Raw genomic sequence first — 288,358 nt, 5'->3', positions numbered from 1 at the left:
GTGGGTGTGTGTATGCAGTGCACAGCCTGGTGTGTGTGTATGCGGTGCACAGCCTGATGTGTGTGTATGCGGTGCACAGCCTGATGTGTGTGTATGCGGTGCACAGCCTGATGTGTGTGTATGCGGTGCACAGCCTGATGTGTGTGTGTGTGTGTGTATACGGTGCACAGCCTGGTGTGTGTGTGTATGCGGTGCATAGCCTGATGTGTGTGTGTGTATGCGGTGCACAGCCTGATGTGTGTGTATGCGGTGCACAGCCTGGTATGTGTGTATGCGGTGCACAGCCTGATGTGTGTGTATGCAGTGCACAGCCTGATGTGTGTGTGTGTATGCGGTGCACAGCCTGATGTGTGTGTGTGTATGCGGTGCACAGCCTGGTGTGTGTGTATGCGGTGCACAGCCTGATGTGTGTGTGTGTATGCGGTGCACAGCCTGATGTGTGTGTATGCGGTGCACAGCCTGGTGTGTGTGTATGCGGTGCACAGCCTGATGTGTGTGTATGCGGTGCACAGCCTGATGTGTGTGTGTGTATGCGGTGCACAGCCTGGTGTGTGTGTATGTGGTGCACAGCCTGATGTGTGTGTGTGTGTATGCCGTGCACAGCCTGATGTGTGTGTGTGTATGCGGTGCACAGCCTGATGTGTGTGTGTGTATGCAGTGCACAGCCTGGTGTGTGTGTATGCGGTGCACAGCCTGATGTGTGTGTATGCGGTGCACAGCCTGATGTGTGTGTATGCGGTGCACAGCCTGATGTGTGTGTATGCGGTGCACAGCCTGATGTGTGTGTGTGTGTGTGTATACGGTGCACAGCCTGGTGTGTGTGTGTATGCGGTGCATAGCCTGATGTGTGTGTGTGTATGCGGTGCACAGCCTGATGTGTGTGTATGCGGTGCACAGCCTGGTATGTGTGTATGCGGTGCACAGCCTGATGTGTGTGTATGCAGTGCACAGCCTGATGTGTGTGTGTGTATGCGGTGCACAGCCTGATGTGTGTGTGTGTATGCAGTGCACAGCCTGGTGTGTGTGTATGCGGTGCACAGCTTGATGTGTGTGTATGCGGTGCACAGCCTGATGTGTGTGTATGCGGTGCACAGCCTGATGTGTGTGTATGCGGTGCACAGCCTGATGTGTGTGTGTGTGTATACGGTGCACAGCCTGGTGTGTGTGTCTATGCGGTGCATAGCCTGATGTGTGTGTGTGTATGCGGTGCACAGCCTGATGTGTGTGTATGCGGTGCACAGCCTGGTATGTGTGTATGCGGTGCACAGCCTGATGTGTGTGTATGCAGTGCACAGCCTGATGTGTGTGTGTGTATGCGGTGCACAGCCTGATGTGTGTGTGTGTATGCGGTGCACAGCCTGGTGTGTGTGTATGCGGTGCACAGCCTGATGTGTGTGTGTGTATGCGGTGCACAGCCTGATGTGTGTGTATGCGGTGCACAGCCTGGTGTGTGTGTATGCGGTGCACAGCCTGATGTGTGTGTATGCGGTGCACAGCCTGATGTGTGTGTATGCGGTGCACAGCCCGATGTGGGGCTGTTATTTGCAATGCTGTAGTGATGAGAGGTCAGTGCTGGGGCAGAATATACTGACAGGGAATGTGTGTGCAGGGGGCGGGCAGAGGGTGGGTCTGGACATGGGTGGGGCTGGACACTGGGGTGGGGCTGGACAGTGAGGTCAGGCAGTGCCAGCTCTGACTGAGGTTTAGCACAGGAAGTGGTCAGTTTGCTTGTGCTGAATGTAAACAAGGAGCTGCAGAGAATAAAGGGATAATTCAAGAGGAACAAAAGTTAGAAAACAAAAAATAACAATATAGGGGTGTTTTATATGACAATACAGCACAGATTAGCTTAAACTCAAAAATTTTTGTTATGTCGGACAACCCCTTTAAGGGGTGGAACCTGCAGTGTATGGACTGTTTCTGCTCTTTTGTTTTCTTTTATGCTGGTAAGGCTGTTTTGCTTTGTTTTGGGTTATGGAGTTAAATAAACAGTTAAAATATAAGCAGAAAATGGTTTCTGTCTCTACCTCACGCTGCAGCTGAGTGAGTGGATCTGCGACACGGTGTACTCATTTTTGTTGCCAGCAGTTTTGACATGAATGGCTGTGTGTTGAGTTATTTAGACGACAACAAATTTACACTGTTATACAAGCTGTACACTGACTACTGTACATTGTATCAAAGTGTCATATCCTCAGTGTTGTCCATGAAAAGACATAACCTAATATTTACAAAAATGAGGGGGGGTGTACTCACTTTTGTGACATACTGCATAATGGCCAGGGGAGTGACTGCAGAAGAAATGCCAAAAGGGACCTCCTTGCTTTGCCCCCTGATTGGACCCCAATGATCTGATTGTTATGGCGCCTCCTATATGTAATAATGTTCTGGGATGGAAATACACCAAAAGTTGATGGGAACAATGAAAAAATCCTTCAGTAGCAGCCGGTGATGTCTGATTAATACTGAGATTGGTTCTGAACATAAAACCACAATTTTTGGCCCATTACAGACACTTCCAGACCTTCTTTATACACGGACTATTAATAACACAAATAATTTCACCCCAGATGTCTCTACAGCTCCTCTAAGTAAATCTAGGTAATATATGAAGACATACAGGAGCGTCTGCCCACACATTATCTGAGCAGCTCCATGTAATATATGGTGTTGTATGAAATTTATGGTAAAATGTACTACAGCGCAATAACTGCGTCCTGTCCCTTTAAATCAGCAGATATTGCTATCACCATGGTAACTGCATTTATACACAGCCAATAAAATTGTTCAGTTTGAATAAAAAAAAAGTGATTTGTCCTCAGTTTGTTACACCTTATATGAGTGTGAAGACAGACACCAGCGAGCAGAGCGAGATATCTGGTATAAGACGTAATATAAGATACCGGGCGGCGATACATCCATCACCTGCATTTACACAAGATACCGGGCGGCGATACATACATTACCCGCACTCACACCAGATACCGGGCGGCGATACATCCATTACCTGCACCCACACCAGATACCGGGCGGCGATACATCCATCACCCGCACTCACACCAGATACCGGGTGGCGATACATCCATCACCCGCACTCACACCAAATACCGGGCGGCGATACATCCATCACCCGCACTCACACCAGATACCAGGGGGTGATACATCCATCACCCGCACTCACACCAGATACCGGGAGGTGATACATCCAACACCCGCACTCCCACCAGGGGGATCAGCCATCACTTGTTCCATCAGACAATCCCTTTAGTTGAATCAATCAAATATGCAAAATATCTTTCCATTTCCCAATCTCACCCGTCCACAGCAGACCCTTTTTTTTTTCTTAGTCCCCCTAGGAGGCAATGTTCTCAGTGTTTCCAGGAACTGTCACCCAAGTGATAGAAATACAGATTAATTCCCTACAACCTCTGCTCCTCTGTTACAGATTTTGATAAATTACGACAAACAAAGGTGTCAGAAGAAGCCATGGATGGGACTGCCAGTGATGGATCAGGTAGTATCATCAGTCTGTGAGGACCAACTGTTCCCTAGATTTAGGATTTCCATTTTAAAGAGGTTATCCAGGAATATGTCATTGTTATAGTTTGGGCCTAGAACCTATCACGCCGGTAGATGCTGACACCCTGCCTGTTAGCTCTTAGGCCCAAAGAAAAAAAAAATTAGTCCCAGGTAACCCCTTTAATTTACTGCAACTTATGATTAATATTGATGTAATCCATCAATATTAAGTGTTCGGGCCTAGTAAACGCTAAAGATTACCAGTAAATTGATATTTGAGTACTGACCAAACAGGTTTGCAGCACGTTGGTCCTGTCTACGGTTAGAACTGATCCAAATATCTAGTTGTGTTTCTTTCAGTTTACATCACACCAGAGGAAAAACTGAGAAGACTGGCCTATAGTATGAAGCTGCTGCCTTCACCCCTTTTCAAGAAGGAGGTCAGTGAGAAAACTAAGGACAACATTACTGTCTTTTATTATAAGGTGGTTGTGAATTCACAAGGATGTTCCTATTAATCCTTCTAACTTAAGCTCGTCTTCCCAGCGCCTGATGCCGACAAATGCAAGAGCCCAAAGAGGATACGCAGTACGGCCAGAAGAGGAGCCCGAAACATCCAAGGTGATCCAAAGCAGGGAGAAAAGGAAGAGAGAAGAACAAGAGACAATGAAAGAACTGTGCGCTCACCTGGAAGAAAAAGAACATGTGAATGAAGAGTCGGTGAAGAAGCTCAATTTGAACATCCAGGTCCCTGCAAGAAGAGTACCAGAAAGAAGAGAAAGAAGGATCCAGCAGGACAAAAACCGCCGTTACGTCAACCGGTTCATGAGAGGAAGGAGGAACATCATACGGACCTTCCAGCTGGGACCTCTCGACTGAAAGATCATGAATGGCGGTGGTAAGTATAATCCACTAGAGCTTATAATAAGAGCAATAATTATATGAGTAATAATAAGAATGTAGTGAAAAAAATAATAAAATAACACTGATAGTAATAGGTACAACACAGTTTGATCCAGGGTTCTAGGACTGATTGCCTTTTCTCGGGGTCAAGAAGGAATTTTTCCCCTGTGACACAAATTGGCTGAATGTGTCATGGGGTTTTTGCCTTCTTCTGGATCAACATTGCAGAGATAGTGTAGTACTAATAGTTAGAGAAAAGTAAGAATAAAACTGTAATACGTTAGCAGGGATTAATAATAGTAATAAAATAGTTATATCTATAAAAATAACAAAACACTAAATAGAAAAAAAATTAAAAATATATACTGTATATAAAAGAATTATACTGTAATAAGAGCAGGATAAGAATAGTATAATACTTAATATATATAAAAATAACAAAGCTGTATACTAACATAATAACTATAGTACTAGTCTAATCAGCTCTGTAATATTAATTACTTAACTAGTAACTAGAAATAACGTAATTAGTTTTGATCCAGAGTTCTATGACTGATCGCCTTTTCTCGGGGTCGAGAAGGAATTTTTCCCCTGTAACACAATTGGCTGAATGTGTCCTGGGGTTTTTGCCTTCTTCTGGATCAACATTGTAGCGATAGTGTAGTACTAATAGTTAGAGAAAAGTTAGAATACTAATGTAATAAGCAGGATAATAATAGTAAAAAAAAAATAAAAATAAAAAAAAAAATATATATATATATATAACAAAAAACTATATTAATATAACAATCAGTTTTGTAATATTGCATATGTAGCAATATAATTGTTAGGTTTGATCCAGGGTTCTAGGACTGGTCACCTTTTCTTGGGGTCGAGAAGGAATTTTTCCCCTGTGACACAAATTGGCTGAAGGTGTCCTGGGGTTTTTGCCTTCTTCTGGATCAAAAACCATTAGGCAATATTTATTAGGATTTTCTTAATGCTACAATTAGAACAAAGGTAAGAAAAATAAATAAAATTATAACAACAGGTAAACATTTAAAAAGGTACTAATGTAGTAATAATAAACATGTTAGTAATATCAGATGTGACCTAGTCCCAGTTAGTAATTTAGTGATAAGTTAGTGTAGGGACCCATCTGAAGAGGTCGCCTTGATGTTGGCAGATGGGCTCGCACAATTTGATCACATTGTGCGCCAAGAACCTCACATGTATTTATAGAGAAAATATAGTATCTATGTAGAGCTCCTGGCAGCTTAACCCCTCATATGCCTAAGTCAGCATCTAGGTGGTTCGTCAGAAGGAGACGGCTTTCTCTATACTCAATGGCTTCCCAGCGATGAGATTGATGGATTGATAAGGCCCCCATTTTTACCATCTTACTTCTCCTGTTCGACCCCAACAGAGACCTAATGGGATACCTGTCAGTGTTCTGCTCATTGCTCTGCCCCTGTTAGTTGTACCGCTGCTGCCCATCAGATCTGACACTGCTACTACATACAATGTCATGGACCCCTCACCTTACAGTGTAAGCTGGCCGATATCACCCACGCCAGCTGGCACAAGTAGTTCGCCACCAAGCTCAAAATGACAGATGAGTGAATTATTTTATAGAGCTTGAGCCAGTAAATTTACTTGATAACTAAAGATGAATCTATCAGCCGCCTCCTGTGTTCTGGTGATAATTGTCCGCCGTCCTATCTATTCTAATAAAGTACTGAATGAAACCAGATATTACTGTATTCCAATCACACATTGATACACAGTGTAAGGGGTGTATTATGGAGCAGGGCGGTGTAGGGGGTGTATTATTACCTCATTTTCTGGAATAACTTCAAGGGTGCTAACATTTTTGGCCATGACTGTATGTGCATCTATCTATCTGTCTATGCCGAGTTCTTAGGAAAAGAAGGGGAATCCCAGGGTTTGCGGGGAGTGCAGTTGGCACCTGTGACCCGTTCTACAGCCCAGGAGCTGGGATGGAGGGAGACCATTGAAAGAAGACTAACAGAAGGGACCTCTGGTCAAGACCTCTGCAGTATCCAGGATCGGCTGGAGCCTATCACAACGGGGATTGGCACTTTCCAACGTGTGCATATGTGAGCAGTGAGTAAAGAGACCTTGAACTGCACCGCAAGTGTCATCCCGTTACTGCCGGCGCCCCCGCCATCGCACCCACAGCGCTATCAGCGTCTGAGAGACTACCATCACCACCATCCTCCCTGGAGTACAGCTCTGCCTGTGGAGAGCTGAACCATCCAGGCTGCTTTGTCATCTGCCCCAGCAGAGAAGTCCCGTAGCGGCGGCTGATATTGGCTGCACACCACAGGTGGCGTCACAAACAACCATTACCCCCATCGTCCTCATCCCCATCCATTTTATTGACACCCGGGGGTCACGGAACTGGGTGAGGCCACCGTTGCGTCCCAGGAGAAGCACTGTGGCCCAGCGATGACTAACCCCCGACCTCGAGGGCTTGTCAGGTGTCTTCTCATTTGAGTAGAGCAGAAGTGCATTAATTCACTATGTAACTGGCAGAGACAGCTCAGTCATGTACTTGGCTACCTCTGCTAGTAACTTAGAGAATAAATGGAGCAATTGCGAGCATGCTTCACTGACGTTCGACTCAAATAGGGGAATACAGTAATATGTTGACCCTAAAGGGAATCTGTCACCAGTTTTTTTAGTCTATGAACAAATGTCACAACCTTTTATAGCTCCCGTACTACCTTACACAAAGTTGTCTATTGTCTCCCGACTCCCCTTGTAAACCCCCAAAAATATTTTTTTTAATTGCTCCCACACTCTATGTAATTCTGGTAATGGTCTGGTCCGATGGGCTTCAATACTGCAATCTCTGTGCCTCCCGCTCTGGTTCTAGTGGCTGTCCTCTGGGTTTGGTTGCTGTGGATAACACGTCATGCATCATCCACATAGCCCAACAAAGTCATGCACCTGCATACAGTGGCGTAACTACAGTTCAATGGGCCCTGGAGCAAAACTTGGACCTGGACCCCCCCCCAAGCTTTCCTATGTTCTGCTATTCATCTTGTCCTCAGCACTCTGCTTTCCCATGCTCTGCTGTGCATCTTCCCCTCAGCACCAAGCTTTTCCATGCTCTGGTATACATCTTTCCCTTAGCACACAGCTGTCCCATGCTCTGCTATATATCTTTCCCTCAACAATCAGCTTTCCCATGCTCTGCTATACAGTTTTCCCTAAGCACCCAGCTTTCCCATGATATCAGATAATTGGAAATCTGGGTGCAGAGAGAAAGATATATTGTAGAGCATGAGAAAGCTGGGTGCTGAGGGAAAGAACCTATTTTCCTCAGCAACCAGCTTTCACATCCTGTTTTGCCAAATGTTTAACACTAAAGGCCCCGTCACACGCAGCGACGTATAACGATATATCGGATTCCGTGACCCACATCCGGCATCGTTAGCGACGTCGTTGCGTGTGACACCAACGAACGGCCGTTAACGATCAAAAATACTCACCTTATCGTTGATTGTTGACACGTCGTTCATTTTCATAAAATCATTGATTGTTGAGGACGCAGGTTGTTCATCGTTCCCAAGGCAGCACACATCGCTATGTGTGACACCTCGGGAACGACAAACTACAGCTTACCTGCGCCCACCGGCAATGAGGAAGGAAGGAGGTGGGCGCCTGCTTATTTCCGCCCCTCCACTTCTATTGGGCGGCCGCTTAGTGACGCCGCTGTGACGCTTCACGAAACGCCCCCTTAGAAAGGAGGCGGTTCGCCGGTCACAGCGACGTCGCTAGCCAGGTAAGTCCGTGTGACGGCTCCTAATGATTTTGTGCGCCACGGGCAGCGATTTGCCCGTGACGCACAAACGATGGGGGCGGGTGCTTTCACCAGCGATATCGCTAGCGATATCGTGGCGTGTAAAGCCCCCTTAAGGTTCAGATACAACTTTAAAGAAGGCAATTAAGTAATTTTATTATAAAGGTTAATATGAAATACAAAATAAAAGGAAAAGTATTATATTGCGTACATTTTTCTATATTCAACATACAAAGGTTATGTACTTACATCACCAAGGAGTTTTGAACATCATCTGTCTGGAACATCAGTCAGAAAAGCATGATAGCGACAGAGATCTCATGGAAGTAACTGGGCGTCCCACTGATACCAAAAAGCTTCTGTCATACTTGTCTGATCTTAAATAGTGGCTTGCACAAATATTACACAAAAACTTAAAAGCTAATGTGTTGTACGTTTCACTGACCTATGCCCACCAATGGCCAGTCTTTGGGTCTAGATGAATCAGATATACAAACGCACACATCAGACAATGAGGCAATAAACCCACACAGTTCAAATCCCCCAAGAATACACATCAGATATTTGAGAAAAATAAATCACAAGGTTTCTGTCACAATTAATACATTGTCTGTCTGTATCAACAGTATGTTATAGTTTAACATAATGTATGAACTCAAAATAGCCATTTTTCTATTTGCAATACACATCCATGCTTGTATATTTGTCCCCCATCCTTGTATATATGTGCCCATCCGGGTATATGGCCTCATCCTGGTATTATATGGCCCCATCCTGGTATTATATGGCCCCCATTCTGGTATTACATGGCCCCATCTTGGCATTACATGGCCCCAGGAGACAATAGACAAATTTGTGTAATGCAGTACTGGATATGTAAAAGCTGGAGGCATTTGTTCACACACTAAAAAACTGGTGACAGGTTCCCTTTGAAAAGCCTTTAATCCTTTTTCCAAATCTAATAGTTATTTTATTAAGTTATATGATATTTACTGCTTTGAAAGGAACCTGTCATGTAAAAAAAATACAATTAACTAGTAGATATAGGCTTAATCTTCAGGTTAATAGTGTTCTGATGCTTTGCAGCTCTCTGAGATCTCCGTTACCTGGAGAAAATGAACTTTATTCCTCCCAGCAGCCTCGGCTTTCAGTCACAGGGACATGGCAGTTTCAGTCACTGCTCTGCGCACAGCGAGCTGCAGCTGCAAATACGGCACCAACTGACAGACGGCTCAGCATTGCATCAGTACAGAGCAAAAAGCTTAGGCTGCCAGGAGGAATAAAGTTCAATCCTTATAAGCTCTTAAGATCTATGGGCCAGTCACTGATTTCCCTGAGAATCTGCCTTTAGAGCTATTTTAAATAAAGCCAGTTATCAGTGTGAGACATGTAATGACTGACAGTGTTATGAACATGATTGCAAATCTATAACATGTCTCATAATCATCATAATGAATATTGAAGCAGAATAACACTTTTACCTCTTCATGACCCAAATGTAGCTGGCTCCCTCCTTTAGAAACAGGTGATTAAAAAGAATCCACTAATGGGTAGCAGATGCGAGTGTTATCTCAGCTTTAATGCGCAAGAATGCTGAGAAGGTCAGATTTAAGACCAGTAGAGATAAGAGTGTCAATAAAGAGAAGGCTAGAGTACATTCAAATCCTTTATTTAATTACAAAACTTGTGAATTGAGGTCTTAAGGTACCGTCACACTAGCGACGCTCCAGCGATCCCACCAGCAACCTGACCTGGCAGGGATCGCTGGAGCATCGCTACACGGGTTGCTGGTGAGCTGTCACACAGGCAGATCTCACCAGCAACCAGTGACCAGCCCCCAGCCAGCAGCGACGCGTGGAAGCGATGCTGCGCTTGGTCACTAAGGTAAATATCGGGTAACCAACCCGATATTTACCTTGGTTAGCAGCGCACACCGCTTAGTGCTGGCTCCCTGCACTCCTAGGCAGAGTACACATCAGGTTAATTACCCGATGTGTAGTCTGGCTATGTGTGCAGAGGGAGCAGGGAGCCGGCACTGACAGCGTGAGAGCGGCGGACGCTGGTGACGAAGGTAAATATCGGGTAACCAAGGAAAGGGCTTCTTGGTTACCTGATATTTACATTGGTTACCAGCGTCCGCAGAAGCTGGCTCCTGCTCACTGTACATTCAATTGTTGCTCTCTCGCTGTCACACACAGCGATGTGTGCTTCACAGCGGGAGAGCAACAACTAAAAAATGGTCCAGGACATTCAGCAACAACCAACGACTTCACAGCAGGGGCCAGGTTGTTGCTGGATGTCACACACAGCAACATCGCTAGCACGTCATGCCTCAGCAGCAATGTTGCGAGCGATGTAGCTTAGTGAGACGTGGCCTTTATGAACTGCTTTGATATGATAGATAGGAAAGTTATATTTTTATCATCGTGATCCCGAAGGGAAAAATAAGTATATTTTTATATAATTCTGTGAACACATCAGCACAAAATTAATATTTTCTGTTTTATCTTTTTGATTGCAGAACTGTCCAACTCAGAGGGGGCTAGCAGCAACTACAGCTCCCACATTTAAACGGACTCTTGCATGCCACTCATTCTGCAGCAACTGAGTAGTATGTGACCGTCAGATGTGGATGCACCTTGTGCCAAAGAAACACAGAGCGCGAGCTTGCAAAGTGGCTGCCCAAGCCGAGCAAGAGGCCACTGAGCGACAAGCTAAGACAGCTGAACAAGCCGATTGGGAGTACCAGCTGGCTTTAATCTGACTCCAGAACGAGCAGTCTACACCACTGAGCAGTGAGTCCGGCAATACCAACAGCTTTAAACCCTGTCCTGAACATTTTCCTATCTAGACACATTTCTGAGGGGCTTTGCATAGAGTACCAGATGCCCGATGACCAGGATGCCCGATGACCAGTGGGCATGATACTTAACCCTAGGTTACGAAGCAAAGCTCTGGAGGTGTTTGCTATTCTCCCTCAAGAACAAGATGGAAACTATCAGGCCATCAAGCAGGCCTTGATAAAAAGTATCAGGTGACTCCTGCAGTGTACCGCAAAAGGTTCAGGACCCTCCAATGTAAACCTCTCCACAGCTACAGTGATTTATTGGATTAGCTCAGAACCCACTTTGAGCAGTGGGTACAAGTGCTATCAGTTACCACCTTCAAGAAATTGAAGGACCTGTTAGTGAAGGACCAATTCCTTCATGTTTGCCCTGCAGAGGTGAGACAGTTCGGGATGGACTGGGATGCAAAGGAGACCGCTAAAGCAGGACATATTGCTGATACCTGTGAGGCCAACCATACACCTGAGAATCTGCCTCCAGAGCTTATTTTAAAGGATGGTGGGCATTACCAGTGTGAGACATGTAATGACTGACAGTGTTATGGATATGATTGCAAATCTATAAGATGTCTCATTATCATCATAACAAATACTGAAGCAGGCTGAGACTTTTACCTCTACATAACCCCTATGCAGCTGATCTTCTCCTTTGGAAACAGGTAATTAAAAGAATCATCTAGTAGGTAGCAGATGTGAGTCCAATCTCAGCTTGAATGCAGAAGAATATAAAGGACTGATTTATGACCGGTAGAGATAAGAGCATCAGTTAACAGAAAACTAGAGTAAATTCAAATCCTTTGTTACCTTATGGAAATTATAAATTGATATCTCATGAACTGACTCAGTATAATAGGAATGTTATATTTTCAGCATTGTGATCTTGAGGGGAAGTACATACCTATTTTTATATAATTGTTCATACATTTTTATATAATTAGCGCATAAGCCCCAAATTAATATAGGTTACATGAAGGATGCTATTCATGCCATGTTTAACCTCTATAAAAAGGTAAAATCATGATAACAAACATGACCATGATATCTTCCACCTGGTACTTCCAGGGAATTTCCTAAATGTTAAGGTCATTGTGTACTACTATGTGATTATATCGCAACATGAGTAAACTACCAGTATTTTAAGCTTATTTCAGAAATTTTATTTATTGTAAAGCACATATTAAAAATTTAAATGAGATAAATGAAAAAGAACAAGGGTCAAAATTAGAGAACACCTTGAGATACCTGCAAGTTATTGGTGTTAATCTGGCACCTGGTGCTAATTTTCTAAAATACCTGTCAAAGCCTATTTAACTGGCAGCCTAACTATCCAGTTTGCACTGACTTTGCACTGAGTGGCTGGTCACCCTCGAAACACAAATGCAAGAGAGGTCAGGACAATGCAGAGAATCTCCATGGGTATCGTTTCAATACTGCTCAACAGTTTAGCACTGAACAGGGTAAGGATCTGTCTCATCATACAGTGTCACAACGTTTAAGAGCAAATGGACTGAAGGTCCACTCTGCAGCGACCAAACCTCTCATTAGCATAAAAAAAATCAAAAGGCTAGACTCACTTTTGGTGAGGAACATGTTGTGTGGACACAGGAGAAGTGGTCCACAGTTCATTTTAGTGATGAAAGCAAGTTTAATTTATTTGGGTTTGCTGGGAAACATTATGTTTGTCGACAAACTGAGGAAAGACTGAACCAAAAGTGTGTTAAGATGTCAGTGAAAGGTGGAGGAGGAAGTGTCATGGTTTAGGGAATGTTTTCTGCAGCAGGAGTTGGACCTCATACAGCTACATGGCAGAGTGAATGCAAGTATGTATCAGAACCTTCTTCAACAACATGTGGTTCCTTACTTGCGTTCCCAAAGATCCTAACAACTCATTTCCATATTAAGAAAAATGTGGATTTCTCTGGAATAAGACATCTGATTACAGTTATCAAGGTATCATTTTATTCAACTTTCTATGGTATACATCTCTATATAGACGGCTTAGGAGGGTTGATCCTACTTCAGATTCCCTTTAAGATGATCTAGTTCAAGCATGAAGATGATACAGCATGGAAAAATATGCAAAATAGCTGTTCACCAGAAAGAATAAAACTGTCTCTAGTATCACTTGTCGGACGTAGAGAGCTACTCAATAAGTGAACATCAAATCCTTTAATGTACATGGAAACAAAGGATATTTGTGAAACAAATAACATATGGAAACCTATTTCAGAAGACAAGACCCCCAACAGTACAGTGTAGGCTACTGGTTGAGTTAGATGATACGCTGTCGGTTCAGCTCTAGGGGAGGTCGTTTTTTTTTCTGGCAGAGAGCTAATTTCCATGAACAACTGTCTGAATTGAAGCCCTGTAACTATAGCATAACTAAGAAAATCACTAGAGAGTATGAGCGGCAGATTAACAAGACTGGGTATCGGAGCTGTCCAGCAACTAAGACACTTCAGTCAGCAAAATTGCACTTTATGTGAGGTTCAAGTCTATACATATGGGCACCATGTGCATGAAGTGTTAGTGGTTTTCTTCAAACTCTTTCAGCAAAAAGATGCAGGTAATTTTGCTTTCTCTGAAAGCTGCACTGGTGAGGGAACATTCTAAACGATCTTTGCCTTTAGATTGATAATCTAATGAATGACTGGCCATTTTTATGTTTTGACCTTGTTTGTTACAAACCTCAACATGGACAAGAAACAATTTTCATAACTGGCATGACCCAGTGGCTTTCCTCACGGCTTGTGACCACTGTCTACTTGTATTATGGTTTTAGTCTGTGTCTATTGATTTAGTTTAAAAATCTTGCTACCTGCAGACCATTGTTCCTGCTTTGTGCATCTCCTGACTTAATTTCAAATAACTTTGCCAATAGTAGGAGAATAGATTTGCAGGAATGTGATCCATGGGCCAAATTAGTAATCTAGTAACACTGGACGGGACGCCTGCGGATCTCCTTACCTCCTGGTGCTGCTGGCTATTTGTTTGATAAGCCAAGTTGGTATGACATCTCCATTGCGGTCTGACACACACGTTGCTCCAGCGAGGCTAATCCAAAGAAGAGCCAGCAATGCCGAGAGGAAAGGATATTTGTTGGCCTCCTGTCCACCGGTAATAGATTACTGACATGACCGTTGACCGTAGTCCTGCTATTCAATTGTCCCATCTCTATCCAAAACTTTTTTCTGCTGCACAATTGCTATTGGTCAGTGACTACTTAATGTGCCAGAGAAAGTCCAAAATCTTTCTTTAGGAGTGCTCCACTCCAGCTGTCACAATTCCTCCTACCGGTGTGTCTGGTTGCAGTGAGTGACAGGTCAGCCGTCTAATCTTGGGCCAGGGCATGCTGATGTGTCATTATGGTGATGGACAGTTCACCTGTTCAATCGGAGGCAGGGGCATACTGGGGTGTCAGTATGGTTATAAACAGCTCAGCCATCCAATCAGGGTTGAGGGGTGTGAGATTTTCTCCATATGTCTGCTCTTTGGGGTGATTATCCTATTATTTAGCAGCCTCTCTGCCTTCAATCACTGCCAGTCATAGCTTTAGATCAGGGGTGTCTGCGTGTCTGTTTTTCCAGTGCTCAGTCTGATTGTCACGGGGTGTGACAAGGTAACTTGGAATGGGGTCACCTTTATTGGCCCTAGGGCTAAGGGGACCCTAGCTGTCCCTGTTCTCAAAGATATGTCTGATGGACCAACACAGGGGTTTACCCCACACAAATGGACAGGAAAAAAACAATACTCAAACTCACTGTACAAACACACAACCATAGGTACAATACGTCCTCAGGAGGAAATAAAGAATCAGAGAGGAAATAAACAACAAGGATATTGCCACAACACACCAAATAACGCACAGGAGATCACCAGAATTAAATCACCGCAGCACAAAGATCGGTATTCACAAATTAAGCTATAATCGGCATGGAGGAACAGGCTCCACCATCTTTTAAAGGATGGAGGCGGCTGTGATAGGTCTCCTGTAACCTGTGACCCTAGCAGCAAACCACAAGCCAGCAGAAATTAACTCCTGCTAGACCGATCACTAGTAAGCACACAACTGGTCGACGCCCGAGTCTGATTGAGCCACTCAAAAGCACCAGGTGGCGTGTCAGACTCTGCAGAGTGAACAGGGTCAGAAGTCGCCATAACATCTGGTGAGTTTAGACCTGAACATCGAGTGACACTGATCTATTGTTTGCCCGACCTTGGACCATACTTCTGATGATACCCCCTTTGTTTTCATCTGCCACCTTCCTGAAATTTCGACCTTGGACCATGACCTGAGTACATCTTTTTCTCATCCCTTTGTTTATTGTTAGCCCTCTCGTACAAAAAAAAATAAAGATGTAAGGCCCGATAGCAGAAAAAGCTAAAAATGTTTTCCTTATGTTTGTTGATAGTGACAGACCTATTGTCAAATTAAACAAAACTATGGGCACAACAGGTAACATTTTTCCAACCGGTTTAGCTTCAATAATGTATTATGTCTTACCCTCTGAGTAACTTTTAGGTTGAAACTCTGCAGGTGTACAGGGCAGTAGTAAATGTTAAAAATACTTTCAGCATTCTAGACCCCATAGACACAGAAGAATGTAAATACATCTTCATGTTTTGCATCTGGTGATTTGGGAAATGTAAAGTGTATGTCTTACTTCTTCCCATGGTGCTTGATAATTATTAGTATGCATACATACTAATACATACACAGGTGGGCAATTAAATCCCTGGAAAATAGGAAAGCCATCTAAGACTAGATATCTGCTTATTCTGTAAATTTTGGACTATTTAGTAGGTCCCAAATCTGCATTTGAAAGAACTGATGTGTCTGATGGCAGGAGGTTCAATCTGAGTAGCCGAGCTGTTGTTCATGTACAGTTTATTTAACAATATACTTTTAAGACTTTTTAAATATTTGTCTTTATATTTCGTTAAAAAGTTGCAATCTGATGGTTGATTGATTAATTAATTCATTCGTTATAGACCTCCCTGATTGATCTGCATGTCAGTGTGCCGCCCCGCGACAGCCGACGGGCTGCTCGGATCCGGAACCGCAGTGGCTCGAGGGGCCTCCGGACCCGAGGTGGGGTTGCCCCGGCCTCTCGAAAATAAAAGGGGGGTAGAAAGGTTGGATTGGATAATGTTCGTGACACCACCCACGCTTCGTGGTAAAAATTGGGATACCACCGCTACTGCTTTTAGAGGAGAGGGGAGCGTCTGGGAGTGATGGAATAGCAGCTATTGATGTTAACCCTTCCGTGGGCAGGGGAAGGTGTCTTGGGGCTCGGTGCTGGCAGGCTGGGGGCCCGTTGGGAGCAAAAGGGCACAACGTACTCACACAGTCCAGAGATGCTGACACTGACACCAGGTAAACCAAAGTCTTGAATGCTCTGCAGCCTTAGTCCAAACACGTTGAGTCCGTGCCCTTTTGGCGTTGCTGGTTGGTCTGAAGCCTTGTCCCTTGGCACCGTGTTTACACTTGGTGGATCCCTTTCACCTAGAACTACTCGGGTCCCGCTCACCTGTGTGGCTAGCAGAGTGAGCTTGCTCTCAGGGTTCACGCTTGGGATTTTCTGCACGGTTTTGGGAAGTCCTATCCCTATCGTTGTGCTAGTACCCTGATTTTGGAGCGGGTGGAGAGCGGTTCATGAAGATTCCGTTCCAGTCGGGTGAATTACTGGGCTGCATGAAGCTACTGTCCAGCCTAGGGTCCGCATACCCCGTCGTGCCCTGGCCCCTGCCCGGTTGTAGCACAAGGCCGCCGGTCTGCCCTCCATGGCAGTACCGTGCCCCCTGTCACTACCCACTGCAACCGGGGTTCCAGCTCCTTCCAGGCCAGACCAACGTCTGGCACCTGGGACAGTTACAGGAGCCCAGCTACACAGCGTGACCTTTCCTGTCACTGCTCACTGGCACTTCTCTCCAACTACTCCTCTCTCTTACTCCTGACACTTCTGGCTCTCCTTCTACCATCCCTCCATCTGGGCGGCCCTATTCCCCTCAAGCTGCCCAATGGGTGTCTGGTGGGTGTGGGGCAGAGTGTTCCTCAGGATTTGTGTATACCTGCTCTTAGCAACACCAAAGGGACAGGACCCGTATCCAAGGAGGAGCGGGTACCATGCAGAAGGGCAGATTGCACGGCACCCTTGTGACGACTTGATAGGCCAGGGCGTCACATCAGCACTGGCAGTTCATTTTACCAAGAAGCCACATGAGATACTGTGACTGTTGTGGAGGGCCAAACCAATAGGATGAACTTAATTTTGCAGACTAGCTGCTACTGCTAATATATATTACAATATGGCCTATTGTAATGAGTATTTGTGGCGCCCTGGACAAGCCAGGACGTCACAGGTACTACACCAACACACCCCACACCCCGGCTAGGCACACCTAGGTCAAACACAAATCCTTGTTGCCTTCCTCCAGGGGCTGATGTTCACACCAGGGGGTGGGCCAGGCGGTTAGTCCCGCCCACCGAGGAGTTCACAGTCCTGGAGGCGGGAAAAGGAGTCAGTTTAGATCAGTTTGGAGTGGAGTTAGGGAAGTGGTAGTAGAGGAGACTGACCATGTCCGGGTGCGTGGCCCGGGCACATACAGCAAGGTTGGCAGACGGTGGTGACGGTCTGCAGGAGAGGCTGATTGGAGTGAACCGTAAGGACCGGGGACGGGCGGTGGCCCGCCGGTACCGGATCAGGGAGTGAAGAGAAGCCAGCACCATTCGGCAGGGCCTACGGACCCCGACCAGGCTTGGAGTCACCGTAAAACCGGTCCAATCTGTCAGCGAAGGGAACCTCCGGGGTTTCCCAGCAGTCAAGACCCGATTGAAGGCAACAGCTCACACCGTAAAGGGAAACACAGTCACCGCCAAGGCTACAGTTCCCAGGGCCAGAGCCTGCGGGCAAAAGGGGCTCCCTCAGCATCCATCCAAGCTGGGGAGCGGGTTACCGGTGGGAAGCCATTGGAACCGTAAACACAACACAGGTGCAGGGAAAGGCAGTCACCATCAAGCTACCGGGAGGAGAACAACCGCAGCCATCTGTGGGACCCGTCCATCCAGCCGTTTGTTTGACCAGAGACTCCGTGTAAATTACTGGCTGAGTGAGTACCACCGTGCCATGCGGCACAGCGCTGCCCCCGCGACCCTGCACCTCACCAGGCCCCGTAACCCGCCTTTCATCCCTAACCCTCACCGGGGCCCCGGGACAACCAACCCCCCCTACCCACGAAGGGGAGAACCAACATCCAAGCTGCTCCCTGTCATCGCTCCCGGGATCCCCGTCCAGAGCAGCGGTGGTGTCACAACTTCACCACAACCGTGGGTGGCGTCACGGACAATATCCCCAAACCACACACCACCCCCCTTTCACTCACGCTCGAGTCCCCAGGATCCAGCCCACCGCTCGAGCCACCACCGAGCAGCAGCAGCAGCAGCCGGACCCGAGCAGTGGGTGAGCGCAGCGTCCCCTCCTCCGCCCGCGACAACTTGGCATCACGAACAGGATCTTACCGCTCTGCCGTCTGGTAGAGGTGCGCCTGGTGACCGCCTGAGGTGTCCGGCTGAAAATTTGGAGAAGCCGCCATTTTGGGCGCAAAAAGTCCCCGCTCGAGCGTCTTCCCGAGTAGTGGAGGCGCGAAAGCTTAAACCCTGCCCCGATAGAGGAGGAGCCGGGAAAAGACTAAGGGGGACGGAAACAAGATGTCTGCGCCCGACGGAGCCGCTGGAGGAGCGGCGGTCTCAGCCGCAGTGGCACCCGCGGATGGGAATGGGCCCGCCCAGGTCCCGGCCGCACTGGCGGGAGGTGCCGCGGCCCCAGCTTTCGCTCAGGTGATGCCGTTCTCCTTGCCCTACGTGCCCGGAGCTACCTGGCTGCCACAGTACGATGGGAAACCTGATGCGTTGCAGGTCTTCCGAAAGAAGCTTAGCCCGCTATTAGAACTATACCCCCTAACTGATAAGCAACGTGCAGCGGTAGTGCTGGGGCAGCTAACCGGCGCAGCTGAGCAGGAGGCGGAGACCTGGGCCGAGGGGGACCGGTCCTCTGTAGCCACCATCTTTGAGAAGCTACAGACTGCCTTTGAGACCCGTACCGAAGCCGAGCTGCGGATGCAGTTTTATCAATGTCGGCAACGGCCTGCGGATAGCATTCGGGACAATGCCTTGCGTCTGCAAACCGTCCTCCGCACAATGAAGCGGATAGACACCATCAACGATGCGGACAGCAACAAAATGCTAGTGGAGCAGTTTGTACAGGGGATGAGGTCCTCGGAGGACCGCAAGCAACTCCGGCTGTGGGCCATAGAACACCCTGATGTGGGCTTTGCCGTGTTAAAGGAACGGGCCATTAAAGCTCTGCAGCCTCCAGCATCGGAATTCCCTGAGGCAGCCCCATGGCCAGCTGAGACGGCTCCCGGGTTACCGGTGGGAAGCCATTGGAACCGTAAACACAACACAGGTGCAGGGAAAGGCAGTCACCATCAACCTACCGGGAGGAGAACAACCGCAGCCGTCTGTGGGACCCGTCCATCCAGCTGTTTGTTTGACCAGAGACTCCGTGTAAATTACTGGCTGAGTGAGTACCACCGCGCTGCCCCCGCGACCCTGCATCTCACCGAGCAGCAGCAGCAGCAGCCGGACCCGAGCCGGACCCGAGCAGTGGGTGAGCGCAGCGTCCCCTCCTCCGCCCGCGACATATTCTTACCTATTAAGGCTAATCAAAACTATTTATAAAAGTTAATAAAAAGCAATAAATCATACTGCTCCTGTTATTCAGCATTAGGAATTTATAATAAGTATAGATGCTTCATGATTAACAACATATGATGTTTCTATTACTCCCCCACATATAATGCTCTTTCCACAATCTGCCACCCACAGCTTTCCCACACAGTATGATGCCCCAGTGCCCCATACGCTCATTGATGCCCCCACTCACCCACACACAGTAGAACTCCTCAAATGCTGTCCCCCACAGCATGGTGGTCCCACATTCCCCACACAGTATGATGCCCCCATAGTTTTCCCAAACAGTATGATGCCACACACACCTTAATGCCCCCACTCATCCACACACAGTAGGATTCCTCAAATACTGTTCCCACAACCCGCCCCCCACAGTATGATGGCCCCACACTCCCCACAGTATGATGCCCCCATAATTTTCCCACACAGTATGATGCCACACATACCTTGATGCCCCCACTCAGCCACACACAGTAGGATTCCTCAAATGGTGTCCCCACAAGCCGACCCCCACACTATGATGGGCCCACACTCCCCACAGTATGATGCCCCCATAGTTTTCCCACACAGTATGATGCCACACACACCTTTATGCCCTCACTCACCCACACACAGTAGGATTCCTCAAATGTTGTCCCCACAACCCGCCCCCCACAGTATCATGGCCCTATTTTCCTCACAAAGTATGATGCCCCCACAGCTTTCCCACACAGTATGATGCCCCACTGCCCCATATGCACATTGATGACCCCACTCACCCACACACAGTAGGATTCCTCCAATGCTGTCCCCACAACTCGTACCCCACAGGAGGTTGGCCTAACATTCCCCACTCAGTATGATGCTCCCACAGATTTCCCACAAGTTAGATGCCTCACTTCCCCCACACACACTATGACGCCTCCACACCAACATAGTATGATTCGCCTATTGTTCCCAGAGTATGATACCCACACAACTTCCTCACAGTATAATGGCCCCACAACTTCCCATACAGTGTGATGCCACCACAGCCTCCCAAACACAGTATGATGCCTTACAAATCCCCCTCAAACACACAGCATGATGCCGCCATAGCCACTTGTCACGCTCCCCGGGTCCCCTGCCACGCTCTCCGGCTCCCCTGCCTCGCTCCCCGGCTCCCCTGCCACGCTCCCCGGCTCCCCTGCCTCGCTCCCCGGCTCCCCTGCCTCGCTCCCCGGCTCCTCTGCCAGGCGTCCCCCGCTCCACAGCCTCCAGGCCCCATCACCTGCGGTCCCCAGGCGGCCCGGTCCCCGCTCCCGGCGCCCGTCGGCAGCTTTGCTCCAGCCCGGCTCTCCTGCCTCCTGTTCACCGCTCCCTGCTCTGGCTTCTGGCACCCGGGCCTCGCGCATGCGCATTAGGGCGCGCGCGGTCATTGACCCTCTCTTAAAGGGCCAGTGTCCTCCAACAGGATATTGAAGAATCAGGTACAGGGTATATAGGGGGATCCTTTCCAAGTGGGCGGGGCCTGTTCTTCGTGTTTTGCTAAGCTAGGAGTCAGGTCTCCTTGTGTTTTGTGGGATACTTACCTATCTCTCTCCTAGAGCCGCTTCTGCCTCGCCAACCGGTTCTGACGATACCCGAACCCCGAACGGTGACGGTCTGCCATCCCGTCAAGTTCATACCATCTCCGATCCCTGTGGTGACCAGTCTTCTCGCTCCGTTGGTTCCGGACTCTGCCTGACGTCATCTCGGCCTCCGAACCTGAGCTCCGTCACCCGGACTACCTTCAGTGACTCCGTGGTCCCAGGGACTTCTACACTCCTCTGAACGGACTGTCCTGCTACCTGTAGTGCTCTGGCTACCGGGCACCTTGCCCTCGGTGAGGTGTTCAGCCCAGTGGATCCACCTCCTGGGTCTGCCCGTCCACCTGGCCCTAACAGTAAGAACAGGCCATGGATCCCGCCGAAGCACTAGCGGCCCAGCTGGGCACCCTGCAGCAGGAACTCGTATGACAGCGCGAGACCCAGTCCCGCATGCTGGCCTTCATGTCCTCGGTGGATACCCGCCTGCACACGCTGCAAGCATCTGCCACGTCCCTGGCATCTCAGGTTACTACTGCACAGTCCACGGCCACAGTTCCCGTGGCGGCTACCTCGGAAGCTTCTAAACTCCGCCTGGCCTCTCCACCCCGATATGCCGGAAATCCCAAGACCTACAGAGGATTCCTAAACCAGTGCTCCCTCCATTTCAAGCTGCTTCCGCACTTGTTTGCCTCCGACCAAGCCAAGGTGGCGTTTGTGATGTCCCATCTAGAGGGTGAGGCACTGGCCTGGATGAACCCCTTGTGGGAGAAGGAGGACCCTGTGACCACTAACATCCAGGACTTCCTGCAGGCATTTAGAAACACCTTTGACGAACCCGGACGTGCCGCCGCATCCGCCTCATCACTCCTCAGGCTACGTCAGGGGACCATGACGGTGGGGCAGTATGCCATCCGCTTCCGCACTTTGGCCTCAGAATTGGGGTGGAACAATGAAGCCCTCACCGCCGCCTTCTGGGAAGGACTCTCCAGCCGTATTAAGGACGAGCTGGCAGGCCGCGATGTTCCTTCCACCCTGGATGCCCTGATCGCACTAGCCACCCGGGTGGACCTCAGATTCCAGGAACGATCCAAAGAGGTGTCCCGTGAGAGACGTCCGATACGGCATTCCTCTCCTCCGCAGAAGCCCGCCGTACTTCAGTCAGCGTCGTCTGGTGTCTCTGTCCACGAGCCCATGCAGATTGACCGTTTGCGGCAGTCCGAACAACGCCGAGCAGAACGGCTCGCCAAGGGCCTCTGCTTCTACTGCGGAGAGGGCACACACCTTCTACGCTCCTGTCCAGAGAGGCCGGGAAACTCCAAAGCCTAGGGTTGGTAGGAGAGGCCACCCTAGGTGCTGGGACTCTCTCAGACCCGGTTACGTGGACTGTTCAAGTGACAACGGGAGAGACGCGGTTCACGGCCGAGGCGTACCTCGATTCCGGGGCAGCAGGCAATTTCATCCAGCAGGCCACGGTGGACAAGTACCAGGTGCCTGTTACTCCACTCGACAAACCCCTCGTGATTGCCTCTGTAGATGGGAGACCCCTCTCTGACACCATCTCGTGGATCACCAAGCCGGTGGAACTGCGTATCGGCGCCCTGCACACCGAGAACATCGCTCTCTACGTCCTCCCACACATGTCTCATCAAATCCTGCTGGGACTCCCCTGGTTACGGACACACGAACCGTCAGTCAGCTGGGGTACTGGTGAAATCACCCGATGGGGCTCCTCTTGCCACGAGAACTGTCTGAAGACTATACAGCCCATCCGACGACCTCCGGTTCCGGAGTCGCTACCGGGACTGCCCTTGGCCTATTGGTCCTTCGCGGACGTCTTTGATAAAAAGGAGTCAGAGGTACTTCCGCCACATCGTCCTTATGACTGTGCCATCGACCTACTCCCGGGAACTACACCACCTCGAGGACGGATATATCCGCTGTCTCCTGCTGAAACAAGGGCCATGTCTGCCTACATCACGGAGAACCTGGCAAGGGGATTCATTCAGAGATCCTCCTCTCCTGCGGGAGCAGGCTTCTTCTTCGTTAAGAAGAAAGAGGGCGACCTACGCCCATGCATTGACTACCGGGGATTGAACCAAATCACCGTGAAAAATAAATACCCCCTGCCGCTCATCCCCGAATTATTTGATCGGCTTAGAGGAGCTCGTGTGTTTACCAAGTTGGATCTTCGGGGTGCCTACAACCTGGTCCGCATCCGCTCTGGGGACGAATGGAAGACCGCATTCAATACTCGCGATGGGCACTATGAATACTGTGTGATGCCCTTCGGCCTGTGTAACGCACCAGCAGTCTTTCAGGAATTGGTGAACGACGTGTTCCGGGACCTTCTCTACGTCTGTGTGGTGGTGTATCTTGATGATATCCTGGTCTTCTCTCCGGACCTCCAGACCCACAGAGAGAACGTGCAGCTGGTGCTACAAAGACTGAGAGAGAATCGTCTGTACGCCAAGTACGAGAAGTGTGTCTTCGAGCAGTCTTCTCTTCCCTTCCTGGGTTACGTAATCTCCGATACCGGTCTGCAGATGGACCCGGAGAAGGTCTCTTCCATTCTCAACTGGCCCCCTCCTTCCGGACTGAAGGCAATCCAACGCTTTCTGGGATTCGCAAACTATTACCGTCAGTTCATCCCTCACTTCTCTGCTCTGACTGCACCTCTCTCCGCCTTGACCAAGAAGGGGGCTAATCCAAAGGACTGGTCACCTGCGGCCGACGCCGCGTTTGGCTCCCTGAAACAGGCATTTGCTTCTTCCCCTGTGCTCCACCGTCCTGAGTTAAACCAACAGTTCACCTTGGAGGTGGATGCCTCCTCCTCGGGAGCCGGAGCAGTGCTCATGCAGAAGTCCTCCTCCAGGAAGATGGTTACTTGCGGTTTCTACTCCAAGAGCTTCTCAGCGCCTGAACGCAACTACACCATCGGTGACCGAGAGCTATTGGCAGTCAAACTGGCTCTGGAGGAATGGCGCTACCTTCTGGAGGGAGCAGTGTACCCCGTGATCATTTACACGGACCACAAGAACCTGGAATACCTGCGGTCCGCTCAGCGACTGAACCCACAGCAAGCCAGGTGGTCCTTGTTCTTTGCCAGGTTCGATTTTCAGCTCCATTTTCGACCCGCGGACAAGAATGTACGAGCAGATGCCTTGTCCAGGTCATTCCTGCCCATGGAGCAGGAGGAGGAGACATCCCAGCCCATCATCTGCCCTAGTAAAATCATTCCGGTGGCCCCTGTCACCCTGGCCCAGATACCGCCCGGGAAGACCTATGTCTCTGAGACTGACAGGCAAAAGTGTTGCACTGGGGCCATGCCTCGAAAATAGCCGGCCATGCTGGTCAGAAGAAAACATGGAGTACAATTGTACGTCACTACTGGTGGCCATCCCTTCGCACGGACGTCGCTTCTTTTGTCTCAGCCTGCTCCTCTTGTGCCAGGAACAAGACGCCCAAACACCTGCCATATGGTCGTCTTCTGCCTCTGCCTATACCCTCCGTTCCATGGCAACACATTGCAATGGACTTTATTACGGACTTGCCCCTGTCCTCCGGACACACAGTCATATGGGTCGTGGTGGATCGGTTCTCCAAAATGGCTCATTTCGTCCCTATGGCTGGACTGCCCTCTGCCCAGGAACTCGCTGACGCTTACATACAGCACATCTTCCGGTTGCATGGCTTTCCATCTCACATTGTGTCCGACAGAGGAACTCAGTTTACCTCCCGCTTCTGGAGGGCCCTCTGCAAACATCTGGGAGTGACTCTGGACTTTTCTTCAGCCTACCATCCTCAGTCGAATGGCCAAGTGGAACGAGTCAATCAAATCTTGACCTCCTTCTTACGTCACTACGTTAACGCCCATCACGACGACTGGTCCACACTTCTTCCTTGGGCTGAATTCTCCCATAACCACCACGTCAGTTAGTCCTCCTCCAGCTCTCCCTTCCACGTCATTTACAGACTTCAGCCTTCCGTCCCTTTACCTGTATCCTCTTCCTCGGATGTCCCTGCTGCTGATGCTGTAGTTCGTGACTTTACGACAATTTGGGACTCTGTCAAGACGTCCCTTGGACGTGCTTCCCTGCGGATGAAGAGACACGCAAACAAGAGGCGTCTGGATCCTCCGTGTTTCTCTCCAGGAGATCTGGTCTGGCTTGCTTCCAAGTACGTCCGATTGAAGCTACCATCATACAAGCTGGGTCCTCGCTACATCGGGCCGTTTAAAGTCCTCAGCAAAATAAATGAGGTCTCCTACAAGCTGCAGCTCCCGGCCATGATGAGAATACCCAACTCCTTCCACGTCTCCCTGCTCAAGCCGGTTGTCCTTGGTCCCTTCTCCGCTGCTGCCAGTTCTGCTCCTCCTCCTATTGCTGATGATGACATCTATGCGGTAAGGGATATCGTGGCCATGAAAACCGTATGGGGCCGACAGTTCTTCCTGGTGGACTGGGCAGGGTATGGTCCTGAGGATAGGTCCTGGGAACCCCAGGAGAATGTGGGTACTCCCCTGATACGTGCCTTCCTGTCCCGGTTGCGGGGAGGGGGGCGTGGGGGAGGGGGTACTGTCACGCTCCCCGGGTACCTTGCCACGCTCTCCGGCTCCCCTGCCTCGCTCCCCGGCTCCCCTGCCACGCTCCCCGGCTCCCCTGCCACGCACCCCGGCTCCCCTGCCTCGCTCCCCGGCTCCCCTGCCTCGCTCCCCGGCTCCTCTGCCAGGCGTCACCCGCTCCACAGCCTCCAGGCCCCATCACCTGCGGTCCCCAGGCGGCCCGGTCCCCGCTCCCGGCGCCCGTCGGCAGCTCTGCTCCAGCCCGGCTCTCCTGCCTCCTGTTCACCGCTCCCTGCTCTGGCTTCTGGCACCCGGGCCTCGCGCATGCGCATTAGGGCGCGCGCGCGGTCATTGACCCTCTCTTAAAGGGCCAGTGTCCTCCAACAGGATATTGAAGAATCAGATACAGGGTATATAGGGGGATCCTTTCCAAGTGGGCGGGGCCTGTTCTTCGTGTTTTGCTAAGCTAGGAGTCAGGTCTCCTTGTGTTTAGTGGGATACTTACCTATCTCTCTCCTAGAGCCGCTCCTGCCTCGCCAACCGGTTCTGACGATACCCAAACCCCGAACGGTGACGGTCTGCCATCCCGTCAAGTTCATACCATCTCCGATCCCTGTGGTGACCCGTCTTCTCGCTCCGTCGGTTCCGGACTCTGCCTGACGTCATCTCGGCCTCCGAACCTGAGCTCCGTCACCCGGACTACCTTCAGTGACTCCGTGGTCCCAGGGACTTCTACACTCCTCTGAACGGACTGTCCTGCTACCTGTAGTGCTCCGGCTACCGGGCACCTTGCCCTCGGTGAGGTGTTCAGCCCAGTGGATCCACCTCCTGGGTCTGCCCGTCCACCTGGCCCTAACACCATTTCACATAATATTATGTCCACACACAATATTATGCCCACACACAGTATGATATCCCCACAGCCCCCTCACTGCACAGTGTGATACTCACACAACACCCCATACATAGAATGATGACCACACACACAGCATGATGCCCCCATAGCCACCTTACATATATGATGTCCACACACTATAATGTCCCCACAGCTCCCGCACCCCACACAAAGTATAATGCCCCACAGCCCTCCTTCCCAAACACGCAGTATGATGCACATACGGTAGTTGTCATAACTGCACAGTGCCTGAGTAGCTCCAGTCTGTACAAGGCAGAATATAGACTTTCTTAGACTGTTTTGTAGATCAGAGTAGATTTTTTTTTTTTAAACTGCGATGCACAGAGCTACATCTTGTTGTGATCTTGGTATGTCTGCAAACCATAAAACTTGAAAAACTATCGTGAAAGTAACAATAAGCTTATGTGCGAGGGGGGGGGGGGGGGTGCTTCTGCTCCAGACAGTTGTAGGACAGAAAACAGAGTACTGTCGGATAAGATTAGAAGGAGGATACATATTCAATGTATTTGGTGTATTTTGCTGGAGGCCCAGAGCACCAAAGAAATCCAAAAAGTTGTTTGCCAAACAATATTGTATGATGAGAAGACTTGTATCTGATTTGTGGAATAGAAATTAAATCTTTTCCTGGAGTATTTTTTTTCCTTTAATTGAGTCAGATAGGATATAGATTAGCTATACCAGTGGCAGGAACTGTAATGTGAACATGGGACCCTCACTCCATTAGTGGACCATTCCAGAGCCCTATTATTGAGATCAGTGGGTTTCCATCGGGCAGATAGGTGATAATTCCTGGTGCAACTCTTTTAAAATATAACCAAGCATCATTGAACTTTAAAAGTTTATTCACATTTAAAGCCTTTTTTCTACTTATATGCATGTTATGTGTTGTTAATAATCATTTTTACAGTTGGGTTTCATACAAAATTTTGCACTGCTTTCCTTCTATAGCCTTTTGTTGGCTGCAGGACAAGTTACCTCAGACCTTTTAGCTCTTTTATCTGTCTATTCCTGACCTTATCTAATTTAATGACCATGGACCACATCAAAGTTGAAATTCCAGAGAAATAAGGCCTAAAGGTACCGTCACACTAAGCAACGCTCCGGCGATCCCACCAGCAACCTGACCTGGCAGGGATCGCTGGAGCATCGCTACACGGTTTGCTGGTGACCTGTCCATCAGGCAGATCTCACCAGCAACCAGTGACCAGCCCCCAGCCAGCAGCGACGCGTGGAAGCGATGCTGCGCTTGGTAACTAAGGTAAATATCGGGTAACCAACCCGATATTTATCCTGGTTACCAGCGCACACCGCTTAGCGCTGGCTCCCTGCACTCCTAGCCAGAGTCACATGGGGTTAATTACCTGATGTGTAGTCTGGCTATGTGTGCAGGGAGCAGGGAGGCGGCACTGACAGCGTGAGAGCGGCGGATGCTGGTAACGAAGGTAAATATCGGAAAGGTAAGGAAAGGGTTACCCGATATTTACATTGGTTACCAGCGTCCGCAGAAGCTGGCTCCCTGCACATTCAGTTGTTGCTCTGTCGCTGTCATACACAGCGATGTGTGCTTCACAGTGGGAGAGCAACAACTAAAAAATGGTCCAGGACATTCAGCAACAACCAACGACTTCACAGCAGGGGCCAGGTTGTTGCTGGTTGTCACACACAGCAACATCGCTGCTACGTCACAAAAGTCGTGCCTCAGCAGCGATGTTGCTTAGTGAGACGTGGCCTTAAGCCACACTGCATGAAAATCGGACCGAGTGGAGTCCGATAAAATATCACATTGCACTCGGACCAATATTAGCCTATGTGTCATCACCCATGAGCGATTATTTTCTCGGCCCCAATCGGACCGAGAAAGCAATTGCAGCATGCTGCGACTGTAATGCGAGACTCTTTCTCTCGCACCCATTCAAGTCTATGGGGGAGAGAAAGATCGCACTGCACTCGCGGTACACCGGTGTACCTTGAGTGCAGTGCGAGAATGCAATAGCCGGCTATGGAGGAGAGAGGGAGATAAATCCCTCCCTCTCCTCCTCAGCACTGGCCCGCCCCTCCTCAGCACTGGCCCGCCCCTCCTCAGAGCCGGCCCATCCCCCACAGCTAAGGTCCGATCGCACAATCGGACCTCAGTCGCAGTGACACTCGCATGACACTCGGCTCCAGCTGTGCCACCAGCGCAAGCCGAGTGTCATGCGAGGATCGCATTAGTCCCCCTGTGGCCCTGGCCTAAAGAGCATGTAAAAAAACTCTCACATTTTTAATGAAATCCAACAAATTACTTTTAGCCCCAAATACATGAATTTAAAGGAGTTGTCTGGAACTTTAACATTGACCTATTCTTAGCTAAACTCTAATAATTTGGCATTCTATACTGCAGTATCTTTGGTCATTCATTTTTGTTCCTTTTTCTATTTCATGGGGTGCATTTCATTTTTGCATTGTGATCTTGATGTCACAGACAGTATTATTTCTTTAAGTGTTTCTTAATCTATTTGAACATGGTACTCTGATAGTGGCAGTACATCTGATGAATTAGCAGCTCTTTATTTAGGAATCTGTGCATTTATTTCTATAAACTGATATTTATCAGTTTATTACAATAAATTTCAATGGATTCAAGGTTAGTAATTAGGGATGATCGAATACCTCAAATATTCGGCTTCGCGAATATTTTCCGAATAGGTCGCCGCTATTCGAATATTCGATGCGCAATGTAAGTCTATGGGAAGCCCGAATAATTCCGAATAGTTGTTATTTGAGTTTCCCATAGACTTACATTGCGCATTGAATATTCGCGAATAGTCGAATAGCGGCGTCCTATTCAGAAAAAATTCGCGAAGTCGAATATTTGAGGTATTTGATCATCCCTATTAGTAATGTATCATGGTACAGTGGAACCTCGCTTAACGAGTAACCTAGTTAATGAGAATTTCGCTTAACAAGCAAAGCTTTCTGTAAATTTGTAACTCAGTTTACGAGAAAGCTTTGCTGTACGAGCAAAATACTCACCGCACACACTTCCGGTTTTGTACATCCACCGCGCTCTGACCCGCTCTTGCAGTCCACACAAACACACACAAGCACGCACAAACACACACAAACAAACGCGCACGCACATACATACAGTATTATGCTCACCTTACCTTCCGTTCCATCGCCGGCCTCATAGTTCTTGTAGTTCGCCGGTGCATTGCGACGAGAGAGGAATCCTCATGGCGAACTACAGGACCCAGGAGGCCGGTGATGGAACAGAATGTAAGGTGAGCATAATATGTGTACCTTCTATTCCATCGCCGGCCTCCTGGGTCCTGTAGTTCGCCGCTCCAGGATGTGTATCGGCAGGCATCGCGACGATGCAGGAAGTTCCGCTGTCAGACGCTACTCAAAGGCAGCGCGCTGGCCCATCAGAGGCAAGCAACTCTGGCCTTTGATGTCAGCGCTCTAGGTGCGGAAGTTCCTCCCTCGTCGTCATGGTTACCCGATACACAGCCCGTACTAGCAAAAGCAAGTCCCAGGAGACCGGCGAGGTAACGGAAGGTAAGGTAAGCATAATATGTGCGTGTGCGTGCGTGCTTGTGTGTGTTTGTGTGTGTTTGTACGTGTTTGTGTGTGTTTGTACGTGTTTGTGTGTGTTTGTGCATGTGTGGAATGACACAATAGGTGACCAGGATGGAACATTTAATAATTTAACAAATTGTGGAACGAATTGTCTGCATTGCAATGATTTCCTACGGGAAATCTTGCTTTGCTGAACGAGTAACTTGGTTAACAAGCACACTCCCAGAACGGATTGTTCTCGTTAACCAAGGTTCCACTGTATTTCCTTTCCTGGAATAAATTCCAAGAGGTAGAGCAGAAAGCAGGTTTCAAAATCCGCGCCACACCACAGAGAATCCAAATGCTTGTTAGTAAATCCTTTCTTTATTTATTTTTCGTCCTCATCATCAGGACAAAGTACAAAGAAAGACTATAGTGTTTCTTTGTTCTTTGTACTTTGTCCTGATGATGAGGACGGATATGTCCTCGAAGCGCGTAGACCTGTGAGAGAAATAAAGAAAGAAAGGATTTACTAACAAGCATTTGGATTCTCTGTGGTGTGGCGCGGATTTTGAAACCTGCTTTCTGCTCTACCTTTTGGAATATATCTACACTGCGGGACCGCTGCCTTCCACATTTATTACGTGCCTTCATAGGGGTTGTGACTTACACAACCCTTTCAGGTGAGTGTACTAACCCACACTTGCCCCCACGTGTCATACCGGGTAAGACCCTATTTTGCGCCTTTCTTTCCACAGTTATTTCCATTTCCTGGAATAAAAACAGACATGCACTCAAGGTGTCAATGGATCTGGTTGACATTTACCTTTTGTATACGGGCACCTTAAAGCCATGTTCCAGTGTAGCGTAAACAATAAGGCCTTGATTCAACAAGATTGGCAATTTTATCACCCGTCCTGCTGAGGGGACATGTCAGATTCAGGTGCTCCTGATTCATTAAGAGGCGTACTCCTCTTCATGAATTGGGAATGTCTGACAAGTAGTGTGCGCCTCCATGTGCCACACCACAAAACTTACTCCAGTCTTTGATTAGAGCAAGATTTCTGGTGTAGGTAATGCCAAAGCTTGGAATGAATTAGATGGGCTGTCGCATCATTCCCCCATCTCTACCCATATATATATATATATATATATATATATATATATATATACAGTTTGAGAAGGACTTATGGATTAGATTGAAACACGTCACTATTGTATATGATGACTTGAAGAAAATAGATTGAAAAAAAAACAAGATAAAAGTGAGCGCCGATCTTTGATAATTTATCTCTGCCCATTGTGACAGAATCAGGAGAAACTGGTGGTGTGAAAATGCCAAATGTCACAAGATTTTAGGGAAACTCAGAGTTGATCTGTTTTCCCCTTATCCCCAATTTGCAATTCATTGTGAGCTGATGGGAGGAAACTGGATGCTATGATATCTTCTAAATGCACCACACAACTTTATTCCTTAGTTATTATATGGAAGCAGCAGCAAGGAGGAAATTAGGCAGCAGAACTGATCAGTTTAGATGAGAATCCTGTCCTGAAGTGAGGTAAAAGACTTGTTAGAAGGCTCAGAACCACCTTTTTGTGTGTCTGTCTCTTTATCTGTTCACTTTGCTACGTATTCTCCACCTTCTTTCTCCAGAACAAAATTGGCCATGTAACCTGACAACTAACTATATATCTTACACCTGTCTGTGTAAAATGGATTTAGTGTTTTTTTTTAACAGTACATGGTAACTTCAGGAGATGAGAGAAGAGGAAGAAGTGGCTCATAAAAAAAGAAATTAGAATTATCTGATAACATAAATTACAAATTTTCATATATTCACCTGTAATACTGATGTATGTACAGTTTGCTGAAGGTACAATTTCAAGTCAAGAGGGTTGTTATGGTGAGATGATCACAAGGAACGGGAAACTGTGTCCAGCTGATGATTGCTCCCATCAATTTCAGAGCAAATCAAACAGTCAAACTAATATGGTGGTAAGTTAAAAAATAATGAGCGATTATAGAACATGTACTCTTCTATTGCCTTAATAAAGTTGTCTAAGGCGCCGCTCACATCAGCGGTATCTTGCCGGACAGCCGGATCTGGCACAAATGAGTTTCAATTCCATTCTTTTCCTATGGACTCGCGGCAAGATGCGGTCACATGCGGTTGCGTGCGTCATACACAACCGCACGTGACCGTATGTTGCTGCGCTTCCATTGGAAATGAATGGAACTGAAACGCATTTGTGCCAGATCCTGCTCTCCGTCAAAATACCGCTGATGTGAGCGGCGCCTAAGTCAATTCTTTCTTTGTTAACTCATTAAATGCCATTCTTTTGGCATCACATCAATTCCAACCCAGGTCCTTCTTTCTTTAATTTAGCTTTAGACAAGATCATTGCAACCCAAGGTGTACAATAGTTCCAGGTAGACCTCATGTTAGTAATATTGGCACCCACTAAATACACAAATGGAAGGCCTAGAATGAATGCTCATTGTTTACAGCAGACCTCGTTCTTACAAGTGAGCAGATGTCATTAATTATTGATGAAGTTGCCTTCAATAAACTGTATGAGGTTTTTAGTGCCTGATATATTACTTTAGCAAACTAGCAATACATTTCTCTGCATAAACGACCCATCTGGTAGCCTGAAAGATTCACACCATCTCCTGTGGCTCCACTAATCAATATATCATTTCTCCCGCATGACAGATGCGCACTGAATGTTTGTTGTACGATGTTAATGCGCTCCTGCAACTTTTCTCTGTGCAGAGCATCACAGAATTGTGGCTTTCTGGAAATTACAACTTCTGATTAGTTTTTCCTGTTCTGAACAACTCCCACCTCTAAATGTAAGTTTAGTTCATTATCACACCTCAAGATATATTTAAAAAATATACTTTATTCCTGCCCCTCAAGATATGCAACCCCCCCGAGTACTCTGATGGGCAGGCTTTAGATCATTTTGCAGTGATAATGATTTTGCCTCTTCTTGTGATTGGAGTGGATGACATTTTCTACGTTATTCACATCTAGCAGTAAAGCTTTTTCTTTTTCAGTTCCCCGCGCATGCTCATAGTCAAGGTAATCCACTGGCCTCAAAAAACAATGGGAGATGTGCATAGACCAGTCTTTTGGAGATCGTAGGAATCAGAAGACGTAGGGGGGACAATATCCCCATGTCACATTCGTCTCCCTGCATAATGAGACCAGTGACAGCTTTTGGACTGGAGCCTCTCTTCTGGATCTTTTCATTTAATTGGGTTTCATTTCTCTTGGCACTGAAGTGGTTAAGCGCCAGTTTTGCTATTGCAGCTTTTTATTTGCAGTTCCTTGCTGAGTGATCAACTGCACCTACTCAGTAGTGACGCCCCTCAGCTTCAAATAGTGTATCCCAGCATTCCTTGCTGAAGATACAAACTCATTTGTGTCCTAGCCGCCTAAGAAAAAGGTTCTACTAGTCTGGTACCTATGCTCAGGCAATATCCTTTTGTTGTTACCTTTTCCCCCGTTTGTCTTTGTTTCCCTGGTGTGTTGTTAGTGCAGCAGTGAGGTCTAGCGAACCCCACCTGCCCCTCACTAGTCACGGTTACTATAGAGCCTTTATAGGATCCCAAGTTCCTGTTCGGCGACAGTTACAGAGACTGTATAGGGACTGGTGAGGAGAGAAGGGACAGTTGAAGGTAAGGTTAGGACGTGCCCACCTACAATTCTCACTAGTTCCAGGGCCTCCCATTGGTTGTGTGTCCCTGGCCTTTTCAGGTGTTTTTTTTTGTGCTTCAGACGCACGTAGGTCTGAACGCATCCCGCCACACTTGCTATGTGGCGCCCCTGAAACTCTGGTCACCATAGGGTACTGCACCTCAATTAAGGTGCGGTATTCATCTCAGGTAAGCGAGGGGGGGTTAATCACTGGTGGTCCACATTCACACACTACATACAGCTTAGGAGCCTTCACACAGGGTGGGATGGCTCAGGATAGGCAGGGGGGTGGCCATAACGATCATGGGACTTCCCAGCCACCTGGGGGGCGAGTTCCACTTGGGGGTAGAAATAGGTGCAACACACTCGCATCAATAGCAGACCCGTCAGGACCATAGTTCTGGCAAGACATCTCAGGAGGAACTTGCACTTTGCTAGGCCCGGGGCTTGGAGCAGGAGCTCAGCCAGGGTACCTAACTGCTGAGGGGGATAGCCTAGAAATAAGGCTCTCTCTATCCTTCCCTCGCAAAACACCGGTGGTGACCCCTTACATGATCTGGGATTGACCGGAGCCCATCACGGCAGTGACCAGTGTAACTGGGCTGGCAGCTGAAGTTGTGAGCAAACTACACCGCAGAGACTATGTTGGTTCGTCCTTACCGGCGGCGCTGCCGCCCAGTGCTTAGGCACCAAGCGCCATTGCCTTCCTTCTTCATCCACCCGGGGCCCGCTCGCCTGTAGGGAGTGACACCATTCCGGCTGCCGTAACACCTGCCCCGCCGAGGAATCCTGCAGTGGCGGCTACTCCTGGCCGCACACCACAGGTGGCATCATGACAAGCTCTCCCAAATACCCTGCTTCCCCCACCATTTACTGTACGCCTCGGGGCAACGGAACCGGGCAAGGCCATCCCGTGACAACGCCTGACCCGACCCGAAATGGCCCGGCAACGAGTAGGTTAACCACCTGCCCCTTGGGGCGCTACAGCTACACCCGCCAAGCATGACACCCCATCAAGAAATGTGAGGGAGCAGGATTATCTACACTGCAGGAGACATTGAGGACAGCATGGTCCTGTTCATGAGACTACTAATTAGGATACATGCAGGGAAGGAATAAAGGATATTATAAGCAACCTGGGTTGTGATAGTGAATGAATCAAACATTTAGCAAGGTGCTTACAGTAATTATTCAGAGGTGTGGGTCGGCTGAAGCATTTAGCAAAAACATTCACAGGACCTGGTCCAGCACCCACAAAAGTAGATTGTGACCACCAGATCAGAAACTCTCAAACCTCCCACTACCTGGTGGCATCCCTGGCATTTCTTCTGATTAGTAGGACCGATGTGACCTTATTATCATAGTGCAATGCACTCATAACATCATGCCGGCCTACTAAGTTGAAAAAGTTCTTGGGATGCCAACAGGTAGGGGAAAATTTACAGCGCTCTGCTCCGGTGGCTATAGACTACCGGCATGACTGCTGGACCAGCGTCATGCAAATCTTTTTGCTGAATACTATCAGGCACCAATGAGTCCATTAATCTATTTACATTAAGGAATACAGTCATATCTTATGATAAATCTTACATCCGAAATCCATTGTACCCAAAATTCTCAGTGTAGTTATGTAAAGAGTTATTACTTATGATTGTATTAAGTTATTACTTGTTGGGTTGTGACCCTTCTGGTAGCATGATAGATTCTTCCCAATCTCTTGTGGTTTAACTAATCAATAAATCATGCCTCCCATATTACAGCTGCTCACTGGATTTTCTCCCCATAATTTCATAATGAATTCCTCTAAACTCTGCACATAACTAGTATAACAGACTTGTAGTATTGATGACTTTAGACCCTACTAGTACTCATGGGTCTACATACCTCAGAGACATCCCATGCAGCTGTTATAGGGTTCATGGGAAGGAGTAAAGACTAGACCTATCCTTCCCCTTACTGTACAGAGTTTCTGACAACAGATAACAAGGACACACATCACTAAGAAATAAAAAACTGATATACAGTCAATGGTCAGTACTATATAAGTACATACCCCCAGTAAAAAGTGCAATGAGTGCTATAAATTAATAAAAAAAAATTATACCTAGTACCAAGGCTAACGTCCTAAAGGTTGATTACAACCAACAAAAACTCTAGTGTAATACTGGCCTTTAGAATCAGGGAATATAATCATTTAAACTGTCAACATTTACATGACATATAGGAGTATTGTGGTGGTGTCGCCGCTGCCTCAACGCACGTTTCAAACATTACTTCTACCTCAGGAGGCGTCTCCTATTTCAGTTGAATGTATTGCCTGAACCATGCAGAGATAAGCTCAGCACCACATGGCAGCCACCAGCCAATCAAAGGTCAGCTCCTGGTCTCTGATTGGCTGGCATCTGCCATTGGTATAGCTGTGTAGAGAGCCTATCTCTGCGTGGTGCAGTCAATATATTCAGCTAAAACAAAATGCTGACAGCGGTGCCCCCCTGCAACAGGCCACGATAGTCAAGAGGTCTATGTGCCTGCAGGCTGCAAGAAGCAGAAAAGAGGACCCTGAGGAAATGGAAGATAGGTGAGAAGAATCTTTTTTTTTAATGTGTATTTGAAGAATGACACAATAGGGGACATTACGAGAGGATGTAACATTACTACAAGAAGAGGACCAGGAAAGGGAACATTACTACCAGGGAACAAGGATGGGGCATATTACTACAAGGGAACAAGGCACATTACTACAGGATGGATGGGTATATTGCTAAAGAATGACCAGGAAAGGGGACATTACTACAATGGGACAGAGACGGGCACATTAATACAGGATGAGCACATTACTATAGGATGGGCACATTACTACAGGATCGGAACTAGGACATTACTACAGGATGGGGGCAAGGATGGGCACATTGCTACAAGATGGGGACCAGGATGGGCACATTACTACAAGATGGGGACCAGAATGGGCCCATTATTACAGGATGGGTCAAGGATGGGCACATTACTATAGGATGGGGACATTACTACAAAAGGACTAGAATGCGGCATTACTTCGGGATGGGCACATTAGTACAAAAGGACTAGAATGGGACATTACTACAGGATGAGGACAAGGATGGGCACATAAAGACAATGATGGGCACATTGGTACAGGATGAAGACAAGGATTGGCACATTACTATAAGATGGGTATATTACTGCAGGATAGGCTCATTACTACAAGGGAACCAGAATGGGGCATTACTACAAGATTGGGCACATTACTTCAGGATGGGGACAAGGATGGGCACATTACTACGGGATGAGGACAAGGATGGGCACATTACTACAGTATGGGCATATTACTGCAGGATGGGCACATTATTACAAGATGAGGACAAGGAGGGGGCATATTGCTATAGGATTATTACGGGAAATGTTAAGTAAAAATGCTCGAGTCCCCCATTGACTTCCATTACACTCGGGTACTTCATTTATGCCCATCCAAGTACCCAACTGCTCCTTACGTGTACCGTGCACCCAGGCATGGTAGTGTTCGCTCATCACTAATCGTACTCTCACTCATTCACAAGTCTTTACTTTTCATTTTAATGTTAGGAATATATCATTAAGTCAAAGTCTTACTTTAACTTTTATAGTCTATAAATTGTGCCCTTTTTAATCTATGATCACTATGAGGCCATCAATTGTGCCTACCTGTTCTCCCATCCCTGTGTGAACCTACACAGATCCCCTTTTTCCACAAATCAGAGCTGGGTATGTGTATGAGTTCCAACCTTACTCACTAACAGAGAGCACTAACCGCATAAAGATGACACACTCTACTTGTGATGTACAGAGAGAAACAAACACTATGAATTTTTATGGCTACCAATATCACTTTACACCTTCGAGCCCCTAGTGAGGAAAACAACAATTCACTTAGCAATCTAAACATAGTCCCATTTTACAAATGAAAAGAACATTAAAGCACTCACCTTCTTCAGGTAAAAAAGCTTTTATCGCATTACTCTAAAACATGTCTCTGAATAGAGACTACGGTAGTGGGACAGAGGGAGTAGGTGCAGAGGAGCAGGAGGTCGTCAGACGATGGCCGTTTTGCACACTCTTTGATATCACAATTCTTGCATCTATTAAACGTTTGAGTTTTTGGATAGTTTCTGCTTGAATTTATTTGCAGGATGTCAGAAGAGCCTCCCAGAGCTGCTGTTTTGATATGAACTGCCTCCCACCTCATCGATAATTAGTTTGAGGGATACTCCAAAGGTTCTCAATAGGGTTGAGGACAGGGGAGGCTGCTATGGATGGCACGATTATTCTTTTTGTACCATGGTCAGTCAGAAACTCTATATACTTTTCTGAGGTAATTTTCACACCTTCAGGGACACTAAAAGGGCCTACCAGTTCTGTTCCTATGATTCGGACAAAAACATGACTCCTTGCTCACTTCGAAGCACTGTTCGTACATGGTGACCATCCACCAGCCATCCACTCCACTACTCCATTTATCTGGACCATCCAGGGTCGCACGGCACTTATCAGTGAAGAATGTATGTCTGGGCCCACTGCAACCGTTTCTGCTTGTGTGTAGCGATGAGCGAACCCGAACTTTAAAGTTCGATGTACGTTACGTACATCGAACTTTAAAGTTCGGGTTTGCTCATCGTTACGAACACAGACTTTACATATAATTCAGTGTTCTACTTTGGATGCTTTACCTATGCTGACCACTCAAGCAAGCAGCACTGTCCTCGTATTCACTTGGTGCTTGGTCCAGTGTGAGTCTTTTGCAGTGTCTAAATGGCTCGCCTTGGGGGTAAAATCAGTGTTATGGAATGTAGTGTGTACAAAATAAAAAAAAATCCTCAACCTCCCTCCCTTTGAAGTGATCTCTTCTGACTGCATGTGGGTGGAGAGCCGAATTGCCCAGCTAGTGACTTCCAATGAAGTTCAGGTCAAGCTTGGGTCCAGAATAGAACTTTATCTAAAGTCCAGCTGAACCGCAGAACCTGAACTTTCATGTGTCCACTCATCTCGACTTGTGAGTACAGATGAGCGGACCCATGGAAGTTCAGGTTCTGAGGGTTCAGCCAAACTTCTTATAAAGTTCTTTTGGGGACCAAGAGTTGACCTGAACCCCATTGGAAGTCACTGATTGGCAGTTCGGCTCTCCGCCCACATGCAGTCAGCCATAAACAGATCACTTCCGGAGGAGGGCAGTCAGGTTTTGTTTTCTTTGGTGCACACTACATCCAATCACGCTGTTGTTACCCTACGCAGCTCGCATTGGGCCAAGCATCAAAAGTACCCGAGCACAGCAATGCTCGCACGAGTGGTTTGCACACATAACGCACCCGAATTCTTTTTTTTTTTTTAAAGTCTGTGTTCCGTACGAACATTGGTGGTAAAATCCACAAAACAATGTATGTAAAAAATAAAACAAAAAAGGTACATATTTTACGCAGCATTTTTCCTTCCAACACATCAGGATTTACAGAATTGTCTGCTGCAAAAACTGAATATGTGCACATATCCTAATAGTAAACCAACCCTTGCAAACCATTTTCGCCCTTCAAGCTTATAAAATGAATATTTTGTGCTCGCACACTGTAGCTACAGCGTTCTGCCAGTTGTGCCCAGACTTTCATGAATACATGAATCACATAAATACTACAATGACCTCTCATACAAAAGGAGGTAAGATTTTTTTTCTCCGTGATAAAGGTTGTCTATAAATATTGAAAAAAAAAACCAAAAAACATTTATTCTGCAGAAAGTTGACAACCCCACTAATGTATTACATGTATCTGCATCCTCAAGTGGAGGTAGACGACAGCCAGCTGCGGCAATGCTACTAGCACAGCAGTTTTGGACTTAGTTTAAAAAAATGAAAGATCTCCTAAAAAAAAAAAATCTCTGGAGTAATGAAACGTGAAAAAAATGTGAAAGCTGTTTTGTCTCCAAGAATTAAAACAAAACCTGGTGTTCTAAGAACGACATAGTGAGAAGCAACATGTGGAAATCCTGTCCCTGGAAAGGAAACCCCAAAGGTTTTATTGTGTTTTTTTTTCACCTTGAGCATCTTGAGACTTCAAATATGCATGGAGTAAAGAGCGCACAACCTCGTCTTGGTGTCCAGCTGCAGAACAATTAGGCTGGAATGCTGATTGTGTTCAAGCACATTTGACAGCTAACCACTGACTTGCAAAATGTAAGATGTAGGCCAAAGTCTGGTCTCGATTAGGTGACTTGAAGACTTCAACAGTTACGCTTTGCTTAATGCAGAACACTCTCGGCTTGACAATCCCAGACAAAACAGAACTTTGATTCCCGGGACCAGCTTGAAATGTTAGCCACGTGCAGGAGCATTTTTTTCTGTATGTTATAAAAATGAACAGAAGGTTCAGATTTTTTCCAGATTTATATCAATACATACTACTTATGTCTGCAATATGTTATACGCATTAATAAGAGCCCTCTGAAACTTATACCCCCATAGAAGGAATCAGCTTTCAGTTAGATAAATCTGAGTCTGTTATCAGGAGTGAATATTAAAATATGTTCTACATTGTTTTATTTTTTTATTTTTATACTATTATTTTATTGTTCTGTTGTAACTGTATGTACAATAGACGTAAACAATTGTCTGTATTAGGACCATAAACACCACATATTTACCTAAATGCCAAGTAGCCCATTCAAATCAAAGACCAACCATGAAATACATGCATGGAACAGAACATGCAAATTGTCTCTTCATGAATGAAGGAGACAAACTCTAGTGCCACCTATTGGCAGTAGATGGCACTAGAGTTCGTCTCCTTCCTCCCTGAAGAGACAATTTGTATATTTCCCAGAGGAGCATTGCAGCAGTTCTGTAAGTCTCCTCATTGGCAAGTCAGATTGGTGTGTCAGTCTCCGCAAGGAGACAAATTTACCCCTTGGAACAGAACAGGCAGAGAAGAAGCCATTCATGATTATTTGCGCTCTCGCCCTGGGAGAAGGAATGGCATAGGCCAGGGTTGGGTTTATTACTATTGCTCTTGTAATGTTGCATGGTCTATATTGTGCCCTTTTTCTTAATACAGATATCAGACACAGATTAGATAACCTACATGAACTCATCTTTGAAGGAAGGAAAGTGTCAAGATCGGAGTAGGAAAAGTCCGAATACATAGCTTGACAGTTGCGCTCAGACCTATGGTTGTCTAGCACACAACAAAAACACCACAATCAAAGGGCAAACACTGGAAGCCCTTTAACAACGATGGGCCCTGGCGCTAGGGAGGGAGAAGATGGGACACTTCCATCACTCATCTGCAGTTGTACCCTGCGCTCCTAGCCAGCCTATACAGGTTCCGCACCTGTTGCCGAGCAGGATACCTGAAACCCTAGGACAACCCTCCAGTAACCTGGCTAGTAAGCTGAGAAATGGAGATCACTAGTTTCCCCGCTACACTTATACAACACAAGGGAAAGGTAGACACACAGGGGGGAAAGGATACTCCATGGCTGCAGCCAGACTCTAAGGCAGCAGACAGATGGACTCAGGCCAGAATCCCAGCAGCTCCTTCCAACCAGCCAGAACAAAATGGATTCTATCAACAGCAATGGTTGCTGGGAATTGCCACTACTTAGAAGTGAAGGATGTGGTAACTTAGCAGTTATACCTGACAAGGATTGCTAGAAAGCTGCTGGCAACAAAACTGACATTAACCCCTAATATACCAAAGAAAAGGAAAATACATTCAATCACCAGAGTCTCAAAGCTAAGTGAGACTCAGGGCCCAAACCTCAGAAGAAAAGTAGACAGCATCCCGGGTTCTTTTTCAATTTTTCTTTAATCCACCAAGTCAGGCAACGTTTCACCCTACAAATGTTGCCTGACTTGGTGGATTAAAGACAAATTAAAAAAAAACCCAGGAAGCGGTCTACTTTTCTTTTCTGACATGGTAACCAAGAGGATCCCTTGGATTTGACTTGCGCCCCTTATCCTGGATTTAGGATTTCACATAAGGTACTGCAAACGATTTATTTATGCTGTCAGAGCCCAAACCTGTCACAAATCACCTAACGTCCGAAGATGTCTGTGACAGAAAGTTCCCAAGGTAGTACTTGTTAATTAATTAATATTAGTTGATTGTTATGTCAAGGTACCCATAGACATTAGATGACAAAAATGAATGGTATCAATCAAAACAATTGTTCTTTAATTAAAATTTAAGGCATCATACACAAGTTTTCCAAATTTCTCAGGATCAGCCAACCATCTATTGTGCATGTTTGTCTTCTGATGACAGATTATGGTGGGTGTAAAGGCCCCGTCACACGCAGCGACGTATCTAACGATATATCGCCGGGGTCACGGATTCCGTGACGCACATCCGGCATCGTTAGCAACGTTGTTGCATGTGACACGCACGAACAACCCTTAATGATGGAAAATACTCACCAAATCGTCCATCGTTGACACGTCATTCTCTTTAAAAAATCGTTGATTGTTGAGCATGCAGGTTGTTTGTCGTTCCCGAGGCAGCACACATCGCTACGTTTGACACCTCGGGAACGACAAACTGCAGCTTACCTGCGGCCGCCGGCAATGCGGAAGGAAGGAGGTGGGCGGGATGTTACGTCCCGCTCATCTCCGCCCCTCCGCTTCTATTGGGCGGCCGCTTAGTGACGCCGCTGTGACGCTGCACGAACCGCCCCCTTAGATAGGAGGCGGTTCACCGGCAACAGCGACGTCACTAGGCAGGTAAGTCCCGTGTGACGTCTCAGAACGATATTGTGCGCCACGGGCAGCGATTTGCCCGTGACGCACAAATGACGGGGGCGGGTGCTTTCACCAGCGATATCGCTAGCGATATCTCTGCATTTAACACCCCCTTAAGAATCAGGCAGTTTAAATTCAAATCAGAAAGACACTGCCAGATGATTTTGGCAGCAGCTCTTTCATAGAGAACACAGCACTGCGCAGCCGACTACACTGACCTGTGTATAGGCAGTTTTTTTTTAAAATGGGTGTCTATGGAAAACAGATCCGTTAACTGATGGCTATTTAGCTATCCGTTTTTAACTCCTGTGCCTGATGTACAGGCTTAGGCACAGGAGTGCCACCAGTACTTCATGTTTGTCAAAGCGACACTGTGATCAAGATCGATTGAGGTCGAAATGTTCCCTGTCGCTTTCACCTATTTTGTATGAACCACGTCTACAATTAAAGACTTTGCATATTGAAATAAGAGTGTGCAGCAATTCTCTCCATATTTTTACACAATGGACAACCCCTTTAAATGTATGAAGCAATCTAAGAAATGCTTCCATTGACTGACCTACAGTCAGGGCCAGAAATATTTGGACAGTGACACAAGTTTTGTTATTTTAGCTGTTTACAAAAACATGTTCAGAAATACAATTATATATATAATATGGGCTGAAAGTGCACACTCCCAGCTGCAATATGAGAGTTTTCACATCCAAATCGGAGAAAGGGTTTAGGAATCATAGCTCTGTAATGCATAGCCTCCTCTTTTTCAAGGGACCAAAAGTAATTGGACAAGGGACTCTAAGGGCTGCAATTAACTCTGAAGGCGTCTCCCTCGTTAACCTGTAATCAATGAAGTAGTTAAAAGGTCTGGGGTTGATTACAGGTGTGTGGTTTTGCATTTGGAAGCTGTTGCTGTGACCAGACAACATGCGGTCTAAGGAACTCTCAATTGAGATGAAGCAGAACATCCTGAGGCTGAAAAAAAAGAAAAAATCCATCAGAGAGATAGCAGACATGCTTGGAGTAGCAAAATCAACAGTCGGGTACATTCTGAGAAAAAAGGAATTGACTGGTGAGCTTGGGAACTCAAAAAGGCCTGGGCGTCCACAGATGACAACAGTGGTGGATGATCGCCGCATACTTTCTTTGGTGAAGAAGAACCCATTCACAACATCAACTGAAGTCCAGAACACTCTCAGTGAAGTAGGTGTATCTGTCTCTAAGTCAACAGTAAAGAGAAGACTCCATGAAAGTAAATACAAAGGGTTCACATCTAGATGCAAACCATTAATCAATTCCAAAAATAGACAGGCCAGAGTTAAATTTGCTGAAAAACACCTCATGAAGCCAGCTCAGTTCTGGAAAAGTATTCTATGGACAGATGAGACAAAGATCAACCTGTACCAGAATGATGGGAAGAAAAAAGTTTGGAGAAGAAAGGGAACGGCACATGATCCAAAGCACACCAAATCCTCTGTAAAACATGGTGGAGGCAACGTGATGGCATGGGCATGCATGGCTTTCAATGGCACTGGGTCACTTGTGTTTATTGATGACATAACAGCAGACAAGAGTAGCCGGATGAATTCTGAAGTGTACCGGGATATACTTTCAGCCCAGAATCAGCCAAATGCCGCAAAGTTGATCGGACGGCGCTTCATAGTACAGATGGACAATGACCCCAAGCATACAGCCAAAGCTACCCATGAGTTTATGAGTGCAAAAAAGTGGAACATTCTGCAATGGCCAAGTCAATCACCAGATCTTAACCCAATTGAGCATGCATTTCACTTGCTCAAATCCAGACTTAAGACGGAAAGACCCACAAACAAGCAAGACCTGAAAGCTGCAGCTGTAAAGGCCTGGCACAGCATTAAGAAGGAGGAAACCCAGCGTTTGGTGATGTCCATGGGTTCCAGACTTAAGGCAGTGATTGCCTCTAAAGGTTTCGCAACAAAATATTGAAAATAAAAAATTTTTGTTTGGGTTTGGTTTATTTGTCCAATTACTTTTGACCTCCTAAAATGTGGAGTGTTTGTAAAGAAATGTGTACAATTCCTACAATTTCTATCAGATATTTTTGTTCAAACCTTCAAATTAAACGTTACAATCTGCACTTGAATTCTGTTGTAGAGGTTTCATTTCAAATCCAATGTGGTGGCATGCAGAGCCCAACTCGCGAAAATTGTGTCACTGTCCAAATATTTCTGGACCTAACTGTATATATCTCTATAAACTGCAGTGTTAATGGCAACATGAAACTTGATATAGACATGGTAGCTGCTGCAGATGTTTAGGTGTCCACGGCCCTCGTTAAGTACCAAGCTCCCATCTTTCATTTGCACACCTCATTCCAAAGTAATGAACACAGAATTGGCACTATATAATTATAGGGACACTGTTCATTGATACATATACTGAACACTTCATATGACAGTAACAGAGCTGATTGTGTATGAACCGCTAAGGATCTACAGGAACATGTGGTGTTTTACACCTATATTTTACACTGTAATGTTACTGTTTACATACGATCCAGGGAAAGATCGACAAAGACAACCTCATAAAAGAAATTTAGTTTCCTCTGGACTATAACTACGCCAAATTTACAGCACCTGCACAGAGAATGACGTGCCAAGAAGGAGCCAGGATCGGGTTACTTTTCACAGAATTCATTTTATTAAATACAGAATTTTAATTTTTTATTTGAAGAACAAAGTTGTGTTTTTAGTCCTGATCATAATTAGGAGACGTTGTAGTTTGTTGTTTTTTTTAAAAACCCTTTGAAATATTAATTGTGTAACCTGGAAACAATTTGAGACGACTCATCATACTAGTGTTTTTTTGGAGGTGCGCAATAAAATGATGCTTTAGTGCCTTAATCACATGAATTTTACTCATGAGATTTTGGAACCAAAAAATTACTCCGTTATTGCTGGCTGAAAGAGGGTAAAGAGGAAATGTGTTTCATAACTTAGGACCTTGTGCGAAAAAAAAAAGAAGAAGAAAGAAAAAGTTGTTCTACGTAGACTTTTACAAGATGACTGAGTATTATACTCTTCCTGTACAGACATTCTGGGGTCATATGGAGATCACATTTTAGCATCAGCATTCAGCTGCTTGACACAACTGGCAGCCAAACATTGTTTATCTCAATAAAATGTACACGGAGCCTCACTCATCTCACCACAAAAAAAATATAGGTTTTGTCTTTTTGAGCAATTTTTTTTCGTATGAGTTCCGAAATCCGATAAGGCACCTTATACTGATACAATATTCTCTTCTTCTTCAAAAAGTATATATGGTTGAAACCAGAAGTTTACATACACTAAATAAAAGACACATCTGCATGTTTTTCTCACTATCTGACATGAAATCAGAATAAACCTTTCCCGTTTTAGGTCAATTAGGAACCAAAATTATTTATATTTTCCAAATGCCAGAATAATGAGAAAGAGAGAATGTTTTAAGGCATTTTTATTACTTTCCGCAAAGTCACAAGTTTACATACATTTCATTAGTATTTGGTAATATGACTTTGGACAAACGTTTTGGATATCTTTCCACAGGCTTTTCACAATAGTCGGTTGGAATTTGGGCCCAATCCTCCTGACAAAACTGGTGTAACTGAGCTATGTTTGTAGGTCGCCTTGCTCGCACTGGCTTTTTCAGCTTTGCCCATAAATTTTCAGTAGGACTGAGATCAGGGTTTTGTGATGGCCACTCCAAAACATTGACTTTGTTATCGTTAAGCCACTTTGTAACCAGTTTGGCAATATGCTTTGGGAAATTGTCCATTTGGAAGATCCATTTCAGCCCCAAGCCTAGTTCCTGGCTTGCTTCAGTATTGCCACATAATCTTCTATCCTTATGATGTCATCTATTTTGTAAAGTGCACCAGTCTCTCCTGCAGCAAAACAACCCCACAACATGATGCTGCCACCCCCATGTTTCACACTTGGGATTGTGTTCTTAGGCTTCAAAGCTTCTCCCTTTTCACTCCAAACGTAACAATGGTCATTATAGTCAAACAGTTAAATTTTTTGTTTCATCAGACCACAGAACATGTCTCCAAAAAATTAAGGTCTTTGCTCTTGTGTGCATTTGCAAATATTAATCTGGCTTTTTTATGTTTCTTTTGGAGTAATAGCTTCTTCCTGGCAGGGTGGCCTATCAGCTCATATTTATACAGTACTCGTTTCACTGTGGATAATGACACAATCTTACAAGCTTCCGCCAGGATCTTCACAAGGTCTTTTGCTTTTGTTCTTGGGCTTACATGCCCATGTCTGACCAAAGCACGTTTGTCTCTGGTACACAGAACCTGTCTCCTTCCTGAGTAGTATGATGGATGGACATTCCCATCTTCTTTGTACTTGCGTATAATTGTTTGTACAGATAAATGAGGAAATTGCACCCAAGGATGAACCAGACTTGTGCAAGTCCACAATTCTCTTCCTGAGATCTTGGCTGAGTTCATTTGACTTTCCCATGATGCTACACAAAGAAGTAGTGTGTTTCACGTGTGCATTAAAATATATTTACAGGTGTTTTTCTAATTAACTCAGATGTTGCTAATAAACCTATCAGAAGCTTCCAAAGACATGACATCTTCATATGGGCTGTCCCATTTTCTTTAAAGGCATATTACTCTTAGTGTATGTAAACTTTTGACTTTGCAGAAAGCAATAAAAATGCCTTAAACATTCTCTCATTATTTTGGCATTTGGCAAATATAAATAATTTTGTTAATCCTAATTGACCTAAAACGAGAAAGGTTTCTTCTGATTTCATGTCAGATAGTGAGAAAAATATTCATAAGTGTCTTTTTAGATAATGTAGGTAAACTTCTGGTTTCCACTGTAGCACCCAAGCAGCGATAGACACAGTATTGGCCTAGTGCCAACACAGGAATGTCCTATATCGGACACAAACCAAAAAAGAGGACCTACCTGACCCTTGTAACTGAAGATTGAGGCACCTTTAATTCAACATGACTTTTGTAACTCATTAATCAGATTTTTTTTTCCTTGACCATCACTTTAGGATACCACACTTATTTATATTCATGAAAAATAAAATACTTTTTTTGAGTAGGCATTCACTTTACAAGTGCCTTATATAAAACGTTGCATCTGATGCCATTTTCTAGGCAGGCATTTCTCTCATCATAATTATGTATTATGTCGTGTTGATATTGATGGTTTATGACAAGAAGCTGCTGGTGCTCAAAAGTGATTTTACTTGCTAACGTTGCTATACACAAAAGCGGCTCCCGGAATCTCCTTGACATCCTCTGAGGCCAAGATTCTTTGTTACCTTATAGAAATATCCGTCTTTGATAGTGAAGGAGGCCCCTTTCTCTGGAAATCTTTCAAAATAAGCTCAAGACTTATCTATTTACCCAGGCTTGTGATTAATACACCAAGTCCAGTCAGGTATTTTATACTTATCTTTCCATTCTCTTTACCGTTTATGTTCACATTTGATTTATTTTATGGTTTTAAATGGTTTCCTTATATCATAATTGTGAGGTCTTTGAAAGTCCCACTGGAAGAATTGTTCCATGCAAATAAAGTTATAATATCGTAGAAATCAGGATAAATGTATGTCTGGCCGGGTGGACAATTCCTAGGATAGATGTGATGATAAGTAGTAGTGATAGATAATAGCAACATTCCATATAATGGCTCACTGTTATCGCAACCTCATAAACGCCATAGATTAGTTTTATAGCCGCTGTCATTTATATTGTTTGGACTTTATTTTTTCATTCTTACTGAATAATAACCTTTCCCAAAACAATGTGTAACCGTTCACATCCTGTATTGGCCACAAATAACTCCAAGGAAGGAACCTCTGTCAAACACCACCCTCTTAGACTCTGCTTTTGGTTTAACACAATATATCACAAACTTTCTAACTTATCCAAAAGGCCGGGGAGGTTCCACCGGTTTATTATTTTTTTTCTGAACTGAAAAAGATAAAACATATTTACAATTATAATAACTTTTGTACAATTAAGAATACTTTGGATTTCTTCCCTTACGGGAGGCAGGTTACTTAAACGTTGCATTAAAACATTTTATTAACCGGGAACGGGACGGGACCAAGTCCTTTTCACTTTTGCCCACCCAAGCAAACCTAGCCCTGATGCTGCCTCTAAGAACCAGGTCAGCACCCTTTTTCCCCAGTCCAGGAAACGGATCCGGGTGTTGCCCACAGGGGCCGGGTAATAAGTTCCTTACCCGTCAGTCTCTTTCAGAGGCCCCACGTCCAGGGGACCCCCGCAGGCCCTTCCTCCAACCAGCCTCTCCGGAGACTGCAGGACACGAAAAGGGTGGTCCAGGGACTATTTACAAGGACCAATAGTTTTCGGGTTGGCCTGCAAGTTCTCAGCCATGTCATTATTTAACTTATAGAACGGGAACGTCAACAAGGTCCCAACGGGGACGGGCAGAAAGGTAGCCGGGAACCGCTACCACTTAACACTTTTCTTCATCATCAGCGGGACTGTATGGCGGGGGAGGGGAATGGGCGTGCCTCCGGGCAGTGCGGCTCACCCTCCTCTTTACATCGAGGGCAAACCATCCCCTCTCCCCGCAATGCCGGGTGTAGGTGACCAACTCACCGGGTTCCAAGTCCCGGTCTGGGTGGCCCATTGGAAGGTGGGGGTAGACGTTCATCCGGGACATGAAGATTTCTGCGTCCAGGTCCGGCTCGAAGATGAACCCCCATCCGTGTCGGGGTCAAAGTGACGGACCTGGCCTTCGTGCGTCGGGCCCCGTACCCGTAAGGTGGCGTTCCTAAAGTTGTCCTTCTCTTGGATGGTCCGGGCCAGCACCTCTGCTTTCCTCTTCTCACGGGCTGCAATCTCCCGGCCCAGCTGGCGCTGCTACCGCTCCCAATATGGAGAGTCTGCGGCCTGCTCCAATTTGCTTTGTGCGGGGGTCGGGTCCAGCCGGAGTTCCACCATGCCGGCTACGACCGGCACCTTCTGCACTGGGGGACCCCGCTGTCTCGTGGCCTGCTCAGCTTCCTCACAGCGGCAACCCCGCGACGCCTCAGTCGACGCTTGAAATCTGGGTGCGGCCAGCTTTGCCTGCTGGGCTGGCTTCCAGTCAGGGATCACCTCCACCTTGGCCGGGCGGACTGCCGGGGCCGTTGTCACCTGTGGCGCGGCCTCCTCCAGGATCAGTAGTACGTCCAAGTCGGAAAGGGGCACTTCCTGGATGCTGGTGCGACGTGGAGCCTGTAAGGGTGCCGGAGCGGTAACGGGCTTGCTGCTGGCGGCTTCTTCGGCCTGATCCTCGTGGGCTGATGGCAGCGGACTGAGCGGGGAGACAGTTACAGGTGCAGGCAGTAAGGGATGCAGCGCGGTGGGCAGGGGCAGACCGGGTCCTTCAGCCTGAACGGCCGGTCCACCTTCAGTGGGTGGCTTGAGGGTCTCCGGACCCGGGGGTCCTGAGGTCACTCCAATGAAAAGGGGGTTTGTGGACGTAGTTGTATGGCCGGAGCTGTGTTAAGTTCGTGACGCCACCCACGGGATGTGGTGAAGGTGGACACCACCGCTGCAGTTGCGGGGCACCCGGGGGAGATGTTGCGCAGCAAGTTTCCGCCGTGGGCAGGGATGGTGGCCCCGGGACCCTTGGGGGGGGGGTGTTTGGCGGTGCAGGGAGATGGGCGGCCGGAGGGCACTGATGTACTCACTATTAGTAAACACACGAGACTCTGGTAAACAAAGGTGATGGTGGTCGGTGCCCGCAGCCGGCTGCAGTCTGGTCCCCCACCCAGCTGGTGGTCTCTGTCTTTCTCCCGCACCTTTATTGGATGGTGGACTGCCTTTGCTTGCAACTTCAGGAGTCCGCTCCCGGCTTGTGGTTGCCTGAGGAGCCCTTTACCCGCAGACGCTGGCCCGTGGGATCTCTGAGCCGTGGCGGTGGCTTTCTATCCCCCATGTTGGGCTGTTGCCTTCAGTCGGGACTTTGGGTGGGACAGGACCTCTAGTCCTGGCCGCAATCAGTTAATTAGCTAGCCCCCAGTAGCTTCTGGACCTAGCTTCAGGGTCTGAGTACCCCCCTTTGTGCTCCGGTTTCCGAGTCAGTTCCCCGGGTCGGTACCGGTGGGCTACAACCCTGTCCCGGTCCACCTCGGTTCCACCGAGCCATCTTCCCGGCTCCTGCAGACAGAGGCCTCCAGCTGCCTCCTGGCCAAAGGTACCAGGGCTCCTACCCTGGCACCTGCTCAAATTGTTTTTTCTCTCCTCTGCTGGAGCTGCACACAGCTTCAGCCCACACACCTCTCCAACTTGAACTCTCAACCTTACCTGCCTGACTTGAACTCCCTACTTTCTCGCCCCAGGCTCTCTGAACTCCTTGGTGGGCGTCTTCCAACCGCCTGGTTCCAACCCCTGGTGTGTCCATCAAGCACTGAGGGGGGTGACTAAGGTTTAAATGTTTCGGTGTATGTTACCTATGAGGGACAGGTGTAATGCGGGGCCCTATTTGTGACTACCTGGCCCGGCCAGGGCGTCACAGAATCGTGACAGCAGTGCTTTCAAAAAGATTCCTTTGCATGACACCAGGATACTTTACCTACAGATAAAGGCCAGCATCCAAATGCATATTCAAGGGGGTTTCAAAAAGGATGAGGCATCTAGATCCCTCCTAAAATATGTTACGTGATCACTTCCAAAAGTTGGCTGGTATGGTGGAATATGTTAAGTCTTTTGAGTGTTTTTTAACTGCTTCCAGTTTTGTGAAATGCCTGGTGGAAAAAAAGAAAGTGTATGTCATGTCTTTAAAGAGACTCCTGATGGAATCCGCCCCAAACTGGCCACTGTCTGTCCAACTATAAAGCTACAAAAGGGCAATTATTCTGAGCAGTTTCCAGGAGTCCATCATGACAGCACACCAGAAGATTTTCCCTCTCAACCTCAGTATGGACAGGTACAGATGAAAGGCTGAACAATCCCTTGTAACGCAACCCTCCAGTATTTTTCAACGATCACACCAGGATGGGTGCAACATATTTGTTGAAATTTTTTACATATTTTAGTTTCACGCAGCAGAAAAATAAGTAAAGGTGCTGTCATGATGGCTTCTGGAAACACAATTACTGCCAGTAGAACTAATTCCCCCTTTCCTGGACATCCGTCCTGACAGCACATCAGGATCAAAGCCAAATGAGAAACTTTAGGGGGGAGGACCACCGCCTAGAAGACATTACGTCCAAATGCCATTCTGCTAACCAGACACTACATCCAGTTTCTAATGTTTAAAAAAAAAAACACGTATTTAAGCTTAACCAACTTATTTATAGATTTTATCCATCTTGCCAATTTAGACTTGGACGATTTTATTCCCCTTGTTTTCCCACTGAATTAAATAAAAAGGTTTGAATACAGAAGACATGATTCTGTAGCCTTTAGAATAATTTTTCTTATATTTAAGAATAAAAATGTGCTTCTTAATGGTTTTTAGGGTTCTGACAAAAGGTAGGTATGAATCATTTCTTGATTTTTGTGAAATTTTGTTGCTTCTTTAGGACACAAGAAAGAATCCAATTTCAGAATATCTTATCTTCTAAAATGATAAGGTAAGGAACTCTGACAGTGTAAAGGTACTGTCACACTAAGCAACATCGCTAGCAACATCGCTGCTGAGGCACAATTTGCTAGCGATGTTGCTGTGTGTGACATCCAGCAACAACCTGGCCCCTGCTGTGAGGTCGTTGGTTGTTGCTGAATGTCCTGGACCATTTTTTAGTTGTTGCTCTCCCGCTGTGAAGCACACATCGCTGTGTGTGACAGCAAGAGAGCAACAACTGAATGTGCAGTGAGCAGGGAGCCGGCTTCTGCGGACGCTGGTAACCAATGTAAATATTGAGTAACCAAGAAGCCCTTTCCTTGGTTACCCGATATTTACCTTCATTACCAGCGTCCGCCGCTCTCAGCTGTTAGTGCCGGCTCCCTGCTCCCTGCACACATAGCTGGAGTACACATCGGGTAATTAACCCGATGTGTACTGTGGCTAGGAGTGCAGGGAACAGGGAGCCGGCACTGGCAGTGTGAGAGCGGCGGACGCTAGTAAGTAAGGTAAATATCGTGTAACCAAGGGAAGGGCTTCTTGGTTACCTGATGTTTACCATGGTTACCAGCGCCCGCAGAAGCCGGCACCCTGCTGCCTGCACAAGTAGCAGAGTACACATCGGGTAATTAACCCGATGTGTACTGTGGCTAGGTGTGCAGGGAGCCAGAGCTAAGCGGTGTGCGCTGGTAAATATCGGGTTGGTTACCCGATATTTACCTTAGTTACCAAGCGCAGCATGCTTCCACGTGTAGCGATGCTCTGAATGTCTCCAATTCTTTTTGCAGTCATTTTGAAAATTGAGCCGCCCCAGATTTTGTCCATCCATAACAGCACCCCCAGCAAGTAAATAGCAAACTAGAAACAGAATAAATAGGTATTCCTACCTTAGTCCCTACCTTCATTCTTAATCAAGTGCCTCCCCGCCATGTCATTTCCTGAATCATGTCATAGCTCTCATACAATGTTTATACACCCTACTCAAAGCGGAAGAACTATCTATGTTACACTTTGGAATGAATGCCAAGGAAGGAAAACCTGTGGATCCTTCTTTCCTGGAACTGGAATTAGAATATGCACTGCACCTTGGAACGCAGGTCAATACCGAGACTTGGACGTGAGATCATCCCGCCAGTGTGAGACTAAAAAAAAATCTTAATTACTCGATCAGTTAGGGTATGTTCACATGCGTCATCTTTTTTTTTACCACAAAGATGCAGTGTTTTTCTCCCAAAAAACTCACCGCTACAAAAATGCATCAAAAAACGCGATGTGTTTTTACTGTGTTTTGCCCAATGTCTTTTTTAAGTCAAAATCTATTGACTGGAAGGGCTCTAAAACGCTGGAAAAAAGCAAAACAAATTGACATGCTGCATCTTGGGTGCATCTTCAAAAACGCAGCCAAGATGCAGCTATCAAAAGATGCCAAGTGTGGACCTCAAAATCAAAATCTCATACACTTTGCTGGGAGAAGGAAATGCATGCATTTTGGTGCATCTTTGTGACCTCGAAAACGCACCAAAAACGCAGAAAAAGATGCCCTGTGTGAATTTAGCCTTAATGGCATAATGAAAAAAAATAGAAATGCCAGAATTTCTTTTTTCACATGCCACAAAAACGCAAAAAGAAAAAAAATGCAATAAAAAGCAAAACAGAAGATCAGATCTACCCATATCTATATCAATAAAAATGTAAGCTCAGGGAGCAAAAAAACAATCCTTCACACAGCCTTATCGACAGAAAAATGAAAACACAACCAGTCTCAGAAAATGGCAACACAAGGGAATTTTTTTTTCATTACTTAAATTAAAAAAAAAAATAGTCAAAAACAAAAACTATGCATGTTTAATATTGCTGTAATTGTACTAACCTGATGAATTATATTGGCAGATCATTTTTACTTATAATGAATGCCGTAGAAACAAATCCCTAAAACCTGTTTACTAATACAACTTATCCCGCAAACAACCAAACCCTCATACAGCTAAATCAATTGAAAAATAAAAAAAAGCTATAGATCTTGGAAAAAGGGTAGAAAAAGAATTACTTACCGGTGATGGAATTTTCCAGAGTTAATGACAGCACCACACGAGAGATAGATCCATCCCTCAAGGACAAGAAACTTACTGAATAAAATGATGGCACCTCTAGCCTGCATCAGATGCGTTATAGAGCATGAGAGGACCTCCTACATAGTTATATATACATACCATCACCAAAAATTGTCTCAAACCCTTAGAATATACACTCAAAAAATGATTATGCGTATCCAAACCAATGATAAAGGGAGAAAATATAAGGGTGCGCTCATGGACTTTGGAAAATCCCACTATCGGCACGTAATTTAGTACCTTAGGGAGGGACTGCCACTTGTAGAACTCTTCTCCCAAAGTAAAGGTCATCAGAGAAGGGAAGACCCAATCTATTGTGCCTATAGAAGTTTGAAGGTGAAGACTAAAGGCCACTTTGATGTCGCTGGTGAAAGCACCCGCCCCTGTTGCTAAAACCCGTCACACTATACTTACCTGCCTAGCGACGTCGCTGTGGCCGGCGAACCGCCTCCTTTCTAAGGTGGCGGTTCGTGCGGCGTCACAGCGACGTCACTAAGCGGCCGTCCAATAGAAGCGGAGGGGCGGAGATGAACGGCCGGAACATCCCACCCACCTCCTTCCTTCCTCATTGCCGGCGGCCACTGGTATGATGATGTTCCTCGTTCCTGCAGTGTCACACATAGCGATGTGTACTGCCGCAGGAACGACGAACAACCTGCGTCCTGCAAAAGCAATATTTGAGATTAGAACGACGTGTCAACGATCAATGATTAGGTGAGTAATTTTGATCATTAGCGGTCGTTCGTGTGTTTCACACGCAACGACGTCGCTAACGAGGCCGGTTGTGCGTCACGAATTCCGTGACCCCAACGACATCTCGTTAGCGATGTCGTTGCATGTAAAGCCCCCTTTAGTCACTGCCTTACATATTTGATCAGCATATGGAGTCACAATTGCTTGAGTCGCATGGGCTTTAATCCCTGCAGTGACTGAATTACGAATAGAGGACTAGGCCAGACTAATAGCTTGTCTAATCCACCTTGCTATAGTGGCCCCTAGTCCTTTTCTAGAGCCCTGAAAGGAGATAAACAGCGACTGGCTCTTCCTCCAGGGTTTAGTTTTTAAAATGTACTCTATCTTTTCAGCTCTAAGCTGTGAAACTTATCCTCCTCTAGGTTACTAGACCTAGTGCAAAAGGATGATAGTATAATCTCCTAACTTCTATGGAATCTAGATGCTACCTTGGAAGGTAGGCTGGGTCTAGTCTTAAAACCACTATCATCAAACACCTGCATAAAAGGAGGATCCGCTAATAAGGACTGGATTACTCTGACCCTACCAGTCAAAGTCAGAATCACCAAGAGCGTTGATTTCATAGTAAAGTTTTCAATTGTCGCAGACTCTAAGGGTTCAAAGGGGGGCCTCATTAAAACCTTCAGCACTAAGATCAGATCCCAGGGATGCACTCTAGGAATATGGACCGGACTATCCAATATTACATACATTGATAAATCTACCTGTAACGGGGTCCTTCTCCCATTTCACAGAATTAACTGAGCGAGAGATGGCTGTACAATCTAAAGAGCATTTATTCCAAGCAAATCAAATGGTCCATAACATAATCCACCACATAGAGGGTAAAATTAGTCCAGAAATATGAATATAATCCAATAAGTGATACATTTCCAGGTCTGTGGAGAGCCACAGCTTTTCCCTCAGAAGTTCAATCTTTTTCCTTGTCTCTTCAAGTTCTCAAACAGACTGCCTCATGCCCCAGGTAAGCAAAAAGGTCACTGGATTGTAGGCCCACCTACCCCCACACCTAGGGACAGGAACACTACAGGGAGTGATTACCTACAGACAATACAATGTACACACAAGCAATACAAATAATGGCCAATGAACCGCACCTAAACATGAACCCACACAAAATGGTACATGACCCACAATATCCCACCATCACACTACCAATCTAAGTGATGCTTTCGAGATCACAATTATATAAAGACCCTAAGGCTGCTTCCTGCACCCTGAAAGTACTGGTGGAAAGCCCCAAGTCTAACCCCTATTGAAGGAATTCTGGGATAGATGCTACCTGGACCTCGTCATCGGGCAGACCCCTGTGGGAAGACAGGAACTCCCTCCAGATCCTACCATAAATTCTCGTTGGAACCTGTTTCCTATTTCTAAATTAGGGTAAACCCCTTCTGGATTAGAAGCGACCTTTCAAATTCCAGGATGTCAAATGCAGCTCCGTTTCTTATGGATGCCAGAACTGACTGAGGAGATATGGGATATCCGGAAGAATCCATGGATCGGAGATAGACATTAGCGTCTTCCAAGAAAACAGCGGCCTCTTGGGCCAGAATGGGGCTATCAAGATCATTCTTGTCCTGTCCTCCCAGATTTTCCTTAGCACTGCTGGGATCAGCATTATGGGAGGAAAAAATAGTAATCTGGAGAAATGTGGATCAATCTGCACTGCTGTGGATGAAACCAGGGTCCAATCTGTGATGTAGATTAAAAGGTGCTTTATCGATGCGTTTAAAAGTGAAAACCCAATTTTTTTCCTCAGAGTAGGCACGAAGTTGCAACATATTAACAGTGGTATGGTTTAATTAGACTAGGTATATCAGAAAGGTCCAAACAAATACATCGCGCCTGAGTCAGAGTTCAAAGGGTTACTGGTGAATCAACTGTTATATTCATAAAATTAACAGAAAGTTTTATTCAATAAAGCAATGAACGTATGAAAAAAAAGAAGAGAATAAAGAAGAGAACGGAAAGTACAGAAAAAGGGGGAGAAAAAGGATTCAAACCCATTAGGGTTGCAGCAACTATTTGTAGTTGAGTCGGCTGTGATCAAATGACTGGAAGTGTAGTGTATGACAGTATGCAGAAGCCCAAAAAATCATTAAAATAAGGTGGATATAAAATGGATAGTTATAGGTGAGACAGTGTAGACAATAAAATTACTTTTTGAACACTACTTTATCAACTATATAGGTGTCACCGCACTGACGTGACCCCCCTCCCAGTGAGGTTGGCTTTCTCACTTTACCGGCAGCCCAGCGGTGGCTGCTCCGTCCCTGGTCCATGATGCTGTCTCCCAGTGCCTGCGCAAACCCCATAGACCTCCTTGGAATGCCTGTAGGATGCGCACGCGGACTTACCCTTTTTCTTAAAGTGCCAGTTTGCCCTGACCCAAAAGTGCCTCTCAGCTCGGCTGAGAGGCTTTAGGTATTTAAGGCATCTCCACCTCAAGGGAGGTGCATGGGTAACAAATTCTTTATATTTCTATTTCTCAGGTCCTTTGTGCTGCTGTTGCTGTCATTGTGCTGTATGCTGATTCGTATTTGTGTTTCAGTGTATTAAAAGTCCGCTGTTGCTGCAACTATCCACGCCAGTCAACCTACCATGATATTCACTGCTGCAAGTATCCACGCCGGCCGCCTACCATGATATCCGCTGCTGCCGCATCCATCCATCCGTCCCGGCTGAATCCACAACACAGGCTGCTGCTGTTCATACAACCAGAGACTGTAATGTATCTATGGTGCCAGCTGCTGAGGTATCGTTGATCCCCTGCAGCTGCCCTCTGTCAGCCGCCTTTCAAGGTGTGTGCCTATTGCCACCGTAGATGGCTTTAGTGAAAATTCGGCGGCCGATCCAGTTCGCTCCTCCAGGCCAGTGATCGGTAAATGCGGTCCATTGGATCCACTAACCACGAGTATAACAACTACACTTCCAGGCATTTCAGTCAGCAGCCCGAGTGCTGCTTTACCAATAGTTTCTACAACCCTCACAGACTCGAATCCTTTTTCTACCTCCCCTGCTCTCTCTTCACCCCTCAACCTCCCTCCTCCTTTTTCTTTTCTTTGTTCTTTTTTCTGTTTTCATATTTTCATTCCTTTATTGAATAAAAGTTTGTTTGAATTTTATGAATATAACAGTGAATTCACCAGTAACCCTTGTAGGGAATCAGCTCTGGTAGGCAATATCAGGGACACAGTAAAGAGGCATACACGGGTTTTCAGTCCAAAAAGGTCAGTGTTTGATCCACACCGAACACAAACATAAATGCACAGTCTTACTTCAGAAGGGGATAGAAAGGAAATGTCCAGCATGGTAAACAGCATATCATAAGTCCTAGACATGACAGTCCATTCAGATATTGTTTCCCCCCACAAAGTCTTCTTCAGCTTTCCAGCCCAACCACCCACATATTGAGAAGTTCTGGCTGCCTATTTAGGCTGTGCAAATCAGGCATTGCCTCAAAAACCTGAACTGCCAGAGAAGATCCAGGACAGGGTTTGACCTTTTCCTTGCTGCTCTCCAGTGCAAAAGGCACCTGCTAGTAGGAATATACTGTAACTCCCATCTACCACCATACCCTTTACTGCGTCACATACCTATATATAAAGGCAGAGGCCTTTGTTCAACCCTGACAGGGTGGTCACATGCCAAACAGTGGACTCGTGACAGGGCATCTGCATTCCTCTGCAGATTACGTGGCCGATGTTCCACTGTAAACTTAAAATTTTGCAGAGACAGGTACCACCTGGTGACCTGTGCATCTTCTCGTTGGCCTAGCTTGTGTCCATGGTTACAAGATCTGTGACCCGAATTACCCATGGGCGCTCTCCACACTTAACCACCATGTGAGGGCCTCGATTGCAACTAAACAGTGATCTAATTTTCCTTCTAAACATCCTTCTAGCCTCTATTCGGCTAAAAACACCTCCCACTGTAGTCATCTGGTGTGGAGTAGAACCCACTGAACTGCTGGGATACACAAAGTTAGGGACCCTAATAAAAACATCGCTTTTCTGAGCAACATAGAAGGATTGCTTATAGCTTCCAAAACTAGGTGTGAAATCTTGAATTTCTTTTCTTCCGGTAGGAAACGTCTTTGTGTCTCTAAACCTAAAAAGGAGATCTAAAAAGTACTTGATAGTCAAAGGGACTAATCTTGATTTTTTTAGATTCAGCAGTCAACCTAAATCCTCCAAGGTGGCTCTGACTCTTGAGAGCTGCACTGCCTCGCTGAACTGCCTACTTCCAGAAAATTGTCCAGGTATAGTATAACCCCAGGTATAGTATAACCAGCGTATCTTGTTCTCAAAGATGTGCTGTCACGTCTGCTATCACCTTGGTAAAACATCTAGGGGCCATGGACAGACCAAAGGGAAGTGCCCTGAACTAGAAATGCCTGACCTTGTTGTTTATGTGTAAGACCTCTCTCAGATATTTCTGATGTACTATATGGATTGGGAAATTGTAATATCCATCCTTCAGATCGAACATGCTCATATAACAGCCCGAAACATGATAATTACTTACCGGTAATTTGATTTTCCTGAACCTATGACAGCACCTAAGAGAGTAGGATCTGCCCCCATCACTGGACAGGAAGCCAAGACCACAAAATAAAAAGGCAACTCCTACTTCCTCCTTCAATGTGGTTTCCGAGAAGTCAAGTAGGAGTCACCTAAATTTTAATCGTTACTTTTGTTATTATTTATACATTCACTTAAGTCCATTCTTTGTTGTGAGAAGAGATGATTGAGAACCATCACCTACCATAAGCCAGAGGGAGGAAAAATAGGGGTGCTGTCATGAGTTCAGGAAAATCAAATTACCGGTAAGTAATTTATCATTTTTCCTCTCACCCATGACAGCACGTGAGAGACAATAACCAAGGAATGCTCTGATAGGGAAGGAGCAGATCTTATACCCGAAGAAAGATCCCAAGAATATGCTAGTTGAACAGATTTTAGTGCATCAGGAAAGAAGATGGTGAAAGTTTTAGATATTATTCAATAATGCCTCTATCAATTTGGAGCTCCAACAAAAAAAAGCACAAACAAGAGTAAAAAAAAAAAAATGGAATTGATTTACAGGATACAACAAGCCCTTATATGTATGATTGGTTATTTACCTTGGATTTAATATGCTATCCAACAACATATATATAGAAACTGGTACTAAGACATAGCATGTTAATGGCAGCAGAAGCCAAGTGTTTGAGAAACCTAGTAACCTCACCAGCAGCTGCTTAAAATTTTACGTAACTTCAACCCCAATATTGTTGACATTTTCTATTGAAGTAAGGCGCCCAAGGAAAAAATCTGGACGAGAAAGAACCCTTGTAGTGTCAATGATCACCTAATGGTTAAAAATCTACCCAATTCTATGCTATTAAGTGTAGATTGAGCATCCCAGAATTCCAAAGGGCTTAAAATCAGAAGAAATATTTAGGACTTTATCATAATTTGACTTTAACAATCTTTTTTCCCCTTGGTTTGCCCCTTAGGATGTAAAGCTAAGTCCCCCTAAGAAAATATATTTAACCCCTTTACCACTTGGCAATTTTCCATGTTTTTCCTCTCCTTCCAATATCCATAATGTTTTTATTTTTCCATCAGTATAGCCATATGAGGACTTTTTTGTGGGCAGATTTGTACTTTTGAATGACACCCTTCATTCTGACCCATATTGTAGTGCAAAACGGGAAAAAAAACTATTGTTCTCGTTTTTCAGGATCTGGGGCTTAGTGATGGCTTATTTTTTGTGTCTTGAGCTGACATCTTTAATTATACCATTTTTGGGTAGAAGCAATGTTTTGATCGCCTGCTATTGCATTTTATTGCAATGTTGCGGTGACCAAAAAAGCGTACTACTGGCGTTTTGATCTTTTTCCCCACTATGCCGTATACCAGTGATGGCGAACCTATGGCACGCGTGCCAGCCGGGGCACGCACAGCCCTTTTTGCTGGCACACGCGCTGTCGCCTCATGCAGCAGCTTTGTACCGCTGATGCGATCGCGCCGGCAGTTCAAAGCTGTGCTGGAGCGGAGGAGACATTTCTCCTCGCTCTGGCACGCCCCCTCTCCTAGGCTACAGGTCTGTTGCCTAGGAGACATTGGGAGCGTCTGTAAGCGGCGCCGGCATGACGTCTTGTGGCCGCGCGGGAACTGAGGACTAATCGGCGCGCAGCGGTGCAGCGGGTGCTGGAAGGTGAGTACAGTATGTTTTGTTCTTCTTGTTAACCTGTGTGCGGCTGTATCGGGGGGGGGGGGGGAGGAAACAGTGCCAGCATGGGGAAAAGATGCCGGGGGGGGGGGACAGTATCAGCACGGGTAAAACATGACGGGGGGAGGGGAGGGAAGACAGTCCCCGCATGGGGAAAACATGCCGGGGGGGTAGACAGTGCCAGCATGGGGAAAACATGCCGGGTGGGGGGGAGACAGTGCCCGCATGGGGAAAACATGCCAGGGGGGGGGCCAGTGCCAACATGGGGAAAACATACCGGGGGGGGGGGTAGTGCCAGCATGGGGAAAACATGCCAGGGGGGAGGCAGTGCCAACATTTGGAAAACATACCAGGGGGGGAATGTGCCAGCATGGGGAAAACATCCCAGGGGGGGTAAAGTGCCAGCATGGGGAAAACATGCCAGAATGGGGAAACTGCCAGGATGTGGTGCATGGCATGCCAGGATGAGGTACGTGCCAGGATGGGGTGCATGCCAGGATGAGGTGCATGTCGGGATAGGGAAACTGCCAGGATGAGGTACATGCCAGGCTGGGGAAACTGCCAAAATGGGGTTACTGCCAGGATGAGGTACATGCCAGGATGGGGATACTGCCAGGATGAGGTACATGCCAGGATGGGGAAACTGCCAGAATGGGTTTACTGCCAGGATGAGGTACATGCCAGGATGGGGAAACTGCCAGGATGAGGTACATGCCAGGATGGGGAAACTGCCAGGATGGGGTACATGCCAGAATGAGGTACATGCCAGGAGGAAGTACCTGTCAGGATGGGGAAGATATCAGGATGGAGGAACATGACAGGATGAGGTACATTTACCAGGATGAGGTACATGCCAGGATGGGGGAACATGCCAGGATGAGGTACATTTACCAGGATGAGGTACATTTACCAGGATGAGGTACATGCCAGGATGGGGGAACATGCCAGGATGAGGTACATTTACCAGGATGAGGTACATGCCAGGATGGGGTACATTTACCAGGATGAGGTACATGCCAAGATAGGGGAATATGCCAGAATGGGGTACATTTACTAGGAAGGGGTACATTTACTAGGATGGGGGAACATGTCAGAATGAGGTACATTTACCACAATGAGGGAACATGCCAGGATAGGGTGCATTTACCAGGATGAGGGGACAGGCCAGGATGAGGTATATTTACTAGGATGGGGTAACATGCTAGGATGAGGTACATTTACTAGGATGGGGGAACATGCCAGGATGAGGTACATGCAAGGATGGGGAGACATGCCAGGATGGGATACATTTACGAGGATGAGGAACATGCCAGGATGGGGGAACATTTACCAAGATGGGGGAACATTTACCAAGATGGGGTAACATTTACCAAGATGGGGAACATTTACCAGGATGGGGCTATGATGGGAACAAATATACCAGAATGTAGGAAATATACAGTATATCAGGATGGGGGTTTTCTACCAGGAAGTGGCCCAGGAAGGGGAACATAACTACATAATGAAGGGGGAGGGGAGCAACTCGTATGTCTTTAATGGGATTTCGAGATGTTCAGACTTTGAAATGTAGATGTGGATTACAGGGTGACATCTGATTGCATTCCAGGCTAAAATCTGTCTGTCTAATATTCTGCATTTTTTTCCATAAAGATTAATCCAACTGCTGTGTCTGGAAAGGGCAGTGGGAGTGGCTCAGCGTCAATGTGTGGTAAGCATGCATGAGCGTGATGCCTCCTGCAGAAGGGAAGACTGCAAAGTAAGGTTAAAATCATTTATTTATGTAATAAAATTGGTTAAATTGCTGTGTTGGCACTCGAGAAAAAAAATTGGGTTTAGAGTTACAGTTTGGGCACTCGGCCTCTGAAAGGTTCGCCATGACTGCCCTATACCGATCAGGTTAACTGATTTTATATTTTGAAAGAACAATCATTTCTGAACTCATTGATACCAAATGTTTTTTCTTTACTTTATTTTCAATGGGGCAAAAGGGGAGTGATTGAACTTTTAGGTTTTTTTTTTATTTTTTCAAATCTTTAAAAACTATTTTTTCACATTTTTTATTAGTTCCCTTAGTGCACTTGAAGCCTGCTCTATCTAATTGATTCTACTGTTCCTTTAATTCCTCCATCGCTTCCTCCCTTTCCGGACTACAACCAGGAGGATAGATTGGTCTTGAAATATTTTCACCAGATCCAGTATAATTGCGAAACTCCAATTATTAAGACGATAGACTAGGATATTGACGGTTTATCAGCCCCATACCAGTAGGTCTAGCTTTCACCTCTATTAGGAAGGCAGACAGGTGTAGAGCCGCTGACTTGACACTGTCAAGTTCATCTTACCACTCCATACCAGTAGAGTAGATTGGGGCCACTGATGGTTTGACAACTCCCATAACAGCGAGTCCAACCCGCACCTCCCTTAGGAGGCCAGACCAGTATAGTGCCTTTAAACTTGGCCCCAACAAGTTTATCTTACCACTCCATAAACAGGAGGGTAGATTGGGACAATTGATGGTTTATCAGCCCGCATACCGGCAAGTTCAACTCGCACCTTCCTTAGGAGGGCACACCGGTAAAGTGTCGCTCAACTTGACACTGACAAGTTCATCATACCACTACATACTAGGATTATAGATTGGGGCGACGGATGATAAACCAACCCCCCCATACCAGCGAGTCCAACTCGCGCTTCCCTTAGGAGGCCAAATGGGTATAGTGCCTCTTGACTTAGCACAATCAAGATAATATTACCACTCCATACCAGTAAGTTAGATTGGGGTATTGACCATAGACAGCCAAAGAAAACTCTAGACCTAATGGGTCAGGCTATTCCAGAACTATAAAGCAGTTGGAAACCTTCAGGCAGGGCAAACATGAGAAAAGAGTTGGAATCGAAAACATGAGACATTATTCCATAGGTGAGGTGACCTGCCCAACACATGATATGAAGCCACAGCCGAGGCAGCAGGCCTAACACACCAAACATGAGGAGGCAGGCTGGACACGTTCCCTGGAGGCCTTGGATCCATTCCAATGCACTCCGTTCGTCAGGCTGGTCTTACTGTGGGACATCGGGCAAAAAGATGCAGCCTGTTAAATTTCCACAGCTGAGCCTTTCGTTCAAGAAAGAGATAAGCCACTGCAGAAGGAGTGAGCCAGCAGGTCTCCTATATAGAATTCATAAGCACTTGGTCGAGCGAACATTCCTGCGTAACATTCGGCCGGGAGAGAGCTCTCGAATGACTGATCGTTCAGTGAACAGTTTTCTAATGTGCATATCATCAGATGGTATTTCAATTTAAAAAAAAAAACAAAACAAAACAAAACAAAAAAAACCAAAACAGCACTCCATATTTTAAAACATATGACTAAAGGAAATTAGTAACTAAATGTCGAAGTGTTCCCCTGGCCAAGATGCGCATATTACAGGCACAATTCTGTACTAAAGCTAGCACATAGTATTCCAGCTGTTGCTCCTCAATGTACCCACATTAGTTATACCTGTGATATAGATCTAATACTCAGTGTCATTATTTATACTTAAATTGAAAATGGTGCCCATGTATTTGATGTCAAGCTATACCACTCAGGTGGTGAATAAATGGCACCGTTTATGGAACTGGCACCGGTAAAGAGATTTCCTGGCATGTGTGAAAAGCAAACCACATCTCCTGCCGAAATGTCAAATAGTTTTGCAGAAATTGCTTTGAACCTCATGCAGTTAGCTTGGCAACAGGACAACTTTGTCACTTTGAGGAGGATGTTGAGGAAATGCTTTAGCTGGCATCAATGTAGGTTCTCTTACTGTCACTGTGAATTGTCCTGTGGATGTCACTCTTTTGGGTTCACTTGCTGTCACTGGGGTCCTACAGCAGGTACTTCATATGGTCATATTTAGTTTGATTTACATTGGGACAAGAAATCATGTGAGATTAATGTAAAGTGTTTTGGAACGTTGGCTATTATGTCTATTTACCCAAAAAAGTATTGCAAATTTAGGATACACGTAGATTAAAAATCCTTACATCGCACGTTAGTCGATCTTATAAGTCTGTATCTTGTATGAAACCATAAAGTAAATTTGATTGAATTTATTTTAGAGTAAAAGAAGTCATACATAAATCTGGAGGTTAAAATATTGCCAATAAAAACATTTTTGAAATATAGCTGATAAAATCAATTAAATAAAATTGTGCTGTGTAGCATAAAAACAGTCTGTAAAATAATCAAATTCATAGATGGAAAGCCTCGAGACGTATTCGCTTTGTATCAGCCGGATGCCTTAATGCGATTCCATTACGGAGCAACAACTCGATGTAAGGAGGCCAGTACTCGTCCTGGACTATAATGTAGGGGTCATTGGGGGTGCTCAAGAGCTGGTTGATGAGAGTCTGGAAGATAAAGTAAGAGGAGGGCTTAAGTCAGTATTTGTTCAATTAAAACAGTCCACATTTAAAGAAGTATACACCTCTGAAGGAGGTGAGAAGTGAGAGAGGGAAACGGAAAGAATTGGGTACATTGTCAAACTTGAGAATTTATAGAGAAGGGGTACTAGGTCATTTACAGGACACAACTAATTTACATGTAGAGACAGAGCATGCAGTTAGACAGATCAGTCTGGATGCACGAATCCTCAAAATTGCCTTTGATGACCTGCAGGGTCAGTTTATTTGTGTCTATACCTTGTGTCCATAATGATGTTTCAACCACTGCCAACCACTGTGGAATAAAATCTGGGTAAAAGATTTTTTGTGTGCTCACCTCATTAAGAAACCAGGGTGCTGATGTCAGGGGTGAGATATAGATTATATATATATACATATATATATATATATATATATATATATATATATATATATATATATATATTGTGCCTTGCAAAAGTATTCAGCTCCCTTGAGTTTTTCAACCTTTTCCCACATTTCAGGCTTCAAACATAAAGATAAAAATTATAATGTTGTGGTGCAGACTCAACAAATGGGACAATTGTGAAGTTGGACAAAATGTATTGCTTATTTTAATCTTTAATAAAAAAATAAATAACTGAAAATTGGGGCGTGCAATATTATTCGTCCTCTTTAAGTTAATACTTTGTAGCGCCACCTTTTGCTGTGATTACAGCTGCAGTCACTTGGGGTATGTCTCTATCAGTTTTGCACATCGAGAGACTGAAATTCTTGCCCATTCTTCCTTTGTAAACAGCTGGAGCTGAGTGGGGTTGGATGGAGAGCGTTTGTGAACAGCAGTTTTCAGCTCTTTCCACAGATTCTCGATCAGGTGCAGGTCTGGACTGTGAGTTGGCCATTCTAACACCTGGATACGTTTATTTTTGAACCATTCCATTGTAGATTTTGCTTTATGTTTGGGATCATTGTCTTGTTGAAAGGCAAATCTCCGTCCCAGTCTCAGGTCTTTTGCAGACTCCAACAGGTTTTCTTCAAGAATGGTCCTTTATTTGGCTCCATCCATCTTCCCATCAATTTTAACCATCTTCCCTGTCCCTGCTGAAGAAAAGCAGGCCCGAGCCATGATGCTGCCACCACCATGTTTGACAGTGGGGATGGTGTGTTCAGGGTGATGAACTGTGTTGCTTTTACGCCAAACATATCATTTGGAATTGTGCCCAAATAGTTTGATTTCATCTGACCAGAGCACCTTCTTCCACATGTTTGGGGTGTCTACCAGGTGGCTTGTGACACACTTTAAACAACACTTTTTATGGATATCTTTGAGAAATGGCTTTCTCCTTGCCACTCTTCCATAAATGCAGATTTGTGCTGTGTGACTGACTGGTGTCCTATGGACAGATTCTCCCACCTCAGCTGTAGATCTCTGCAGTTCATCCAGAGTGATCATGGGCCTCTTGGCTGCATCTCTGATCAGTCTTCTCCTTGTTTGAGATGAAAGTTTGGATGGACGGCCGGGTCTTGCTAGATTTGCAATGGTATGATACTTCTTCCATATCAATATGATCGCTTGCACAGTGCTCCTTGGAATGTTTAAAGTTTCAGAAATCTTTTTGTAACCAAATCCAGCTTTAAACTTCTCCACAACAGTATCACGGACCTGCCTGTTGTGTTCCTTGGTCTTCATGATGCTGTCTGTGCTTTAAACAGAACACTGAGACTATCACAGAGCAGGTGCATTTATACGGAGACTTGATTACACACAGGTGGATTATATTTATCATCATCAGTCATTTAGGACAACATTGGATCATTCAGAGATGCTCAATGAACTTCTGGAGTGAGTTTTCTGCACTGAAAGTAAAGGGGACGAATAATATTGCACGCCCCAATTTTCAGTTATTTATTTTTTAAGAAAGTTTAAAATAAGCAATAAGTTTAGTTCAACTTCACAATTGTGTCCCACTTGTTGTTCATTCTTCACCATAACATTAAAATTTTTATGTTTATGTCTGAAGCCTGAAATGTGACAAAAGGTTGGAAAATTCAGGGGAGCCGAATACTTTCGCAAGGCACTGTATATATATATCTATATATATATATCTATATATATATATATATATATATATATATATATATCCCAAACAATGTAGAAAACGTATAGCCAGCTCACCATAAAGGAGTTCCTCTTCATACAGTGGTCGGTGTTCACCTTATATTCTGCAGGGATCCAGGCAGGGAGTGTGCCCAAACAAATAGAAATGTAGGAGAATTAGGATCCAGCAAAAGGATGAAATTTCACCAGAATTTTAAAAACTTCTTCTTTATTAATCCATTGAGTCATATAAAAGTATGAGGAACTCCAATCAATTAATAGCACTCCAGCAAGGGACTACATGTTTCAGCACTATGTGCCTTCTTCACGGTCCTACTTGAACTGAGCTCCAACACTGACAATATATCCTCCTTTGGGGAACATATTCAAATAACCCTTAATTAAAAGCAGTGGAACAGGACAATTAAAAACATCTGAGTAGATGGTTGAGACTCAGTTCAAGAATATTGCTAGAAAAATACATATATTGAACATGTTTTATACATAGACAAATAATATATACATTTGATAATAAACAATGATATAGGATAACCGCAACAAGATAGTTATACATACAGTGCCTACAAGTAGTATTCAACCCCCTGCAGATTTAGCAGGTTTGATAAGATGCAAATAAGTTAGAGCCTGCAAACTTGAAACAAGAGCAGGATTTATTAACAGATGCATAAATCTTACAAACCAACAAGTTATGTTGCTCAGTTAAATTTTAATAAATTTTCAACATAAAAGTGTGGGTCAATTATTATTCAACCCCTAGGTTTAATATTTTGTGGAATAACCCTTGTTTGCAATTACAGCTAATAATCGTCTTTTATAAGACCTGATCAGGCCGGCACAGGTCTCTGGAGTTATCTTGGCCCACTCCTCCATGCAGATCTTCTCCAAGTTATCTAGGTTCTTTGGGTGTCTCATGTCGATTTTAATCTTGAGCTCCTTCCACAAGTTTTCAATTGGGTTAAGGTCAAGAGACTGACTAGGCAGCTGCAACACCTTGATTTTTTCCCTCTTGAACCAGGCCTTGGTTTTCTTGGCTGTGTGCTTTGGGTCGTTGTCTTGTTGGAAGATGAAATGACGACCCATCTTAAGATCCTTGATGGAGGAGCGGAGGTTCTTGGCCAAAATCTCCAGGTAGGCCGTGCTATCCATCTTCCCATGGATGCGGACCAGATGGCCAGGCCCCTTGGCTGAGAAACAGCCCCACAGCATGATGCTGCCACCACCATGCTTGACTGTAGGGATGGTATTCTTGGGGTCGTATGCAGTGCCATCCAGTCTCCAAACGTCACGTGTGTGGTTGGCACCAAAGATCTCGCTCTTGGTCTCATCAGACCAGAGACCCTTGAACCAGTCTGTCTCAGAGTCCTCCAAGTGATCGTGAGAAAACTGTAGACGAGCCTTGACATGACGCTTTGAATGTAAAGGTACCTTATGGGCTCGTCTGGAACGGAGACTATTGCGGTGGAGTACGTTACTTATGGTATTGACTGAAACCAATGTCCCCACTGCCATGAGATCTTCCCGGAGCTCCTTCCTTGTTGTCCTTGGGTTAGCCTTGACTCTTCGGACAAGCCTGGCCTCGGCACGGGTGGAAACTTTCAAAGGCTGTCCAGGCCGTGGAAGGCTAACAGTAGTTCCATAAGCCTTCCACTTCCGGATGATGCTCCCAACAGTGGAGACAGGTAGGCCCAACTCCTTGGAAAGGGTTTTGTACCCCTTGCCAGCCTTGTGACCCTCCACAATCTTGTCTCTGATGGCCTTGGAATGCTCCTTTGTCTTTCCCATGTTGACCAAGTATGAGTGCTGTTCACAAGTTTGGGGAGGGTCTTAATTAGTCAGAAAAGGCTGGAAAAAGAGATAATTAATCCAAACATGTGAAGCTCATTGTTCTTTGTGCCTGAAATACTTCTTAATACTTTAGGGGAACCAAACAGAATTCTGGTGGATTGAGGGGTTGAATAATAAATGACACTCTGAATAAACTTTTCACAATTTAAAAAAAAAGAAATAACATTCTTTTTTGCTGCACTGCATTTCACACTTCCAGGCTGATCTACAGTCCAAATGTCACAATGCCAAGTTAATTCCGAATGTGTAAACCTGCTAAATCTGCAGGGGGTTGAATACTACGTGTAGGCACTGTATATATATGAAAAATACATCCTGCAGCAAGCAAGATCTGTATATCAGTGACAAAAACCTACATGGTTCACATATTTTTTTTTCCTTTTTTTTCCCCCCTTTTCTCTCCCTTTCCCCTCCTCCTCTCTCCCTTCTCCTCTGTTCTGTTTTCCTTCCTATCTTTCCTCCTCTCAACCCCTTGTGGCTCTAAGTCCTAGTCACCTGAGAGATAGCAAAGCAGCTATTAATATGGTAAAAAAAACTGAATGGGGGAATTATTATTTGTGGCTCTCATGTGATGTTATTGGATTATATCCATCAATTCCACATTCTGTTGCATTGGAGAGTCTCAGCTATTATTTATCCAAATACAGTGAGTATACATTTGAAATCCAAAATTTTTTGTTACTTGCAACTAATTTTTTGCTTACCCATAATTATTTTGTTTTTGATGAGTATTATTTGCAGATACAGGGAGTGAGCATGGGAGCCAAATTCTCACCATCTTTAGCAAATCTAACTATGTCAGTATGGGAGGAGAGATATATTTTTCATTCCAACAATCCATTCAGACACAATATTTTTTGGCTGGGACGCTTTAATGATGATTTGGTTTTTGTTTGGAGGGGGAAGAAGGATTTTGCGTCTTCCTTTTTTTCATATTTAAACAACAATAGTTTCAATCTTAAATTTACATGTCACATGAATGAGCTATCAATTAATTTTTTAGATTTGACCTTCAATACAGATCCAAATCGAAAAAAGGTGTTGGTAGAACCCTATCGTAAACCCACAGCTGTTAACAGTATACTGATGGCAAATTCATGTCATGCCAGTCATGTCATCAGGAACATACCCACTGGTAAATTGATTCGAACTAAAAGAAATAGTACTGAAAAAAATACCTATATGAAAGAATCTGAACTGTTGGTAAAAAGATTAAAATCTACGGGTTACCCAAACTGGTCTCTACAAAGAGCAAGAGGCATAGTAGATAACTTAAATAGACAGGATTTGTTGGAATATAAAAATATCAAAGAAAAAAACAACGATCTGGGTATAGTCTTCAGTACTAAATTTAGTCCGCAGTATCAACAAGTAGTCTCCATTATTAAAAAAACATTTACCCGTTCTGGAACAAAGTGGTGAATTGAAAGAAATACTTAAAAAATACTCAATTAAATTTGTTGCTAGGAGGGCTCCTACCATAGGATCCATGTTGATGGCAAGCTTATTCACTGATCCAGACAAAAAATTGAAACAAAATTGGATGAAAACTGTAGGCTGTTATGGTTGTGGTGCAAAAATCTGTAAGTGTTGCAAGTATATTTTTAAAACAAAAACATTTTCTTCTATAAAAAATGGAAAAAACTTTGAGATTTTTTCTTTTATTAATTGTAATACAGAAAATGTAATATATCTTATCGATTGCAATATTTGCAGACTTCAATACATTGGTTGTACCACTAATTCATTGAAACAGCGTATGCGAAAACATTTGTCGGACTTTGTGAATCTGCCCATTGCAGGAGCCTCTGTGGTCTCTAAACACTTTGCAATTGTGCATAAAGGAGATTTAAAAAGTTGTTCCTTTAGGGTAATAGAGGTGGTTTCAAAACCACACAGGGGTGGCGATTATAAAAGTAAAATCTTATCTAGAGAAAGTAGGTGGATTTTTTTTTAGTTGAGACTAGAGTTCCTGATGGACTGAACAGCAGAATGGATCTAATTACACAATATTAAGAAGGAAAGGAGGGGAAAGGTTGTTGTTTTTTTTTTCCCTCTTCTAAAAGGGGGAGGAGGGAAGAAGGAGGGGAGAGGAGGAAAGATAGGAAGGAAAACAGAACAGAGGAGGAGGGAGAGAGGAGGAGGGGAAAGGGAGAGAAAAGGGGGAAAAAAAAAATCTGTGAACCATATAGGTTTTTGTCACTGATATACAGATCTTGCTTGCTGCAGGATGTATTTTTCATATATATATGTATAACTATCTTGTTGCGGTTATCCTATATCATTGTTTATTTATTATCAAATGCATATATTATTTGTCTATGTATAAAACATGTTCAATATATGTATTTTTCTAGCAATATTCTTGAACCGAGTCTCAACCATCTACTCAGATGTTTTTAATTGTCCTGTTCCACTGCTTTTAATTAAGGGTTATTTGAATATGTTCCACAAAGGAGGATATATTAACAGTGTTGGAGCTCAGTTCAAGTAGGACCGTGAAGAAGGCACATAGTGCTGAAACATGTAGTCCCTTGCTGGAGTACTATTAATTGATTGGAGTTCCTCGTACTTTTATATGACTCAATGGATTAATAAAGAAGAAGCCTTTAAAATTCTGGTGAAATTTCATCCTTTTGCTGGATCCTAACTCTCCTACACTGTATAGACACACGTGCATGTATATTATATATATATATATATATATATATATATATATATATATATATCGTATATAAAAAAAATATATGCCTGATGAAGAGCCCAGATGGAGGAATAGAAAAATATTGCATTTATTAATATAGTTTTTATCTATATCCAACATGGACTCAGAATCCCATTTCCGACAACAAAAAAAAATAATTCTGTTTGCTCAGATTTTTTCAACTATTGTTTGGCCACTAGGATCTTTCAGTGGGACACTCCCTCCAGTGGCTGCGGCGCCTTTGTAGATTTATGCAATAAAACTATCAACTTATAGCAGAATTGTGCCTATTCAGAACATAAAAGCTCACTAACCTGGTGGCGTTCTGCTAACTCATGTGCCTGGATCATTGTGACGTTGCTGCACTAGGGGGCGCCGCTTCCTTTGTATTCTATCCCGTTGCATAGCCACAAATTGTGATTTTTCACACTGGTATGTCCAGTTAGAGGATGTTGGTCCAACTCTCTCCTGCTTCACACAAACTATTCGGATATTAAATTGAAGGTTTCACTGTTCAGTATAAAGCAGAAGACTGGACAGTGTATAACAGCCTCTCAACAGTCAAACCAATTCTAATCGGGTTTATTAGATTCATAGTCATCAATTAGGGAGAGCGCATTTGACCGTAACGTCTGTCTGGTAATACAAGGCTCACAATAGCCTGACTCACATGGATTTATAGGAATTTATACTGAACAGTGAAGACTTCAGTTTGGTGACCATATTGTGCGGTTTGTGGGAAGCTGGTTGCATCAGGTAGTAATTGACATTTATTCCTGAAAAGGGTGGGATAGGTGGACCGCCATCCTCTTGGTTCCAGCACACCGGTAGAGCAAAACTGTGTTTATTTTTTTGTATGGGACCTTTAGAAAACTGGAAACATTTCTGCTGTGGGCACTGGTGGCTTCCTGTTGAATAGTTCAAGCACAGATTGTACTATATGGGAATTTGCACACAATGGTTTCTTAAATCTCCAAGGAAAATTAAACTGGAAGCGCTACTTTTAAGGTCCATTCACACTGCGTGATGTGCAGCGTTATGCGACTGCTACCGCCAAACCTCACCTTTTAATTGTCCCATTAATTCACTAATTTAAATAGTGCCAATAACTCCACAGTGCTATACAGAAATCATCATCACTGTCCCCATTGGGGCTCACAATCTAAATTTCCTATCAGTATGTCTTTGGAGTGTGGGAAGAAACCGGAGGAAACCCACACATACACGGGGAGAACATACAAACACCTTGTAGATGTTGTCCTTGGTGGGATTTGAACCCAGAACTCCAGCACTGCAAAGCAACAGTTTTAACCACTGAGCCACCATCCTAACTAATGAGCCACCATTCTAACCAATGAGCTACCATGCTAACCACCGAGCCACCATGCTAACCACCGAGCGAACGTGCTGCTCTATTTATACAAGCAGATAGCACCTTAGATATGAACTGAACAATCTATAATTGATCATCCTGTTCACATAAGCTGCCATTGTTCTCTATACCACAGGTCTGTTTACACACAATGATGCGCTGCTGAGAATGATGTTTTGTGAAAACCAAAAGACGATTTCATTGAAGAAGGCTTTGCTTATTCACTGGGCGATCGGCAGCCTGTTTACACTGCATGATTATCATGAAATGAGCGTTCCAAGGAAGGGTCATACCCGATAATCCTACTATGTAATGGACCTTAAGTTTAGACCAGATGTATAATTCAGAGTTTATTATTTACAAGTTTATTGGTTTTTTTTTACATCGTGAAAAATTATGTATGTAGCGTGTCAGCTTTTCTATATGGAAGAGAAAAATTACACAGGGCAAGAACCAGACTGCAATGATTAAACATCTCTAGAATCCGGCCTATTCTCACCATGGAAACATCAAAAACCCACACTGTGGCCCTGTTCCACTCTCGCCTTGACTATTGCAATTCTCTATTAATTGGTCTCCCCTTAACTAGACTCTCCCCTCTACAGTCCATCCTTAATGCAGCAGCCAGGGTCACCTATCTGACTAATCGTTACTCGGATGCTTCTGCTCTGTGCCAGTCATTGCACTGGCTGCCCATATATCACAGGTTCCAATTCAGATTGCTTGTTCTCACCCACAAAGCTCTTCCACAGTGCGGCACTCCCTACATCTCCACCCTCCTCTCTGTCTATCACCCTACCCGTTCTCTACCCACTGCAAACAATGTTCAACTAACATCCACAGTAACCCGAACCTCTCACTCCCGGATCCAAGACTTCTCCCGAGCTGCACCAATCCTCTGGAATGCTCTACCCTAAGAAACTAGGACGAATCACAACTTACTCAGCTTCAGACGCTCCCTAAAAACACATCTTTTTAGGGTGGCCTGTCATACTCCCTAGCCGAATTCAATTCTCATGGTCCCTCCACGACTTCTCGGAACATAAATCCACGTTAAACTCCACCGCAACCGAAAGTATCTCAAAGTTTTGGCTGACTGGTTCAGGCACCCTTTATCTATCCCCTATTTTTTTCAAATGTCTGGATTGTCGTTGTAGGCACTTGTACCTTGCCCCCCCCCCCCACCTCCTTGTAGATGTAAGCTCTCATGAGCAGGGTTGTCTTTTTTGCGCTAATCATTGTATTTTCTATAACTGTTACTTGTTTACTGTATATATGAACCTCCTGAATTGTAAAGCGCTGCGGAATATGGTGGCGCTATAGAAATAAAAAATTATTATAATTATTATTATATTATGATATTTCAGGGCCTCACTAAAAGGGTGCGTGCCCATGATCAGTGTTTGCAGCATTTTGGATGCAGCATGCTACAGTTGCGTCCAAAACGCTGCGTTGTACCGTAGAAGCATAGTGGATGGAATTTCTAGAAATTCATTGCCCACTGTGCTTGGTTTTTTAGCTGCAAACACTGCAGTGTGTCTTTCCAGGTCACAGCATGTTGTTTGCTGCGGATTCGCATGCTTCCTCTGTAGGGAGAACACAAGTGAGAGACTGCAGCACAATGAACTCTGATCGTGGGTATGAGCAGCTGCGGTCTCCTGCGGAGGAGACTCGCGGACCCGCAGGTCAGGACCCGCTGCGTCCAGGACACAGTGAGTCCTGATCATGAGCACATAACCTAAAGATGACACATGATCGCATCAAAGGGTTGTTCCCAACATAGATCTTCAGTAGTAGAGGTAGACCGCTCCTCTGCTTCCTGGCTTCATGCTTGTTGGGGGTAATGTACTCCTGATGAAAGATCAGACCACTGGCATGGTAAAGCCGGTGGCCACAACTGTGCTCTCCTTGATGCTGTGTAGAGGCAGCTTTGCCTTCACAGCATCGAACGAGCACAGTAAAGGGTGCTTTACACGCTGCGATCTCGCTAGCGAGCGTACCCGCCCCCGTCTGTTGTGCGTCACAGGCAAATCACTGCCTGTGGCACACAACATCGCTTACACTCATCACACGGACTTACCTTCCCTGCGACATCGCTGTGGCCGGCGAACTGCCTTCTTTCTAAGGGGGCGGATTGTGCGGCGTCACAGTGACGTCACACGGCAGCCGTCCAATAGAAGCGGAGGGGCGGAGTTGAGCGGGACGAACATCCCGCCCACCTCCTTCCTCAAAGAGGGCGGCCGCAAGTACGAGGATGTTCCTTGTTCCTGCGGTGTCACACATAGCGATTTGTGCTGCCGCAGGAACGACAAACAACCTCGCTACTGACCAGACAACGATTTTTGGTAAGTGAACGACCTGTCACAGCCCAACGATTTTTTTCTCTTTTGCGATCGTTTAAGGTCGCACATAGGTGTTACACGCTGCGATGTCGCTAACGACGCCGGAAGTGCGTCACAAACACCGTGACCCCGATGATATATCGTTAGCGATGTCGCAGTGTGTAAAGCACCCTTTAGACTAAAGGCTGCTTCACACGCAGCGACATCGCTAGCGATGTCGATGGTAAAAGCACCCGCACCGTTGGTTGTGCGTCACGGGGAAAATCGCTGCCCGTGGCGCATAACATCGCTAGGACTCGTCACACGGACTTACCTGCCTAGCGACTTCGCTGTGGCCGGCGATCCGCCTCCTTTCTAAGGGGGTAGTTCGTGCGGCGTCACAGCGACATCACACGGCAGCCGTCCAATTGAAGCGGAGGGGAGGAGAGCAGCCGAAAGAAAGTAACGCCCACCTCATTGCCGGAGGACGCAGGTAAGGTGTTGTTCCTCGTTCCTGGGGTGTCACACGTAGCGATGTGTACTGCCTCAGAAACGACAAACAACCTGCGTCCTGCAACAGCAATGATATTTGGGATTAGAACGACGTGTCAACCAACGATTAGGTGAGTAATTTTGATAGTTAGCGGTCGTTCGTACGTTTCACACGCAACAATGTCGCTAACGAGGCCGGATGTGCGTCACGAATTCCATGACCCCAACTACATCTCATTAGCGATGTTGTTGCGTGTATAAGTTATATAAGCTTATAAGTGCTTATTTCCTAGTAGGTTGTCAATTCTGATAAACTGCAGGGGTGGACGGTTACCTACACAACAATCAGTAACCTATAGAATTAAAAGTCCCTCTGGTCTTGAGAGGATTTTTAATAACAAGAAAATTGCTAAGTTGTTCTTTTTACCAGCACTTTACAATATTAACGATTTATGATGTTACTTTTTTGCTATCTCTAAATTCTCTTCATTCTCACAAGCAGATACAGGAAATCTGCTCTTTCAGTCTCTGCTCGGAAACACAGACTGACTGCTCATTTTACCCTTCTAAAAAGGGATAAGTTTATGAGCTGGAGACCAAAATGTTCGACGAGACAAGTAACTGGTTATGAATTACCGCATCATAAAAGTCCCTGGATGATGTTATTTGCCATTCTTACATGTTTTATTAATAGACTTGTCACTCTTATCTCTGACCGTGTCACAATGACCCACAACTTGGTGTCCATGAAAAGGAAGAAAATCATTTTACATGATACTCTCATTAAGGCAAATGTCTGGAGTTGAGACGGTATGTGACTCTCCTACTATGGAAGAAGAATGTGACTGATAAAACCATTGTACAATAATCATGTACAGTGCAATGAGAAAAAAACCAAACAGCGTGGGTGTGTGTCCGTATACCTGCTATATAAGGCTGCGCGCACATCAGCGGTATTCTGCAGCGATGCCGGATCCGTCAGAAATGCGGTACAGTTCAATGCAGTGGAATCGCGGCAAGATAAGGTCACATGTAACGTTTAAGGTTAACGTAAACTGATTGTCATTTTAAGCTGCGGATATCCTCACAAGGATGTGCATAAGATTTCCTAAAATGCCATGCACCTTGCTGCAACCGTACTACATAGAAGATTTCTCATATAGATGTGAAAATGAGTACGTCCGTGGGCACATACCTGATGGGAGTCAACTTGGTTTGCGCAGCAGCTCGAACTGACATGGAGCGTGGGGGGATGTATGCCAGCAGGTCAGAGGCCGAGAGTCTGACAACCAGCAGGTATCGTCAGATCTTCTGATTATTATTATTTATTTATATAGCACCATTGATTCCATGGTGCTGTACATGAGAGGGGATTACATACAGAATACATACACAAGTTACAGTAGACAGACTAGCACAGAACTAGTGATTAACAGCCCTTATGCACAATACCGTGGGTCTTGGCACAGTTTTACCCGCATCTGTCCCATAATGCTTAACCCCTTAACCCCCGGGTGATTTTACGTTTTTGTGCGGTTTTGCTCCCCTTTTTCCAAGAGCCATAACTTTTTTACTTTTCCGTCAATCTTCCCATGTGAGGGCTTAATTTTTGCGGACTGAGTTGTACTTTTAAATGAAACCATAAGTTTTACCATATAGTGTACTGGAAAACAGCAAAAAAATTCCAAGTCCATAAAAATTGCAAAAAAGTGTGATTATATGATAGTTTTGGGGATATTTTATGCACAGTGTTCACTATATGATAAAACAGATGTGTCGGTGTGATGTCTCAGGTCGGTGCGAGTTCGTAGACTCCAAACATGTATAGGTTTACTTGTATCTAAGGGGTTTAAAAAAAATGCTGACGTTCGTCCAAAAAAAGTTGCACACTTTTTGCGCCATTTTCTGTGCTCCGTTGCGTTTTCATTTTTTGGGATCTGGGGCTCATTGACGGCTTATTTTTATGTATCGAGCTGAGGATTTTAATGATGCCATTTTTGCACACATGCTATGTTTTTCATCGCCTGTAATTGCATTTTGCACAGAATTTGCGACGACCAAAAAATGTAATTTTGGTGTTTGTAATTTTTTGCCGTTACGCCAATTACTGATCAGGTTAATTGATTTTATATTTTGATAGATCTGGCGCTTCTGAACGCGGCAATACCAAATGTGTGTATATATATATTTTTAACCATTTAATTTTCAATGGGGCGAATGGGGAGTGATTTGAACTTAGGTTTTTTAATTTTTTTTAAAACTTGTTTTTTTTTTTTTTTTAACTATTTTACTGGTATCCCTAGGAGGCGATAAGGATCAGCAGTATGATCGCTCATTCATTTCTCCCGATCAGAGCTGCACAGCTTAGACCAGGAGAAATGCTCCTGACAAGCACACATGTCAGCTGTTCAAATCAGTTGACATGTGCAGGGATCGCCACAGGCTCCCCGCTGCGTCCAAAACACTGCGTTGTACAGTACAAGCATAGTGGATGGGATTTCTAGAAATCCCGTACCCACTGTGCTTGCTTTTCCCACAGCAAACACTGACCTGCGGTGCGGCTTTCCAAGCTGCAGCATGTCAATTGTTTGCTGCGGAGTTGCATGTGTCCTCCATAGGGAGAACACAAGCGAGAAACCGCAGCGCACTAAACCTGATCGTGGGTACGAGCAGCTGCGGTCTCCTGCGGAGGAGACTTGCGCCCCCGCAGGTCAGGATCCGCTGCATCCAGGACGCAGTAAGTCCTGATCGTGGGCACATACCCTTAGGGTATGTGCGCACGTTGCTTTTTACCTGCTTTTTACCTGCTTTTTTGCTGCTTTTTCTTCTGCGCTGTTTAATGCCAAAATGGATGTGTTCTTCTATTCAAGCAAAGTCTATGGGAATTTGGGTTTCTTGTTCACACTATGTTGTTCAAAATGCTGCCTTTTTGAGGCAGAACTTTGGTCAAAAACTCAGCTTTGCAGTGCAAAACCCAAATGGCAAAAACAATTGACATGTTGCTTCTTTGAAAAGCTGAGTTTTTGACCAAAGTTCTGCCTCAAAAAGGCAGCATTTTGAACAACATAGTGTGAACAAGAAACCCAAATTCCCATAGACTTTGCTTGAATAGAAGAACACATCCATTTTGGCATTAAACAGCGCAGAAGAAAAAGCAGCAAAAAAGCAGGTAAAAAGCAGGTAAAAAGCAACGTGCGCACATACCCTTAGGGTATGTGCGCACGTTGCTTTTTACCTGCTTTTTACCTGCTTTTTTGCTGCTTTTTCTTCTGCGCTGTTTAATGCCAAAATGGTTGTGTTCTGCTTTTCAAGCAAAGTCTATGGGAATTTGGGTTTCTTGTCCGCACTATGCAGTTCAAACTGCAGCCTTTTTGTTGCAGAACTTTGGTCAAAAACTCAGCTTTGCAGTGCAAAACCCAAATGGCAAAAACAACTGACATGTGAATTGTTTTTGCCATTTGGGTTTTGCACTGCAAAGCTGAGTTTTTGACCAAAGTTCTGCAACAAAAAGGCTGCAGTTTGAACTGCATAGTGCGGACAAGAAACCAAAATTCCCATAGACTTTGCTTGAAAAGCAGAACACAACCATTTTGGCATTAAACGCTGCAGTTGAAAAAGCAGCAAAAAAGCAGGTAAAAAGCAGGTAAAAAGCAACGTGCGGACATAGCCTTAAGCAGTTTTCTGTTAATTGGGCTCAACAGGCAAACTGAATATCACAGATATTTGAGATTAATTTTAGAATCCAAAAAGTTCTGAGACACAAAATCATCGATGAGTTTGTGACAAAAACAAAAATTAAATCTTTATGACACCTAAATCCAATTTGCACAATAATTTGGAATGCGATGCATTTCTGTAATGTAGAACTATTTCTGCTTTTTACCTACCGAGGCTATGGGTAAAATACGTTTTCACCTTTTTAAAGTAAATAAATTCTTGAGAAGTGTTGTCCTTTGCCTTGCGGTCATCTTCTATGTATAGTTCTGTGCAGTCAACTTGGGACTGAGGCTCCAGTGGATCAGAGATGGTTAAGCGGGCTTTACACGCAACGACATCGCTAACGAGATGTCGTTGGGGTCACGGAATTCGTGACGCACATCCGACCTCGTTAGCGACGTCGTTGCGTGTGAAACGCACGAACGACCATTAACGATCAAAATTACTCACCTAATCGTTGATCGTTGACACGTCGTTCTAATCCTAATTATCGTTGCTGTTGCAGGACGCAGGTTGTTCGTCGTTCCTGCGGCAGCACACATCGATATGTGTGACACCGCAGGAACGAGGAACATCACCGTACCTGCGGCCGCCCGCAATGAGGAAGGAGGTGGGCGGGATATTCCGGCCGCTCATCTCCGCCCCTCCGCTTCTATTGGGCGGCCGCTTAGTGATGCAGCTGTGACACCGAACGAACCGCCCCCTTAAAGGAGAGATTTTTCGGCGGCCACAGCGACGTCGGTGAAGAGGTAATTGCGTGTGACGCTGCCGTAGTGATATTGTTCGCTATGGCAGCGATCACCCAGTGACGCGCCACCGGCATGGGCGGGTGCTATCGCTAGCGATGTCGCAGCGTGTATAGCCGGCTTTACAATACATGTAAATGTCGTATCCTTTATACCAAAAAAATGAATATGATCCAGAAAAAGAAGGGAATTTTGTTTACTTACCGTAAATTCCTTTTCTTCTAGCTCCTATTGGGAGACCCAGACAATTGGGTGTATAGCTTCTGCCTCCGGAGGCCACACAAAGTATTACACTTTAAAAAGTGTAACCCCTCCCCTCTGCCTATACACCCTCCCGTGCATCACGGGCCCATCAGTTTTGGTGCCAAAGCAGGAAGGAGGAAACTTATAAATTGGTCTAAGGTAAATTCAATCCGAAGGATGTTCGGAGAACTGAAACCATGAACCAAAGAACAATTCAACATGAACAACATGTGTACACAAAAGAACAACAGCCCGAAGGGAACAGGGGCGGGTGCTGGGTCTCCCAATAGGAGCTAGAAGAAAAGGAATTTACGGTAAGTAAACAAAATTCCCTTCTTCTTTGTCGCTCCATTGGGAGACCCAGACAATTGGGACGTCCAAAAGCAGTCCCTGGGTGGGTAAAAGAATACCTCGATAAAAAGAGCCGAAAAACGTCCCCCTCTTACAGGTGGGCAACCGCCGCCTGAAGGACTCGCCTACCTAGGCTGGCATCTGCCGAAGCATAGGCATGCACCTGATAGTGTTTCGTGAAAGTGTGCAGACTCGACCAGGTAGCCACCTGACACACCTGCTGAGCCGTAGCCTGGTGCCGCAATGCCCAGGATGCACCTACGGCTCTGGCAGAATGGGCTTTCAGCCCTGAAGGAATCGGAAGCCCAGAAGAACGGTAGGCTTCAAGAATCGGTTCCTTGATCCACCGAGCCAAGGTTGACTTGGAAGCCTGCGACCCCTTACGCTGGCCAGCGACAAGGACAAAGAGCGCATCAGAACGGCGCAGGGGCGCCGTGCGAGAAATGTAGAGCCGAAGTGCTCTCACCAGATCTAACAAGTGCAAATCCTTTTCACATTGGTGAACTGGATGAGGGCAAAAAGAAGGTAAGGAGATATCCTGATTGAGATGAAAAGGGGATACCACCTTAGGGAGAAATTCCGGGACCGGACGCAGAACCACCTTATCTTGGTGAAACACCATGAAGGGGGCTTTGCATGAAAGCGCTGCTAGCTCAGACACTCTCCGAAGTGATGTGACTGCCACTAGGAAGGCCATCTTCTGCGAAAGGCGTGATAGAGAGACATCCCGCATCGGCTCGAAAGGTGGTTTCTGAAGAGCCGTTAGCACCCTGTTAAGATCCCAGGGTTCCAGCGGACGCTTGTAAGGTGGGACTATGTGGCAAACTCCCTGCAGGAACGTGCGGACCTGCGGAAGCCTGGCTAGACGCTTTTGAAAAAACACGGAAAGCGCCGATACTTGTCCCTTGAGAGAGCCGAGAGACAAACCCTTGTCCATTCCGGATTGAAGGAAAGAAAGAAAAGTGGGTAAGGCAAACGGCCAGGGGGTAAAACCTTGATCAGCGCACCAGGATAAGAAGATCCTCCAAGCCCTGTGATAGATCTTGGCGGACGTTGGTTTCCTGGCCTGTCTCATAGTGGCAATGACATCTTGAGATAACCCTGAGGACGCTAGGAGCCAGGACTCAATGGCCACACAGTCAGGTTGAGGGCCGCAGAATTCAGATGGAAAAATGGCCCTTGAGACAGCAAGTCTGGTCGGTCTGGGAGTGCCCACGGTTGACCCACCGTGAGGTGCCACAGATCCGGGTACCACGACCTCCTCGGCCAGTCTGGAGCGACGAGGATGGCGCGGCGGCAGTCGGACCTGATCTTGCGTAACACTCTGGGCAGCAGTGCCAGAGGAGGAAATACATAAGGCAGTCGAAACTGCGACCAATCCTGAACTAATGCGTCCGCCGCCAGAGCTCTGTGATCTTGAGACCGTGCCATGAATGCCGGGACTTTGTTGTTGTGCCGAGACGCCATGAGGTCGACGTCCGGCGTTCCCCAGCGGCAACAGATCTCTTGAAACACGTCCGGGTGAAGAGACCATTCCCCTGCGTCCATGCCCTGGCGACTGAGAAAGTCTGCTTCCCAGTTTTCTACGCCCGGGATGTGAACTGCGGAGATGGTGGAGGCTGTGGCTTCCGCCCACAGCAGAATCCGCCGAACCTCTTGGAAGGCTTGACGACTGCGTGTGCCGCCCTGGTGGTTGATGTACGCGACCGCCGTGGCGTTGTCCGACTGTATTCGGATCTGCCTGCCCTCCAGCCACCGCTGGAACGCCTTTAGGGCTAGATACACTGCCCTTATCTCCAGAACATTGATCTGAAGGGAGGACTCTGTCGGAGTCCAGGTTCCCTGAGCCCTGTGGTGGAGGAAGACCGCTCCCCACCCTGACAGACTCGCGTCCGTCGTTACCACAGCCCAGGATGGGGGCAGAAAGGATTTTCCCTTCGACAAAGAAGTGGGAAGAAGCCACCACTGAAGAGAGGTTTTGGCTGCCAGTGAAAGAGAGACGTTCCTGTCTAGGGACGTCGACCTCCTGTCCCATTTGCGGAGAATGTCCCATTGAAGTGGACGCAGATGAAACTGCGCAAAGGGAACTGCCTCCATTGCTGCCACCATCTTCCCTAGGAAGTGCATGAGGCGCCTCAAGGGGTGTGACTGGGCCCGAAGGAGAGAGTGCACCCCTGTCTGCAGCGAACGCTGTTTGTCCCGTGGAAGCTTCACTATCGCTGAGAGAGTATGAAACTCCATCCCGAGGTAAGTCAGTGATTGGGTCGGTGTCAATTTTGACTTTGGGAAATTGATGATCCACCCGAACCTCTGGAGAGTCTCCAGAGCAATGGTCAGGCTGTGTTGACATGCCACCCGGGAGGGTGCCTTGACTAGAAGATCGTCTAAGTAAGGGATCACCGAGTGTCCCTGAGAGTGTAGGACCGCCACCACTGCTGCCATGACCTTGGTGAAGACCCGTGGGGCTGTTGCCAGGCCGAAAGGCAGTGCCACGAACTGAAGGTGTTCGTCCCCGATGGCGAAACGCAGGAAGCGTTGATGCTCTGGTGCAATCGTGACATGGAGATAAGCATCCCTGATGTCGATTGATGCTAGGAAGTCTCCTTGGGACATCGAGGCGATGACAGAGCGGAGAGATTCCATCCGGAACCGTCTGGTTCTCACGTGTCTGTTGAGCAGTTTGAGGTCCAGAACGGGACGGAATGATCCGTCCTTTTTTGGCACCACGAACAAGTTGGAGTAAAAACCGCGACCACGTTCTTGAAGGGGAACGGGGATCACAACTCCTTCTGCCTTCAGAGTGTTCACCGCCTGAAAAAGTGCATCGGCTCGCTCGGGGGGCGGAGATGTTCTGAAGAAACGAGTCGGAGGACGAGAACTGAGCTCTATCCTGTAACCGTGAGACAGAATGTCTCTCACCCATCGGTCTTGGACATGTGGCCACCAGGCGTCGCAAAAGCGGGAGAGCCTGCCACCGACCGAGGATGCGGTTTGGGGAGGCCGAAAGTCATGAGGAGGCCGCCTTGGAGGCGGTTCCTCCGGCGGTCTTTGTAGGACGTGACTTAGACCGCCATGCAGAAGAGTTCCTCTGGCCCTTCTGTGACCTGTTGGACGTGGAGGAATGGGACCTGGCTGAGGGCCGAAAGGACCGAAACCTCGGTTGTATTTTTCGTTGCTGAGGTCTGTTTGGTTTGGACTGGGGTATTGACGAGTCCTTTCCCTTGGATTGTTTAATAATTTCGTCCAATTGCTCGCCAAACAAACGGTCGCCAGAAAATGGCAAACCGGTTAAGAACTTCTTGGAAGCAGAGTCTGCCTTCCATTCGCGTAGCCACATGGCCCTGCGGACTGCCACCGAATTGGCGGACGCTACCGCTGTACGGCTCGCAGAGTCCAGGACGGCGTTCATGGCGTAGGACGAAAAGGCCGACGCCTGAGAAGTCAAAGACACAACTTGCGGAGCAGAGGTACGTGTGACCGCATTAATCTCAGACAGACAAGCTGAGATAGCTTGGAGTGCCCACACAGCTGCAAAGGCCGGAGCAAAAGACGCGCCTATGGCTTCATAGATGGATTTCATCAGGAGCTCTATTTGCCTGTCAGTGGCATCCTTGAGCGATGAACCATCTGCCACTGATACTACGGATCTAGCCGCCAGTCTAGAGACTGGAGGATCCACCTTGGGACACTGAGCCCAACCCTTAACTACGTCAGGGGGGAAGGGGTAACGTGTGTCATTAAGGCGCTTAGTAAAGCGCTTGTCCGGAAATGCGCTGTGCTTCTGGACAGCATCTCTGAAGTTAGAATGATCGAAAAACGCACTCCGTGTACGTTTGGGAAACCTAAACTGGTGCTTCTCCTGCTGCGAAGCCGACTCCTCTATAGGTGGAGTTGGAGGAGAAAGATCTAGCACCTGGTTGATGGACGCTATAAGGTCATTTACTATGGCGTCCCCTTCAGGTGTATCAAGATTGAGAGCAACGTCAGGATCAGAGCCCTGAGCTGCGACCTCCGCTTCATCCTCCAGAGAGTCCTCATGCTGAGACCCCGAACAGCGTGATGAAGTCGGGGAAGGTTCCCAGCGAGCCCGCTTAGCCGGTCTGGGACTGCGGTCCGTGTCGGAGTCCTGACCGTGGGACCTAGGTGTCACCCCAGGAGCACTTCGCTGCACCGACCGAGAGGGGCCTGGGGGCGATGAACTCACAGTGCCCTGGGCCTGTGTTACCGATCTGGACTGCAAGGCTTCTAGTATCTTAGCAGACCATTTGTCCATAGACTGAGCCATGGATTGTGAAAGCGACTCAGAGAGTTTCTCAGCCAAAACTGCAAACTCTGTCCCTGCCACCTGTTGTAACAATGGCTGCCAGAGTTCTCAGGGGAGGAGGGAGCCGTGGGCGTGACTAATAAAGTGCGGGAATCTGGTGCCCCACGGTGCTCAGTGAGGGGGGAGGAGGACTCCTAAGTATGCTCCAGCCCTCACTGCCGACGTCCAGTCGACCGTCCCGCCCTTACCCCTGACTGGCAGGCCCGGGGGCGGGAGTTATGGTACTAGGCCGCAGAAGCCGGGGACTAAATTTAATAACGCTGGCCGGCGATCAGGCGCGGTAGTCCCGGTTGTCACAGAAAAACAGCAGCCGCTGCAGCGTTGTAACACAGGCGCTCCATGCACCGTCCCCAAGGGGACACAGAGTACCTTTTAGATGCAGGGCCTGTCCCTGATGATACCCAGTCTCCTGTCCGTCAGATTCCCCCAGGGGCTGCGGAGGGAGCCCGGTCCCGGTGAAGGGTGACCGGTTAGGATCCCACTTCTCCCAGAGCCTCTAAGGGATGGGGAAGGAAAACGGCATGTGGCTCCAGCCTTTGTACCCGCAATGGGTACCTCAACCTTGACAGCACCGCCGACTTAGTGGGGTGAGAAGGGAGCATGCCGGGGGCCCCTTAGGGGCCCTCTTTTCTTCCATCCGATACAATCAGCAGCTGCTGCTGACTAAAATGTGGAGCTTGCGTGAATGTGTGCCTCCTTCAACACAAAGCATAAAACTGATGGGCCCGTGATGCACGGGAGGGTGTATAGGCAGAGGGGAGGGGTTACACTTTTTAAAGTGTAATACTTTGTGTGGCCTCCGGAGGCAGAAGCTATACACCCAATTGTCTGGGTCTCCCAATGGAGCGACAAAGAAAAGAAATCTAGGAACACTTTCCCAATAGAAAAGGTTCCCAGTCATTTTCTCCAATGGCATTAATGCAGATGTGTGAGCGAAGCCTATGTCTGATTAGATAAGGAAAAAATAGATGCTTGAGCAGCAAACTACAATATTTTACCTCTAAGATAACGTGTAGAGTTACCCACTGCACAGGAGGACCTTCAGTGACCACCTAAAAGACACAGAAAGCATAAATTCCTCCTAAAAATGTCAGATTAATGCACAGCTTATATCAGTGAATGCGATACTGTATGGTAAGGAGTGACATGAACACCAATGCCCTAAACATGAATCTCTGATGACTGCCCCCTGGAGGGCGCCTTTGGGTAACAGGCTTTTATCAGCAGACTGCACATATTAGTAACAATGAATATTAATAATATTCCGATTTTACAAGGCTAACCATAGATTACAGAGTTCCAGTGCGTTACACAGCGGACCTTTTTCCCAACCATACCTTTTGCTTCTTGGCGTTCCTCCCATCCTCCCCAGGCAGAGGAAAGTGCTCCTCTATGAACTCTCCAAATGAGGATAATAGCTCTTCTTTATAGGATTTCTGTTTCTGAAGTTGGTTTTTCACATCACGAAATGCACTGTGAGGAACGTAAAGATTAAATGGTTACAATTCTTGTTATTCAACCTTAAAGGGAACCTGTTATGTAGTTTTTTTTTATATTTAACTGTCTCCAATGTGTTTTATATGATGCAATGTACATCACTAACATGGTTTAAAAAAAAAAAATAATCCATGTTTTTATCTTTTAAAAAGACTTTATATGCTTAGGTGAATGCAATACCTTAGGTTTCAGTCATAGGGGCGGAGCTGTTACTTGGATCAGTCACTGTCACTCAAACTCAGGCATAATTCTTTTTATAACTTAGTCACGTCCCCAGCATTGTAATTGATGACACCACAGGTCCTGCAGCATCGCTTCTCTGCTGAGCTCCACCCATTATGGTCACATTATCGTGACATCAGCACAGGTCCTGCACAACCACTTCTCTTCTGCTGAGTTCTGGAGCTCAACTTTGGAGAAGTGGTTGTGCAGGACCTGTGCTGATGTCACGATCATGTGACCGTAATGGGCGGAGCTCAGCAGAGAAGTGATACTGAAGGACCTGTGGTAATCAGCAGAAGAGAAGTGGTTGTCACGATCATGTGATCATAATGGGTGGAGTTCTGCAGAGAAGTGATGTTGAAGGACCTATGGTTTCAATTACAATGTGAGGGGCGTGACTAATTTAAAAAAAGAATCATGCCTGAGCTTGAGTGACAGTGACTGATCCCAGCAAACGTGGCGCCCCTATAAATGAAACCCAATGTATTTATTGCATGAACCCTAGAATATAAAGTCTTTTTTTAAAGATAAATACATGGAATTTTTGTTTTTTAAAACCCGGATAGTGATGCACATTGCATCACTAAAAATAAATTGGGAGCAGTTTGATATAAAAAACCGACATGGCAGGTTCCCTTTAAGCACCCAAAGTAGCTCATATTGTGGATTCTGGTCTACACTATATACATTACTATAGTATCACTGAAGTAGACAAGGATTAAGACCAAAACCACATGGTATATGCATTACTGTTAGCCAATGTTAATGTTAGCCAAAACCGCCTACTGTGTGTGGAGCGTCCTGACTCTCTTGATTTCGGACTGCAGATCTGTTTTGTTCTCGGTGTGATAAGCCGCCAGAGGAGTCTGGCAGCGGCTCTCTCATAGAGAACACAGGAGCACTTGGCAGAATGAGTGCTCCTATACATGGGGAGGTCAGGAAAGAAATTTGCTGGCAAACAGCTACCTGTTGTGTAAGGAAGCCCCAAAACTGCATAACCTATATCTTCAATGGTTTTAAAGGGAATCTGTCAACAGATTTTTTTTTATATGTAATCTGAGAACAGCATAACGTTGGACAGAGAGCCTTAAAGGGATATTCCCATCTCCAAGATCCTATCCCACTTTGTAGTAGGGGTAATAATAATAATATTAGCAACTACCTCTTCTTTTTAATCTCTTTATTAATGACCTTGTGGATGGGATTGATAGTACAGTGTCAGTCTTTGCTGATGACACCAAACTATGAAGGATATTAAAAACTAACCTTTATAGTACAATATTACAAAAAAATCTGGATAAGATGTCAGAATGGGCAGATACTTGGCAAATAATAACAATATAATAATAATATTTATTCATTTATATAGTGCTATTAATTCCACAGCGCTGTACATACATTGGCAGCACTGTCCCCATTGGGGCTCATAATCTAGAGTCCCTAACTGTATGTTTTTGGAGTGTGGGAGGAAACCCACGCAAACACAGGGAGAACACACAAACTCCTTGCAGATGTTGTCCTTGGTGGGATTGGAACCCAGGACCCCAGCGCTGAAAGACTACAGTGTTAACCACTGAGCCACCGTGCCGCCCAATGAGATTTAATGTTGATAAATGTAAAGTAATGCACCTAGGACGGAGTAATCCTATAGCTGCGTATACATTAAATGGAAGTAAACTCGGGACTACAGAACAGGAGAAGGACTTGGGTATTCTCATTACAAATAAGCTGAGCAGCAGCACTCAATGTCAGGCAGCAGCTGCTAAAGCAAACAAGATTTTAGTGTGTATAAAAAGAGAGATTAGATCCCGTGATCCCACCGTATTGTTACCCCTCTATAAATCACTTGTAAGGCCACATCTGGAATACGGGATCCAGTTTTGGGCTCCACATTTTAAAAAGGACATTCAGAAGTTAGAGGCAGTTCAAAGGCGGCAGCTAGACTACTACAAGGAATGGAAGGCCTCCCATATGATGACAGGTTGAAAAAGTTAGATATGTTTAGCTTAAAAAAAAGACGTCTCAGAGGAGATCTCATTTATATGTATAAATGCATGTGTGGTCAATATAAAGGACTGGCACATGACTTATTTCTTCCAAAGACAATACTAAGGACCAGGGGGCACTCACTGCGAGTGGAAGAAAAGCGATTCTGGCAGCTAAATAGGAAAGGGTTCTTTACAGTTAGGCCCTGTGCGCACTTACCGGATTTTGCCGCGGATTTTCCGCGGATTTGCTGCATGTTTCGCTGCAGAAAATGTTCATAACATCTCTGCAGTGAATCACCAGCAAATCCTATGGAGAAAAAAAATCCTGTGCGCACTAGGCGGAATTTGACAGCTGCATGTTTTGCTGCGGGAATCCCACAGCAAAAACAAGTGCATGTCACTTCTTTTCCGCACATCGCTGCGGGATTTCACTCCATTGACTCCAATGTTAATCATGAAATCCCGCAGGGAATAACGCAGGCAGCAAATTCTGTGCGGTTCACTGCGTTTTCCTGCGTTATTCCCTGCGGGATTTCACGGTTTACCTCCGGTAATGTGCATCGCTTGTCTGCGGTTTTGCAGGGAAGTGATGTCATTACAGGAAGAGGAAGCCGTGCAGAGAGTAAACAAACACACATCACAGACACAGACACATCACAGACATAGAACACATAGATCACAGACACATAGAACACACATAGAAAGAAAACGGAAATATAGAAAAAAAAGAACGTGGGCTCCGCTGTATATTTACCGTCCAGCCGAGGTAAGCACACAGCGGCGGCCCGGTATTCTCAGGCTGGGGAGGGACAGGGGCAGGGTTAATGTCCCCCGCCTCACTCCCCCTCCCGCAGCCAAGAATATCAGCCGCAGCTGCCCCGGCACTGTCGCATGCATTATGCGGCAATACCGGCGTGTCCCCGGCTCTTCTTGCCGCCGTGTAGCAGTGGCAGCAAGGTAATACAAGGGGTTAATGATGGTGGATCACCGCCATTAACTCCAGGCTTGATCATGGCAGCGTCTATGTGACAGCTGACATGATCAACCCGCAAGTAAAGTGAAAAAAACACAGACACCGAAAAATCCTTTATTTTAAATAAAACAAACAAGCCTCGTTCAGCATTTTATTAACCCCTCCCGCACCAAAGCTCCGGCGTAATCCACTGCTCCGGCGTAATCCACAGGTCCTGCGCTGCTTCCATCCAGCCGCGACTGTCACAGACACAGCGCTGAATGAAAGCAGCAGACAGCAGAGGTAATTACCGGTCATTTCCCACGGCCGGTAATGTGAACTCACTGCCGACCGTGGGAAATGCAGCGATCTGTCCTCTATCTATCTATCTATCTATCTATCCCTCTATCTGTCTGTCTATCTATCCCTCTATCTATTCTTCTGTCTATCTACTATCTCAGAATTAAATGACTTTTTTTTTTTTTTTCAATGTGCAATAAAGCACATCCCAACCCGCACGCGGCAAAACCGCGGCAATACCGCGAATAATACCGCGGTAAAACCGCAGAAAACCGCGGCAAACTGCATGCGGTTTTCGGGTGCGGTTTCCCGCAGTTTTTTACCGCGGGTGCGGTAATCTTTGAGAGCATGCGGAATTTTCTCAAGAAAATTCCATTTCCCAGTGCGCACAGAACCTTAGAGCAGTCAGACTGTGGAATGCCAACCACAAGAGGTAGTAATGGCTGATACTATAACAGCTTTTAAAAAAGCGTTGGATGATTTCCTCAGTACACAACATTGTGGCTATATCAGGAGAACTATACTACAATTTTAATAGGAGGTATTTGCTAATATTATTACGCCTACTAAATATTGAGTGTGAGATAAAGTCCAGCGCAGGAAAGAAGGCACTCTTCAATATAAATTTCCATATGCGTGACATGACTAAGACCGTGTAATACGGTCGAAACGCGTCGCTAGTCATTCTTCCCCTGCCCAGGGGCTGTCTGTACCTACCTCTATATGTGTGCACATGGAATAAACCATATGGAAATTTATATTGAAGAGTGCCTTCTTTCCTGCGCTGGACTTTATCTCACATGCTTGCAGCTGCTGGCCGATTGTCCGTGCTGCAGAGAGAGGGCCTGGAGTCTTGGAGTGGGTGAGCTGAATTCCTTTGTCATTCATTACTACTAAATATTGAGGTAGGATCCTTGGAGATGGGAATACACCTTTAAAATAGTGATGTGTCACTTTATGAGCAACTTGCTGTAGCTTCAATACAGGTGTTTTATTCACAGGAGATTATCACTAGAGGACTAGGTGTCCCTAGGTCCACTAGGTGTCAGGAAGTCAGCAGTGATTGGCAGCTTTCTGCCTATGAACAGTGTGCTCAAAAAACTGCCAATCAGTGGTGTGGGTGGGGTTATACAGAGCTCAATAGAGAGATAAAACAGTGATATTATCAAAACTGCAGCAAGCAGCCCAGTAGCTCACATATCACTGGAATCAGGGTATGAGCCACTACACCATGCTGCTCTTAGATTCCATAGCAAAAATTATGACAGATTCTTTATAAAAACAAAATATGACATAATTCTTACTCCTGTCCCCTAGTTAGACTGTGCAAACTTAGCATAGGTTGTCTAAAAATAGGCCAAATTAATCACACTGGCTGAAGAGGATGAGAAATCTGGTGCCTTTTTTGTTTTACACACTTTAACATTTCCTTCTGAATGACTTAGTTTGTGCAATTATTGTATCTAAAATTTTGCAAAATGTTGAATTTAAACTCGCTTGTTTCATCCAGACTACGCCCCATAATAAATGAGGTGCAAGAAGTGTCTAAAGTGGTGAAACAGGGCACATATTTAACAAGTTTTCTCATGTAGACTTATAAAACATTAGTGTTTATAAAACGCTGTCATTTGCTAGAGTGAATCTACTGTCATTGTACTTTCAATACAAAATATTAAGAGCTGATCACCAATTTATTTTGCTGAGGATTTTTTTTTTTTATTTAAAGGGAAGCAGTCAGCAGGTTTTTGCTACCTCATCTGAGAGCAGTATGACGTTGGCGAAGAGATCCTGAATCCAATGATGTATCACTTAGATTACGTTCTGACACAATGTGCATTTTTAGCTTTACTCATGCAGCAGAGCCAGAGGGTTATCCCCACCCACACCAGGCTCTCTATAAAGATTAAATACAAACAAAGAAATTGTGACCAAAGTCCAGGGTACAAAGTGAAAAAACTTTATTGGTAAATAGGTGCAGGGCGGCACAAACAAGTGTGGACATAGACAATGATCTGTAGCGGACTACTGACAAACCAAAGGTACTGATTACTAGTAGTGGTAGCGGTTATATGTTAACCGGTATATATATATATGTGTAATCAGATAATAAATAGTCCACCCAGGAAACTGCATAGAATATACAGGCTGGAATATAAACCCCAAACCAATTCCTCAAAAAATCATCATGGCAACCACATAAAAAGTATGTTGGAATAGATAAATAAAAAACAGGGTTGCACAAAGTTGGTGGAGGGTTATGAAACAGATCCCAGCCTTCGATGATAAGGGAAACATTGATAATTGCAGTTTTACCTGGGAAGTGTGAAGACCAAGAGAGCCTGCGTCCAACCCGACGGCCGTTTCGGCTGTAAAGCCTTCGTCAGGGCTGCAGGGAGACGAACGCTTTACAGCCGAAACGGCCGTCGGGTTGGACGCAGGCTCTCTTGATCTTCACACTTCCCAGGTAAAACTGCAATTATCAATGTTTCCCTTATCATCGGAGGCTGGGATCTGTTTCATAACCCTCCACCAACTTTGTGCAACCCTGTTTTTTATTTATCTATTCCAACATACTTTTTATGTGGTTGCCATGATGATTTTTTGAGGAATTGGTTTGGGGTTTATATTCCAGCCTGTATATTCTATGCAGTTTCCTGGGTGGACTATTTATTATCTGATTACACATATATATATATACCGGTTAACATATAACCGCTACCACTACTAGTAATCAGTACCTTTGGTTTGTCAGTAGTCCGCTACAGATCATTGTCTATGTCCACACTTGTTTGTGCCACCCTGCACCTATTTACCAATAAAGTTTTTTCACTTTGTACCCTGGAGTTTGGTCGCAATTTCTTTGTTTGTATTTAAATTTAACGACTTGTCCTAGTCCCCATCCAGGTATTATGATTATCATGGTTTTCTTACTGTGTTATATTAATTCCTGGTAAATCATGGAGTGGCTGTGGCTTTCTTTGTACATCTCTATAAAGATTGTACATTGACTGTACAAGGCAGCTAGCCACAGCAATGAGAAGTTCTGCTGCTAAAACAAGCGCATATCAAATAAACAAAAGATCGGACAGTGACAACACAGGCATGCCTGAGCTATGTGTGTTAACCCTTACAGCCTGCTGGCTTCAGCTTATAAAGGAAAAATCTGCTGACAGATTCCCTTTAAATGCATGTCATTGGGGCTAACAATCATTTTTGCATTTGGGTTACATTAAAATATTTCCACCGTTTCCTTCTATAGACTCTGTGTTGCACAGTCTATTGTTGATTGCCGAATGAGTGAACTAAGCACCTGTCAGTCAGCCCGTTATAATGGTCTGACAGGGAGTTTCTGACTCTATGTGTCTTTTCTGAGCTCCTTTTAGCTGATTTATGACCACAGACCACATGGAAGTTGAATGTGCAAGACAAGGAGCCTCTTAAAGCAAAATGGTGCAATTTTTTTTGTGAAACCAAATTATAAAAATGATTTTTATCCCCACATACATGCAAACAGAAGAAATAAAAAATGTCCACAAATGTGCTGCATATAAAAGCCAACAATGCAGGAGATGCTCAAGGCTATGTTGGGGTCCGCAGGTACCTTTGCTCAGAAATATTTTTACTCCTTTGTTTCACTTGTTCAGTCTGCTCTTCCAGGGCTTTCAATATTTCTTCCTGTTCTGCCAACCACTGTCGTTCTCTTGAGAAACAAAAGAGCAGGAAAGTTTATTGTAACTTTATTTTACACTGATACGTAAGTAGATTAAACATCTTCAAACCTGTTTTAATTAAAAAAATATCACGAAACAACAAGCGTTGTCCCTCTGTTATTCCTCTTGGAAACATGAATTAAAGGGGTTATCCGGCTTATTTTGCTAATTTTTATTTATTCCACTATTGGGCCACATTGGGGCAGATAAGTAGATAGTGACTACCTACCTGCCCTGCTGTCAGCCCCTCTCCCCGGCTCAGAGTGGTCATGTTACCGCTCCTGCCAGGATTTTGCTGCTTGCTGTGACATCACGACCACATTGTTGACGGCCACAGAGCAGACTTCATGTTGCCGCCCTACTGGGCGGGTACAGTGCGTGGAGTCCCCGCCCCCCTTCCCGCACCCTCCCACACATTCCCCCGTACTCTCCCTGCAACCTCTGCCCGTCACTGCTGTGAGGCCCGTAAGCTGGGGGAGGGGCCTGGCAGCGGCAGTGTCACCGCCAGCAGACGAACGTAGAGCAGCGGCGGGGACTGAGGAGGGGTGAGTATGTATTCCCTATATGTATTCCCTAAGGGGGTTGGGGGGAGTCAGTGCAGAACGCTGGTGGGGGGTCAGTACAGAGCCCTATGTGTGTGGAGTGCAGAACCCAATGTGTGTGCGGTCTGAAGACCCGATGTGGTGGGGGGTGCAGAGCCCGATGTGTGTGCGGTCTGTAGAGCCCGATGTGGTGGGGGGTGCAGAGCCCGATATGCTGAGGGGTGCAGAGCCCGATGTGCTGGGGGGTGCAGAGCCCGATGTGCTGAGGGGTGCAGAGCCCGATGTGGTGGGGGGTGCAGAGCCCAATGTTCTGGGGGGTGCAGAGCCCAATGTTCTGGGGGGTGCAGAGACGGATGTGCTGGGGGGTGCAGAGCCCAATGTGCTGGGGGGTGCAGAGCCCGATGTGGTGGGGGGTGCAAAGCCCGATGTGGTGGGGGGTGCAGAGCTCGATGTCCTGGGGGGTGCAGAGCCCGATGTGCTGGGGGGTGCAGAGCCCGATGCGCTGAGGGGTGCAGAGCCCGATGTGCTGGGGGGTGCAGAGCCCGATGTGGTGGGGGGTGCAGAGCCCGATGTGCTGGGGGGTGCAGAGCCCGATGTGCTGGGGGGTGCAGAGCCCGATGTGTGGCTGTTATTTCCAATGCTAGAGTGATAACAGGTCAGTGCTGGGCAGAATACTGACAGGGAATGTGTGTGTAGGGGGCAGGCAGGGGGCGGGCTGGCAGGGGGAGGGGCTGGACACTGAGGCTGGGCGGTGCCAGGTCTGACTGTGAGGTTTGGCACAGGAAGATGTCATGTTTGATTGAGCTGCAGGTAAACAAAGAGCTGCAGAGAATAAAGTGATAATTCAAGAGGAACAAAAGTTAGAAAACAAAAAAAAAAATAATGTAGGGGTGTTTTATATGACAATACAGCACAGATTAGCTTACAAATAAATTTTGAGTTTTTGTCGGACAACTCCTTTAAGGCCCTGTGTGCACTAGAAAAAGGATTTTTCTCAAGAAATTTCTTGAGAGTGAAATATTAGCGCACCAGCGTTAAAAAAAACCGCACCAATAGCGCATGCGTTTTTGGTGCGTTTTTTCCACAGGTTGGTCCCTGTGTTATTTTACCATTATCTATGGCAAAAAACGCAGGTACCTGCAGAAAAGAAGTGACATGATCATTCTTTTTCTCAAAAAATTCTGCAGAAAGAATTTTCTTGAGAAAAAAAACGCAGAGTGCGCACAGCTATTTTTTTTTTCCATAGGTTTTGCTGGGGAAAGGTTACAACCATTTTCTCAAGAAATTTCTGCAGCAAAAACGCAGCAAAAACACGTGTAAAAACGCAGTGTGCGCACAGGGCCTTAGTATTGACCAACAGCCAGCAATGATTAGGAGAAATGGTGCGCAGCACTCTTCTCCGTGGACGCAAAGTCAAAGAAGCTCCAATGAACCCAAGTCCAAAAGTAGCAAAAGACAGGGTCCAAATCCAGGGTGAAAAAAAAAGAATCCGAAAGTTAACGCTGCCATCAAAAAAGTAACAAAAGCCCCCTTTTCCATGGCAGAATAAACTTTTGGATTCTATTTTCACCCTGGATTTGGACCCTGTCTTTTCTTAGTTAATGATTAGATAATGTCAGTGTGGATATACCCCTATTAGCAAGGATAACGGGATCATCTAGTTACCAACTTATTCATACAAGGGTGAAATGCAGCAGGAGACTCATAGAGGAGTGCGCTGCTCATGTCTAGGGCAGCCCACTAATTCCTGTCTGACTTTTGGCTTCCATCTGTTAACTTTTAAAGACGCTGTCTGTGCCAAGAGGAACGTCCACAGGCTCCATGTGCCTGGTATGGTGACCATATGTCCGTAGCTTTTCACAGAAGTGAGAATTTATCTTGAAGGAGGACGAATACATCATATGAGGCTACTGAAATCCACTAAGATCCGAACCTCGCTGCCAGAGGGGCCTGTAACACATTTTACACTTCTACTGGGAAATACCAAAAAAGAAAACCCTTCTTATTTTCTCAGAATTACTAGAATAAATTGCTCATACTTTTGCAAATCGCTCTTTATTTCTTTGTACGCAGCCCGAACTGTGGAGAGCATCATCTCAACGTCTCGATCAGTATGATGCAACTGCAAGGAGAGAAAGCGGTAAAAATTATATACAGTGGCTTAGTATATTACATGCGTTTTGGGGTCTACAAGGCTATACTCCCACATAATGTTTAACATTTCAAGAAAAGTGTGTGCGATTTCATGAAAAATCATGCCCCTTTACTGCCTCATATATCCATAATGGAGCATGTGAGGATGTGTGGTGCAGTGCTACCTAGGCACACAGCAGATGCCGGCTGTGTTACATAGCCATCATCTGCCTCTAACAGCAGCAACCAGAGCTGAGATCCGATTGCTGCTGTTAGCTTTTTCAGACGGCGGCATTTAAATAGCACAGTTCCTGATGTTCACGTGCACTAGCTCCCAGCGATAACGGCCATCTTGGTACTTCTTTGAAGCCCAGCTAAAGGATGAGCTTCATAAGAGACTCTGATTTACAAAATACAGTGCTATAAAGTAGTGCAAGCTGTGATTTTTTTTTACTCACAGACCATCGTTCATGTGAACTGGCACCTTGACTTGCATCAATCCTTGTGCTGTTCGTATGTTATTAGTTTTGCATATGGACATTTAATCTGTTTTTTTCTGAACGAGCTCTTATACTTCACTATTACAGTGAATAGCATAAATATAGAGATCCCTCCCATGATTTTGTAACTAAATTTGTGTGTATGAGCATGTAGGTTAGTGTGAGTGTATCAATATACTCACATACCTATGCTTTCTCCGGTCCAGTGCCGTTCTGCTCCTTTTCTGTGTGATGTCACCGCTCTGCGGACTCTCTGGGTCACAATGCGCTCTATGTGTGAGCCAGAAGTGGCTTTTAAGGCTCACTCACACCACCGTATAAATCGGTACGATCAGTGCTTTTTTTTCTCAAGCTGATTCAGCATAAGAAAAAAAAGCACAGCATGCTGCCATTTGCAGAGCAAATCAGATGACACGCAGCCATTTAAGTCTATGAGTGCGTAGAGATCATCAGACTGCACTCGGATGACATCCAAGGACGCACAGAATGGAGAAGAGTGTGCTATGATTCTCTCGTGAGAAAATCGGATTACACTAAGCTGACCCTCGGATCAGTGTTTGATCGAACGGTCATTACCATAATTGATCCGTGAGAGTATCAGTGCTTGTGATATCCTGCCCTTACAATGTAAGTCTATAGAGCATAAGAACGAGGCTCCATAGACTTACACTGTAAGACAGTTCTGGCTCACACATAGAGCGCAGAATGAAAAGGAGCAAATGGGGCTGGATCCCAAAGAAGGTGAAAATAAATTGTGATTTACTCACCCTTCTCAGGTCCCATGCCAAGACTCCGCTGCTGCTCCCTGTTATTATTTTGCAGTGCCGTGTTACATCAACAGCGCTGCAGCAAATCAGTGAGCTCAGTAGTTCTGCCCGACTTGACTGCACAAGTTGCTGAGTTACTGATAGTTAGCGCTGCAGCCAATAAGTGAGTGCAGCAGCTCTGCTTGAGTTGACTGCACAAGTCGCTCAGAGTCGCTGAGTCACTCTGATCGTTAGACAGCGCTGCAGCCAATCAGTGAGCTCAGCAGTTCTGCCCGAGTTGACTGCACAAGTCACTGAGTCCACTGATTATTAGAAAGAGCTGCAGCCAATCAGTGAGCTCAGCAGCTCTGCCAGAGTTGACTGCAGCAGTCGCTGAGTTCACTGACTGGCTGCAGCGCTTTCTACTGGACATCAGCCCTGGAGATAACAACAGCCATAGGCAGAAGTGGCAGAGACTTACACTGGACCTGGGGAGAGAGAATAAAGCACAGTTGGTGTGTTTGTTTTTTAAAACAAGATGCACCTGGGGACAGGGATTTTTGGAAACCGTAAAATTCCATTAAAACTATTTGCTTTATTTTTCCCTCTGGAGCAATGAAAACAAATGGTTGCAGAGGTTTACTTCCCCTTTAAATCAATCCTATAACCTCATAAAATCTATTCAATTGTTTTAACAGGCATTATGGGGTTAACTGGGCATATTTTGCCCACATTTTGCCAACATTTGGTAGTGGAAGATCATGATAAGGTTATAAAGTTAGAAAACAAATCTCAGAAATATCGGCTATAGGAAAAGCTGGTGCGGATGGAAACTGAACAGGACATTTTGGAAAAACGCTCAGTAATTTGTCCATTTGTTTAATTAAATATAATCAAGTTTTCCCCTCTGGCCTGAGCGGGGTAGACATTCACCATAGAGAGGGCGACATCTGTCAGCAGTACATAAACCAAAAGGAAAAAATGGCCAATTATCCATACAATAGGCATTTGGGCTGACATCATGAGCCACCTAGTTATTGCTCTATTTTCGGGATAGCCGTTAATGCAGCTTTTAAGTTTGATGTAGTGAGGCCCATTACGGATGTCAGAGGTAATGACTCATGACACTGGATCAGCTCCAGAGACCGGTCAAACCGAGGTCTGTCCAGCCGCGAGCAATCCCGGGCCAGATGGAGTAACGCAGCCAGCAATCGCTGCACACAAGCCTTACGCCGTCTCCAGCACAACAGACCTAGGATCCAATTAGGAAACAGATTTCTAGAAAGTAGAAAAGACGTCCGAAAAGAAAGGTGACAAACAAATAGGGGGCCACGAGCTGCCAGCCATTAGATGTCGGCAGGATTGGCAGCAGGTCAAGTGGGAATCCACCCACAATGAAATGGGAACGTACAGCACGGACCCAGTCTATTACTAGGGAATGGAACAATAACAAATAGTGTGGTGTCCTCCCTCCCAAGTTACAATCAAAAGTATTCAACCCCCTTTGCAAATTGGGTTTCTTAGCCAAATTTACACTGTGGAGGGAAACAACTAAACAGAGAAGGGTTCTTTACAGTTAGAGTTGTAAGACTGTGAAAACTGAAAACCGCAAGTTGTAGAAAGGAGGGAGGATATTATAAAGGGAAGGGTGCTTTACACACAACAAATGGCATCTAGCAATGGAGAAGTTATAAGGGTTGGAGAAAATGATGGACTTCAGTCTTCTTTATACCCAGTTGTCAAGAGGAGTAATGCACTCTCTCTCTCTATTTCTCTCATATTATATACATATACTATTTTATATATATATATATATATATATATATATATATATACATACATATATATATATATATATATATACATATATATATATATATATATATATATATATATATATATATATATATATATATATATATACATACATACATATATATATATATATACATACATACATATATATATATATATATATATATATATATATACACATACATATATATATATATATATACATATACATATACACTGCCTACAAGTAGTATTCAACCCCCTGCAGATTTAGCAGGTTTATACATTCGGAATTAACTTGGCATTGTGACATTTGGACTGTAGATCAGCCTGGAAGTGTGAAATGCACTGCAGCAAAAAAGAATGTTATTTCTTTTTTTATTTTTTTTTTAAATTGTGAAATGTTTATTCAGAGGGTCATTTATTATTCAACCCCTCAAACCACAAGAATTCTGTTTGGTTCCCCTAAAGTATTAAGAAGTATTTCAGGCACAAAGAACAATGATCTTCACATGTTTGGATTAATTATCTCTTTTTCCAGCCTTTTCTGACTAATTAAGACCCTCCCCAAACTTGTGAACAGCACTCATACTTGGTCAACATGGGAAAGACAAAGGAGCATTCCAAGGCCATCAGAGACAAGATCGTGGAGGGTCACAAGGCTGCCAAGGGGTACAAAACCCTTTCCAAGGAGTTGGGCCTACCTGTCTCCACTGTTGGGATCATCATCCGGAAGATGAAGGCTTATGGAACTACTGTTAGCCTTCCACGGCCTGGACAGCCTTTGAAAGTTTCCACCCGTACCGAGGCCAGGCTTGTCCGAAGAGTCAAGGCTAACCCAAGGACAACAAGGAAGGAGCTCCGGGAAGATCTCATGGCAGTGGGGACATTGGTTTCAGTCAATACCATAAGTAACGTACTCCACCGCAATGGTCTCCGTTCCAGATGAGCCCGTAAGGTACCTTTACTTTCAAAGCGTCATGTCAAGGCTCGTCTACAGTTTGCTCATGATCACTTGGAGGACTCTGAGACAAACTGGTTGAAGGTTCTCTGGTCTGATGAGACCAAGATCGAGATCTTTGGTGCCAACCACACACGTGACGTTTGGAGACTGGATAGCACGGCATACGACCCCAAGAATACCATCCCTACAGTCAAGCATGGTGGTGGCAGCATCATGCTGTGGGGCTGTTTCTCAGCCAAGGGGCCTGGCCATCTGGTCCGCATCCATGGGAAGATGGATAGCACGGCCTACCTGGAGATTTTGGCCAAGAATCTCCGCTCCTCCATCAAGGATCTTAAGATGGGTCGTCATTTCATCTTCCAACAAGACAACGACCCAAAGCACACAGCCAAGAAAACCAAGGCCTGGTTCAAGAGGGAAAAAATCAAGGTGTTGCAGTGGCCTAGTCAGTCTCCTGACCTTAACCCAATTGAAAACTTGTGGAAGGAGCTCAAGATTAAAGTCCACATGAGACACCCAAAGAACCTAGATAACTTGGAGAAGATCTGCATGGAGGAGTGGGCCAAGATAACTCCAGAGACCTGTGCCGGCCTGATCAGGTCTTATAAAAGACGATTATTAGCTGTAATTGCAAACAAGGGTTATTCCACAAAATATTAAACCTAGGGGTTGAATAATAATTGACCCACACTTTTATGTTGAAAATGTATTAAAATTTAACTGAGCAACATAACATGTTGGTTTGTAAGATTTATGCATCTGTTAATAAATCCTGCTCTTGTTTGAAGTTTGCAGGCTCTAACTTATTTGCATCTTATCAAACCTGCTAAATCTGCAGGGGGTTGAATACTACTTGTAGGCACTGTATATATATATATATATATATACAGTTAGGTCCAGAAATATTTGGACAGTGACACAAGTTTTGTTATTTTAGCTGTTTACAAAAACACGTTCAGAAATACAATTATATATATAATATGGGCTGAAAGTGCACACTCCCAGCTGCAATATGAGAATTTTTACATCCAAATCGGAGAAAGGGTTTAGGAATCATAGCTCTGTAATGCATAGCCTCCTCTTTTTCAAGGGACCAAAAGTAATTGGACAAGGGACTCTAAGGGCTGCAATTAACTCTGAAGGCGTCTCCCTCGTTAACCTGTAATCAATGAAGTAGTTAAAAGGTCTGGGGTTGGTTACAGGTGTGTGGTTTTGCATTTGGAAGCTGTTGCTGTGACCAGACAACATGCGGTCTAAGGAACTCTCAATTGAGGTGAAGCAGAACATCCTGAGGCTGAAAAAAAAGAAAAAATCCATCAGAGAGATAGCAGACATGCTTGGAGTAGCAAACTCAACAGTCGGGTACATTCTGAGAAAAAAGGAATTGACTGGTGAGCTTGGGAACTCAAAAAGGCCTGGGCGTCCACGGATGACAACAGTGGTGGATGATTACCGCATACTTTCTTTGGTGAAGAAGAACCCGTTCACAACATCAACTGAAGTCCAGAACACTCTCAGTGAAGTAGGTGTATCTGTCTCTAAGTCAACAGTAAAGAGAAGACTCCATGAAAGTAAATACAAAGGGTTCACATCTAGATGCAAACCATTCATCAATTCCAAAAATAGACAGGCCAGAGTTAAATTTGCTGAAAAACACCTCATGAAGCCAGCTCAGTTCTGGAAAAGTATTCTATGGACAGATGAGACAAAGATCAACCTGTACCAGAATGATGGGAAGAAAAAAGTTTGGAGAAGAAAGGGAACGGCACATGATCCAAGGCACACCACATCCTCTGTAAAACATGGTGGAGGCAACGTGATGGCATGGGCATGCATGGCTTTCAATGGCACTGGGTCATTTGTGTTTATTGATGACATAACAGCAGACAAGAGTAGCCGGATGAATTCTGAAGTGTACCGGGATATACTTTCAGCCCAGATTCAGCCAAATGCCGCAAAGTTGATCGGACGGCGCTTCATAGTACAGATGGACAATGACCCCAAGCATACAGCCAAAGCTACCCAGGAGTTCATGAGTGCAAAAAAGTGGAACATTCTGCAATGGCCAAGTCAATCACCAGATCTTAACCCAATTGAGCATGCATTTCACTTGCTCAAATCCAGACTTAAGACGGAAAGACCCACAAACAAGCAAGACCTGAAGGCTGCGGCTGTAAAGGCCTGGCAAAGCATTAAGAAGGAGGAAACCCAGCGTTTGGTGATGTGCATGGGTTCCAGACTTAAGGCAGTGATTGCCTCCAAAGGATTCGCAACAAAATATTGAAAATAAAAATATTTTGTTTGGGTTTGGTTTATTTGTCCAATTACTTTTGACCTCCTAAAATGTGGAGTGTTTGTAAAGAAATGTGTACAATTCCTACAATTTCTATCAGATATTTTTGTTCAAACCTTCAAATTAAACGTTACAATCTGCACTTGAATTCTGTTGTAGAGGTTTCATTTCAAATCCAATGTGGTGGCATGCAGAGCCCAACTCGCGAAAATTGTGTCACTGTCCAAATATTTCTGGACCTAACTGTATATATATGTATATATATATATATATACACACACACTCATGTGAATTTAACTTTAGGTGCAGCTAGCACCTGCCCGGTATGGAGCAGAATCGGCTCGTGAGCCTGCTCCATACACAACTTTCTTTGTGTGACGTGTTTGACAGTATATGGCTGTAAAGTAGTGGCAGGGAACATGTTAGAAAACTCATGCTGCCCTAATCATAGTCTAAAAACATGCCATGAACAGTGGGAAAAATGAAGAGGACGCAACTTCGTGTCTGCTCTATTGCCTGGTCTCCCTATTTGAAGACCAATTTTGTCATCCCGAATAATTTTTAAATGGGCGGTCAACTACTTGGACAACCGCTACTCTATCAGAGTGTTTGTCCCCCGTTAGAATAAAAACACTTAAGGCCACTTTACACACACAGATAAATCTGCGGCAGATCTGTGGTTGCAGTGAAATTGTGGACAATCAGTGCCAGGTTTGTGGATGTGTACAAATGAAACAATATGCCCATGCTTTCACTGCAACCACAGATCTGCCAAAGATTTATCTGTGTGTGTAAAGTGGCCTTTAGGCTATGTGTGCACATTGCAGATTTGGTGCAGAAAATTTCTGCACCCTTCTGTCAGAAAAACGCACCAAAAACACATGTTTTTGTGCCAAGAGTTTTTCTTAATGAAGTGAATGGGTGGATGGGCTAAAAAAAATGTAGGAAAATACACACCAAAAATTCACATGCTGCAGCTTATTTTCTGCACCAAATTTGCAAAGAAAAAATAAGCAACATAGGCACAGCACTTCAGAATTCTCATCGACTTTGCTGCCATTAAGGCTACTTTCACACTTGCGTTGAACGGCATCCGTCACAATGCGTTGTATAACGCATGTGATGGATGCCTTGCAAAAAGTGTGATAATAAAGGCCACGGTTTCCTGTGAAATAACGCGTTGCGTTAAGTTTTCTTTAGCCGAGAGAGAGCCCTCATCATCACCGCACACACCCCGACATTACCGCACACACCCCGACATTACCGCACACACCCCGACATTACCGCACATACCCGGACATCACCGCACACACCCCGACATTACCGCACACACCCCGACATTACCGCACACACCCCGACATCACCGCACACCCCCCGACATCACCGCACACACCCCGACATCACCGCACACACCCCGACATCACCGCACACACCCCGACATTACCGCACACACCCCGACACTACAGCCCTCATCATTCCCGCACACATCCCGACACTACAGCCCTCATCATCCCCGCACACGCAGGCACTACCGCACCCATCATCACCACACACACACACTGGCAGTACCTCAGTGACGTCCCCGCTGACAGTGCGACTCTCTTCAGATGCTGCATGGAGCTCACAGGAGCGGCGGTGTTCTACGGCCGCTCCTGTTAGCTTCATGTAGCAGAGCTGGATGCGGGACCTCGTGTGGATTACCTCCGAACCTGGAGGGGTATTTTAATAAAGTGGTGAAAGAGGGTGTTTTTTTTGTCTTTTATTCCAAATAAAGGTTTTTTTCGGGTGTATATGTTTATTTACTTTCATTTACAGGTTAATCATTGGAAGGTATCTCGGGGAGACGCCTGCCATGATTAACCTAGGACTTAGTGGCAGCTATGGCTGCTGCCAATAACTTCTTATTACCTCAATTGCCACCGCACCAGGGCAATTCGGGATGAGCCGGGTTGAGTTCCGGGACTGTTGCATCTAATGCATGCGGCAATTCCAGGCGGCTGCTGGCTGATATTTTTAGGCTGGGGGGCTCCCCATAACGTGGGGCTCCCCATCCTGAGAATACCAGCCTTCAGCCGTGTGGCTTTACCTTGGCTGGTATCAAAATTGGGGGGGGACCACACGCCGTTTTTTTTAATTATTTATTTATTTATTGTACTGCACGATATAGACCCGCCCACCGGCGGCTGTGATTAGTTGGTTTGACAGCTGTCACTCAGCATGGGGGCGGGTCTCACTGCAACCAATCATAGGCGCCGGTGGGCGGGGAAAGCAGTGAATAGGAGATTGAATAATGGGCGGCCGGCTTTTTCAAAAGAGGAAAAGCCGCCGGAGCAGTGTGACAGCTGTGCAGCATCGTGCCCGTGATCGGTGAGTATGAGAGAGGGGGGTAGAGGGGGGACAGAGACCAGGAGTGATTTTAAATGATTTCTATCGGTCTGCTGGACATGCTGAGCATGTGCAGTAGAACGTGACGAAATCCGTCAGCGGATTCCGCCACTTAGCGCATAGCGGCGGAAACCGCCACCATAGACAATCATTAGACACCGTGGCGGATTCCAATGGAATCCGTCAAGGTGCGCGATTTTAACAACACAAAAACGCTACATGCAGCGTTCCTTCCGCCCGACGCAGCGTCACAATAATGACGCTGCGTCATGTAGCGGATGCAACGCAAGACCATCCATTGCTATCCGTAGCTAATAGAAGTCTATGAGGAATATAACGGTTTCCTGCAACGGTTACCGTAATTCCTCAAGGCTGCGGATAGCAACAAAAGCCGTCCAACGCAAGTGTGAAAGTAGCCTAAGATAGACATGCAGCGTTGAGCCACAATCTACAATGAATCTGCAGCAAAAAACGCACTGTGCACACACAGCCTTACGGTACACTCACACGAGCGTATAACTCGGACGAGTACAATGCGAGAAAATCTCGCATTGCACTCGACCCCATGTTAGACAATGCAGCAGCTTAGATCATCGTTTTTTTTCTCACCCCTAAATGGACTGAGGAAAAAATCGCAGCATGCTGCGATTTTCTGGGAGAGCAGTGTCACTCGCACCCATTCAAGTGAACGGGTGCGAGAGAAACATCGGACTGCACTCGGATGTTACCCCAGTGCAGTGCGATATACGCACAGGCTGACAATGGAGGAGATGGGGAGGATTAACCCCTCCCCCTCCTCCGCAGCGCTCGTCCCCAGCTTCGGAGCGGTGACCCGATCGCAAAATCCGGTCACAGCTGCAGGACATTAGGTTCATGCTTGCAGCAGAGCCTGAGCTGAGGGTCATTAGCATATTGCATCCATTGCTCTCACATCAGATGCCATACACTAATGTGTCTGCTGCCTTATACTCACCTCTGGTGCCAGCGCCATTGGCACTTGTTCTCCCAGGTTACCTCACACGAGCCCTGGGGCAGATCAGCGCTGGCACCACTCTCCCCCGCCTTCACGGGAATCAACCATCAAGAGGAAGCCAGATCTGTGGCTGGCTGCTCATATCCTCCGGAGCCCCGGGAACGGCGCAGGCACTGGAGGTGAGTATAAGTGTTGTTATTTTGAAGGGGGAAAATCTCTGATTGAGAAGGGGTGGTCCAAGTAGTGGATAAACCCTTGAAACTTTGATTATTATGTGTTTCAGTGCAAAACGTAGCGGTTTGAAAAGAAGGAGCTCGTCCTGTTTCTTGTTGCCAGTCATATGGATGGCATGAATCTCCGGACAGTTTCCCAGTAAATCTCCCATACTAAGCTACCTTTCCTACAATTGGGTTCACTTAGAAGAATTTCCTGGCTTCTGTTTTACATCTGGGGCAGGAGCTTCTGAATCGCGTCTTTCCCGGCTGCCGTGAAGTCAAGTGTCTCTATGTCACGGTGAATAAAGCCCGGCCAGCAGGCTGTGACCAGGAGGCATGATATCACAGTCTTTGCCGGGTCGGAGGTTTCATCAGGTTGTTTCCACTGATAATAAAAGCAAACTCCACTTTTATGACCTGTGACATGAGCTCATGACAATCCGGCATTAATGTGTCGGCTTGCGTTCTTATAGCCGGTTGCTGACGTCAGCCAGCGCCGTATGTTTTCTGGGTAGTTTACAAGCTGGACGGCTACGAGGAGGTTGTGTCAGGTTCTACTTATAGAAATGATCCTGTGGAAAAGACAACCTAATCAATAAGTATTTTAACAGGGAAAAAAAATAAGAGGTTCATATCCTTCGTAGCTCGCGGCTGCCAATAGCACAGGCTGCTTGTAGGAAATCCAATCAGATGGTTACCTCTTCTTTTCCAGCGACCAGCAAAATATCCCGGTTTTTGGAGAATACTAAGAAACATAAAAAGTAAATAATGGTTAATGTTTGGGTTTCCATAGCGACATATTGACAGAAGACGACTTCTCAATTTCCTCAACTGTCTGCGAAATCAGGAGCCGAGCGCGGAGCCAAGAATGACAGCACCAGCCGCAGCGCTGGACGTGACCGGGAAAATTAAGGGCTTCAATCGCTCCGTCCTTCACTCTCTGCTAGGTGGCTGCGATTTTCCAAACCACGCTCCGGGGTGAACAAGGAAAAACTGATTAATGTGATTTTCATTTGCAGATCACTTAGATGGTGGAAGCTGATGAAATCCATGCAGCAAGAAAAACCATTACTGTCTCCAAAAATTTATGTACATGGCAAACAGGTTAACAGCGCTGAGGTCATCAGGAGCTGCCAGCGCTGAACGGAAAGGAGAAGCACACATGTAACGTAACCGGCACCCACCCCACATGTCAGCTCTAATCAATGCTTACAATCCCCATAATACTACAATCCTGAGGCATCTTTCTTTCTTTTTCCAAAAACACTGTTTCCTCCTGTTGTTCCTCCTGGAAATATGTGAATAAATTAACAAGAGGTAGTTACTAGGGATGATCGAATACCTCAAATATTCGGCTTCGCGAATATCCGACGAATAGGTCGCTGCTATGCAAATATTCGATGCGCAATGTAAGTCTACGGGAAGCCCGACTAGTTCCGAATAGTTGTTATTCGGGTTTCTATAGACTTAAATTGCGCATCAAATATTCGCGAATAGTCGAATAGCGGCGACCTATTCGGAAAATATTCGCGAAGCCGAATATTTGAGGTATTCGATCATCCCTAGACGTTACCAGTATCTTTGTCAAGAAGGTGCAACTCTGCATAGGCCAGAAATGTCAGCGCGGACTGGACAGTGAAAATCTATAGGGACCATCCCTCCCCCCACCAAATAGTTACACCCGGATGTTACCTTATACCAATATGGAATGTAAGAAAAGAGGCTCCTGAATTCATAATTATTTTATGGGCAACGAAAATATTTAATAACACAGATGTCAGGAGAACAGACAGAACTTCACATGTTTGAGATCTGTTTGTAATGGATCTAATTAAACGTGATCCTGTTCACTTGAACCCAGATCCATGGTTCTGGGTTCAATATGCACCCAGAACCATGAGCAGTTCTGTGGACATATTGCTAATCCCTGCCTAACCGTCCCTGTATACACTAGCATAGATAAAGAGATCTCTAGAAAAAGTATTTGTAAAGATCCTTTATAATATGCTAATGAGCAAGAGGACTAGTCGCAAGGGCGTTAGTTCCCTTGGTTATTTGGCCCCCTTAAGATGTAAGCACACCTCTGTGGGCGTACTAACATGCTAATGAAATCGCAGCATCAGAGGCAAGGTCGCACTCATCTCTCTGCTGCCATCACGTCTGACGCAGGAATTTGGCTCAGTGTGTATGATCCCGGACATCCGGTCATGCGCACTACACAAGATTGAAGCCAGGACATGTACACTCAGCTTCACAAGTTTGGGATCATGCGCACTGAGCCGAAATCCAGTGTCGGAAGCGATGGCAGCAGAGAGGTGAGTGAGATCATCCTCTGATGCTGCACATTCATTAAACAAAATTAAACCACTGTGGAGAAATTAGCGCAAATAGGGTCTTATATGATGGTATACAGTAGGAAAGTGCAACTGAATACACTCATCTTGTAGGGTTGTGAGCGTCACAACACCGGCATCAGCATAGATGGGTAACAGCAGAGGCTCTGGAGTTTCAGATTGGAGATAAAAAAGGGGATCGGGTTTAGGTTTGAATTTTAATTGAGATTTTTTTGGAAATTAAAAAATCCTCAATAAACCAGCGCTGATAAGAGGTTTTTTTGTTGTTAATATTTTATATTATTTATTGCTATCCTTGTTTTTAGACACAGATTTATTCAAAACAATTCACACAATAGAAGAAAAGAAAAATACACCACATATGGTAGAAATAAAAATAAATTAAACAATATGTAATTAATAGTGCAGCAAACAGATACCAGGTGTCTGGTTGCAGTACCCCGGCCGGTAGTATAGCAACTATTAAACCTAGTGTAGTGTATTAAGTGATGTTTCAAGGCATATGATATTTAATGCCAATTGAAAATATCACTGCAACCTGATTTTTCAGATACCTGGAGATTTTTTTCCTTCAATCCATAAGTACAAAAGTTTCAATAGAGGCTGAGTATATTATAAGCAGCAATTTCAGCGTTCCAAGTGCCTTTAAATGAAGTTGAAGAAACTGCACTTCAAGATCGTAGTGAGGATGAGGTAGAGCCCCAGCTCATCAAGTGTTCCAATAGGAGTTTACCTGCAGTCAAGTTCAGGCATCAAGCTTCCACATACTGGGTGACTGCACGATACTTTCTCCTCCTAGAGATATAAAGTCATTTCCATGCAGGAGTCTCCTACTTGTGCTCCTACAGTCAAGTTCAGACATCAACCTCCATAAGCTGGGTAACTGTACGGAACTTTCTCCTCCTGGAGATATAGAGTAGTTTCCGTGATAGGGACTCCTATTTGCGCTCCTAATTTAAACGGAGCAGAGCCACACAGCACTATTCCGTGCTAGTTCGGAATTCCTAGGTTCCTTGAGGAAGGGGACCGGCAACGCCCCCGAAACGCGCGTCGGGTTGGACATTTGCTCAGCTCACCCTGCGAGGTGCCGATAATCTAGCAGCCTCTCTCCCCCTTGCGAATATCCAGCCCTGTATGTGGCGAACGCCCGGGCTGTCACTAAAGGAGCAGGAGACGCTGCGTGCCTGTTTCAATTACCATCCTGTGAACTAGCACGGAATAGTGCTGTGTGGCTCTGCTCCGTTTAAATTAGGAGCTGTGAGGTAGCGTGGTCGGCTGCGTAGCAGAAGACACGGGATCTAGGCACCAAGGGTCACAGCACACGGTTTATTGCACAAACCACAAGTCCAATACAGCATACACTTGTTTCTCCGGCAGATACTCAGGGAGTTGGGTTCACTCCCTCACACACTAGGGACACACGCCCATGTTCCTGTTTCCTTTTAACCCTCACTTCAGCCTGTAGGGAAACAGGATTAACCCTGGAGTGGAGTTGCCTTCTATACATGGAGGGAGCACAACCGGGGCGAGACGTACAGGCCGTCATGGACCAGCCCGGTCACAGTCTCACATACCCCCCCCCCCCTCAGTTCAAGCGTGCGGGGTTGAACTCCCGCCATCAAACACGGGCCGCGGGACAAGGCATCGGCGTTGCCCTGCAACCTACCGGCCCGGTGGTCAACCGTAAAACAGAAGTTCTGCAGAGAAAGGAACCACCGGGTAACCCGGGCATTCCGTTCCTTGGCGGACCTCATCCAGACCAGCGGAGAGTGATCAGTCACCAAGCGAAACTGCCGTCCCAGCAGGTAATAGCGTAGGGACTCCAAGGCCCACTTAATCGCCAGGCACTCCTTCTCCACTACGCTATAATTCCGCTCAGGAGGGGTGAGCTTCCTACTCAAGAAGGTGACGGGGTGTTCCTCCCCCTGAACCACCTGAGACAGCACTGCCCCCAGGCCGTCCTCAGAGGCATTAGTCTGTACTATGAACTCCTTCCGGAAATCAGGGTTGACAAGAACAGGCTGTCCGCACAGGACCCCCTTCAGGGCCCGGAAGGAGTCCTCGGCCTGCGGAGTCCAGCGCACCATGACGGACTTCTTGCCTTTGAGAAGGTCCGTCAAGGGGGCCGATAGTCCCGCAAAATCCTTTACAAACCTCCTGTAGTACCCCACAATACCCAGGAAAGCCCTAACCTGCTTCGTGGTCAGGGGTCTAGGCCACTTCTGGATCGCCTCCACTTTGTTAATTTGGGGCTTAATCACTCCTTGGCCTATTACGTAGCCCAAGTAGCGGGCTTCCGTGAGCCCCAAGGCACATTTCTTGGGATTGGCTGTCAATCCGGCTGTTCGGAGCGCGTGCACCACCGCTTGTACCTGTTCCAAGTGGGTCTGCCAATCGGAGCTGTAAATAATGATGTCATCAAGGTACGCTGATGCATACGCCTGGTGGGGTTCCAGCACCAAGTCCATCAACCTCTGGAATGTGGCCGGAGCGCCGTGTAACCCAAAAGGCAAGACAACATAGTGGAAGAGACCCTCCGGCATAACAAAAGCGGTTTTCTCCTTTGCGGACTCCGTCAGTGGCACCTGCCAGTACCCCTTGGTCAGGTCGAGCGTGGTGAAGTATCGCGCCTGTCCCAGCCTATCAATCAGCTCATCCACCCGGGGCATGGGGTAGAGATCGAACTTGGATATTTCGTTCAATCTCCTAAAGTCATTGCAGAACCATCGGGTTTTGGTATTAGGACAATAGGACTAGCCCATTCACTCCGGGATTTTTCGATGACCCCTAGTCGTAGCATTGTCTTCACTTCCTCTGATATGGCTTGTCTTCGAGCCTCCGGTACCCGGTATGACTTCAGGCGTACCTTCAGATGAGGCTCGGTGACAATGTCATGTCGTATCAGACTTGTCCTACCAGGCAGCTCGGAGAAGACCTCGGGGTTCTGCTGAACCAGCCGTCTGGCCTCTCGCCTCTGTTGCTTGGTGAGGGCTTCTCCAATCCTTACTTCCGGTTCGTCCTCTCCGGAGGGCGCTGGAGCCGGGGTTGAACGACCCGAAGAGGAGGGAGATGGGGAAAAATCAACCATCAGGCTTTCCCGTTCTTGCCAAGGTTTTAACAGGTTGACATGGTATATTTGTTCAGGTTTCCGCATACCGGGCTGCAATACCTTATAGTTGACTACCCCGCTTCTTTCCTTTATCTCGTAGGGGCCTTGCCACTGAGCCAGGAATTTACTCTCCGCCGTGGGGATTAATACCAACACCCGATCCCTGGGTTTAAAGGTCCGCACGGTGGCTTGTCTATTGTAGCGGCCGCTTTGCGCGGCCTGAGCCTCCTGTAAATGCTCCTTCACAATTGGCATGACCGCGCTTATGCGGTTCTGCAGTCCTAAAATGTGTTCAATCACACTTTTATGGGGGGTGGGCTCCTGCTCCCAGGTTTCTTTTGCCAGGTCCAACAATCCCCGGGGATGTCGCCCGTATAACAACTCAAAAGGCGAAAACCCCGTGGATGCCTGTGGCACCTCTCGGATGGCAAACATCAAATAGGGAAGCATCATATCCCAGTCTTTCCCGTCTTTTGCAATCACCCTTTTGAGCATGGTTTTCAGGGTTTTATTGAAACGCTCGACTAAACCGTCCGTTTGAGGATGATACACAGACGTACGCAACTGCTTGATCTGGAGTAGCCGGCATAGCTCTTTGGTCACCTTAGACATGAATGGGGTCCCCTGATCCGTAAGGATCTCCTTGGGCAACCCCACCCGGCAGAACACCGCAAACAACTCCCGAGCTATAAGCTTTGCTGCAGTATGTCTGAGAGGTATCGCCTCGGGATACCGGGTGGCATAGTCAACGATCACTAGGATGTGTTGGTGCCCTCGAGCGGACTTTACGAGGGGCTCCACCAGATCCATCCCTATCCGTTCAAAAGGGACTTCTATAATGGGTAAGGGCACCAACGGACTGCAAAAGTGGGCCAGGGGTGCGGTAAGCTGACACTCCGGGCAGGTTTCACAGAACCGTTTTACCTCCCCGAAGACCCCGGGCCAATAGAACCTTTGCAATATTCGCTCCTGCGTTTTCTTGACCCCCAGGTGGCCACTCATCAGGTGTTTATGAGCCAAGTCGAGGACCCGCCTGCGATACGGCTGGGGCACCACCAACTGCTCTACCCCCACGCCCCTTATTTCATCTACCCGGTAAAGTAAATCCTGCTTAAGGGCGAAATGGGGGTACCTTACCTGGGCACCGGGTAGCTGTGCCACCCCGTCAACCACTGTCACCCGACTCCGGGCATGTATTAATGTAGGGTCCTGGAGTTGGGCTGTCCCAAATGTATCCGGGGACGCCTCCAACTCCGGGATGGGCTCGACCATCTCAGCCTCTTCTGCCAATACCTCTAGGGGCGACCTATCGGGTTCACACTCTGTCCCTAACATGGGGACCCCTACGGCAGGTGGTCCGGATTCGGGATTGTCGGGCTCAGGTCCCGGACGGTCCAATACCTGAAGGGACTTAGGAGGCCCCTTCCATAGAGTCCAAAAATACGGTAGATCCCTTCCTAGGATCACATCATAGGGAAGAGAGTTCATAAGTCCCACCTCATGTTGCACCTGTCCGCAGGGTGCTGTGATGGTGACAACCCCCGTGGGATAGTCTCGTCGGTCCCCATGTATGCAAACCACCCCCACGGTACGTCCTGTGACCTTTATGTTAGCCCTTAGGGTTGATCGCACAAGGGTCACTAAGCTTCCGGAATCCAACAAGCCTGTAACCGGACGTCCATTCACCTGTATTTGGCACAAGTAAGGCTCAGTCTCCGGGGAGACAAGGTCCGCGGTATATACCGCCTGAGCATACAATGAACCCCGCCGGGTAACCCCACAATCCATGGGCTCCGTGGTGAGTGGACACTGGGCCTCAATATGTCCCACCCGCTGGCACCGCCAACATCTAATAGGGAAGGATACCTCCTTGACGAGTTGTCGTTTAGGGTACATAGCCTTCCGGACCGCAGGGACGGCGGGCGCGACCTCAGACGGGACGGTAACGGACTCTCGCACCGGTGTCAGCGGTGGGTCCTTGGCCCGAGGCTTGGAGGGGCCGGACCGACGGGCGGCACGCAAAGTCTCAGTGTCCCGTATCAAGTCCTGCGTAGCCACATGCCGCTCCACCAGACCTACTAATTGGTCCAGGGTACTTGGGTCGCCCTGTCCTACCCACCGTTGAATGGTGACGGGTAAGGTACGCACAAAGCGATCCACCACTACCCTTTCCACCATTTGCACAGGGCTCAGAGTGTCAGGCTGCAACCACTTCTTTACCAGATGCAACAAGTCATAGGCCTGGGAGCGTACGGGTTTGGCTTCCTCATAGAACCACTGATTTACCCGCTGAGTCCGTACATAGGTATTCACCCCCAACCGAGCAAGTATTTCGGCTTTCAGGGTCGCATAGTCTATGGCGTCCTCGGTACAGAGGTCCAGGTATGCTTTTTGGGGCTCCCCCGTCAGATAGGGCGACAATACCTCAGCCCACTGGGGGGTCGGCAGCTTTTCCCGCTCGGCCACCCGCTCAAACACCGCCAGGAACGCTTCCACATCATCCCCCGGGGTCATCTTTTGCAACGCTTGTCTCACCGTTTTCCGGACGCTGCCGTCGTCACCCGGTCCCGGGGTTGTTGCTGCCGGTCCGCCACGGATCGACTTGGCCAGGAGAACCATCTGTTCTTGGTGTCTTTGTTCCTGCTTGCTGCTGACGTGCATTGGCCTGAACCAGCTGCTTTAGTATGTCCTCCATGGCGTCGCCGGGTTTGGGCTGTAGTATAGCCGCTTGAATCCAGGACATGTGCTACCGGGTCACCAGAAATGGAAGCTACACCTCACCGGGCTGTCATGCCCGCCGATTCTCCACCATATGTGAGGTAGCGTGGTCGGCTGCGTAGCAGAAGACACGGGATCTAGGCACACGGGGTCACAGCACACGGTTTATTGCACAAACCACAAGTCCAATACAGCATACACTTGTTTCTCCGGCAGATACTCAGGGAGTTGGGTTCACTCCCTCACACACTAGGGACCCACGCCCATGTTCCTGTTTCCTTTTAACCCTCACTTCAGCCTGTAGGGAAACAGGATTAACCCTGGAGTGGAGTTGCCTTCTATACATGGAGGGAGCACAACCGGGGCGAGACGTACCGGCCGTCATGGACCAGCCCGGTCACAGTCTCACAGAGCGCAAATAGGAGTCCCTATCACGGAAACTACTCTATATCTCCAGGAGGAGAAAGTTCCGTACAGTTACCCAGCTTATGGAGGTTGATGTCTGAACTTGACTGTAGGAGCACAAGTAGGAGACTCCTGCATGGAAATGACTTTATATCTCTAGGAGGAGAAAGTATCGTGCAGTCACCCAGTATGTGGAAGCTTGATGCCTGAACTTGACTGCAGGTAAACTCCTATTGGAACACTTGATGAGCTGGGGCTCTACCTCATCCTCACTACGATCTTGAAGTGCAGTTTCTTCAACTTCATTTAAAGGCACTTGGAACGCTGAAATTGCTGCTTATAATATACTCAGCCTCTATTGAAACTTTTGTGCTTATGGATTGAAGGAAAAAATTCTCCAGGTATCTGAAAAATCAGGTTGTAGTGATATTTTCAATTGGCATTAAATATCATATGCCTTGAAACATCACTTAATACACTACACTAGGTTTAATAGTTGCTATACTACCGGCCGGGGTACTGCAACCAGACACCTGGTATCTGTTTGCTGCACTATTAATTACATATTGTTTAATTTATTTTTATTTCTACCATATGTGGTGTATTTTTCTTTTCTTCTATTGTGTGAATTGTTTTGAATAAATCTGTGTCTAAAAACAAGGATAGCAATAAATAATATAAAATATTAACAACAAAAAAACCTCATATCAGCGCTGGTTTATTGGTGATTTTTTAATTTCCAAAAAAATCTCAATTAAAATTCATTTCTGATTCCAGGCAAATTAAAGGGAATTTTTGCCTATAAACCTAGCTGCAGATTTAATGGTTATTGGGGTCAAGCGCTAACAATTGTCTGTAGACAATTTTGTATAACCTCGGGTTTAGGTTTGGTTTATTCATGTACAGGTCAAGTCAACGTTTCTGAGGTCGCAGCCGCCTTCATCAGGACAACAGAGAAAATCAACAAACTCTCTGTTATCGTGATGAAGGAAGCTGCTACCTCAGAAACGTGATGACTTGACCTGTACATGAATAAAGAGAATATTTAATCAACATCGGATCCTGGTGATAGCGCTGCAACCAAAACCCGATCCCCTTTTTTATCTCCAATCTGCGCATTCATTAGCATGCTAGTACGCTCACAGGGGAGTACTTACATGCTAAGGGGGCAGACTAGCCAAAGGAACTAACACCCTTGCGACTAGTCCCCTCGCTCATTAGCATATCATAAAGGATCTTTAGATATACTTTTCTATAGATCTCTTTATCTATGCTAGTGTATACAGGGACGGTTAGGCAGGGATTAGCAATATACACCCAGAACTGCTCGTGATTCAAGGTGCATATTACACCTGACTGTTTCCCTTTAAAAACGAAAACTTTGCATCCATTTTTGTTCTGCTTTGAAGGCTACGTTCACACATTGCATTTTCGCAGAGTATTTTTTTAGCTTTATTTTTAATGCACATTAAAAGCTGCTTTTTACAGTACCAGCACACAGTATGAGATTACAGGAATCTCATGCACCCTGGATTGGAAAACGGCAGCTTTTATTTTTAAGATCTCCAGCATGTCAATTCTTTCTTCACCATAGAAAGCAATGAATGAAACGCAACAGCATTTTTTGCAGCGTTTTTGCTGCGTTTTTGGTGAATAAAACTATCGTTAGTAAACATGTACTGTACACAAAGCAAACATTTAATACAAACTCCAAATCTGCAGCAAAAATGAAAAACATATCGGAAGTGCCGCTAAAAACCTGAAAAACAGGTGTTTTGAATGTAGCGTTTTACTGCTGGTTTTGGCTGCAGAATAAAAGAACGAAAAGATGCCTGTGTGAACATAGCCTTAGAGAGCAGCTTCATTGTTTCTGTTGGACCCTCTTAATCTATCGGCAAAGATTAAAGAACCTGAGGATATAACCAGCAAATACCGGGTCCTACTCAATTCTATACCAGGGAGGCGAGTGTTCCTGTACACACATACCTGGTGGGACGTAGACGTAATTAGCAGGTATTGTCCACAACTCCTATCCTACCACAGGTGTATGATACCTGCCGACTCCGCTCTCATCATGTTTGGACACGATCTAATCTGCGTCACCCACATAAGTCACCAACTTTTGCCACCTAATCAGAAAAGCATCATAATTTAGAGACCCTGATTTCATCAAGACATTACTTACTGGGATGCCTGCTGCAATTTTGACAAAAATCACAGTTTTATCAGCAGGAGATTATCGCTAGAGCACTAGCTGCCATGTAGTGCTCCATATTCATGAGCTCTATATAACCCCAGCCCCACCATTGATGAGCCGTTTTCTGTATACACTCTGCAAAGGCAGAAAACTGGGAACTATTTAGATTTACAGCAAATAAAACTATGATTTTATCAAAACGTTAGTAAGCTGCTCATTAAAGGGAACCTGTCAGATAAAAAAAACAGATATGGGGTTAATCTGCAGGTTAATAGTGTTTTGAAGCCACCTGCCACCACGCACCAAGAGCTCCACTGCTGGAAGGAAAGAAACTCTATTCCTCCTGGCAGCCTCAGCTTTCAGTCATCGAAGTGGTGTCAGTGTGGTTTCAGTCACCGCTCTGGGCATAACGGCGGCTATAACTGGGCCCCCAACACTGATTGACAGCCAGTTCTGTACTGATACAATGCTGAGCCGGCTGTCAGTCAATGCCAGTGTGTGGTTAGTCACCGCTCACTATGTCCAAAGTGGTGACTGAACCCGCATCGGCACCTCTCCGATGGCTGAAAGTCTGAGGCTGCAAGGAGCAATAAAGTTCATGTCCTCCCGGCAGCGGGGCTCTCAGTGGCAGAGCCTGAAAGCTTCAGAACTCTATTAACCTACAGATTAACCCTATATCTTCAGGTAATAGCATTTTTTTACCTGACAGGTTCCCTTTAAGTGATACATTGCTAGATTCAGGGTCTCTACCTCTATTGGAGGTGTTATGCTGTCCCTATTATATGTGGATCTGTGCAGTCCCTTATTCTGACGGCAGTGGAGAATAGATGGGTAGACACTGAGCTTAGGATATATAAAGTTTACATTTTAATGCAGTATATTTATGTAAACACTGTTTGGACCCTTGAGAGAAAGCCTGTGAATCCTCCTTCCCCCACCTACACAGTGATTGCCAGCCTTTCCTGCTCCAGGGCACCCAGAGTCCTTCCACCATAGCTACAGTGCTCGGGTTTTCACCATAGTGTCATGAATAGAGATGAGCCACCACCCTAGTGTTCGAGTTCGGTTCGTCGAACTTGGGGTGTGTTCGTCGAACGTTCGTCGAACACTTTCGAACACCATTGAAAACAATGGCAGGGAAACACAACCACATACAAACATGCACAAACACGAATGCATACACTCATATTATGCTCACCTTACCTTCCGTTCTATTGCCGGTCTCTTGGATCTTGCAGTTCGCCAGTACAAGATGTGTATCGGGTAACCATCGCGACCGATGCCGAAATTCCGCTGCCAGAGCGCTGACGTCAAAGGCAGGAGCCGCTAACCATCGCGACGAGGGAGGAACTTCCTCTGTCAGATGCTACTCAAAGGCAGCGTACTGGCCAATCAGAGGCAAGCGGCTCCTGCCTTTGACGTCAGCGCTCTAGCAGCGGAAGTACCGGCATTGGTCGCGACGGTTACCCGATTCACATCTTGTACCGGCGAACTGCAAGTCCCAGGAGGCCGGCGATGGGCGTTTTTGTGTGTGCGTTTGTGCATGTGTGGAATGGCACAATAGGGGACCAGGATGGGACATTTAACAAGTAGTGGAAAGAATTGTCTGCATTGCAATGGTTTCCTATGGGAAATCTTGCTTTGCTGAACGAGTAACTTGGTTAACAAGCACAGTCCCAGAACGGATTGTTCTCGCTAACCAAGGTTCCACTGTATTAACATTGAATGACAGTATACTGTGAAAAGCCAGTTACGCTTTTGGTGATCGAACCGTTATCGAACATAACCTCGAACTGTCGAACTTGAAGCTAATTGTTTGCGTTCGTCGAACGACTCGAACATCGCCTAAAACAGGTCGAATTTGAGATTGGCGAACAGTTCAATTTGAGCACCGCTCATCTCTAGTCATGAATCAGTCACAGTGCCCATAAAGTGCCACCACAGGACAATCATCAGTGCTCTGCAGTCAGTATAATCTGCTTTGTACCTTCAGTAATCACTGTCCCCAAATAGTTAGCTCCAGTTTACATTTTCAGCCAAAAGCTAATGTGCCTCTAATGCTACTATTGCCCCATAGTGCTGCCTCTGTTGTCCATATGCCACCATAGTGCCTCCATGAGTTACTTTCCTCGGAATGCCCAATATTACCCGGCTCCACTACCGCCCTCAGATGCGCTATATACAGGAAGGAATCTACATGTTACACGGACCGTGGTGCTGTCATTCTGGGACCGCGTCTGCTGAAAAACATGGCGCCACACACCATCCACAAACAGCAGAAAAACCTAATTATTGAGGACAATTTTTTGTTAGTCGCCGGGCTCAGTTGGCTTTGTCCAGCTGTAATTAAAAAAGGTTGTCTGCTTTAAATTCTTTACAAGACCATTCTAAATAAGCTCTTCCGTTCCATGGCTGCCTCTGCCACTGCCCCAGGCGGTGTAGACACGGCTGCAGCGGTGGAGTGCTGTCCCCATCAGCATCAGTGCAGAATCCAGTGACTGCTGTAGCTGTGACATCACTGCTGCACAACAAGGACCGGGGTCAGTATCAGAGGCAGAGGGTAAGGCCGAAAAAAAAAAAAAAAAGTGGAAAACGTCTTTAATTATTTCTTGATTTCTGGAAATAATCTCCATAAAGGATCTAGTTTTAATAGCAAGAAAACCCTTTCACAATAATTTGCTTCTTCTTTTGCCATTGTAAACATTGCTGGTTTCTCAGTCTTGCACTTACGTTCAGGTTTAACTTCTTGCCACTGCTCATACTTGGCTTGGAGGGACTTTGCTTTCATCAGTAGTTGAAATAGCTAAGAAAAAAAAACACAAGTAATGAACAGCACGCCGCCACTCCCAAGAGTTGAGATCACTATCTCTATGTCCAAAATAAGCACTGTGGTCACATTGGGGATCCCAGTGTTAAAGGGAGTCTGTCAGCAGGTTTTTGCTGCCTTATCTATGGGCAAAGAGACCCTGAATCCAACGATGTAACACGTAGATTACTGGGTTCAGCAGTTCTGACACAATCAGAAATTTTAGATTTAGCAATGCAGAAGAGCTCAGAAAGATCTCCCCTCCCACACCAGGCTCTGTATGTACAATGGAAAATAATGAAGGTTTCATCTCACCCATATGAAGTCTCCAAGGCAAGGATGGATGCCCGCAGTCCCCCGGACAGGCCGGTCCGTGATTCAGAGTAGATATGGAAGGAAAAAGGGTTTGGGACTCAGCACCAATGCAGTAATATAAAACTTGGAACTTTATTAGAAAATCTAAAACAAAGGTACACAGGTCATCCAAAAAAATCGCCATGCGATTTGCCTAGCGGCTTTACGCGTTTCGGACAAAACAGGGGAAATTAAAAGCAGTCCTTAGTCATAAGCCATAATATCTTGGAGGCAAGAGGTATACAGTCATATGAAAAAGTTTGGGCACCCCTATTAATGTTAACCTTTTTCTTTATAACAATTTGGATTTTTGCAACAGCTATTTCAGTTTCATATATCTAATAACTGATGGACTGAGTAATATTTCTGGATTGAAATGAGGTTTATTGTACTAATAGAAAATGTGCAATCCGCATTTAACACTACTGGACTCGTGACACCTATATAGAAATACATGGTGCAAAGTAGTCAAAATGACTACCTTAGTAGTTCTAGCGTTAAACAAAATTTGACCGATGCAAAAGTATGGGCACCCTTATCAATTTCTTGATTTGAACACTCCTAACTACTTTTTACTGACTTACTAAAGCACTAAATTGGTTTTGTAACCTCATTGAGCTTTGAACTTCATAGGCAGGTGTATCCAATCATGAGAAAAGGTATTTAAGGTGGCCACTTGCAATTTGTTCTCCTATTTGAATCTCCTATGAAGAGTGGCATCATGGGCTCCTCAAAACAACTCTCAAATGATCTGAAAACAAAGATTATTCAACATAGTTGTTCAGGGGAAGGATGCAAAAAGTTGTCTCAGAGATTTAAACTGTCAGTTTCCACTGTGAGGAACATAGTAAGGAAATGGAAGAACACAGGTACAGCTCTTGTTAAGCCCAGAAGTGGCAGGCCAAGAAAAATATCAGAAAGGCAGAGAAGGAGAATGGTGAGAACAGTCAAGGACAATCCACAGACCACCTCCAAAGACCTGCAGCATCATCTTGCTGCAGATGGTGTCAATGTGCATCGGTCAACAATACAGCGCACGTTGCACAAGGAGAAGCTGTATGGGAGAGTGATGCGAAAGAAGCCGTTTCTGCAAGCACGCCATAAACAGAGTCGCCTGAGGTATGCAAAAGCACATTTGGACAAGCCAGTTACATTTTGGAAGAAGGTCCTGTGGACTGAGGAAACAAAGATTGAGTTGTTTGGTCATTCAAAAAGCGTTATGCATGGAGGCAAAAAAACACGGCATTCCAAGAAAAGCACTTGCTACCCACAGTAAAATTTGGTGGAGGTTCCATCATGCTTTGGGGCTGTGTGGCCAATACCGGCACTGGGAATCTTGTTAAAGTTGAGGGTCGCATGGATTCAACTCAGTATCAGCAGATTCTTGACAATAATGTGCAAGAATCAGTGATGAAGTTGAAGTTATGCAGGGGATGGATATTTCAGCAAGACAATGATCCAAAACACCGCTCCAAATCTACTCAGGCATTCATGTAGAGGAACAATTACAATGTTTTGGAATGGCCATCCCAGTCCCCAGACCTGAATATCATTGAAAATCTGTGGGATGATTTGAATCGTGCTGTCCATGCTCGGCGACCATCAAACTTAACTGAACTGGAATTGTTTTGTAAACAGGAATGGTCAAATATACCTTCATCCAGGATCCAGGAACTTATTAAAAGCTACAGGAAGCGACTAGAGGCTGTTATTTTTGCAAAAGGAGTATCTACAAAATATTAATGTCACTTTTATGTTGAGGTGCCCATACTTTTGCACTTGTCAAATTTTGTTTAAATGCGGATTGGACATTTTCTGTTAGTACAATAAACCTCATTTCAATCCAGAAATATTACTCAGTCCATCAGTTATTAGATATATGAAACTGAAATAGCTGCTGCAAAAACCCAAATTGTTATATAGAAAAAAGGTTAATATTAATAGGGGTGCCCAAACTTTTTCATATGACTGTATATAGCACTTTAGGTATGGAAAAAGAAAGCCAGAGAAACAGGAAGGGAGTTCACCCCTGTTTGTCCGAAACGCGTAAAGCCGCTAGGCAAATCGCATGGCGATTTTTTGGATGACCTGTGTACCTTCGTTTTAGATTTTCTAATAAAGTTCCAATTTTTATATTACTGCATTGGTGCTGAGTCCCAAACCCTTTTTCCTTCCATATCTACTCTGTATGTACAATGTCTATAGACAGTGAGCTGCTCATCACAGGACGCGGCGTGTCAGACTACAAGGAGAGATAATGTAGTCCAAGCAATGATAAACTCCTGATGCTAAAATAAACAATGCAAGTAAACAGCAGCAGCAGCTTGATTGAATTCTGTATTTTAACCCTTACAGCATGCTAACTTTGGATTACATAGCAAAAACCTGCTGATCGATTCCCTTTTACGTCTGAACAATACCATCCCGAACTCCACTATCAAGGGATGGACCAGAACTGATGACGTCTGCACAACCTTCATCATTGCTGTAGATGACTGTGGAGGTGCGATTCAGACTCAACACTGGATTGGATTCCCCTTTTGCACCCGGTATAGTGTCTAGTAATGCATATGGAAGATTGTCACTTTAGGAGAGTCACTTTAAGCCCTTCTCGCTGAATCCAGTTTTCACCATCCTGTCCAAGCCAAAGTTTTCAAATCTCAGCAGTGTCGCTTTATGTGGTTATAACTCTGGAACGCGTCAACAGATCCCAGTGATACTGAGAGTGTTTTATCATGACACAATGTACTTTATGTTAGTGAAAAAAAAAAAAAGATTTAAAGTTTGATGAAAATGTAGGAAAATTAGTGATTTTCAAATTTTTTTTTTATATCTAGTTTACATCAGCTTACAATAAATACAATTAGGACACTAAGCGTTAAGCCCTCACTTTCAGAAAGTTTGCCAATGGTCTTAAAATGCGTTTAAACCAGGGGTCTCAAACTCGGCTGGGTATAAGGGCCACAAATAAAAAAATAAATTATTGCAGGGGCGCAATCATTGCAGGACAAAGTGACATTTTTAGTGATATACGATATATATATATTTTTTTTTCTATACATCTTTGGATCACTTTCTTGAACATTTTTTGCTTGTTTAATATAGCAAGTGTGCACATTTTGTCTAAGTTTATATATAAAAACGCATTTTTAATGGTAAAAAAAATCATGCTTTATTTTGATTTTTGTTTTACATTTTATCCCCTTATTGAAGGTAGTATTCTTTTACAATTAGCAGCATTATATATCTTGGCCAACATCTTGTAATAATGTCCCCCATCATTTTGCCTTGTAGTAATGTTCCCCATCCTTGTGCCCTGTAGTAATGTTCCCCATCCTTGTGCCTTGTAGTAATGTCCCCCATCCTTGTGCCCTGTAGTAATGTTCCCCATCCTTGTGCCCTGTAGTAATGTCCCCCATCCTTGTGCCCTGTAGTAATGTTCCCCATCCTTGTGCCCTGTAGTAATGTTCCCCATCCTTGTGCCTTGTAGTAATGTCCCCCATCCTTGTGCCCTGTAGTAATGTTCCCCATCCTTGTGCCCTGTAGTAATGTCCCCCATCCTTGTGCCCTGTAGTAATGTTCCCCATCCTTGTGCCTTGTAGTAAAGTTTCCATCCTTGTGCCCTGTAGTAATGTCCCATATACTTGTGCCCTGTAGTACTGTGCCCATCCTTATGCCCTGTAGCAATGTTCCCCATCCTTGTACCGTGTAGTAATGTCCTCATCCTTGTGCAGTGTAGTAATGTGCCCATCCTTGTGCTTTGTAGGAATGTTCCCATCCTTGTGCTCTGTAGTATTGTGTCCATTATTATGCCTTGTAGTAATGTGCCCCTGATTGTACCCTGTAGTAATGTCCCTCATGCGTGTGCCCTGTAGTAATGTGCCCATCCTTGTGCCTTGTAGTAATGTCCCCTATCCTTGTACCCTGTAGTACTGTGCCCCATCCTTGTGCCCTGTAGTAATTTGCCCCATCCTTGTGCCCTGTAGTAATGTGCCCCATCCTTGTGCCCTGTAGTAATGTGCCCCATCCTTGTGCCCTGTAGTACTGTACTCTCCTTGTGCTCTGTAGTAATGTGCCCCATCCTTGTGCCCTGTAGTAATGTGCCCCATCCATGTGCCTTGTAGTAATATGTTCATCCTTGTCCCCTGTAGTAGCGTGCCCCATCCTTGTGCCCTGTAGTAATAACTATAACTATACCAATGGTAAACAACCGGCCAATCAGAGGCAAGCAGGTGATGTCATACACCAGCGGCTGACATTGGTTTAGGCACCGCAAATGATTCAAAAGTAGTAAAGCCCTGCCAGCTCCGGCCCCCTGCATTGGGCGGCAATCATCACAGGCAATCGTCACAGGGTCTACAAGGCCACAAGAGGTAGCCTTGGGGGCCGCATGCAACCCACGGGCCGCGTGTTTGAGACCTCTCGTTTACACTATGCAATCACTGGCACTACCTGATCGCAGATTGGTAAAATATTTACACCGAGACATCAGATGCAAATGGATCGATCTGCAATAGATTAGTCTGTGCATATATGCTGTCATTGTTCTCGGCAGCCGCAGGTCCTATTTACAATGTGCTGCTGAGAAAAATGATCTTTTGTGCAATCCAAAAGATAATTTCTGTTCCAGAAAATGAAGTATTTCTTCCAGAAAATTACTGCAATTATACACTTTGTCCTTTTCAGATATTAATACAACAGAGGGGAAAAAAGGCAAATAGGACATAATTTCAAACAAAACACCAACAATGGGCCAAATAGAATTGTTGGTACCTTTCCAATATTGTGGGTAAACAATTTTGTTTGAAGCATGTGATGCTCATTCAAACTCATCTGTGGGATGTAACAGGTATGGGCAATATTAAAATCACACCTGAAACCAGATAAAAAGGGGAGATGTTGACTCCTTCTTTGCATTGTGTTTCTGTGTGCTATATGAAAGCATGGAGAACAGAAAGAGAAGAGAACTGTCTGAGAACTTGAGAACCAAAATTGCTGAAAAATATGAACAATCTCAAGATTACAAGTCTATCACCAGAGATTTTGATGTTTCTTTGTCCACAGTGTGCAACATAATTAAAACATCTACAACCCATCGCTGTAGCTAATCTCCATGGATGTGGACAGCAGACAAAACTTGATGAAAGGTTGCAATGCAGGATTGTATGGATGGTGGATAAGGAGCCCCAATCAAGTTCCAAAGAAATTCAAGCTGTCCTGCAGGCTCAGGGTGCATCAGTGTCAGCGCAAACTATCCATCCACATTTGAATGAAATGTTATGGCAGTAGACCCAGGAGGACCACACTGCTGACACAGAAACATTAAAAAAGCTAGACTGCACTTTACGAAAATGTATGTGAGTAAGCCAAAATCCTTCTAGGAAAGTGTCTTGTGGACAGGTGAGACCAAGGTAGAGCTTTGTGGTAAAGCACATCATTCTACTGTATACCGAAAACAGAATGTCGCCTACAAAGAAAACAACACAGGACCTACAGTCAAATATAGTGGAGGTTCAAAGATGTTTTGGGATTGTTTTGCTGTCCCTGAGTGTCTTGACTGTGTGCAAGATATCATGAAATCTGGACATTTCCAAAGGATTTTGGGTTGCAATATAATGCCCAATGCCAAAAAGCCGGGTTTGCGTCCTAGGTCATGGGTCTTCCAGCAGGATAATGACCCCAAACATACTTCAAGAAGACCCCAGAAATAGATGGAAACAAAGCGCTGGAGTGTTCTGAAGTGGCAGCAATGAGTCCAGATCTAAATCCCATTGAACACCTGTGGGGAGATTTTAAAATCGCTGTTGGGAGAAGAAAGTGCCTTCTTGTATGAGAGACCTGGAGCAGTTTGCAAAAGAACAATGGTCAAAAATACCAGCTTGTTGATAGTTATAGGAAGCAATTGATTGCAGCTATATATTCCAAAGGCTGTGCAACTAAACATTAACTTGAGGGTGCAACAACTTTGTCCAGCCCATTTTTGGGATTTTGTGTGAACTTATGTCCAATTTGCCTTTTTTTCTCAGTTTGTGTGTTAGTCCAATACACACAAAGAAAATAAATATGTGTATAACAAAACACGTGTAATTGCAATAATTATCTGGGAAAAACACTTCATTTTCTCAAACAATTTCAAGGGTGCCAACACTTGACACTTTAATATTTCTATCAATTGTTTTGTTTTCTGTTTTTCATACTCACCGCTTGTCACTAGACTTTTTTTTAACGAATATACTAAATATATAGTTGTGTTTTGCGTTGTTAACTGAATTACTTTATTGCTACTTGCTCAATATATGAATGAACTGTTTTGCTTTGTTACCTTTGTTTTTTTTCAAAAATCAAATTTTATTGGGTTTACAAGAAATAAGTACAATTACATACCAACGTAAGCTTAAAGGGAACCTGTCACAACGTTTTCGGCCTATAAGCTGCGACTACCACCACTGGGCTCTTATATACAGCATTCTAACATATTGTATATAAGAGCCCAGGCCGGGGGCATAACATAAAGAACACTTTATAATACTTACCTAACGGTTGCGCTGTTGGCCAGATGGGCGTCTCCGTTATCCGGTGCCGGCGCCGCCTCTTTTGGCCATCTTTGTTCTCCTTCTTCTCTAGCTGCGGTGCATACACGACGACGTCATACAAACTCACCGGCATTCAGGTCCTGAGCAGGCGCACTTTGATCTGCTCTGAGCAGGGCAGATCAAAGTACTGTAGTGCGTCTGCGCAGGCCCGGCAAGTGTGTATGACGTAGCCGCGTCATGCACCAAGGCTTCAGAAAGAGGACGAAGATGACCGAAAGAGGAGGCACCGGCACCGGATAACGGAGATGCCCATAAGGCCCATAGCGTGACCGTTAAGTAAGTATTATAAAGTGTTTTTTATGTTATACCCCCGGCCTGGGCTCTTATATACAGCATGTTAGAATGCTGTATATAAGAGCCCACTGGTGGTGGCCGCATCTTATACGCCAAAAAAGTGGTGACAAGTTCCCTTTAAGCTTCAGTTTCCTATTAAAGAACAGAGGCACAATAAAAGAAGTAAATCATCCAACATTTCTCATACAAGGCCTGTCTCTGTTGTGCCATGGTGACATTAAATACGTTGACAGTAACAGTGTCATGATAAAACAATTATAATTTGGTTTGTAACAAAGAAAACAGAAAAAGGAAAGAAGAGAAGATGTAGAAAGAAAGGAATAGAAAAGGCAGAGGAGGACGGGGTGAGAAGGTAGGGGGGTGAGGCTAGGAAGCAGGTCCAGCCTAGGCGACTCAATCCGAGAACCGAGGGCATCCTTAAAGGAAGACCAGGAGAACCAGATTTTTGCATGGCGGTCCCAGGACTCATAGTCGTAAACCAGAAGGGATTCCATGTGATTTAAATGGTTCAGTTCCGAGATCCATTCCCTCACCGACAGGGGTCGGGGAACCTCCAATGTCTGGGTATTATGGTTCTTGCTGCCATCAGAAAAAAAACTTAAGACATCAGTCTTGACTGCTTTCAATCTACTGGGCAAGAGGGATAGGAGAGCAATCTGCAGGGTCGGCACTAGGCGCATGCCCGAGACCGGGAAATATATTTCAAAAGGCAGAAGCCCAGAATGGCCGAAGGAGTTGACATGACCACCATATGTGAGGCATGGTACCAACCTCAGTGCCACATCTCCTGCAAAGATCAGAGACTGAGGGAAGATCCTATTTAAAAAGCCGGGCACCTGTACCAGCGTGTTAATATTTCAACGTTTTTTTCCTGAATTAGACCCTGTGCGCACACTGCGGATTTGTTTCTTCAGCAAAAATGCACACTCTGGCAAAAAACGCACCTCTGGCTGAAAAAGACGCATCAAAAACGCATGCGTTTTTACCTCGGTTTGCTGCGTTTTTGGTGCGGATTTACCCCATTTTTGTCCCTATGGTTTTTTAACATTGGCAAAGGCAAAACACAGGGAAAAACGCAGAAAAGAAGTGACATGCTACTTCTTTTTGCTGCAGAAATTCTGCAGCAAAACCTGTAAGGAAAAAAGATGCAACGTGCACACAGCATTTTGGATTTCTCATAGACTTTGCTGGGGAAGGACTGCATGAAGCTTAGGAACAAAAACCGCACCAATTCTGCAGCAAAACCCGCAGTAAAACCGCCGTGTGCGCACAGGGCCTGAGACAGGAAACCGACATTTTATGGTTAAAGCGGGCTTTACACGCTACGAGATCGCTACAGCGATTTCGTTGGGGTCACGGATTTTGTGACGCAAATCCGGCCGCTGTAGCAATCTCGCTGTGTGTGACTCCTAGGAGCGATTTTGGATCGTCACAAAAACGTCCAAAATCGCTCCTCGTTGACATGGGGGTCACTTCTCAAATATCGCTGCTGCAGCGTGTACAATGTAGTTCGTCGCTCCTGCGGCAGCACACATCGCTCCGTGTGACGCCGCAGGAGCGAGGAACCTCACCTTACCTGCCGCCGTACGCAATGCGGAAGGAATGAGGTGGGCAGGATGTTACGTCCCGCTCATCTCCGCCCATCCGCTTTGATGGGCGGACGCTTAGTGACGTCGCTGTGACGCCGCACGGACCGCCCCCTTAGAAAGGAGGCGGTTCGCCAGTCACAGCGAGGTCGCAGAGCAGGTAAGTAGTGTGACGGGTCCGGGCGATATTGTGCGCCACGGGCAGCGATTTGCCCGTGTCGCACACCCGATGGGGGAGAGTACCCACGCTAGTGATATCGGGACCGATATGGCAGCGTGTAAAGTCGCCTTTAGCGTAAATAGTTTGGAGTGATCCACGTCCGACAGAGTAACCTGTTACCTTTGTTTAATAAAACATTCTAATAAATACAGTTTTTTTAAAAAAAAAAAAAGCTTACATTTTTAGCAGATTTTTTTTTTCTTTTAATCAAATCTATAAAATGTGTTTTAATAGGGACTACCACACATTTGAAATTACTTTGAGGGGCCTATATGTTAGAGAACCCCCCAAACAAATCTTCCATTTAAAAAGGCACCCCACAAAGGTAGTCAGTCAGGATGTTTGTTAACCCTTCAGGGGCTTCAGAGGAATTACCAAAATGTGGAAGGAAAGTATTAAAAATTTAATTTCTGGGTTGTTTTTTTTTAAAAATATCTTCCAATTTTTTTTTTTATTTTAACAAGGGGTAATACAAGAAAATGGACTCCAGAATTTATATCTTAGAAGTACATAGGCACCCCATTTGTGACCAGAAACTAATGGTTGAGCGCTAGACACAGCTCGGAAAAGAAGGAGCGTTATTTGACTTTTGGAGTGCAAATGTTGCTGGAATACATTGCGGAGAATTCATTTAGTAGTAACTGTGTTGAGTGCACAGGTATTTACCTGAATTAATCATTCAGTTTGTGTTACAGAATGAAAAGTGCAGATATGCCAGTATAGTGCCCCTTGCGTTGTGCCCAGCTTGCACTTCTGGAGGCTCACAACATATAAAATGATGAAGTGGGGCACCCGCTACATCAGTGCCTTAAATATGGAAGTAACGGTGGTTTAGGCACACTGTAGGGCTTAGAAATTTATTGTAAATTTGGATTTTTTTTCCCCAGATTTCCCTGGATATTTAATTTTATTTTGGGATGGGGGATGGGCATGTCATTTTTCCAGAGCCATTGTGCTGTCAGGAACGAGGCCCCCCCCTATATTTTTGTTGGACCTGAGTGGGGCTGTGTTTTGAGGGTATATAACATTTTGGATTTCATTTAAGAGTTAGGGATACCTTGCACGTTGTGACATCGCTAGCATCGGCTAGCGATGCCGAGCGCGATAGTACCCGCCCCCGTCGCACATGCGATATCTTGTGATAACTGCCGTAGCGATAATGTTCGCTACGGCACCTTCACACGCACTTACCTGTCCTGCGACGTCGCTCTGGCCGGCGACCCGCCTCCTTCCTAAGGGGGCGGGTCATGCAGCGTCACAGCGACGTCACACGGCAGGCGTCCAATAGAAGCAGAGGGGCGGAGATGAGCGGGACGTAAACATCCCACCCACCCACCTTCTTCCTTCAGCATAGCCGGTGGACGCAGGTAAGGAGATGTTCCTCGCTCCTGCGGCTTCACACATAGTGATGTGTGCTGCCACAGGAACAATGAACAACATCGTATCTCCAATGAACAACATCGTATCTCCTATTGGTGTGACATTATGAAAATGACCGACACTACACAGATCACCGATTTTCGACGCTTTTGCGATCGTTTATCGGCGCATCTAGGCTTTACATGTTGCGACGTTGTTACCGGCGCCGGATGTGCGTCACTTTCGATTTGACCCCGACGATATCGCAATAGCGATGTCGCAACGTGCCAAGTACCCCTTAGTTCACAGTTATCCTGTGCTCTAGACTGAGCATTTACTTTGGGGTTTCCATCTAAATACCTCCAAAATTGTGATTCAGATGAAACCATTCTCTGTAATGAGACAAATGGAGCTACTTTGGTGGCATCTGTCTTTTCAGAGGAGCACAACAGCATTTGTCAACTGTGCTTTTGCACATGCCTAAAAATATGGGACACCGCTGGGAAGGAGGCCAGATGGAGTCCAAAGTTTCCTTTTTTAATTTATTTGCCAGTCCCTTTCGGGAACTTGAACCTTCGATCCATATAGTGCAATACTATAGCATTGCAGTACATAGTGTAATAGCAGTTTGCCTATGATCCTCTTTCTGCAACTAAGCTTCACTGGAGGGCTGGGAATGCAGCCATGGGGACCTTGAACAGGTCCTTTGTCTGCATTGGTATCTCACTGGCTCACTGCAATCACATCACGGGGGGATGAGAGGGTGATGAGAGCCAGTGCAGTGATCTATAGCACCAACTAAATGGTTAACAGCAGCAATCGGAGCCAGCTCTAGTTGGTGCTGTCACAGGCAGTATCTTCCACTTAGGAAGCAAGATCAGCTCTTAAGCCTGCTTCACACAGCCCTCAGCGATCTGTGACAGAAATGTATATCAGAGGTTGTTAAGGGGTTGGCATGAAACAAATCCTATCAACATAATTTCAGTTCACATGGACATCAGAAAGCGGCACTGTGTGCTCTGGAACCCCCACTATGTGTACTGAATGGCTGCCATTTAATATTACATATCCCCATAAACTGTCCGGCTAAAGTTATGTTCACAGGGCGCCATTTAGACATCGGTGCAGCTGGTGGAGTTTTACCAAGCAAAGCTGTTTCAGGAAAATGCGTGTGGTTGTTTCCTTGAGGAGCTTTGCCATTGTTCTTGTGGTGGAGCTGTCACCAGTAGAGATGAGCGATTCCGTTGAGGCTCGGTTTGCCGGCAACAAATGAGCCTAGCCTCCACAGCCTCGACCGGACTCAAACCCCAGATCATGTCACTGATTGGCAGTTTGAGTCTCCGCCCACAGTCAGCCATAAGAAGTACCATTCCAGGGGATGGTGGGCGGGGTTTTTTAAACTTTTTTGGGGGGTAGCACACTACATGTAATCATGCTGTTGTTATCTCCAGTGTGAGCCGTTAAAACACTGCAAGTAGCTTGCACAGGGCTGAGGACGGAGAGTACCCGAGCACAGTGTTGCTTGTGCGAGCTTTGTTCGCACGTAAAGCACGCGAACCCCAAATCCAAACCCTGATTTTTAAATTTGGCATTCAGTTCGAAAACCGAACCTCAGGTTTGCTCATCTCTAATCCCCAGCATATTTTGCCCTAAGAATGAGAATGTTACTGCTATTGCTTTGACACTGCTGTGCAGTATGTTCACATTCTGGGATGCTTTTTTTTTTCTTTTTCCCCGCAGAATCTGTGCCCATACTGAAGGCAAAATCATATCACATACTGTTCTTTAGATTAGGCCTACATGAGGGACAATTTAGTAATAGTGATAATCCTTATTTACATAGCACTATAGCACTAAGGCTCTGTTCACATTTCCATTTGTATTTCTGTTTTTAGATAAAATCTAATATACTAAGCTGAGTCTGTGTATGTATATGTGTGTGTGTGTGTGTGTGTGTGTGTGTGTGTGTGTGTGTGTATGTCCGCTAAAGGAATCAGCACCGTCGCATTTACAATCACAAAATTTTGCACAGACACCTCATGTGACTTAGGGAACGTCACAGACTATGTTCTGACAAGAAAATTTAAAGCCATGCTTTACAGTTACACTCCAAAAAACATGCCTCCATTAAAGTCAACAGTCTTCTCTCACCTGCACATCAGAGTCCGGCTGCTCAGCTTCATGCTCCATTACCATGATCTGGTTCCGATACTGTATAAAAACATGAAGAGAATCAGTTCTATGCGCACAAAAAGGAAAAGCCTGTTCTAAAAATCACATGTGGCCAAATCCTGGGAAGGAGGCAACAAGAGGACTCAGTCCACCACAGCATTATAAGAGCTGATGTACAAGCCACAGTAGCAGTCTTTTAAGCTCATATTATGGGCTGTGCCTGATGGAAATGCTTTCTGCTATATAACTAGAATCACACTAGAAACTAATCCCTCTACTCTCAAGAGACTTAAGGTACTATATAGGGTATATCCTGTCAAAGCCCCTGGGACACATAAACCCCCTATGAGCAACAAAACAGAAATTGTTTACAGTAAGCTCAACCCCGCTATATTTTGGTGGACCTCCTCTATTTCACTTATCCCTGCATTTAGCAGAATCTGCTCTACATAAGCCAAAATCTCCTATTTGAAGTGACTAGGCGTGAAAAAGGCCTTATTGGGCCGAAACGTTCCCCTGTCACATTTCAATATAAATAAAAATACAAGAATTTTGCAAAGAATAAACCTTGTTTCTTCTTTTTTTGAGAGTGCAATGTTGTAATTTTTGACTTGAATACTGGACTTTGGTCCTCACATTTGCACCTCAACCCCTATATCTGGCCGTGTGCACACCATACTTCTTTCATATCCACCAAGTATGCGGTCCCTTTATGTGCGGTTTTCAATGAAGAAGTGGTCGGAATTGATAAAAAAAAGGAAGCAGAAATATCTCAATGATCACTATGGGATCCATCTCGGTTCTGGTAAAGCATCACTCCATCATTTTTATGTTTAATTTTTAAATTGGTGCTTTAAATCTAAGGGGTACTTTGCACACTACGACATCGCAGGTGCGATGTTGGTGGGGTCAAATTGAAAGTGACGCACATCCGGCATCGCAGGCGACATCGTAGTGTGTAAAGCCTAGATGATACGATTAACGAGCGCAAAAGCGTCGTAATCGTATCATCGATATAGCGTCGGCGTAATCCATAATTACGCTGACGCGATGGTCCGATGTTGTTCCTCGCTCCAGCAGCAGCACACATCGCTGTGTGTGAAGTCGCAGGAGTGAGGAACATCTCCTACTGGCGTCACCGCGGCTCCCGTAGGATATGCGGAAGGGAGAAGGTGGGCGAGATGTTTACATCCCGCTCATCTCCGCCCCTCCGCTCCTATTGGCCGCCTGCCGTGTGACGTCGCAGTGACACCGTACGACCCGCCCCCTTAATAAGGAGGCAGGTCGCCGGCCAGAGCGACGTCCCAGGACAGGTGAGTCCATGTGAAGCTGCCGTAGCGATAATGTTCGCTACGGCAGCTATCACAAGGATTTCGCAAGTAGAAATATGTGCAAGTAAAGTTACAGAATGCACTAGTATTTGATTGGCAGGTGCAACAGGAAGGGAATATATGGGTCGGGCCTTGCTATCTATTCCCGCCCCTGTCTGTCTGCCTGTGCCGGAATTAACGTCTATGACGGCAACAGGGGGAGGAAGGACACGCAGGCAGGATAGCAAGACCCTTGCTTCCTTCTGCTCAGGCAATATTCCCCAACTCTGAGGACTGTTTTTTCCAGCAGGGCAATACGCAATGCCACATAGCTGGGTCAATCAATGTGTGGATGAAGGACCACCACATCAAGACCCTGTCATGGCCAGCCCAATCTCCAGACCTGAACCCCATTGAAAACCTCTGGAATGTAATCAAGAGGAAGATGGAGAGTCACAAGCCATCAAACAAAGAAGAACTGCTTAAATTTTTGCACCGGGAGTGGCATAAGGTCACCCAAAAGCAGTGTAAAAGACTGGTGGAAAGCATGCCAAGACGCATGAAAGCTGTGATTAAAAATCATGGTTATTCCACAAAATATTGATTTCTGAACTCTTCCTGAGGTAAAACATTAGAATTGTTGTTTCTAAATGATTATGAACTTGTTTTCTTTGCATTATTTGAGGTGTGAAAGCAATGCATTTTTTTTGTTATTTTGACTATTTTTCATTTTCAGAAAATAAATACAAAATGTATTGCTTGGAAATTTGGAGACGTTGTCAGTAGTTTATAGAATAAAGGAACAATTTACATTTTACTCAAAAATATACCTATAAAGAGAAAAATCGGAAAAACTGAAAAATTTGCAATGGTCTCTTAATTTTTGGCAGAGCAGTATATGAAAACATGATGGTTGGTTCCCTTTAAGGAGGGAGTGTAAATTATTGGGGTTTTATCCAGCTTTTGCATACAAGCCCAATAATGGCCCAAATTGGTGTTATTCCTATTGCACACAACTGAATATTCTGAAAAGTTACTAAAAAGTAGTTATCCTTTAACAGCAGAATGTATGAAAGTTACCAGAATAACACTGCTCAGATTTGGTTAAGAATACCACTGATTTTATTACATTACATCATTTTTATAGTATTTGGCTTACAATTATTTCATTCTACAAAATATATTCCAGAAAGGAAATTGGACAGCAATGCTCTGGACGTATATTCTATGCAACAAGCCAAAACCCTTAACCTATTTCAGGCAACCTTCCAGAGTGATGACAAGTTTACAGTCTTATCAAGGCAGGTGTTTTTCTTCTAACACCGTTGCATTTAAAGGATTTTATTAGACAGGAGAAAAAGGTGAATAGAATTAATAAAAGGTGAAAAATATATTACAGAGAGAAACATCACCAAGATGGCGATGTGATGGATGACAAAAATGGTAGACATTTAGACTTATGGGTACTTTGCACGTTGCGACATCGCTAGCATCGGCTAGCAATGCCGAGCGCGATAGCACCCGCCCCCGTCGCACATGCGATATGTGGTGATTGCTACCGTAGCGAACATTATCGCTACGGCAGCATCACACGCACATACCTGCTCTGCGACGTCGCTGTGACTGCCGAACTATCCCTCCTTCAAGGGGGAGGTGCGTGCGGCGTCACCGCGACGTCACCAAACGGCCGGCCAATAGCAGTGGAGGGGCGGAAATGAGCGGGACATAACATCCCGCCCACCTTCTCCCTTCCGCATTGCCGTCGGGACGCAGGTAAGGAGATGTTTGTCGCTCCTGCGGGTTTACACACAGCGATGTGTGGACCTGCAGGAACGACAAACAACATCGTACCTGCGGTCGACCCAACATTATGAAAATGACCGACAGCACATAGATCACCGATTTTCGATGCTTTTGCGATCATTTATCTGCGGATCTACACGTTGTGATGTCGTTACCGGCGCCGGATGTGTGTCACTAACGGTGTGACCCCGACGATATTTCGGATGCGATGTCGCAACGTGTAAAGTACCCCATACTGTAGGTAGAGAGCCTGGGAACATTGCATTTATGCATAGAGATCCTTCAACCATAACTTGGGTTATCAGCCAAATCTTTTCAACTGCTAAGTACTCGATTAGTACTGGACTGAAGATTATATTATTATTCATTTGTTTCCTATAAATAAAATTAAGCAATTTTCTAAGTCTAAATAAAGAAAAGAAAAGCCTACCATTTTGATGATGTAGAGTCTGTTTTACTACTTCACATAGCAGATTGTATTGCTGCTTCTGAAGCAAATCTAACAGCACACTTCTCCTAAATGTATCAGCTAGTTTAGATAGTCGTTGTAGTATTCGTTCAATTGCAACTCCATACACTTGTCTACATCAAGCTGACAGATATTGCACACAATATTATTATCAGTAAAACTGGCAAAATTACTGCATACTGCAATGTTTTTCCGCACAGCCCTCAGGTGTAGTGATGAGCGAGCACTACCATTGGGTACTTAAGAGAAGGAAACACTGGGCACTATCCACACTCAGCGGTTAATGGCACACCATATAAATCATTTAGTCCGGTAAACCCGTCAATATACATCAAGTCCCTCCATTTGGTTAAGTACTGGCAGCAGAGAAAAGAAAAAAATATGTGGTACTCATTTCACAGAAAAAACACTTAGGAAAATACAGGAACAGGAAAATAGTAGAACGAAAGGCACTCACTCGTCCGACATGCCATGTGTACCCCCTCCCCCGTGCCTTCACTTGTAACCAGTTGATGGACTGAAAGGTTTTTTTTTTACACACTCATTCCGGTGAGGTCATCAATGACGTGGCGGTTCCGGATAGGCCGCTGGTGATGTCGCTGATGACATGGCACTCCGCTATTGGACCCTGGAGGTGCCATTGTGGTCCACCCTGGGTTTGGGGCGGACCCAGGTTATAAAAGGGGCTGGAGACAACATGGAGGTGTGCAGTCTTCTCATATGCTTGTTCTGAGCACACCTCCATGTATAGAGCCGTTTGCGGCAGAAGCCTTTGTTTGGAAGCGGTAGGTAGGGTTAGGCGAACAGGGCCCGTCACGCCAAGATTCGTGGCTCAGCACATCAGAGTCAGGCGCCGTGTTTCCCTCCTGCTGTTCCATGTTCCAGTCTTGCTGCAGCAGCCCAGTAGCATTAACTGGGCTGAGGCTGCTGCGCCACCTGTCCGGTTGTGCCCCCTACGCTCACGGACAGCGTACCAAAGGACCCCTGTGGTGTTAACAGGGAGTTCCTGGGTTGGGTGTGCGGACCCTGTTATCCTCTTCGGCTTTCCAGTTAACGCTACTGGTGTGAGCACCTGGCCTGACATGTCCTTCACACACGTGGCCAGTTGAGAGCCCTGGTGGCCAGAAACGCTAATCGGGGGACCGCTCGGTCTGACGTGTCGTACACATGTGGCTGACAGGGCGCTTTCGTGGCTGTCTTCCGGTCAACGCTACCTGGTCACCACCCGGCCTGACGTGTTCCCTGCACACGTGGTCGGTGAAGCGCCATAGGTACACTGAAACGCTAACACGGTTGTCGTCCGGTCTGACGTGTCCCTACACACGTGACTGGTTCCCAGGTCCCCTGGGTTATCTCAGAGCCACCCAGCTCTGTATTCTCCTCCTAACCTTCGGGTTGCCAGCAGCATCTTTGTCACCTGGAGCACGGTGGGCCCCGACTGGCGATTGCGATATTTACCACCTTATCCTGATCTGCCAGTCCCCCCGTAACAGGTCTCACATCCAATAAGATGGATTAGAGAGAACAATGTATCATTTTATTCAGCTTCTTATGACCTGCATGCCCGTACAGACGGCTTAGGAGGGTTGATCCTATTGACAGATTGCCAAAAAAATTCATACCTGTCTGCCTGTCACAGGTGTGTCACACTGGACAGACAGTAATGTGGTGTCTGGCTGTAGAACGTTGCAGCATTTAGCTAGACAAACTGCTGCCTTACATTCTCTCCTCTGCTTGGGGTTAATCCCTTTCCCTTTAGGACCCTGTGGATTTCCTCACCTTTCAGCTGTTAATCATCAGCACTTCCCTTTGTGTCCTTAAATACTCTCCTTGGTCTTTGCTGGTGATAGAGTTAAAAGCCTACACAGGCCTTGGATGCAAGTAGTCGGCTTGAATCCATCTGAAGAAACGTTCGTTGTGGTATCTCTCCATCCTGGAGATAAGTTGTTCATTTGCTTTCCAATGTGTGTACTCCCTGTGTCTTCTTTAGAGCTTAGTGACGTTAACTAAGGGTGGCTTTACATGCTGCGATATCCGGCCCGATATCGCTAGCATACGACCCACCCCCATCGTTTGTGCGAAACGGGCATATCGCTGCCCGTCGCGCACAAAATCCGGCACCCCCGTCACACATACTTACCTGCATAGCGACGTCGCTGTGACCGGCGTACCGCCTCCTTTCGAAGGGGGCGGTCCGTTCGGCGTCACAGCGACGTCACTAAGCGACCGCCCAATGAAAGCGGAGGGGCGGAGATGAGCGGGACATAACATCCCGCCCACCTCCTTCCTTCCGCATTGTGGCCGGAGGCAGGTAAGGAGATGATCCTCGTTCCTGCGGCGTCAAACACAGCGATGTGCACTGCCGCAGGAACGAGGAACAACTTCGCCCCTGCGACAGCAGCGATAATTGGGAGTGGACCCCCGTGTCAACGAGGAGCGATTTTGGACGTTTTTGCAACGATCCAAAATCACTCCTAGGAGTCACACGCTACGACATCGCTACAGCGGCCGGATGTGCGTCACAAAATCCGTGACCCCAACGAGATGGCTGTAGCGAAATCGTAGCGTGTAAAGCCTGCTTAAGCGCTCATCCCATCCATTCCCTACCTAAAGCCCATTCAGGGTCAGCCAGGGTCAGGTATCCTGCTCAGCACATAGGTGCAGAACCTATCTAGGGTGGTCAGGGGAGCCAGGGTCCAGCAAAAGGTTTGGTCATGAGTCACCATCTCCCCTTGCCTAGACACAGGGTTTCCCTTCCCTTCCCTGTACGCGTGGTACTTCCCCATACCTAGCGTGAGATTGCCTTACTGGATTTACGGCTGCAGAGAAAGAATGTAGATAACTTAATTTTCTCCCTGTAACCAGTGCTCTAGTAAGTCATGTAGGCATTAATTTATAGCTATTTATCTGCAGATTAGGGGTATATCTGCAGGTAAATAGCATTTCTGCACTTTCCCAAGTTTCCCTTTAAGGTAGCCCGTACCTTAAGGCCCAGTCACACTAAACAACTTACCAGCGATCCCAACAACGATACAACCTGATAGGGATCGCTGGTAAGTTGCTAGGAGGACGCTGGTGAGATGTCACACTAAGCGACGCTCCAGCGATCCCACCAGCAACCTGACCTGGCAGGGATCGCTGGAGCGTCGCTACACGTGGAAGCATGCTGCGCTTAGTAACTAAGGTAAATATTGGGTAACCAACCCGATATTTACCTTGGTTAACAGCGCACACCGCTTAGCTCTGGCTCCCTGCACACCTAGCCACAGTACATATGTGTACTCTGCTACGTGTGCAGGCAGCAGAGAGCCGGCTTCTGCGGACGCTGGTAACCACGGTAAACATCGGGTAACCAAGAAGCCCTTCCCTTGGTTACCCGATATTTACCTTCGTTACCAGCGTCCGCCGCTCTTACACTGCCAGTGCCGGCTCCCTCTTCCCTGCACTCCTAGCCACAGTACACATTGGGTTAATTACCCGATGTGTACTCCAGCTACGTGTGCAGGGAGCAGGAAGCCGGCACTGACAGCTGAGAGCGGCGGACGCTGGTAACGAAGGTAAATATCGGGTAACCAAGGAAAGGGCTTCTTGGTTACCTGATATTTACATTGGTTACCAGCGTCCGCAGAAGCCGGCTCCCTGCTCACTGCACATTCAGTTGTTGCTCTCTCGCTGTCACACACAGCGATCTGTGCTTCACAGCAGGAGAGCAACAACTAAAAAATGGTCCAGGACATTCAGCAACAACCAGCGACCTCACAGCAGGGGCCAGGTTGTTGCTGGATGTCACACACAGCAACATCGCTAGCAACATTGCTGCTACGTCACAAAAGTCGTGCCTCAGCAGCGATGTTGCTTAGTGAGACGTGGCCTTAAGCCACACTGCATGAAAATCGGACCGAGTGGAGTGCGATAAAACATCGCATTCCACTCGGACCAATATTAGCCTATGTGCCAGCACCCATGAGCAATTATTTTCTCGGCCCCAATTGGACCGAGAAAGTAATTGCAGCATGCTGCGACTGTAATGCGAGACTCTTTCTCTCGCACTCATTCAAGTCTATGGGGGAGAGAAAGATCGCAGTGCACTCACGGTACACCGGTGTACCGCGAGTGCAGTGCGAGAATGCAATAGCCGGCTATGGAGGAGAGAGGGAGATAAATCCCTCCCTCTCCTCCTCAGCACTCGCCCGCCCCTCCTCAGAGCCGGCCCATCCCCCACAGCTAAGGTCTGATCGCATGATCGGACCTCAGTCTCAGTGACACTCGCATGACACTCGGCTCCAGCTGTGCCGCCAGCGCAAGCCGAGTGTCATGCGAGGATCGCATTAGTCCCCCTGTGACCCCGGCCTAAAGAGCATGTAAAAAAACTCTCACATTTTTAATGAAATCCAACAAATTACTTTTAGCCCCAAATATATGAATTTAATTAATTGTCTGGAGCTTTAACATTGACAGCCACATCGCTAGCAACATCGCTGCTACGTCACAAAAGTTGTGCCTCAGCAGCGATGTTGCTAGTGATGTTGCTTAGTGTGACGGTACCTTTAGGCGTACTATTTTTCAATGTCAAATAAAGCAATAGCTTATAAGGGCAGTCATCAGGGGGATTGAACCACTTTTTTGAGACTTAAAGTGTGAAGAATATAAATATTGTTTGCCTGCAACCCTGTTTTTGTGCAGCTATTTATTAGAAAACCTCCTGGTTTTTGGCGCATTTCTGCAACAAACACATCTGGAAAAAAGAAATTAGCGTGAACATACCCTTATGGGACGTGAACATGTGATCACTTGTATGATACAGAATATGCAGTGAATTATTGATGCTTAGTGCAGATGATGATGTACTAATGTACTAAGATGGATAAGCTGAGGGATAGTGTTAGGCTGCCAAACCAATCCACTGAAACCCTCTAATTACATCCTAATGGGGGCGCTAATAAAGGATTCCCTATCCACTTTGGTGACACGGCCACAATAAGGATTAAAAATGCTGGGACCGGTGTGAAAACTCGCTGCTAAAGCTGCTGATGGAACAGGCTCAGCTCTTGAGACCACTACTTGCCAGATCCATACTTTTATACAGTTGATTACAGGAAAGGATAAAACTTCTTTGGTGATCTAAGAAAGTTAAGGGGTCATTGTCATGAAGTAAGGGTTAAAGAGTAGGGGGAGTAGACTACAACAGTGATTGTGCAGTAGTAAGAAGAAAAATCAAAACTGCAGCATCAGAAAAATGTCCATTAGATTAACAGGACAGAGCACAAAGCAATTATTTTGTTAATCACTTGTCCCATCTCCGGCCTTAAGGCCACGTCTCCCTAAGCAACATCGCTAGCGACATCGCTGCTGAGTCACGGTTTTTGTGACGCAACAGCGATCTTGCTAGCGATGTTGTTATGTGTGACATCCAGCAACAACCTGGTCCCTGCTGTGAGGTCGCCGGTCGTTGCTGAATGTCCTGGACCATTTTCTTCAAAGGCGATGTCCTGCTGGGCAGGATGCATCGCTGTGTTTGACACTATGTGACAGGGTCCCAATGACAGCAGAGATCGTTATACAGGTTGCTACTGCGACCAGTATCGTTACTGAGTCGCTGGTAAGATCTGACTGTGTGACATCTCACCAGCGACCTCCCAGCGACTTACCAGCAATCCTTATCAGGTCGCATCATTTTCGGGATCGCTGGTAAGTCGCTATCAATCAATGCCAGATTACTCTGGTAAGCCAACAAAAACATATGAAATCACGACCAAGGCAGGGATGGCCAACCTTTTGAGCTTGGTGTGTCAAAATTCGTAAAAAAGAAGCAGAACTTGGGTAGTGTGTCACTTCTCGAAAAATCCATACTTTTTTGTGATATTTGTAGCTATAATACCAAAAAGTTATCTGATAATGACTGCTGGGGGTAGGGAGAGAGAAGATAATGATTATCTCCTTTCCCCCTCCCCCCAGCAGTCATGCCCCCTGTAGTAATAGGCCCATCCTTGTCCCCTGTAGTAATGTGCCCATCCTTGTCCTTTATAGTAATGTGCCCATCCTTGTCTCCTGTAATAATGTGCTCATCCTTGTGCCCTGTAGTAATGTTCCCATCCTGGTTCCCTGTAGTAATGTCCCCATCCTTGTTCCCTGTAATAATGTGCCCATCCTTGTTCCCTGTAGTAATGTGCGCATCCTTGTTCCCTGTAGTAATGTGCCCATCCTTGTTCCCTGTAGTAATGTCCCCATCCTTGTTCCCTGTAGTAATGTCCCCATCCTTGTTCCCTGTAGTAATGTGGGCATCCTTGTTCCCTGTAGTAATGTGCGCATCCTTGTTCCCTGTAGTAATGTGCCCATCCTTGTTCCCTGTAGTAATGTGCCCATCCTTGTTCCCTGTAGTAATGTCCCCCATCCTTGTGCCCTGTAGTAATGTTCCCATCCTGGTTCCCTGTAGTAATGTCCCCATCCTTGTTCCCTGTAATAATGTGCCCATCCTTGTTCCCTGTAGTAATGTGCGCATCCTTGTTCCCTGTAGTAATGTGCCCATCCTTGTTCCCTGTAGTAATGTGCCCATCCTTGTTCCCTGTAGTAATGTGCCAATCCTTGTTCCCTGTAGTAATGTGCCCATCCTTGTTCCCTGTAGTAATGTGCCCCTCCTTGTTCCCTGTAGTAATGTGCCAATCCTTGTTCCCTGTAGTAATGTGCCCATCCTTGTTCCCTGTAGTAATGTGCCCATCCTTGTTCCCTGTAGTAATGTGCCCATCCTTGTTCCCTGTAGTAATGTGCCCATCCTTGTTCCCTGTAGTAATGTGCCCATCCTTGTTCCCTGTAGTAATGTGCTCATCCTTGTTCCCTGTAATAATGTGCCCATCCTTGTTCCCTGTAGTAATGTGCTCATCCTTGTTCCCTGTAGTAATGTGCCCATCCTTGTTCCCTGTAGTAATGTGCCCATCTTGTCCTTTGTACTAATGTGCCCATATATGTTCCCTGTAGTAATGTGTCCATACTTGTCCCCTGTAGTAATGTGCCCATACTTGTCCCCTGTAGTAATAAGCCCATCCTTGTCCTCTATAGTAATGTGCCCATCTTATCCACTGTAGTAATGTGCCCATACTTGTCCCCTGTAGTAATAAGCCCATCCTTGTCCTCTATAGTAATGTGCCCATCTTGTCCCCTGTAGTAATGTGCCCATACTTGTCCCTTGCAGTAATGTTCCCATCTTGTCCTCATCCTGTAGTAATTTGCCCATCTGTGTTCTCTGTAGCAATGTGCCCATCTTGTCCTCCTCCTGTAGTAATGTGCCCATCTTGTCACCCATGTATTGTGTGCATTCTTGTGCTTATCTTTGTCCACTTGTTTTAGCAATACCCCATCCTGTAGTATTGTTCCCTAATTATGCCACATTATGCCGTTTTCACACTCACATTAAAATAAAAAAAAAATACTTCTCACCTGTCCTCCGTTCCCTCTGAGTCATCTTTCCTGCTTCTTGTGGCCCGCAAGCCCCCTGACAATTGCAGCCGTATGCCAGGAGCTGCAGCCATCTGCGCTTTACTTCAGATTTTTGATTTCCGCTGCCGCACACAGGAACTCTCTGCAGAGTTTCACCAAAGGCAGATGCCGGCCAATCAGAGGCCAGCAGGTGACGTCGTTGAACAGTTTAGTCGCAGATGCAGTTCTCATTAAATCACCGGCAGCCGCGGCTTGTCTTATAGATCGGGATGTAGCCACCTGCCCCTGCCGTGCGTGTCAGCAAAAATGGCTCGGCGTGTCACTACTGACACGCGTGTCATAGGTTAGCCATCACTGTAAGGCAATCTCAGGCAGGTGCCTTAAAATTCAGGAAGGTATAGCACCTAGCTACAATGTGATTTTGCACGACAGAGGCTCATCTACCTCAAGACTCTGCTCCAGCCATCTGGCTAATTCCCTTCCCAGCATCTAATTTCTATTTACTAGCACAGTCCAATTAATTCAGGTGCTATTATACCTTCAACTCGGCTCCTGCAAGGCACCTGATAATAAACTCATCTGTGATATTCCTATGCTGCCCACAGATGCAACTCTTCTATTCCTCTGAGCATCCACACTTCTTCAGCAAGTCGCTGACTGCATATACATTTCTGTTGGTAACCATATCCATGCTGCAAGTTCCTGCCCGTAGAAACGTTTCTACAATCAACCATATCCCAGATGCAAGTTCCTGAGTGCATATTTGACATGTCTATTATCTACATCCCTCCATCAAGTTCCTGACTGCATAAGCGTATCTGCTACGAACCATATCTCTGCTAATAGTTGCTGACTGCATGTCACTGCTATCAACTGTATCCCTGCTCTAAGGGGCCCTTTGCACACTACGGCATTGCAGGTGCGATGTCAGTGGGGTCAAATCGAAAGTGACGCACTTCCGGCGTCGCTCTCGACATCGTAGTGTGTAAATCGTTTTAACTACGATTACCGAGCGCAAAAGCGTCTGTATCGTATGACCGGTGTAGTGTTGGTCATTTTCATTATTTTGGCTGCAACGACGGTAAGATGTTGTTCCTCGTTCCTGGGGCAGCACACATTGCTGTGTATGAAGTCGCAGGAGCGAGGAACATCTCCTACTTGCGTCCCGTCTGCAATGCGGAAGGAAAGAGGTGGGCGGGATGTTTACGTCCCGCTCATCTCCGCCCCTCCGCTTCAATTGGCCGCCTGCGGTAGCTGTGACGCCACACGACTCGCCCCCTTAGAAAGGAGGCGGGTCGCCCGCCAGAGCGACGTCGCAGGGCAGGTAAGTGCATGTGAAGCTGCCGTAGCGATAATATTCGCTACGGCTGCTATCACAAGATATCGCAGCTGCGACGGGGGCGGGGACTATCGCGCTCGGCATCGCAGCATCGGCTAGCGATGTCGTAGTGTGCGAAGGGCCCCTAAGTATCTGACTGCATATTTGTGTTTGCTATTAACCATAGATCTGCTGCAAGTTTCTAACTATAGATAAAAGTCTGCTATTAACCATATCACTTTCGCTAAGAATATCCCTGCTGCAAGTGCCAGACTATATATTAATCTTTGCTATTAACCTTACTATATAAACATATCTGATACTAAAAATATCCTTGTTAATATTAACCAAATCCCTGCTGCAAGTTCCTGATTGCATAAATCACTTTGCTATTAACCATATGCCAGTTGCAAGTTTCTGAATGCATATATGACTTTGTTATTAACCATAGCTCTGCTGCAAATTCCTGACAGTATATTCACCTTTGCTATTAACCTTATCCTGCTGCAAGTTCCTGACTGCATATACGTCACTGCTACTATTCATATTTTGGTCGCTATTCCACTAGATCCCTGCTGCAAGCTCTTGACTTCATATACATCTCTGCTATTTACCTTTTCACTGCTGTAAGTACCTGACTACATATACAGTTATGATCGAAAGTGTTGACATCCTTTAAATTGTTTCATAAAATAAAGTATCCTCCCAGACAATTATTGAAATTACATGTTATAAACATGTTTATTTTTTTGTGTGTATTGAAACAACACAAAAAAGAGGAAAAAAGGCAAAATTGGACATACAGGGACAAGCAAAAGGGTAACAAAAATTTGATCTTTTGACTTTCAGGCTCTATAGCTCACCATACACTTCACATGTAAGCATGAGACTACCTTAATTATAAAAAAAAACCAAAAAAAAAAACCAACAACAAACAAACAAATAATCAGCTCATCGTAGGTGCTGTTAATCTCCACATGCTGATGGTAGATGTCCGGACTGTGTAATAGATGAACGAATCCACATGACTGGTGTCCATGGAATGCAAAAAGGAAAAGAAAGTATTGCATCCAGCACCAATAGTAAAACTCTCATTTATATCCAAATTTTTAAAAAATTAGTGAGATAAAAAATAAAGCACGAACGCATTTCAGATAAAGTCCTTCGTCGTGTATATATACAGTGCCTACAAGTAGTATTCAACCCCCTGCAGATTTAGCAGGTTTGATAAGATGCAAATAAGTTAGAGCCTGCAAACTTCAAACAAGAGCAGGATTTATTAACAGATGCATAAATCTTACAAACCAACAAGTTATGTTGCTCAGTTAAATTTTAATAAATTTTCAACATAAAAGTGTGGGTCAATTATTATTCAACCCCTAGGTTTAATATATTGTGGAATAACCCTTGTTTGCAATTACAGCTAATAATCGTCTTTTATAAGACCTGATCAGGCCGGCACAGGTCTCTGGAGTTATCTTGGCCCACTCCTCCATGCAGATCTTCTCCAAGTTATCTAGGTTCTTTCCGTGTCTCATGTGGACTTTAATCTTGAGCTCCTTCCACAAGTTTTCAATTGGGTTAAGGTCAGGAGACTGACTAGGCCCATGCAACACCTTGATTTTTTCCCTCTTGAACCAGGCCTTGGTTTTCTTGGCTGTGTGCTTTGGGTCGTTGTCTTGTTGGAAGATGAAATGATGACCCATCTTAAGGTCCTTGATGGAGGAGCGGAGGTTCTTGGCCAAAATCTCCAGGTAGGCCGTGCTATCCATCTTCCCATGGATGCGGACCAGATGGCCAGGCCCCACAGCATGATGCTGCCACCACCATGCTTGACTGTAGGGATGGTATTCTTGGGGTCGTATGCAGTGCCATCCAGTCTCCAAACGTCACGTGTGTGGTTGGCACCAAAGATCTCGATCTTGGTCTCATCAGACCAGAGAACCTTGAACCAGTCTGTCTCAGAGTCCTCCAAGTGATCATGAGCAAACTGTAGACGAGCCTTGACATGACGCTTTGAAAGTAAAGGTACCTTACGGGCTCGTCTGGAACGGAGACCATTGCGGTGGAGTACGTTACCTATGGTATTGACTGAAACCAATGTCCCCACTGCCATGAGATCTTCCCGGAGCTCCTTGTTGTCCTTGGGTTAGCCTTGACTCTTCAGACAAGCCTGGCCTCGGCACGGGTGGAAACTTTCAAAGGCTGTCCAGGCCGTGGAAGGCTAACAGTAGTTCCATAAGCCTTCCACTTCCGGATGATGCTCCCAACAGTGGAGACAGGTAGGCCCAACTCCTTGGAAAGGGTTTTGTACCCCTTGCCAGCCTTGTGACCCTCCACGATCTTGTCTCTGATGGCCTTGGAATGCTCCTTTGTCTTTCCCATGTTGACCAAGTATGAGTGCTGTTCACAAGTTTGGGGAGGGTCTTAATTAGTCAGAAAAGGCTGGAAAAAGAGATAATGAATCCAAAACATGTGAAGCTCATTGTTCTTTGTGCCTGAAATACTTCTTAATACTTTAGGGGAACCAAACAGAATTCTGGTGGTTTGAGGGGTTGAATAATAAATGACCCTCTGAATAAACTTTTCACAATTTAAAAAAGAAAAAAAAAAAAAAAAGAAATAACATTCTTTTTTGCTGCAGTGCATTTCACACTTCCAGGCTGATCTACAGTCCAAAAGTCACAATGCCAAGTTAATTCCGAATGTGTAAACCTGCTAAATCTGCAGGGGGTTAAATACTACTTGTAGGCACTGTAAGACTAAGGACTTTGTCAGAAATGCGTTAGTGCTTTTTTTTATCACACTATTTTTAATTTTTTTTAATAAACACGAGTTTTACTATTGGTGCCGGATACAATATTTCCTTTTCCTACCTTAATTTTATAGACAATCATCTTGGTTTTTTCATACATAAATTTGACTTGCAACTATCTATCATATGATTAGTTCTGCAGATTCTTGTCAAGTCACTACATTGTTACTGTTTTACTCCTAAAAACCAAATTTTATATTTTTATTATTTTGTTAGTATTTTGTAAGTCCACCTTTGACTTTCTTCCTGAATCCTTCTGGGCTTCTGATCAGATTCATGCATGTCAAAAACAAAATCTGAGCAAAGGTCTCTTCCCAATATTAGTGCATACTGGTCGACTCACTTGGGTATCACACATCTTATTCTTCAACTCTACCCACAGGTGATCGATTGGGTTGAGGGTCTGGGGACTGTAGGGGCCTACCAGCTCCTCTACTTCATTGTCATTGAATCATTTCTTCGCCAATCTCAACGTATGCTTTGGGTCATTGTCCTGCTGGAACACTATGTTGGCCTTTTCATACCCTAAGAACTTGAGTGTACGAAGTAACTCATCTTGTAAGATATTCACATAAGTTCTCGCTCTTGTATCCTTCTTCTAGATACTAGGATGCTGCGGAGACCACCATCGATCCTGATCAAGAAACTGATGCCTTTTGAAACAACCCCATATCCTCAGGCTCCCTCCACCAAACTTGACAGTCCCTTCTATTTGTTGATCTGTAAGCCCTTTTTCACTTGTTTCTTCTAGTCTCATTTGCACCCATCAGGAGTCTAGTCTATTGACTTGTCTCATTGATTCAAATCACCCATTTCTAATCTTCTACTGTCCACTTTTCTTACTCTTTTGGCAAACATGAGAAGATGCTTCTTATGAGGACATTGAAGTCAAAGCTTCTCGCCTTTTTTCGGGCCACCATTCCAAACTTGTGTAATGGGCATCGTTCTGTGTTTGCATGGATGTCTGTGATCTCACTATTACAAAGCATACAAGCCGCCTCCACTGCTGTGTTTGTTGACTTAAAATTGATAGACCTTGTGATGAGCCGACCTGTTGACTTCAGTATTTTGCCTGGGCGTCCACCTCTTGGCTTTTGAATGGACGGACTTCATTCGTATTCTTTCTACTGTCATGGCACTCACAGGATGCAATTTGGCAATTTTCTTGGCCTAGAGACGACTATTGATTAGCTGGGATTAGCTGGATGATGCTGTTTCTCTTGTTTTGGGAAATCTTCATGGCTGTTTCTCGATTCGAACCAGTGACCTTTCGCTTGGGAATCAACCTAATAAAAGACTGAGTTATTAGGGAATGTGATATCAGATTGTAGTTTATAGCATACAGGAAGAAAATGGTTTTTCAAACAACAGGAGCAAAACAGTAACAATGCAGGGATTTTACAAGAAGCTGCATAACTAATCATATGCTAAATAGTTGCAAGTCAAATGTATGCATGAGACAGACACGTCACTGTAATTTCACACAAACCTTGAAAAATGGACTGGAAAAAATTGTTGGCACCCTCAACTTAATATTTGGTCGCACACCCTTTGGAATGTATAACTACGATCAATCGCTTCCTATAACTGTCAACAAGCTTCTTGCACTTCTCAACTGGAATTTTGCCCGACTCTTCTTTTACAAACTGCTCCAGGTCTCTCATATTTGAAGGCGCTTTCTCCCAACACCAATTTTAGGATCTCTCCGCAGGTATTCAATAGGATTTAGATCCAAACTCTTTGCAGGAAACTTCAGAACTCTCCAGCGCTTTGTTTCCATCCATTTCTGGGGGCTTCTTGGAGTATGTTTGGGATCGATGTCCTGCTGGAAGACCCCTGACCTAACATGCAAACCCAGTGAGTCCAGAGCTTTAAGAATTCCCAGAATGCCATCGGTCTTGACCAGTTTCAGAGTGTGGGGAAAAAAAGGAGGATAGTTAGGAAGAGATGGAGCACAGAGAACTTTGTCAAAGAAATTACCAAAGTGTCTACCGCAAAGGAGATAGCTAACAAAGTTGGGAGCGTGTGATTGAGAGAAGAAGTAAAGAGTTCCAAGTCAATGCTGACCCAACAAAAGGCAGAACTGGCTACAGTCTTCTGGCAGAAAAGCCTATTCTCTAGGAGCTTCTCATCCAAGAAAGTCTATGGCCCAGTTTTCCATGCCAGGTATGTGAATTTCAGAGTATTAAAATGTATAGCTACATCCTGTGTATAATTCTGTCAATTTCCTTCTTGGCTGAGGGTCTCCTAATGCCCCCCTGACAGTGCAGGTAGGCCACTGTAGTCATTCTGTCCATCTGCATTCAAAGATGGTGGTCCCTGAGAAGGGATGACCTTAGGCTCTAAGGTATGATTGACTCAAAGGTTCATATGGAAGTGGGACTTCACCAGAGACCCTGAGGGGAGTGATGGTTGAACACTGCCCCTCCAGCCTGAAAGACCGGCTTCGTTCATCACCATCTGTCATTTCACTGATATCTCTGTCTGCAATCCTGTGACCGAAATAAAGTGCATGTTAGTGGAATTGCCGGTGGTGAGTGCCGCTTTTCTTGCGCTCCTCTGAATTTTCATGATTTTTCAAAAGTATTAAGTTGAGCATTGCAAGATATGGCTATAATAACCTGGATATTTTTTGTTTGATACAATATCCTTGCAATTGGGTGTGGTGATGGTGCTGGAAATTTTTTCCTTTGGTTCTTGATCAGCAGCTCGAACCCACATCTACAGACTGGCAGTGGGAAGTGGTTGGACGTTAGATATTTTTCCCACACATTTCATCCCCTTCCGGTTTTGATAAGGTAAAGCTTTCCATTGGATTTTCTCTGTGTGTATCACTCCTCTATTCATATGCAATAAAAATCCATTTACTGTGCAACATAGCTTTCCACCACCGCGTTTCAGATGCTTCATGTATTCCTAATCCAGGACTAAGAATGCCTGCAATGCTCGAAACACCATACTGGTGTATAAATGGATCTTAATTGCATGGACAGCACGGTGGCTCAGTGGTTAGCACTGCAGTCTTGCAGTGCTGGTGTTCTGGGTTCAAATCCCACCAAGGACACTATCTGCAAGGAGTTTGTATGTTCTCCCCGTGTTTGCGTGGGTTTCCTCCGGGTTCTCTGGTTTCCTCCCACACTCCAAAGACATACAGATAGGGAATTCAGATTGTGAGCCCCAATGGGGACAGTATTTCCAATGTATGTAAAGCGCTGTGGAATTAATAGAGCTATATAAGTGAATAAATATTATAATTATAATATTATTTGAAGAAAGGTGTGATTTTTACATTACTGGATCAGCTGGACAATACTTACCTTTCCTCAGTTCTGATTAACACCCAGCAATGGTGAAGTCTCAGGCTCTCCAGGAACAAGAAAAGTAGTTGGATGATCTGATGTTTTCTACATATTTCTAAAGAGCTTCTCTGTTTTAGAAAAATAAAGCTTAAAGGGGTATTTCCTTCAAGTGACGGCACATCACCAAGTTATACCAGCACTTTTTGATCTTGGGGGGTTGAACCTCTGGACCCTGTTTGATCTGGATAATAAGCATTTCCAAGCTGAGTCAGTACCATAGCCTTTTCACATTTTTCCCAACATATCGGTGCTCTAAACATTTGTTGTGTCGGGAACTAAAACCATACACAGTGGAACCTTGGTTTACGAGAACAATCTGTTCTGGGAGTGTGCTTGTAAACCAAGTTATTCGTCTAGCAAAGCAAGATTTCCCATAGGAAATCATTGCAATGCAGATAATTCACTCCACAACTTGTTCAATGTCCAATCCTGGTCCCCTATTGTGCCATTCCACACACGTACAAACACACACACACACATATTATGCTCACCTTACCTTCCGTTCCCTCACCGTCCTCCTGGTTCTTGTAGTTCGCCGGTATAGGATGTGTATCGGGTAACCATCGCAACCGATGGTGGACCTTCCGCTGCCAGCGCTCTGATGTCAAAGGCAGGAGCCGCTTGCCTCTGATTGGTCTGCGCTCTGCCTTTGAGTAGCGGCTGACAGCGGAAGTTTCTCCATCGTCGCGATGGTTACCAGATACACATACTCTACCGGCGAACTACAAGAACCGGGAGGCCGGCGATGGAACGGAAGGTAAGGTGAGCATAATATGTGTGTGTGTGTGTGTGTGTGTGTGTGTTTGTGCGTGTTTGTGCGTGTTTGTGCAGACTGCAAGAGCAGGTCAGAGCGTGGTGGAGGTACGGAACCGGAAGTGTGTGCGGTGAGCAAAGCTTGCTCATACACTTAGTTAGAAATTTACAGCAAGCTTTGCTCGTATAGCGAAATGCTCGCAAACCAGTTTACTCGTAAACCGAGGTTCCACTGTACATCTATAGGGACAACAGCATTTATCCTGCACAGATGATGGTTGCTGAAGGGAAATCCAACCTCACAGATGCTTTTATTCTAAGGAAAGATAAGCTGCTGCCATAGATCTCGATCTATGTCTTACACCCCATTGAGAATACATAGATACATACATACATCTTTCAAAAATCTTTTAAGGAAGGAAGCAAATCCATGTACATACATGTCAGATGAAAGTAATACAATAACAGAGGAGATGCGCAAATATAGTCCACCCCTTCCCCAATGGGAAGGGGCGACGATAGCATTCTCGCAGTGAGAATACATATGTTGAGGAGAGCCATAAAATGAAATACTTAATTAACCTCTGGACATAGAGCATTGTGGGAAATATGTCGATTTGCCTTACATAATTCAGGTTTCAGATCATATACATGACACAGATATAAAGGTGGCTGTCATTGCCTGTTTCTCCACACCTTGCCTGGAATGCAAGGAATGTCCAGGTGTAAGAAGATACCATATAAGAGAAGATCAACCCAAAGATCAGATGACATTACAGACCAGACCATCCAGCATGGATCCACCAGATGACGTCCCTCCCATCACCTTCGCCATGGATCCATCCAATGATGTCATAGACCCGCCTACAATGACGCCTACCAATCAGCTCATGGACTAATACATTGTTCGACCCACTGACCAATGAACACATCCGGACATGCCCCTTTGCAAGGTTATATCAGAGCAAGCTCAGTTGTAATAAAGCAGAGCATGGGCTGACTTCTGTCGAGGAAAGATGAATATCCGACTGTGTCTGATCTCATTTTTCAAGCATGCACTCGACCCACACCAATTAGGCCAGGCAGTAGGCAACTAGTGATCTCTGGTTAAGAGTTCACCTTAACACATACATCTTTGATAGAACCCATTTTCCATGCATATTGGGGGAATTAAGAAGAATTGCAGCTGCCCAAACAAGAGACCTCCACATAGGATGTATGTCAAGTGTAGCATACAAGAAGAGAGTTCTCTATCTCATGTGGATAATACGAGCACCAGACACTGGGGTGGTCACCATACAGGTTTATATTGACATACCTGCACAATTTGAGCCCGTATTTCATCACACTGTTGCTGCAATTCCTCACTACCTCGCATGGTAGGCGCCAGCAAGTCGGGGGGGAGGTCATGCTGGTACACAGACATGTGTCGTGCAAGACGTTCAGTCTGAAAATGAAAAGAACATTTTTTTGGCAAATATTGCAATCAGTCATTTAGATGTAGAGGACAAAAACATATTAAAAATATCATATCCAATAGTAGATATCAATCTAACTCTTATTTTACAATGTGTCTTCTGTACATCAGTGGATTACTGCGCTGTGTCTATGATGGAGGCTGGAGCGCAGCATCTAATTAGATAAAAGGGTCTTCATTTCCTCTATCAATCCCCTCTGGCCCCTGCTGGTGATGGCACGGGCACAGCTTCCGACCCACGCCTCATTGCTCGGCAAGGCGCAGTCAGGTCAATGGTAAAGTTCTTCTAATGCTGTTTTCATGTGCATTTTGGGTTACATTGCAGAAATGCAAAGACAAACAAGATTCAAGAGGTCCGTCACTGTATGTGGTATGGTTTAGAGACTTCCTTGTATTATTCAGAGTAGGTTGTACCCCCCCCAGACTAAAATTTCTAAAAAACAGAACACAGCCCTGTTCACCTTGGTGTAACCAATTATTTAGTATGTACAGATTTTTTTTTTTAACGGGATGCATTTTTATTATTATTATTATTATTTTCCCATCCCTGGCTTACTCAAATTTTCTGTCTTTTTTATAGACACAGGCAGCAACAGATTGGCTACAGATAGGGGGAGGAGGTGATCTATAACATCCCCCTTGGGAGTGGTGGCTCCTGTGTTATCCGCTGTATGTAGAGGTGTTACCTATTGTTTAATCCTGTCTGTGATGATAATAACTGCTGAAAAGTCTTCGGTACAGAACAGGAATGGTAAGAGTAGTATTAAAGGGTTTTTATCATTCAACGTGTTAGAGAATACAATCTGTTTTGTTCTTATAGAAACCATCTTGTCTTATAACTGAATGATGTTATAGGGCTCAGCTAACACTGATGGGCGGGGAAGTTTCACATTTCTATACACACCCCTTTGGCTCTTATTGGTGCATAGTTCTGAGAAGTTATTTCTTTGTTTGGGATACTATATAAACTGGTCACATGATGTAATAAAGCAGAAACTTTCAGAACACCACAAGGCATGTGTGCTGCAATGATTTCCCGAGCGCTTATAAAAAAAATATTACTAATTTGGAGTTCCAATGGCATAGAAAGAGTGTATTTTGCTCACAAATGTATCAGCTATCCAATAGGTAGGTGGTAGCTTGCTAATTAGTGTGGGTTCAAATGCTGGGACTGTCACTGATCCCAAAAGGGGGCTCTATAAAGCACCGTGTCAATGGGACAGTGGCCAGGAAGGAGCAGCACCACTCCATTAATTCTCTATGGGCCTGTCGGAAAAAGCTGAGCACTGCAGTAAGTGATCTCCAGCAGTCTCTCAGAGAATGAATGGAGCGGTGGTGCGCACATCCGGCCACCACCCCATTCACATGAGCCTCTGTATAGCCCTGTTCTTAGGATTGATGGACATCCCACTGGTCAGACCTCACTGATCAGATTCACAGCTAAAGATGGCGGCCGCTGTGAGAAATCCGAAACATTATGGTATATATAAAAAAAAAACAAATGGTGAAAATGCAAATTACAAAATAAAGGTTAAAACATCAACAATGTTTTTTAAAATTCATTTTACATAAAAACCTCATTTAAACTACAGGTACATCTCTGACACCAGATTCCCTTTAATGATGAGTGCACTGACTTGTCATGGATGTGCTGAGCATAGTGCAGCAGATGATGTGCTTTTCTACCCATCAGGGACATCTGATGAAAAACATAACCGTGACACCAATGTGAACAGATCCATAAGTATAAACAGTGTGTTTGTGTTGCAACATTTCTTTTTTACATTGCTTACCTCTTTCAGGAGTTCATCCAGGCTGTCCTGCAAACCGGAAAAAATAAATAAAATCAATATGAGTAAGGTATTGGAAATCAGCCCTGGTCCTATCATTTTCTGTCTACATCCACCTGTATATCTCCATGGAAAAAACTACAAACAAAGCTTGTGTAGACTGATCCTAACTTCATCCCCCATTCCTTCTGTTGCCTTCCTTTTCTTGGTGTAGACATGTATGTCTACATAAAAGCTGGGGCCACCAAAACGAAAGGTAGCAGACGGGACCTGGAACTATTAAAGGAGTTGTCCGGTCTAAATTCACAAGTCTGCAGTCACCCAATGTGTCGTACTATATGACTGCAGATTAATCAGTGTGTGCATAAAAGCTGAGTAAGATTCTGGGATCCAGACAAATTCTTGCATCTTTCATCCAGCCACTGACATTTCTGGATTGTGAGTCATGGGGAAAAGCAAAAGAATTGTCAACGGATCTATGGGAAAAGATAGTTGAACTGTATAAAACAGGAAAGGAATACAGGAAGATATCCACGGAATTGATCCTGCCAGTCAACAGTGTTTAAACTGTCAACCAAAAAATTGAGTTTTCAAACAACATTTGTTATGCTGAATCAAATTAGTATTTTTATTTATCAGTTCATCACTTTAAAGTTTATGATACAATATTAGTAGAAAAATACATTTTATTTATATAATGCTGGTCAGACATATTTATAATTAAAAAACACCCTACCCCATAAAACCAAAGAAACACAGACTGGTGCAGTGTGGTATAATAGAAAAATTCATCAAAGCAAACTTTTAGCGCAGTTGTCCAGACCGATGGGTATACAGAAAGTTGAAAGTGTGACATCTACCACAGAATTAATGACATAAAGTGCTAGTGCAGCATTACAGCATGGGAAAAGGACAGCCGATTTTATATTGAATATACAGATATACACCATAAACGTTATATTTGGAGAAGTGTCAACAAGTCTTATGATGAAAGGAACACCATTCCTACTGTAAAGCACGGAGGTGGATTGCTGATGATGTGGGGACGTGTGAGCTACAAAGGCACAGGAAATTTGGTTAAAGTTGAAAGAAAGATGAATGCAGCACATTATGAGCAAATACTGGAGGCAAATTTGCACTCATCAGCCTGGAAGCTGTGCATGGGACGTACTTGGACGTTCCAACATGACAGCGATCCAAAACACAAGGCCAAGTAGACCTGTCATTGGCTACAGCCAGGGCCGTATTTACCATTAGGCACCCGTGGTCCGGTGCCTAGGGCGGCAGATTGTGAGGGGCGGCACCTTCTGGCAGCAAAAAAAAAAAAAAAAAAAAAAATTTTTTTTTTTTTTTTTTTTTTTTACATTTTTTTTTTTTGTGGCCGCCGAGCACAGGAAGCTGATTGACCCCGGAACTGCCGGCGCCTGCACTTCCGGGGTCACAGGCGCGCGCCAATCAGCTTCTTCCTCTGTGCTGCGTCCACTGCTGTGTGGACGTCACATGCAGAGCTCACAGCAGGACGCCGCGGAGGACGTGATGGAAGCCGGTGTCAGAAGAGGATACTCACGTGAGCCAGGAAGATGGCGGCGGGCACTGGAGCAGGTAAGTGGATTCATAAGGAGCGTGGGAGTGTCTCTAATGCAGACCGGAGATCTGCGCATGCGGGGGGGGGGGGGAGGCGGCAAAGGCAGATACTGGAGGGAGGCAGAGGCTGAGACTGGGGGGAGGCTGGAGGGAGGCAGAGGCTGAGACTGGGGGGAGGCTGGAGGGAGGCAGAGGCTGAGACTGGAGGGAGGCAGTGGCTGAGACTGGGGGGAGGCTGGAGGGAGGCAGAGGCTGAGACTGGAGAGAGGCAGAGGCTGAGACTGGGGGGAGGCTGGAGGGAGGCAGAGGCTGAGACTGGAGGGAGGCAGAGGCTGAGACTGTGGGGAGGCTGGAGGGAGGCAGAGGCTGAGACTGGGGGAGGCTGGATGGAGGCAGAGGCAGAGACTGGGGGGAGGCTGGAGGGAGGCAGAGACTGGGGGAGGCTGGAGGGAGGCAGAGGCTGAGACTGGGGGGAGGCTGGAGAGAGGCAGAGGCTGAGACTGGGGGGAGGCAGAGGCAGACTGGGGGGAGGCTGGAGGGAGGCAGAGGCTGAGACTGGGGGGAGGCTGGAGGGAGGCAGAGACTGGGGGGAGGCTGGAGGGAGGCAGAGGCTGAGACTGGGGGGAGGCTGGAGGGAGGCAGAGGCAGAGACTGGGGGGAGGCTGGAGGGAGGCAGAGGCAGAGACTGGAGGGAGGCAGAGGCTGAGACTGGAGGGAGGCAGAGGCTGAGACTGGGGGGAGACTGGAGGGAGGCAGAGGCTGAGACTGTGGGGAGGCTGGAGGGAGGCAGAGGCTGAGACTGCGGGAGGCTGGAGGGAGGCAGAGGCAGAGACTGGGGGGAGGCTGGAGGGAGGCAGAGGCAGAGACTGGGGGGAGGCTGGAGGGAGGCAGAGGCTGAGACTGGGGGGAGGCTGGAGAGAGGCAGAGGCTGAGACTGGGGGGAGGCTGGAGGGAGGCAGAGGCTGAGACTGGGGGGAGGCTGGAGGGAGGCAGAGGCTGAGACTGTGGGGAGGCTGGAGGGAGGCAGAGGCTGAGACTGCGGGAGGCTGGAGGGAGGCAGAGGCTGAGACTGGGGGGAGGCTGGAGAGAGGCAGAGGCTGAGACTGGGGGGAGGCTGGAGGGAGGCAGAGGCTGAGACTGGGGGGAGGCTGGAGGGAGGCAGAGGCTGAGACTGGGGGGAGGCTGGAGGGAGGCAGAGGCTGAGACTGGGGGGAGGCTGGAGGGAGGCAGAGGCAGAGACTGGAGGGAGGCAGAGGCTGAGACTGGGGGGAGACTGGAGGGAGGCTGAGACTGTGGGGAGGCTGGAGGGAGGCAGAGGCTGAGACTGGGGGGAGGCTGGAGGGAGGCAGAGGCAGAGACTGGGGGGAGGCTGGAGGGAGGCAGAGGCAGAGACTGGGGGGAGGCTGGAGGGAGGCAGAGGCTGAGACTGGGGGGAGGCTGGAGAGAGGCAGAGGCTGAGACTGGGGGGAGGCTGGAGGGAGGCAGAGGAAGAGACTGGGGGGAGGCTGGAGGGAGGCAGAGACTGGGGGGAGGCTGGAGGGAGGAAGAGGCAGAGACTGGGGGGAGGCTGGAGGGAGGCAGAGGCAGAGACTGGGGGGAGGCTGGAGGGAGGCAGAGACTGGGGGGAGGCTGGAGGGAGGCAGAGGCTGATACTGGGGGGAGGTTGGAGGGAGGCAGAGGCTGAGACTGGAGGGAGGCAGAGGCTGAGACTGTGGGGAGGCTGGAGGGAGGCAGAGGCTGAGACTGGGGGAGGCTGGAGGGAGGCTGAGACTGGAGGGAGGCTGAGGCTGAGACTGGGGGGAGGCTGGAGGGAGGCAGAGGCAGAGACTGGGGGGAGGCTGGAGGGAGGCAGAGGCAGAGACTGGGGGGAGGCTGGAGGGAGGCTGAGGCTGAGACTGGAGGGAGGCTGAGGCTGAGACTGGAGGAGGCTGAGGCTGAGACTGGAGGGAGGCTGAGGCGGAGACTGGAGGGAGGCTGAGGCGGAGACTGGGGCAGGCTGAGGCTGGGGGGAGGCAAAGGCTGAGACTGGGGAAGAGAGGCTGATGCTGAGGGAAGATAGAGGCTGATGCTGGGGGAGAGAGGCTGATGTTGGGGGAGTGGGAGAGAGGGGCTAATGCTAGAGACAGAGGACAAGGGATGAGGGATAGTGCAATGACAAAATCGATTGGGTGGGGGGAGTGTAAGGACTCAGAATAAGAGGGGGCAGCATTGGGAGCTCATTGTGAAGAAGGGGCAGCATGTGTGGGATCAGTATGGAGTGGAGCAATGTAGGGGAGTCAATATCAAGAGTGAGGTAGTGTGTGTGGGGGGGGGTCTCAGCATAAGCGTTAGTGTGGTGGTCTTAGCATGAGTGGGGCAACATGAAGGTCTCATTATGGAAAAGAGGAAGGCAGCATTAGGAGCTCATGGAGAGGGACAGCATGCATGGGACATTGTGAGAAGGGGGCAGCATGCATGGGACACTGAGGAGGGGGCAGCATGCATGAGACATTGTGAGGAGGGGGCAGCATGCATGGGACATTGTGAGAAGGGGGCAGCATGCATGGGACACTGAGGAGGGGGCAGCATGCATGAGACATTGTGAGGAGGGAGCAGCATGCATGGGACATTGTGAGGAAGGAGCAGCATGAATGGGACATTGTGAGGAGGGAGCATCAAGCATGAGACATTGTGCGGAGGGAGCAGCATGCATGGGACATTGTGAGGAGGGAGCAGCATGCATGGGACATTGTGAGGCGGGAGCAGCATACATGAGACATTGTGAGGAGGGGGCAGCATGCATGAGACATTGTGAGGAGGGAGCAGCATTCATGGGACATTGTGAGGAGGGAGCAGCATGCATGGGACATTGTGAGGAGGGGCAGCATGCATGGGACATTGTGAGGAGGGAGCAGCATGCATGGGACATTGTGAAGAGGGGGCAGCATGCATGGGACATTGTGAGGAGAGAGAAGCATGCATGGGACATTGTGAGGAGGGGGCAGCATGCATGGGACATTGTGAGGAGGGGGCAGCATGCATGGGACATTGTGAGGAGGGGGCAGCATGCATGGGACATTGTGAGGAGGGGGCAGCATGCAAGGGACATTGTGAGGAGGGGGCAGCATGCAAGGGACATTGTGAGGAGGGAGCAGCATGCATGGGACATTGTGAGGAGGGGGCAGCATGCATGGGACATTGTGAGGAGGGGGCAGCATTCATGGGACATTGTGAGGAGGGGGCAGCATGCATGGGACATTGTGAGGAGGGGGCAGCAAGCATGGGACATTGTGAGGAGGGAGCAGCATGCATGGGACATTGTGACGAGGGAGAAGCATGCATGGGACATTGTGAGGAGGGGGGCAGCATGCATGGGACATTGTGAGGAGGGAGCAGCATGCATGGGACATTGTGAGGAAGGAGCAGCATGCATGGGACATTGTGAGGAGGGAGCATCAAGCATGAGACATTGTGCGGAGGGAGCAGCATGCATGGGACATTGTGAGGAGGGAGCAGCATGCATGGGACATTGTGAGGCGGGAGCAGCATACATGAGACATTGTGAGGAGGGGGCAGCATGCATGAGACATTGTGAGGAGGGAGCAGCATTCATGGGACATTGTGAGGAGGGAGCAGCATGCATGGGACATTGTGAGGAGGGGCAGCATGCATGGGACATTGTGAGGAGGGAGCAGCATGCATGGGACATTGTGAAGAGGGGGCAGCATGCATGGGACATTGTGAGGAGAGAGCAGCATGCATGGGACATTGTGAGGAGGGGGCAGCATGCATGGGACATTGTGATGAGGGGGCAGCATGCATGGGACATTGTGAGGAGGGGGCAGCATGCATGGGACATTGTGAGGAGGGGGCAGCATGCATGGGACATTGTGAGGAGGGGGCAGCATGCAAGGGACATTGTGAGGAGGGAGCAGCATGCATGGGACATTGTGAGGAGGGGGCAGCATGCATGGGACATTGTGAGGAGGGGGCAGCATTCATGGGACATTGTGAGGAGGGGGCAGCATTCATGGGACATTGTGAGGAGGGGGCAGCATGCATGGGACATTGTGAGGAGGGGGCAGCAAGCATGGGACATTGTGAGGAGGGAGCAGCATGCATGGGACATTGTGACGAGGGAGCAGCATGCATGGGACATTGTGAGGAGGGGGCAGCATGCATGGGACATTGTGAGGAGGGGGCAGCATGCATGGGACATTGTGAGGAGGGGGCAGCATGCATGGGACATTGTCCTCACATCATGCTGCTCCCTCCTCACAATGTACAGATCATATTTCATAATCGAGGAAGATGTGGTGCATATACAGTAGTTTATAAGGGAGGGCAGTGTGGTGTTTATTAGGGGCAGTGTCACAGTCACAGTATATAAGTGGGGACGGTGTGGTGGGAATATTTTATACTCATGCTATGTTTTGATGTGCCTGTGGTGATTCCCATGGGGGGGGGGGGGGGTTCGTTTCTTATTGATACTTTTTAAAGTGTGCTACAGAGTAGATCTGCCTTAAACAGATGTCGTGTGCGAAAACTCAGTTTTACGTTGTCACTAAGGGGCGCGACCACTTAAAGTGCCTAGGGCAGCATGAAGGCAAAATACAGCCCTGGCTACAGCAGAACAAAGTGAAGGTTCTGGAGTGGCCATGTCAGTCTCCTGACCTCAATATCATTGAGCCACTCTGGGGAGAACTGAAGCGTGCAGATCAGGCAAGAAAGCCCCGAATTTACAGGAACTGGAGGCTTTTTGCCAAGAAGAATGGGCAGCTTTACCATCTGAGAAAATAAAGAGCCTCATTAACAACTACTACAAAAGACTTCAAGCTGTCATTGATGTTAGAGGGGGCAATACACGGTATTAAGAACTGGGGTATGTGAACTTTTTATCAGGGTGATTTGGATAAAGTAGTTTGATAATAAATGGTTTCACCCAACCACTAACCATGAGTACGAAAAAAGATTTTGTGTTATCATTCATATTCTCTGAAAAAAGGCTAAGAAAGCAAAAAATCTGCCGGGGTATATAAATTTATGATGAGCACAATTATAAGTCTGGAGCTACATGGAGTGACACTGCAGACTCATGGGTTTAGACTGGACAAACCCTTTAAAGGGAATTTGTCACCAGGTTTTTGCTCCCCCACCTGAGAGCAGCATAATGTGGAGACAGACCCTGATTCCAGCGATGTGTCACTTACTGAGCTGTTTGCTTCATTTTGATAAAATATTTTCTCTGCTGCAGATCTAGCAGTTATACAGAGCTCATGAATATGCTGGACTACTTGCAGCATGCCAAGTAGTCCTCATGATAATTTACTGCTAATTAATCAGTGTTTTCATCAAAACTACACTAAGCAGCCCAGTAAGTGACACATCGCTGGAATCAGGATCTCTGCCCCTATGTTATGTGGCTCTAAAATTAGGTGGAAACAACTTTGTGACAGATTCCCTTTAAATAATAGGTAACTATCAATTTACCAACGTTTTTATGTATTACAGGAGCTGCAAAGTGCTGACCATTCAGATCGTGCTGTCAGTTGCTCACCCTGATATTTATATATCCCATTACCAATGTGTGCTAGTCCGGCACCCGTCAGCAATGCAATCTCGGGGGCCGATGTGTTGTGTCTGCAGCCGGGGACCCTCTGAGGGTCCTACTATGGACTTCATAGGAGGAGCGATCTTCATATATATTTTAATAATGGGGATTCCCCCATGAAGAAGCGGGATATGTAATTAGTGAAATACGCATCGGGGTCTCTTTACTACATGCCTGTCCATCACTGAACCTTGGAAGTGGTAGGTTGTCTGCTGAACATAACATACTATAACCATGTTCTGTGTATGTTACTCTTCATCACTGCAGCTAGACTTGTACACCTACACTGGAGATCAAAATTAGAGAACAATGTATGATTAGTTGCTTTTTTCAGAAATAATGTAATCTACATTGATGAACAGTTTTCTGTTTTTCTGTAAGGGGTACACCATGCCACTAAAACAGTGTTTTACAAGAAATCCAAAGTTTATCAACATAAAACCTTTATTTTGCCCAAAACGTGATGATCATAATTAGAGAACAGCAATGACTGTAGCACAGAGAAAGATTATAAGTGCATTTTCTGCAGATAACAACAGTCACCAATCAGTAGGACGTGTACAGGCCTTTACTTTGAATGGCTTCAGCAGATCTGCGGCCACAGGACATCACTAGTCTCTCACACTGCTCTGGTGGGATTTTGCTCCACTCGTCTTCCAGTCTCTTCCACAGTTCTTTGACTGTTGTGGGTTTCTTGGCCATAACTTTGTCACCAAGGATTTTCCAGAGGTTTTCTATTGGGTTTAGATCAGGACTCTGGGCTGGCCATTTCATTGTTTCAGTGTTTTCTGTTTCAAGGAACTGCTTTACCCATTTTGCTGTGTGACAGGGGGCATTGTCCTGCATGAAAATTCGTGGCTGATTGAGTGATGAATGCAAGTAAGGAACCACGCGTTGTTGAAGAAGGTTCTGATACACACTTGCATTCACTCTGCCATGTAGCTGTATGAGAGGTCCAACTCCTGCTGCAGAAAACATTCCCCAAACCATGACACTTCCTCCACCACCTTTCACTGACTTCCTAACACACTTTGGGTTAAGTCTTACCTCACTTTGTCAATGAACATAATGTTTCCCATCAGACCCAAAGAAATTAAACTTGCTTTCATCACTAATATGAACTGTGGAGCACTTCTCCTCTGTCCACACAACATGCTGCCCACCAAAGGTGAGTCTAGCCTTTTGAATCTTTTTGCTAATGAGAGGTTTGGTCACTGCAGAGTGGGCTTTCAGTCCAAATGCTCTTAAACATTGTGATACTGTATAACGAGACAGATCCTTACCCTGAACTGAACTGGCGAGAAATTCCAACGACAGTGTTGAAACGATTATCCATGGAGAGCCTCCACATTATCCTGTCCCTTTCACTTGTCTTTTGAGAGCGACCAGCCTTCATGGGGGACTTGAAAGAGTTTGTGATGTTATAAAGATGCAATATTCTCGAAATCACAGACTTGGAACAACCAACTTCTCTTGCTATGGCTGATAGCGTCACCCCCTTTGGCCTTCATTTGGACAACCTGCTGCCGGAGGGTTTCAGTCACTTTGGAACGGCATACCATTTTTGCAAACTCAGTGTAAACTGGAAAGTTAGGCCGCCAGTTACATAGGGTTTGTCAGATAATTAAGGAAATTAGCACCAGGAGCCAGATTAACACCAATAACTTTCAGGTATCTGAAAGTCTCTAATTCTGATCTGTGTTCTCTTTCATTTATCTCATTTACATTTTTATTATGTGCTTTACAATAAATTCAATTTATGAAATAAGCTTAAAAAAACAGCAAGTTTCCTCATGTTAGGATATAATCACATAGGACGAGACAATGACCTTAACATTTAGAAAATTGTGTGTTCTCTAATTTTGATCTCCAGTGTACATGTTTTGCTCTGATTTAGCTTTATACTTCTTATTACTGCAGCTGGACTCTGCATTCTCGTGTCCATAATGGGTGCCTTTATGATCACAGTATTATGGTACAGAGAATATTTTGGGACTCACATTTGCATACCTATTACACACTAATCACTTCTCTACAGGAAGTTTTGTAACGGTCAGGCATCTACAGTAGGGAAAAAAAGTATTTGGTACACTGACTATTTTAAATGTTTTCCCACCTACAAAGAATGAAAAAGGTCTGTAATTATTATTGTAGGTACAGATCAACTGTGATAGACAGAATGCCCCCCTCCCCAAAAAAAAATCCAGAAAATCACATTTTATGTTTTTTACATAATTGGAATTTTATTACATGAAATAAATAGTTGATCACCTACCAACCAGCAAAAATTCTGTCTCTCACAGACCTGATATTTTTTCTTTAAGAAGCCATCATACTCTGCACTCATTACCTGTATAAATTGCACTAGTTTTAACTTGTTACCTGTATAAAAGACACCTGTCTATGCACTCAATCAATCACACTCCAACCTTTCCACCATGGCCAAGACCAAAGAGCTGTCTAAGGACACCAGGGACAAAATTGTAGACCTGCACAAGGCTGGGATGGGAAACAAAACAATAGGCAAGCAGCTTGGTCAGAAGGCAACAACTGTTGGCACAATTATTAGGAAATGGAAGAAACACAAGATGACTGTCAATCTTACTAACTTGTGGGGTTCCATGCAAGATGTCGCCTCGTGGGATAAGGATGACTCGGAGAATGGTCAGGAATCAGCCCAGAACTATACAGGAGAACCTGGTCCATGACCTGAAGAGAGCTAGGACCACAGTCTCAAAGATTACCGTTAGTAATGAACTACGCTATAATGGATTAAAATCCTGCAGGGTATGCAAGGTTACATTGTTCACACCAGCACATGTCCAGGCCAATTTGAAGGTCACCAATACCCATCTGGATAATCCAGAGGAGGCATGGGAGAAGGTCACATAAGACCAAAATAGAACTTTACGGTATCCACTCCACTTGCCATGTTTGGAAGAAGGATGAGTACGACCTCAAGGTCAACGTCCCAGCGGTGAACCATGGCGGTGGAAACATCATACTTTTTGGGGTGCTTTTCTGCTAAGGGGACAGGACAACTGCACCGTATTGAAGTGAGGATGGATGGGTTCATGTATCGTGAGATTTTGGCCAACAACTTTTTTCTCTCAGTAAGAGCATTGAAGATGCGTCATGGCTGGGTCTTCCAGCATGATAATTACCCAAACACACTGCCAGGACAACTAAGGAGTCTTTCTGTAAAAAGAATATCTAAGTCCTGGAGTGGACTAGCCAGCAGGGCTGTGGAGTCGGTAAACCAAACCTTCGACTCCGACTCCTCAATTTCTCTTGCACCGACTCCGACTCCACGACTCCGACTCCTACATATATTGCTTATAGTTAGGTGAAAAATTTATTGTAGTACTTGAAATTGTGTATGTGAACATCAGACATTTAATAATTTTTATGATACAATAATCAAGATATTTGGATAGAACATAAAATATATTTATTGGAATACAACTTTAGAAAACTGTAATAAATTGTAAATATGTAATACACTATGTAATATACAGTAGATTACATATATATCGTGTGTGTGTATATATATATATATATATATATATATATATATATATATATCTTACATATTGTATTGCATATTTACAATTTATTAGGTTTTTGTGTTCTAAAGTTGTATTCCAATAAATATATTTTATGTTCCATCTAAATATCTTGATTATTGTATCATAAGATTAATTAAATGTCTAATGTTCACATTGTACTACAATACATTTTTCACTTAAATATAAGCATTATACTAAATGTTATTATTTAGTAAAATATTCAGCACATTCTGCATTGCACTACTGTCCCCAATTTATTATATATTTTAGAAGTCGGAGTCGGTGCATTTTATACCGACTCCGACTCCACTAAAATGAGCTCCAATTCAGACTCCGACTCCATGACTCCGACTCCACAGCCCTGCTATCCAGTCCCCAGGCCTGAACCCAATACAAAACCTTTGGAGTGAACTGAAACTCAATGTTACCCAGCGACAGCCCCGAAAGATCTGGAGAAAATCCGTATGGAGTATTGGGCCAAAACTGCTGCTACAATGTGTGCAAACTTGGTCATGAACTACAGGAAACGTCTGACCTCTGTAATTGCAAACAAAGGTTTCTACCAAATATTAACTTCTGTTTATTGTATCAAATACTTATTTCATGTAATAAAATGCAAAAAGAGAATTTTGTTTACTTACCGTAAATTATTTTTCTTATAGTTCCGTATTGGGAGACCCAGACAATGGGTGTTTAGCTTCTGCCTCCGGAGGACACACAAAGTACTACACTTAAAAGTGTAGCTCCTCCCTCTGAGCTTATACACCCCCTGGAGAACCAGATCTAGCCAGTTTAGTGCAAAAGCTGAAGGAGAATAGCCACCCACAAGTAAAACAGAGCAAGAACCGGAACAACCGGAGACTCTGTCCACGACAACAGCCGGTGATAACACGCGGAACAAGAAATTGCCAACAGGCAACAGGGAGGGAGCTGGGTCTCCCAATACGGAACTATAAGAAAAAGAATTTACGGTAAGTAAACAAAATTCTCTTTTTCTTTATCGTTCCTATGGGAGACCCAGACAATGGGACGTCTCAAAGCAGTCCATGGGTGGGAATAAACAGAAAAACTAAGAAGCAGGCGGAGCCTAACTTCACAAATGGGCGACAGCCACCTGAAGGATGCGTCTGCCCAAGCTCGCATCTGCCGAACCATGAGCATGCACTTGGTAGTGCTTTGAAAAGGTATGCAGGCTAGTCCAAGTGGCAGCCTGACAGACTTGTTGAGCCGTAGCCTGGTGCCTGAAAGCCCAAGAGGCACCGACAGCTCTGGTCGAGTGTGCCTTGATCCCCGGCGGGGGAGGCACCTGAGAACACTGGTAGGCATCCGAAATGGTCGACCTAATCCAACGGGCTAAGGTCGGCTTAGAAGCAGAGAGGCCCTTGCGCCGACCTGTGGTTAGCACAAAAAGAGAGGTGCACCGCCTAAGAGCAGCGGTGCGAGACACATAGATCCGGAGAGCACGCACCAGATCCAGAGTATGCAACGCTTTTTCAAAGCAATGAACAGGAGCCGGACAAAAGGAAGGTAGGGTAATGTCCTGGTTAAGGTGGAAAGGAGAAACCACCTCAGGCTACTTTCACACATCAGTTTTCTGCATTCAGGCACAGTCCTTTATTTTCCTGATCCAACGGATCCTGAAAAAAAAGTGCAAACCGTATCCACCGGATCCTTTTTTTAACGGATCCGTTATGCCGGATCCGTTAAAAAAACGGATCCGGTGGATACGGTTTGCATCCGTTTTTGCATCCTTTTCGTCCGTTTTTTGGCTGGATCCGTTTTGTTAATTACATTGGAGCATGCTCAGTTTAGAAAAACGGATCCGGCGGCCGCATCCGTTTTTTACCGCATTACGCCGGATCCGGCGTCCATAGGCTTCTATTGTAAAACACGCCGTATCGCGCCGGATCCGGCGCGATGCGGTTTTTTTGCCGGACAAAAAAACGTTGCAAGCTACGTTGCCTCCGGCCGCCGCTTTTACTAATTTTGCCGCATCCGGAAAAAAACGGATGCAACGCAAAGCCATCCGGTACAATCCGGTAACAATGCAAGTCTATGGGGAAAAAACGGATGCGGTACCGGATCCGTTTTACCCGTTTTTTTCCGGATTGAACCTGATGGCAAAAAACTGATGTGTGAAAGTAGCCTTAGGAAGAAAGTCCGGAGTCGGACGGAGAACCACCTTATCTTGATGAAAAAACAAAAAAGGTGATTCCGAAGAGAGCGCAGTCAAATCGGAGACTCTCCTGAGGGAAGTTATGGCCACTAGAAAGACCACTTTCTGTGAAAGACGAAACAAAGAAACCTCCCTAAGAGGCTCAAAGGGGGGTTTCTGCAAAACCGTGAGAACCAAATTGAGGTCCCAGGGATCCAAGGGCCGCCGGTAAGGTTGAGACGCGCCCTGCCTGAAGGTGCGGACCTGAGCCAGCCGGGCGATACGCCGCTGGAACAGCACTGACAGAGCCGAGACTTGTCCCTTGAGAGAGTTGAGGGACAGTCCCAGCTGCAGACCGGACTGTAGAAAGGACAGAAGGGTCAGCAAGGAAAAAGGCCAAGGAGGATGGCCGGAAGAGCGACACCAGGACAGGAAAATTTTCCAAGTCCTGTGATAGATCTTGGCGGAGGAAGACTTACGGGCCCGAGTCATAGTGGAGATGACTTCAGGAGGGATACCAGAAGCCGTCAAGATCCAGGACTCAAGAGCCACGCCGTCAATCTGAGAGCCGCCGAATTCTGGCGGAATAACGGACCTTGTGAGAGAAGGTCTGGACGGTCCGGAAGATGCCACGGCACCTCTACGGACAGATGGAGCAGGTCTGGGTACCAAGCTCGCCTGGGCCAGTCCGGAGCAATGAGGATGACTCGACGGCCCTCCATTCTGATCTTGCGCAGGACTCTGGGCAAGAGAGCTAGAGGGGGAAACACGTAGGACAGACGAAACTGGGACCAGTCTTGCACCAGAGCGTCCGCGGCGAATGCCTGAGGATCGTGGGAGCGAGCCACGTAAACGGGAACTTTGTTGTTGTGACGGGATGCCATTAGGTCCACGTCCGGAGTGCCCCATTTGCGGCAGATTGACTGAAAAACTGCCGGGTGCAGGGACCACTCGCCACTGTCCACGGTTTGATGGCTGAGATAATCTGCCTCCCAGTTTTCCACGCCTGGAATGTGGACTGCGGATATGGTGGACTTGGAGTCCTCCGCCCATTGAAGGATGCGTTGTACCTCCAACATTGCCAGGCGGCTGCGTGTCCCGCCTTGGTGATTGATGTAGGCAACCGCTGTCGCGTTGTCTGACTGGACTCGGATGTGCTTGCCCGCCAACAGGTGGTGAAAAGCTAGGAGAGCCAGAAGCACGGCTCTGGTTTCCAGCACATTGATCAAAAGGGCTGACTCGGACGGAGTCCAAGTGCCCTGCGCTCGGTGGTGGAGACATACCGCTCCCCAGCCGGATAGACTGGCATCCGTGGTGAGGATCACCCAGGACGGGGCCAGAAAGGAGTGCCCCTGAGACAGAGAGAGGGGCCGAAGCCACCACTGAAGAGAGCTCCTGGTCAGTGGCGACAGAGCCACTAACCTGTGCAAGGAGGAAGGCCGCTTGTCCCAACAGCGGAGAATGTCCAGCTGCAGGGGACGCAGATGGAACTGGGCAAAGGGAACAACCTCCATTAACGCCACCATCTGACCCAGCACCTGCATCAGGCGCCTGAGGGAATAACGGCGGGGCCTCAGCAGAGAGCGCACCGCCAGTTGTAGGGACTGCTGTTTGACTAAGGGCAACTTCACAAGTGCCGGCAGAGTCTCGACCTGCATCCCTAGGTACGTGAGACTCTGGGTCGGAGTCAGAGTGGATTTGGGAAGATTGACAAGCCACCCGAATTGGGCTAGAGTGGCGAGAGTGAGCGAGACACTCCGCTGACAGTCTGCGCTGGATGAAGCCTTGACTAGAAGGTCGTCCAGGTAAGGAATCACTGCCAACCCCTGGAGGTGCAGAACCGCAATCACTGCTGCCATGACCTTGGTGAATACCCGAGGGGCCGTGGCTAACCCGAAGGGGAGAGCCACGAATTGGAAATGTTCCTCTCCGATTGCAAAACGTAGCCAACGCTGGTGTGAAACTGCAATTGGCACATGCAGATAGGCATCTCTGATGTCGATGGATGCCAGGAAATCCCCTTGGGTCATTGAGGCAATGACTGATCGCAGAGACTCCATGCGAAAATGCCGCACCTGAACATGCTTGTTGAGAAGCTTGAGATCCAGGATGGGCCGGAAGGAACCGTCCTTTTTGGGGACTAGGAAGAGATTTGAGTAGAAACCTCTGAACCGTTCCCGGGCGGGAACCGGTACAATTACTCAGTTGGCCTGCAAGGATGCCACTGCCTGAGAGAAGGCGGCGGCCTTGGAGCAGGGGGGAGTTGACAGAAAAAATCTGTTTGGCGGGCTGGAAGAGAATTCTATCCTGTAGCCGTGAGAGATGATATCCCGCACCCACTGATCGGAGACGTGTTGAAACCACGCGTCGCCAAAGTGGGAGAGCCTGCCACCGACTAAGGATGTTGCTGGAGCGGGCAGATAGTCACGAGGACGCTGCCTTGGCGGCAGCACCTCCTGCGGTCTTCTGTGGACGCGCTTTTGGGCGCCAGTTGGATTTCTGGTCCTTGGCTGAGTTAGTGGACGAGGCCGAGGGCTTAGAGGACGACCAGATGGAGGAACGAAAGGAACGAAACCTCGACTGATTCCTGCCCTGGACAGGTTTCCTGGTTTTGGTTTGTGGCATGGAAGTACTCTTCCCGCCAGTAGCTTCCTTAATAATTTCATCCAGCTGTTCACCGAACAGCCGGGACCCAGCAAAAAGGAGTCCAGCAAGGTACTTCTTTGAAGAAGCATCTGCCTTCCACTCTCGAAGCCACAAGATCCTGCGGATAACGAGGGAATTAGCCGAAGCCACTGCAGTGCGGTGAGAAGCCTCCAGCATGGCAGACATGGCATAGGATGAAAAAGCTGAAGCTTGGGAAGTTAAGGTAACCATTTCGGGCATAGACTCCCTGGCGAGGGAATGCATCCCCTCTAGAGACGAAGAGATGGCTTTGAGAGCCCACACTGCTGCAAAAGTCGGGGAGAACGAGGCCCCTGCCGCTTCATATACAGATTTGGCCAGAAGGTCAATCTGGCGGTCAGTGGAATCCTTAAGAGAGGTGCCATCAGCCACCGATACAACGGTCCGGGCTGAGAGTCTAGACACCGGGGGGTCTACCTTTGGGGAATGAGCCCACTCCTTGACCACCTCAGGTGGAAAGGGAAAACGGTCATCAGAACCACGCTTTGGGAAGCGTTTGTCAGGACAGGCCCTGGGCTTGGTCACAGCGGCCTGAAAACTGGAGTGGTTAAAGAACACACTCTTTGCCCTTTTAGGCGAGGTAAACTGGTGCTTTTCTGCCAGAGAGGGTTGTTCCTCTGATACTGGCGGATTGAGATCCAGTACAGAATTAATGGACGCAATCAAATCACTAATATCTGAGTCACTTTCGGACAGATCAATGGGGTACATGGAGTTAACCTCCGAGCCCCCCGTAAAGGCATCCTCCTCGTCCTGCGAGTCAGCTCCTGAATCAGAGCCGCGGGACGAGGAAGGAGAGGGAGCCCTGTGTCTCCTCTTAGGAGGACGGGGTCTGGGACCAGATGATGAATCCTCTGTGAGCTCCGGTCCTGAGAGACCCCTAGCAGCAGAGGCACCCTGTGAAGGGGGCTGATGCATATTCAGCAAAGTCTTGGACAGAAGTCCCATGGAGTCGGCAAAAGACTGGGAGATAGACCTAGAAAAGGATTCTACCCAAGCCGGGGGTTCAGCCACAGGAGCAGGAGCAGCCTGAGAGACCACTGGGAGTGAGACTCCAGGCTGAGGCACCGTCAGGTTAGAGCAGGCATCACAATGTGGATAGGTGCTCGGTTCAGGCAGTAGGAGCTTACATGCAGTGCATACTGAATACAGCTTTGGAGCCTTGCTCCTCGTGTGAGACATGCTGCTGGAGTGGGGGCTCTGCCAGAGAAGGACCCCCAGAGAGTATATACAGAGGTCCACAACCAGAGGTTGTGGCTTACCAGACCGCTGGAGCGGTGTTGTGTGCCCTCCAGATCCCGAAGCCCGGACCCCCAAGCACAGCACCTCAGCAGGGATGCTGCAGACCAGCGCTGCAATGACTGATCGCAGGGGGAACGCTGAGAAAATGGCCGCCGGAGCGATGAGAGGGGGCGGGATTTGCTTGGGAGCGGGATCTGGAGGGCCATAGAGACCTACAGGGGAGGGGACATACACTGCAGTGAGGAGTGTCCCTCCCCTGTGCAGAACGGCCGCCAGGCGGAGCCGAGCCTGTCCCTCTGCATGAGTGACATGCGAGGGCAGAGAAACCGAAACTAGGCCTCCGGCGAAGCCGGGGCCTAAATTTGAGCGGTGCGGCCGGCGCGCAGGCACCATCGGCGCGGTTCTCAGGCGACAGCCAGAGAACCCGCCGGAAATGTCATAAAACACAATCAGCACACTCTCCCACAACAATAAAGTACAGGGACCCCCAATATATAAACGCCTCAGGTACTTAGCTTGCTGAGACGCAGGGTTCCAAGTCCCTGGGGATGAGTGCTCCGGTCCAGCAGGATCCTGAAGGGCTGCGGATGGAGACCGGTCTCCTGCCAAGCATGGAGAACCGTGCTGGCTCCCACTTCAAGCCAGAGCCCAGGAGGGATGGTGAAGGAGCGCGGCATGTAAGGCTCCAGCCTTGGAATCAACCTTAACAACACCGCCGACACAGTGGGGTGAGAAGGGACATGCCGGGGGTCCAGACTTGGACCCGCTTTTCTTCAAACTCTTTCCAAAAATCAAAAATCAGATGAGAATGCATGTGTGGATGTATGCCTCCTGAACACAAAGCGATAAACTGGCTAGATCTGGTTCTCCAGGGGGTGTATAAGCTCAGAGGGAGGAGCTACACTTTTAAGTGTAGTACTTTGTGTGTCCTCCGGAGGCAGAAGCTAAACACCCATTGTCTGGGTCTCCCATAGGAACGATAAAGAAATTAATTTTTAAAATCATACAATGTGATTTTTCTGGATTTTTTTTATTCTATCTGTCACAGTTGAAGTGTACCTACAAAAAGGTTCTGTGCGCGCGTGTGCGTTTTTCATGTGTTTCGGCAGCGTTTTAAACAGCAGCGTAAATGCATGCGTTGTGCGTCTCCAGCAAAGTCTATGAGAATAAGCAAATTCCATGCGCACATTGCTTTTTTAAACGCAGTTTTGGATGCCAAATATTTGACAAAATCTTGCGTTTAAAAAAGCAATGTGTCACTTCTTTTGTGCGTTTTGGATGCTTTCCCCACCCACTCTCTCTCTCTCTGTGGGCGCACACTGTTAAAAATGCATCCAGAATGCATCCCAATTGCAGCGTTTTGGATCCATTTTTTAACGCACATGCAGTGTCAAAACGCTGCATTTATTTGACAACCAGAACGCACACGTGCCCACAAAGCCTAAAAATTACAGATCTCCATTCTTTATAGGTGGGAAAAATCTTGCAAAATCAAAATACTTATTTCCCCCACTGTATTTTGTCACTTTCATTCATCATATCATGCCAATGTATGTAAAGCGGTGTGTCGCGTTTTTTTATTTTTGTATTAATAATAGTGATTATTAAAGCAAGTATTTTTAATACAAAATTAAAATCGCTGCTTATTTAGTTTTTATTGAATTCTAATTTTACTGAAGGCATTGGGGGCTGCCATCTTGGATTTGGTGTTTGTAACGACAGCTAGTCACCTTCTTTATGGCAGCCCCCAGGGCACAGATTCTGATGGTCGGGCTCCGACCCCATTTAGTAACATTAGACTAGGCGTCTGCTGTGACCTGGACGCGCCCCCTGGGCTGTCCAGATCACAGCAGAGGGAGGAGATCAGCGCCATCATTATGGAGCTCACAGCCATGCTGTTTGCTCCACTTTACCCCTGTCAACCGCCGAGATGTGTGAGTACGGGCCGCCTACCCTCCCCTCCCCCTGCCGTTACCGTCTCCAATGACACCCCCTTCCCCCGCTCTACTCAGCCCCGCTCTCCCCCGCCGCCGCTGGCATGCATGCAGCAGAGCTGTGTGTGTTTGTGTGCATGCAGAGCATATTAGTACCGGCACCCGTCCCCCCTCCACCGCCGCCGTTACTGTCTCCGATGCTCCAATGACACCCCCTCCACTCTCCTTGCTGCAGCTGCTGCAGGCATGCATGCAGAGCAGTGTGTGATTACCGACGCCTCTCCTCTCCCCCGCCACCGCTGCTACAGTCTCCAATGACACCCTAATCCTATCCTGTGTGTGATACTGTCTGCAGAGCTAGGTATCTCATCCTCTCCTGTGTGATACTGTCTGCTGAGCTGTATCTAATCCTATCCTGTATGTGATACTGTCTCCAGAACTGGGTATCTAATCCTCTCTTGTGTGATACTGCCTGCTGAGCTGTGTATCTAATCATCTCTTGTGTGTGATACTGTCTCCAGAGCTGTGTATCTAATCCTCTACTGTGTGATACTACCTGCTGAGCTGTATCTAATCCTATCCTGTGTGTGATACTGTCTCCAGAGCTGTGTATCTAATCCTGTCCTGTGTGGTACTGTCTGCTGAGCTGTGTATCTAATCCTGCCCTGTGTGATACTGTCTGCTGAGCAGTGTATCTAATCCTGCCCTGTGTGATATTGCCTGCTGAGCTGTATCTAATCCTATCCTGTGGGTGATATTGTCTCCAGAGCTGTGTATCTAATCCTGTCCTGTGTGGTACTGTCTGCTGAGCCGTGTATCTAATCCTATCCTGTGTGATTCTGTCTGCTGAGCCGTGTATCTAATCCTGTCCTGAGTGATACTGTCTGCTGAGCTGTGTATCTAATCCTATCCTGTGTGATACTGTCTGCAAAGCTGTGTATCTAATCCTATCCTGTGTGATACTGTCTGCACAGCTGTGTATCTAATCCTATCCTGTGTGATACTGTCTGCACAGCTGTGTATCTAATCCTATCCTGTGTGATACTGTCTGCACAGCTGTGTATCTAATCCTATCCTGTGTGATACTCCTGCTGTCCTTGGTGACACTTTAGACATTTCTGGTGACCAGCAAAATGGCTCCGCACTGTGATCCTAAATTTCATTCTCTGTTATCCTTTGGAAACACCCAGATTGGGAGGGGGGAGGCGTGCCATCACACACAGGAGAGCAGAATCTGCCCACTTTACTGCAGCTGTAATCCAGGCTTTTTCTACAGTGGGATTTCTGTGGGATTTCAGCAGCTGCTCCCCCTAGTGTTTAACAGTGGAAAATATCAAACTTTTTTTTTTAATATTTTGCTCAATTAAAAACAAATAATAATATTTAAACAAAACATTAAAACATTAATACTTTACATTTTTTCAGTTATTGAATTTTTTTTTGGAGGACACCCTCCCTTTAATAGTGCTATATAAATGAATAAATATTATTATTATTATTATCATCATATGATCTTGCACTTATGTTATGCTTCTGGTATTTAATAACGACTGTCTTATTCTACAGAATCTCCATTTTTCTCCTTTTTTTGCTGCTATATTCTAATACTGTAATATTTAGCACAAGTAATCAAGTGATCACAGGTTCAGGCCCCATAAAGGGGACAAAAAAAGTGAGAATCATTAAAATAAATGATAAAAATATCATACATAATATATATATGATTTATATGATGGAATCACCTCATTTCACAATTCAAAAATATATATATATTGTTTTTCTCAGCATATTACTACTTTTAGAATTTGTTTTCCAGCAGATGGGACAGTGCAATGAATGGTGTGAGTCAAAACTACAGCTTGTCCCCTACGGTTATGTGGACACAATATGGCCCTAGGTAAAAGGAGAAGGAAGAAAAAAAAAAAGCTCTAAAGTAAAAATGTGTCTGTCTGGAAAGGGTTAATGGGGCGGAGCTGCAGCACCCGCCAGGTGTAGAGCTGCCCCAGGTAGAAAGTAGCTGTTAGCCTACTCATGAACAGCCCCTTTAAGAATAACTCAGGTGACTATTGCAGGCCCCTCCTCTGCTCTCAGAACACCACACACAGGAAACAGAACCCCTCCACCCATAATGTTACCATGGTAACAGCCGGTCCAGCCATCCCGGCCGACGTGAGAGGAGCAGCAGCAGCAGCAGCAGCCGACCGCTGCCGGGACCCGAGCGCGAATCAGCCGCGTCTTCTAGCGATTGGCGGAACACGGGCTGTGACGTCATCAGAGCGCGGCAGGGGGCTGGTCGCGGGATAGTGACGTGTTGAGGCAGGCATGGCGGACAGGAAGCGGCGAGCCAGGAGAAGCAGCAGCAGCAGCAGCAGCAGTAGCAGTTCTAGTTCTAGTTCTAGGAGTGAGGACGAGAAGCGGGTGAAGAGGGATGAGCCGCAGAAGCGTGAGGAGGAGGAGGAGGACGATGGCGGCTGGGTCGGACCTCTGCCAGCTGAGGCATCTCAGACCAAGAAGCGGAAAGGTCAGTGATGGCGTCTCCTGCTGGTGTCACCTCCCAGTGCTGGAGATCCAGACCTGCCGATGGCGCTCTCCTGTCACCGCCAATGTGACGTGTATGTGTGTATATAATGACATAACACAATGCAGAGTGAACGGTGCCCCCCATAATCTACAGGGTGACAGATGTGTCCTCCAGAGGCGCCTGGTGAGGCGTCCACGCACCCGATCCACTGGGGTCCCTGGAGAACCATGCCCTCCCCTGCACCCGATCCGCAGGGGTCCCTTGAGAGCTGTGCCCGCCTCCCACACCCAGTCCACAGCGGTCACTATAGAGCTGTGCCCTCCCTCCCGCACCTGATCCGCAGGGGTCCTTAGAGAGCCGTGCCCTTCAACCAACTTAATCCACAGCAGTCTCTAGAGAGCCATGCCCTCCCCTGCACCCAATCCGCAGGGGTTCCTGGAAAGCTATGTCTTCCCCCTGACTTAATCCGCAGGGGTCTTTGGAGAGCTGTGCCTTCCACCCACATCTAATCTGCAGGGGTTACTAGAGAGCTGTGCCCTCCCCCCAACTCAATCCGCAGGGGTTCCTGGAGAGCTTTGGAGAGCCGTCATTTACCCCACCTCCCCAACCCAATCTGCAGGAGTCCCTAGAGAGCTGTCACCCTGACTCCACCACTCTATTAGCTTGGACTGAAGCCCCTTCATCATGCTGACAACCTAGGCTCCCCCTTCCTCTCCAAGAAATAGCAGCTAAGACGTCTCCCATGCCTTATATGAGGCTTAGCTGTAGAAGCCCCTCTCTTGGTAATTGACCCAGTGAATCGACAGTTATTCCAAATTAGGGGCTCCCCCTTTCGCTATCCAATGCAGCCACCACCTTGCAGGTGACTGTCAACCAAAATTTCCCTTTGTCATAAGAATGCCAACCAAGGCCCTGTGTATAATTGGTCCCTGTGCACTGAAATCTCATTAGTAGAAAACGTCATATATAGATTAAAGAAGAACAACGAGGATTTCTTCACCAAAGATGTCATTGTAATCAGTATTAGTGCCATGGAAGAAAGCCATTGTGAGTGAAGTTATTGCCTGAAACCGCACATGGACAGTAATATAAGAAGGTGTTCTGCTTTTTCTTTCCTCCTAAGTTCTTGAGTTTGAGAGAGTGTACCTGGAGAACCTGCCCAGTGCCTCAATGTACGAGCGCAGCTACATGCACAGAGACGTCATCACCCACATCGTCTGCACCAAGTAAGAGCCGCTTTTATTTGCAGTTCATCTCCTCTCTCTCAGGCTATGTCCACTGTCTTGGGTTTCTCCTGCTCACTAATACATTATCCTGCAAGAACGTTAGGTTCCTTTTTTGTTGTTTTTCTGACCCATGATCAACAGAAAGGGAAAAATGATAGAACATGTCTATCTGGGGTGGTCATCATTGGATTTTTTTTTTTCTGCATCCATTGTGAAAGATAGGTAATCAAAAAATCTGTGTGTCGTGGTCCGTTGAATGCAAAAGCTAAGTATCTTAATTTGGTTTTCATAGCAGTAATGGATATCTATATTCCTTGTTACACATATCTAAAGCTTAGGTCACACGTCACGACGCAGCAGCGATCACGACGACGACGATCTGACCTTATCAGGATCGCTGCTGCGTCGTTACATGTTCGCTGGTGAGCTGTCAATTAGTCAGATCTCACCAGTGACCAGCTCCCAGCCAGCAGCGATGCGTGGAAGTGATGCTGCGCTTGGTAACTAAGGTAAATATCGGGTAACCAAGCAAAGTGCTTCGCTTGGTTACCCGATATTTCTTTGGCGCTCCATTGGGAGACCCAGACAATTGGTGTATAGCTACTGCCTCCGGAGGCCACACAAAGCATTACACTTAAAAGTGTAAGGCCCCTCCCCTTCTGCCTTTACACCCCCCGTGGGGTCACGGGTTCCTCAGTTTTCAAGCTTTGTGCGAAGGAGGTCAGACATCCACGCATAGCTCCACTGTTTAGTCAGCAGCAGCTGCTGACTATGTCGGATGGAAGAAAAGAGGACCCATACTTGGGCCCCCAGCATGCTCCCTTCTCACCCCACTTTGTGTCGGCGGTGTTTGTTAAGGTTGAGGTACCCATTGCGGGTACAGAGGCTGGAGCCCACATGCTGCATCCTTCCCCATCCCCCTTTGGGGCTCTGGGTGAAGTGGGATTTACCGGTCTCCAGGCACAGAGACCGTGCTCCGTCCACAGCCCCTGGGGATTCTGCTGGATATGGAGCGGAGTATCGTCAGGGACAGGGCCCTGCTACGTCAAGGTACTCTGTGTCCCCGTACAGACCGCGCACACACTGCAGCATTGCTGGGTGTGTTAGTGCGCCGGGGACAATAGCGCTGCTGCGCTTGTGCCACACTTCCACAGCTTGCTAAGGGAGTTAGTGTGTGGGGAACTGCCGCGCCGGCCCCTGCTGACAGTTTTTACTGCGACGCGGCTGGGACTTGTGGTGCGCCGGGGACTTCCGCGCTGGCCGTGCATATTTGTCGGCCGCGTTTTTTACTAGAGTCCCCGGCTTTTGCGGCCTAGTTCCCTTTCGTTCCCGCCCCCAGGCCTGCCAGTCAGGGGAAGGGCGGGACGCTATACAGAACGTCAGCGCCGAGGGCTGGAATCTGCTTTACATACTCCAGCCCTCACATTGAGCACAGTGGGAAGCCAGTTTCCCGCACTTTGTCTGAGGCACGCCCACGGTCCGCCCCTCTTCACAGAACGCCGGCAGCCATTCCTGTGTGCAGGCTGAGCTGGAAAGGGGAGACAAGTTCTGGGAGACCCAGGCACGGGATTCTGGCGACTACACACCCGCTTTAGCGGGCGGTAAGCGGCACCTTCGGTGCTGACCCCACTAGTGACGAAGTGTTCAATTGTATTTTTATGCTTGCATGCTATACATTGCACTAAACGGTCGCTGGTGATTCTTGGCTATATACCCTCCTGGATTGCTCTGTGGAGAATACAGCATGTCGTCCGCAAAAAACAGGGGTGCCAAGGCACAGGCTTTTTATGCTGCTTGCACCGCTTGTGAGGCTGTTCTACCGGCAGGTTCCACTGACCCCCATTGTGTGCAGTGTTCGGTCCCTGTGCCCCCTGCTCGGCCGGGGCCTCTGCTGGAGGTGCCCCAGAGAGATCCACCTGTGAATACTGTCCAGGTGACGGGGACAGAGTTTGCAATTTTTGCGGATAGATTATCTGTGACTATGTCTCAGATTCTGGAAACTTTGCAGTCTAGACCGGTATCTCAGACCATGGGCACTGTTGATTCATTGCTCCCTGGCCCCCCTCAGTTGGAACAGCTCCGGGCTCCGGGGGTGTCCCATGCATCCCAGGGTGATGGCTCTGACACGGACGACAGTCCCAGACAGCCTAAGCGAGCTCGCTATGAGCGGCCCTCTACATCATCTCACTGGTCAGGGTCTCAGCAGGAAGATTCTCTGTGTGATGAGCCGGAGGTAGCTGATCAGGATTCTGATCCTGAGACCGCTCTCAATCTGGATACTCCTGATGGTGACGCCATAGTGAATGATCTTATCGCGTCCATCAATAAAATGTTGGATATTTCTCCCCCAGCTCCTCAAGTGGAGGAGTCAGCTTCACAGCAGGAGAAATTCCATTTCAGGTATCCCAAGCGTAAATTAAGTACTTTTCTGGACCATTCTGACTTTAGAGAGTCAGTCCAGAAACACCACGCTTATCCAGATAAGCGTTTCTCCAAACGGCTTAAGGATACACGTTATCCCTTTCCCCCTGACGTGGTCAAGAGCTGGACCCAGTGTCCCAAAGTGGATCCCCCTATCTCCAGGCTTGCGGCTAGATCCATAGTTGCAGTGGAGGATGGGGCATCACTTAAAGATGCCACTGACAGACAGATGGAGCTCTGGTTGAAATCCATCTATGAAGCTATCGGCGCGTCGTTTGCTCCTGCATTCGCAGCCGTATGGGCACTCCAAGCTATTTCAGCTGGTCTTGCACAGATTGACACGGTCACACGTACATCTGTTCCGCAGGTGGCATCCTTAACCTCTCAAATGTCTGCATTTGCGTCTTACGCGATTAATGCTGTCCTGGACTCTACCAGCCGTACGGCAGTGGCATCCGCCAACTCCGTGGTTTTACGCAGAGCCTTGTGGTTAAGGGAATGGAAAGCAGATTCTGCTTCCAAAAAATGTTTAACCAGTTTGCCATTTTCTGGTGACAGGCTGTTTGGTGAGCGCTTGGATGAAATCATCAAACAGTCCAAGGGTAAGGATTCATCCTTACCTCAGCCCAGACAAAACAAACCCCAACAGAGGAGGGGACAGTCGGGGTTTCGGTCCTTTCGAGGCTCGGGCAGGTCCCAATTCTCCTCGTCCAAAAGGACTCAAAAGGATCAGAGGAGTTCAGATTCTTGGCGGGCTCAGTCACGCCCAAAAAAGACAGCCGGAAGACCCGCTACCAAGGCGGCTTCCTCATGACTTCCGGCCTCCTCCCTCCGCATCCTCGGTCGGTGGCAGGCTCTCCTGCTTTGGCGACATTTGGCTGCCACAGGTCCAAGACCGTTGGGTGCGAGACATTCTGTCTCACGGGTACAGGATAGAGTTCAGTTCTCGTCCTCCAACTCGATTCTTCAGAACGTCTCCGCCTCCCGACCGAGCCGATGCTCTCCTGCAGGCGGTGTGCACTCTAAAGGCGGAAGGAGTGGTGATCCCTGTTCCTCTTCAAGAGCAAGGTCACGGTTTTTACTCCAATTTGTTTGTGGTACCAAAAAAGGACGGGTCTTTCCGTCCCGTTCTGGACCTAAAACTTCTCAACAACCACGTGAGAACCAGACGGTTCCGGATGGAATCCCTCCGATCCGTCATCGCCGCAATGTCTCAAGGAGATTTCCTAGCATCAATAGACATCAAGGATGCTTATCTCCACGTACCGATTGCTCCAGAGCATCAGCGTTTTCTACGCTTCGTTATAGGAGACGAACACCTTCAGTTCGTAGCCCTGCCTTTCGGTCTGGCGACAGCCCCACGAGTCTTCACCAAAGTCATGGCAGCTGTAGTTGCAGTCCTACACTCTCAGGGACACTCCGTGATCCCTTACTTAGACGATCTGCTGGTCAAGGCGCCTTCTCAAGAGGCATGCCAACACAGCCTGAACGTGGCGCTGGAGACCCTCCAGGGTTTCGGGTGGATCATCAACTTTTCCAAGTCAAATCTAACCCCGGCCCAGTCGATAACATATCTTGGCATGGAGTTTCATACTCTCTCAGCGATAGTGAAGCTTCCGCTTGTCAAACAGCGTTCATTACAGACAGGGGTGCAATCTCTCCTTCAAGGCCAGTCACACCCCTTGAGACGCCTCATGCACTTCCTAGGGAAGATGGTGGCAGCAATAGAGGCAGTCCCTTTCGCGCAGTTTCATCTGCGTCCACTACAATGGGACATTCTCCGCCAATGGGATGGGAGGTCGAAGTCCCTCGACAGCAACGTCTCTCTCTCTCAGGCGGCCAAGGATTCTCTTCAATGGTGGCTGCTTCCCACCTCATTGTCGAAAGGGAAATCCTTCCTACCCCCATCCTGGGCGGTAGTGACGACAGATGCGAGTCTGTCAGGGTGGGGAGCAGTCTTTCTCCACCACAGGGCTCAAGGTACGTGGACTCAGCAAGAGTCCACTCTTCAGATCAACGTTCTGGAGATCAGAGCAGTGTATCTTGCCCTACAGGCCTTCCAGCAGTGGCTGGAAGGCAAGCAGATCCGTATTCAGTCGGACAACTCCACAGCGGTGGCATACATCAACCACCAAGGAGGAACTCGCAGTCGGCAAGCCTTCCAGGAAGTCCGGCGGATTCTGACGTGGGTGGAAGACACGGCTTCCACCATATCCGCAGTTCACATCCCAGGCGTGGACAACTGGGAAGCAGACTTCCTCAGTCGCCAGGGTATGGACGCAGGGGAATGGTCTCTTCACCCGGACGTGTTTCAGGAGATCTGTCGCCGCTGGGGGATGCCGGACGTCGACCTAATGGCGTCTCGGCACAACAACAAGGTCCCAGTTTTCATGGCACGGTCTCACGATCACCGAGCTCTGGCGGCAGACGCCTTAGTTCAAGATTGGTCGCAGTTCCGGCTTCCTTATGTGTTTCCACCTCTGGCTCTGTTGCCCAGAGTGCTGCGCAAGATCAGGTCCGACTGCCGCCGCGCCATCCTCGTCGCTCCAGACTGGCCAAGGAGGTCGTGGTACCCGGATCTGTGGCACCTCGCGGTAGGCCAACCGTGGGCACTACCAGACCGACCAGACTTGCTGTCTCAAGGGCCGTTTTTCCATCAGAATTCTGCGGCCCTGAACCTGACTGTGTGGCCATTGAGTCCTGGATCCTAGCGGGTTCAGGATTGTCTCAAGAGGTCATTGCCACCATGAGACAGGCCAGAAAACCTACCTCCGCCAAGATATACCACAGGACGTGGAAAATATTCTTGTCTTGGTGCTCTGCTCAGGGAGTCTCTCCCTGGCCATTTGGATTGCCTACTTTTCTTTCCTTCCTGCAATCCGTGTTGGAAAAAGGTTTGTCGCTCAGCTCCCTTAAGGGGCAAATCTCAGCGCTATCTGTATTTTTTCAGAAGCGCCTAGCACGACTTCCTCAGGTACGCACGTTCCTGCAAGGGGTCTGTCATATCGTCCCTCCTTACAAGCGGCCGTTAGAGCCCTGGGATCTGAACAGGGTTCTAATTGTTCTTCAGAAGCCGCCTTTCGAGCCTATGAGGGATGTTTCCCTTTCTCGCCTTTCACAGAAAGTGGCCTTTCTGGTAGCGGTCACGTCTCTCCGGAGAGTGTCCGAGCTAGCAGCGCTGTCATGCAAATCTCCCTTCCTGGTGATTCACCAGGACAAGGTGGTTTTGCGCCCGATTCCGGAGTTTCTCCCTAAGGTGGTATCCCCGTTTCATCTTAATCAGGATATCTCCTTGCCTTCCTTGTGCCCTCATCCAGTTCATCAATGTGAAAAGGATTTGCATTTGTTGGATCTCGTGAGAGCGCTCAGGATCTACATTTCCCGCACGGCACCCCTGCGCCGCTCGGATGCACTCTTTGTCCTTGTCGCTGGTCAGCGCAAGGGGTCGCAAGCTTCCAAATCCACCCTGGCTCGGTGGATCAAGGAACCAATTCTTGAAGCCTACCGTTCTGCTGGGCTTCCGGTTCCCTCAGGGCTGAAGGCCCATTCTACCAGAGCCGTGGGTGCGTCCTGGGCATTACGACACCAGGCTACGGCTCAGCAGGTGTGCCAGGCGGCTACCTGGTCGAGTCTGCACACGTTTACCAAACACTATCAAGTGCATACCTACGCTTCGGCGGACGCCAGCCTAGGTAGACAAGTCCTTCAGGCGGCAACTGCCCACCTGTAGGGTAGGGCTGTTTTTACGGTCCTATCTCGAGGGGTTATTATACCCACCCAGGGACTGCTTTTGGACGTCCCAATTGTCTGGGTCTCCCAATGGAGCGCCAAAGAAGAAGGGAATTTTGTTTACTTACCGTAAATTCCTTTTCTTCTAGCTCCAATTGGGAGACCCAGCACCCGCCCTGTTTGCTTAGGGATTTTTGTTTTTTCGGGTACACATGTTGTTCATGTTGAATGGTTTCGGTTCTCCGATGTTCCTTCGGATTGAATTTGTTCTTAAACCAGTTATTGGCTTTCCTCCTTCTTGCTTTGGCACTAAAACTGAGGAACCCGTGATCCCACGGGGGGTGTATAGGCAGAAGGGGAGGGGCCTTACACTTTTAAGTGTAATGCTTTGTGTGGCCTCCGGAGGCAGTAGCTATACACCAATTGTCTGGGTCTCCCAATTGGAGCTAGAAGAAAAGGAATTTACGGTAAGTAAACAAAATTCCCTTCTTACCTTGGTTACCAGCGCACACCGCTTAGCGCTGGCTCCCTGCACTCGTAGCCAGAGTACACATCGGGTTATTAAGCAAACCGCTTTGCTTAGTTACCCGATGTGTACCTTGGCTACGTGAGCAGGGAGCCGGCTTCAAGAAGCTGCGGACGCTGGTAACGAAGGTAAATATCGGGTAACCAAGCCTTTGCTTGGTTACCCGATATTTACCTTGGTTACCAGCGTCCGCAGACGCCGGGTCCTGCTCCCTGGACTTTCAGTTTGTTGCTCTCTCGCTGTCACACACAGCGATGTGTGCTTCACAGCGGGAGAGCAACGACCAAAAAATGGTCCAGGACATTCAGCAACAACCAGCAACCTCACAGCAGGGGCCAGGTCGTTGCTGGATGTCACACACAGCAAATCATTAGCAACATCGCTGCTACGTCACAGAAAATGGTGACTTAACAGCAACGTCGCTGTCGTTGTGTGTGACATGACCATTAGAACTACAGAGTGCAACTGTATCTTTTTTTTTTTTTTTTTTTTTTATACTATGTTTCATGCTGTTTCCGTAGTTTTTGAGAACAGAGAGAAGTTTTTAATAAGAGGGGAATAGCAAAGTCGCTTGTTTTTACAAACACTTTGCAATTTTAGCTATTTAAGAGCTTTCGATTACCCCTTTAACATAATCCTGTTGTTTTGGGTTTTTTTTTATATTCTAGGACAGACTTTATCATAACAGCCAGCCATGATGGGCACGTCAAGTTCTGGAAGAAAGTGGAAGAAGGAATTGAATTTGTGAAACATTTCCGCAGTCATTTGGGTGAGGACAGGATTATAGGAACCTGAGGGGGGAAGTATTCAGGTCTGTTGAAGTCCTGCAGCAAGTGTAACCTGCTCTGTAGCACACGTATATGAAAGCCAATGTCTGAATAAGGGTTTAGATTTTGTATTCATTTTCTAAAAATAAGAAATGGTCAAAATAATAAAAAATGCATTGCTTTCCGACCTGAAATAATGCAAAGAAAACAAGTTCATAATCATTTAGTAACAACAATACTAATCTTTTTTTTAACTCATGAAGAGTTCAGAAATTTAATATTTTGTGGAATAACCATGATTTTTAATCACAGCTTTCATGCGTCTTGGCATGCTTTCCACCAGTCTTTGACCAATGCTTTTGGGTGACCTCATGCCACTCCTGGTGCAAAAATGTAAGCAGTTCTTTGTTTGATGGCCTGTGACTATCCAGCTTCTTCTTGATTACATTCCAGAGGTTTTCAATGGAGTTCAGGTCTGGAGATTGGGCTGGCCATGACAGGGTTTTGATGTGGTGGTCCTTCATCCACAGATTGATTGACCTAGCTGTGTGGCATGGCACGTTGTTCTGCTGGAGAAACCAGTCCCCAGAGTTGGGGAACATTGCCTGAACAGAAGGAAGCAACTGTTTTTCCAGGATAACCTTGTATGCGGCTTGATGCATATTTGCTTCGCAAAGTTTAATCTGCTCAATTTCTAGAGTAAAGTAATCTTTTCTGATGAGTCTAATTTTCAGCGTTGCCCAACACCTGGTCGTCTAATGGTTAGACCTGGAGAGACATACAGGCACAGTGTCTTGCACCCACTGTGAAATTTGGTGGAGGATCGGTAATGATATGGGGATGCTTCAGCAAGGCTGGAATTGGGCAGATTAAACTTTGCAAAGGATGTATGAATCAAGCCGCATCAAAGGTTACCCTGGAAAAACATTGGCTTCCTTCTGCTCAGGCAATGTTCCCCAACTCTGAGGACTGGTTTCTCCAGCAGGATAATGCGCCATGCTAGGTCAATCAATGTGTGGATGAAGGACCACCACATCAAATCCCTGTCATGGCCAGCCCAGTCTCCAGACCTGAACCCCATTGAAAACCTCTGGAATGTAATCAAAAGGAAGATGAATAGTCACAAGCCATCAAACAAAGAACTGCTTAAATTTTTGCACCAGGAGTGGCATAAGGTCATCCAAAAGCAGTGTGAAAGACTGGTGGAAACCAGCCAAGACGCATGAGAGCTGGGATTAAAAATCATGGTTATTCCACAAAATATTGATTTCTGATCTCTTCCTCAGTGAAAACATTATTAGTGTTTGTTTCTAAATGATTATGAACTTGTTTTCTTTGCATTATTTCAGGTCTGAAAGCAATGCATTTTTTTGTTATTTTGACCATTTCTCATTTTCAGAAAATAAATACAAAATGTATTACTTGGAAATTTGGAGACCTGTTGTCAGTAGTTTATAGAATAAATGAACAATTTACCTTTTACTCCAAATTATACCTATAAAGAGAAAAATCAGAAAAACTGACAATTTTGCAGTGGTCTCTTAATTTTTGGTGGGTGGGTCTGTGTGTGTTTGTCTGTGTGTGTCCAAAAACATTAATATACGTTAGAAAACAACCATGGAAATCTGTTGTTCTGTCATTCAGGAGTCTTGAGTTGTCAGAATTGATATAGTGTAAGTGGAGGAATGTTCCTGTTGTGATGTAATATTAATAAACCGGTCTTCGTGTTTTTACGCTTTCTGCATGCCTCGTTGGTTCAGGAGTCATAGAGAGCATTGCTGCCAGCTCTGAAGGGTCACTCCTATGCACTGTTGGAGAAGACCAAGCTATGAAAGTATTTGATGTCGTCAACTTTGATATGATCAACATGCTGAAGCTCGGGTAATGTATCCTACAGGTATCCTGTTGTATTTATGTAACGTCATTGTGAGCAAAATCACATTGAATACCAGTGAGACCGGGCAGCCTATATTTTAGTGTTATATGCTTTTATGCTGCTGCTATTGTATCAGCTTCATGTACTTGTTAGCCACATAGCATGACAAGAACACTCTGCCACTTAAGTCAATATATTTTTTTTTTTCCTAATGTTCATGTAGCTGATAAAGAATATCCCCCAATATTTTTGTCAAAACACCAGATCGGAGAAGATTTCTGTCATAATATACAGAAAATAGACTAGAAAAATGTAAGAACAGGTTATAAAAAAGCTACAGTGGAACCTTGGTGTACAAGAACAATTCGTTCTGGGAGTGTGCTTGTAAGCCAAGTTACTCATCTAGCAAAGCAAGATTTCCCATAGGAAATAATGCAAGCTCAGACAATTCGTCCACAACTTGTTCAATGTCCCATCCTGGTCCCCTATTGTGCCATTACACACACACACACACACACACACACACACACACACACACACACACACACACACACACACACACACACACACACACACACACACACGTTATGCTCACCTTATCTTCCGTTCCATCGCCGGCCTCCCGGTTCTTGCAGTTCGCCGGTACAGGATGTGTATCGGGTAACCATCGCGACCAATGCCGGAGCTTCCGCTGCCAGAGCGCTGACGTCAAAGTCATGAGCCGCTTGCCTCTGATTGGTCAGCGTGCTGCCTTTGAGAAGCGTCTGACAGCGGAAGTTCCTCCATCATCGTGATGGTTACCCGATACACATCCTGTACCGGCGGACTATAAGAACCAGGAGGCCGGCGATGGAACGGAAGGTAAGGTGAGCATTATGTGTGTTTATGCGTGTTTGTGTGGACTGCAAGAGCGGGTCAGAGCGCGGTGAAAGTACAAAACCGGAAGTGTGTGCAGTGAGTATTTGCTCATACAGCAAAGCTTGCTCGTAAACGTGAGTTACAAATTTACAGCAAGCTTTGCTCGTATAGCGAAATACTCGCACACCAAGTTACTCGAAAACTGAGGTTCCACTGTACTTAGAATTTACAAATGATGTCTAAAATGTAGACACATTGCCGAGAGTCAGAAGTTGCACTAAATTTATTCTGGTACGTCCACGTAATCAGGAAACGCTATTTCTCTATCGTTTCATTGGGGGACACAGGACCATGGGTTATGCTGCTGTCACTAGGAGGCTGACACTAAGTAGACAGAAAAAGTTAGCTCCTCCCCAGCAGTATACACCCCAAGCCGGAGGCGGGCTCAATTCAGTTTTAGCTTAGTGTCGTAGGAGGCTGATGTGGGCTGTTCTCGGCCCCCCTCAGCCATTTGCTTTTTGCGCTTTTTTCCCTTTTTTCGGCGCCGCTCATCGCTCTCATACCTGTCTTCTCGTTTCTGCAGGTATTTTCTTCTTCACTCATCCTCCGCAGCCCTGTGGGTACCACTCCCCAGGGTCGCAGGGGCTTGAGATTTCGGGCCCTCTCCCCCGTCCATCCCCGTGGTACCACTCCCGGGGTTGCGCGTGTGGGCAGGTTGTCGTGGGCACCCCTGATTCGCCCTGCGGTATCACCCCAAAGGGCGTACAGGGGCATACAGCAGGGATGGGACCTCAGCAGCACGTCTGAAATCCGATGGGGCCCGCATCGCTGCCTTCTCCTGCAGGGGGGGCTCCTTACCCCCATCATGATGTCCACTTCCCTGCCTCAGCACGCTGCTCCCCCGGAGCCACCAGTCTTCCAGGACGGGGGCACTGCACACAGGCAGGGGCAGGGAGCCCTGTCTGCACCGCATCCATCTCTGGGCCGGCGCCGCCGAGGTCAGGTAGGACCGACCTTCTCCTACCTTCTTCTCCAGGCGGCTACAAAATTGAGGCCCCGGTCTCGGCCTACACGCTCTGCGCCCCAGCCACGTCTCAGCAGTTGGCGGCGCGCGCTGGCACAAAGGCAGAGCTCACTCTCGGCGCTCCGGTCATCGCTGCTGCGCCACCACTGCTTGCAGGTACGGCCGCCTGTCTCTACCTCCCTGCACGCTGGCAGCCCCAAAATTTAGGCCCCGGCTCCGGCCTTGTCTCCAGTGTCCCAGGCCCGCCCTTCACTGCAGCGCTATTGGTCGCCGTCCGTCCGTCTCCGCCCTCCGCTCTGCCCCAGGCATCACAGGGGGGGCGGTGGCTGTGTTTTTCCCGCTCTACAGACTCCTTCAGCGTCCATCTTCTCAAAAAAAAAAAATAGAAAAGAAATAGGACTCCCGGTGTGCGGATTGCTGAGGCTGCAGCAACCGTTTATAACAGTAAAAACAAGCCTCAAAAGAGCCACAATCATACAGGGATTGTGTTTTTATCAGAGGTTGAGTTTATTATTGTATATGTGTATGTGTGTGTGTGTATATATATATATATATATATATATATATATATGTGTGTGTGTGTGTGTGTGTGTGTGTGTATATATATATATATATATATATATATATATATATATATATATATATATATATATATATATATATATATATATATATATATATATATATATATATATATATATATATATATATTAGAATTGTACAGGTGCCATCGGGCAACTAGTTGGCATGATAGATACATACATATCGAAGGGAACGGTGGTTTTTACTGTCCACATATATTCCCAGAATATTATCTCATTAGAGTTAATGCATAGAATCCTCAGAGCTAAAAAAAAAAAAAAAAAAAAAGTTAATTATTCCGGACCGGTAACGGTCAAGATTGCTGTACCCTCAACTTTTGAATTCACCCAAATCATGTCAGATTTAGTGATTACAGCCACCGCAGCCCCTGACACTGCAGGTCCCGGTATCCCCCCCCGGCCGGCTGGTTAGCGCCCCTGTCTCAAGCCATAAATTCACTCGCTGACGTCCTCGGGTCAGTGCGCATACGCTGCGTCCCTGGCCGACGCTCTGTCATACCTCCACAGGACTGGCGCAATCCCCTCGGGGAGTTTTCACCTTCATCCCCAGGTCCAGACGGCCGCTCCTCCCGAAGTCTTTCGACCTTTTGGGCGATGGCCCAGGCGTACCGCCTCTGCTGGATTCCAAGCAGGCGCCTGATGTTCGGCGCATGACGAATAGCCTGGTAGAAATGGTGAGTCATGCCATAAAGGTACGGACAGCCCTTTTCTCTCCGTGCACACACAGGGGGAGGTGAGTCCCGTGCCAGGGACCTTATCCACGGCTCGAAGCGGACCCGCCTGGTCTCTTCGGCGCCCCCGCCTGGTTTTTCCTTGATTCCCAGGTCCAAACTTCTGCTCCACCGGAAGCCTTCCGACCCCTCTGGTGATGACCCAGGCGTAACACCTCAGCTGGATTCCGAGCAGGCGCCCGAGGTTCGGCGCATGACGATTAGCCTGGTAGAAACGATGAGTCAGACCATAAGAGCACGGTGAGTCCTCTTCTCCTCTCTGAGCACACAGGTCTCCTTTAAGACTTTTCTGGCGGACCCATGATGTATTCAGTGGACATCCAGTAGGGCTCCGGAGAGAAGGGGCATGCTCCCCTGTGATCGACCCGCCAGGGTTCCACCTAGCTTATCATCCCTAACGTGACGTCTCTCAGGGACTCCACGGACACCCTACGCAGCGGTCTACGTTCCATCTCTGCCGATTCAGAACTGGTTGACATCTTCGGTGAGTATCTTCTCAACACAGCCCTGGCGTCTGCCAGTGGCACGGTCTAAGCCTCTAGCAGCAGTGTGACCACCTGTTTAGCACTCTAACGCAAGATCTGGAATGCGGATGCGACCTCTATGGCTGGTCTCCCTTCCGCTCTTAGGGGAGCGTCCCTTCGGAAATGGGCTAGTCTAGTTGGTCCCCTAGGCCACCTGAGGGTAGAGATTCTTCCCCTACCCAACATCGGCCCAGAGGCATGCGGGTGCGTCGCTCCACCGCTCGGTTCCAGTCCTGTCGCGCCTCAACCTTTCAAGGCGCCTCTATACCACCAATAGCTCATCCACCTTGCGAGGCAAGGGACCTCTTCCTTGCTTAAGGGTCGTTACAGGGATCATAGCGGCTGCCATGCCATCCTACACTCCAGAGCTATTATAGTCACTCCGCCCTGGGACGACCTGGTGGTCAAGAGTTCTTCCCTCAAGGGCTGGCGTCTGGGTGTGTAGATGGCCATCGTCGCCTTTTCGCTTCTAGAGTAGCTGATCTTTCAGGAAAGGTCTTCTCAGATCCCGCCCCGGCGGATCATCCCTTTAGACACGGTATTCAATACCGTCCGAGGTCAGGTACTCCTCGCACAAGAGTGGTTCTCTTCCCTGCACCGAGGCCTCCGTACTCTCTGCCATCCGCACCCGTTTTTCCATCGGTCTTGGTATGCGAGTCCCCGGTCAGTTGCCGGCGGGGATATAGGCAGTACACTGTACCCAGTTGCATCCTCGGCCCTTTCAGCGGGCCCTGACGAAGAAGGGGGTCAAATCTCTCCTTGCTATGGACCGCTGGTCCCGTCTATATCGAATGACCGCCATTCCCTTCCTAAGTGGACCATTCTTCGCAACCTCCCTGGGGAGAGTCCCTTCTCTTCTTCTTCTTCTCTGGAGGATAGTGTCCATCGTCACCGATCTCCAAGACTGGGGTGTGCCTCTCCATTCCTGCAGCACAAAGTTGTTGGACACCCCTGAGTATTGTCTCCCTATCAACAGTCCGGAATTCAGCCATACGGCTAGCCCGGGTACGATTTCAGCACCGTGTACTGGGTTGTCCAGTCAGATTCCAGTCTGACCATGCCGCAGTGGTGGCGTGCATCATCCACCAGGAAGACACAAGGAGTATCATGGCAATGGGTGAAGTCAAGAGGACCTTGCACTGGGCCGGATCTCTTCGCGCTCTAATCTCGGCAGTGCACATCCCTAGCGTGGACAATGGAACGGCTCTCTTTTCTCGGCAGGGATGGCCCCGCGTCAGGCAGATGGTTCCTCAACAGAGAAGTCCCCAGCCAGATTTTCGGCGAAGGAAAACTCCGGTCGGGGACCCAATGGCCTCCCGATTCAACTATCAGGTCCACGGTTCATCGAGTGGTGCTACCTCCACTTGGCCTAGGTGTCGACGCCCTCGCCCTGTCGTGAAGCCAGTTCAGGCTCCCGTGCATCTTCCCTCTGCTTCCCAGGATTTCAAGGTTTCTCCAAAGAATCAAGGCAGAAGGTGGCGCCAGAGTGGCCCGGGCGAGCATAGTTCACACAACTCACTCAGCTCCTCACAGTTGCCCCGTGGCACCTTCCAGACCCTCCAGATCTTCCGTGTAGGGGCCCTCTCTTCCACCAAGACTCAAAGGTCCTTAATTTGACGACCTTACTAGTGGATCCCGGCTACTGGCTCAGACAGGCCTTTCGACAGGAGCGATACACACAATGTTTAAGGCCGGACAGCCAGTTTTCATCGAGAATCTGTTTCCACACGGGGAGAGTTCCTCCGGTGGTGTAAGGAGCGCATCTGCTCTTCTCTTTGCTCCTTCTCCCTTCCGTCATTGCTGGCATTTTTGCAGTCAGGTCTGGATGCGGGTCTCTCGCGCGTCCCTTTAAGGGCCAGGTGTCTGCTCTATCAATTCAGTTTCAGAAGCCTCTCGCTTCTCGTCTGCCAAATCAGGACTTTCACCCAAGAAGTCACCCATCTGACTCTACTGTATTGTCATCCACTAGAGACGTGGGACCTATATCTGGCGAGGGGTTCGCTTCAGGGTATCCTGTTTTTTCTTTCCTAGTTTCCTTCGGTTCTCACCTGTTTTGGAAGGTGGGTTCCTCATTGCCATCACGTTTTTTACGAAGGGCATCAGGACGGGCAGTCCTCTCTGGTCGTTTTTTTCCTCCTTTTTCTGGGCCTCCACCTGCACAGGGGGGGGTGCTCCGACCAGACCCCGCCTTTGGTCCGGTGCTGTCTCGCCGTTCCACCTAGATAGGAGATTGGGTTTCGGTCATTCTGTCCTAGTCCTTCTCTCAGCCTGAAAGGGGCCTTGTTTACTCTGGCCCTGGTACGAGCTCTCAGGTTTTTGTTATGTCCTCAGGACCGCACCTTTCGGTGACACCGACAGTCAGTTCATGCCGGCGCCCAAGGCCAAGATTGCCACATGGTTCCAATTCCGCTAGAGTTGAGGCCTACCGCAGGAAGAACGGATCCCCGCCGTGGGCAGTGAAGGCGCACTATACCCGTGCAACGGGAGCATCTTGGTCGATTAGACTTCGGACGTCGACCGGCCAGGTCCGCGAGGTCGCCTCCTGGTCTAGTCTGCATACCTGTACTAGGTCCTACCATGATCACACCCAGGTATCGGCAGAGGCCAGTCTTGGTGTAGGTTTTTACGGGCGGCAGTAGCACACCTGTAACAAGATAGGTACTGGCAGGTCTGGGTCAAGCCCGACAGGGGGAAGATGTTTCCTACCTGTCTCCGGTGCTTGCTCTTTTCCCACCCAGGGACTGCTTTTGGACGTCCCATGGTCCTGTGTCCCCCAATGAAACGATAGAGAAAGAAGGATTTTTGTGTACTCACCGTAAAATCTCTTTCTCTGAGTCTTCATTGGGGGACACAGCACCCACCCTGTTTTGTCTTGTGTTACATAGGCAGGCAATATCGCCTCAGTGGTCCATATTTCCAGGCCACTTGTCGCACGGCGACTCGGTTATAATTTTTACTGTGACTTATCTATGGGTCTTTGTTTTGGTTCTCCTCCTACTGCTTGTGCATTAAACTGAATTGAGCCTGCCTCCGGCTCGGGATGTATACTGCTGGGGAGGAGCTAACTTTTTCTGTCTACTTAGTGTCAGCCTCTTAGTGACAGCAGCATAACCCATGGTCCTGTGTCCCCCAATGAAGACTCGGAGAAAGAGATTTTACGGTGAGTACACAAAAATCCTTCTGTTTTAGACGCAGTGTCATTCCTCTTCCGGAGACGCAAGTGTTTTTTGTGGGAGAATGCAGTGTCCATGCCCACAATCAGGATTCGGGGCACAGCGTGTTTTCTCTGTTCTCCCGCTGAGAACACTCGCGTCTCCGCAAGCATAAATGGGTATGCTGCCGCTTGGGAAGCCACGCCACATGTCAGTTTACACTGGCGAGAAAATCCCACTGTGCTTGTACTGTACAATGCAGCGTTTTGCACTTGGCGAAAACACACTGCCTCCAAAACACTGATCGTGTGGACATAATCTTACAGTAGTGAAAACATAGAAGAAGAACGTAAAAGAAGCTACACAAAATCTGCATGTGCAAATATATGAAAAATATATATTTTATCGTAGACACAAAAGGAGCACTGATAAAAACAAAAAGGCTATAATAACCCAGAAGAAATACCTAAACCAGCAGCAAAATTTTAATTGATGAGCAAATAATCACAGAAGTGACGATCAAAATATTCTCAATAAGCCCCATAGATAATAATGCTCCCCTGAAAACTGAGCCTTAAGATAATTACCATAATATGTAAAGTGTGATACACTGGTATCTATAGGATGCCCGCAATGGGCCCAATTCACTGACACTTTCATGCCAGAAATGTGGTGCAAAAGATTTGAAAAGTAGCAAACTTAAGGTGCGAGTTGGAGTTGCGGCAACACTTGCCACTTTTGGAGTTGCCAAGCCAGTTTCTTCCAGCCACTAAAATGGGCAATAAGGACCTGACACCACAGCCTGTTTAATTCACGATGAGCTTTGGGTTTTCGTACCGCAGAAATCTCTCTAGTACCTGACTGGAGGAAGACTTTTGGCAAATTGTATGAGGTGCACAACACTCATCAGATGTCCCAGATTCTTGAAGACGTGCACCTCTTTATGAATCCGTATGGTCTGACTCAATCAGTCCCCCCTCATCAACACAGCCAAGAAAAATTACGGTTCTTTATGAATCCAGGCCAATGTGTGCAAATAATATAATATTTATTAATTTATATAGCGCTATTTATTCCACAGCGCTTTACATACATTGGCAACACTGTCCCCATTGGGGCTCACAATCTAAGGTCCCTATCAGTATGTCTTTGGAGTGTGGGAGGAAACCGGAGAACCCGGAGGAAGCCCACGCAAACACGGGGAGAACATACAAACTCCTTGCAGATGTTGTCCTTGGGGGGGATTTGAACCCAGGACCCCAGCGCTACAAGACTGCAGTGCTAACCACTGAGCCACCGTGCAAAGAAATCTGTGCTACACCTGCAGCAGTTGAACTGCTCGGATCCGGGGTCGCTATGGCTCGAGGGTTTCCGGACCCGGGGGTTTGCGGCCACTTCGAAATGTAAAGGGGGGAATATTTACAAGGGGGAGTTCGTGACTGCACTCGTGGTTCGCTGTGAGGGGAGTACCGCCGCTACCTATGGGAGCACCTGGGGGAGATGGAGTGGGGCAGACAGATGGTGATACCCCCCCCACGGGTAGGGGAGACCCCTGGACTCTAGAGATAAAGGTGGCGTGTAGCGTTGTTCAGGCTATGCGGGTAGACAGGATGCAGTGGGCACAGTGTACTCACTCAGGCTGTGTGGATGTAAGTGCGGCCAATAAGCAGACTCTTGACACAGAAGTAAACCAAGTCTCTGGGTGCCGCTATCCATCCCCACTGGTATTGTTAGTGGTCTGGAGCCTGCCTCCACGCACATGTAGATAATGTTTGAGTGACCCCTCGGCCTGAAGCGGTCGGGGTCCCGCTCCCTATTTTAAAATAGGGAAGCTGTCCTCTCGATGGCTGACACTTGGGATTTCAGTGGGCTGCATAAGCTGGAAAGCCCTATTCCCCTCGTTGTGTGGGTGCCTTCGATCTCTGAGCTCTTGGGGAAGTTCATAAAGAGAGTATCCTCCACAGGTTAATTATCAGGTTGTGTGAAGCTCCCTGATCTAGGGTCCTGTACCCCCCCCATGCTCGGTACCGGTCCGGTTACTGGACCTTCCTGTGCCAACCGTTCCCCAAAACTAAGTCTGGCCACCCTTCTCCAATACCCTGCAACCGGGTCTCCGACTCCTCCAGTCCCAACTCCCTCAGCTCCTCACTCTCTGAGGGCTATTTCTGAACTGACTATGTCCTTCCCACCAGTCTGCCTGACCCCTAGGCGGGTGGCCCTTTTCCAGCTAGACCACCCACTGGTGTGCCTGACAGGGTGTGGTGTGAGGTGTGGTTAGGATTCGAGTGCTGATGGGAAACCATACCAGAGTTAGGATCCCAGAACCATGGAGGGTGAGTTCTGCACCATAAGAGAAAGGAGTGCAGTTCCCTGTGACACCCTAATAGGGTCAGGAGCATCACAAATCAATGCAATAAGAGTAAATTATACAGCCTAGTAAAGGAGATGTAATCATACAAAAGCACACTAAGGCAAAGTGACATATAAGAAAATAGCATCCAAAGAGGTACATCCTTAGTACAAAACCGGGGGGGGGGGGGGGCATGAAGAGCGCTGCTGGGAGATGCGGATCCCATCTCGTATTGCCAGCAGTGGGAAGCGTCACCGGTGTCACTCGCTGTGTGGTTAGGCACATCTTCTTACAAGTTACTCTTTTCCTTACCTTGATGCTTTACTTATGCCAAAAGTGGCTCTTGCTCCCTTATTATCTGGCTCTGCCTAGCACACTCCCTTTCCTACATGTCTCAGAAGAATCAAAAAAGCAACCAAAACCAGTAAAAATGATTGCGCTTGGTACGTGCACGAGAATTGTCACATTTCTAGTTGGGTATTGAACTTCTATGTTAATATCAGGCTTTGTCTAGTCTTTGAATATGAGCTCAGCCTTTCTGATGTTTCTTCTGTATTCCAGCTATCATCCTGGCCAGTCGGAATGGATTTACTGTCCCGGGGATGCCATCTCAGCCATAGCCTGCTCCGAGAAGAGTACGGGGAAGATTTTTGTGTACGACGGTCGTGGAGATAATAAACCGATGCACGTGTTTGACAAGCTGCACTCCTCACCACTAACTGCGATCCGGCTGAACCCCGTGTACAAAGTGGTGGTGTCGTCTGACAAGAGCGGGATGATTGAGTACTGGACCGGGCCTCCCCGCGGCTACAAATTCCCCAATAATGTGAATTGGGAATTCAAAACAGACACAGACCTCTACGAGTTTGCAAAGTGTAAGACTTGTCTCGCTGGTGTCAATTTTTCCCCAGATGGTAAAAAGATGGCGACTATTGGAGCTGACAGGAAAGTTCGGATCTTCCGTTTTTTAACTGGGAAACTGATGAGAGTTTTTGATGAGTCACTAAGTGTAAGTAAAGCGTTCCCGGCATCGTGAAGCTTTTTATGTGATGTCTTACAGCAGAGATACCACACTGATCGTCATTCCAGCCCTTTTTTAATATTAAGCCTCTGATGACCAGTGACGTACAGATTACGTCACAGGTCGGGTGTGTGTGTGTGGAGAAGGTTCAGGAACTGGACATCCACTATGGCAGAACACTGAAAGACTGCAGCCAATTACCAGATCTGATTGGCTGCAGCAGTCATGTTACTGCCACGACCCACAGCACCGATACTGCAAGAGTGTGCCAGTTTGGGAGACAAGTGTATGTTTTATAATTTCTTTGTCGCTCCATTGGGAGACCCAGACAATTGGGTGTATAGCTTCTGCCTCCGGAGGCCACACAAAGTATTACACTCAAAAGTGTAACCCCTCCCCTCTGCCTATACACCCTCCCGTGCCTCACGGGCTCCTCAGTTTTATGCTTTGTGTGGAAGGAGGCACACATCCACTCATGCATTCCCATTTTAGTCAGCAGCAGCTGCTGATGTTATCGGTTGGAAGAAAAGAGGGCTCCCACGGGGCCCCCGGCATGCTCCCTTCTCACCCCACTACGTCGGCGGTGCTGTTAAGGTTGAGGTACCCATTGCGGGTACAGAGGCTGGAGCCACATGTCGTATTTCCTTCACCATCCCTTGGGGGCTCTGGGAGAAGTGGGATCCTGAGCGGTCATCCAGGTACTGGGACCGTGCTCCCTCCGCAGCCCCAGTGTGGAATCTGCCGGACCGGAGTATTTTCTTTATCAGGGACCGGGCCCTGCATCTGTCAGGTACTCTGTGTCCCCATGGGGACGGTTCATGGAGCGCCTGGCACCCGGACGCTGCAAGGGCTGCTAGGCCGTGAAAGCCGGGGGACTTCCGCGCCGACCGCGCCTGTTCGTCGGCCGCGGTCATAAATTTAGTCCCCGGCTTCAGTTGCGGCCTACTTGCAAAATCTCGCCCCCGGACCTGTCTGTCAGGGTAGGGGCGGGACAGCCGACCGGACGCTGCCTGGGACACACAGTGGCTGCTGATCCGTGAAAGCCGGGGGACTTCCGCGCCGACCGCGCCTGCTTGTCGGCCGCGGTCATAAATTTAGTCCCCGGCTTCAGTTGCGGCCTACTGGCAAGACTCCCGCCCCCGGACCTGTCTGTCAGGGTAGGGGCGGGACAGCCGTCCTGACGTCGGCAGTGAGGGCTGGAGCATCCTGTATGCTTCCTCCCCCCTCTTTGATCACAATAGGGACCCCAGATTCCCGCACTTTTTCATGGTGCCGCCCACCGCTCCACTCCCCCTCTGAGAGCTCCAGCAGCCATTTTTTTCAGACATTCTGCGCTGGAGAATCATCAGGAAAGAGCTCTTCACCGCTGGGAGACCTGGAGCAGGGAATCTGGAGGACACACACGCCGCTTTTTAGCGGTCGGTAAGCCACACCGGTCATCCGGTGCTGGTCCCCCTGGGTTGCCTGAATAGATACGTATTATATATCTTTATATATATATATAGATCTCTGTTCGGCCGGGCTGTATACTCTTCCCTTATACCCTCTGTGATCACTCTCCTGGGACACAACAGCATGTCATCCACAAGGAGCAAGAGCGCTAAGGCACAGGGTTTCTTTGCGACCTGTACCTCTTGTGGGGCTATGTTGCCTGCGGGTTCCACCTACCCTCACTGTGAGCAATGCTCGACCCCTGTTACACTGACTCAGCCGGAGCCGGGACCACTTGTGGGCCCCTCGGCTCAGGTAGACCCCCAGGCTACCACTGTCCAGGCGGCAGGGACAGAGTTTGCAGTGTTTGCTGAGAAGCTCTTTGAGTCACTTTCACAATCCATGGCTAAGTCTATGGACAAATGGTCTGCCAAGCTGCTAGAAGCCTTGCAGTCCAGACCGGTCCTTACACAGACCCAGGACACTGTTGGATCGGCGCCTCCAGGTCCCTCTCGGTCCACGCCGCAGCGCGCTCCCGGGGTGGGCTCTAGGTTTCACGTGGAGGACTCCTCCACGGTCCACAGCCCCAGACCAGCTAAGCGGGCCCGCTTGGAATCATCAGCTTCATCACGCTGCTCAGGTTCCCGGCTGGAGGACTCGCTGGAGGACGAGGCGGAGGTCGCAGCTCAGGGCTCTGACCATGACGTTGCCCTCAACCTTGATACACCTGAAGGGGACGCCTTAGTAAATGATCTTTTCTTTATCGTTCCTATGGGAGACCCAGACCATGGGTGTATAGCTACTGCCTCCGGAGGACACACAAAGTTACTACACTCAAAACGTGTAGCTCCTCCCTCCTAGCATATACACCCCCTGCTAGCCAGTCCTAGCCAGTTTCTTGCTTTGTGTCAGGAGGATCACACACACACATGCATCCTTTTTTCATTTTTCATTTTTTCTAAAGATTTGGAAGAAAAGCGGGTCCACTGGACCCCCGGCATGTCCCTTCACACTCCCCTGGCGGCAGTGCTGTTAAGGTTGACTTCAGGGCAGAAATCCCTTCATGCCGCGCTCCTTCACCATCCCTTATGGGCTCTGGCTTGAAGTTAGAGCCAACACGGTTCTCACTGCCTTGCAGGAGACCGGCCTCCATCCGCAGCCCTTTGGCAGGACCCTGCTGGACGGAGCACTGGACCCCCACCCCACCAGGGATTGGACCCTGCGTCTCAAAGCTAAGTATAGAGACGTTGTTCAAGGGTCCTTCTACAATGTGGATTTATTGAGGGGACAGTGATTTATGTTGATAATGCTGCTTTTTACAGTTTTTCCGGCCGGTTTCTCAGTTTTTACTGAGTACCGCGCCGATGATGCCTGATTTTCGGCCGCATGTATAACTCTAGGCCCCGGCTTCAGCCGCGGCCTAGTTTCGTTTTGTTCCCCTGCATGTTACTCATGCAAGGGGACACTGCAGCGCCGCCCGCCGGCCGCTCTGCACAGGGGACGACACTCCGTTTTAGGAGATGATTCCCTCCCCTGTACATGCCTTAGCCCTCCGATTCCCGCTCCTAGGTTAACCCCCGCCCCCCCCCCTCTCACTCTGGCGCCATTTTCTCAGCGTTCTTAGTACGCTGATCGGCGCTGGCTGCTCTGCAGCAGAGGGAGTGGATATATGGCTGGGGGTCCAGGCTTGGAACCTGAGGGGGCACTCACAATAGCGGCCTGATAAGTCACAACCTCTGGCTGTGCACTTTTATACACGATCACGGCATTCTGAGGGAGTTAATTCTTTATTATAGAACCTCCTCAGCAGCATGTCTCACACTAGGAGCAAAGCTCCAAGGCTGTATACTACATGTTCTGCATGTAAACTCATATTGCCTGAACCGGCACGGACCCACACTGTAATGGTCCTTATGTGGTGCCTCTGCCTGGAGTCTCCCCAGGCTGACCCCTGTTTTGGGTATTCTAGACATTCTAGACATAGCCCCCCACCTCTGCAGCATGTCTCACAGAGCGAGGCTGCAGGCTGTTTTTAGTATCCACTGCTGGTAGTCTCGTACGGCTGTACCGAGCTCATAACCACTGTGGCCCCTCAGCTTGGAGGCTCATTCAGGGTCCCTCCAGCTGCTCCGGTCGATGGCTGACCCCTGGGGGAATCTTTTTTCCAGGGGTCGGCCTGTCCCGGCATCTGCTGAGCATGCAGCCCCCTTCTCAGGGCGTTTTCTGCTCGCTCAGCAAAGCTCTCAGACCCCGTCCTCCTGACAGGGAGACGCAGGGTCCCCTGTCCTCCCCGTCCCGCAGCTCCGATTACGAGCTGACTCATTGGACGAGGAGGATGTCACGGACGCTACTTTAGGTACTTTGATCCGTCCGTAGGTGACGCGGATGCGACTGATTGGATTGCGTCCATTATACTTGTATTGGACCTCCATCCGCCTGTATCAGGGGAGTATTCCCCGCTGGCAGTAAGGCATCAGTATACCTTTAACAAGACGAGGAGTGTGTTCCTTAACCACTCCAGTTTTCAGGCGTCCAAGCCCACAGCCTGTCCTGCAGATCCCACAACAGGGTTCTGCTGCCTGTCTCCCCCTCCCATCAGAGGTGGTCAAGGAGTGTACTCATTCGCCAAGGGTGGCCACTCCGGTGTCTAGACTTTCAGCCCGGATAGTTGTATCAGTGGCTGACGGCACCTCTATAAGGATCCCACGGTACATTAATTTTGTACTGGACCTCAATCCGCCGGAGTTACCTTATCTAGGTGAACACAACGTGTGTTCCTTAACCACTCCGGTTTTCAGGTCCCTGTGACCAGCCCAGGGTCCGCTCTGACAGTCGCTTCCCATGAAGCGTGATTCTGAGGACTGTGTTTCCCCTGTCCACCAATAGTGGTCAAGAAGTGGGCTCATTCACCTCAGGTGGCTCTGCCCGGACCGTTATGTCAGTGGCTGATGGCTCCTCAGAGGAGATGCATTCCCTCACAGGGACCCTATGCCCAAAACGGTTGCCTGAACTTCCAGACTTCAGTCTTTTCATCCTCTGCCTAGGTCTGCCATGCTGGACACCGCACGGCGGTGGTCTTGGCTACTTTCCTCGCTGTCCGCAGGCTCCTGTGGCTTCGGAAATGGAGGGCAGATGCCTCTATAGAGGTTCCTTGCTGGGCTCCTCTTTGGTGGGACCAGTCTCTTCGGAACCGACTGGATGAAATTTAGGAAGCTCTTGGCGGGGAGAGTTCTTCCTTGCCACAAACCTAAACCAGGGAACCTGTCCAGGGCAGGAATCAGTTGAGGTTTCGGTGGTTTCCGTTCCTCCATCTGATCGTCCTCTAGCTCGGCCTAGGTTCATAGAACCAATTGGCTTGAAGCTGCGTCTTCAGAAGACCGCAGGAGATGCTGCCACTTAGTCAGCTTCCTCCGAGCTATCTAGCCACGCCAACCTCCTCCTAGTCGGTGGCAGGCTCTCTCCACTTGGCGACGTATGGTTCTAACACGTCTCCGTTCAGTGGGGGCGGGATTATATCTCCCATGGCTACAAGATGGAGTTCTGTCCACCCGCCAAACAGATTTTTTCTGTTACCTCCTCCCGGCTCCAAGGCCGCCGCCTTCTCATAAGCCGTGGCATTTCTTGCAGGCCAATGGAGTAATTGTACCGAATCCCGACTGGGAACGGTTCTGAGATTTTTGTTTAAATCTATTTCTAGGCCCCGAAGAGGGCGGTGCCTTCCGACCTGGATCTTTAGCTTTTCAAGCATGGTCAGGTGTGGCGTTTTCACATGGAGTCTCGGTCTTGTTCCGTGTGTTTTTTTTCACCGGATCAATCAAGAACCCAAGGAGATTCCCTCGCAGCCTTCGGCATCAGAGATGCTTTTCTGCAACGGTCAATCGCAGTTTCACACCAGCGTTGACTGCGTTTTGCCATCAGAGTGGTCCAATTCGTGGCTCTTCCCTTGGGGTTGGCCACGGCCCCTCGAGTATTCTCATTGGGGCTGCTGTGATTAGGGTCCTGCACCCCTAGGGATTGACAGTGATCGTTTGCCCTAGACAGGCCTTCTTCCAGTGCAGACTCTTAGCAGAGTACTTCGCTTACTCTCGCCACTCTAACCTATTCGGGTGGCTTGTCATTCTGTTCAAGTCCACTCTGACTTCGAACCAGAGGCTCTCAAGGACGCAATTCGAGACTGTCGGCTCTTGTGAAGCCACTCTTAGTCGATAAGTAGTCCCTCCGCTGGCGGTCGACGTCGTTCTATCAGACACCAAATACAGGTGCTGGTCAGACGGTGGCGTCAATGGAAGCGATTCCTTGCCCAGTTTCTCCTGTGCCCTCTGAGACTGGATGTTGTCCGCTGTACACGCGAACTCCCTCCTTCCACGGGGTGGTGGCTTTGCCACTGACCTGGGGCTCGTTTTCAGGGGTGGTTTCGACCACTCTGTCTCAGGGACGCTCCTTCCTGGCCCCGTCCCAGGTGATTCTCACCAGGGTGCTGGTCCTTCCGCCTTGGGAGCATTATATCTCCACCGCGGAGCGCAGGGCGCTTGGACTCTGTCCGAATCAGCCCTCTAGATCAATGGGCTAGAAATCAGAGCTGTATTCTAGCTCTCTAAGCCTTCTCCATTTGTTGGCGGCTAGGCACATTCGAGTTCAGTCGGATAACGTTACAGCGTTTTCCTACATCAATTTCCAGATCGGGACACTCAGCCGCCTGGCAATCTTGGCGCCTCAACATTCTTCAGTGGACAAGGGACTCCTAGTCCACCGTATCCGCAGCCCACATCCTAGATGTCAAAACTGCGGGCAGATTATTTCAGCTGTCCAACCGTGGTCCACAATCCTCAGGTTTTGCGGTAGACACACTGGTTCATGTTTGATCCCAGCTTCGTCTCTACCTCTTGCCCAGAGCCCTGCACAAGATCAGGGAAGGGGGCCGTCGGGTCATTCTCTTACAGACTGACCCAGGCAGGCTTCGTATCCTGACCTGCTCTTTCTGTCCGTTGGATTGCCATGGCATCTTCCGGTCCGTCCAGACCTTTTCTCAGAAGGTCCGTTTTTTCCGTCAGAATTCTGGATTCTCGGATTGACGGCGTAGCTATTGAGTCCTGGATCTTGGCGACTTCTGGTATCCTTCCTGAAGTCATCTCCGCTATGACTCGAGCTCCAAGGTGTCCTTGGACCTTTTTAGCCTTGCCGACCCTCCTGTCCCTTCCACAGTCCGGTCTACAGCTAGGACTATCCCTCATTAAGGGACAGGTCTCCGTTCTGTCGGTATGTGCCAGCGGCGTATCGTCCGGCTGGCTCCGGTGCGCTCCTTTAAGGGCGCGTCTCACATCATTCCGCCTTTCCGGCGGTCTATGGAGCCCTGGGACCTTAATCCGGTCCTCCCGGTTCCCGGAAACCCCCCTTTGCGCTTCTTAGGGAGGTTTCTTTGTTTCATCTTTCACAGAAAGTAGTCTTTCTAGTGGCTATAATTTCCTGCCAGGGAGTTCTGGCGGCACTCTCTCTGAGTCACCCCCTTTTTTGGTCTTTTGCATCAAGACAAGGTGGTCTCCGTCCGACTCCGGACTTTTTTCCCTAAGGTGGTTACTGCTTCCACCTTATCCGGGGCAATTTTCCTGCCTTCCTTTTGTCCGGCTCCTCTTCATCGCTTGAGAAAGCGTTGCATATCCTGGATCTGGTGCGGGCGCCCCGGATCTAGGTGTCTCGCACCGCCGTTATTAGGCGGTGCACCTCTCTCTAGTACTGACTGCTAGTCAGCATAGCGGTCTCTCTGCATCTAAGCCGACCCTTGTTCGTTAGCTTAGGTCGGCCATTTCCGAGGCCTACAAGTGTACTCAAGTGCCTTCCCCGCTGGGGATCAGAGCACATTTGATCAGACCTGTCGGTGCCTTTTCGGCTTTCAGGCTACGGCTCAGTAGGTCTGTCAGACGGCAGCTCGAATTAGTCTGCATACTTTTTCGAAGCTCTATCCAAGGCATGCTCTTGCTTTGGCAGACATGGGCTTCGGCAGACGCATCTTTCAGGTGTCTGTCGCCCATTTGTGAAGTTGGGTTTTCCTGCTTCTCAGTTGTCTGTTTATTCCCACCCATGGACTGCTTTGGGACGTCCCATGGTCTGGGTCTCCCATAGGAACGATAAAGAAAAAGAGAATTTTGTTTACTTACCGTAAATTCTTTTTCTTATAGTTCCGTCATGGGAGACCCAGCACCCTCCCTATTGCCTGTTGGCAAGTTTCTTGTTCCGTGTGTCTTCACCGGCTGTTGTTGTAGACAGAGGCTCCGGTTATTCCGGGTTTTACTCTATCTCTACTTGTGGGTGGATGTCCTCCTTCAGCTTTTGCACTAAACTGGCTAGGACTGGCTAGCAGGGGGTGTATATGCTAGGAGGGAGGAGCTACACGTTTTGAGTGTAGTAACTTTGTGTGTCCTCCGGAGGCAGTAGCTATACACCCATGGTCTGGGTCTCCCATGACGGAACTATAAGAAAAAGAATTTACGGTAAGTAAACAAAATTCTCTTTATCTCGTCCATCAACCAGGTGTTAGATCTATCTCCCCCGCCTCCACCTATAGAGGAGTCGGCTTCTCAGCAGGAGAAACACCAGTTTCGGTTCCCCAAACGTACACGGAGTGCGTCTTTCGACCACTCTAACTTCAAGGATGCTGTCCAGAAACCCAGAGCGGTTCCGGACAAGCGCTTTACTAAGCGCCTTGCTGACACACGTTACCCCTTCCTCTCTGACGTAGTTAAGGGTTGGGCTCAGTGTCCCAAGGTGGATCCTCCAGTCTCTAGATTGGCGGCTAGATCTGTGGTATCGGTTGCAGATGGCTCATCGCTAAAAGATGCCACTGACAGGCAGATAGAGCTCCTGGTGAAATCCATCTATGAAGCCACGGGCGCGTCCTTTGCCCCGGCTTTTGCAGCCGTGTGGGCACTCCAAGCTATCTCTGCTTGTCTAACCGAGATTAATGCGGTCACACGTACTTCTGCTCCGCAGGTTGCGTCTTTGACTTCTCAGGCGTCGGCGTTTTCTTCATACGCCATGAAGGCAGTCCTAGACTCTGCTAGCCGTACAGCGGTCGCATCCGCTAATTCTGTGGCAGTCCACAGAGCCATGTGGCTGCGCGAATGGAAGGCAGACTCGGCTTCCAAGAGATTCCTAACCGGTTTGCCGTTTTCTGGTGACCGATTGTTTGGAGAACGATTGGATGAGAGGGAAAAGACTCCTCCTTACCCCAGTCCAGACCGAAGCGACCTCAGCAACGTAAGATACAATCGAGGTTTCGGTCCTTTCGCCCCTCCACCAAGTCCCAATCCTCTTCGTCCAATAGGCCGGAGAAAGGTCAGAGGAACTCCTACGCGTGGCGGTCTAAGTCACGCCCCCAAAAGGCTGCCGGAGGCACTGCCTCCAAGGCGGCCTCCTCATGACTCTTGGCATCCCCGAACCGCATCCTCGGTCGGTGGCAGGCTCTCCCGCTTTTGCGACACCTGGTGGCCACATGTTCAAGACCGATGGGTGAGAGACATTCTGTCTCACAGCTACAGGATAGAGTTCATCTCTCGTCCTCCAACTCGTTTCTTCACAACCTCCCCCCCCCCCCCCCCCCCCCCCCCCTGGTCGGGCCGACACACTTCTTCAGGCAGTGGCCGCTCTGAAGACAGAAGGAGTTGTGATTCCCGTCCCCCCTCAGGAACAGGGGCGCGGCTTTTACTCCAACTTGTTCGTGGTGCCAATGAAGGACGGTTCATTCCGTTCCGTTCTGGACCTCAAACTGCTCAACAGACATGTGAGAACCAGACGGTTCAGGATGGAATCTCTCCGCTCGGTCATCGCTTCGATGTCACAGGGAGACTTTCTCGCATCGATCGACATCAAAGATGCTTATCTCCATGTGCCGATCGCACCCGAACATCAACGCTTCTTGCGTTTCGCCATAGGGGACGAGCACCTTCAGTTCGTGGCATTGCCTTCGGCTTGGCGACAGCCCCACGGCTTTTCACCAAAGTCATGGCATCCGTTGTGGCGGTCCTACATGAGGCGCCTCATGCACTTCCTAGGGAAGATGGTGGCAGCGATGGAGGCAGTGCCCTTCGCGCAATTTCATCTACGCCCACTCCAATGGGACATTCTCCACAAGTGGGACAAGAGATCGACTTCCCTCGACAAGAATGTCTCTCTTTCCCTGGCAACCAAGACGTCTCTTCAGTGGTGGCTTCTTCCCACTTCTCTATCGCAGGGAAAATCCTTCCTGCCCCCAACCTGGGCTGTGGTCACCACGGACGCGAGCCTGTCAGGGTGGGGAGCAGTGTTTCTCCACCACAGGGCTCAGGGGACCTGGACTCCGAGGGAGTCTTCCCTTCAGATCAATGTTCTGGAGATAAGGGCAGTGTATCTAGCCCTATTGGCGTTCCATCAGTGGCTGGAGGGCAGGCAGATCCGTATCCAGTCGGACAACACCACTGCAGTCGCCTACATCAATCACCAGGGCGGCACTCGCAGTCGTCAAGCCTTCCAGGAAGTACGGCGAATTCTGCAGTGGGTGGAAGCCACAGCATCCACCATCTCCGCAGTTCACAGAGCTCTGGCGGCGGATGCATTAGTACAGGATTGGTCGCAGTTTCAACTGCCTTATGTGTTTCCTCCTCTGGCGATGCTACCCAGAGTATTACGCAAGATCAGGTCCGACTGCCGCCGCGCCATTCTCGTCGCTCCAGACTGGCCAAGGCGGTCGTGGTACCCGGATCTGTGGCATCTCACGGTGGGTCAACCGTGGGCCCTTCCAGACCGCACAGACTTGCTGTCACAAGGGCCGTTTTTCCATCTGAATTCTGCGGCCCTCAACCCTGACGATGCTAGGAGCCAGGACTCAATGGCCACACAGTCAGGTTATCTCAGGATGTCATTGCCACTATGAGACAAGCCAGGAAACCGACGTCCGCCAAGATCTATTACAGGACTTGGCGGATATTCTTCTCCTGGCGCTTTGTGAATGGGTTTACTCCCTGGCCTTTTGCCTTCCCCATTCTTCTTTCCTTCCTTCAATCTGGAATGGACAAAGGTTTGTCACTAAGCTCTCTCAAGGGACAAGTATCGGCACTCTCAGTATTTTTTCAAAGGCGCCTGGCCAGGCTCCCGCAGGTCCGCACGTTCCTGCAAGGAGTATGCCACATAGTCCCACCTTACAAGCGCCCACTAGAGCCCTGGGACCTTTACAGGGTGCTAACGGCTCTTCAGAAACCACCTTTCGAGCCCTTGCGAGATGTCTCCTTATCACGTCTTTCGCAGAAGGTGGCATTTCTAGTGGCAGTTACATCACTCCGAAGAGTGTCGGATCTTGCAACGCTGTCATGCAAAGCCCCCTTCCTGGTTTTTCACCAGGATAAGGTGGTTCTGCGTCCTGTTCCGGAATTTCTCCCTAAGGTGGTATCTCCTTTTCATCCAATCAGGATATCACCTTACCTTCTTTTTGCCCTAATCCAATTCACCGATGTGAAAAAGATTTGCACTCATTAGATCTAGTGAGAGCACTCCGGTACTACGTGTCTCGCACAGCGCCCCTGCGCCGTTCAGATGCACTCTTTGTACTTGTCGCCGGTCAGCGTAAGGGTTCGCAGGCTTCCAAGTCAACCTTGGCTCGGTGGATCAAGGAACCGATTCTTGAAGCTTACCGTTCTTCGGGGCTTCCGCTTCCTTCGGGGCTGAAAGCCCATTCTACCAGAGCCGTGGGTGCGTCCTGGGCATTGCGGCACCGGGCGACGGCTCAGCAGCTGTGTCAGGCAGCTACCTGGTCTAGCCTGCACACTTTCACGAAACATTATCAGGTGCATACCTATGCTTCGGCAGATGCCAGTCTAGGTAGGCGAGTCCTTCAGGCGGCGGTTGCCCACCTGTAAGAGGGAGCCGTGTCGGCTCTATTATCGAGGTATTCTTTTACCCACCCAGGGACTGCTTTTGGACGTCCCAATTGTCTGGGTCTCCCAATGGAGCGACAAAGAAGAAGGGAATTTTGTTTACTTACCGTAAATTCCTTTTCTTCTAGCTCCAATTGGGAGACCCAGCACCCGCCCCTGTTCCCTTCGGGCTTGTTGTTCAATTGTTTCTTTGGTTTCAGTTCTCCGAACATCCTTCGGATTGAATTTACCTTAGACCAATTTATAAGTTTCCTCCTTCCTGCTCTTGCACCAAAACTGAGGAGCCCGGGAGGGTGTATAGGCAGAGGGGAGGGGTTACACTTTTGAGTGTAATACTTTGTGTGGCCTCCGGAGGCAGAAGCTATACACCCAATTGTCTGGGTCTCCCAATTGGAGCTAGAAGAAAAGGAATTTACGGTAAGTAAACAAAATTCCCTTCTTTCTTATTATCTGGGGAACTTCTGCAGTTAAAGGGAATCTGTCACCAGGTTTTCCCTTTATGAACTACAGCCACCACCAGTGAGCTCTTATATACAGCATTCCAGAATACTGTATATAAGCGCCCAGGCTGATCTGTAGAACATAAAAACACCTTTTATTATACTTAGCCAGGGGGCGATCTGGTCCGATGAGTGTTGTCACTCTCGGTCCGGCGCCTCCTCTCTGCTCAGATTGCGGTCTTCCTTCTTATGAGCCTTGTATGGATGATGCTTCCTAAGTCATCCACAGAGGCCAGCATTGTGGTCCGGCGCAGGCGCACTGATCTGCCCTACCGTAATGCTCAGGCTCGAGGAAGGGTCAAAGATCGCCCACACATGCGCACTACAATAATTAGAACTTTTTAAAAGTTTTGTCTTGTAGTGAACATCTCTTCGGCCGGAGTCACAAACAAATTTCCTGTCCTCCCCCCATAATGACACCGTTGTAAGTTGCTGATCGGTTGTTGTTTCATCTCCAGATTTTTAATGTTTCTATGTACTGGAATACTGTATTTCTCCACTGTACAATGCAATTAAGTAAATGCTGATTTGAATCCCCCCCCCCCCAAAAGAAAGGTTAAATATATACATGGTGCTGTACATGAGAAGCGATTACATACAGAATACATATACAAGTTACAGTAGACAGACTAGTACAAAGGGAAGAGGGCCCTACCCTTGCGGGGTTTCATTCTATAGGATTTGGGGAGGAGACCGTAGGTGGGGTGTAAATTGGGCGGCAGCTCCGCACGGTGGTCGGGCGGCTGCGAGTTCATTGTAGACATTTCTGAACAGGTGGGTTTTCAGGTTCCGTTTGAAGTTTGCAAGGGTAGCGGATAGTCTGACGTGTTGAGGCAGCGAGTTCCAGCAGACTGGGAATGCTCGGGAGAAGTCTTGAGTTGGTTGCGTGAGGACCGAATGAGAGCGAAGGAGATCTTGGGAGGACCGGAGATTACGCTTTGGAGTGTAGTGGGAGAGTAGTTCGGAGATATACGGAGGAGATAGATTATAGATGGCTTTGTAGGTCAGTGTTAGAAGTTTGAATTGGATACGGTGGAAGATTGGGAGCCAATGGAGGGATTTGCAGAGGAGAAGCGGGGTGGTATTGAGGAGAGAGGTGGATCAGTCGGGCAGCAGAATTAAGGATGGACTGGAGAGGGTCGAGCGTGTTGGCAGGGAGACCACAGAGGAGGATGTTGCAGTAATCGAGGCGGGAGATTATGAGGGCATGCACTAGCATTTTTGTAGCTTGCGAATTGAGGAAAGGACGAATTCTGGAGATTTTTTTTTTTTTTAATCCAATTAGTTTTTATTGAAAACATGGCAGATACAAAATCATACATGGTAAATTAAGATAACATTTGTCAACTGCCCGCACATGAGGGCTCCATACATTAGTATACTCCAAGACAATCCGGTTACAATTCCTCTGCCTTACACTTTAACCACACAAAAACATGGGGAGGGAGGAGAGGGGAGGAAAGATGGGGACTTCCTGGAAATATTTTTGAGTTGAAGGCGACAGGAGGTGGTGAGGGTATGAATGTGTGGTAGGACAAGGCAGAGTCAAAGGTCACTCCGAGGCAGCGAACTTTGGGTGCTGGCGAGAGCGTGATGTTATTTATTGTAATAGATAGATCAGGTGGAGAGTGTAGGTGAGATGGAGGAAAGATGATTAGTTCAGTTTTGGCCACATTGAGCTTTAGGAAGCGAGAGGAGAAGGAGGATATAGCAGATAGACACATCAGGATTTTGGACAGCAGAGATGTGACATCTGGGCCAGAGAGGTAGATCTGAGTATCATCGGCATATAGGTGGTATTGGAAGCATGGGACTTTGAGTTGTCCCAGGCCAAATGTGTAGATAGAAAAAAGTAAGGGTCCCAGGACAGAGCCTTGAGGGACGCCAACAGAGAGATGGCGGGATGGAGAGGTTGTGTGGGAATGGGAGACACTAAAAGTGCGGTTGGAGAGGTATGAAGAGATCCAAGAGAGGGCGAGGTCTCTGACACCAAGGGAAGAGAGGATCTGCAATAGGAGGGAGCGGTCGACTGTGTCGGAGGACAGGTCTAGAAGTAGGAGTATGGAGAAGTGACTGTTAGCTTTGGCAGTAAGTCATTCATAATTTTAGTTTTATATATATATACAATATATATATATATATATATATATATATATATGTATATATATTATATATATATATGTATATATATTTATATTTTATATATATATATATATATATATATATATATATATATATATATATATATATATATATATATATATATATATATATATATATATAATTTTTTTTTTTATATATATATATAATAAATAAATTATAATATAATATAATGATAAACCTTATTTGGTATCACAAACTTCACAAAACTCCAGTATAGCTAAATATAAAATTATTTAATCCAAACCATAAATGTTTTAAAGAAAATAAAAAGCTGAAATGCTAGAATTGCTGTTTTTTTTTTTTTTTTTTCTTTTTGATTTAATCAAAATGTTGTTAGGACCCCAAAATGTCATCAATGCAGTGCAGCTCACCGCGCCATACTCATATAGGCCCATTAAATTCAATTGCAAAAAAATGTTTTGTTTGAGGAGTCCCGCAGTATGGGATAGTATGCTGAAGCCTAACCTTCCAATAGAGGCCAGAAAGGCACTATCGTCCTCTTTTGGAAGGCTTCAGCATACATAGGTACCGAGCCTGAGGATGGGTTGTCAGTGTTTGACTTCCAGAGAACCCCTTTAAATCCCTTTTCCATGGATGGATGTCACCTTACATGTCTGTATGTTGGATATTGTAGCAAGGCTGGGATTTATTGGGTGATGTTGAACGAGTCTGCCTGTAAATCTGTTCCTCTCTGCTAGAGGTGGCCACATTGCCCCGGACTCTTGCTGGTCCTCAGCTCTGGGTACGTGTTCACGCTAAAGGATCCCATATGATGTGGTTTGCACAACAATCTGTCAAACACAAATCTCCATGACTCTGTAACATTTAACGAAGCCTCCGCAGTCCGTAACAGGAAGAGTTTCCATTTTATTTGTACACAAAGCCGAACAATATGGTAAGAGCAGGAGGTCATCAGAGCGCGGCCGCCTTTCATGTCCTGCGCCGGCGTCTGCTCCACAGCTGTTCACTCGTGAGAATTTGTGGTCCTGAGACGGCTGCCCTGATCTCTGCCAGATGTATGGCAGCTCCTGGGATGGATGGGATTTGCTTTTTTGTTAACTGATTCAGCCTGTTTATTTTTACGATATTCAGTCCCATTAGTTTGTGACGAACTGGACAAACTCCAGGAGCGCAGATAGCCGCTGTGCCCAAAATATATATCTGCACCTCATTGTTTTGTGCTTTACCCTTTTTGTTGTATATGGATATTTTTCATCTGAGTAGCTCCTAGCCTGTCGTCATTCCTATATTCCTTCCTGACACGAGCTGACTTGCTTGAGAACATAAGTGGTGACAGCCGCCTTCTGTATACGGCGTATTTTACCGGTCCTCTGCAGAGACCCCCAGTAACGGGCCGTAAACTGCGCTAGAATCTGGCTGCAATCGTTTCATTTTGCTGCAGTGCCCCTGCAGGGGACAAACAGTATTACACTTATTTATGAAGGACCTGGTGCAAATTGTGCTTTTTTCCAGAATTCAGTGTTTATTTTGTGTTCATGCGCCTCTCTATACCTGAGATATAGGTCTATCCTCCTGATATATACAGTATATCCTAAAAGTGAGTACACCCCTCTCATTTTTGTAAATATTTTATATATTTTCATGGGACAACACTGAAGATCTGACACTTTGATACAATGTAAAGTAGTCAGTGCACAGCTTGTGTAACAGTGTAAATGGGATGTGCCCTATAAATAACTCAGCACACAGTCATTAATGTCTAAATCGATGGCAGCAAAAGTGAGTACACCCCAAACTAAAAATGGCCAAAGGGTGCTCAAAATGTGCATAGTTTGTGTGGCCACCATTATTTTAAAGCATTGCCTTAACTCTCTTGGGTATAGCGTTCACTAGAGCTTCACAGGAGTCACTGTTCACTCTTCTATCCTCCATGACAACATCACGGAGCTGGTGGATGTTACAGGCCTTGTACTCTTCCACCCACTGTTTGAGGAGGCCCCACAGATGCTCATTAAGGTTTAGGTCTGGAGACGCTTGGCCACTACAGCACCTTTTACCCTCAGTTTCTTTAGCAAGGCAGTGGTGGTTTTGGAGTGTGTGGGGTCATTATTATGTTGGAATCCTGCCGTGTGGCCCAGTTTCCGAAGGGAGGGGATCATTCTCTACTTTAGTATGTCACAGTACATGTGGGCATTAATGGATCCTTCAATGAACTGTAGCCCCCCACAGCCAGCTGCATTCATGCAGCCCAAAACCATCACACGCCTACCACCATGCTTGACTGTAGGCAAAACACACTTGTCATTGTATTCCTCACCTGGTTGCTGCCACACACACTTGACACCATCTGAACCAAATAAGTTTATTTTGGGCTCATCAGACCACAGGACATTGGTTCCAGTAATCCATGTCCTTAGTCTGCTTGTCTTCAGTAAACTGTTTGCAGGCTTTCTTGTGCATCATCTGTAGAAGAGATTTACCTTCTGGGACAACAGGCATGCAGACCAATTTGATGCAGTGTGCAGTATATGATCTGAGCACTGACAGGATGACCCCACGCCCCCCCACCCCTGTAACCTCTGCAGCAATGCTGGCAGCACTCGTATATCTATTTTGAGAAAACAACCTCTAGATATGACGCTGAGCACGTGTACTCAGATTCTTTGGATGACCATGGTGATGCCTATTCTGAGTGGAACCTGTTTTGTTAAACCACTGTATGGTCTTGGCCACCATGCTGCAGCTCAGTTTCAGGGTGCTGGCAATCTTCTTATACTTTAGGCCATCTTTATATAGAGCAAAAAAATATTTCAGCTCCCCAGAGAATTCTTTGCCATGAGGAGCCATGTTGAACTTCCAGTGACCAGTATGAGAGAGTGTGTGAGCGATAACACCAAATTTACACACTCCTCCCCATTAACACCTGAGACATTGTAAACACTGAGTCACATGACTTCAGGAAGGGAAAATGGCTGGGCACAATTTGCCAATTTTCACTCAGAGGTATACTCACTTTTGTTGCCAGCGGTTTAGACATTAATCGATGTGTGAGTTATTTAGAGGGCACCACATTTACACTGTCATACAAGCTGTACACTGACTACTTTACATTGTATTAAAGGGTCATATCTTCAGCGTTGTCCCATGAAAAGATGGAATAAAATATTTACAAATGTGTGAGGGGTGTGCTCACTTTTGTGATGTAAAGCTATTCTTTTAGCCAAATGGGTGTGGTCCTCAACAAGACTCCAATGGGGAGCTATAACCACACCCACTTGTATAAAAAGACTAGAGAATAGGGGTCCATATTTCAGGAATGGAGAGGAGCAGAAACAAAAGAAGTCGTTCTAGATTCAGGAGAACGGCGACATTTACACCAGGTGAATGACATATTTATCTGATGTGACACCTCAATGAATAGTCCTGTAATTGGCGGACTCTGGATTGATAGGTTATGGTTTTTCGGGGCGGGGGTGTTTTGCTATATTTTTAACACTAAGGTTCAGATACAGCTTTAAAGAAGGCAATTAAGTAATTTTATTATAAAGGTTAATATGAAATACAAACTTAAAGGAAAAGTATGATATTGCGTACACTTTTGTATATTCAACATACAAAGGTTAAGTACAGTTAAATATACTTACATCACCAAGGAGCATTGAAACATCATCTGTCTGGAATATTAAGAATCAGAGAAGCATGACATAGACAGAGAACTCCTGGACATCACTGCCCGGACGTCTCACGGAGGCAGGAAACACGAGCTTCTGTCTGTGCTATACCTCAGCTGATCTTAAAAAGGCTTGAACAATATTACAAGCCTTAAAGTTAATGTGTTGTAGTCTTTTTGATCCATGCCCTTTGATGGCCAGTCATTGGGCATAGATGAACCAGAGATACATCAGACAATGGGGTAATAAACCCACAGCATTCAAGTCTCCCAAGAATACACATCAGGTATTTGAGCTAGGTAAATGGATATATTGTTTGTCTGTATATTCAAGACAAACACACAGAAATCCTTAAGTATATACAAGATTTTGTAACCATGTACACTTTGTCTGTCTGATTAATCAATATGTTATAGTATAACATAATGTATAAACTCAAAAATAGCCATTTTTATATTTGCAATACAGGGGGGGAGGGGGGGTTGCCTCTCTTTATTCTGGCGAATAGTTGAGGGGACCTTCTTGATTGGGAGCACAAGTCAACTTGATCATCTCCTTTTGCGACTCCTATGTTTTTGCTATTGTGCCTTAGGAATACCTTCCTTCTTCCATATAAATGTCATCTGGCAAAGTATTTTGCTCAGCTGTAAGATCTCATTTTTTTCCCTGTCTGTCTTGGCAGATGTTCACAGAGCTGCAGCAGATGAGGCAGCAGCTCCCAGACATGGAGTTCGGGAGGCGCATGGCCGTAGAGCGGGAGCTGGAGAAGGTGGACGCCATTAAACTCATGAACATTATTTTTGATGAGACCGGCCACTTTGTGTTATATGGGACAATGCTCGGGATCAAAGTGATTAACGTAGAAACAAATAGGTAAGTTTCATAACTTTTTATATACCGTGTGTTACGGACTGTAAGACGCACTCTTCCCACCCCCCCAACCCCTCAACTGTGGGTAACATGGGGGTGAGTGTTACAATGTGGATATGCTACGTTCTACAACTACGTTCGGGTGTTCGCCTGCAGAAAACTTGTGTGCAAAAATTGTGCAAGACAGAGCACACGCTAACGGAGCCTGCTCCATTATAGTCAATGGCCCTGTCGGCGCATGCGTCCAAAACACGTTTTGCGGGGTGGGAGAGGGGCGGTTCGGAAGGATGACCCGACTGCACCACTGAACGTAAGTAAAAGCGCAATGTGAAAGGGGCCTAACACTAAGTTTTGTCCATTATAAAAAAAAGAATTTAAGGCATGGATGCAATTAAAATAAAAAAAGTTTCATATAAAAAGGGGTTGTCCACGTAGTAATATTTATAGCTGAGAAGTGAATGAAACCTCACATTTGGAGACCAATCTGATATTGTCCGTGTATATTCTTCTGATAGGTGTGTGCGTATTCTGGGCAAGCAGGAAAACATCAGGGCCATGCAGCTGGCTTTGTTCCAAGGCGTGGCCAAAAAGCACCGCGCTGCCTCCACTGTGGAGATGAAGGCTTCAGATAACCCCGTCCTCCTGAGCGCTCAGCCAGACCCCACCATCGTATGCACATCCTTCAAGAAGAACCGTTTTTACATGGTTGGTATAGTCTGCCCCTGCAAGTAACACAGTAATCGCATCAGTCATAACCTTAAAGAGGTTGACCACTATACATTGGTGGCCTATTTTTAGAATAGGTCATCTATGTCTGAGCAGCCGCGGTCCGACACTCCACATCCTTGCCGATCAGCTGTTCTTTGTGTCTGCAGCAGGAAATGCTCAGCTCCAGAGCTGCCTCGTCAACTGATAGGGGCCGGGTACTGGATATCCCATTCAAATCAATAGGAGGCAGATATGCAGTACCCGGCCGCTATCAGAAGACTGAGCATTTCCTGCTGCCAGCACCGGGCACTGCTGATCAGTGTGCAGAGTGTCGGACCCCGGCTGATCTGCTATTGATGACCTATCCTAAGGATCCACCATCAATATCAAGATTTCTCACGAGCTGCGCCAATGCTCTGGAACACACTACCAAGAAAAATCCGATTAATTCCCAACATCCACACCTTTTTAAGCAAGCCCTAAAAACGCATTTCTTAGCCTATCACCTCCCTGATGTAATCTAGTCCCTTTCTGCCCTTCATAAAATTTACTTTAATTCTTGTCCCCTGTATCTTCTGATTTCATTACTCGCCATGTACTTTTTTTACACTCTATACCTGTATTAATTCTGGCTGGTGACCGGTACACGCAGCTGGTTTTGAATCCCCTATTAAATCGATGGCTGGACCATACGTGACAAGCTCCACCCCCCCCCCTCCTCCATTCACCTTTTGTGCCCCACCCCCCTATTTCCTCATAGACTGTAGCTTACGAGCAGGGCCCTCGCTCCTCTTGGTATCTTAATTTTATTATTTTATATTGTCTCATGTTGTCTATACATGTCCCCTTTGAATTGTAAAGCGCTGCGGAATATGTTGACGCTATAGAAATAAAAATGATCAATATTAAAGTAGTGGCCAGCCTCTTTAAGTCCCCCATACACATTACACTATTGTCAGACGAACCCGTAGACAGTCTGTGTATTGTGGCTTCCAGAACACTTAAACTTATGATGAGGTCGGGAGAGGGAAGGGTCTGACTTGATGAATTTCAGTCGCCCATCCTTTTGTTCTGGAGATTACACCGTGTGCAGAATTATTAGGTAATTGTATTTTAGAGGATTTTTTTTATTATTGATCAACAACTATGTTCTCAACCAACCCAAAAGACTCATAAATATCAAAGCTTAATATTTTTGGAAATTGGAGTGTTTTTTTTTTTTTTTAGATTTGGCTATCTTAGGAGGATATCTGTTTTTGCAAGTAACTATTACTGTGCAGAATTATTAGGCAACTTAATAAAAACCAAATATATTCCCATCTCACTTGTTTATTTTCACCAGGTAAACCAATATAACTGCACAAAATTTAGAAATAAACATTACTGACATGCAAAAACAAACCCCCAAACAATTAGTGACCAATATAGCCACCTTTCTTTCTGATGATGCTCAACAGCCTACCATCCATAGATTCTGTCAGTTGCTTGATCTGTTTATGATCAACATTGTGTGTAGCAGCCACCACAGCCTCCCAGACACTGTTCCGAGAGGTGTACTGTTTTCCCTCCCTGTAGATCTTACATTTTATGAGGGACCACAGGTTCTCTATGGGGTTCAGATCAGGTGAACAAGGGGGCCATGTCATTATTTTTTCATCTTTTAGACCTTTCCTGGCCAGCCACGCTGTGGAGTAGTTGGATGCATGTGATGGAGCATTGTCCTGCATGACAATCATGTTTTTCTTGAACAATACCGACTTCTTCCTGTATCACTGCTTGAAGAAGTTGTCTTCCAGAAACTGGCAGTAGGTCTGGGAGTTGAGCTTCACTCCATCCTCAACCCGAAAAGGTCCCACAAGTTCATCTGTGATGATACCAGCCCATACCAGTACCCCACCTCCACCTTGCTGGCGTCTTGAGTTGGAGTGGAGCTCTCTGCCCTTTACTGATCCAGCCTCTGGCCCATCCATCTGGCCCATCAAGAGTCACTCTCATTTCATCAGTCCATAAAATCTTTGAAAAAAGAGAATTTTGTTTACTTACCGTAAATTCTTTTTCTTATAGTTCCGACATGGGAGACCCAGACCATGGGTGTATAGCTTCTGCCTCCGGAGGACACACAAAGTACTATACTAAAAGTGTAGCTTCTCCCTCCGAGCATATACACCCCCTGGATGACAAATTTAACCAGTTTAGTGCAAAAGCTGAAGGAGGACATCCACCCATAAGTAGAGAGAGAGTAAAACCCGGAATAACCGGAACCTCTGTCTACAACAACAGCCGGTGAAAAACACACGGAACAAGAACTGCCAACAGGCAACAGGGAGGGTGCTGGGTCTCCCATGTCGGAACTATAAGAAAAAGAATTTACGGTAAGTAAACAAAATTCTCTTTTTCTTCATCGTTCCTTATGGGAGACCCAGACCATGGGACGTCTCAAAGCAGTCCATGGGTGGGAAATAAACAGAAACTGAGAAGTAGGCAAAACCTAACTTCACAAATGGGCGACAGCCGCCTGAAGGATGCGTCTGCCCAAGCTCGCATCTGCCGAAGCATGAGCATGCACTTGGTAGTGCTTCGAAAAGGTGTGCAGACTAGACCAAGTGGCAGCCTGACAGACTTGCTGAGCCGTAGCCTGGTGCCTGAAAGCCCAGGAGGCACCGACAGCTCTGGTCGAGTGCGCCTTAATCCCTGGCGGTGGAGGCACCTGAGAACATTGGTAGGCATCGGATATGGCCGACCTAATCCAACGAGCTAGGGTCGGTTTAGAAGCCGAGAGACCCTTGCGCTGACCCGTGGTTAGCACAAAAAGAGAGGTGCACCGCCTAAGAGCGGCGGTGCGTGACACATAGATCCGGAGCGCCCGCACCAAATCCAAGGTATGCAACGCTTTCTCAAAGCGATGTACAGGGGCCGGACAAAGGGAAGGCAATGAAATGTCCTGGTTAAGGTGGAAAGGAGACACCACCTTAGGGATAAAGTCCGGAGTCGGACGGAGAACCACCTTGTCTTGGTGAAAAACCAAAAAGGGTGACTCCGAAGAAAGCGCAGCCAAATCAGAGACTCTCCTGAGAGAAGTTATGGCCACCAGAAAGACCACTTTCTGTGAAAGTCGAAACAAAGAAACCTCCCTAAGAGGCTCAAAGGGGGGTTTCTGTAAGGCCGTGAGGACCAGATTAAGGTCCCAGGGATCCAAAGGCCGCCGGTAAGGAGGAATGATGTGAGATGCGCCCTGCATGAAGGTGCACACCTGAGCCAGTCGGGCGATACGCCGCTGGAACAAGACTGACAGAGCCGAGACCTGTCCCTTGAGGGAATTGAGGGATAGTCCTAGCTGCAGACCGGACTGTAGAAAGGACAGGATGGTTGGCAAAGAAAATGCCTGAAGCCGTCAGAATCCAGGACTCAAGAGCCACGCCGTCAATCTGAGCCGCAGAATTCTGGCGGAAAAACGGACCTTGAGAGAGAAGGTCTGGGCGGTCCGGGAGATGCCACGGCATTTCTACGGACAGACGGAGCAGGTCTGGGTACCAAGCTCGCCTGGGCCAGTCTGGAGCAATGATTATGACCCGACGGCCCTCCATTCTGATCTTGCGCAGGACCCTGGGCAAGAGAGCTAGAGGGGGAAACACGTAGGCCAGACGGAACTGGGACCAATCTTGAACCAGCGCGTCCGCTGCCAAGGCCTGAGGATCGTGGGAGCGAGCCACTTAAACCGGGACCTTGTTGTTGTGCCGGGATGCCATTAGATCCACTTCCGGAGTGCCCCACTTGCGGCAGATTGACCGGAACACTGCTGGATGCAGGGCCCACTCGCCGCTGTCCACGGTTTGACGGCTGAGATAATCTGCCTCCCAGTTTTCTACGCCCGGGATGTGGACTGCGGATCTGGTGGACTTGGAGTCCTCCGTCCACTGAAGGATGCGTTGAACCTCCAACATCGCCAGGCGGCTGCGAGTCCCGCCCTGGTGATTGATGTAGGCAACTGCTGTCGCGTTGTCCGACTGGACTCGAATGTGCTTGCCCGACAACAGGTGGTGAAAGGCTACGAGAGCTAGGAGTACAGCCCTGATTTCCAGCACATTGATCGAGAGGGCTGATTCGGACGGAGTCCAAGTGCCCTGTGCTTGGTGGTGGAGAAATACTGCTCCCCAGCCGGAGAGACTGGCGTCCGTGGTGAGGTTCACCCAGGACGGGGTCAGGAAGGAGCGTCCCTGAGACAGAGAGAGGGGCCGAAGCCACCACTGAAGAGAGCTCCTGGTCTGTGGCGACAGAGCCACTAGCCTGTGCAAAGAAGAGGTCCGCTTGTCCCAAAAGCGGAGAATGTCCAGCTGCAGAGGACGCAGATGGAACTGGGCAAAGGGAACCGCTTCCATTGACGCCACCATCTGACCCAGCACCTGCATGAGGTGCCTGATGGAATGACGGTGGGGCTTCAACAGAGAACACACCGCCAGAAGAAGGGACTGCTGTTTGACTAAGGGCAGCTTCACAAGTGCCGGCAGAGTCTCGAATTGCATCCCTAGGTATGTAAGTTTCTGGGTCGGGGTCAGAGTGGACTTGGGCAGATTGACAAGCCACCCGAAATGAACAAGTGTGGCGAGAGTGAGCGAGACACTCCACTGACAGTCTGCACTGGATGAAGCCTTGACTAGAAGGTCGTCCAGGTAAGGGATCACTGCCAACCCCTGGAGGTGCAGAACCGCAACCACTGCTGCCATGACCTTGGTGAATACACGAGGGGCCGTGGCTAACCCGAAGGGGAGAGCCACGAATTGGAAATGTTCCTCCGATTGCAAAACGTAGCCAACGCTGGTGTGAAACTGCAATTGGCACATGCAGATAGGCATCTCTGATGTCGATGGATGCTAGAAAATCTCCTTGGGTCATTGAGGCAATGACCGATCGCAGAGATTCCATGCGAAAGCGCCGCACCTGAACATGCTTGTTGAGAAGCTTGAGATCCAGGATGGGTCGGAAGGAACCGTCCTTCTTGGGGACTAGGAAGAGGTTTGAGTAGAAACCTCTGAACCGTTCCCGGGCGGGAACCGGAACAATTACTCCGTTGGCCTGCAAGGATGCCACGGCCTGTGAGAAGGCGGCGGCTTTGGAGCAGGGGGGAGTGGACAGAAAAAATCTGTTTGGCGGGCTGGAAGAAAATTCTATCCTGTAGCCGTGGGAGATGATATCCCGCACCCACTGATCGGAGACGTGTTGAAACCACACGTCGCCAAAGTGGGAGAGCCTGCCACCGACCAAGGACGTTGCTGGCGCAGCCAGATAGTCAAGAGGAGGCTGCCTTAGTTGCAGCGGCTCCTCCGTTCTTCTGAGGACGCGGCTTCGCGCGCCAGCTGGGTTTTCGATCCTTGGCTGAGTTAGTGGACGAAGCTGAGGGCTTAGAGGATGACCAGTTAGAGGAACGAAAGGAACGAAACCTCGACTGGTTCCTGCCCTGGACAGGTTTCCTGGTTTTAGTTTGTGGCAAGGACGTACTCTTCCCGCCAGTAGCTTCCTTAATAATTTCATCCAGTTGTTCACCGAACAGCCGGGACCCAGCAAAGGGGAGCCCAGCAAGGTACTTCTTGGAAGAAGCGTCTGCTTTCCATTCTCGAAGCCACAAGATCCTGCGGATTGCGAGTGAATTAGCGGAAGCCACCGCCGTGCGGTGAGAAGCCTCCAGAATGGCAGACATGGCATAGGATGAAAAAACCGAAGCCTGGGAAGTTAAGGCAACCATTTCGGGTATAGAGTCCCTGGCGAGGGAATGTATCTCCGCCAGAGAAGCAGAGACTGCCTTAAGAGCCCACACTGCTGCAAAAGACGGGGAGAACGAGGCCCCTGCCGCCTCATATACAGATTTGGCCAGAAGGTCAACCTGGCGGTCAGTGGGATCCTTAAGTGAGGTGCCATCGGCCACAGATACAACTGTCCGGGCTGAGATTCTAGACACCGGAGGATCCACCTTTGGTGACTGAGCCCACTCCTTGACCACCTCTGGTGGAAAGGGAAAACGGTCATCAGAACTACGCTTTGGGAAGCGTTTGTCAGAACAGGCCCTGGGCTTGGTCACAGTGGCCTGAAAACTGGAGTGGTTAAAAAACATACTCCTTGCTCTCTTAGGTGAGGTAAACTGGTGTTTTTCTACCAGAGAGGCTTGTTCCTCTGACACTGGTGGATTGAGGTTCAGTACGGAGTTAATGGATGCAATCAAGTCACTAACATCCGCATCACCCTCGGATAGATCAATGGGGTACATAGAGGTAGCGTCCGAGCCCACAGTAAAGGCATCCTCCTCGCCCTGCAATTCAGCTCGTGAATCAGAGCTGTGGGACGAGGAGGGAGAAGAGTCCCTGCGTCTCCATTTAGGAGGTCGGGGTCCGGGAACAGACAAAAAATCTTCTGTGAGCTCTGCAGAGTGAGTCGGAACAGCAGAGGCGCCCTGAGAAGAGGGCTGATGCATGGTCAGCAGAGTCCGGGACAACTGTCCCATGGAGTCGGCAAAGGACTGTGAGATAGCTTTAGAAAACGATGCTACCCAAGCCGGGGGTTCAGCCACCGGGGCTGGAGCAGCCGGAGAGACCCCTGGGGAGGCTCCAGGCTGAGGCACCACCATGTTAGAGCAGACATCACAATGTGGATATGTGCTCGGTTCAGGCAGTATGAGCTTACACGCAGTGCATATAGAGTAAAGCCTTGCAGCCTTGCTCCTAGTGAGAGACATGCTGCTGAGGTGGAGGCTCTGCAGTAAAGAATACACTCCTTCAGAATGACCCCCAGAGAGTGTATAATAAAGTCCACAACCAGAGGTTGTGGCTTACCAGACCGCTTTTTGTGTGCCCTCCGGATTCCACAGCTCGGACCCCCAGACAGATGCAGAAGCTGCAGCAGCCAGCGCCGATCAGTGTGTGAACGCTGATAAAATGGCGCCGGAGTGAGGAGGGGGGGCGGGGTTTAGTCCAGGAGCGGAAACCGGAGGGCCAAGGAGAAATACAGGGGAGGGAAACATCTCAGAGAGGAGTGTCCTCCCCTCTGCTGAACGGCCGGTGGGCGGCGCCACACTGTCCCCCTGCATGACTGACATGCAGGGGCACTGAAAACGAAACTAGGCTGCATCTGAAGCCGGGGCCTAGATTTTTCCATGCGGCCGACGAGCAGGCACCCTCGGCGCGGTTCTCAGGAAAAAACCAGAGAACCGGCCGGAAATCACAGCACAGTGAACAAAACACACTCTCCCCACAATAAATGTACAAGGGACCCCTGAATAACGTCTCAATACTTAGCTTATGAGACGCAGGGCCAGGTCCCTGGGGGGTGAGCGCTCCGTCCGGCAGGAACCTGAAAGGGCTGCGGATGAAGACCGGTCTCCTGCAAAGCAATGAGAACCGTGATGGCTCCCACTTCAAGCCAGAGCCTCAGGGGATGGTGAAGGAGCGGGGCATGTGAAGGCTCCAGCCTTGTAAAATCAACCTTAACAGCACCACCGACACAGTGGGGTGAGAAGGGACATGCCGGGAGTCCAGATTGGACCCGCTTTTCTTCCAAATCTTTGAAATCAAAAATCAAAATTCAGATGAGAATGCATGTGTGTGTGACCTCCTGAACACAAAGCATTGAACTGGTTAGATTTGTCATCCAGGGGGTGTATATGCTCGGAGGGAGGAGCTACACTTTTAGTGTAGTACTTTGTGTGTCCTCCGGAGGCAGAAGCTATACACCCATGGTCTGGGTCTCCCATAAGGAACGATGAAGAAAATCATATTTCTTGGCCCAGTCTTGACGTTTTAGCTTATGTTTCTTGTTCAAAGGTGGTCGTTTTCAGCCTTCCTTACCTTGGCCATGTCCCTGAGTATGGCACACCTTGTGCTTTTTAATACTACAGTAACGTTGCTGCTCTGAAATATGGCCAAACTGGTGGCAAATGGCATCTTGGCAGCTTCACGCTTGATTTTCCTCAATTCATGGGAAGTTATTTTGCGCCTTTTTTGCCCAACACGCTTCTTGCGACCCTGTTGGCTATTTGCCATGAAACGCTTGATTGTTCAGTGATCACGCTTTAAAAGTTTGGCAATTTCAAGACTGCTCCATCCCTCTGCAAGACATCTCACAATTTTGGACTTTTCGGAGCCTGTCAAATCTCTCTTCTGACCCATTTTGTCAAAGGAAAGGAAGTTGCCTCATAATTAAGCACACCTTATAATATTATTATTATTATTATTATTATTATTATTATTATTATTATTATCATTATTTATAGAGCACGATTGATTCCATGGTGCTGTACATGAGAAGGGGTTACATACAGAATACATATACAAGTTACAGTAGACAGACTAGTACTGAGGGAAGAGGACCCTGCCCTTGCTGGCTTACATTCTATAGGATTTATGGGGAGGAGACAGTAGGTGGGGGGTAGATTGGGTGGCAGCTCCCGCACGGTGGTCAGGCGGCAGCTCCGCACGGTGGTGAAGGAGTGAGGTCATATAGGGTTATATAGAGGTTTTAGGGATATAGGGTGTTGATGTCATTACACCACACCCCTCCTCATTACAGAGATGTACATCACCTGATTTACTTAATTGGTAGTTGGCTCTCAAGCCTATACAGCTTGGAGTAGGACAACATGTATAAAAAGTATCATGTGATCAAAATACTCATTTGCCTAATAATTTTGCACACAGTGTAGCTGCTGCTGGAAGAGTTGGGCAGTGGCTCTATGAACTTGGGATACACATGGTCGAGCCAAATTTTCCTGTGCCTTTGTGAGTTGGGGCAGACAGTTGTTGGGCAGACAGCTAGGCCTTCAGATCAGTCAAGTGTTCAATATATAATATTAGTTCTCCATTTATTAACACCATTTATTTAGGTAATAAGGGGAAAGAATACAGGGCAGTAACAAGGCTGTCCAGGCTTATGATATTGATGGTTTTCTCCTTCGGCTGTAAGCAGTGAATGGAGATACAGCTGTGCTCACTGCATAGAGCCCGGTGCTGAGAATAGCAGCTGTAGTCTTATGTAAGTGAATAAGAGCTGAGCTGTCATTTCTCTATCGTTTCATTGGGGGACACAGGACCATGGGACACAGGACCATGGGTTATGCTGCTGTCACTAGGAGGCTGACACTAAGTAAACATAAAAAAAGTTAGCTCCTCCCTAGCAGCATACACCCCGAGCTGGAGGCGGGCTCAGATCATTAGTTTTAGCTTAGTGTCGTAGGAGGCTGATGTGGGCCGTCTCGGCCCCCCTCAGCCATGTATGTTTTTGAGCTTTTTTTCTTTTATTTCGGCGCCGCTCATCACTCTCATACCTGTCGTCTTTTTCTCTGCAGGTATTCGCTTCACTCATCCTCCGCAGCCCTGTGGGTACCACTCCCCAGGGTCGCAGGGGGCTTGAGACTTCGGGCCCTCTCCCCCGCCCGTCCCCGTGGTACCACTCCCGGGGGTGCGCGTGTGGGCAGGTTGTTTTGTGAGCACCCCTGATTCGCCCTGCGGTATCACCCCAAAGGGCGTACAGGGGAGTACAGCAGGAATGGAACCTCCGCAGTGTGTTTAATAGATGGGGCCCTGTCACGCTGCCTTCTCCTGATAGGGGGCTGATCTACCCCCATCATGATGTCCACTACCCTGCCTCAGCACGCTCTCCCCCGGAGCCTTCCTGGACGAGCAGCGCTGTACACAGGCAGGGCCAGGGAGCCCTGCCTGCACCGCATCCATCGCTGGGCCGGCGCCGCCGATTGCAGGTAGGACCGACCTTTCCTGCACTTTCCCCCGGCCCTCTCCATAAATTTAGTCCCCGGTCTCGGCCTAGTCGCTCCTGCGTCCTAGCCACGCCCCCGCTGCAGCGCTATTGGCCGCCGGTCGTCTCCCTCTGTACCCTCCCACTGATCTGCCTCCTGGCTGATGGTGGGGGCTGTGAATCCTCTGGGTTTTCGCGCCGGAATCCTGCTCCTCCCCCAGCCTCCTCCAGCGTCCCCTCGCCATTTTAGCCTGCCTCTGGTCCCCTGAGGCTGCAGCGCGCCGGCGTTCTGACTCTTCTGGCCAGCTCACTCCTGGACTCCTCTTCTGGACTGGTGGGCAGCACGCAGGACCTGGGTAAGCTCTGCTCCTAAGGAGTAGCCCTCACTAGGCAGCATTCTGAGTTTAGGGACGAGTTTACCCTCTCCTGTCTCCTTCCTAGCAGCCACCAGGGAGAGTGCCTGTTTTCACCATGCCTAAGGCTAAGCCCACCCAATCCAAGCAGGCCCCCTTTGCACTATTTTTTGCATGTTCCTCCTGCAAGTCCAAGTTTTCCCAGGGTCAGGACGCCCCACTATGCTCCGTCTGTTCTACAGACGCACAGCCTCCGCGGCCGACGCTTCTGATACCGCAGACGCCACAGCGCCATATGCTGCAGGGCCCTGCGTCCCGCCCCCCCCCCCCCCCCCCCCCGACTGGCTAGCGTCCCTGTCCCAGTCCGTAGATTCCCTCTCTGAGGCTTCTCGGACCATCGCGCAAGCTCTGCGCCTGCTGCCGTCGCTCGCCCAGATTCCCGCAGACCCGGCGCAATCGCCTCCGGAGCAGGTGAGCCCCGTTGCAGGGTCCTCCTCTGCTGCTCAAAAACGGACCCGCCAGGTCTCGTCCTCAGACTCTTCCCAGGTTTCACCTTCATCCCCAGGTCCAGACCGTCAGTCCTCCAGGGAGGCTTCTGACTGCTCCGATGATGATTCCGATGCGGCACCCCTGCAGGACTCAGAGCAGGCGGCTGATATTCGGCGCATGGTGAATAGCCTGATAGAAGCAGTAAACCAGACCTTGAAGGTACAGGTGGACCCCGTCTCCTCCCAGAGCACCCAGGTCTCGTTTAAGCGGGTGAAGCGGGCCCAGAACACATTCAGCGGACATCCAGAATTCGCTGAGTTACTGCGCAGCCACAGGCAACAGCCGGACAGGGTATTTACCAGCGGTAAGTCCATCGATTTGCATTATCCCTTTCCTGAGGGTCTTCGAAAGGATTGGGCAGGCTCCCCTGTGGTCGACCCCCCCCAATCTCCCGCCTGTCTTCTCACACAGTCCTTCCACTCACTAACGGTACGTCTCTCAAGGACCCTACGGACCGTACTATTGACAGGTTGGCCCGCTCCGCCTTCGAGGCAGCGGGCACATCCCTCTCTCCGGCCTTTGCCTCGGTTTGGGTTGCGAAGGCCCTGATGTCCTGGGCGGACACGCTACGTTGCGGTCTCCGCGCCATTCCTGCCAATCCGGACCTGGTTTCCATCGCCTCGCAGATTTCCCTCGCGGGTGAGTACTTGCTCAATGCAGCCCTGGCGTCTGCAAGTTGCGCGACCCAGGCCGCCAGCAACAATGTGGCCATCCGTCGAGCCCTCTGGCTCCGGTCCTGGAACGCGGATGCGGCCTCTAAGAAGTCACTAACTTCCCTGCCCTTCCTAGGGGAGCGTCTCTTCGGAGATAGGCTGGACCAGCTGATCTCCGATGCAACGGGAGGAAAGAGTACATCTCTCCCCCAATTGCGCGCTAAGCGCTTCCAGAATCGGCGCCCCACCGCTCGTTTCCGGCCCTTTCGCAGCTTCAACTCCAATCCCCAGCCACGGAAAAGCCGCTCTCCTCCGAGAGACAGGAAGACCCCGTCATTCAAGACCAATCCTGCCTGGCGTTCACGCTCCCGCCAGCCCACGAGATCCTCTTCTGGTTACCGCCGACGTTCCTCCAAGTGACTCGCGGTCGGCGCGCAACAGCGCCAGACTTGTGGGAGGGTGTCTGTCTCGTTTTCAGCATGTGTGGATCCCCCTGACCGCCGATGCCTGGGTCAGAGAGATCATCACATCAGGCTACAAAATAGAATTCGAAGCAAAGCCACAGAGACGTTTTTTCCTATCTCGCCCTCCCGAGTCTCCCGCGCGGGCTCGCGCGTTCTTTCACTCCATAGACTCCCTCCTCCGAGCCGGAGTCGTAGTACCAGTCCCTCCCGCAGAGCGTTTCAAGGGGTTCTATTCCAACCTTTTCGTGGTCCCCAAAAAGGACGGCTCTGTCCGTCCCGTCCTCGACCTAAAGCTTCTAAACAGGTCGGTGAGGCCTCGGCCGTTTCGAATGGAGTCACTCCGGTCCGTCATCGCGTCCATGGAGGTAGGCGAATTCCTGGCATCGCTGGATATTCAAGACGCCTATCTTCACGTCCCGATAGCCACCTCTCACCAACAGTTCCTCCGCTTTGCGATAGCGGAAGATCACTTCCAGTTCACGGCTCTCCCCTTCGGCCTCGCATCCGCACCCAGGGTCTTTACGAAGATCATGGCTGCTGCCATGTCCGTCCTGCATTCCAGGGGTGTCATGGTCATCCCGTACTTGGACGATATGTTGATAAAGGGCTCTTCCTTCGAGGACTGTCGTCTTGGGGTTCAGGTCACGATCGACACCCTTTCACGGTTAGGGTGGCTGATAAATCGGAAGAAGTCCTCTCTGACCCCGGCCCGTCGGATCACCTTTTTAGGCATGGTATTCGATACCATCCAAGGGCGAGTTTTCCTCACACAGGAGAAGATGTCCTCCCTACAACGAGGCCTCCGCGCTCTCCGGCGTCAGCGCCAAGTTTCCATCAGGTTCGGCATGCGGGTCCTCGGTCGTATGGTGGCGGCGATGGAAGCGGTACCCTTTGCACAGTTCCATCTCCGGCCCCTCCAGCTGGCCTTGCTGAAGAAGTGGGACAGATCTCCCTTTTCTCTGGACCGCAGGTTTCATCTTTCGCCGGAGACCCGCCATTCCCTCCGTTGGTGGCTCAATCAACGCAACCTCGCATCAGGAAGGTCTTTCCTCCCGCTCCACTGGAAGATAGTAACCACCGACGCCAGTCTCCAGGGCTGGGGAGCAGTGTTTCGGCATCACACAGCGCAGGGCCGATGGTCACCGAGGGAGAGTTGTCTCCAGATCAACATTTTGGAGATAAGAGCCATCCGACTAGCCTTGCAGCAGTTTCGGCACCTAGTACAGGGTTGCCCGGTCAGGATCCAGTCGGACAATGCGACGGCGGTGGCGTACATCAACCACCAAGGCGGCACAAGAAGTGTCGGGGCAATGCGAGAAGTCAAGAAGATTTTGCACTGGGCCGAATGTCATCACTCCCTGATCTCAGCGGTACACATCCCAGGCGTGGACAATTGGGCGGCGGACTTCCTCAGCAGGGAAGGCCTCGCCTCCGGAGAATGGTCCCTCAACCGGGAAGTCTTCAACCAGATCTGCGACAGATGGGGAGTTCCGGACGTGGACCTAATGGCCTCCCGGTTCAACCGTCAGGTTCCGCAGTTTGTAGCGCGGTGCCGCGACCGCTTGGCTTTAGGAGTCGACGCCCTCACCCTGTTATGGAGCCAGTTCAGTCTCCCGTACATCTTCCCTCCGCTCCCTCTAATTCCGAGGGTTCTCAAGAAGATCAAGGCGGAAGGAATTCCGGTCATCCTAGTGGCTCCGGACTGGCCCAGGCGAGCATGGTTCGCGGAACTCACTCAGCTCCTCGCAGACGCTCCGTGGCGCCTTCCAGACCGTCCAGATCTCCTGCAGCAGGGACCTCTTTTCCATCAGAACTCACAGGTCCTAAATTTGACGGCCTGGCCATTGAATCCTGGGTTCTAGCTAAGGCTGGTTTTTCCTCAAGAGTGATTCAGACAATGATTAGGGCCAGGAAGCCATCTTCATCAAAAATTTACTACCGCACGTGGAAGGTTTTCTTCAGATGGTGTGAAGAACATAATATTTCTTCTCCACTCGCCTTCTCCCTTCCTTCCCTGTTGGCATTCTTGCAGTCAGGCCTAGATGCGGGTCTCTCGCTCGCAACACTAAAGGGCCAGATATCGGCGTTATCAATCCTGTTTCAGAAGCCACTGGCCGCTCGTTCACAGGTTAAGACCTTCATCCAGGGAGTGGCCCACCTGGCACCGCCGTACCGTCGGCCTCTAGAGCCGTGGGACCTTAATCTAGTCCTAGGGTCACTTCAGGGCCCCCCATTCGAGCCCTTGCGAGAATCTTCCCTTTCTCACCTGTCTTGGAAGGTGGTGTTTCTCGTTGCCATCACTTCTATTCGCAGGACGTCAGAGCTGGCAGCTCTCTCTTGTCGTTCCCCCTTTTTGATTTTTCACCAGGACAAAGCGGTTCTCCGGCCAGATCCCGCTTTTCTCCCAAAGGTGGTCTCCCCGTTCCATCTTAACGAAGAAATCGTTCTTCCGTCCTTCTGTCCGGGCCCCTCTCACAGCTTGGAGAGGTCCTTGCACACCCTGGACCTAGTGCGTGCACTTAGAATTTATGTCTCCAGAACCGCGCCGTTCCGTAAGTCACATGGTCTGTTTGTCCTCCCTTCTGGTCCCAAGAGGGGTGAATCGGCATCCAAGGCCACAATTGCCAGATGGATCCGTTCCGCCATATCAGAGGCCTATCGGATTCGGGACAAGTCTCCGCCGCGGGGGGTAAGAGCGCACTCTACCCGTGCAGTGGGAGCCTCTTGGGCGATTAGGCATCAGGCGTCGGCCGACCAGGTCTGCAAGGCCGCCACCTGGTCTAGCCTGCACACCTTTACTAGGTTCTACCAGGTTCACACCCAAGCATCGGCAGATGCTAGTTTTAGGAGAATTGTCTTGCAGACAGCAGTTGCACACCTGTAATAGGGTGGCAGCATTCAATTATAGTGCAAGCCCGCCGAGGTAGGTTGTTGTTTTCTTCCTATCTGCGGGTTTTTCGGTATTCCCACCCAGGGACTGCTTTTGGACGTCCCATGGTCCTGTGTCCCCCAATGAAACGATAGAGAAAGTAGGATTTTTGTGTACTCACCGTAAAATCTCTTTCTGAGTCTTCATTGGGGGACACAGCACCCACCCTGCTTGGTTTTTTGGTTGTTCAATTGCATTTGCCTGCTATTTTTCGGCGGTCTTATGTTCATAGACCTCTTGTTTGCACGGCTGCATTGTTTTAGTTACAACTTGTTTTTATGTATGGTGATTCTGGTACTCCTCCTACTGCTTGTGCACCAACTGATCTGAGCCCGCCTCCGGCTCGGGGTGTATGCTGCTAGGGAGGAGCTAACTTTTTTTATGTTTACTTAGTGTCAGCCTCCTAGTGACAGCAGCATAACCCATGGTCCTGTGTCCCATGGTCCTGTGTCCCCCAATGAAGACTCAGAGAAAGAGATTTTACGGTGAGTACACAAAAATCCTACTTTTTGGCATTGCGATCTTACACCTACTACCTCTTTGCAGAGTGAATCTGGCAGAGGATGGTTGGAAGTCTCTGTTGATGCGTCTTGTGCTTTATTCACGCATCAGTATTTCATCAGTATTTCATCAGTATTTGCCAAAACCAGGAGCATCTCCAAAACACAGAACAGCTGACAATCTTTCAATTTATAGATTTTTTTTTTTTTTTGGGGAAGTTTCACTCCTGGTTTTGCCATACAAACACTGATGCAAAAATACTGCCCAAATACTGACGTGTGAATGAGGTCTTAAGCAGTTTTCTGTTTTGTGACTTTTATGCATCTGCTTGATCTCCCTCTTCCCCAGATCCCACCAGTTAGTGCTCCTCAGAATTACCTGCAGATACGCTGGAGTCCAGATGTTGTGTGACTGCAAGTCAATGAAAAATGCCAATGTAGAGGGTTGGCTTCGCTTCAAGCACTTGTTTTCAGATTTTATTTTCTTAGCATTAGCACTTTTATGTGGTTTTCTATGTAATTTTGTGACTTGGAGAAGATTTATATGAATTTACTGAAATTTTTCACATTTCAGTTCACCAAACGTGAGCCGGAAGATACGAAGAGTGCCGATTCCGACAGAGACATATTCAATGAGAAACCATCGAAAGAAGAAGTAATGGCAGCCACGCAGGCTGAAGGACCGAAACGAGTTTCTGACAGCGCCACTATCCACACCAGCATGGGCGATATTCACGTTAAGCTCTTTCCTGTTGAGTAAGTGTCTGTGCAGATCCTCTCCCCCTAGTTTGCCAGATTATTATACAGACAGTGAAGCCTGAATCTTCTCATGGTTTCCAGTATTCCTGCAGCATCACCTCCCTGCTAAAGCACCATCTTCACCTGCCAAGATTCATTTTTACAATTTGTTTTTTTAATGTGAGGTTTGCTTTATACTTTTGTATCCTATGGTTGGCATGAATGCTTAGTGCACAAGTTAATTAGGTGTATAATCCTTTTATTTTCACGTAGATGTCCTAAGACAGTGGAGAACTTCTGTGTGCACAGCCGTAACGGATATTACAACAGCCACGTATTTCACCGGATCATAAAGGTAAGGACAAGTGCATGGTGGTGGTTTTCTTATGTATGGTTTAAAAGGATATTTCCAACTTAGCAAGTTATCATCCAGCTAAATAGTAGAGTAGGTTATAACTTACTGATTTCTGGGACCATCGCTAATCTCATAAACAAGGCTCTGAAATGCCCCTTTAGATAGCAGACGGGGCATGCATGTGCGCCACTGCTGTATTGATTGCCCAATGCTATGCTCACATGTCCAGTAATAATCCATTAGGACTAGTGAGAAGTGAACCTGAAGTTTGGATTCGATACAAACTCGACTTTTCCAAGAAAGCAAAGTTCAGGTTCTTTGCGAATGCAAAGCACTCACGCGAGCATCACTGTCCTCGACCACGCACAATGCTCGGCCCAGTGCGAACCACTTGCAGTGTATGAACGGCTCCCACTGGGGGCAACAACAGCGTGATCAGATGTAGTGTGCACCAGAAAAGGAAAACCCCTCCACCCGGAAGTTCTCTGTTTATGGCTAGATGCATGTAGGTGGAGACCTGAACTGCTAATCAGTGGCTTCAAATGAAGTTCAGGTCAAGTCGGGGTCCAAAACTGAACTCTAAAAAAGTTCAGCTGGAGCATAAGAGCCTGAACTTCCACGGGTCCGCTCATCTCTAGTTATAACGGATCCAGCAGCAATCTGTTATCAAAAAAATTGTACAAACACAACTTTTTTTGTCCATGTTTATAAAAACTGTTGGATCTGTTTTCTTTTAAAATTGAGGTAAATGGAGAACGGGTCCATTAATCAGCCGTCCGTTTTGCTCTGATTTGACAATTGTTTTGTTTTCTACTTACTGGATCAGTTTCAAATGAAAGATAACAAGTGGCTAATTAAAAGATCAGTTCCACAAGCTTCAATATTAAAAAACTGAACCCTGGTGTGACCACCATTTGTCTCACACAGTACAACACACCTCCTATGCATAGAGTTGATCAGATTGTTGCTTGTGACATGCTGGTCCACTCCTCTTCAATGACTGTGCAAAGTTGCTGGACTTTAGCCGGAACTTGAACTTGCTTTCACATACACCGATCCAGAGCATCCCAACCGTGCTCAATGGGTGACGTGTCCGCTGAGTATGCTTACCATGCAAGATCTGGGATGTTTTCAGCTTCCAGGAATTGTCTACAGATCCTTGCAACATGGAGCCGTGCATTACCATGCTGCAACATGAGGTGATGGTCGTGGATGAGGCACAAGAGTGGGTCTCAGGATCTCGTCACGGTGTCTCTGTGCATTCAAAATGGCATCAATAAAATGCATCAGTGTTTATTGCCCATAACATACGCCTGCCCATACCATAACCCCACCACCACCGTGGGCCACTCAATTCACAACATTGACGACAGCAAACCTCTCACCCACACGACGCCATACACATAGTCTGCCATCTGCCCTGTAAAATGAAAACCGGCGTTCATCTGTGAAGAGAACATCTCTCCAATGTGTGAGCATTTTCCTATTCTAGTACTATAATGAACTGCAGTTAGGTGGAGACCCCGATGAGGACAACGAGCAGCAGATGAAATTCCCTGAGATGGTTTCTGACAGTTTGGGCAGAAATTCTTTAGTTTTACACACTGTTGCAGCAGCTGTCCGGGTGGCCGGTCTCAGACGATCTTGGAGGTGCTGGCTGTGGATGTGGATGTCCTGGTCTGGTGTGGTTACATGTGGTCTGCGGTTGTGAGGCCGGTTAGATGTACTGCCAAATTCTCTGAAACTCCTTTGGATTATTGCACAGGTGTGCCTTCAGGCTGGCCACAATAAAATATGCAGTTTTATCATACAGCACAATGCCACAGATGTTGCAAGTTTTGAGGGAGCAATATGGCATGCTGACTGCAGGAATGGCTGCCAGAGCTTTAGCAGGTGAATTAAATATTCACTTCTCTACCATAAGCAGTCTTATGGTAGAGAAATTAATATTCAATTCACCTGCGAAAGCTGACAAAAATATAAATATAACACTTATTTTTGCTCCTATTTTTCACATACATCGCTGCGGGATTTCACTCCATTGACTCCAATGTTAATCATGAAATCCCGCAGGGAATAACGCAGGCAGCAAATTCTGTGCGGTTCACTGCGCTTTCCTGCGTTATTCCCTGCGGTATTTCGCGGTTTACCTCCGGTAATGTACATCGCTTGTCTGCGGTTTTGCAGGGAAGTGATGTCATTACAGGAAGAGGAAGCCGTGCAGAGAGTAAACACAAACACATCACAGACACAGATAGACATCACAGACATAGAACACAGACACAGACACATAGAACACACATAGAAAGAAAACGAAAATATAGAAAACAAAGAACGTGGGCTCCGCTGCATATTTACCGTCCAGCCGAGGTAAGCACACAGTGGCGGCCCGGTATTCTCAGGCTGGGGAGGGAGAGGGGCAGGGTTAATGTCCCCCGCCTCACTCCCCCTCCCGCAGCCGAGAATATCAGCCGCAGCTGCCCCGGTACTGTCGCATCCATTATGCGGCAGCACCAGCGTGTCCCCGGCTCTTCTTGCTGCCGTGTAGCAGTGGCAGCAAGGTAATACAAGGGGTTAATGGTGGTGGATCACCGCCATTAACCCCAGGCTTGATCATGGCAGTGTCTATGTGACAGCTGACATGATCAACCCGTAAGTAAAGTGAATAAAGCACACACACAGAAAAATCCTTTATTTTAAATAAAACAAACAAGCCTCATTCACCATTTTTTTAACCCCTCCCGCACCAAAGCTCCGGCGTAATCCACAGCTCCGACGTCCTGCGCTGCTTCCATCCAGCCGCGACTGTCACAGACACAGCGCTGAATGAATGCAGCAGACAGCAGAGGTAATTACTGGTCATTTCCCACGGCCGGTAATGTGAACTCACTGCCGACCGTGGGAAATGCAGCGATCTGTCCTCTATCTATCTATCTATCCCTCTATCTATTCTTCTGTCTATCTATCTATTATCTCAGAATTAAATGACTTTTTCTTTGTCGCTCCATTGGGAGACCCAGACAATTGGGTGTATAGCTTCTGCCTCCGGAGGCCACACAAAGTATTACACTTAAAAGTGTAAAGCCCCTCCCCTTCTGCCTATACACCCCCCCGTGAGTCATGGGCTCCTCAGTTTTTATGCTTTGTGCGAAGGAGGCACACATGCACGCATAGCTCCACAATTTAGTCAGCAGCAGCTGCTGACTATTTCGGATGGAAGAAAAGTGGGCCCATATAGGGCCCCCAGCATGCTCCCTTCTCACCCCACTCTGGTCGGCGGTGCGGTTAAGGTTGAGGTACCCATTGCGGGTACATAGGCAGGAGCCAACATGCTGTTTTCCTTCCCCATCCCCTAGGGGCTCTGGGTGAAGTGGGATCCTAATCGGTCTCCAGACACTGGGACCGTGCTCCCTCCGCAGCCCCTGGGGAATCTGCTGGACAGGAGCTGGGTATCGTCAGGGACAAGGCCCTGCTACTGTGAGGTACTCTGTGTCCCCTTGGGGACAGCGCATGGAGCGCTTGTGTCATACACGCTGCAGCACTGCTGGGTGTGTTAGTGCGCCGGGACTACCGCGCTGACCGCGCTTGTTTGACGGCCGCGCTTATAACTTTAGTCCCCGGCTTTTGCGGCCCAGTACCGCATATTCCCGCCCCCGGGCCTGTCAGTCAGGGGAAGGGAGGGACGCTGCACTGGACGTCAGCGCTGAGGGCTGGAGCATACTTTGTATCCTCCTCCCCCCTCACTGAGCACAGTGGGACACCAGATTCCCGCACTTTCTTGGGCACGCCCACGGCCCCCTCCTCCTCACAGAACGCTGGCAGCCATTCCTGTCAGCACTTCTGAAGCTAGAGAGGACAGACAAACGGCTCTGGGAGATCCAGGCAGGGAATCTGGTGGTCACACAACCGCTTTGGGCGGTCGGTAAGCCGCACCTGTTTCTAGGTGCTGGCCCCCCTGGGTGCCGAAGTGTATATATATAGGTTTATATGCTATACATTTACTCTGTACGGTCGCACTGTTGGTTTTTGGCTATATACCCTCCCAGATTGTACTCAGAGGAGACAACAGCATGTCGTCTGCAAATAGCAAGGGTGCCAAAGCACAGGCTTACTTTGCAACCTGTACCTCATGTGCGGCTATGCTACCTGCAGGTTCCACCTACCCTCATTGTGTGCAATGCTCGGCACCTATGGTACTTACTCAGCCGGAGCCTCAGCCACTAGTGGGACCCTCGGCCCAGGTAGAAACACCGGCTGCCACTGTCCAGGTGACAGGGACGGAGTTTGCAGTATTCGCTGACAAACTTTCTGAGACTATGGATAAATGGTCTGCTAAGATACTAGAAGCTTTGCAGTCCAGACCTGTAACACAGGCCCCGGGCACTGTTGAATCATTGACCCCAGGCCCCCCGCGGTTGGAGCAGCAAAGTGCTCCTGGGGTGACTCATAGGTCTCAAGGTGAGGTCTCTGACACGGACCGCAGTCCCAGACCACCTAAGCGGGGTCGCTGGGAGCTTCCCTCGACTTCATCACACTGCTCAGGGTCTCAGCAGGAGGACTCTCTAGAGGATGAAGCGGAGGGGGCAGATCAGGACTCTGATCCTGAAGCCGCTCTCAACCTAGATACACCAGAAGGGGACGTCATAGTGAACGACCTTATAGCGTCCATCAATCAGGTGTTGGATCTTTCTCCCCCAGCTCCTCCAATTGAGGAGTCAGCTTCTCAGCAGGAGAAATTCCGTTTTAGGTTTCCCAAGCGTACAATGAGCATGTTCCTGGATCACTCCGATTTCAGAGAGGCAGTCCAGAAACACCGAGCTTGTCCAGATAAGCGCTTTTCTTTATCGCTTCATTGGGGGACACAGAGACCATGGGTTGTATGCTGCTGCCACTAGGAGGCGACACTAAGCAAAATAAGGAAAACTCCTCCTATGCAGTATACACCCACCAACTGGCAATTGTACCTCAGTTTAAGCTTAGTGTCCATAGGAGGTGGACACACTTGGGGCTGCTCCAGCCCCTCAGGTTTGTATTTTTAATCTTTTCCCCTTTTTCTTTTCAGACACAGCTCGTTGGGCGACAGGGTGTAATTGCTCACCCTGCTCTCCCCCCTAGAGGCCGGTCGCACAGAAGTGGGGTCCGTCCGCCACTTCCGTTGACTTCCGTGCCTGTCTGGCAGGACCCTACCCCCCTAACACTCTCAAGACTGTTTGGGGGGCATCCGCACAGAGGGACAGGCGGATGGTCCTTGCCCCCCTCCCCCTGCACGCCCGCCCTCCACAGCCGGCCTGATCAGGGAGGGGAGACGAAAAAATCATTGGAAGAACCCCGTCTCCCTATGTCCTTCCCAGGGATCAAGCCAAGGAGTATAGGATCAAGCAAGGAGGACTATCAGCCACCGGGACAGGTACCCATCCCTTGTCCCGGGTCATGGGGGGCTCCGTTCCAAAAAAAAAAAAAAAAATGTCTCTTTAAATCATTATCTATCAAGCTTCGTTCTTACCCGGGTCAGCTTCCCCCCAGGCAGTACGCCCGGCTCCCCCACAAGGAGAGGGCACCCCAACCCCGTTCTCAGCGCCGTCCTCGGCTCCCCCTGCGGCCTCACCTAAAAATCTAGTCCCCGGCTTCTCTCCGGCCTAGCTCCCGTCAGGCCACGCCCCCTCCCGGCCGGCCTATCGCGTCTGCCCTTACTTCTAGCAGGCCCGCCCGCTCCAGCATTCAGTCAGGGGAGGCCTCTGCGCGCCCTTTCTCAGCCAACCACGGGCCTCCTCTCTCTCTCTCTCCCGGCCGATACCTGCAGTCTGCGCGCCGTTTTTTCGCGCTCTTTTTTCGGCTCCTCCTCCGGCCTGGGCCCTCAGCAGCATTCACTGCCCTGCGATCTCCTGTGCGGCAGACACGCTCCACGTGCAGCCACCGGCCTCACGTCCCTGCAGCTCCTCGGAGCCCCCACCTCTGCTCCCTCAGCCTGCATAGCTGAACAGGAAGCGCCTGCACACAGAGACAGCTCAAACACAGATCGACAGAATCTGGGTAAGCTCTGCCACTGGGAGGCAGCTCCTTCCCCAGTACCTCATCCACCTGGCATCCTCCTGTCTCTCTTCCCTTGCCTCACTCCCTCTCTTCTGTCCTATGTCCAGCACAAGAGCGACCCGCTCTCAGACACAGGCCATAGTGCTTCACTTCGCCTGCTCCTCTTGCCTAAAGAAATTTCCCTCAGGGCAGTCCTCCCCCATCTGCGTAGCCTGTAGCACCCCTAACATGACTACTACGGAGCCCCCCACCGCCCGTAACGAGGACTCGGCCCTCATGCCTGGGTGGGCCTCAGCACTCTCCCAGTCTGTGGACAACCTAACTAACATGTCTCAGTCCTTAGCTTCGGCCATAGACCGTCTGTCCGCCTCCTCCTCTGGAGTCCCTCCGGTAACCCAGAGCGAGTCTGAGCCCGCAGCGCCTCCAGCCCGGCAAGGCAGAACCCACAGGAGGTCTAGGAAGCGGTCCCTCTCTGGGTCATCCTCCAGCTCCCCTAGCCCTGCTATGGCCGCCAGAGCATCACGCTCGCCGTCTCCTGCCTCTTCTGCGGCAGCTCCAGATTCGGACCAGGACTCTGCTTCTGACTCCGATCTGGACTCTGAACATATATCCAAGTTGACCGGTATGATGGACAGTCTGGTCATTGCTGTCAATCAGACCCTAGAGGTACAGGATATTGACCCGGCGCCTACCTGTCAATCAGTCCCTTTCAAGAGAGCCAAGAAGCTGCCAAGAAGCTTTGGCAACCACAGGGAGTTTGAGGATATTTTTTCCAGACAGTGGGAACATCCCGACAAGCGTTTCCAGAAGCGCAAGCGCGCTCAGGTCCTTTATCCCTTCCCACCGGAACTGCTTCAGAAGTGGTCAGTGGCCCCTTCAGTGGATCCTCCGATCTCCCGACTCTCGTCCAGCACCACCCTGCCGCTGTCCGATGGAGCCTCCCTGAAGGATCCCTCGGACAGGACCATAGAATCCTTAGCCAGGTCGGCCTTCGAAGCCTCCGGCTCTGCCATCACTCCAGCCTTCGCAACCACCTGGGTTTCCAAGGCTGTCTCCGCCTGGGCAAAGCTCCTTCGGCGTGGTATCCTGGCTGACGCTCCCAGACCAGAGCTGGCAGATCTGGCAGATCAGATCACTCACGCCGGAAAGTATCTAGTCGCTGCGTCCCTTGACTCTGCTGCTTCTGCTGCCCTGGCAGCCGGCAACATTACTGCAATCCGCAGAGCCCTGTGGCTTAAAGCGTGGAACGCGGACTCAGCATCCAAAAAGTCTCTCACCAGTCTTCCCTTTGTCGGTGCCAGACTCTTCGGAGAAAAGCTGGACAAGATCATCTCTGAGGCTACGGGAGGCAAGAAAGAGTACCTTCCTCCCCCAACAGAGGACCCCTCGTGCCCCTCCAAAGCGGCGACCTTTTCCTTTTCGCCCCTTTCGTCAATTCTCCACCAACAACAACTCACGTCGGGAGCGGTCCCCAGCGCGTCAGGAGAGACGGAAGCCCTCCTTCAAGGCAACACCCCACTGGCGTTCCTGGCGTTCCCGTGGCCAGCAGTCCAAGTCCTCCAGGTCCAGATCCCACAGATTTTCCTCTGCATGACTGGGCTCCCGTCACCGGGTCCCAATCCAGGGTCGGCGGTCGTCTCCGCATGTTCAGAAGCACGTGGCTTTCCGTGATAGACGACGCCTGGGTTCGAGACGTCGTCTCTCACGGCTACAAAATAGAGTTTTCTTCGCTCCCACGCTCACGCTTCGTCCAGTCCAAACCCCCCAAGGACCCCTCCCTCACAGAGGGCTTCTTCGCAGCCATTCAGGCCATGCGAGACTCTGGGGTCATCATCTCCGTACCTCCTCAAGACAGATTCCGGGGTTTTTATTCAAACCTTTTCGTGGTACCGAAGAAGAACGGCACAGTCCGCCCCATCCTGGATCTCAAGCGCCTCAACAGGCGAGTCCGTCTCCGGCGATTCCGCATGGAGTCTCTGCGCTCAGTGATAGCGTCCATGGAACCAGGGGAGTTCCTTTGCTCGGTGGACATCCAGGACGCCTATCTCCACATACCGATCTTTCCAGCTCATCAGAGATTCCTACGCTTCATGGTTCAGGGACAACACTTCCAGTTCACTGCCCTCCCCTTCGGGCTCTCGACAGCTCCCAGAGTCTTCACCAAGGTAATGGCTACTGTCATGGCTATTCTTCGGACCCGGGGGATTCTAGCCATCCCGTATCTGGACGACATTTTGATCAAGGCTCCCTCGGCGGCGGAGTGCCGCGACAGTCTCAACATCACTCTGGATACTCTATCCCGTCTCGGCTGGTTGATCAACAGACCAAAGTCATCTCTGATCCCGTCTCAACGCATCTCATTCCTCGGCATGATCTTCGATACCACGCAAGCGAAGGTTCTTCTGCCCAAGGACAAACTCACAGCTATCCTCAGGGGGATTTGGAAGCTCCAACGCGCACCTCGCTGCTCCCTTCGATACTGCATGAGCATTCTCGGGAAGATGGTGGCGTCAATGGAGGCGGTGCCCTACAGTCAATTCCACACTCGCCCCCTTCAAGGTCTCCTTCTCGCAGCATGGGACAAGTCTCCTCACTCTCTGGATCGACTAATTGCGATCCCTCCTCGAGTCAGGGAGTCATTGGAATGGTGGAGATGCTCTCCCCTCACCCTCCAAGGGAGATCATTTCTTCCCCTTCGATGGAGGGTCGTCACGACAGACGCCAGCCTACTAGGTTGGGGGGCCACCTTCCAGGACCTCACAGTTCAGGGTCGCTGGACCGAGCCGGAAACCAAGCTCCCCATCAACATCTTGGAACTCAGATCAGTTCGCCTAGCTCTCTTCCAGTGGAAGGCTCTGCTTCGCGGACACCCAGTTCGGGTGCAGTCCGACAATGCAACCACGGTAGCCTACATAAACCATCAAGGCGGAACACGCAGCCGAGCGGCAATGAGAGAGGTATCCCAAATCCTCGACTGGGCCGAACAAAACGTCCCAGCGATTTCGGCGGTCCACATCCCGGGCGTGGACAATTGGGCCGCCGACTTCCTCAGCCGAGAGGGTCTCGACGCGGGAGAGTGGTCCCTCAATCCCAGAATCTTCCAGCAGATCTGTTCCAGGTGGGGGACCCCCGGCGTGGATCTCCTGGCCTCCAGGTGGAATCACAAGGTCCCCCAGTTCGTCTCCAGGGCAAGAGACCCACTAGCGCTCGCGACGGACGCCCTAGCGATCCCCTGGTCGCAGTTCTCTCTGCCGTACCTCTTCCCTCCACTTCCGCTTATACCCAAGCTAGTCAAGAAGATCAAGGCGGAGGGAGTTCCGGTGATCCTCGTGGCCCCAGATTGGCCTCGTCGCCCGTGGTACGCAGAGCTCGTGCACCTTCTCGCCGACGCTCCGTGGAGACTTCCAGACGTCCAGGACCTTCTCACCCAAGGGCCTTTTCTTCACCAGAATTCACAGTCGCTCAATTTAACGGCATGGCTGTTGAAGCCGCAGTACTAACTTCCGCGGGATTCTCAGGTAAAGTCGTCCAGACGATGATCAAAGCTCGGAAGCCTTCTTCTTCCCGCATTTACCACCGGACGTGGAAGGCCTATTTCCGCTGGTGTGAAGCTAACCAGGTCACAGCCATGACTTTCTCCTTGCCAGTTCTGTTGTCATTCCTACAGTCTGGTCTGGATGCGGGATTAGCACTCAGCTCCCTCAAGGGGCAAGTGTCTGCTCTTTCCATTCTCTTTCAAAGGAAGATTGCTTCTCGTTCACAGGTTCGTACATTCATTCAGGGGGTCGCGCATGCGGCGCCCCCCGTTCAACCTCCAGTGGAGCCCTGGGACCTCAACCTGGTTCTGTCCGTTCTCCAGCATTCTCCCTTCGAACCTATGCATGAGATGTCCCTCACGTTCCTCTCTTGGAAGGTCGCCTTCTTAGTTGCCATCACGTCAATCAGGCGGGTATCTGAACTAGCGGCGCTTTCCTGCCGCTCTCCATACCTTGTCTTCCACCAGGATAAGGTAGTCCTCCGTCCGGTTCCGTCCTTTCTGCCCAAGGTGGTTTCCTCTTTCCATCTTAACGAGGACATTGTTCTCCCCTCCTTTTGTCCGAATCCTTCACACCCTCGTGAGATTCTTCTCCACAGGCTGGACTTGGTCAGAGCTCTCCGTTGGTACATTTCCAGGACCTCTCAATTCAGATGGTCGGATTCCCTTTTTGTACTTCCGTCTGGCCCGCGCAGAGGCCTATCTACCTCCAAGTCCTCCATTGCGCGATGGATTCGCTCTGCCGTACTGGAAGCCTACCGGGTAAGAGGGAGAACGCGCCCACTCAGGATTACGGCCCATTCCACCAGGGCGGTGGGAGCCTCGTGGGCGGTCCGTCACCACGCTACAGCGTCGCAGCTTTGCAAAGCGGCCACCTGGTCTTCGCTCCACACTTTCACAAAGTTCTACAGGGTCCACACTTTCGCATCCGCCGATGCGAGCCTCGGTAGACTAGTTCTGCAGGCTGCAGTGGACCGAGGTCAGCCCTGAGAGTAATACTAGACCCACCCGTGGGACTGCTTTAGGACGTCCCATGGTCTCTGTGTCCCCCAATGAAGCGATAAAGAAAAGTAGATTTTGGGTACTCACCGTAAAATCTCTTTCTTGGAGCCTTCATTGGGGGACACAGCACCCGCCCTTGTGTTGGACATATGTTACTGTTCAATGTTTCTGTTGAATGTTCCGTTTAATGTCCACTTCTGTACGATTGTTCGTTTTTTCTACTGTTGTCTCCTATTGCTTTCTCACTAACTGAGGTACAATTGCCAGTTGGTGGGTGTATACTGCATAGGAGGAGTTTTCCTTATTTTGCTTAGTGTCGCCTCCTAGTGGCAGCAGCATACAACCCATGGTCTCTGTGTCCCCCAATGAAGGCTCCAAGAAAGAGATTTTACGGTGAGTACCCAAAATCTACTTTTCTAAGCGACTTAAGGACACACGTTATCCCTTTCCCCCTGACGTTGTCAAGGGTTGGGCTCAGTGTCCCAAGGTGGATCCTCCAGTCTCCAGACTGGCGGCTAGATCCATAGTTGCAGTGGAAGATGGGGCCTCACTCAAAGATGCCACTGACAGACAGATGGAGCTCTGGTTGAAATCCATCTATGAGGCTATCGGCGCATCCTTTGCTCCGGCATTTGCAGCCGTATGGGCGCTCCAAGCTATCTCAGCTTGTCACTCGCAGATTAATGCAGTCACACGGGCCTCTGCTCCGCAGGTGGTGTCATTAACCTCTCAGGCGTCGGCGTTTGCGTCATACGCCATTAATGCTGTCCTGGACTCTACGAGCCGTACGGCGGTAGCATCCGCCAATTCGGTGGCAGTCCGCAGGGCCATGTGGCTACGTGAATGGAAGGCAGACTCTGCCTCCAAAAAGTTCTTAACCGGGTTGCCATTTTCTGGCGACCGCCTGTTTGGTGAGCGATTGGATGAAATCATTAAACAATCCAAGGGAAAGGACTCATCCTTACCCCAGTCCAAACCAAAAAGACCTCAACAACGGAAGGTACAATCGAGGTTTCGGTCCTTTCGGCCCGCGGGCAGGTCTCAATTCTTCTCGTCCAACAGGCCACAGAAGGGTCAGACGAACTCCGATTCATGGCGGTCTAAGTCACGTCCTAAAAAGACCGCCGGAGGAACCGCTCCCAAAGCGGCCTCCTCATGACTTTCGGCCTCTTCACGCCGTATCCTCGGTCGGTGGCAGGCTCTCCCGCTTCTGCGACGCCTGGTTGCCACAGGTACAAGACCGTTGGGTGAGAGACATTCTGTCTCACGGTTACAGGATAGAGCTCAGCTCTCGTCCTCCGACTCGTTTCTTCAGAACATCTCCGCCCCCCGAGCGAGCCGATGCTCTTCTTCAGGCGGTGTGCACTCTGAAGGCAGAAGGAGTGGTGATCCCTGTTTCTCTTCAGCAACAGGGTCACGGTTTTTACTCCAACTTGTTTGTGGTGCCAAAAAAGGACGGATCTTTCCGTCCTGTTCTGGACCTAAAACTGCTCAACAAACACGTGAAAACCAGGCGGTTCCGGATGGAATCGCTCCGCTCCGTCATCGCCTCAATGTCCCAAGGAGATTTCCTAGCATCAATCGACATCAAAGATGCTTATCTCCACGTACCGATTGCACCAGAGCATCAGCGCTTCCTGCGTTTCGCCATCGGGGACGAACACCTTCAGTTCGTGGCACTGCCTTTCGGCCTGGCGACAGCACCACGGGTCTTCACCAAGGTCATGACAGCAGTTGTAGCAGTCCTACACTCTCAGGGACACTCGGTGATCCCTTACTTAGACGATCTGCTTGTCAAGGCACCCCCCCGAGTGGCATGCCAACACAGCCTGGACATTGCTCTGGAGACTCTTCAGAGATTCGGGTGGATCATCAATTTCACAAAGTCAAATCTGACACCGGCCCAATCACTGACATATCTTGGCATGGAGTTTCATACTCTTCCAGCGATAGTGAAGCTTCCGCTGGACAAACAGCGTTCACTACAGACAGGGGTGCAATCTCTACTTCAAGGCCAGTCACACCCCTTGAGGCGCCTCATGCACTTCCTAGGGAAGATGGTGGCAGCAATGGAGGCAGTTCCTTTTGCGCAGTTTCATCTGCGTCCACTTCAATGGGACATTCTCCGCAAGTGGGACAGGAAGTCGACGTCCCTCGACAGGAACGTCTCCCTTTCTCAGGCAGCCAAAGCCTCTCTTCGGTGGTGGCTTCTTCCCACTTCATTGTCGAAGGGGAAATCCTTCCTACCACCATCCTGGGCGGTGGTCACGACGGACGCGAGCCTGTCAGGGTGGGGAGCGGTCTTTCTCCACCACAGGGCCCAGGGTACCTGGACTCAGCCAGAGTCCTCCCTGCAGATCAATGTTCTGGAGATAAGGGCAGTGTATCTTGCCCTAAAAGCGTTCCAGCCGTGGCTGGAAGGCAAACAGATCCGAATTCAGTCGGACAACTCCACAGCGGTGGCATACATCAACCACCAGGGCGGCACACGCAGTCGGCAAGCCTTCCAGGAAGTCCGGCGGATTCTGCTGTGGGCGGAAGCCACTGCATCCGCCATATCCGCAGTTCACATCCCGGGCGTAGAAAACTGGGAAGCAGACTTTCTCAGTCGCCAGGGCATGGACGCAGGGGAATGGTCCCTTCACCCGGACGTATTTCAAGAGATCTGTTGCCGCTGGGGGATGCCGGACGTCGACCTAATGGCGTCCCGGCACAACAACAAGGTCCTGGCATTCATGGCACGGTCTCAAGATCACAGAGCTCTGGCGGCAGACGCATTAGTTCAGGATTGGTCGCAGTTTCAACTGCCTTATGTATTTCCTCCTCTGGCACTGTTGCCCAGAGTGTTACGCAAGATCAGGTCAGACTGCCGCCGTGCCATCCTCGTCGCTCCAGACTGGCCGAGGAGGTCGTGGTACCCGGATCTGTGGCATCTCACGGTGGGTCAACCGTGGGCACTACCAGACCGACCAGACTTGCTGTCTCAAGGGCCGTTTTTCCATCTGAATTCTGCGGCCCTCAACCTGACTGTGTGGCCATTGAGTCCTGGATCCTAGCATCTTCAGGGTTATCTCAAGAGGTCATTGCCACTATGAGACAGGCCAGGAAACCAACGTCCGCCAAGATCTACCACAGGACGTGGAGAATATTCTTATCCTGGTGCGCTGATCAGGGTTTTACTCCCTGGCCATTTGCCTTGCCCACTTTTCTTTCCTTCCTTCAATCCAGATTGGAAAAGGGTTTGTCGCTCGGTTCTCTTAAGGGACAAGTCTCAGCGCTCTCTGTGTTTTTCCAGAAGCGCCTAGCCAGACTTCCAAAGGTGCGCACGTTCCTGCAGGGGGTTTGTCACATAGTTACTCCTTACAAGCGTCCGTTAGAACCCTGGGATCTGAACAGGGTGCTGATGGCTCTTCAGAAACCACCTTTTGAGCCAATGAAGGATATTTCTCTTTCACGCCTTTCGCAGAAAGTGGTCTTCCTAGTAGCAGTCACATCACTTCGGAGAGTGTCTGAGCTAGCTGCACTGTCATGCAAGGCTCCTTTCCTGGTGTTTCACCAGGACAAGGTGGTTCTGCGTCCGGTTCCGGAATTTCTCCCTAAGGTGGTATCCCCCTTTCATCTCAATCAGGATATCTCCTTCTTATCTTTGTCCACATCCAGTTCATTAATGTGAAAAGGATTTGCACTTGTTGGATCTGGTGAGAGCACTCAGACTCTACATTTCTCGGACGGCGCCCCTGCGCCGCTCGGATGCACTCTTTGTCCTTGTCGCTGGCCAGCGTAAAGGGTCACAGGCTTCCAAATCAACCCTGGCTCGGTGGATTAAGGAACCAATTCTTGAAGCCTACCGTTCCTCTGGGCTTCCGGTTCCCTCAGGGCTGAAGGCCCATTCTACCAGAGCCGTGGGTGCGTCCTGGGCTTTGCGGCACCAGGCTACGGCTCAGCAGGTGTGTCAGGCGGCTACCTGGTCGAGTCTGCACACTTTCACGAAACACTATCAGGTGCATACCTATGCTTCGGCAGATGCCAGCCTAGGTAGGCAAGTCCTTCAGGCGGCGGTTGCCCACCTGTAGGAAGGGGCCGTTTTATGGCTCTATTACGAGGTATTATTTTACCCACCCAGGGACTGCTTTTGGACGTCCCAATTGTCTGGGTCTCCCAATTAGGAGCGACAAAGAAGAAGGGAATTTTGTTTACTTACCGTAAATTCCTTTTCTTCTAGCTCCAATTGGGAGACCCAGCACCCGCCCCTGTTCCCTTCGGGCTGTTGTTATTTGTGTACACATGTTGTTCATGTTGAATGGTTTTCAGTTTTCCGAACTTCCTTCGGATTGAATTACTTTAGACCAAAGTTTCCTCCTTCCTGCTTTTGCACCAAAACTGAGGAGCCCGTGACTCACGGGGGGGTGTATAGGCAGAAGGGGAGGGGCTTTACACTTTTAAGTGTAATACTTTGTGTGGCCTCCGGAGGCAGAAGCTATACAGCCAATTGTCTGGGTCTCCCAATTGGAGCTAGAAGAAAAGGAATTTATGGTAAGTAAACAAAATTCCCTTCTTTTTTTTCAATGTGCTTTATTGCATTGAATGCAATAAAGCACATCCCAACCCGCACGCGGCAAAACCGCGGCAATACCGCGGTGAAACCGCGGCAAACCGCATGCGGTTTTCGGGTGCGGTTTGCAGCGGTTTTTTTACCGCGGGTGCGGTAATCTTTGAGAGCATGCGGAATTTTCTCAAGAAAATTCCATTTTCCAGTGCGCACATAGCCTTAGGCTGGAGTCACACTTGTGAGTGCCTCGCGTGTAACTCGCGCGAGTCTCACATTGCATCACCCGTCATGGCCGCACACTCTACTGACAGGAGCGGGTCGGTTGCATGTATCTCTATGCAGCTGAGACTCTCCTGTCCGGTGAGTGTGCGGCCATGACGGGTGATGCAATGAGAGACTCTCACGAGTTACACGCGAGGCACTCATAAGTGTGACTCTGGCCTTAAAAAAAGCCCGGTGCTTGAAATTATGGTCTTCTGTTAAACATGGTTACCTCGAAGGAAATGTGAAGTAATTGCTTCGGTTCAAAAGGGCTTTACAGGCAAGGACATTGCTCTGCTTGAAAGGTTGCCAATAATCAACTATTTATCGGATCATCAAGAACTTCATAGAGAGAGAGGTTAATTTGCTGTGAAGATGGATTCAGGGTGTGCAAGTAAGTCCAAGTGCCATGACCATCGCCTAAACAAGATTCAGCTATGGGGTCTGTTAAACACCATTTTAGAGTTACACTAATCCTGTGAGCTCGTCATAAATTAAGTCAGTGGTCAGTGACATATAAGCTCAGCCACCTCTGGAGCTCTTAAGCCACTGCCTTGATTTATGAAGAGCACAGAAACCTGGAGACTCAGCAGAAACACTCGCTCCTCTGTTACCTGAGCCATATATGGATTAAAATGGTATTTGTCTATTGGACAACTATTTAAGAAAGCTCTTCAGCACAAAGCACAATAAGATCTTGAAGTGATGACATGACCTCCCTCACTGCCCTGATCTCAATATCATCCAGTCTGTTTGGGATTACATGAAGAATTTGCACAAGCTTCATACACAGAAGATCTGTGGTCAGTTCTCCAAGATGTTTGGAACAATCTCCCTGTTGAGGTCCTTCAAAGATTTTGTACAAGTGTATGTAGAAGAAGTGAAGCTGTTATGCAGGCAAAGTGTGGTCACACCAAATATTGATTGGATTTAGAGTTATCTTTTGTTCATTCACTTTAAATCTTGTTAATTGATAAAATCAAACAAACATTTCTATTTAACACCGCCTTAGGCCCCTTTCACACGTCAGTGAAAAACACAGACGTTCTTCACTGGCATGTAAAACACGCACATGTCACTCTGTGTTCCGTGATTCACGGCACACGTGGGTTGTCCATGTGCAATCCGTGATCCATGATTGCACATGGCTGTTACTCACGTGCCTTCGTTCCTGCTGTCCATGGTGCTAAAGTCTCCAGCTCTGCAGTGTCCGCCCACCACTCTCAGCACCTACTTCCTGTTCGGCTATTCCTGCTCTCATGAATATTCATGAGCCAGGCAGGAGCTGCCGAAAGCAGAGGCTGCACAGCGAATCGCAGGCAAAGTAAGTTGAAAATTTTTAATATTTAATATGTCCGTGATTTTCTTGTACATGTTTCACTGATCACACACGGATCACACCATAGTGTGGTCCGTGGGTCATCAGTGATGCCAGACAAAAACTGACTTGTCTCCGTGCAGAATCACGGCCAAGGGTGCACGCTGCACGGAGACACGTTCAGTGAAAAATCACTGATGTGTGAGCAGACCCATTGATTATAATGGGTCTGCGTATGTCAGTGATTCTGGTACGTATAAAAAAAAAAAAAGCACAAACATACCAGAATCACTGACGTGTGAAACAGGCCTTAGGCTGACTTCACATGTCCTAATCATCCGTTAGAACGGATCCTGTAGAGATCCATTGGCATAAAAGTTCTGCATGGACAAGTTTTGGTAAATTTTTAACAAACTGATGTCTGCTGGATCTGGGTTTTTCTTTTTAACGATGTAGTCTGTGAAGAACGGATCCGTAACAGATTGCTATTTAGCCATCGTTTATTCTTGCATTTTTTTCTTACAAAATCTATTTCAAATGGAAGATTAATAGCAATCCGGTAACTGAAGCCTTCTCCATAGACTCCCATGTTAAAAAAAAAAAAAAAAATCGGATCCGACAGATTTTTTTCAACAAATCTCTACAGGATCCCTTCTAACAGATTGGACATGTGAACTCAGCCTTACTTTGCAGCATTTTTTCCACATCTGCCAACTATGCAAAAATTTTAATCAGTTTTTGTTGTGTTCTGTAATGGTGGGAAAATCACACCATAAACCATTTGTATTTCTAGGCTTTATTTTGTCTTTGTTCTTTGAGTGCCTATCTGCAGTACCCTTATAATTGTGCCCTTAGCACTTAGCTTTGCTTGTTTAAGCAGAGCCATACTTCTTCAGTTAGGTACAGCAGATCCTCCCCAGTAGTTACAGCAGATCCCTCTTTCATAGTGATCACACCTTCCCCATCAGGTAGTGACAGTCCTACAGTACACGTTACAGATGTAAATCGATGGGCGTCCTGAGATGCTTTTTGCACTCCAATACAGAGGAGACCCTCGCTCATAACTTACACCTATTAACAATGTACATGATGGGGTATTTCAATATTGGTTCATTTTAAGCATTGGGTATACATAGCTGATTCCACTTCATAGTTATGAATGATCCCAATAATCCATGTTAGGCCGGTTTCACACATCCGGCATTTCTCGGCCTTGCCGGATCCGTCACACTCCAGTACAGTGCAATACAGTACAAATGCATTGCGGTAAGCTCCGGTCACATGGCTGCATGTAACCGGAGCTTGCCGTGATGCCATTGTACTGCTCTCTACTGGAGTGTCCCGGATCCGGCAAAGCGTCAAAGTGCTGGATGTGTGAAACCAGCCTTAGAACCAGGAGGGATTTTTTTTTTTTTCATTATTAACCCTAGAACGCATAACTGGGGCCTCGCAGGCCGGCTAGGTCACTTGTTTTCTATGGTAGATTTCTATGGTTGTAATAACGGCCTTCCCTGTTTTAGGGGTTCATGATTCAAACTGGAGACCCCACGGGCACAGGCATGGGCGGAGAAAGTATCTGGGGCGGCGAGTTTGAGGATGAATTCCACTCCACGCTGAGGCATGACCGCCCCTACACACTCAGCATGGCCAACGCTGGCGCCAATACCAACGGCTCCCAGTTCTTCGTAACGGTCGTCCCAACAGTAAGAACACTCTATAACCTACTGACTTCTAATGTGTGATTGTTCATCAGCTAGAAGAGTGCGAGAGTCACTGGAAATAACCTGCTCGTTTATAGAAAATATTCAGACATATTAGGCTGCGTGCTCATGATCAGTTTCTGCATATTTTTTTTTTAACCCCTTCACAACCAAGGATGTGTATATAAATCCTTAGTCGTGTCTGTCCCTTTTTAATATGGGCTTGTGTGGCAAGACCGTATTATTCAATGCACATGTCTGCTGATCTGATCAGCAGACATGTGCAGCCAACAGGGGAGTGGATTTCAGACCAACCTGCATCTGTTAACCCCTTTGATCACGCTGTCACACACTGAAGAGTCGTTGTGATCAGCAGAAGTCATCGGGTTGTGCAGGTATAAAGTCCCCTAAGGGAAATAGTAAAATTTATTTTAAAACATTTAAAATATGGAAAAAAAACAAACAAAAAACCTAAATGTTTAAATCATCCACCTTTTGCCCCATTGAAAATAAAACAATAAAAAAATACACATTTGGTATCGCCGCGCTCAGGAATGCCAGATCTATTAAAATATAAAAAAAATAAAATCAATTAATCTGATCGGTAAAGGGCGTAGCGAGGAAAAAAAATTAAAACCTAACAATTACCGTTTTTTGTTTTTAGATCGCCGCATTATTTAAAGAAAATGCAATAACAGGCGATCAAAACAGTATCTGCCCAAAAATGGTATCATTAAAAACCTCAGCTGAAGATGCAAAATATAAGCCATCACTGATCCCCAGATCCTGAAAAATGAGAACGCTATGGGTCTCAGAAAATGGTGACAAAAGCGCTATTTTTATTTTATTTTTTTTTTTTCTACAAATTTCTGAATTTAGTTTCGCCACTTAGATAAAAGTAAAAGCAAACATTGTATCTACAAACTCTCACTGATCTGGGGAAGCATAATCCTTGTCAGTTATACCATATAATGAATATGATAAATAAATAAAAAAAAAAAATTTTCTCTGACGCCTCATTGGGGGACACAGGACCATGGGTGTTATGCTGCCTATCCATAGGAGGACACTAAGTAGATGCAAAAAGCATTAGCTCCTCCTCTGCAGTATACACCCCCTGGCAGGGCCAGGAAACCTCAGTTTTAGCTTAGTGTCTGTAGGAGGCACATCCCTTCAAGGTTTTGTTATTTTTTGAGGGCGACGGTTTCCCTTAGGGACGGATCTCCCAATACCATCAACGGGCGGGAACGCGGAGTGTTGCCTCCACGTACCCCCTCCTGCGACGCTGGATCCTAGGCTGCCTTTTACTGGACGACGGGTCCCACAGACACCGATTTTCCAGGGCAGAGGCACAATTCCTCAGCCCCTCTTTGCAGGCTCTGAGTTGATACATTGCACCTGTGTGGCCGGACACAGCAGGCTGACTCTGCTATTTCCACTGCCTGGACTGAGGCAGTGTTAAGGTGAGATCCCCCCTGACTGGTTTCCCAGACAAAGGGAGAAAGACGGTGCAGGGAAGGCTCCCAGGACTGCTTATTCCCACCATAGCTGCGTGCTGGCTGGAGAAGGGAAAAGTCCCTTGCTGGTTGCAGGGAATCCTGCAGAGATAATCTAACGGTGGTGGGGGGAGGGCTCCCAGGGCTCATAACTCAGTGTTTATTCCCTCTAGCTGCGTGCTGGCTGGAGAAGAGGGAGTCCCTTGCTGATTGCAGGGACTCCTGCAGAGATAATCTACTGGTAGCTGTGTGCTGGCTGGAGGGAGGGGGAGAAAAACTGTCACAGAAGCTCCCTTCCCGCCGGTTTTTACTGCCGACAGCAGGGGGGCACACTCACTTCTTCTTGGCGCTCTTTTAGCGCTAAGCCCCGCCCCCCAGGAAAGATCTCCACAGAGACTCCTTCCTGAGGACGCAGGGCCATCGGCTGATTCTGGTCAGGTACACCGAGGCAAATACAATCCTTGCTTCCCACTGCTTCACTTGTAGCCCTGCTGAGCATTGCTCCCCCTCCTGGCATACTCCTATTAGGAACATGCAGAACTCTAAGGGTACTAAGAGTGCTAAGGCTCACATAGTCTATTATTCAGCCTGCACTGCCTGCCACGCTGAGCTACCACGTAAACACACCTCTCCTCTCTGTGAGTCCTGTGTCCCTATAGCCCCCCAAGACCCCCCCGCCACCACCGCCGCAACAGTCAGCCCAGAGCCTAGGGCTCCCAGCCCACCGGAATGGGCAGTTTCTGTCCCAATCCATGGAAAAACTGTCACAGAACCTGGTGCTGGCTATGCAATGTCGTCCTCCACACCCTTCTGGGCCCCTGGACGGAACGCAGCCTGAGGATACCCCTATGGAGGATTCTTCTGAGATAATCCGGGCCCATGCTTCACCGGTTGCAGGGATCAGGAAAAGAGCACACAGCCGGGTGTCTCCAGCACTCTCTCATGGCCCCCATGGCTCTCCCTCGGGAGCACACAGGGCAGGCTCTCCCACACGCTCCACGGCCTCTGGAGGAGGGAGAATGCTGTTTGTACCAGGTTGATTCCTTGGTTTCACCCTCCCCAGATGATCAAACTGCAATAGACTCCCTTATAGCAGCAATCAACCAAACTCTGCATGTGGAGGAAACCCCAAAAGGTTTTCGCTGATCACCCAGAGTTTCAGGATACGCTCACAAAGCAAATGGAGAAGCCAGACGGGCGCTTCGGTAACCGTAAACTCATGGAATCCCGGTACCCTTTTGCCTCACCTGCCCCTAAGGGTTGGGCCGATCCGCCCTCGGTCGACCCCCCCCCCCCCGGTCTCCCACCTTGCCACAAAAACGCTCCTGTCTTTACCCGATGGTTCCTCCATCAAGGACCCGACAGACAGACAGGTGGAGCACCTCGCCCGCTCTGCCTTTGAGGCTGCGGTTTCCTCCCTCTCGCCCTCATTTGCCTCTGTGTGGGTCGCAAAGGCGATCTCGGGCTGGGCAGAATCCCTTAACAATTCGCTTGAGGAATCCCAGTTCCCTCATACCGTCACAGAGGTAACAGCTCAAATTGCCGCTGCGGCGGAGTACGTCATGCAGGCCTCCATTGATGCTGCTACCTGCGCAGTTTTTGCCGCCTCAAGTACCATAGCCATCCATAGAGCTCTCTGTCTCCGACAATGGCGAACGGACTCTGCTTCCAAGAAGTCTCTCACGGGCCTTCCCTTTTTTCCAGACCGATTGTTTGGCGAACGTCTGGACAAGCTCATTTCTGACGCCACGGGAGGACCTCCCTTCCCCAGCTGAAGCCCAGGACGACCTTCACCAGACATCCACAGTCCTCGTTCCGCTCCTTTCGGAACTCATTTGGTTGGTTGACATCCCGCTCTGCCCCCGCCACTAGCCGCGAACTACACAGGGACCGACCTTCTCAGCTCTCCCCGAAACCCACTTCGTCATGGCAACCTAGACCGACACAGTCCTGGACTACGGAGACTCGTCCACGACGTTTTCCCCCCTCATGACTCCTTTGGCGCCCCGGAAGACACACTCATTGTAGGAGGTCGACTGCAGCTCTTTCAACACATCTGGGCTGCCGCCTCAGACAACAAATGGCTACAAGACCTTGTGTCTTCCGGTACCACATAGAATTTCGGAGCAGACCCCAGAGTCGGTTCCTTCTCTCAAACCCCCCAAAGACTCGAAAACGACGCGAGGCCTTTTTCTCAGCAATCCACTCTCTCCAAACAGCAGGAGTAATAATACCCGTCCTGGACGACGAGAAGTTCAGGGGTTTTTATTCCAATCTCTTTGTGGTCCCCAAAAAGGATGGGTCAGTTCGACCCATCCTGGACCTCAAACACCTAAACAAACATGTGCACGTACGGAGATTCAGAATGGAGTCCCTAAGGTCCATTATTGCATCCATGGTCGAAGGGGAATTCCTCGCCTCCATAGATATCAAGGACGCGTACCTGCACATACCCATCGCTCCAATTCAAAAGTTCCTCCGCTTCGCAGTTCAGGACTCCCACTTTCAATTTGTAGCCCTACCCTTCGGCCTTGCCACCGCACCAAGGGTCTTCACCAAAGTCATGGCGGCCGCCATGAGCGTCGTTCACGCCAGGGGAGTATTCATTCTCCCTTACTTGGACGACCTCCTCATCAAGGCCCCCTCCTTCCGCGACTGCTCAACCAGCGTACAGATCACCGTGAACACCCTATCCCGCTTAGGGTGGCTTCTGAATCTAGACAAATCATCCCCGGTCCCAGCACGATCCATCACCTTCCTGGGCATGTCCCTGGACACCCTTCGGGGCTTGATCTATCTCCCTCAGGACAAAGCGATCGCTCTTCGAAAAGCGGTACGCTGCCTTCTACGTCCTCCGTCTCGCTCCATTCGATTCAGCATGAAAGTGCTCGGCAGGATGGTGGCAGCTATGGAGGCAGTATTACCTTTTGCTCAACTGCACCTCCGCCCACTGCAGCTAGCCCTTCTAGCTGCCTGGGACAAGAGCCCCTTCTCCCTGGACAAACATCTTCACCTGACTCCTTCAGTCAGGTATGCACTCCGCTGGTGGCTTCAGTCCTCATCCCTATCGAAGGGGAGATCTTTTCTCCCAGTGAACTGGCTGGTCCTGACCACGGACGCCAGCCACCTAGGCTGGGGAGCAGTGTACCGGCACCACACTGCTCAAGGACGTTGGACACCCCAGGAGTCTTCCCTACCCATAAACATCCTGGAAATCCGTGTGATCTTCCTCGCGCTCAGGGCGTTCTGCCCTCTGCTAGCGGGTCGTCAGATTCGAGTCCAATCGGACAATGCGACAGCTGTAGCCTATATCAATCGGCAGGGGGGCATCCGCAGCAAAGCGACTTATCTCGAGGCCCACAAGATCTTCAGCTGGGCCGAATCGACGGGATCAGTGATATCAGCGGGTACACATACCGGGGGTAGAGAACTGGGCAGCAGACTTTCTAAGTCGCCAAGGCCTGGCTGCCGGAGAATGGTCTGTCCAGCCAGAAGTGTTTCTACACATCTGCACTCGCTGGGGCACACCAGACGTGGAGCTAATGGCCTCAAGGTTGAGTGCAAAGGTACCCGCGTTCATAGCCAGGTCACGCGACCCGCAGTCCATCGGCGCGGATGCTCTAGTCTGCTCCTGGCACCACTTCCGCCTGCCTTACATATTTCCACCTCTACCCCTGCTACCGCGGGTAATCGGGAAGATCAAGGCAGAGGGAGTCCCGGTGATACTGATAGCACCGGACTGGCCCAGGCGCGCCTGGTACGCCGAATTAGTACAAAAGCTCGCAGACGTACCATGGCGCCTACAGACATCCCAGACTTGCTGACCCAAGGGCCCATTTCCCATCAGAACTCCAGAGCCCTGAAGCTGACGACATGGCCATTGAGACTTTGGTATTAACAAGAGCGGGATTCTCCCCCGAGGTTATTTCCACCATGATCAGCGCCCGAAAGCCTGCTTCATCCCGCATTTACCACCGTACGTGGAAAATCTTCCTTTCATGGTGCAGGGAAACTAACGTCCAGCCTATGCCTCTGGCCATCCCCAAAATTCTTGACTTTCTGCAGTCTGGCTTGCAAGCGGGGTTGGCTCTCAGTTCCCTTAAAGGGCAGGTCTCAGCGCTCTCAATCTTCTACCAATGCCGCCTGGTTAAAAAACCGCAAGTCAAGACCTTCCTCCAGGGCGTTTCCCATCTAGTTCCCCCCATACAAACGGCCGCTGGACCCATGGGACCTCAATCTCGTTCTGGATGGTCTCCAGAGGTCTCCCTTTGAACCTCTCAAGGAATCCTCCCTTGCTCTTCTGTCCTGGAAGGTAACATTCCTGGTGGCAATTACATCCATCAGACGGGTTTCGGAGCTGGCAGCACTCTCTTGCCGCGAGCCTTTTCTGATCTTTCACCAGGACAAGGTGGTTCTGCGCCCCCTTCCGGATTTTCTTCCAAAGGTTCTTACCCCGTTTCATTTGAACGAGGACATTGTTCTGCCTTCCTTTTGTCCACACCCAGTTCATAGGGTGGAAAGGTCTCTGCATTCGTTAGACCTCGTCAGAGCTCTCAGATATTACATATCCAGGACAGCCCCCTTTAGGAAAACAGACTCTTTGTTTGTCATTCCTGAAGGGCCTAAGATGGGACAGGCAGCTTCCAAGGCAACTCTGGCTTGCTGGATTCGCTCTGCGATCCAGGAAGTCTACCGCTTGCAACTCAAGCCCATTCCTAGTGGGCTGCGGGCTCATTCCACGCGAGCATTTGACGCTTCGTGGGCCATTCGGCATCAGGCTTCAGTGGAACAGGTGTGTAAGGCTGCGACCTTGTCTAGCCTACATACCTTTTCAAAGCATTAGAGTCCATACCCAGGTTTCAGCTGAGGCAAATCTGGGTAGGAAAATTCTGGAAACTGCAGTAGAGCACCTCTCTCAGTAGGCGCTCCAGGCTGTCTGGGACTGGTTCCTAGTCCTTGGGTTGTGTTGTCTTCTTTTAGGTTTCCCACCCATGGACTGCTTTAGGACGTCCCATGGTCCTGTGTCCCCCAATGAGGCGTCAGAGAAAAACAGTTTTTTGTGTACTCACCGTAAAATCGTTTTCTCTTAGCCATCATTGGGGGACACAGCACCCACCCTGTTGCCCTGTTGGGCCTTGGTTCTCGAAGTACCTTATTTGGTTATGACTCTTTTTTTTTTTTCTTCATCGTTCCTTATGGGAGACCCAGACCATGGGTGTATAGCTTCTGCCTCCGGAGGACACACAAAGTACTACACTAAAAAGTGTAGCTCCTCCCTCCTAGCATATACACCCCCTGGATAACCAAATATAGGCCAGTTCAATGCTTTGTGTTCAGGAGGCACACATCCACATTCATGCATTCTCATCTGATTTTCATTTTAAAGAGTTTGAAGAAAAGCGGGTCCAAGCCTGGACTCCCGGCATGTCCCTTCTCACCCCACTGTGTCGGCGGTGTAGTTAAGGTTGATTTCAAGGCTGGAGCCTTACATGCTGCGCTCCTTCACCATCCCTCGGGCTCTGGCTTGAAGTGGGAGCCAGCACGGTTCTCACTGCTTTGCAGGAGACCGGTCTCCATCCGCAGCCCTTTCAGGACCCTGCCGGACGGAGCACTCATCCCTCAGGGACCTGGCCCTGCGTCTCACAAGCTAAGTATTGAGACGTTATTGTCAGGGGGGTCCCTTGTACTTTAATGTTGGGGAGAGTGTGTTTTGTACCATCGGCTACAGGATAGCGTTCTCTTCCAGCCCGCCAAACAGATTCTTTCTGTCAACTCCCCCCTGCTCCAAGGCCGCCGCCTTCTTGCAGGCCAGCGGAGTGATTGTACCGGTTCCCGCCAGGGAACGGTTCAGAGGTTTTTACTCAAATCTCTTCCTAGTCCCCAAAAAGGACGGTTCCTTCCGGCCCATCCTGGATCTCAAGCTTCTCAACAAGCATGTTCAGGTGCGGCACTTTCGCATGGAGTCTCTGCGATCAGTCATTGCCTCAATGACCTAAGGAGATTTCCTGGCATCCATCGACATCAGAGATGCCTATCTGCATGTGCCAATTGCAGTTTCACACCAGCGTTGGCTACGTTTTGCAATCGGAGAGGAACATTTCCAATTCGTGGCTCTCCCCTTCGGGTTAGCCACGGCCCCTCGAGTATTTACCAAGGTCATGGCAGCAGTGGTTGCGGTTCTGCACCTCCAGGGGTTGGCAGTGATTCCTTACCTGGACTACCTTCTTGTCAAGGCTTCATCCAGCGCAGACTGTCAGCGGAGTGTCTCGCTCACTCTCGCCACTCTTGTTCAATTCGGGTGGCTTGTCAATCTGCCCAAGTCCACTTTGACCCCGACCCAAGAACTCACGTACCTAGGGATGCAATTCGAGACTCTGCCGGCACTTGTGAAGCTGCCCTTAGTCAAACAGCAGTCCCTCCATCTGGCGGTGCGCTCTGTTGAGGCCCCGCCGTCATTCCATCAGGCACCTCATGCAGGTGCTGGGTCAGATGGTGGCGTCAATGGAAGCGGTTCCCTTTGCCCAGTTCCATCTGCGTCCTCTGCAGCTGGACATTCTCCGCTGTTGGGACAAGCGGACTTCTTCCTTGCACAGGTTGGTGGCTCTGTCGCCACAGACCAGGAGCTCTCTTCAGTGGTGGCTTCGGCCCCTCTCTCTGTCTCAGGGACGCTCCTTCCTGGCCCCGTCCTGGGTGATCCTCACCACGGATGCCAGTCTATCCGGCTGGGGAGCAGTATTTCTCCACCACCGAGCACAGGGCACTTGGACTCCGTCCGAATCAGCCCTCTCGATCAATGTGCTGGAAATCAGAGCTGTGCTCTTAGCTCTCGTAGCCTTTCACCACCTGTTGGCGGGCAAGCACATTCGAGTCCAGTCAGACAACGCGACAGCAGTTGCCTACATCAATCACCAGGGAGGGACTCGCAGCTGCCTGGCAATGTTGGAGGTTCAACGCATCCTTCAGTGGACGGAGGACTCCAAGTCCACCAGATCCGCAGTCCACATCCCAGGCGTAGAAAACTGGGAGGCAGATTATCTCAGCCGTCAAACCGTGGACAACGGCGAGTGGGCTCTGCATCCGGCAGTGTTCCGGTCGATCTGCCGCAAGTGGGGAACTCCGGAAGTGGATCTAATGGCATCCCGGCACAACAACAAGGTCCCGGTTTACGTGGCTCGCTCCCACGATCCTCAGGCCTTTGCAGCGGACGCGCTGGTTCAGGATTGGTCCCAGTTCCGTCTGTCTTACGTGTTTCCCCCTCTAGTTCTCTTGCCCAGAGTCCTGCGCAAGATCAGAATGGAGGGCCGTCGGGTCATACTCATGGCTCCAGACTGGCCCAGGCGAGCTTGGTACCCAGACCTGCTCCGTCTGTCCGTAGAGGTGCCGTGGCATCTCCCGGACCGTCCAGACCTTCTCTCACAAGGTCCGTTTTTCCGCCAGAATTCTTCAGCTCTCAGATTGACGGCGTGGCTCTTGAGTCCTGGATCCTGACGGCTTCCGGCATTCCTCCCGAAGTCATCTCCACTATGACGCAGGCTCGGAAGTCTTCCTCGGCCAAAATTTACCACAGGACTTGGAGAATTTTCCTGTCCTGGTGTCGTTCTTCCGGCCACGCCCCTTGGCCTTTTTCCCTGCCGACCCTTCTGTCCTTCCTGCAGTCTGGTCTGCAGCTAGGACTATCCCTCAATTCCCTCAAGGGAGAGGTCTCGGCTCTGTCAGTGTTGTTCCAGCGGCGTATCGCCCGGCTGGCTCAGGTGCGCACCTTCATGCAGGGCGCATCTCACATCATTCCGCCTTACCGGCGGCCTCTGGATCCCTGGGACCTTAATCTGGTCCTCACGGCCTTGCAGAAACCCCCTTTTGAGCCACTTAGGGAGGTTTCTTTGTCTCGTCTTTCACAGAAAGGGGTCTTTCTAGTGGCCATAACTTCCCTCAGGAGAGTCTCTGATTTGGCTGCGCTCTCCTCGGAGTCACCTTTTTTGTTTTTTCACCAAGACAAGGTGGTTCTTCGTCCGTCTCCGGACTTTCTTCCTAAGGTGGTATCTCCTTTCCACCTTAACCAGGATATTTCCCTGCCTTCCTTTTGTCCGGCTCCTGTTCATCGCTTTGAAAAAGCGTTGCATACTCTGGATCTGGTGCGGGCGCTCCGGATCTATGTGTCTCGCACCGCTGCTCTTAGGCGGTGCACCTCTCTCTTTGTGCTGAAGGGCGTAAGCGTAAGGGCCTCTCGGCTTCTAAGCCGACCCTAGCTCGCTGGATTAGGTCGGCCATTTCCGATGCCTACCAGTGTACTCAAGTGCCTCCCCCGCCGGGAATCAAGGCACACTCGACCAGAGCTGTCGGTGCCTCTTGGGCTTTCAGGCACCAGGCTACGGCTCAGCAGGTCTGTCAGACTGCCACTTGGTCCAGTCTGCATACCTTTTCGAAGCACTACCAAGTGCATGCTCATGCTTCGGCAGATGCGAGCTTGGGCAGGCGCATCCTTCAGGCGGCTGTCGCCCATTTGTGAAGTTAGGTTTCGCCTACTTCTCAGTTTTCTGTTTATTCCCACCCATGGACTGCTTTGGAACGTCCCATGGTCTGGGTCTCCCATAGGAACAATGAAGAAAAAGAATTTTGTTTACTTACCGTAAATTCTTTTTCTTATAGTTCCGACATGGGAGACCCAGCACCCTCCCTGTTGCCTGTTGGCAGTTTCTTGTTCCGCGTGTTTTCACCGGCTGTTGTTGTAGACAGAGGTTCCGGTTGTTCCGGGTTTTGCTCTATCTCTACTTGTGGGTGGATGTCCCCCTTCAGCTTTTGCACTAAACTGGCTATATTTGGTTATCCAGGGGGTGTATATGCTAGGAGGGAGGAGCTACACTTTTTAGTGTAGTACTTTGTGTGTCCTCCGGAGGCAGAAGCTATACACCCATGGTCTGGGTCTCCCATTACGGAACTATAAGAAAAAGAATTTACGGTAAGTAAACAAAATTCTCTTTTTTTTTTTTCTCATGTTCCTCTGTTGAGAAGTTTTTACTCCTACTGCTTGTGTACTAAAACTGAGGTTGCCTGGCCCGGCGAGGGGGTGTATACTGCAGAGGAGGAGCTAATGCTTTTTGCATCTACTTAGTGTCCTCCTATGGATAGGCAGCATAACACCCATGGTCCTGTGTCCCCCAATGATGGCTAAGAGATAACGATTTTACGTTGAGTACATAAAAATCCGTTTGTTTTTTTTTTGGGGGGGGGGGGTTTGCGTGCAATTTTACCGCACTAGGATTTTTTTTTTTCCTGTTTTCCAATACATTATGGGGCAGAATGAATGGCCTCATTCAAAACTACAACTCGTCCTGCAAGAAAACATGGCCTCATATGGCTATTATGACGGAAAAATAAAAATATGATTTGCTCTTGGAAGAAAGGGAGGAAAAAACATAAAAAACATAAAAAAATGCCTGTGGGTGAAGGGGTTAAACAATGGCACAGGTTCTGTAAAATGTATTGTCATTAATTGGTTAATAAGACCCCAGAGGAACCTGGCGCTGATCACTAGTATCCCCACAGTCTGTACACGGCTCTGCTACTCGTTCACATGAGCTGGTGAGGTCACTGGATGCTGTCAGGATTACGTTACCCCCATTAGCTGTAAATGCCTCCCAGTAGGTCTTTTCCTCTGAACTCTTATCTTCCCAGAAACCTCGTTCACATATGTATGTAATTCTTCTCGGCATGTTGGCAAAGTGTGTGCAAGCATCAGCAGACGTCTGGCCGTCATTAATAGCCCTGATATTGCGATGCCTCCTCCCAGTGTTGTAACTGTGACACAGCCGATTACGTACGAGTAATGTCCCCGTCACAGAAGGGTATCGGGACGCACGTTCTCTTGTGTAAGGCTATGTGCGCACTAGGCGTTTTTTTCACGCTGCGTTTTTATGTGCGTTTTTGTCTAAAAAACGCACCCGCGGCTAAAAAAACGCGGCAAAAACGCATGCGTTTTTGCCGCGATTTGGTGCGTTTTTTGCTGCGTTTTTACTCACTGCGTTTTTAATCAGTGCACAATGCCATTAAAGATTGTTGATGAAAAAAAAAAAAAAAAAAGGTCTGATGTCATTTCCTTCTTCAAAATGTTCATTGTATGCAGGAGAGCAGACAGCTGCAGAACTAGTGTATGCAGGAGAGCAGACAGCAGCTGCAGAACTACAAGTCTCAGCATCCTCCTTTCACTAGTGTATGGAGGAGAGCAGACAGCAGCTGCAGAACTACAAGTCTCAGCATCCTCCATTCACTAGTGTATGCAGGAGAGCAGACAGCAGCTGCAGAACTACAAGTCTCAGCATCCTCCATTCACTAGTGTATGCAGGAGAGCAGACAGCAGCTGCAGAACTACAAGTCTCAGCATCCTCCATTCACTAGTGTATGCAGGAGAGCAGACAGCAGCTGCAGAACTACAAGTCTCAGCATCCTCCATTCACTAGTGTATGCAGGAGAGCAGACAGCAGCTGCAGAACTACAAGTCTCAGCATCCTCCATTCACTAGTGTATGCAGGAGAGCAGACAGCAGCTGCAGAACTACAAGTCTCAGCATCCTCCATCCAGGACTGTATGCAGTTTTTTGCCCAAAAAGAAAAAAAAAAATGACGTGGGCTTCGCCATATTTTTGTATGCTAGCCGGGTACAGCAGGCAGGTACGGGCTGCCCCCAACCCCCAGCTGCCTATTTGTACCCGGCTGGGAACCAAAAATATAGAGAAGCCCTTTTTTTTTAATTATTTCATGAAATAATTAAAAAAAAAAATGACGTGGGCTTCGCCTAATTTTTGAGTCCAGCCGGGTACAACTAGGCAGCTGGGGATTGGAATCCACAGTGCAGGGTGCCCATGCTTTCTGGGCACCCCCACTGCGAATTGCAGTCCGCAGCCACCCCAGAAAATGGCGCTTTCATAGAAGCGCCATCTTCTGGCGCTGTATCCAACTCTTCTAGCTGCCCTGAAGCCGGGTGGCGAGCTAGGTAATAATGGGGTTAGGGCTAGCTGTATAGCTGGCCCTAAGCCCGAAATTCATGGTGTCACGCCAATATTAGACATGGCCACCATGAATTTCTAGTAATGATAAAAAAAAAACACAACACAGAGAAAAATATTTTTATTAGAAATAAAACACAACACAATTAGTGACTCCATCTTTATTGAAATAAACCCCCCTCCGCAGTAATCCTGGGTCAGGGTCCCGCGCCGTCCAATCCGGATCCAATATCATCTGATCGGTTTGCTGGAAGGCAAAGCGATCAGATGATGTGTCAGGATCAAGTGCCTGAATCCCATCACACATCATCTGATTGTATAAAAGCCGATTATACAATCAGCTGATGCATCAGTAGAAAAAAAAATAATACTCACTTATGTGCTGTGGTGATTACCGGCAGCTCCTGCAGCGATCGATTGGACAGGAGTCTGATCCTATACGATCGCTGCCGGAGCTGCCGGTAATCAGCTGATGAAGTCCCCTGACGGCAGGATCAGCTGATAGCCGGCCGGGCGCGAAAAAGCCGGCGACACCGCGATCAGCTGATGCGTCAGGTGACTGCATCAGGTGATCAGCGCCAGGTCCTGCAAGCAAGGTCCTGCCCCGGGGAGACTGCACACAGCCAGAGCGGCGGGACCGGGAGGAGCTGGGAGCGGGCATGGCACCGGGACCCTGCGGACAGGTGAGTATATGACATTTTTTTTTTTCTACTGTTCACTTTGGTTTTCGCCGCTGCCTCCACCTCCCGCCCAGACATGGCGCCGCACGGAGCTGACATGCACAGGACGGGAGGTGGAAGCGGCGGTGACGGTACCGGGAGGATTCACGCTTCTGTGTTTACCAACAGAAGGAATCCTCTTCCTGTACACGTCACTGTAGTGCCCACCCCTTGCGTTTATAGCTGCGTTTTTAGTCATAGAAACGCGGCTATATGCGTTATTCATTGCGTTTTTAACATCTCATTGAATTCAATGAGTGAAAAACGCAGTGGAAAACGCAGAAATAATTGACATGCTGCGTTTTTGTGGTCACCACAAAAACGCAGCTAAAAAAAAACGCTGTGTGAGGACAGCACTTCTGAAAACCCATTGACATTGCTGGGGAAGCAATGTCACTGCGTTTTCAGCACAAAAACGCGGTAAAAAACGCCGCTAAAAACGCGGCAAAAACGCCTAGTGCGCACATAGCCTAATAGTCTGTTCTCTTCCAGCCTTGGTTAGACAACAAACACACAGTATTTGGCCGGGTAACCAAAGGAATGGAAGTCGTCCAGAGGATCTCCAACACCAAGGTTAACCCTAAGACGGACAAGCCCTACGAAGACATCACCATCATCAGCATCACTGTTAAATAACATTGTTTGATGTGTGTATATATTTGTGTTTTATACAGTTGTACAAACGTTTGTGATCATTTGTTTTTATTAAAAAAAAAAAAAAAAAATAATAAAACAAATAGAAATGGGATTTTGATTATGAAAAGAAAAAAAAGAAATTTACTCAGATGACATTACAAGTGATGCAAGAGTTTTCAACAACACACACACGGAGTAATATCCTAGATTAGTAGGTGTCAACAACCCCTTTTGGCTTTGAAAAATTTCAACACGTGCGTTTACAGTGATACATGGACTTTTGATTGACAGGACTGTAACTCCAGAAATAGAGACCTGTCCACAGAGCCAGGGGACCTGCCCAAATGATCAGGCCTTCCTGGTCCTGGGCTCTTTGAAATTATGGGCAGGGGGGGTCATCGAGTACTTTACATCATGTGTTGGCCGGCCTTATGCGGGCGTCACACGAGGCGATCTATCGTGCTATAGATCGTCGGGGTCACGGTTTTCGTGACGCACAGCCGGCATCGTTCACGACGTCTTCTCGTGTGACACCTACGAGCGATCACAAATCGGTGAGAAATCGGGTATCGTGTACTCCTCGTTTATTTTTAAAAAAATCGTTTATTTTACTTTGCGCAGGTTGTTCATCGTACCCGGGGTTGCACACATCGCACTGTGTGACACCCCGGGAACGATGAACACAGCTTACCTGCGTCCCGCAGCACCCGCCGGCTATGCGGAAGGAAGGAGGTGGGCGGGATGTTTACATCCCACTCATCTCCAAGCCTCCGCTTCTATTGGCCGTCCGCTGTGTGACGTCACTGTGACGCCGAACTTCCCATCCCCTTCAGGAAGTGGATGTTCGCCGCCCACAGCAATGTCGCTCAGCACGTAAGTACGTGTGACAGGGGGTTAAACGACTTTGTGCGACACGGGCAGCGATTAGCCCGTGACGCACAAATGACGGGGGCGGGTACGATCGCACGATAGATCGTACCGTGTGAAGCCCGCATTAGGGTACAAGTCTGCAATCACATGACTGCAGACCTATGAATTCTCAGAGGGTGTAGTACATTCACTGTCAGGATTCTTCAGTGTCGGTCACTGTAAGTATGCGATTTGCATACATTCGGTCACGTACAGACTGTGTGTGGTCTCACTCAAAAGTTAATTGAGTGAGGCTAGTCAGGAGGGAAGAAATGACACTGTACATAGAAAGCCAGCACAACCTCAGAAATGGAAAATAAAACATGACCTTTATTACAAAACCAATTAAAAACAATTACCGCAGCACGAAACACCCATATCCAAAACACCCTCAATATACAAGGAAAATGCGGAACCCCATACAGTGTATAGACATTGATGTAAAGTACATATATGGGTACAAAAAGAGGCATGTCAGTATGGCCCAGAAATACAATACAAAACCAGTATACGGTCCCAACACTACACATTGTTCAAATAAACAAGAATCTGCACGGGATAATAACGGTCTCTCTCTGTCTCGCAGTCTGTGTATGTCTGTCTTTCTCGTTCCAGGTCTGTCGTTCCCCGTCTCCCTCTGTCTCGTTCCCCGTCTCCCTCTGTCTCGTTCCCCGTCTCCCTCTGTCTCGTTCCCCGTCTCCCTCTGTCTCGTTCCCCGTCTCCCTCTGTCTCGTTCCCCGTCTCCCTCTGTCTCGTTCCCCGTCTCCCTCTGTCTCGTTCCCCGTCTCCCTCTGTCTCGTTCCCCGTCTCCCTCTGTCTCGTTCCCCGTCTCCCCACCGACATCTTATTACCTCACACATAGGCTTCTCATACTAACAATTTATTTTGTTCCTATAGCAACCAATCGCAGCTGCTATTAATAACCTGTAGCTCGCAGCTCCATTGACTTTAATGGAGGCAGGTTTTTTGGAGAGTAACTGAAGCGCGGGGTTACATTTTCCCATCAAAACATAGTCTATGATGTTTGCTGAGTCACATGAGTTGTCTGTGCAAAATTTTGTGATTGAAAATGCGACGGTGCGGATTCCTTTAGCGGACATACATACATTCCCCTCCCCCTCCCCCAAAATGTTGGTGGAAAGTGGGGGGTGCTGTAGCAGCGCCTACCGTGACCACGTGGGCCCGCTCATTTCATTTGCACGCCCATCCTCCCGCCCATAATCTCTTAGCGCTGAAGCCAGAGCTGACAGGTGGGAGGGATGATGGGCGGGGGATGCGTGCATAATTAGCAGCCAGCCCCCGTGATCACCCCTGGCAACTACAGCCTGGAGTGATCATGTGCAGCTGTATTCACTGCCCCCCGCACATCATCATCAGCGCGGGGAGCAGTGAATAAGTACGGTATACTCACCGGTCCCTGCAACATTGTGATGTCCTCCTGTATGCTGGCCCACTGTGTATGGAGAGCGGTGCGCACATCGCCGTGCACACGGCTTCACACAGGTCAGCGGGCAGGTAACAGGAGGACATCGCGATGTTGCAGGGAACGGTGACCGGCTCCATACAGGTCAGCGGCGCTGCTGCTGACACTGATAGGTAGACGAGCGATGCTGCGTGGAGTGAGGAGAGGTGAGTATAAACTGTTTTGGTTTTTTTGTATGCCGTAGGATGCGGGCCATATACCAGGGTGGTGGGTTTATAGCAGAATGGGGGTATATATAGCAGGATGGGTTCTATACCAGAATGAGGGATATATATATAATATATGGATTTTTGTGTACTCACCGGAAAACCGTTTTCTCTTAGCCATCATTGGGGGACACAGGACCATGGGTGTTATGCTGCCTATCCATAGGAGGACACTAAGTAGATGCAAAAGCATAGCTCCTCCTCTGCAGTATACACCCCCTGGCCGGGCCAGGCAAGCTCAGTTTTAGTATACAAGCAATAGGAGAAAAAAAACAGTAAAAACTTCTCAACAGAGGAACATGAGAAAAAAAGTCATAACCAAATAAGGTACTGAGAGAACCAAGGCCCAACAGGGCAACAGGGTGGGTGCTGTGTCCCCCAATGATGGCTAAGAGAAAACGATTTTACGGTGAGTACACAAAAATCTGTTTTTCTTTGTCGCTCTATTGGGAGACCCAGACAATTGGGTGTATAGCTACTGCCTCCGGAGGCCACACAAAGTATTACACTTAAAAGTGTAAGGCCCCTCCCCTACTGCCTATACACCCCCCGTGGGATCACGGGCTCCTCAGTTTTCATGCTTTGTGCGAAGGAGGCACACATGCACGCATAGCTCCACTGTTTAGTCAGCAGCAGCTGCTGACTTTGTCGGATGGAAGAAAAGAGGGCCCATACTAGGGCCCCCAGCATGCTCCCTTCTCACCCCACTTTTGTCGGAGGTGTTTGTTAAGGTTGAGGTACCCATTGCGGGTACGGAGGCTGGAGCCCACATGCTGCTTTCCTTCCCCATCCCCTTAGGGCTCTGGGTGAAGTGGGATCCTATCGGTCTCCATGGCACAGGAGACCGTGCTCCGTCCACAGCCCCTGGGAATCTGCTGGACATGGAGCTGATTATCGTCAGGGACAGGGCCCTGCTACATTAAGGTACTCTGTGTCCCCGTACAGATCGCGCACACACACTCCAGCATTGCTGGGTGTGTTAGTGCGCCGGGTGCAGCAGCGCGGCGCGCTTGTGCTATTACTCACTGCAGCTTTGCTGAGTGAGTTTATGTATTAGGAACTGCCGCGCCGGCCGCTGCTGGCGGTTTTTACACTGCGGCGCGGCTGGGACTTGTGGTGCGCCGGGGACTTCCGCGCTGGCCGTGCTTATACGGCGGCCGCGCTTATAAATCGAGTCCCCGGCTTTTGCGGCCTAGTTCCGTTTCGTTCCCGCCCCCCAGGCCTGCCAGTCAGGGGAAGGGCGGGACGCTGTTCAGAACGTCAGCGCCGAGGGCTGGAGTCTGCTTAGCATACTCCAGCCCCCTCACTGGGCACAGTGGGACGCCAGTTTCCCGCACTTTGTCTGGGTCACGCCCACGGCCCGCCCCTCTTCACAGGACGCCGGCAGCCATTCCTGTTTGCTGTCTCAGTGGAGAAGGGAGACAAGCTCTGGGAGACCCAGACACGGGATTCTGGCGACCACACACCCGCTTGGAGCGGGCGGTAAGCGGCACCTCGGGTGCTGACCCCACTAGTGCCGAAGTGTTCATTGTACTTTATGCTTGTATGCTATACATTGCACTGTACGGTCGCTATTCTTGGCTATATACCCTCCTAGATTGCTAGACAACAGCATGTCGTCCGCAAAAAGCAAGGGGGCCAAGGCACAGGCTTTCTATGCTACCTGTACCGCATGTGAGGCTGTTCTACCGGCTGGTGCCACTGACCCCCATTGTGTGCAATGTTCGGCCCCTGTAGCACTTGCTCAGCCGGGGCCTCTGCTAGAGGTGGCCCAAGGAGAACCACCTGTGAACACTGTCCAGGTGACAGGGACGGAGTTTGCAGATTTTGCTGATAGATTGTCTGTGACTATGACTAAAATCCTTGAGACTTTGCAGTCCAGACCGGTACCTCAGACCATGGGCACTGTTGATTCAATGCTCCCTGGCCCCCCTCATTTGGAACAAATCCGTGCTCCGGGGGGGTCCCATGCATCCCGGGGTGAAGGCTCTGACACGGACGACAGTCCCAGACAGCCTAAGCGAGCTCGCTGGGAGCGACCCTCGACTTCATCACACTGGTCAGGGTCCCAGCAGGAGGACTCTCTATATGATGAGGCAGAAGTAGCTGATCAGGATTCTGATCCTGAGACCGCTCTTAATCTGGATACACCTGATGGGGACGCAATAGTTAATGATCTCATAGCGTCCATCAATAAAATGTTGGATATTTCTCCCCCTGCTCCTCCAGTGGAGGAGTCAGCTTCACAGCAGGAGAAATTCCATTTCAGGTATCCCAAGCGTAAATTGAGTACTTTTCTGGACCACTCTGACTTTAGAGAGGCAGTCCAGAAACACCACGCTTATCCAGATAAGCGTTTCTCCAAACGGCTTAAGGATACACGTTATCCCTTTCCCCCTGACGTGGTCAAGGGCTGGACACAGTGTCCCAAGGTGGATCCTCCAATCTCCAGGCTTGTGGCTAGATCCATAGTTGCAGTGGAAGATGGGGCATCACTTAAAGATGCCACTGACAGACAGATGGAACTCTGGTTGAAATCCATCTATGAAGCTATCGGCGCGTCGTTTGCTCCAGCATTCGCAGCTGTATGGGCACTCCAAGCTATTTCAGCTGGTCTTGCGCAGGTTGACACTGTCACACGTACATCTGTTCCGCAAGTAGCGTCCTTAACCTCTCAAATGTCTGCATTTGCGTCTTACGCTATTAATGCTGTCCTGGACTCTACGAGCCGTACGGCAGTGGCGTCCGCCAACTCCGTGGTTTTACGCAGAGCCTTGTGGTTAAGGGAATGGAAGGCAGATTCTGCTTCCAAGAAGTGCTTAACCAGTTTGCCATTTTCTGGTGACAGACTGTTTGGTGAGAGATTGGATGAAATCATTAAACAGTCCAAGGGTAAGGATTCATCCTTACCTCAGCCCAGACCAAATAAACCCCAACAGAGGAGGGGACAGTCGAGGTTTCGGTCCTTTCGAGGCTCGGGCAGGTCCCAATTCTCGTCCAAAAGGACTCAAAAGGATCAGAGGAGTTCAGATTCTTGGCGGGCTCAGTCACGCCCAAAGAAAGCAGCCGGAGGAACCGCTACCAAGGCGGCTTCCTCATGACTTTTGGCCTCCTCTCTCCGCATCCTCGGTCGGTGGCAGGCTCTCCCGCTTTGGCGACATTTGGCTGCCACAGGTCAAAGACCGTTGGGTGAGAGACATTCTGTCTCACGGGTACAGGATAGAGTTCAGTTCTCGTCCTCCAACTCGATTCTTCAGAACTTCTCCGCCTCCCGACCGAGCCGATGCTCTTCTGCAGGCGGTGTGCTCTTTAAAGGCAGAAGGAGTGGTGATCCCTGTTCCTCTTCAGGAGCAAGGTCACGGTTTTTACTCCAATTTGTTTGTGGTGCCAAAAAAGGACGGGTCTTTCCGTCCTGTTCTGGACCTAAAAATGCTCAACAAGCATGTGAAAACCAGGCGGTTCCGGATGGAATCCCTCCGCTCCGTCATCGCCTCAATGTCTCAAGGAGATTTCCTAGCATCAATAGACATCAAAGATGCTTATCTCCACATGCCGATTGCTCCAGAGCACCAGCGTTTTCTACGCTTCGTTATAGGAGACGAACACCTTCAGTTCGTAGCCCTGCCTTTCGGTCTGGCGACAGCCCCAAGGGTCTTCACCAAGGTCATGGCAGCAGTAGTAGCAGTCCTGCACTCTCGGGGTCACTCCGTGATCCCTTACTTGGACGATCTACTTGTCAAGGCACCCTCTCAAGAGGCATGCCAACACAGCCTGAACGTTGCGCTGGAGACTCTCCAGAGTTTCGGGTGGATCATCAACTTTTCAAAGTCAAATCTCACCCCGACCCAATCGATAACATACCTTGGCATGGAGTTTCATACTCTCAGCGATAGTGATGCTTCCGCTGGACAAACAGCGTTCACTATAGACAGGGGGGCAATCTCTCCTTCAGGGCCAGTCGCACCCCTTGAGACGCCTCATGCACTTCTTGGGGAAGATGGTAGCAGCAATGGAGGCAGTCCCTTTCGCGCAGTTTCATCTGCGTCCACTACAATGGGACATTCTCCGCCAATGGGACGGGAAGTCGACGTCCCTAGACAGGAACGTCTCCCTTTCTCAGGCGGCCAAGGATTCTCTTCAGTGGTGGCTTCTTCCCACCTCATTGTCAATAGGAAAGTCTTTCCTACCCCCATCCTGGGCGGTGGTCACAACGGACGCGAGTCTATCAGGGTGGGGAGCAGTGTTTCTCCACCACAGGGCTCAAGGTACGTGGACTCAGCAAGAGTCCACCCTTCAGATCAATGTTCTGGAAATCAGAGCAGTGTATCTTGCCCTACAAGCCTTCCAGCAGTGGCTGGAAGGCAAGCAGATCCGAATTCAGTCGGACAACTCCACAGCGGTGGCATACATCAACCACCAAGGAGGGACACGCAGTCGGCAAGCCTTCCAGGAAGTCCGGCGGATTCTGACGTGGGTGGAAGACACGGCATCCACCATATCCGCAGTTCACATCCCGGGCGTAGAAAACTGGGAAGCAGACTTCCTCAGTCGCCAGGGTATGGACGCAGGGGAATGGTCTCTTCACCCGGACGTGTTTCAGGAAATTTGTCGCCGCTGGGGGATGCCGGACGTCGACCTAATGGCGTCCCGGCACAACAACAAGGTCCCGGCCTTCATGGCACGGTCTCACGATCTCAGAGCTCTGGCGGCGGACGCCTTAGTTCAAGATTGGTCGCAGTTCCGGCTGCCTTATGTGTTCCCACCTCTGGCGCTGTTGCCCAGAGTGCTACGCAAGATCAGGTCCGACTGCCGCCGCGCCATCCTCGTCGCTCCAGACTGGCCAAGGAGGTCGTGGTACCCGGATCTGTGGCATCTCACGGTAGGACAACCGTGGGCACTACCAGACCGGCAAGACTTGCTGTCTCAAGGGCCGTTTTTCCATCAGAATTCTGCGGCCCTGAGCCTGACTGTGTGGCCATTGAGTCCTGGATCCTAGCGTCTTCAGGATTATCTCAAGAGGTCATTGCCACCATGAGACAGGCTAGGAAACTAACCTCTGCCAAGATCTACCACAGGACGTGGAAGATATTCTTAGCTTGGTGCTCTGCTCAGGAAGTTTCCCCCTGGCCATTTGCATTGCCTACTTTTCTTTCCTTCCTGCAATCCGGGTTGGAAAAAGGTCTGTCGCTCGGCTCCCTTAAGGGACAAGTTTCGGCGCTTTCTGTATTTTTTCAGAAGCGCCTAGCACGACTTCCTCAGGTACGCACGTTCCTGCAAGGGGTTTGTCATATCGTCCCTCCTTACAAGCGACCGTTAGAGCCCTGGGATCTGAACAGGGTTCTAATTGCTCTTCAGAAGCCGCCTTTCGAGCCTATGAGGGATGTTTCCCTGTCTCGCCTTTCTCAGAAAGTGGCCTTTCTGGTAGCGGTCACGTCTCTTCGGAGAGTGTCCGAGCTAGCAGCGCTGTCATGCAAATCTCCCTTCCTGGTGTTTCACCAGGACAAGGTGGTTCTGCGCCCGATTCCGGAGTTTCTCCCTAAGGTGGTATCCCCCTTTCATCTCAATCAGGATATCTCCTTACCTTCTTTGTGTCCTCGTCCAGTTCATCAATGTGAAAAGGATTTGCATTTGTTGGATCTGGTGAGAGCACTCAGAATCTACATTTCCCGCACGGCACCTCTGCGCCGCTCGGATGCACTCTTTGTCCTTGTCGCTGGCCAGCGTAAAGGGTCGCAGGCTTCCAAGTCAACCTTGGCTCGGTGGATCAAGGAACCAATTCTTGAAGCCTACCGTTCTGCGGGGCTTCCGGTTCCCTCAGGGCTGAGAGCCCATTCTACCAGAGCCGTGGGTGCGTCCTGGGCATTACGGCACCAGGCTACGGCTCAGCAGGTGTGCCAGGCGGCTACCTGGTCGAGTCTGCACTTTTACCAAGCATTATCAGGTGCATACCTATGCTTCGGCGGACGCCAGCCTAGGTAGACAAGTCCTTCAGGCGGCGATTGCCCACCTGTAGAAAAGGGCCGTTTTTACGGCCCTATCATGAGGTATTATTTTACCCACCCAGGGATTGCTTTTGGACATCCCAATTGTCTGGGTCTCCCAATAGAGCGACAAAGAAGAAGGGAATTTTGTTTACTTACCGTAAATTCCTTTTCTTCTAGCTCCAATTGGGAGACCCAGCACCCGCCCCTGTTTTTTTGTATACACATGTTGTTCAGGTTGAATGGTTTCAGTTCTCCGATATTCCTTCGGATTGAATTTGCTTAAACCAGTTTATTGGCTTTCCTCCTTCTTGCTTTTGCACTAAAACTGAGGAGCCCGTGATCCCACGGGGGGTGTATAGGCAGTAGGGGAGGGGCCTTACACTTTTAAGTGTAATACTTTGTGTGGCCTCCGGAGGCAGTAGCTATACACCCAATTGTCTGGGTCTCCCAATTAGAGCTAGAAGAAAAGGAATTTACGGTAAGTAAACAAAATTCCCTTCTTCTCTGACGCCTCATTGGGGGACACAGGACCATGGGACGTCCTAAAGCAGTCCATGGGTGGGAAACCTAAAAGAAGACAACACAACCCAACACTAGGAACCAGTTCCGGATAGCCTGGAGTGCCTACTGAGAGAGGTGCTCTACTGCCGTTTGTAGAATTTTCCTACCCAGATTTGCCTCAGCTGAAGCCTGGGTATGGACTCTGTAATGCTTTGAAAAGGTACGTAGGCTAGACAAGGTCACAGCCTTACACACCTGTTCCACTGAAGCCTGATGCCGAATGGCCCACGAAGCGCCAACTGCTCGCGTGGAATGAGCCCGCAGCCCACTAGGAATGGGCTTGAGTTGCAAGCGGTAGACTTCCTGGATCGCAGAGCGGAGCCAGCGTCTCCTTGGAAGCTGCCTGTCCCTTCTTAGGCCCCTCAGGAATGATGAATAAAGAGTCCGTTTTCCTAAAGGAGGGCTGTCCTGGATATGTAATATTTGAGAGCTCAGGCAGGACAATGTCCTCGTTCAAATGAAACGGGGTAAGAACCTTTGGAAGGAAATCCGGGAGAGGGCGCAGAACCACCTTGTCCTGGTGAAAGATCAGAAAGGGCTCGCGGCAAGAGTGCTACCAGCTCCGAAACCCATCTGATGGACGTAATTGCCACTAAGAATGTTACCTTCCAGGACAGAAGAGCAAGGGAGGATTCCTTGAGAGGTTCAAAGGGAGACCTCTGGAGACCGTCCAGAACGAGGTTGAGGTCCCATGGTTCCAGCGGCCGTTTGTACGGGGGAACTAGATGGGAAAACGCCCTGGAGGAAGGTCTTGACTTGCGGTTTTTGAGCCAGGCGGCATTGGTAGAAGATTGAGAGCGCTGAGACCTGCCCTTTAAAGGGAACTGAGAGCCAACCCCGCTTGCAAGCCAGACTGTAGAAAATCGAGAATTCTGGGGATGGCCAGAGGCATAGGCTGGACGTTAGTTTCCCTGAACCATAAAAGGAAGATTTTCCACGTACGGTGGTAAATGCGGGCTGAAGCAGGCTTTCGGGCGCTGATCATGGTGGCAATAACCACGGGGGAGAATCCCGCTCTTGTTAATATCCAGGTCTCAATGGCCATGCCGTCAGCTTCAGGGCTCTGGAGTTCTGATGGGAAATGGGCCCTTGGGTCAGCAAGTCTGGGATGTCTGGAAGGCGCCACGGTGCGTCTGTGAGCATTTGTACTAATTCGGCGTACCAGGCACACCTGGGCCAGTCCGGTGCTATCAGTATCACCGGGACTCCCTCTGCCTTGATCTTCCTGATTACCCGCGGCAGCAGGGGTAGAGGTGGAAATATGTAAGGCAGGCGGAAGTGGTGCCAGGAGCAGACTAGAGCATCCGCGCCGATGGACTGCGGGTCGCGTGACCTGGCTATGAACGCGGGTACCTTTGCATTCAACCTTGAGGCCATTAGGTCCACGTCTGGTGTGCCCCAGCGAGTGCAGATGTGTAGAAACACATCTGGGTGGAGGGACCATTCTCCGGCAGCCAGGCCTTGGTGACTTAGAAAGTCTGCTGCCCAGTTCTCTACCCCTGGTATGTGTACCGCTGATATCACTGATCCCGTCGATTCGGCCCAGCTGAGGATCTTGTGGGCCTCGAGATAAGCCGCTTTGCTGCGGGTGCACCCCTGCCGATTGATATAGGCTACAGCTGTCGCATTGTCCGATTGGACTTGAATCTGACGACCCGCTGGCAGAGGGCAGAACGCTCTGAGCGCGAGGAAGATCGCACAGAGTTCCAGGATGTTGATGGGGAGGAAAGACTCCTGGGGCGTCCAACGTCCTTGAGCAGTGTGGTGCAGGTACACTGCTCCCCAGCCTAGGAGGCTGGCGTCCGTGGTCAGGACCAGCCAGTTCACTGGGAGAAAAGATCTCCCCTTCGATAGGGATGAGGACCGAAGCTACCAGCGGAGTGCGTACCTGACTGAAGGCGTCAGGTGAAGATGTCTGTCCAGGGAGAAGGGGCTCTTGTCCCAGGCCGCTAGAAGGACTAGCTGCAGTGGGCGGAGGTGCAGTCTGGAAAAAAAGGAAGGCCCGTGAGAGACTTCTTGGAGGCAGAGTCCGCTCGCCATTGTTGGAGCCAGAGAGCTCTACGGATGGCTATGGTATTTGAGGCGGCAAACGCTGCGCAGGTAGCAGCGTCCATGGAGGCCTGGATGAGGTACTCCGCCGCAGCGGCAATTTGAGCTGTTACCTCTGTGAAGGTCTGAGTGAACTGGGATTCCTCAAGCGAAGTGTTAAGGGATTCTGCCCAGACCGATATCGCCTTTGCGACCCACACAGAGGCAAAGGAGGGCGAGAGGGAGGAAACCGCAGCCTCAAAAGCAGAGCGGGCTAGGTGCTCCACCTGTCTGTTTGTCGGGTCCTTAATGGAAGAACCATCGGGTAAAGACAGGAGTGTCTTTGTGGTAAGGCGGGAGACCAGGGGGTCGACCAAGGGCGGATCGGCCCAGCCCTTAGGGGCAGGTGAGGCAAAAGGGTACCGAGACGCCATGAGTTTTCGGTTCCTGAAGCATCTGTCCGGCTTCTCCCTTTGCTTTGTGAGGATATCCTGAAACTCTGGGTGATCAGCGAACACCTTTTGGGGTTTCCTTGCCCTCTTAAAGGAGACCGCATGGTCAGTGGTAGTGGATGGGGGATCCTCCACATGCAGAGTTTGGTTGATTGCTGCTATAAGGGAGTCTATTGCAGTTTGATCATCTCGGGGTGATGAAACCCAGGAATCCTCCTGGTACAAACAGCATTTTACCTCCTCCAGCTCTTCAGAAGCCGTGGAGCGTGTGGGAGAGCCTGCCCTGTGTGCTCCGGAGGGAGAGCCCGCTGGAGACACCCGGCCGTGTGCTCTTTTCCTGATCCCTGTAACCGGTGAAGCATGTGCCCGGATTACCTCAGAAGGATCCTCCATAGGGGTATCCTCAGGCTGCGTTCTGTCCAGGGACCCAGAAGGGTGTGGAGGACGACATTGCATAGTCAGAACCAGGTTCTGTGACAGTTTTTCCATGGATTGGGACAGAAACTGTGCCCATTCCGGTGGGCTGGGGGCCCTAGGCTCTGGGCTGCCGGTTGCGGCGGTGGTGGCAGGGGGGTCTCACGCCCAGGAAGGTGATGGATCTGAAAGGAAGTGCCTCCTACAGACACTAAGCTAAAACTGAGCTTGCCTGGCCCGGCCAGGGGGTGTATACTGCAGAGGAGGAGCTATGCTTTTGCATCTACTTAGTGTCCTCCTATGGATAGGCAGCATAACACCCATGGTCCTGTGTCCCCCAATGAGACGTCAGAGAAATATATATTTTTTATAGGATGGGTATCATCTACAAGGCAGGAGGATCAATACCAGGATGGGGTACCTTAGTAGAGAATTTGGGGACATTCCCCCATAACAGTGTCATCAGCAGATCCTTGCCCCATAAGTGTCATAACCACACTTTGTGCTTAAAATTTTATTTTCCCATTCTCTTCTAAAACCAGGGTGTCTTATGGTCCGGTGCGTCTTCTAGTCCAAAAAGTACAGTATATTCCCATTCACACACCCCCTCCCCGTCCCTGTCCCCACCAGCCTCCTCATGTCGGACAACCCCTTTAATCAGGCATTCCTAAGGTTTTTTTTGTTTAAAAAAAGGTGGTACAGTAATGCAATATGACAGAAGTGTAGAAATTTTTTGTTTTGTTTGTTTTACTTGGATCAGCACTCCTCCCATTTGACCCAGGCATTTTTAAAATTGGCAGGAGACTGCACGAGGGGTTCTGCATATTTTGGCTCTCATCGCAGTCTGAGAATATGTGCAAGGAGAGGGGTTTTTTTTTAACATCTACTCGCTTGTTGGTGCTGTGTGGCATCCATTGTTGCTGTAGTGCTATGCCTTGGGAGTCATAGGTGCTGTGGGGCACCAGATCACGTGTCCTGCTTGTACGCATGTCCAACTTTTCAGTGTTTCAGCACTTTTTGCACAACTTGTTGTTCTCTAACAAGGAGCTTAATGGCAAAATTCACAACAGGAGTTTGATCCATGAATTGCCCAATAAATTTTGGGGTTCAATTAGAATTGGTATTAAGCAGGCCCTCATCATGCTGTTCACATTTTAACATCATGAGACAAAGATGACACCTCACAGTTGATCAGCAGTACCTAATCATTGAGTGGCGACTAAGCTTAGAGTGTCAGCAGGTTGCAACAGAGATACAGAGAGACTAGAAGAGTCACAGAAAGGGTACACTCACATGAGCGTATGACTCGCATGATTATCAGATTGCATCAACTGGCATGCTAGCTTCTCCCCTGATAGGAGCAGTTCTGTTGCATATAGAGCGTGTCAACCCATATCCTGTCCACCACCATTAACTTGAGAACGGTGGCAGCTTTAGGCATAGAAGTGGTGTCTAGGTATAGTAAAGTAGCCATGCGCTACGCAATGAAACCACCAAACAACGGAGTTAGCATTTTTATCTCAAACGGAACGAGATAAAGAATAAAATGAGTTACAAAGTTGTAGGGCATCATCAATTCAATACGAATCGACACCTTGCATACAGAAATGCTATGATTAGAACGTGTAAAACTCACAAGGCTGCACGTGAAGCGATACCTCATGGAGACCTTCCTACAAGTCATTGGGTATGGTGGCTGCGTGGAGTGGCCTCCACGCTCACCTGACCTGACCCCATTTGACTTCTTTCTGTGAGGTCACATCAAACAGCAGGTGTTTGCGCCCCCTCCACCAACATTGCAGGACCTACGACGACGTATCACAGATTCTTGTGCAAACGTGTCACCTATCATATTGCACAATGTGCAGCAAGATATAGTTTGCTAGCCAGATGTGCATTGTAGCTGATGGTGGCCACTTTGAGCATCAAAGTTAAATGAGCGCCATATGCGTGACCAGCATTCAATATTTTTTTTTGGGGGGGGGGGGGTCATGGGTTTCATATCATAGCATTTCTGTATGCTAGGTGTCGATTCGTATTGAATTGATGATGCCCTACAATTTTTTAATTCACTTTTTTTCCTCTGTTGTTCCGTTTTCAAGATAAAAATGATAACTCTGTTGTTTTCCACCAGGTGGTGCTATAGGTGGTTTCATTGCGTAGCACATGGCTACTTTACTTATACCTAGACACTACTTCTATGCCTATAACTGCCGCCGTTTTCAAGTTAATGGCGGTGGACACACTGTATTTCTATGCAGCTGAAATGCTCCTGTCCAGAGAGTGTGCGGCATATCGGGTGATACCGATGCTGACTCGCCGAGTCACTCGCAAGTGTGACTCCGGCCAAAGGCAGAGAAGTAGACGTCCTTTGGCCACATCCCACCTGATCTATCTATTACAATAAATAACATCACGCTCTCCCCAGCACCCAAAGTTCGGTGCCTCGGAGTGACCTTTGACTCTGCCTTGTCCTTCATACCACACATTCAATCCCTCACCACCTCCTGTCGTCTTCAACTCAAAAATATTTCCAGAATCCGTCCCTTCATCAATTCTCAATCTACAAAAATGCTAGTGCATGCTCTCATAATCTCCCGCCTCGACTACTGCAACATCCTCCTATGTGGTCTACCTGCTAACACGCTCGCCCCTCTCCAGTCCATCCTTAATGCTGCTGCCCGACTGATCCACCTCTCGCCTCACTACCACCCCGCTTCTCCTCTCTGCATGTCCCTTCACTGGCTCCCAATCTTCCATCGTATCCAATTCAAACTACTAATACTGACTTACAAAGCCATCTACAAATTGTCTCCTCCATATATCTCTGAACTAATCTCTCGCTACACTCCAAAACGTAATCTCCGGTCCTCCCAAGATCTTCTATCCTCCTCTCTCATTCGCTCCTCATGCAACCGCCTCCAAGACTTCTCCCGAACATCCCCAGTCTTCTGGAACTCAATGCCTCAACACGTCAGATTATCTACTACACTTGCAAACTTCAAACGGAACCTAAAGACTCATCTGTTCAGAAATGCCTATAACCTTGAATGACCTCACTGCCCCACCACCGTGCGGAGCTGCCGCCCCACCACCGTGCGGAGCTGCCGCCCCACCACCGTGCGGAGCTGCCGCCCCATCTACACCCCACCTACTGTCTCCACCCCATAATCCTATAGAATGTAAGCCCGCAAGGGCAGGGCCCTCTTCCCTCTGTACTAGTCTGTGTATTGTAACTTGTATATGTATTTTGTATGTAACCCCCTTCTCATGTACAGCACCATGGAATCAATAGTGCTCTATAAATAAATAATAATCCCATACTGATGACCTCTTCATTGTGAAAAATGCACTTTGGAACCGGATGATGAATGCTAAAACTCCATGTACAAATAAGGGCGGTGAGAGGCACCAAGTGTCACATGAAACCATTCCAAACAGTTTACATCAGTGTGGTCTGCATATTAGATCACCTGCAAGGGTTCCTGACCACAACACCAGGCACAGGCGTCATATACGCAGGACCAGTGGCCCTTCACTGATTAATTGATTCACACTGAGCAGAAATTATGGCTGCCAACAATGTTGGAGAAGTCAAGGAGAGTACTATGCATCAGCCACTGTTGTCACCAGACGAGCCTTTGATGGTGGTGGTGTTACAGTGTGGGCAGGTGTCTAGTCAATGCAGAACTGCCCTACACTTTGTGAATAGTACAGTGACAGCCCCTAAAAGTGGAGTAACATCATTAATCCAGTCATTGTGCCTCTGCATCAACAACACAGGCCTAATTTCATCTTCATGGAAGACAACGCTCCAGCTCATTGAGGTCGTATCATTTGGGAACGGCTGTTGGAGTCTAAGGGAACTCAAATGGAGCGGCTGCTTTTTCTCCAGACCTGAAGAAAACCTATGGGATCAGTTGAATCGCAGCGTAGAGACTTGTAACTCTACCCCAGGACCTCAATGATCTCAGGACCACCCTTCAAGAAGAGTAACCATCAGGAGACATCGTTGTCAGCTGGTAATGATGCTTAAGGCCACATGACAAGTTATTCAGAGATTGACATTTTTGGGCAGTATATCCATCACTGTTGTTGGCTTTTGCTTCAATAAATTGTTTAGCATGAGGAAGTCACCATTGATGCTTCTACTTAAATGGTCTACTTTCATGATAAAATATCACTTGTGTGTGAACGTTTTACCTTTTCCTTAAATTTCACCCGAAATCCAAATATCCCGAACTTTTTGTGAGTTTTTTTTTTTATCATGTCCTGTCCCAAAATCAGCTGAGAAAGATTAAGCTCAAATAAATGAAGTCCACACCACACAAATCTGAGACAATCAGTTTATTTCAGGTTGTAGTGAGAAGCAGGAAACGTTAGATGGTCACGAGGTTAAGTGTTTTAGGCCGAAATATAAAGAAAGAATAAAAACAAGAAATTGTTTCTAAACTGACAACACGCGGTCCCAAACTTTGAAAAAACCCCACAAGTACCTGGACAGCATGGCTTCACGAACATGCAACCTTATAGTAAGGCATTCACACTGTACAAGAGCAAACGTGACCGCTAGTCAGGTGCTTCACGAAGGCAATATCAAGTCCCCACCCACACCAAAAATATATACTACTACAAAAAGTTACACTGTAACTTTATTATGACCTGTGATAATGCTACAGCTCTCCTTTCTGATGGTGTCTGTCCCCAATACTAGAGATGATATGGTAAAGAGAAGTCGTATAAAGTATAGATCGTAGCTCCAGAATTCAAGAGTGTGTCCTCTCTATATAAACAGAAACTTTCTACATGTATTGTATTCCTTTTCTTCTGAGGTACAGGCGGTCTTCTATTTCAGGGCTGCATTAAGAGTTCTTTAACCTCCGGTGCTAAACTCTTTCCTGTCTTGTCATATATTTACAGAGTTACTTAACTTTTTATGTAGATTATTTCCATATATAAACTGTAAAATTATATACAGAGAAAAACTTCAGTTATTCATGTTCTGTGGAGAATTGAGGATTTTTTTGGGGGGGATGAAGTAAGCAGAAGCTGTGAAAACATGATGATCGCCCATGTGCTGTGCTCTGCTCACTCCATCGCCCTACTCGCACCATCCCCCTGCTCGCAGTAGTGTTCTCCTGACATCATCACAAGAGTGGCCTCAGTCTACCGGATATGAAGGTCCCTATATAATTATACATGTATACTATACATTAAAGTCATCTGGACCTGATGATATGGGCAGGATCTGGGGAACAGCCAACGTGGCTCCTTGATGGATGACGTCGAGGGACAGAAAAATTGGCTAGTTTGAATTTAGTCACCAATCCTTGGTTTTACTGGGAAATATGCCACCAATATAGATAGATTTTTTTTGTTGCTCTCAACCCTTTAGAAAAAAAAACAGGCTTAGCCGAGCTGAATGTTCATGTGTATGGGGAAGAGAACCGAGATTGCGGGTACATGAATATGAAGTATATGGCAGGTAGCTATGTAAGGGGTATGGTCAACTTAAATTGTTTCATGTTCTTAAATCAGGAATACGTATATCACAACTCTACTTCCCAGTGCACTCCTGAAGGTTGACAGCTCTGATCAGTGGAAGGTCGCATGGCTGGTGTGAACTGTGCGCTGTCCGATGCTGCAGACCATCAATACAAGATAAGGACTCGTAGACCCTCCTGACAGCTGCCACTACCCCTAAACTGGGTGGTAGCCGAACAAATGCTTATAATGCTCAAGGCTATAACATATGTGACCATTATAAGCCGCCATGAAGTCATATTCTCAACATTAATCGAATGCAATGCACTCAGTGCAGCAAACCTGCGTATACTCAATGCACATATGTAAATAGAGCAGATATATATATATAGAAGATATGCAACACTGTGTAAGCTGTCACTAGTCAATTATTTATGCTCCACTGAGGAAGATATGTAATTACAGAAAATTGTTGCTACCCTTATCAGTCACCTGGCTTCACCCATATCCAATGATGTAGTATACACCGCACAGAAAGCCATAGACTGGCCAGTGACAGACACTAACATGGCTACTCTTTCTTGGTTTACAATAATACAGCAAGAGCTACTCTTCACTACAATATGCGTGTATATTAAATTATTTATACATATTATATACATACACACACACACACAGCTCTGGCAAAAATTAAGAGACCACTGCACATTTTTTTTAAAAATCAGCTTCTCTACATGTCTGATAGCCATTCCATTCCAGTGTCAGTTGAATGCCATCAAGAGTACAGACCGGCAGAGGGCGAAAGCGACTCTCCACTGATTGGGATGACTGTCAGCAACCGCAGGATGACATCAAGTGACCTACAATAGGAATGGCAGCTGGGATGAAATGCACGGCCAGAACAGTTCTTAACAGGTTCCTAGAGGCAGAGCTCAGTCATGTAAAGCTAGAAAAAAAAATCATCAACGAGAAGCAAAAGCAGAGCCAGGCTGAAGTTTGCCAAATACCATAAGGATTGGTCCATAGAGGACTGGAGTAAAGTAATCTTCTCTGATGAGTTTAATTTTCAGCTTTGCCCAACAACTGGTCGTCTAATGGATACACGGAGACCTAGAGAGGCGTACAAGCCAGTGTCTTGCACCCACTGTGAAATTTGGTGGAGGATCGGTGATGACCTAGGGATGCTTCAGCAAGGCTGGAATTGGACAGATTAAACTTTGCGAAGGACGTATAAATCAAGCCGCATAGAAGGTTATCCTGGAAAAAAAGTTGCTTCTTTCTGCTCAGGCCATGTTCCCCAACTCTGAGGACTGTTTTTTTTCCAGCAGGACAATGCACCATGCTACACAGCTAGCTCAATGAATGTGTGGATGAAGGACTACTACATCAAAACCCTGTCATGGCCAGCCCAATCTCCAGACCTTAACCCCAGTGAAAACCTCTGGAATGTAATCAAAGGAAGATGGAGAGTCACAAGCCATCAAACAAAGAAGAACTGCTTACATTTTTGCGCCAGGAGTGGCATAAGGTCACCCAAAAGCAGTGTGAAAGACTGGTGGAGAGCATGCCAAGACGCCTGAAAGCTGTGATTAAACATCATGGATATTCCACAAAATATTGATTTCTGAACTCTTCCTGAGTTAAAACATTAGTATTGTTGTTTCTAAATGATTATGAACTTGTTTTCTTTGCATTGAGGTCTGAAGCAATGCATTTTTTGTTATTTTGACCATTTCTCATTTTCAGAAAATAAATAAAAAATGTATTGATTGGAAATTCAGAGATATGTTGTCAGTAGTTTATAGAATAAAAAAACAATTTACATTTTACTCAAAAATATACCTATTAAGAGAAAAATCAGAAAAACTGACAATTTTGCAGTGGTCTCTTAATTTTTGCCAGAGCTGTGTGTTTGTGTGTGTGTATGTCACACACACACACACACACACACACACACACCTCAACATTGGGATTGCAACAGAAAAGAAGAAAAGTATAGGCATGGGAATGGTATGCAAATGATTAAAAATAAAAACTTACATTTTCAAAAAATCTCAATTTGCTCAGTACTGAGTATGAACGCCACACGCAGACATCCCCACACTTACATGCCTTCGCTGCCATAAATGAGGTTATTAATAGTTGTCTGATGAATGCTCTGAGATTCAAAAAAGTACCAAGATGGCAGTAATGGAACCCTTATCAGGCCCACGACTGTTATAATAACCCATCAGCACCCAACGATCGTGTCACTAGTTGCCGATGGGAGCTGGTCTGTGCACACAATGGCTGTGATGTCTTTTAATTTCCGCTGTCACAAGACTGACTGCAGCAGTTAAATACTTAACAGCGGCGGCTGATCGATTTAATTTAGCCGGTATCTGATGGGTGTGGAGAGAGCACAGCTCCTGAGCCACCTGCACACACAACACAGGGTGCCGAACATGGTTACGCTCATAGGCACAAAATTATTAATAACCTCATTGAGAGCGGCCAAGGCTTGTAAGTGCAGCGATTACGGTGTGTGGCGCTCATACGCAATAAGATGAGATGTTTTGCTAATTTTGTTTCCATTTTCTCATTATTTGCACATCATTACTATGTCTACTCACCTTGTGAGTTCCTTAATTCCATGAGGTTTCCTTCTTGGTGACAGAGACAGACAGACAGACAGACAGACACACACACACACCTTTTCTTACTCTTGCAAAAGTCCACTCCGTCCATGTTCATTGTCCCTCACATGCTTTATGCAATCTATATAAATAACATGAACTAATTCACTAAAGACTAAAATATGGATTCCAAAGACTAGGAGACAGTTCAGAAATCTCTAGCGAGAAGCGTTCACTTGTCACAGCATGTAAAGCGGCTTTATCGTTACCGATATCGCTAGCGTGCATACCCGCCCCCATCGGTTGTGCGACACGGGCAAATCGCTACCTGTGGCGCACAACATCGCTCAGACCCATCACACTAGTTACCTGCATAGCGACGTCGCTGTGACCGGCGAACCGCCTCCTTTCTAAGGGGGGCGGTTAGTTCGGCGTCACAGCGACGTCACTAAGCGGGCGCCCAATAGAAGCGGAGGGGCGGAAATGAGTGGGAAGTAACATCCCGCCCACCTCCTTCCTTCCTTCTGCATTGCCGGCGGCCGCAGGTAAGGTGAGGTTCCTCGTTCCTGCGATGTGTGCTGCCGCAGGAACAACAAACTACATCGTACATGCAGCAGCAACGATAATTGGGAATAGAGAGGCATGTCACCGATTAGCGATTTTACACGTTTTGGCGACGATGCAAAATCGCTCATAGGTGTCACACGCAACGACATCGCTAAAGCGGCCGGATGTGCGTCACAAATTCCGTGACCCCAACGAGATCGCTTGAGCGATGTCGTAGCGTGTAAAGCGGCCTTATGGCTGGTTTCACATCTCCGGTATTTTTCCGGAAGCCGAATCCAGCACAAATGCAGTACAGTTACATTCATTTACAATGGAAGCGCCACACCATGCGGACACATGCTTCATATACATGTGTCCGCATGGCGTCGCGCTTCCATTGTAAATGAATGTAACTGTACTGTATTTGTGCCGGATCCAACTTCCGGCAAAATACCGGAGATGTAGCCATTGTACAAATTAGTACCGGTATAGGAGTAACTACTGTAGTGTTATACTGATTCTGCTTTGATTTAGTAAAAACAAATAAAAAAATTAGAAAAAGTCTATACAGCATGAGTTAGGGCATGAATCAGATGAGAAAAACATGGCTGCTTTAATTCTAGAAATCCCTTGGACGAGGGTGGCATTTCTGCAGAAGAAAGTAGCCATGTTGTTCTCGATTCATAGAACATCTTTATTTAGTTCACACATAACAGATCTGCTAAAGTAACATTTTGCGTAGCGAGATGCTGGGAAATCCATCCCAAATTCTGAAGATTTTTTTCTGTACAAAACAACAACTGATCTAACCTAAAAAAAAAAAAACCCCAGCAATGCTGAGAACAAGAAAGCAGAGACCGGCAGGGCACCGGGGAATCATGGCATTTTCAGTAAAATGATGTTTGTGAAGTTTTTTTTTTTCTCTTATGGATTTTACTCTTATTTGCATTTCTGCTGAAAAACTGTAACAATTAGATTAATCTTGACTTCAGTTTTCGATAGACTTCACCAGTGAAGGTATGTACAACCACCTTCTTTATGCAACAGGAATTGATACATAAAGATAACTAGAAATGTTGCAAAAAGTGGATTTTATTAAAAAGTCATCCACTTGACTGTTACTACAAGGCCGGGTTCAGATGGCCATATTTCTTGGTCCTTATTCAGACTGACTGGGGAGTCTCCCAACCCAAACTTACAGCCTCATAGGCATGTGTGAGTTTGGGTTGGGAGACCCCATGGTCAGTCTGTGTACCTTGCCCAATTCTACAGGTTTTCTGGGCACATAACCGCACAGGTGGTATGCAACTCTTCTGTCCCATACGGACATACACTAAGGGGTACATTGCACGCTGCGACAACGCTAGCCGATTGTAGCGATGCCGAGCGCGATAGTCCCCGCCCTGTCGCACATGCGATATCTTGTGATAGCTGCCGTAGCGAACATTATCGATACGACAGCTTCACATGCACTTACCTGCCCTGCGACGTCACTCTGGCCGGCGACCCGCCTCCTTATTAAGGGGGCGGGTCGTGCGGCGTCACAGCGACGTCACACGGCAGGCGGCCAATAGAAGCGGAGGGGCGGAGATGAGCGGAACATAAACATCCTGCCCACCTCCTTCCTTCTTCATTGCAGGCAGGACGCAGGTAAGGAGATGTTCCTCGCTCCTGCGGCTTCATACACAGCGATGTGTGCTGCCGCAGGAACGAGGAACAACATCGTACCTGTCGCTGCAGCGAAATTATGGAAATGACCGACACTACACAGGTCACCTATTT

General features: G+C 47.9%; 2 protein-coding genes across 2 annotated transcripts; one reads left to right on the top strand and one right to left on the bottom strand.

Moving 5' to 3' along the window:
• Positions 1-65,633: 65,633 nt before the first annotated feature.
• CENPK (centromere protein K) lies at positions 65,634-177,109 on the bottom strand. The gene is made up of 11 exons (XM_075326179.1): positions 176,981-177,109; positions 156,090-156,116; positions 154,138-154,266; positions 133,541-133,600; positions 120,908-120,980; positions 108,093-108,139; positions 97,431-97,513; positions 94,741-94,839; positions 87,518-87,653; positions 87,179-87,232; positions 65,634-65,934 (listed from the first exon to the last, which is right to left on the bottom strand). Exons 1-11 carry the CDS (start codon positions 177,002-177,004, stop codon positions 65,776-65,778), a joined length of 891 nt encoding a protein of 296 aa, XP_075182294.1. The 5' UTR covers positions 177,005-177,109; the 3' UTR covers positions 65,634-65,775.
• On the top strand, positions 177,047-265,995 carry PPWD1 (peptidylprolyl isomerase domain and WD repeat containing 1). The gene is made up of 11 exons (XM_075326166.1): positions 177,047-177,366; positions 178,490-178,592; positions 185,937-186,037; positions 187,796-187,916; positions 197,714-198,161; positions 216,481-216,671; positions 217,184-217,373; positions 233,131-233,312; positions 233,568-233,649; positions 251,865-252,047; positions 265,751-265,995. Exons 1-11 carry the CDS (start codon positions 177,168-177,170, stop codon positions 265,892-265,894), a joined length of 1,944 nt encoding a protein of 647 aa, XP_075182281.1. The 5' UTR covers positions 177,047-177,167; the 3' UTR covers positions 265,895-265,995.
• Positions 265,996-288,358: the final 22,363 nt, after the last annotated feature.

This window comes from Anomaloglossus baeobatrachus, chromosome 1 (assembly GCF_048569485.1).
Source record: "Anomaloglossus baeobatrachus isolate aAnoBae1 chromosome 1, aAnoBae1.hap1, whole genome shotgun sequence".
Lineage (NCBI taxonomy): Eukaryota > Metazoa > Chordata > Amphibia > Anura > Aromobatidae > Anomaloglossus > Anomaloglossus baeobatrachus.
This window is presented reverse-complemented; position numbering and strand designations above follow the sequence as displayed.

Coding starts and splice junctions, on each gene's coding strand:
- CENPK (XM_075326179.1), bottom strand. CDS start 177,004: ATGGCTGGACCGGCTGTTACCATG. Junction 154,267..156,089: donor TGGATGAACTCCTGAAAGAG/GTAAGCAATGTA, acceptor TTTCATTTTCAG/ACTGAACGTCTTGCACGACA. Junction 120,981..133,540: donor AGCCGGACTCTGATGTGCAG/GTGAGAGAAGAC, acceptor TTTTTTTCTTAG/CTATTTCAACTACTGATGAA.
- PPWD1 (XM_075326166.1), top strand. CDS start 177,168: ATGGCGGACAGGAAGCGGCGAGCCAGGAGAAGCAGCAGCAGCAGCAGC. Junction 178,593..185,936: donor ACCCACATCGTCTGCACCAA/GTAAGAGCCGCT, acceptor TTTATATTCTAG/GACAGACTTTATCATAACAG. Junction 217,374..233,130: donor AGAAGAACCGTTTTTACATG/GTTGGTATAGTC, acceptor TTCACATTTCAG/TTCACCAAACGTGAGCCGGA.